At 44.0% G+C, this 288,358-nt stretch overlaps 1 protein-coding gene across 6 annotated transcripts; it reads right to left on the minus strand.

Moving 5' to 3' along the window:
* Positions 1–59,714: 59,714 nt before the first annotated feature.
* Positions 59,715–238,680, minus strand: JCAD (junctional cadherin 5 associated). Of its 6 annotated transcripts, XM_029588615.1 has the most exons (6): positions 238,462–238,680; positions 233,155–233,360; positions 129,351–129,413; positions 119,977–120,340; positions 86,316–90,088; positions 59,715–61,588 (listed from the first exon to the last, which is right to left on the minus strand). In XM_029588615.1, exons 4-6 carry the CDS (start codon positions 120,276–120,278, stop codon positions 61,554–61,556), a joined length of 4,110 nt encoding a protein of 1,369 aa, XP_029444475.1. In that variant the 5' UTR covers positions 120,279–120,340; positions 129,351–129,413; positions 233,155–233,360; positions 238,462–238,680; the 3' UTR covers positions 59,715–61,553. The 6 variants fall into 6 exon arrangements, with proteins under 6 accessions (XP_029444475.1, XP_029444478.1, XP_029444480.1 ...); XM_029588618.1 differs by lacking the exon at positions 233,155–233,360; XM_029588620.1 differs by lacking the exon at positions 129,351–129,413.
* Between the last annotated feature and the right edge of the window lie 49,678 nt (positions 238,681–288,358).

Below are 288,358 nucleotides of genomic sequence, written 5' to 3' on the forward strand. Positions count from 1 at the left end.
ATGTTAGATTGTAGTTGGTGATAGAAGGGACTACCTTCTGGGCTGATTAGCAATAGTTCTGTCTTTGAAGTGTTGAGCACCATGTTGAGGCTTGAAAGGTGATGGTTGATCATTTGCAGATGAGAGTTCCATAACTTGAGTGTTGAGTCCAGTGAATTGGATATGGGGATTAGAATTTGAACATCGTCTGCGTATATATAGAACTTAAATTTTAGATTAGAGAGTAAATGGCAGAGAGGGAGTATGTAGATGTTAAACAGGGTGGGTGATAAGGAGGAGCCCTGGGGGACTCCGAATGGGGCGTTAGTGTGAAAGGATTCCTTGTTATTAATTTTAACCTTATAGCCTCTATTGCTAAGGAAGGAGTCGAACCATCTGAGAGCTGATCCTGCAATTCCTATGTCTGATAGCCGGTTTAGAAGGGTGTTATGATTTACAGTATCGAAAGCTGCAGAGATGTCGAGAAGGGCTAGGAGGAACGATTGTCCTTTATCAAAGCCAATGTATATTTGATCAAGGAGTGAGATGAGGAGGGTTTCGGTATTATGTTCTTTTCGGAAACCGTATTGTGACGGGTGTAGGATATTATGGTCGTCTAGGTAATTTGAAAGTTGTTTATTTACGATTTTCTCCATGATCTTAGCTACAAACGAGAGGTTTGAAATGGGACAGTAGTTATTGAGGTCGTCCGGGTCCAGGTTTGGTTTTTTGAGTATGGGTTTGAGGGTAGCCGATTTGAGAGCATCTGGGAATATTCCATGTAAGAGGGAACAATTGATAATATCAGCTAGATATTTGGAGATGTATTCTGGTATGAGAATCAGAAATTTGGAAGGTATTTGGTCCAGAGGGTGGGTCGAAGGTTTCATTCTTTTTAGCAGATTTTCCACCTCTAAAGTGTGAGTAGGATCAAAGGATTCTAAGCTTATGTCTGTGTTTGGTAGGTGGAGGGTATCCGGAAGAGGTGAATTTGAGCTGGTAGTTAATCTAGCCAGGGTGTTGGAGATTTTGTTCTGGAAGAATAAAGCCAGATCGTTGGCCTTTGATTGGGCTGTATCGTCTGGGATGGTAGGGGGAGCAGATTTGGTGAGTTCCGATACGTACGAGAAAAGAGCCTTCGCGTCAAACATCATATCGTGGATACGGTGGGCATAGAAATCTCTTTTTGTTCGAAGCGTTGCCGTTCTGTATTGGTGGAGGGCGGTTTTGTATATGGTTAGAGAATGGGGATCGGGATTCTTCCTCCATTCTTTTTCTTTCCGTCTTAGGTTTTGCTTCTGGGTATGGAGTTCATTAGAGAACCATGGTTGCTTGTTTTTTTGAGAAGGATTTATGTTTTTTTTGACAGTGGGCATAAGTTGTTGGCTATCGTTTCAGTAATACTTTGCCAGGAGGTAAAAGCAGAATCGGGGTTAGATAGATCTAGGTTAGGAAGTTCTTTGATTAGAGAGTTGCCGAGGTCTTCTGAAGGACATGGTTTCCTGTAGTACAGAGTGGTCGCCTGAGGGGGGCGCAGAGGATCCTGTCAGTGATCTGATGGTGGAGGTGATCATGAAATGGTCTGACCATGGAACCGGGAGGCATAGAGGGGGTGAAAGTGGAATGAGGTTGGAATTTGTGAAGATAAGGTCAAGGGTATGACCTGCTTTGTGTGTGGGTTGGTTGATGTATTGTTTGAAGCCCATGTCCGAGAGGGCTGATAGGAAGGCTTCGCAGTTAGAAGATCGAGGATTGGCATTGATGTGAAGATTAAAATCTCCAAGGATTATGGCTGGAGAATCTAGTTTTAAGTATTTGGCTATGATTTCCACCATAGGAGAAGCGTCTTGATCTAAAAGTCCAGGGGGAGCGTAGGTGAGGAGGATTTGGAGCGACTTTGATCTGAATAAGCCTACCTCCAGTTTAGGTATAGTATTGATAGATTGTAGAGTGAGGTTAAGAAATTTTTTGGCAGCTATGAGGAGACCTCCCCCTTTTTTCTTTTTTCTGGGTAAGGAGAAGACATCATATATCTGTGTCGGAAGTTGATTTATTAGACATGGGGGTTAGTTATGGGAAAGAGGGGCCAGGACTCTATTTTGGACTTTAGGGGTGGGGGCAGATATGGGAAGGCAGGTCGGGACCCTATTTTTGACTTGGGGGGATAGGGGTGGTTATGGGAAGGGCGGCCGGCACCCAATGTTTTATTGATGACTTGGGGATGGGATGGGGAGGGCAGGATCGTTGCTGCATGTCAATATTTTCAATTTTTACAATTTGGGAGAGTCAAGGCCATCTAGAGTGGTGTCCCCAGGTTGAGATGGGGGTCAGCACTGAATTCCGTTCAACCTCCCCCTTTGCCTCAATTTTTTACTTTTGGGCCAGCGGCCCTTTAAGGCAATGGCATCGCTGAGCGAGCTGTTTTGGCTCGCGGTGTTTGGCCACAAGACAAAAGAATGTGCCATAGAACCATGATATATTATTGGGGGAGGGCCCCCACTATCACAGTGATAACCCCCCACAATAGTGGGACCACTCCTGTGAAAAATATCGTGGCTTCATGCATCTAGGGATACGTTAAGGGCATTCCGGGGGTGTAACTGGGAGGAGCTGAGTTAGCCAGCTAAGTTAACTGGCTAACTCCAATATTCAGCATTAGCTGGATGACTTAGCCAGATAAGTCCAGATAATTAGGCAGCTATAGTTAGCTGGCTAACTTTAAGATAGCTGCCTATATTCAATAGTGTGGTTTCACAACTGAATATACCTGTAAAGTTAGCCAGATAAGTTTATCCGGCTAATTTTGCTTGCCAGACTGTATCAAAATATGGATGGATGGATTTTTAATGTGGTGGAGATGCTTACATCGGTTAATATATTGGCACATTGACAGAAAAGAAATATCCTCTGAGGAAGGACACTGTTTGAAATGTGGCCTCATTGGGAGGAGTAATATAATGGGTACACGATCAATCAAACTGATTGACAGGTGAGATAAGGATGACAGCAGCCAATCAGCGTTCACTTCCGGTCTAAGCCCCGCCTACGCCTGCCCACGCCCTATAGAAGTGAATGGGGGCATAGCCACACCCCTCTCGTCCTCGACCATGCCCCCAGGCCACACCCCTTCTACCCCAGGCCATACCCCTTCCGCCCCTGGCCCTGCCCCAGACCCCATCGATGCTCCTCCCCCAATAGAAGTGAATGGGGAGCCACTCCCACACCCCACCCTCCAAACCACCCCCTCATGATGTCACGGATGGCCCCGCCCACACCCCAGCCCCAAGCCACACACCCCTGTGACGTCGCGGGTATGACATCATTGGAAGTCCACCCCCACACCGCCTCCCAAAAACACACCCCCTAAAATGTCATCAGAAAGGGTCCTGTCGCTTTTTTAATGATGTCAGAATTAATGGACTCTGGCTGTTTTTGATGATTTCACCGGAAGTACAATACAAAAGTCCCAAAATATGCGCTCCTAGAACATCCTGATGCCTTTTAATGATGTCGGAGCCGGAAGAATGCTTTTAAAATGCGCCTCTAGAACATCCTTACATCTTTTAATGATGACAGAGCAGGAAATATGCTTTTTTTCTAGCCCCTCTTTTTTTAAAAAATACAAGCTGTTAGGAGGCAGGAAAACTGTGGCTCATTCTGTTGACAAGGATTTGGTTTTTAAAACAAGTGATTGCTTGAAGCTACATGTGGTGAACTGCATGAACTGCAATGTATTTTTTCACATAGGCACAATCAAACTTTGCAAAAGACAGGCTATTTTTTGCAAAGACCAGGGACCGGAGTAGTCTATGGGTACGCTGTCACTCAAACCCCCAAGCCAAACCCCCCAGTGATGTCACCAGAAGCCCACCCCTCCAAGCCCTCGCTGTAGATAGGTGTTTCACATAGGCACGATCAAAGCTGCAAGACAGGCTTTTTTTTGCAAAGACCAGGGACCGGAGTAGTCTATGGGTATGCTGTCACTCATTTCTGACCTCCTTTGCAAGGAGCACGTGACGTCGGAGCCACGTCGGAGTGACGCGGCGTCACGTGATTCCCCACGGGTTCGCTCCGGGACCCTCGTTCGACCCAAAAGGAACTTTTGGCCAGCTTGGGGGGTGTCAGGAGGCCCCCCCAAGCTGGCCAAAAGTTCCTTTTGAGTCGAACGAGGGTCCCGGAGCGAACCCGCGGGGAATCACGTGACGCCGCGTCACTCCGACGTGGCGCCGACGTCACGTGATTCCCCGCGGGTTCGCTCCGGGACCCTCGTTCGACCCAAAAGGAACATTTGGCCAGCTTGGGGGTGTCAGGAGGCCCCCCCAAGCTGGCCAAAAGTTCCTTTTGGGTCGATCGAGGGTCCCGGAGCGAACCCGCGGGGAATCACGTGACGCCGCGTCACTCCGACGTGGCGCCGACGTCACGTGCTCCTTGCAAAGGAGGTCAGAAATGGCATCCTGACCCCGCTGGACCACCAGGGAGTTTTGGTAAGTCTTGGGGGGGGGGGGATTAAGGAGGGTGAGGGGTTTAAATTTTTATTTGCACATATGGACATAGACTCAACTTATGGAATTCTCCATATGTCCATATTGACCGCAAATGGGACCCCCTTTCGACTTATGGACTTATGAACATAAACTTTTGCTCTGCACATCCCTACACGATGTTAGGTTCTATATTAGAAACTACCACCAAGGAAGAGATCCAGGCATCATAGTGGATAACACATTGATATTATTGGTTAAGTGTGCTGCGGCAGTCAAAAAAGCAAACAGAATGTTGGGAATTATTAGAAAGGGAATGGTGAATAAAACGGAAAATGTCGTAATGCCCCTGTATCGCTCCATGATGAGACAGCACCTTGAAGCTTGAATACTGTGTACAATTCTGGTTGCTGCATCTCAAAAAAGATATAGTTGCGATGGAGAAGATACAGAGAAGGGCGACCAAAATGATAAAGGGAATGGAACAGCTCCCCTATGAGGAAAGACTAAAGAGGTTAGGACTTTTCAGCTTGGAGAAGAGACGGCTGGGGGGATATGATAGAGATATTTAAAATCATGAGAGGTCTAGAATGGGTAAATGTGAATCGGTTATTTACTCATTCGGATAATAGAGTAGGGGGCGCTCCATAAAGTTAGCATGTGGCACATTTAAAACTAATTGGAGAAAGTTCTTTTTCACTTAACGCACAATTAAACTCTGGAATTTGTTGCCAGAGGATGTGGTTAGTGCAGTTAGTGTAGCTGTGTTTAAAAAAGGATTGGATACGTTCTTGGAGAAGTCCATTACCTTCCATTATTTATTTATTTATTTATTTGCAATTTTTGTATACCGACATTCGTTAGGTAAACATCACATCGGTTTCCATGTAACATAAAATGGCCAACTGGGCTTTACAATGAAACTGATGGGCGAACTGGGTAGAGGGGAAGAGGGGGGCAAACAAGGGTAATACTGTACAAATTGACAAACAAAAAATGGTTTGGTACACGCAGTGAAAACATAATATACATGTGAATTATTTACAAAAATAATTGGGGAAGGGAGTTAGGAAGTGGGGAGAAAGGTAGAATGCTTGGGGGGCGAGGGGAGGGGGGGATCGGTGGAGTGCTTGAGGGGCAGGGGGAGATGGGTGGGAGGTTAGGGGGTTCATGTGTATGCTCGGGTAAAGAGATATTAATTAAGTTGACTTAGTTGACTTATTAATTAAGTTGACTCGGGTAAAGAGGTATTAATTAAGTTGACTTAGAAAATAGCCACTGCTATTACTAGCAACAGTAACATAGAATAGACTTAGTTTTTGGGTACTTGCCAGGTTCTTATGGCCTGGATTGGCCACTGTTGGAAACAGGATGCTGGGCTTGATGGACCCTTTGTCTAACCCAGTATGGCATGTTCTTATGTTCTTATGACAGACTGATCCATTCCTGGCTTTACCTCATCTCATGCATGGCAAAGCAGTCATGCTGTTCATAGGAATATTGAAACTAAATCTCCATATGCATTATGTGATAAAATTGGACTAGATCAAAAAATATAACCAGCTGGCACCCCAATTTACAGATGCATAAAAAATTTAGCATTTTACTATCAACATGACATAACCCATCCTACAGTTCAGTGACCTCGTTGAGCAACATTCAGTAACTAACTTGGAAGCCAAAATCGTGTCAACTGCACCTATCATGTGATGGGGCAAAGGCAAGGAATTGGCTAGCTGGCATCATTTTGGAAAATGGCTACCACCAGGTCCAGAGACTAGAGGGCATTTTGCTGGTACCCACTATACTACCATTGCAAGTTTGGTAAGTCAGGGGGAGGGGGGTTTAGAATATGGCTCGGGTGGGGGTTCTGGCCTCTGAGTGGGGTAATTTTTTATAACAGTGAGGGATTTGGGGGCAAGGTCTGTGCCATAATTTAATGGCCTTTAAGGTTTCTTTTCTGGACTTTGGTCACCTCATGGGGCGGAGGTGGGGAGAGACAGGACTCTTGAGAGACCCTGGGGTCTTTGCCGCACTTGGGGGGTAGGCAAGGTTACTCCAGGCTGATTGACCCCTTTAAGCCATTGCCCCGGGAGCATCGGGATCCACATTAGCATCCCAGTGCAACCAGGGAAAATTAGCAACAGCTCCTAAATTGTGGCTAATTTCAATGAAAATAATGCAACTTCTGATTTTTTTCTGGCAAGCTGCGTTATTTTGTTAACATGAAATTGCCTAGTAAAGAGGTGTTTGCATACAAAGCAATTCATTACCATAGCTGCGATATCAGGGATGAAATAATGTACAGTATTTAAACTACCATGAGTTATTGCTGCATTAAGGCATTTACCATGTGGTAAATTCCTAGCACAGCTAAGAAATCCACTCCGTAAGTTTGTATCTGAAACAGTAAAGGCGTGCCTCCAGGACAGGATTGGGAGCTATTGGCAAAACATGGGCATGGGGGGGGGAAAAAGACTGAAAAGAAACCATGGATTTTTTTCATACTAAGTAAACTAAATAAAAATGAGAAACTCCAGAGGTCAGCTGGAGGCAACAAAAGGCATCCCCTGGGGAGACCCTCCTACGCTGTCATGGCTGAAAATACTTTAAAGGGAAGGAACATGTTATTTCACCATAAGTTACATCCTTGTTTATGCATTTTCCTTCCTCTGTCCCAAATACCTTCCACCTTCCATCCTCTTTCTATTTTCCTGGAACTGGAAAGATCCTTGAGATAAGCAGTCGTTTTTGGGAAGGCAGCATGCAGGGGGGTTTTACTTACGTCATATAACTATCTCAATATGTGTTGCTCTGCCTGTTTGAAAAGCAACTGTTTAAAAAAAAAAAGTATTATGGTTAAACAGTAGAGTGTGGTTAAATAGCAGAGTTCAGCTGCCTGCCATGCTGAGCTCTCCTTCCCCAGGCTACTCCTCTTTCACAACTAAAGCCAGAGTTCTTTCCCAAACACTTCAGTGAAGGGGGAGAGACTCACCCACTGGGATGTGGTTCACACCAACTTGCCTCATATATGCACAAACCCACCCAAACCTAACAAACTGTACATAAGAACATAAGAAATTGCCATACTGGGTCAGACTGAGGGTCCATCAAGCCCAGCATCCTGTGACCAACAGTGGCCAATCCAGGCTCCAAGTACCTGGCAAGTACCCAAAAACTAAGTAGATCCCATGCTACTGATGCCAGTAATAGCAGTGACGATTCCCTAAGTCAGCTTGATTAATAGCAGTTAATGGACCTCTTCTCCAAGAACTTATCCAAACCTTTTTTTTTAAACCAGCCACACCAACTGCACTAACCACATCCCCTGGCAACAAATTCCAGAGCATAATTGTGCATTGAGTGATAAAGAATTTTCTCCAATTTGTTTTAAATGTGCTACTTGCTAACTTCATGGAGTGCCCCCTATTCCTTCTATTATCCGAAAGAGTAATTAACCGATTCATATTTACCTGTTCTAGAACTTGCATGATTTTATGGACCTCTTTCATATCCTCCCTCAGCTGTCTCTTCTCCAAGCTAAACAGTCCTATCCTCTTTAGTCTTTCCTCAAAAGGGGGAGCCATTCCATTCCCTTTTATCATTTTGATTGCCTTTATCTGTGCCTTCCCCAGCGTAATTATATCTTGTTTGAGATGTGACGACCAGAATTGTACACTGTATTCAAGGTGTGGTCCCACCATGGAGCGATACATAGGCATTATGACATTTTCCAGTTTACTCACCATTCCCTTTCTAATAATTCCAAACATTCTGTTTGCTTTTTTGATTGCCGCAGAACATTGAACCGACAATTTCAATGTATTATCCACTATGACGCCTAAGAAAATAAGAAAATAAGAACATAAGAAATTGCCATGCTGGGTCAGACCAAGGATCCAACAAGCCCAGCATCCTGTTTCCAGCAGAGGCCAAACCAGGCCACAAGAACCTGGCAATTACCCAAACACCAAGAAGATCCCATGCTACTGATGCAATTAATAGCAGTGGCTATTCCTTAAGTAAACTTGATTAATAGCAGTTAATAGACTTCTCCTCCAAGAACTTATCTAAACCTTTTTTGAACCCAGCTACACTAACTGCACTAACCACATCCTCTGGCAACAAATTCCAGAGGTTAATTGTGCATTGAGTGAAAAAGAATTTTCTCCAATTAGTCTTAAATGTGCCACATGCTAATTTCATGGAATGCCCCCTAGTCCTTCTATTATCTGAAAGTGTAAATAACCGATTCAGCTGAAGCTGAACAACCCTAACCCCTTCAGCCTTTTCTCATAGGGGAGCTGATCCATCCCCTTTATCATTTTGGTTGCCCTTCTCTGTACCTTCTCCATCACAACTATATCTTTTTTGAGAAGCGGCGACCAGAATTGTACACAGTATTCAAGGTGTGGTCTCATCACGGAGCATACAAAGGCATTATAACATTTTCTGTTTTATTAACCATTCCCTTCCTAATAATTCCTAACATTCTGTTTGCATTTTTGACTGCTGCTGCACACTGAGGTGACGATTTTAAAGTATTATCCACTATGATGCCTAAATCTTTTTCCTGGGTGGTAGCTCCTAATATAGAACCTAACATCGTGTAACTACAGCAAGGGTTATTTTTCCCTATATTCAACACCTTGCACTTGTCCACATTAAATTTCATCTGCTATCTGGATGCTCAATCTTCCAGTCTTGCAAGGTCCTCCTGTAATGTATCACAATCCGCTTATGATTTAACTACTCTGAATAATTTTGTATCATCTGCAAATTGGATAACATCACTTGTCGTATTCCTTTCCAGATCATTTATATATATATATATATATATATATATATATATATTAGGGATGTGAATCGTGTCCTCGATCGTCTTAACGATCGATTTCGGCTGGGAGGGGGAGGGAATCGTATTGTTGCCGTTTGGGGGGGTAAAATATCGTGAAAAATCGTTAAAAATCGTTAAAAATCGAAAAATCGAAAAACCGGACATTAAAACCCCCTAAAACCCACCCCCGACCCTTTAAATTAAATCCCCCACCCTCCCGAACCCCCCCCCAAATAACTTAAATAACCTGCGGGTCCAGCGGCGGTCCGGAACGGCAGCGGTCCGGAACGGGCTCCTGCTCCTGAATCTTGTCGTCTTCAGCCGGCGCCATTTTCCAAAATGGCGCCGAAAAATGGCGGCGGCCATAGACGAAAAAGATTGGACGGCAGGAGGTCCTTCCGGACCCCCGCTGGAATTTTGGCAAGTCTCGTGGGGGTCAGGAGGCCCCCCACAAGCTGGCCAAAAGTTCCTGGAGGTCCAGCGGGGGTCAGGGAGCGATTTCCCGCCGCGAATCGTTTTCGTACGGAAAATGGCGCCGGCAGGAGATCGACTGCAGGAGGTCGTTCAGCGAGGCGCCGGAACCCTCGCTGAACGACCTCCTGCAGTCGATCTCCTGCCGGCGCCATTTTCCGTACGAAAACGATTCGCGGCGGGAAATCGCTCCCTGACCCCCGCTGGACCTCCAGGAACTTTTGGCCAGCTTGTGGGGGGCCTCCTGACCCCCACGAGACTTGCCAAAAGTCCAACGGGGGTCCGGAAGGACCTCCTGCCGTCCAATCTTTTTCGTCTATGGCCGCCGCCATTTTTCGGCGCCATTTTGGAAAATGGCGCCGGCTGAAGACGACAAGATTCAGGAGCAGGAGCCCGTTCCGGACCGCTGCCGTTCCGGACCGCCGCTGGACCCGCAGGTTATTTAAGTTATTGGGGGGGGGGGGGGTTCGGGGGGGGGGGGGGTTTAATTTAAAGGGTGGGGGGTGGGTTTTAGGGGGTTTTAGTGTGCCGGCTCACGATTCTAACGATTTATAACGATAAATCGTTAGAATCTGTATTGTATTGTGTTCCATAACGGTTTAAGACGATATTAAAATTATCGGACGATAATTTTAATCGTCCTAAAACGATTCACATCCCTAATATATATATTGAAAAGCACCGGTCCAAGTACAGATCCCTGAGGCACTCCACTGTTTACCCTTTCCCACTGAGAAAATTGACCATGTAATCCTACTCTCTGTTTCCTGTCTTTTAACCGGTTTGTAATCCACGAAAGGAGTGGATTACAAACTGGATTACAAACTGGATTACAAACTCCTATCCCATGACTTTTTAGTTTTCTTAGAAGCCTCTCATGAGGGACTTTGTTAAATGCCTTCTGAAAATCCAAATACACTACATCTACCGGTTCACCTTTATCCACATGTTTATTAACTAGAGGTGTGAATCGTGTGATCGATCATCTTAATGATCGATTTCGGCTGGGAGGGGGAGGGAATCGGATCATCGCCGTTTGGGTTTTTAAAATATCGTGATAATCGTGAAAATCGAAAACCGGCACACTAAAACATCCCTAAAACCCACCCCAACCCTTTAAAATAAATCCCCCACCCTCCCGAACCCCCCCAAAATGCCTTAAATTACCTGGAGTCCAGAGGAAGGGTCCCGCTGTGATCTTCCACTCTTGGACCTCCAGTGCTTGTAGAAATGGCGCCGGCGCTACCTTTGGTTTTTCCGTACGGAAAAACGATTCGCGGCAGGAGATCGCTCCCGGACCCCCAGGGACTTTTGGCCAGCTTGGGGGGGCCTCCTGACCCCCACAAGACTTGCCAAAAGTCCAGCGGGGGTCCGGAACGACCTCCTGCAGTCGAATCGTGTTGTCTACGGCGGCGGCGGTGGTTAATAAACATGTGGATAAAGGTGAACCAGTAGATGTAGTGTATTTGGATTTTCAGAAGGCGTTTGACAAAGTCCCTCATGAGAGGCTTCTATTAAAACTAAAAAGTCATGGGATAGGAGGTGATGTCCTATCGTGGATTACAAGTGGTTAAAAGACAGGAAACATAGAGTAGGATTAAATGGTCAATTTTCTCAGTGGAAAAGGGTAAACAGTGGAGTGCCTCAGGGATCTGTACTTGGACTGGTGCTTTTCAATATATATATAAATGATCTGGAAAGGAATACGACGAGTGAGGTTATCAAATTTGCGGATGATACAAAATTATTCAGAGTAGTTAAATCACAAGCAGACTGTGATACATTACAGGAGGACCTTGCAAGACTGGAAGATTGGGCATCCAAATGGCAGATGAAATTTAATGTGGACAAGTGCAAGGTGTTACATATAGGGAAAAATAACCCTTGCTGTAGTTACACGATGTTAGGTTCCATATTAGGAGCTACCACCCAGGAAAAAATCTAGGCATCATAGTGGATAATACTTTAAAATCGTCGGCTCAGTGTGCTGCAGCAGTTAAAAGCAAATAGAATGTTAGGAATTATTAGGAAGGGAATGGTTAATAGAACGGAAAATGTCATAATGCCTCTGTATCGCTCCATGGTGAGACCGCACCTTGAATACTGTGTACAATTCTGGTCGCCGCATCTCAAAAAAGATATAGTTGTGATGGAGAAGGTACAGAGAAGGGCAACCAAAGTGATAAAGGGGATGGAACAGCTCCCCTATGAGGAAAGGCTGAAGAGGTTAGGGCTGAGGGGGGATATGATAGAGGTCTTTAAGATCATGAGAGGTCTTGAACGAGTAGATGTGACTCGGTTATTTACACTTTCGAATAATAGTAGGACTAGGGGGCATTCCATGAAGTTAGCAAGTAGCACATTTAAGACTAATCGGAGAAAATTCTTTTTCACTCAACGCACAATAAAGCTCTGGAATTTGTTGCCAGAGAACGTGGTTAGTGCAGTTAGTGTAGCTGGGTTCAAAAAAGGTTTGGATAAGTTTTTGGAGGAGAAGTCCATTAATGGCTATTAATCAATTATACTTGGGGAATAGCCACTGCTATTAATTGCATCAGTAGCATGGGATCTTAGTGTTTGGGTAATTGCCAGGTTCTTGTGGCCTGGTTTTGACCTCTGTTGGAAACAGGATGCTGGGCTTGATGGACCCTTGGTCTGACCCAGCATGGCAATTTCTTATGTTCTTATATTCTTAATATTATCTCATATGCAAGTCTTTTATCAAAACCAAAGATAAATTTAAGTGATAACCAGAATATAGAGCAATTTATATTTAATATACGGAAATCATTTATAAGAAAAAATGTACAATTTACTCCTACTTTACTATCTAACTGCAGAGTTATAAAAAAGAAACAATGGGGGTGGATGGTGAGATGGTGGAGATCAGAGCTAGGCAAGTCACATCCTACCCACTCAAGGTGTCACGTGATCTTAAAGTGACACATGCATCTCAGCATACTAATCAAAATGATCTTCTCCCCCTCCTCCCTCCTCCCATCTCCCTTCTCATTCACACTTCATCCTCACAATCCACACTTTCACAAGTGCTCACTCGCTGTACAGGCACTCATACTTGTATGCTCAGACTGATCATTTATGCATGCACACTGCTAAACCTAGGAAAAACCAGAAAGGACATCAAAGAGGCAATTTTCTTTTTTTTTTAAATTTAATATTTATTGAATATTTGTAAATACATCAAATAGACTCACACTTTGATATAGTATACAGAAATGAATGACAATTTCCTCAATTACTTACTAGGCAATCTTTAAGTACATATACAGAAATTCCATGAAATATTCCTTCATTCATTTCTGTCTATCAAGCCCTCATATGTGATCCTTTACACTTCTCTAAGCAATCTTATACATTGTATAATGAAACAGAAATTAGACTATAGGATATAATTTACTGTTTGGGAGAGCTAAACTCATTTATAAGCACTTTATGTTGTTGCTGGGGATGAACTCATCAATGGCTTCCCTTTCTCAACTAGAAAGTTTGTTAACTGATTTGGTTGCAAAAATATATATGTTTTTCCTTCAGATTTTATTAAACATTTACACGGATATTTTAGAATAAAAAACATGCCCAATTGTAATGCCTGTGACCTTAACAAAAGAAATTGTTTTCTACGTTTCTGGGTCTGACGGGAAAGATCCGGGAATATTTGAACTTTACAGCCTAGAAAAACATTTGTCCTATTCTGGAAATACTTCCTAAAGATCCATTCCTTGTCAGACTCTAACATAAAAGTTACTAAAAGTGTAGCAGGGTTCACTAGTTCAGAATCTGATTTTTCCAGAATCTCAGAGATATTTACATTTACTTCCTCATGGGCCGGCTTTAATTCTTGCATAGGCATATTTCCTCCCGGTGCAGTTTCGAAGGTTTTCTTCAAAGGAGGAAGAAAATATATTTTAGATAAAATTGGTAATGTAGCTTCTGGAATACCCAGTACCTCCATTAAATATCTCCTCCAAAGCTGCATTGGGGTGTAAATTGTTGATTTTGGAAAGTTTATATAACGGATATTCTTACATTTAGAGACATTTTCTAAATTTTCAACTTTGTACTGTTTACTGTGATTTTCCTTTATCACCATACACTGTATGTCATTGACTTTGCTAATTTCATTCTTAATTACATTGATTTCACCATTAAGCAATGAATTATTTTTCTCTATTTTGACTACCCGTTTTTCTACCTCTTTCATTTTTCCAGTTAAAGTTGACATTTGTAACCCAATATTTTTATTTAATGCATTAATGGCTTCCCATATTAATTCCATAGTAAAGTCCTGAGGTCTTACCAATTCTTGAAATTGTGTCAGGGATAGCTCAATTGGTTCACCCCCAGATACTTCATTAGATGCTCCATCTGAGTTTTTCACCACCTCCTCATTGGTAACCTGTTCCGTCAGTTCATCCAGTTGAGTTACTTGCCTCAAAAGGGGTTCAATCCGATTTTCCACTTCGGGTAATCCAGTTGTACCCCTCTCAACTTGGAGTCTGTCGGCTGGGTTTGGTGGTGTGGATCTCCTTTCGGAGGAGAGAGATGATAACAAAAGCTCAGGAATGGTGGAAGGCTCTTCTTCTCCCCTCCTTCCATTCAGCGAGCTCTCTACCTCCATTCTTATCCTTTGGAGGATATGTGAATCCATAGGACCCAGAATGGATTTGCCCCCTGCAGCGTCTGAGGCTTGGCGCTCTTTGGCCTTCCTCTTCCAGGAAGAGGAAGGCCAAAGGCATAAGTATGAGGCATAAGTAAAATTTAAAACCAACTGAATTAACACAACCTCCTTGTCTAGTTTAAAAGGGATCTCATATAAGTGGAGAACAGAGAGACAGTTTTTTTTCAATCGAACTTAAAACTTAAAGGAAAACATTACGCCAGCTCAATCCCTGCGAAGACCCGGCGAAGCCTGGCTAAGCCCAGCTTAATCGCGCGTGCCCCTTGAGCGCGTGCGGCTTAAGCAGCGCGCCGGCTCTGCTGTGTGCCGCTACTAACCCAATTTAAATATTTGATTACCGGGTCCGCCTCTGTCCCCGCCTCTCAGAGCGGCGTCTGTTCTCAGCTGAATGCAGGAAGATGAATTTCAGGGTAAGGCGTTTCTCCTCTCCCAGGCAAGCACAAAAATCAAAGAAATATAACTGGCTCCCGCTTCTCTCCACTTCGGGAGAGCTTTCAACAACCAGTCAGTTTTATACCCGGGCTTCCGGGTCCGCCTCTGTCCCCGCCTCTCAGAGCGGCGTCTGTTCTCAGCTGAATGCAGGAAGATGATTTTCAGGGTAAGGCGTTTCTCCTCTCCCAGGCAAGCACAAAACTCAAAGAAATATAACTGGCTCCCGCTATTAAGTTCACTTGGAGAATAGCCACTGCCGTTGGCAGTGGTTGCATGGAATAGACTTGGTTTTTGGGTACTTGCCAGGTTCTTAGGGCCTGGATTGGCCACTGTTGGAAACAGGATGCTGGGCTTGATGGACCCTTGGTCTGACCCAGTATGGCATTTTCTTATGTTCTTATGTTCTCTCCACTTCCCAAAGAGGCGATTTTCTAACCCTGTTGGCAGCTTTACCCCATGGAGTTTCTCTTTGAAAGTTTGATGTCAGGAAGGACTATGGATATCTTTATACCCATCTACTTTGCACCTGCTCTGCACTGTTGCAAAGTACATGTGGTAAAGTACACAAAGTACATGAGGTAAATCCTCATAAATACTTTCCTGTTCCCATCCTAATCCCACCCCTAAGTCTTTCTGTTTCTGGCATGTCATGACATAAGCATGCTCACTGTCTTTTCCTATAGGGCAGAGGTTCCCAAATCTGTCCTGGGGGCCCCCCAGCCTCTTGGGTTTTCAAGATAGCCACAGTGAATATGCATGAAATAAATTTGCATATCATGGAGCCTCAGTATATGCAAATTTATCTCAATAAAGGTTTGAGAGCCACTTCTATGGGGGACTGAAACCATTGAGCATCTGTGCATGTCTGAAAGGGAGTAATGAATACTATAATGAGGCTGATAATACATTCTGCACCTCTAAGCTTACCTGGCATCAAATGCCTCAATATACACTCATTATCACCCCAACTGATGCTATTTGACTTCCTGTGCAGCCAATGTTCAAACTTGACATCACATTTCTTTTAAAATTTGTCTGCTTTTCTCAGATGTTTTTTGACTCAAATTGGATGAATCAACTCCATGGCAATAAGCATTTCCTTAAGATAAACAAAACAAACAAAAAAAAAATTAAAATTCACTTTGGTCCATATTGTCTAATGTGGTCCATTGCCCACTGCTTTATGCTTTTCTAGAATGGAACTGCAAATGAAGACATCATCAGTGCAAACCTATACTCCTGGAAGCCCGTTTAAACTTTGCTGAGAGTCTGCTGGAATATGTCTGGTGCTGAACAGCTTCCACATGGGAGAATAAGAAAACAGCAACATCCAAACAGAACGTTGTATATGCAGCGGCTGGCGCTCTTTCTAGCAGTATCTGCCAAAACTCTTATGACACATCTATTGTTGAAAAGTATTTGACGCCAGTCATGTCACTCAAAATGTTTCCTTGTGTTGGAAGATTGTAATTTTTCTCTCACAGTTGTTTGGAGTTTAAAAGGATAAGTGAAACTATTTGATTTTTCAGCTAAGAGTAAAAGAATTCCATTTAGTGGGCCCCATTATTTTCTCAATTCTTCTCAGATTAACTAACTTGATCCAGCACAATTTCTAGCTTTTCAGTGCTATTTCTGGCACTCTGCTCTATAGCATGGTATGATTTTTCAGTTTGATTTTGTGTATCAAAGGCAATTTCCCCATTTCCAAGAACATATCATGATATTGTTTCTCTGTGTTTACAATTTCCGTCTTTGCTCCTAGAACCTCCACAATAATGCAATCACTTTATCATTCCCAGAACTTGTATTTTTCCGTTCCAGTATAAATAGCTTCTTTCCAGGTATTACTACAGCATTTTCAGCACTACTATTCTCCTTTAAATGCTAAATGAATTTTGCACATTCTTCTAGAGGAGGTGGGCTGATCATTTTAATCTTGCAGCATATCTACTTTGTTGAAGATTCAGGGTTTTGCCTTTTATGTCAGCAGATCCTGTTGAGATAATATATTGTCCTATGCCCCTTGTCATACTTAAAGTTTACAGGATTATCATGAACAGCAAGCGTTGCTGTTCACCTTTCTTCTCTATTATGCATATCTATGGAACCTACGAATAATTTCTCAGTGCTAGAACTCAGGGACTACCCTAAAAAAAGGAGTCCACCTGGAGCGGTCTCAGGAAATATTTCTTTACAGTGGAGGTGGTGGAGACAAGGGCAATTTCTGAATTCAAGAAAGTATGGAACAAGCACAGGGGATCTTTGAAGGTGGTAGGGATTGTAGAGCTGAACAGTTGGTTGTGTGCTGTGCATAGGCAACTAAATAGGCCATATGATCTTTTTCTGCCGTCATTTTTCTCTGTTTCTCTGTATCTATCTTCAAAACTTGTATATCTTTGCAAAATTATTACATAGCAGATGACAGCAGAAGAAGGCCAATTGGCCCATCTAGCCTAATCAATTATTTCGGTCCACACATTGCTAAGGATTTATCCCAGTTGCCAGCCATAGAAACTTGACCACATGTTGGATATTGCCAGTTCAGTTTTTCTTTTCTTCCTCTTTGATATCTACCATTCAAGGCAGAGGCATTTACAAGTTTCCACACCCAATCTGATACTCATCAGCACCCTTCCCACACCCTAATATCACCTCCAAGTCCTGTAACTATCCAAGCAGCCACCAAACCAGTGAGGCCACTGCCCAACCATCTGGCCAACAATGTCTCTGTTGCCTTTTCTAGATGGTACTCAGCTACCATCAACACGCCAATGCTATTTGGTTTATTTGGAATGGTAGCCTGCTTGCAACAGTCTGCTTACCCCATGACCTGCACTGTTGCTCACACATGCTGTCTTTTTCTGCTGTTTGTTTTCTGCTGGTCACCTTACTGGATAGTAACTGCCACCACCAATCTACTGCCACTGACTTCTAAGTTGTAGCTAACTTTCATGAAAATAACATGGCTTGCAATTTTTGAGGCAAGCTACCTTATTTTATTACTATAAAATTAAGTGGTAATGTGCTGCTTTGCATGCATTTACCAAGCATATGTATAAAAAGCAGCTCATTATCATATCTATGTTATATGGGGTAAAATAATGTGTGTTATTGCTGCATTAGGAATTTCCAGTATCAAGAAGAAAAGTCAATTATTCATAAAGTCCACTTGTTTTTTGTAATAAAGCATGTAGAATTTATTTGAAACTTCAAGATGGCACTAATGCATTGATAAATCATTTTACTCGGTCCCCTGACACGGAACCATGTTTTGCATCGGGAGGGACCTTGAAGTACAAATAAGATATAAACAAAATTATAATCACAAGGTGGACCAACAAGGATCAAAAACATCAAAAGCACAGCCTGATAATTTAAAACAAAACAAAGCACTCACCCAAACACAAACGGCTTCAGCATATACTTAGAATGGCATATCAAAGCAGAAGTTCCAGCACTGGGGTTTAAATCAGAGAAAGCGTGCAAAAAATACAGTATTTAAACAATTGTGTGTGTAGAAAAATAACAAACAAGTACAAAGAAGGGAAGTATTAAACTGTATTAATGCTTATGAATGATAAAGAAATTACTAAAAAAATGGCCTCTGAAAAATTTAACATAGTAAACAAAGGATTACAGAAATGAGACAAAGTAGCGAAGGTAAATGTTCTATATGATAAACAGAAAAAAGTCATGTAAATAAAGATGCATAAATAAAACATGGCAAAAAAAGAAAGAATGAATAAATGTTGAATAATGCTTAGAATTTAGAAAAGAAAAGCAACTGTGAGAAGGAATAGTTAGAAAAATTATGTTGGAAAATATATAAATTAGATTAAGAAATAATTATTAGAACTAATATTAGAAAAAATAATTTTTAGAAAAAATATTTTTGGGAAGAAACTGATTTAAGAAGAAATAAGAAATTTATAGAAAACATTTTTAGAAAACATTTTTGAAAAAAGTTTTTAGAAAAAGAATTAGACCATTCAATGTTAATATTCAAGCCACGGGGTATAATAGAATTGAGAATATATTTCCACTTTTGTTCATGTTCTGTTAATATGTGGGAAAAATCTCCGCCACGTGAAGGATGGGTAACTATTTCTAAAACACAGAAACGAAGTTGTGCCAGGGAATGTTGCAATTCTGACCAATGAGCTGATAAAGGGGCATTGTCTTGGGCAATATGTATACAGGAACATTAAGAATTTACCATGGGGTAAACAGCCTTTAACATGCGATAAATTCCTATCACAACTTAATAAATGATTCCCTTAGATTAAAAATTCTCTGGGGACAGGGAAATACCTAGAGAACCTGAATGTAACTTGCCTTGAGCTACCAATGAAAAGGCATGAGATAAATAAAATAGAATAATAATTTCAACTTTTATTACACACATTCTCCACCATTTGAGTGAGTTGCATAAAACAACATACATTGTTCAAAATTCCATAAATTCCAGGCATCCATCATCCTCTCTGCATCCTGGCACTCAAACAGTTCCTCATCCATTTACAACTTTCTGCCAGCTGGTCTTCCCCATTGCCGGAGCAGTGCCAAAAGCCTTACTGAAGTCAAGATAGGCAACATCTTCTGCACCTATCGGATCCACCACTTTTTCACCTTATTAAGGGCTGGATTTTCCTATGGCGCACAGGTTTTTGAATTCCGCGGTAATGGAGGGTGGGGCAAAGCAGGGGGTGAGCCTGCGAAAGCCGGCAGCGATCGTACCACCGCTGTGTTATCGCTGCCGGCTTTCGCACCCAATAGTGCCATCATAAAAGGTGGTGCTATTGGGCGCGCTACTGGAAGCGATAAGGGTTCTTACCTTTTCGCAGCCAGAGATGTTCCCACCGCATCCGCCCCGGTGCCGCACTGACTCCTCCTCTTCCGGTGCTGACGCTGCCCTGATTTAGCTATCGCGTGCGATAGGGTTCGAAAATAACCCCCTAAATTATTCAGTCAAGTCTGTCTGGTAGAGTCTTCCCTTAGGAATGTACAAACAATACTTTTTTGATTTGGTTTGTCCATTTGTTTCCTCCTTTCTTTTCGCTGCATTTTTTTGGTTCATTTCATTCATTTCAATAGTTTAGGCACATAAATGCCATTTTATGCACAAACATTTTCATTTTATGACTGTAAGTTACACATACATGTATAAGGCCCTTGTTCCCAATTATCTTCCAGGGGCATTCCTGGGTCCAGGACTGACCTGGCGGGTGCCCCCATTGCACAGACTCACAGACTGATGCAATAAGGTATGTCCAGCTTAGTGCACAGATTTATGCATGGTTGAATGCACATTTTGGACGTGCTAGACTAGCACCCTATGCAATAAGGAGATTAGCGTGTCCAAAATGCATGCACAAACAAATGCGTAGCTGATAGCGCCCATTATATGTAAAGTCAATGTAGATGAGACTATTAGGTATTACCCCTGCTGCAGAAAATCACTGGATGCCCAATGCACACTTTTTAATGCAGGAAATTTAACTGCAGCCCTGGAACTAGAATTAAGTCAATCTGCAAGTCAAGGGCTCAGGAGAAATTTTAAAAAATACTGTTGTTCAATTTGGTTCCTCCTACTTAGTATTGTTGCAACTTGCACGCACCATCAGTCCCTTCCCCAGTAGAGTGGCAAATGGCCGCTGTACCGGCCGCCTCCAGCTCTGCCCCTCCCCGCCCCCCTGGACCGCCATTTTCCTTTGGCCCAGCAGTTCTGTGCGTAACGGGAGTTACGCGCGTGCCTGGGCCCCTTCTAAAATGTGCACTGTACGCACAAGGCCCAGCCACACGCATAAATCCTGGATTTTACGTGCACGGGGGATTTAAAGTTTGCCCTTAAGCGACTATATGCATTTTTACATGACTATATACTTTTCTATGGGATATCAAACAGCAAATTTATCTATTTACTTGTGAGTATTAGTTTCAGACAACACAACTATCTAAATTTCTAAAAGATATAAGCTGGCACATTTATCTATTTGAGGGTGTTAGACCCTACAAAATACTGCCATATAGAAAAGAAAGGACCTCTTGCATATCTCTTGATTCAATAGTTTCCCTCCCCTCTTTTCCTTCTCACTATACCCCAGTTCTCACCCATGTAAATGTATTTATTTATTTATTTGTTTGGTTGTTTGTTTATTTATTTATTTATTTATTTATTTATTTAATTAAAGCTTTTTTTTTTTTATACCGGTATTAGTGGTTACATCATACCGGTTTACATCAGAACTGCAGGTAGAAAATACATCAAACAGGTACTAGGGATGGGACTACAGAGAAAAGGAAGATAAGAAGTTGAGGCTGGCAAGCGAGAGCAGCAAAACACAGGTCGATACAGTTATGCCGCGTTAGAAAGAGTGCGGCAGTGCCGGGCGCACCCTCGTTCCCCGCACGCACAGTTCTCTTCACATACCGCTCGATACTCTATTTAAATTGCTTGCAAATGCATGCCGCGTCTGCGAAGCGTTAGGGAAGCATTAGGCCCGCGCAACCCATTTTACTGTATAGGCGCTTAATACAGTGCCTATACAGTATCCTGGGTGCGCTGGTACCTGTCATTTCAAATGTCATTTCAATTGACATTTGAAATGACAGGTACCAGGAAGTGGATGGTTTCCCCCCTCCCGAAGCAAGGCGCAGGGCGAAAACTAAAACAAAAGTTGTTATATATTATTATTATTATTATTATTATTATTATTATTAAAGGCTTTTCTATACCGAATTTCTTGATACAAATCAAATCAACTCGGTTTACATCAAACAATAAGGAACTATAACCAACCAAACAGTAAAACAATTTGAAGGAGAGTAAAGTTACATTATAACAAGGTTGTGTAACTTGGAGGAGGAAATAAGAGGGGGGACGAGAGATTAAGATATACATTGGAGTATGCGAAGGTAACAAGTAGAAGACCTCATGATAAATTTGTATACATTCTCTTAAAATTTATATACCCAGTTTAGCGTCTGTTAAAGTGCATAGATGCTAGAACTGTTGTAAGTCATGCTGTTGGGCAGGTGTCGGAGAAGGCTCGGCAGAACAGCCATGTCTTTAATTTCTTTTTAAAAGTTAGTAGACATGATCCCTGCCTGAGGTCCGGAGGCATGGTGTTCCAGATGGAGGGACCTGAGATGGAGAATGACCGGTCTCTGATATTTGAGTGTTGTATAGCTTTGATAGAAGGCACATGTAAGGATCCCTTGTAGGCGACCCTTAAAGGTCTAGCTGTTGAGTGCAGTTTGAGGGGGTATTGCAGATCGAGGGGGGTCTGATGGTGAATATATTTGTGGAGTAATGTAAGAGATTTATGAAGAATCCTGAATTGTATAGGGAGCCAATGTAGATCCTTTAGAATGGGAGCATGCATGTCTACTATATATATATAAATACCTAGATGTCACTTTCTGAATCCCCCATCTCCACGCGCGTTTATCCAGGCGGCGGCGGGAGCCGGCGGGCGGGTGGGCGCCCGTTCATCCGGGCGGCGGCGGGAGCCGGCGGGCGCGCGTTTGATCCAGGCTGCGGGCGGGCGTGCATTCATCCAGGCGGAGGGAGCCGGCGGCGAAAGCGGCCTCCAGCAGCCCCCACCGGCAGTGAATGAATGAACGCCTGTGTACGCCCGTGCAATTTCGGTGCTCAAGGCGTGACGTCACGACGCTTGATGCTTGATGCTTGACATTTGCAGTGGGGCTCGCTGCAAATGTTTGTATATATGGATCTAGCATTATTGTTTTAAGTTAATTTAAGGAATCGCATGTGTAGTGCAATGATTTGAGGGAAAGTTTGCTGTCTACCATTGCCCCTGCCTGTAACGCAGGGGTAGGGGTAGGTGGTAAGTTAGCAGGTTAAACGCGGGGCAAAATGGCAGGGTAAAATAGCGATAGTCAGGGCGCGCATCACTGTATGGGAGGGAATAGCTAATTCGATCTTTTACATCTGATATACATGCCGCGTGCGGAAGGGGTTACGGGTCGGTTTCAAGAAGCGCTAAGGACGCGTGAAACTGGAGACTGTATCGCAGGATCGCCTTACGCGTCCAAATTGTGCGCCCACAGCGAGTTACAGACGGGGAATCTCCAGCCGCACTTTACAGTATCGATATAAGATAACAAGTGAACAATGTAAACAATGCAAAAATAAAGAAAATACAACTGGGCTGGTGGGGACTACTTGGTCAAAAGGGGGAGAACTGTTATGTCGACTGCAGTTGCATCTGCTCTACTCCACTTCTGTTCTAGTACTGGGTCCACACTCTCTAGGGGGACCAAACTCTGCCTCTTCATATGCTGCTGGGGACTGTGCCCTCCTGGGACACCCAAAAGTGCCTCCTGATCAATGTTCTCTCAACTCTTTGAAAGACACTGTGTGTGCAAAAAATGTCTCTTTGTGTAACTTTTTATAAGCTAAGTTTAAATTTGTGCACTATGAGCCAGTATAATAAAAATAATATTGTGATTCCTTGTGCATGCTATTTTTGCTGTATATGGGGGGGTTCACAACCTGCGAATATGTGCATGCATGCACAGCTTAGAGGGAACAGTGATCCTGATCACAACTAGGGTCCACGCCTTCCTGGAGGACCCAACACAGCTCCTGATCAGTCACTGGGATCTGCAGCGTCCTAGGGGACCCAATTTCACCTCTGCATGGCTAATGTCCTGAGGCTTTCTTCCTCAGTGGGAAGAATTTGCTTTGCTTAGGATTATAGCTCAGCTAGCCTTTTGGCTTGCTCATTGTTCAGTGATTGTAGCTCAGCGAAGCCCTTAGCTAACTATTCATTTTTACCTAGTCTGGAGGGTCCACTTTCTCTCAGCCTCAAGGCTGAGACAAAGGCAAAATTATGGAAAGAGAACAATTGCAATCTCTTCCATTCTGCTAGTCCTTGTCATGTAATGCTCTGAAAACCAGGTACCCATAGGTTCTGACCTCCTTAACCTTCAGGGTGAAGCTCTGGTTCTTTGATAAGACTGTTTTTCATTATATTTTCAACACAAATCCTTCTTTTAGTCAAAGTTCTACAATACAGGACTTTGCCAGTATTTCTTGTGAAGTAATATTTGCAGGGTTTAATTTGTAGACAAAAAGAAAGTGGAACTGTAGGGGGAAGGTAAAGTGGAGAGGGGCTAGAGCCAGGTTTGACTGTTGTAAAGGGGCAGAACAAGGCTGGATATGATAACTGTCTCCAAACCCCGTGCACTGTCCTGCAAACACACACACACATAAACATACATTACCTAAATGCACTCGTCACACTCTTGACGTGCTTGTGAAGGATGGGTGGGTGTTCAGCGCTGTTGGGAAGTGGGATTGTGGGATCACTGGGATAAGGAGGGGAAGGAGCAGAGAGAGAATTGGCCCCTCTCTTTCTAATCTCCTCCTCCTCTCTCTCACTGGTAATCTTGATCTTCCATTCTCAGATCCCCATGAATCCCCCAGTAGTCCTCATTCCCCCCCTCCCCCAGCCTCCCGTTCCCTGCAATACAGGAGAAGAAGGGATGAGGGTAGGGGACAATAGGAAGAGAGGGGCTGGATTAGAGAGCAGAGTGGCTGTTCTCTGTTCTATCTACTCCAGGCTCGTCCCCTTCTCAACACTTCCCTGCAGGCTGCATAGAGGAGAGGAGCTGGAGAGGAGCGCCCCCTGCTGCTCTGCCTCTTAAGAAGCACCAGACCTGCATTCTACCCCATTCCCCCACAAATTAAGCCCTACGTATTTCACTGTAAATCAGCGGGCTGACACATGATGCAAATCCCTTAACCTGAAACTCTGACTCATCTCTTCCATAGAAGCTTGAATCACCTTCACAGTAGATGTCTAATAATCTTTTCAGTCCTGCTCTGGCTTTCCCGGGATGGTGGCTCCTATCACATTTGCCGCTTCCTGCTGCAGTTCATTTCATTGGCAGCATGCGCTTCCTCCCCCTCTCCCAGAAGAGGGTTTTCACATGAAGAAAATCAAATATTATGTGTGCAAAACTGTATGTGGATAAGCAACTGAAAAAAATTGAAATGAATCCACATCCCAAAATGTGTTTCAAGGTGCTGCACTTTTTTTTTTTCTTTAGTACTGTTTCCATATTTTTGCCCACTACTAACCACAGACTGATAAGTCTTTAATTGCCCATCTCATCTTTATCCCTATTTTGGGTAGTGAGACCATATCTGCTTCCTTCCATTCTTTCAAAACCTCCATCATCTTCAAAGGCAAGTTGAATAGAGCCGCAAGGGGCACCATCAGCAGATTCATGAATTAATTTACTTTCCTGGGGTATGTAACAACATTGGGTCACACAAAGACTTAAGTACTTCAAAAGTAAGGCATATACATTACTGCCTATATTCTTTCCAGAGTGCAGCGGTGTTTCCCAGCCAGTGTGCCCCTGCACACTAGTGCGCTATGGCTAAAGTTCTTAATCTGAACTGCTAGTCACTCCATCCCCTCTGTTATCCACTTTACCTCAATGATTTCTCCCACTGGCAATCCTTTGTAATCTAGATATGTATCCCCTAAAATACAATACCATTCTTCAAATAGAATGCAATTTTGACTCACCTGACTACTATTGTTTGAAAATACCTAGTTATTTATACTTACCTTCTAAACAAGCCCATTTCAGGCTTGTTTAATTTGTACTATATGTTTCTGTCATACATTGACTTATTTGTACTTGTATTGTTCTATGGTCATTAGAATGTAAAGCCGGTTGCTGAATTATTGTTTAATGTAAACCGAGGTGATGTTTATAACGTGCCGCGGTATATAAAAACATTTCTAAATAAATAAATAAAATAAAGTGCAGGTATTACCACAAAAGGAGCCTGCTAAGAAGAGCTGAGGTGGAGCTGCAGTCTTAATTTTCTCTTTCCCTCCTGGCCTGCAGAATGTCCTCCTGTCAGCAGTGGGGGTTAAAGAATAATAGTGCTTGTCTGCTGCTGCTGCTGCTGCTGCTGCTTTTCCCTCTGCTGGCTTTTCTCTGCAATTGAAACTATAGAGCCCTGTAGCCCTGTAAGACCTGCAAACCACGTGCAGTTCCAATTTCAGAGGGAAGTCAGCAGAGGAGGAAGAAGCAGCACCAGATAACCCACTGCTCACAGACCTCTGCTGGCTCAAAGACATGGGGGAGAAGGGACAGCTGAATGTGCCAAGGATATTGGGGGAGGGGGGGGGTGGAAGGACAGATGAAAGGGCCACAGGGCATGGGGAAAGAGTGAAGAGAAGAAAAGGTGATGATGACTGGGGGTGGGAGAGAGGGAAGGGGAGGTGATAATGCCAAGGGGTTAGGGGAGAAGGTAGGGAAGGTGATGATATGATGCCAGGGGATAGAAGGAGAGGAGGGGATAATGCCAGGGGGTGGGTGAAAGGAAAGGGAGGGCAATGATGCCAGGGGGTTATAGGGGAGAGGGCAGGGAAGAGAAGAGAAAGTTATGATGGGGTAGGTGGGGGTATGCTACAATGTGTGCTGGGCATGCCACGACTGGATTTGTTTTTCCCTACATTGACTTAGATTTCTGTTTCCTATGTGAAATGGCATACTGGGATCAATGGATCCTTTGATTTATTCTTTAAGATGGGTAGAATAGAGGTTTTTTTAAGGCAGTGTGGAAAATGACCGGTTGCATTCTGGTCTCCTTGCCAACCTGTCCGACCCACTCTGACAGGGCTGTGAGGTCACTGATGACTCACAGAAAGGGCTGGTTTTTGGCAATTGATACACTCCAAATGGCGTTCTCCGATTTCAAATGCCGGCTAAGAAAAGCACACACCGCCAAACGTATGGAACGGATGATATGTTATATTCATGGGGAATCATGATATGTTTCGCGACCCCCACGAATACAACCAATATGGACATATACGTTGTGAATTGCCAATACGTTGCAAAAGAATGCACACCCCTATCCCTCACCTTGAGCTGCCCCTGCTTAATTGTATGTAACCATTAGGTTAGATAGCTGCAGGCGTTATATATTAATTTGAAAGTGATATTTCTTTCCTTTGATTACTCTTTGTCATTACTTTGTTTGCCCCCATACTTTGTGGGCTGGTTCATGAATTGGTGGATATATAATTGCCTTTTGAACCTATTCCTGTTTGATGTTGTGCAATGTCGTGGTTTTCTTTAACTTAATTAGATAAATATGATTTAAATTTAATAAAGATGTAAATGAAAAAGAAAGACATAATACTCTTCTTTTACTTTAATTCCTGGTATACTCAGGAATGGAATACACATTCATAGGATTCAAGTTTTCTAAATATGTAGTCAGCTTCAGGATTGTAATCATTTTTTATTTCTCTGCATAAAGAAGTGTGATTGTGTTAGTATACCCGGATATATATATATATATTTATTTATTTATTTATAGGTTTTTATATACCGATAGCCGTTTGCACATCGTATCGGTTTACAGATAACTAAAACTTTTTGACAGTGTCATTATACAGAACTTTTGGCACTGCCATTACATAGAACAGTAAACTTTGCATATAAATTTATATATATAAATTGGTACATAAATTATAAGTGCTACTTATTTGGACCAGCTTCATACATTTCTGACTGACTAGCTTCCAAGAGATAAATTCCCTTCATTAGCTGAAAGCAAAATGAGCAGGTTAATACAATGGATGATTGCCTGAGCAGCAGCATTCTTTGCATTAACCTACATATTTTGGTTTGCCCTGATAAAGGGAGAATAACTCACAATAGTCAGAAAAGCATTGTTAATATTATAAAAAGATTCACCTGTAATTGTTTAGTTCACCTTTATTTCTTCTTTCTTAGACAAGTTTCTGGAGGAAACATTTATAAAACATTATTAGCTAGAAAGGCTTAGGAAAGCTATTGCTATCCATAGTAGTGAGTAACAGGAAATATATCTTAATTTTGGGTCTGCTGGGTACTTGTGACCCGGACTGACCATGATTGGAGAGAGGATATTGAGCTGAAAACAAGTTTGTTTACTGTAAACTGTGTTTTCCATAGATAGCAGGAGGAATTAGCCATTACATGTAGGTGATGTCATCTGGCAGTTCTGGACTCATTTCTCCAAGCTAGTAGAGCATTGAGCTCTACTGAACATGTGTTCCTGTGTGGGTGTTGCCTCATGAGTCTCCTTACTCTACACCAGAGCTAATATAGGGGGTCATTTTCCAAAGGTATCGCACGCGAAAAGGGTCTTTTTCTACCTAGATCGAGGCAGGTTCTGGGCGGTGTCCGCAAAATCATCATCCCCTGAAAAATAAAAGCCCAAACCGTGGGAAAAATGAAATTTCCCGTGGCGGGTCGAAAACGAAGCCCAAACCGAAGTGCAGTATCGCTGCACATCTCTAGTTTCTTTTGCAGTCCAGAGTATGTAGGGTTTTTTCACCTTCATGTGCATGGAGCCTAGGAAAGAAAGCAGGCAAGACGATGGATTGATTCATACAGAAAGCTGACATTATCTTTGGGAGAAACTTTGGGTGAGTATGGAGAACTACCCGGTTGAGGAAGGATTTCATGTATGGAAGATAGTGACAAGAGTTTGGAGTTCACTGAATCTCCTAGCTGAAGTCACTGCAACAAAGAATACCACCTTTCATGTCGTGCACTTTAGAGAAGCTGACTCCAGTGAATTAAAAAGAAACTTCATTAGCTGGGAAAGGACCACATTAAGGTCCCACAGAACAGGTGGCTTTTGTACTGAATATTTGACACGCCACAGATGTTTCATGAGACGAGATTTCAGTGGATGAGTAAAGATTGGTTTGTTATCCAATTGAATATGGAAAGTCTTTATAGAGCTGTGGTGCACTCACACCAAAGAGATGGTGAAGCCTGAATCAGAAAAGTGGAGGAAGGATTTCAGCAAATGCTTAGGACTGCAAGAAAATGGTCCAAAGCATTTTGTTGACACTATTTGTAGTACCTATTCCATTTGAAGGCATAGTTTCTTCTATGAAAGTCTTCTAGATGAGACTAGTATGTACACAATCTCTGTAGGTAAGTGGAGATCAGCGATCACTCAGCACGGAACATCCAAGCTATGAGGTTGAGGGCGAAGAGCTTTGAATGGTACAATGTCCTGACTTCCTGAGTTAAAAACACAGTATCCATTTGTAGGTAAATGAGAGGACTGCTGGAAAGTTGTAAGAGATAGCATACCAGATCTGTCTGGGCCATGCCAGGGCTATGAGGTAGGGGTGTGCATTCGTTTTGAACTTAAATGTAAAACGCAACTTATTTTTGTTTTTTAACTTAAAAAAGTGATGAGGCGAAAACGATCGGATTTCCAACTTATTCAACATAGCTATGTTGAATAAGTTGGAAATCGCGATTGTTGATCCTAAATAAAAATTTAAACCCATCACCCTCCTTAATCCCCCCCCCCCCCCAAGACTTACCAAAACTCCCTGGTAGTCCAGCAGGGAGTCAGGACGCCATTTCTGAACTCCTTTGCGAGGAGCACGTGACGTCAGCGTCACGACGGAGTGATGCAGCGTCACGTGATTCCCCGCGCGTTCGCTCCGGGACCCTCGTTGCACCCAAAAGGAACTTTTGGCCAGCTTGGGGGGGGGTGCAGCGGTGTTTCCCAGCCAGTGTTTCCCGGCACACTCGTGTGCTATGGCTAAAGTTCTTAATCTGAACTGCCAGTCACTCCATCCCCTCTGTTATCCACTTTTGGCCAGCTTGGGGGGGTCAGGAGGCCCCCCCAAGCTGGCCAAAAGTTCCTTTTGGGTGTAACGAGGGTCCCGGAGCGAACGCGCGGGGAATCACATGACGCCGCGTCACTCCGACGTGACGCCGACGTCACGTGCTCCTCGCAAAGGAGTTCAGAAATGGCGTCCTGACTCCCGGCTGGACCTCCAGGGAGTTTTGGTAAGTCTTGGGGGGGGGGGGGGGATTAAGGAGGGTGAGGGGTTTAAATTTTTATTTGCACGTATGGACATAGACTCAACTTATGGAATTCTCCATATGTCCATATTGACCGAAATTGACCCCCCCTTTCGACTTATGGACTTATGAACATAAACTTTTCCTCTGCACATCCCTACTATGAGGATCAGACAAAAGCGGTCCTGAAGAACAGTTCTGGCAATAAGTGCTAATGGTGGAAAAGCGTACATGAAGTTTTGTCTCTAGTTGAGGAGGAATATATCTTGAGCTAGTCTCTGATTGCTGGCAGAATTAAGCAAAATTTTGTGTTCTGCTATGATGCGAAGGGGTCCACCAATGGTAGACCCCATAAATTGAAGAGTTTGTATGCCACTGATTGCTCTAGAGACCACTTGTGTGGATGAAATACTCTGAGTCTATCTGACAGTGTATTGGAGATGTCCAGCTGCTAGGAGGCCTGAGAACAGTTCAAATTCTTTTTACACAATTCCAGATCTTTAGGGCTTCCTGGTAGAGAGGCCTAATCCCATTCTTCCTTGTTTGTTGACATAAAACATTGCAACCTGGTTGTCTGTGTGACTCAATTGCTCTTGTGTTGAAGAAGATGTGCAAAGGTGGATAGAGAATATCTGATTGCTCTTTTGTCTTTTACATTTCACTTATGAATTTTCAAAAATATAAAACTATTAACTTTGTCATAGAAATATATGCATGGTTACATGGAATAGACTTAGTTTTTGGGTACTTGCCAGGTTCTTATGGCCTGGATTGGCCACTGTTGGAAACAGGATGCTGGGCTTGATGGACCCTTGGTCTGACCCAGTATGGCATTTTCTTAATAATTATTTATTTATTTATTTGTTGAGTTTTATATACCGTCATTCGGTAGAGCCATCATAACAGTTTACAAAAATATACATTTTTCTTAGCAGTTGTGTAACAGAAAAAACAAGGTGAACGTTATACATTTTCTTAGCAGTTGTGCAACAGTAAAAAACAATTTGAACAATATCAGAAATAAGCATATCAAGTCCAGAGAGCAATATTAGGTTGGAAGAAGAGGTTATGCAGTTCAGGGTGAAGAGAATGTATTAAGAGGTTTATAACTGAGAGTTCAGTTGAGAGTTGGAATGATCAGACGTCTGAGGGTCAGTGTAGAATTTGCGGAACATTAGTGTTTTTAGGTCCTTTTTGAATATTTTTAGGTCGTGTTGGGTTCTCAGGAATTTAGGTAGGGTGTTCCAAAGTTTAGGTGAGGCAATTGAAAAGGCTCTTTCTCTTGTGGATGCCAGATGTGCATCTTTGATAGGGGGAATGGTTAGGTAGCCTGAGTTATTAGAGCGTAGGTTTCTTGGAGGATTTTAAGGGATTATGTTTAGGGTGATAAGACCTTGATGATCATTGTTTAGAATTTTGTGGATTATGGTCATTGATTTGTAAGCCATATGTGCAGTAATATAAAGGAAATAACAACAATAATCTAATTCTATACTTAGAAATTACAAATAATACTGTCATCCAAAACCAAGCAGTACAAATTAAAAAAGGAGCAAAGAAATTTGAGGAAAAATAAAGATAATCCAAATTAGCAATAATACTAACATATGGGCCGATACAGTACAGTGCGCTCCGATGGAGCGCACTTTTAACACTCTATTGGATGCACGTTTTCGACGCGCTAGCGTTACCCCTTATTCAGTAAGGGGCCAAAAATGTGCATCCAACCCCCCGAACCTAATAGTGTCCGCAACATGCAAATGCATTTTGATGGCCCTATTAGGTATTCCTGTGCGATTGAGAAAACAAAATGTGCAGCCAAGCCGCACATTTTACTTTCAGAAATTAGCGCCTACCCAAAAGTAGGTGCTAATTTCTTCGGGCACCAGGAAAGTGCTCAGAAAAGCAGTAAAAACTGAGCTGGTTGGAATAGTGTATTTGAATTTTCTAAAGGCATAATCTCTCATGAGAGTCTCATCAGGAAATACAAAATTATGAGATAAGAGGCAGTGTCCTATTGTGGACTGATAACTGTTTAAAAATCAGTAATAGAGGTTAAAACTAAATGGTCGGTTTTCCAAACAGAGAAAGGTCATTAATGGAGTTCCACAGGATCTGTCCTGGGACATGTGAGGTTTAATGTATTCATAAATGGTCTGAAGAAGGGAATAATGAGTGAGGTGGTCATATTTGCAGATGATACAAAATTATTCAAAGTTGTTAAATAAAAGAGCAGTGGATTGTGAGGAACTGTAGAAGAACCTTGTGAACTAGGAGACTAGGCATCAGAATGGCAGATGAGGTTTAGTGTAGAAAAGTGTAAAACGATGCACATAGGGAAAAATAATCCCAACTGTGGGTACACAATGTTAGATTGCATAGTAGGAGTCACATCCATGAAAAAGAACTTAGAGTGCTTCTGAACAATATATTGAAATCTTTAGCACAGTCTGGCCAATGCAATACTGTGTGCTGTGGCCAGCGCACAGCTCAACATGCGATTGGATGTGCGTGTTCTACGCGCATCCATAACCCCCAATGCAAAAAAAGGGGTTAGTGCATCCAAAATGCGCGTCTGATCGAGCGCGTAGATAATTGTGCTCATCTTATGTAAAGTACATGAAGATGAGGCTATTAGCTAATCCCCACAATGCAAAAAAAATTCCTGCACAATGTGCCCTTGCAATGCATAAAGGTCTGCCGTGCTCAAACGTGCATTGTAAAAACCCCAAATTCAGGCTTTCTGTGATCCCTTCTACTGGTATCGGCATGATACTAAGGGATCACAGAAAGCGGAATCATTTTTAAAAAATGGGTTGCAAAAAAAAAAATAAATTTCTGGATGCCCAATATTCACCCACAGTATACAAAGTCCAGGCTGTGTATATTGTGGTTGTATATTGTACCAGTAGCGGGAGAAAACAGATGCTTATATTGAGCATCCATTTCTTTACCTGCTGACAGCCAACTTTCCTGGGTGCCCAATGCCAAGGAAGCTCTAAGGACGTACAATTTCCCCTAGCGCCTCCTTTTTACCGCAGCACCTAATTTTAATATAAAATCGGGAGCTTGGGAGAGGTGGATCAGCATGTGTTAAGAGAGCGGGTGTTCAATCATGAGCACCCGTTTAAAGCGCACCGATATTGCATCGGCCTGAGTGTGCAATAGCAATCACAAAAGCAAACAGAATGTTAAGAATGATCTGAAGAGGAATGAAGAATAAAACAGAAAATATTATGTTGCCTCTGTCTCAGTCATTGGTGCAAAGTTTATAAAGTCATAAGTGGGGTAGAGCGGGTAAATAAAAGATGATTATTTACCCTTTCAAATAATACTAAAATAGGGGATACTCCATGAAACTAATGCCAGCAGATTTAAAGCAAATCATAGATAATGGCTTACTACTCGGCACACAATCAAGCTGTATAATCTGTTTCCAGAGGACATGATCAAGGCAACTAGCATAGCGGACTTTAAAAGTGGTTTAGACAAGTTGCTGGAGGAAAAGTCCATAAGATATTATTAGCAAAGTAGAGTAATGAAAGCTACTGCTATCTCAGGGAGGAGTAGCAGGAAATAGGTCTACTTCATGGTTCATTTCTTTAGATGAATTCAATGCTGCAAATAGGTAATCCCACACATGCACCCAGATCCTCACAGAGAGGGCTGCTGGATGTTCCATCTATTTGACATGCGGGTCTTGTCGAGCCTTGTAAAAGAAACTTTTCGGTGGCCGAACCAAACATGTAGAATTCGCTACCAGAAAGTTTGCAACTAGTCACTTGTATCAAGACATTCAGGAAGATGCTTAAGACATTTTTATTTCAGCAGGCATTTATCTAATTAGTAGAGCTTATGTTTATCTCATTCTAAATCAGCTGTGTTGTTGTTGGCAGCATAGTTATTAGAATTTAAGTTCTGGTATGTGGCAGTTTATTTGTTGCTGTCTGTTTTGTATATAAGGCGATCCATATTCAGAAGCATTTAGACACATAACTCAGAAATGATCTGGCTAAATTAATATTTTGGCACTTTAGTTGGCTATCTCGTTATCAGGCTAAAATTTAGCCAAATAATTTAGGGGCAATCCAGGTGCATTTTAGAGAATAGTTACATTAGTTGGCTTATCTGGCTAAGGGGGTCATTTATCAAAATGTGATAAGGCATTAAGCCCTGTTAATGCACCATATTGTATGGTGTGATGCAAATTTGAGGAGTTGGGAGTGGAAAGTAGGCTGGGTTAACCTGTCTGCAAAGCTATTATGCTGATTTTAACTACACCTCTTTGAATTGTGTTAGGCTGTGTGGTAAGGTTTCATTGCCCTTTGTGATGTCTCCCATAAGGTGAATTGAAGGGGGGGGGGGGAGAGAGAGAGACTGGCCATAATGTCATGGCCCATAGGTAGGTATTTGTATCCCTATGGTAGGCCCACCTAGTAAATCGAGGTGGGGATTAGGTAAGAGTTAGTTAGGGGCCACTTTGACATTCTACGTGACACCTACGAACAGAACAGTGGTCTCATGAAGATTTGATGACCTTCGGAGTGAGGAAACTCACTCCAAGATGAGATTTGGGCAAGGTTCTCTCAACCTAGCTTGATGGACTCTCTACCTGGGTAACATCAAGCTAGGTTGAGAGAACCTTGCCCAAATCTCATCTTGGAGTGAGTTTCCTCACTCCGAAGGCCATCAAATCTTCACAAGAGACCACTGTTCTGTTCGTAGGTGTCACTTAGAATGTCAAAGTGGCCCCTAACCCCCTACACTCTTACCTAATCCCCACCTCGAGTTACTAGGTGGGCCTACCATAGGGATACAAATACCTACCTATGGGCCATGACATTATGGCCAGTCTTTCTTTCTCTCTCTCTCTCTCTCTCTCTCTCTCTCTCTCTCTCTCTGTGTCTGGGACCATTAACAATGGTCCCCCAGTGGTTGAATGCAGGAAGTACAACAGGTTGGCACTTATTGCAGAATCTGAAAAGGGTATTGCAATTTGTGCTAACTTAGCTCTTCACACAGGTAATAAATGCTATATTAACATGCCCCTTTTGCTATCGCATGCGGTACTTACCACATTTTGATAAATCCAACCCTAAGTCTGGTCGGTTCAAAGATCTGTCCTAAAGTTGGCGGATAAAGTTAACCAGCTAACTTTAAGATAGCCTGCTATATTCAGTAGTTCAGCTGCACTATTGAATATATCTCCAATATAGCTGGATAAGTTTATCCAGCTAACTTTGCTATATGGACTGTGGCTGAATATGGACCGCAACATTTTTATGAATGTTTTACTCTGTACGCAACCCAAAACTGTGGATTTAAGTGGCATATACATTTTTAAAATAAAGTAAATAAATACATTAAACACAGTCAGAGACAGGATGCTGAGCTTAATGGACTTTGATTTTACCCAGCATGGCATTTCTTATGTTCTTACATTCAGTGGTGCTGCCATGCCACTGAATATCCAAAGTTAGCCAGAGAAGTTTATCTGGCTGGAGAGTGGCTGAGAATGGATCCCTATGTTACAATGTAAGGTGGTATGTCTCATCCTCCAGAAACTGTATAAACACAATAACATCACAGTCCCAGGAAAGCATTAAGATCATGACCCTGAAAGAATAGTAGTGAATGAAGAAACTGTGATTACCTGGGACATTCCTGTTCCAGCTTGATGAAAGAAAACCAGTCAATGCAGTAAATGAGAAACACAAGAATGGCATTGCTCGCTCATAGAAGCATCAATACCAAGTGACTGTGCTGTGGAACATATGGAGAGAGAGGAGATCCTTAAGTAGTGAAAGTTGCAGAGACCAAGAAAATGTGGCAGAAAGATGTAGAAATAATCTCAACTGTCCTGTGCACTACAGACCTGAACGAGGCTGTCTTGATACAATGTCAATATTAAGATAGATATTAGCAGTAAATTTGAGACCTAGATCATACACAACATATTCTGGCATATGAGTGATGTTCATTCCTGTCATGACATGTGCAAAAGCTGACACATTTGGAGACATTACCCCAGTGCTTAACTAATCAATGCACCAGGTGTCACTGTTTCTTAACAGCATGCACAATATAATAATACATGCTGCTTAGTACACTACAAACTTATACTACTGAGTTGTTCTGGGCTTTATATTTTGAAGAGGTATGCTTGATCACATACACAGTGTATCTTTCATGATTATAATTTCTGGAAAAGGCTGCTTTGTCAATGAATTTTCTTTTGTGTTCCTCTCATGAACATTGGTGGACTCTCCAGTCCTTGAGGGCTCCCTAACTGGTTGGGTTTTCAGAATATCCCAATAAATATGCAAGAAATGGATGTGCATACAACTGAGGCAATATGCATACAAATCTGTCTCATGTATATTCTGATACCTGACTGGGTAAGGGGTTTTTGAGGCCTGGAGTGCCTACCCCTGCTCTTGAGAAATCTATAAAGTTGCAAAACAAACTTGAGGGTTGTTACAGAATTTTGTCCTTTAATGGTGCTATTTTTTGCTTAGTGGAAAAGTAATTCATTAATTTTACAGTGCTTTGAAATATGGACTTGTGGTCTTTTTTTACATTTGGTATTTGTTTTCTGTTTTCGTTTTATTAGAATTTCTATGCTCACATTGCCAGATAATCTGTCATATCAGCAATAGGATCTCTGCCAGAGTGAAACATATTTATGGCACCCTGCCAGATTACTTCATTCACCACTGGAATTCAGTTGTTAGAGCAGATCTTGCAGTTCACATACTTGGTGTTGGAGGAGAAATCTCATTTTAATGCTTACTAATTCCCTTTAATTATTGATTGCTGTTTAGCCACAAGTTCTTTGTGCTGTCACCCTTTAGAAAGTTCAGTTCCATAGGGATCAATATGTCTTCTGCTTGCCCCATTCTGAATCTGGTCAGCAGCTCGCAGTGACCTCATTGCTTTGGTTGGCCAGAAAAATTCCATCTTGATTTGGATCCTGAGGTAGGGTGCGATGTTTCCTAAGTCCTTGATCTTGAAGTTCTCATGGGGGTGATCTCCTCTGAATCCCCTTCTTGTTCGTGACATACTAGGGTGTCATCCACATAGACTAGGGTGTTGTCTTGTTCTTTGGAGTAGAAGCAAGAATCTGCCGTATTCCCCATGAATCCTCTTTGGATGAGGACTTTGTGGTCTTTTTTTGTTCCAGATCATGGCAGCCTGCTCGGATCCATAGATGCTCTTTTGGAGTTTGCACACTAGATTGTTGTTCTCTGGGGCTAAAAATCTAGGTGATTGCTCTATGCATAAATGTTTGTTGATGTACTCATACAAAAAGTCCATCTTTATATCCATGTGTCTCACATGCATGCCTTTGCTAGCTGCCATGCATAGAAGCGTTCGTGTGGTGGTTTGCTTGATGACTGGTACGAATGTAGCACCTGGGTCTTGGAGAGCTTTTAGGTGCTGAATCACAGAGTTCACTCACAGGTGCACAAATTGAATTTATTTATAGTTTTTTGGTTTTTTTTTAACTTGAGGAGCAACACTCAGCATGGCAGTCCACTCTCTCACAGAAAGAGAGCTCTCACGCTGACTGGTGCTTTATTTGCAGAAGACACACCACAGCTCAGAAGTGAGGAAATTTCCAATCCAGTACTCACACAGAGCAGGATTCAGTAGTACAGAAAACCTATAACAGCAGAACACAAAAAGACATATAACAATCCACCTGCAGACCTTCTGAGCTCTCAGATATGTTTCTGGCACCTGTAAATTATACATACTGCATCAAGTGAAAGTACTGGACTCCCAGCTCAGCTGCTGAGCAGCTCTAACCAGCTCCATGAACCAGAATCTTCTCTCAGCAGTCTCTCTCACAGACTCCCCTTTTGAGGCTTTTTCTCTGCTCACTAGAGGTCCTCTCATTTCCTCCACACAGAATATGCAGCAGATGACAAGATTTAAAGACACAGTAGCATAGTTTTAAAACATACTCCTCCCCCAAACTATTTTTTGTCTGTAAAAGGAGACCTATTTGTTTTTTAGTTACACATGGGGGTTACACAAACATATCATCATAGTCTTGGATGTACTTCTGTGAGTAACCTTGTAGCACTCCATTTCCCCTTCTGCATTGTACTTGACCTTGAATGTCCACTTACAACTGACAATCTTGTGCCCTGGTGGCTAGCATTTAAACATCCAGGTCTTATTCTTATGAATAGAGTCTATCTCTTTCTGCAATGCTCTCGACCACTTTTCAGCTTCATGTCTGGGCAAGGTCTCAAGGTCCACCCAGGTTGAAAGTTCTGGTATCTTATGATGGGATGTATGTTCTTTATGAGCAAATAAGAACTACAACTCCCAGCATGCTGCAGTGGTGACATACTAGTTCCGTACAGCGATGACATACTAGTGCAGTGATAACAAAGAAAGGAAGTGGGGGCTCTGGAGGTGGAGACTCAAAAGTGAAAGGAAGGTAGAGACTCCCAGAACACTATGCAAAGTGGCTGCTAGTGTGCCAACTCAGAGAAGGACAGAGAGAGAGTCAGAAGTTGGCAGTGTTTGATTGAACTGTAATAATTGTATTTATTAAATGCTAGACTATAAGAGGTTACAAGCAACAGAGTTTTGCTGAACTGAGAATACAAAATGCTACATATATATGAGAGTTTGTTTAGACTACACATGGCAACAGTGTTTTGTTGACTTGAGAATACTAAATGCAGCACATATTTCAGAACCTGTTTAAGAATGATACAAGGAGTCACAACATGGGGTAATGAGCCCTTGTGCTGCTGTTAAGTTTGTGCAGCCTATCTTGCGTAAGCACAAGATAGGCCTTAACAGGTGGTGGCTGATGCACCACGGGAGTGGGTTTTCTGTCTAGCCAAACACATCTCCCTTGGGATGAGTCCACAGGTTCTGGCGGCCGACAGGACTTTCCAGACTTGATCCAAAGGAAGTGGCGAGGCTGGAACAGTGGCCAAGCAGAGCGTGGTCAAGGTCTGATCCAAGGTCAAGGCAGGCCAAAGGCAAGGCGAAGTTCAGATGATTTACAGTTCTTCTTTCTTTTAAAATACACATGGTCCTTAAATTTCCAATTTGCATTATGTCTTTCATCCATATGCTCTTTGGTTGCAACATAACAGACTATCACTCAGGATTGATAAGACGCTATTTATTTATTAACTCGTATGTTATTTATTAACTGTTAGCAATATATACTAATTCGTTAATTTAATTAATATGTTCAATGTTCAATGTAAACCGCTAAATGAAGCGATAGTTCTTGTTTCTTGTAAACCGGGGTGATATGTATTTTATACAGGAACCTCCGGTATATAAACCCTATAAATAAATAAAATAAATAAATAATAGTTCTCTCCTACCTACCTCTTGATAATATCCCTGCATCCTTTCCATTTGATGGACACTACATCAGAATATCTAATGAAATCCATAATTTAGGCATCAACATAGATCCCTCATTCTCCATGCAATCTCTCATTAAATCTGTAGTTACAGCTTCCTTTGCTAAACTGCGCATGTCGCAATAGTTGTGCCCATTTCGCAACCCGATGACTTCCAGACCATTCTCCTATCCTGTATTTTCACTGGATTGGACTATTGTAATTTGCTTTATACAGGTTCTTACAGGAACCAAGCTACGTTACCACATCACCTCCATTTTGTCCTCACTCTACTGGCTTCCAATACATCGGAGAGTCCAGTATAAACTAGCGATCATGAGCCATAACCTGTTCAATAATGTTAAGTCTCCCTGTATTTTATCCACATTAAAAGTTCACACTCCAGTCCATACCCTTCACTATTAAGTCAAAATTTGCTTGAAGCCCCTTCTTCTAAACACCCATATTTCACAGAGGCATGAGTGAGTCTTCTCCTTTGCTAAGGAACTCTTGCCCATGGCATTATGTAGCATACATGATCCTGAAATATTTAAAAGAGTTCTGAAGACTTTCCTCTTTAAGCAGGCATTTGAGATCTCTGAGCATGGCAGCAATATATCTACATAATTCCACGGTGGTAGATTATTTTATTTGCACTGTAACAGCTGTCCAACCCTCATTGAGGTTTCCTTTCCCTTACCTGAGTTTTTACTTGTTCGTTAGGCTGCATTTTAACTATTATGTATGTGAAATTGTGTTTTTAACTATTGTGTACATGAAATTATATCCTACTCCAAACTTTAGAGGGCATGGGATATAAATACCTTTAAAAGAAATAAACAAACGAATAAATAAATAAAGATCCTGTATCCTTTGTTCCGTTTGCTGTATCCTAAGTTCCTAACAGTATGCCCTCTGTGGCTCTGTCTGCCATCTTGGAATGCTTCCTGCTCAGGACATGCATGTAGACCTTGCAGCTGACTCATGTTATGTTTTCTGCTGTGCCACATTTCATGCTGGTCAGTTCCTTTTCAAACGTCCTGCCTTCCTGCAGTAGTAACAATCCTTGGGTTGCAACCACCCATCAACAACACCCACTGTTGTGAAGGCATCTTTGCTTTTTCTGAGCTGTGTTCAGTTCATCCCCCTGCAATATGAAAATCTTTTTTTCTTTTTCTCTTTCTTCACCAGGCTGAGCTGCCTTGGGGTGCTTGCCTGTGACTCTCCTTCAGCTCTGTGAACAAACATCTATGATTTCCTTCTGTTATGATGCTATGTCCAGATGTTGTCCTGAGAGGGGATTGATTGGATGTTAGTTTTATTGTCAATTATCACCCTGTGGCTAGTGATGCTTATTTTATGTTATTTTATTATGTTTATTTACCTATGGGTTTTTTTTGTATATGTTTTGTTGTGATCCGCCCCAAATAGGGGTGGCATATAAATAAATTTTAACCATAACCATGAGCCTCCCCTTCACATAGTCCAACATTAATTCAGATTTTGGTCTAGTGTCTAAAGGATTTATGGGGAGAGGGTTGTATCAATCAGGCAAGCTGCAAAGCGATATTGATGACCCATGACTATCTTTCAAATCTTCTCCCATGCATTTCAACCTCTCTGTGACTTCTAACACAGCATTAATAAGTTCTAACTTTTCTTGGGATTTTTTTAGCCTTAGACTGTACAATTTGAGAAGCAGAAATAATTTACTGTTTAAGATACATCTTTTTAAAAAGGCTGATTACACGGGCATTGGGAAGTGTAAACCAATGAACTTGATCTTGTTTGCTGTAATGGTGTTGGTTGTAGTATGTTATGTTAATAAAAAATACTTGAAAACAAGTACTTCTTTCATATAATCTCATCAGTGATTCCCACATCTCCTTTGAGTTGGCATGCCCTTGGATGTATACTAATTTTCTATCTTCCACAAAGAGAAATCACAATCTTTTCCTGCATTTTTTTCTCATCCCAATCTTCTGCATTTACAATACATTTTTTCTTGCATATTATATCCCATAGTTTACCCTTTTTCAACTGCATTTCTATTTTAAAATTCCATATCTGATAAATTCTTGCATTTTGTTTAGTTGCACCTGGCCTGGTGTCCATGTTGGAATCCATGCTCTCTGAATTAGTTAATTTTGTTTTGTTCTACTCATATTTCATTTTGGTCAAGTCAGCAGGATGTCTACTTGAGGTTTCACCTGAGCACCAGCTCTGCGTTCTACCTTGCTTCAGGCTTATACCAGCTCTCAGGACATTCAGCTTTCAACATGTTTGGATCAGCACAGCATGAGTTCAGAACCTTTATTTCTGGGTCCACAGTGTTCTCTAAGCCCATAACCCATTGTCAGAGCAACCCTGGTCTAACCCAATCCTATTGTTCAGTGTCAGAAATGGTTATGAGCAGTGGGGAAACACTTACTGTGAAGTAGAAATAACTTAGCGCTCTTCTGTGATAGCATGCAAGACTTATTTATTTGGGAAACTGGGATAGAAAAATAATATAGATATACCATCCACACTGAACATTATTGGTTTGGAAGTTGCAGAATATTAAATAAATACCATTTATATGGTTACACAGTTCTCTTCATGAGGGGTTTTGCTGGTATGATTAAATGCAATAGCAGAGAGAGAAGGGCAGCAGACATAGGCTCACTAATACAGGCTATAACCTATCTAGGTAACTCTTAGAGTCTTAGCCCCTCCCATCAGAATCAAATGATGGGGAATGTTAACCCCTTGTGGTCTGGTCTGGAAGATGACCTTTGCCATTGGTTCTCCAACATCCTTAAATCATAGTTTAGCTAAAACCACTCTAAGCTGAGTAAGAGACAGTTCTGTTGAAAGTGATTTTATTTATTTATTTATTTCCGATTTTTATATACCGGCATTCGAGACAGCAGTCACATCATGCTGGTTCACATAGAACATGGGTGCATAGTAAACATAGTAAACATAGTAAACATAACTATAACGATGGTGCTGAAAAGGCAGTTACATATAACAGGGTGATAAGAACTTGGCTGAGAAGAAAGAGAAAGGACAGGTTATTAATTCACACAGGTAAACGATAGAGGATATGGTTAAACAAGGTGTAGTTGGAGATTAGTTGACCATGTTGGCGTCCGGGAAAGCTTGAATGAATATCCAGGTCTTTAGTCTTTTTTTGAAGGTTGAGATGCATGGTTCTGTTCTGAGATTTGAGGGGATGGAGTTCCATAACGGTGGAATGGCTGTAGAGAAAGCCCGGTCTCTTAGAGTGCAGTGTCTAGTAGATTTGGACGGTGGTACCTGTAGCGATCCCTTGTATGCATCTCTTGTCGGTCTTGACGAATTGTGTAGTCGGAGAGGGATCTGTAGGTCAATGGGAGCCAGTTGGTGGATGATTTTGTATGTGGTAAGAATGGCCTTGTATATTATTCTAAAGTGTATAGGTAGCCAATGGAGGCTCTTTAGAATCGGGGTTATGTGGTCCCTTCTCCTGGTATTTGTCAGAATTCGTGCAGCTGCATTTTGCACCATCTGAAGCGGTTTGGTGTATGAAGCGGGAAGGCCGAGTAGGATGGTGTTACAATAGTCTAATTTTGAAAAAATGATTGCTTGTAGAATGGTTCTGAAATCTTGGGCATGGAAAAGAGGTCTAATTCTTTTCAGCACTTGTAGTTGGTAGAAACAGTCTTTGGTGGTTTTGTTAATGGTGGCTTTGAAATTCAGGTGATTATCAATTAGGACTCCTAGGTCTCTCACTTGTGTGATTGTTGGCGTGGCTTGTTGTGCAGAGGTGATGGTGCTATTTTCTGAGGCGATGAGCAGGAGTTCAGTTTTGCTGGAATTTAATACCAGGTTTAGGCTGGTGAGGAGGAGTTTAATTTTTTGAAGGCATGTATCCCAGTAAGCCAGAGTTTGTGCGAAGGAATCCTTAATGGGTATCAGGACCTGTATATCGTCCGCGTAAAGGAAGTGTTTGAGGTTAAGGTCGGTGAGAAGTTGGCATAACGGTGTAAGGTAAATGTTAAATAAAGTAGGAGACAGGGAGGACCCCTGTGGGACTCCTACTGACGACGGATGTTGAGAGGATTCTTTGTTCTGTATCTTGACCTTGTATCCTCTATTGCTGAGGAATGATATGAACCAAGATAGTGCTGTGCCTGAGATACCTATGGAGGCTAACTGGTGAATGAGTAAGGAATGATTGACGGTGTCAAAGGCGGAAGAAAGGTCCAGTAGGATCAGTAAGAAGGCTTGACCTTTATCGAGGCCCAGGATGAGGTGATCTGTTAAGGAAATGAGGAGGGACTCCGTGCTTAGTGTTTTGCGGAAACCGTATTGTGATGGGAATAGGAGGTTGTTTTCTTCAATGTAGTTTGAGAGTCGGGTGTTCACCAGTTTCTCCATAATCTTCGCTATGAAGGGGAGGTTGGCGATCGGTCGGTAGTTGTTTGGGTCATTAGGATCTAGATTAGGTTTCTTGAGTAATGGTTTGAGAGAGGCCAATTTTAGGTCATCTGGGTAAGATCCATGTGTTATTGAGCAATTTATGATGTCTGACAGGGATTTGGAGATGGAGTCAGGAATTGATAGAAGCAATTTCGAGGGGATGTGGTCCGAAGGGTGAGAAGATGGTTTCATTTTCCGTAAAATGCCTTGGATCTCAATGGAGGAAGTGAGTTCCAGTTCTTCTAAGCATGTATTTTTGAAGGCGGTCTGAGGTGGTGTTGAGGTAGATGCAGTGTTAGGGGGCAGCTGAGTTAGAAGTTTGCTGATTTTGTTGTTGAAAAATAGCGCTAGTTCTTCCGCTTTAGATTTGGCTTGGTTGAGAGCGATTTCTGAAGGGTTTAATTGAGTGAGGTTAGAGACGTAGCTAAAGAGGGCTTTAGCGTCGAAGATTAGGTGGTGGATCTTGGATGCGTAGTAGTTCCTCTTGGATCTTAATGTATTCGATTTGTATTGGTGAAGAGTAGATTTATAGGTAGATAGAGTGATGGTGCATGGGTTTTTACGCCATTTAGCCTCATTTTGTCTTAGCAGTAGTTTGAGCTTTCTTAGCTCTGGGGTAAACCATGGTTGTCTTTTGGACGAGTTGGGGTGAGGTTTTTTTGTTGTTAGGGGGCATAGCTTGTTGGCTATCGATTCCGTGATGTTGTTCCAAGATTGAAGTGCTGAGTTTGGATTGGTGAAGTCAACTTGGGTGAGATGTGATAATAAGTGATTGCTAAGATCTTCTGTGGTGCATGTTTTTCTGTAAGTGAAGCAATGTGAGGGTATGCGAGGTGGACTGGTATCTTTTATTGAGAATGAGGAAGTTATGAGGGAGTGATCTGACCATGGTACCTTTGTGCAGGTGGGGTGCTGGACCAGTTTGATTGCTGTATTGACGAAGATAAGGTCTAACGTGTGTCCGGCTTTGTGTGTGGGTTTGTTAACTAGTTGAGTGAAACCTAAAGCGGAGTATGCTGTGAGTAAGGCTTCGCAGTTGGGTGATAATGTGGAGTTGTCGACGTGCAGGTTGAAGTCACCTAAGATTATCGCTGGGGCATCTAGATTGATAAGGGAAGTTATCCGTACCCTGTTCTTACAAAAAAAAAAGTAAATCCCAGTTTTTGACTTCCCATTATCACTGACTCATGATTCAGTAACTACAATCACATTGATGCTCTCTTCCACCCTGGTGGCTTTTAGGTCAATGATTTGGATGGATAGACTATGAACATTTTTATTATGACTTTCCAAGTTATTTTTCTCTCTCTCTCTCCCCCTCTCTTGTTTCCTACCTGACATTAAAAAGGCATAGACTCAGATCTTAAATAAAGGTTTAATTGTTTACTTTCCTTAGATGACATTTTTATGTGAATTACGTTTTATTCCTCCTCTCCTGTACAACTTATGCAGGCCCAGCACTCCATACCATTTGTGGTTTTTTCTATTATTTGTAAGCTTGTTATGTTTTTCCTAGGACACTGAAAGCCAGTTAAATAAAAGTGCTTAATGGAAAATGAGATTCAATATCAGAACAGTGCTATCCATCTACAACATATCCCATTTACTTTGATTGCTGTAGAACAGATTTTTTTCGATTTGTTTGTTGTTTTCAAACTCATTATCTGTAAAACTGTGGGTGGTGATAAGTGACATTTCCTGCATCACTGCTGCTGCGGGAACCTTTCTTGTTTTCCTACCGGATTTCTTGTGGTTTCTTATTTTATTATATTTAATCTATTGCACACCAGTTTCTCTTTTATTCTCCATGCCATATGTTTCCAGGGTTTGCACATACTAAACTCTAGATATGGAGGTTTCCCAGTTTGAGGCCAGAATCTCAACATTCATCTCTGAATAGTTAAAACAATTTCTGAACTCCCCTTTTCTCTTTGATGTCAGCTTTTTATACTTGGAGGTAGATTTTAAGACACACACCCCCCCTCCCCAGAACACATCTTTGCTCTGCGCATGAAAGGACACACAGAATCACTTGTAGGCATACTTTGCCACCACACCCTCCACCCCAGACAATTTGTAAAAGCCCATTTATACACCTAAAACTAGTTTTATGCAGGTAAATGCTTCTGAAAATTCAGCCCAAAGTTAGCGGGTTTCCCTACTTCATCCTGCATAAAAGGAAATAGCATGAAATATTTCTAAAGGCCCAACCACCCACGTTTCTGTTCCATCAGAGAACACAAAATAAAAAGAAGGAAAGGTAGCTTTCATTACGATCTGAGAATGTCTGTCTGACTTCCTTGGATATTGCTGTGCAATCTGAGCTGGGGTTTGAACCTCCTCATGCCTCCATACTCCCATCCTAGTCAGGCTGAGGAGCAGGAATCCTAGCCAGGACTGCTGCTGGATACTTTTAATAGCTGAACCCTGAGTCCACCAAGCTGATTATCCCTTCCTTCTACCTTTAAATCCATGTGCTCTGATACTGCTGCCACTATATGCAGACTGATTTACTGATCTTTTTTTCCCTTAGACACAGAATGGGAAAGAAGCCTCAGTAAATCAAGGCCTTGCAAGTGAGGATGGTCTTTCCTTTACCCTTTCCCTGCCCTGTATCCTTTGAGTTTGTAGAATGGTTTACCTGTTCGATATCAGTAGTCAGACCTGAAATAAAGTGCAGAAATAGAGAAAAGATTTATTTACAGGAAGGTCACTAAATTAGATGTAGGTTGTTATGGATTGAGTCAGCCTAGAATGTAATTGTTAGCTTTAGTCACCAGGTGGCAGTCAAGTGTATGTTAACTGAGAGCAAACTTGTTTGTACCTGCATCTGCTGGAGTAGCAGCTCCATGCTCTCTGACTCTGCTCTCTGTCTGCAGAACAGATATGTGCAGCCCTTAGCTCCTGATAAACTTGCGTCATACTTCCTCTGTCTCTTCTCACTCACTCCAAGAGCTAATAGAACATGGCTGATATTTTTTTTATTGGACTAACTTAGTGTACTTATGACTAGCTTTTTACAGTTTAACTCCCTTCAGCTTTAGCATATTTTGCCCTGATCTGAAGATGCATTAGACAGCTCCTGGTTATGATCTTTCTGATTTGCATTTAGAGTCTCCTAGCTCCTTGGTTAAGTTGACAGACCGCAGACTGCAAAGTAGTAATCAGCAGACAGTGGCAGGAGTACAGAAAACTGTTAACAGCAAGCAATACTGACTATCCAAGCCAGTTCCTCCTCTTCTCCCTGGGGTGAACATTTGCTTTTATAAACATGTGCTGTCTGGAGCATAACTCTCAAAAGCTAGTCACGAGTGTATTAAATAAGTCCAATAAAAAGGAAATGCCTGCAACTTGTTTGCTGACCATTGTTTCCAGGGCTAGAAAATTCATCCAGAACATACTGTGTCCTTAAAAATGTGCTTCAAGGGTTCCCTCTATCTACCCCTATTGCCTAGTGGCAATAGGGGTAGATAGTGGCAATAGGGGTAGATAGAGGGAACCCTTGAAGCAAATTTTTAACTCTGGTAAAACATATAATGCAATCCTGCTAACAGCCGATGTCAATGACACGCTAGCCGTGCTCTATAGGCATATCACACCACCATGAAACAAAGGTACTCTGTGTGTGCAATGAAAATCCAACAATTCATTCATTCAGTCCCATGTTCACATGTTCCCTTTTTTGCTACAAGATCTCCAGGGCACATGAATAACAAGAGAGACCACACGATAAAATTACTGAATACAATGTAATCACTTTTGTTTCTGATGTGCTTACTCAGTGAGTGCATAGATAAACCCCTTCTTCTCCTGAAGCAGAGACCCTTCGTGCAGAGATGCAGATATTACTGTAAAAAAGTTGTAGTCATCGAGCTTAGAGAACTGGTAATTTAAAATATTTGCAGAAAATTACACAGTTTTTGTCTCCTCCCTTGCAAAGGTAAATGAAATATTCTACAGCACATCCCCTATGCTTCCAGAAGGTGGCAGTATGGCAAAGCATTTATGCCTGGACAGCGTGCCCTCAATATCAATGTTTCACTGTAGGATGCCTATAGTGCCAAAGAAGAAATCATTTTGATAAGACAAAACACTGAGAAAATAATCTAGATGCGGCACTAGGCTAGTTTAGTTTATTACATTTCATGGATTGCCTTTCTTATCAAATAAATCTAAGCAATGTACAATTAAAACTAAAATGCAATGTAATGTCAACTGCAAATAGTACATGAAAAATAATCAAGAAAAAAACAAGGTGTGGCGTTTCACAGCTTGCGGGGTTCCACCGTGAGTTGTGATACTCATCCGACACAGCCGGGCCTTCCCTGCAGACGCGGTGGCATACCGTCATCCCTGCTGGCGTAGCAGGACGCCTCTGGCCTCCTCTAGTGCATGTGCGTGCCAACACTCCCGTATTTAAAGGGCCCACGATGGGAAAACCTCCTGCGGAACCCTTAGACCTACCACTTGCTCCTATTTTAGGGCAGTAGAGACGCCCTTCATATGCTTCAGCACCAGGTCCAGGTAAGGGTCGCCTGGTTTTGACCCTTGCCTGGACTCTCAACTCACCTGAATACTGCCTTCCTTGTCTCCTTCCTGGCTCTCGATATGCCTGATCATCGCCTGCCTCTGACCATAGCCTGCCCTTGGACCACGTCCTTAGTCTTCAGCAGAACAGAGCCATAGCTAGGCCATTTGGCACCTATGACCCAGTAAAACAGTGCACCCTCACCCTGAACACAACATACAATACCACAAGCAGGGAACCTCTGCTAAATGTAGGGGCTTTGAGTTTTATTTTCACCCAGCAGTTTCCTCCTGCTCCTTTGGGTTTCCAGCTCGGTTATTACCAATACAGAGATCCTGGCATCATAAGCTTTCATTCACAAATACTGAGGATCTTTTTCCCCCTTATTTGATATCCTCTCCCAACTTATTTACTCCAATCATTGCAGTGTCAGTCCTGAGCTGGGGGTCATGCACCAGGGCTCCCTTGAGAACCCTGCAATCGCTGGCCCTCAATCCAACCACCAGGCGTCAGCCGCCTCCCAGTCATGCCTTCCCACACACAATTAAAACGTTTGCATTCATAATACCAGATTTTACATGGAAAAGGGCATTCTGAGGTAAAAATATCACTTACAACAACATCTATATTATATTTGCAAGCAGAAAACCCTGCAAAAAATGTAAAAGAAAAATGGCATTTGGAACCCATATTGTATTAGGCCTATGGTAACGCATGTTAGGTGTAGGCTTGGCCCTCAGAAAGCCATGAGTAAACTGAATTACAATATAGTAAACCTCCCATACCAAAACAGTTCTACATATCAGCACTCAATCAGTAACAATCCTACCTATGAAAAGGCAACATTGTAAATATTACACCAGCCACTAAAACACCAATACACCTGCTAATAGTAAAATAGAACAAGCCAAACTACTATAGACTCTATACAAAACTTCATGCTAGCAGAACACCTCACCTTGTTCACACATGCAGAATATACTGTTGTGTGCCCCGGCCGCGCTAAGGCCACTGCTGGGCCTGCTCACCTCTCTTCCCTCCGGGGTCCTGGCCTCTCCTCGCCGGCTGCCGAGGCGAGTCACCTGCTCCCCAGACGCCTGGTGCCCGTGTCTCCGGCTCCTTCCAGCTCCCAGGCCTCACAGCCTGGCTCTTGTCGGGGCTCCGCGGCCTCGGCCTGCTCAGCCCTGCCCCTAGGCGCGTGCGGCTCAATAGGCCGACCTTTAAAGGCACCATGGCGGGAAACCGCTCCACGGCGCCCGGCAATGACGTCACTATTATATACCCTGCATATAAGGTAGGGCTCAGCCGCTCACTCTTCGCCTTGGCAAACGGGTTGTCACCTTGGGTGAAGCTATTTGCCGACCTTGTTCCTCTGCTTGTTCCAGTGTTCCTGCGTTCCTTATTCCTGTGCTTGTTCCAGTGTTCCAGTGTTCCTGCGTTCCTTGTTCCTGTGCTTGTTCCAGTGTTCCAGTGTTCCTGTGTTCCTGTGTTTCTGTGCCTGCTCCAGTGTTCCAGCGTCTCTTCCTGAGTTCCTTTGTTCCTGTGTCTTGTTCTACGTTCCGCTACCCAGGTAGTACCTCCTCGGACTGATACCCGGTACTGACCTCTGCTTGCCTCTGACCATGCTTGGACTGATACCCGGTACTGACCTCTGCTTGCCCTGACCACGCTTGGACTGATTCCTGGAACTGACCCTTGCTTTGACTGAGCACCCTCGGACGGATACCCTGGCTTTGACCCTTGCGCTCCATTTGGACACTCTGTTCCTCCTATGAACACCAGGTCCACCTGCCTTGAAGCTGTCTATGGCCTTCCTCGAGCTAGACCACTAGGCGCTGCCTACCCTGCCCGGAGGACCTTCAGTTCCTTCCTCGCACCTGTGGTCTCCGGTACTCTCTGTTCCGGTCTAGCTCGCCTGTTCACCGACAGCTGCGCACCTCTTCTCTTGGTGGGCACACCTCTCCATCATCTCTCTGGGAGATCCCCAGAGGCCCACCTAAGCCCAGATGGTCCGGGAATCCAAGGGCTCAAGTTGCGGAGCCCCCAGACCGTTATTGGTGAAGTTCCTGTTAGCCTCTGCCTCCTCGTGTGCTCCGCCTCCTGGTGGCAGGCGCCCTCTGGGATCCCTCAGAGGGCCGTACCAATCCTCCGCCAGGCTAAGGGTCCACCTCCAGCGCAACACACACTGACAGATACTCACCAAATAATGAACAAAGATATAATAAAGTATAAGTATAAGCATTCAGATAAAAACTGAACTGGAAACTGCAGCAAGCCAGACTTTGCAGTGCAACAATGGAAAAACAGAAACATTATGCCTCATAAAGCATCAAACAAAATCAAGAAATATAAATTATAATATTAAGACTATCAACCTAATAAACGAAGGTTGACCGACGTGCCGCAAATGCGCAGTAGAGAGCAGCTCTACCGCGCATGCGAGCACGTCGGTCACAGTGTGCCTCTTAAAAATAAAAATGGCGCTGTAGGAGCGGCGGGAGCGGCGGCCCGAAGATCCGGAGCGGCAGGAGCGGCGGCCCGAAGACCCGGAGTGGCGGCGGCACCGGCCCGAAGACCCGGAGCGGCGGCCGCGGCGGCCCGAAGACCCGGAGCGGCGGGAGCGGAAGCGGCGGCCCGAAGAGCGGCGGCGGCGGCACCGGCCCGAAGACCCGGGCAGGAGCGGAGGCACTGGCCCGAAGACCCGGGCAGGAGCGGCGGCCCGAAGACCCGGAGCGGCGGCGGCATGCACGCGAGGGAGGGACAGACGGACGGAAGGAAGTCTGTCCCTCCCTCGCGCGCATGCCGCCGCCGCTCCGCGTCTTCGGGCCGCCGCTCTGGGTCTTCGGCGGAGATCGACTGAGGGGAGGAGGGAGAGAGGAGTGACTGAGGGGAGGGGGAGGGAGGGAGGAGTGACTGAGGGGAGGAGGGAGGGGGGAGAGAGGAGTGACTGAGGGGAGGAGGGAGGAGTGACTCAGGGGAGGGGGGGAGAGAGGAGTGACTCAGGGGAGGAGGAGGGAGGGAGGGAGGAGGGGAGAGTGACTGAGGGGAGGGGGGAGAGAGGAGTGACTGACTGAGGGGAGGGGGAGTGACTGAGGGGAAGGAGGAGGGAGGAGTGACTGAGGGGAGGGAGGAGTGACTCAGGGGAGGGGGGAGTGACTGAGGGGAGGAGGGGGGAGTGACTGGGGAGGGGGAGATAGGAGTGACTGAGGGAGGGAGGAGGGGGGAGTGACTGAGGGGAGGAGGGAGGGAGGGAGGGGGGGAGAGAGAGGAGTGACTGAGGGGAGAGAGTGGGGGAGGTGGGAGGGAGAATGAGGGGGAAGGAAATGATCCAAAAAAAATGTTAATGTAGCCCGTTTTAACGGGCTTAACGGCTTGTACTAATATAAATTATAAATAAATTTAAAAAATCCCGACAAATAGAACATCCAATAATTAAAAATTCATATACATTTTTTAAAATGTCAATAAAATATTTCAAAAACAGCTGATATATAAAATAACACCCAATAATTAAAACTATAGGGATAAAATCAATCTCTTGCTTTCCATAGCTGGAAACGTTTGAGTTCCAGATCCCCTGAGATTAGCATGGTTCTAGCAGATGCCGTAGGCAGGGGGGGCACAGATGCGTAATCCCTCTCTTTTTAAAAAAATGTTTTTGATGAATTTGGAGAGGTTCTGCTGAATTTTGTTTTTATTTGATTAAAGACTCCATAGAGGCTATGGGCATTGATGTTGTCCCTTTCTTGCTGATCCCCTCTCAAAGGAAGGGATAAGTGGGGGCTGGTGAGGCGCTGGCCAGTTCTTGGGGAGTGGGGATTTGAAGGGGCCCCGGGAGACTGCAGCTGGGCACGGTCCAGCCCAGCCAGATAGGCTAAAGGCCCTGAGGCTGGTTTTGCCTGCAGGAGGGAAGTTGGAGGGACCCGGTCATTTCCTATCTAGGCTCAGCATGGGTCCGAGCTTTATTAAGGGGTGGAAGACCTCAGAGAGGCCCACTCCAATTTGTTTTTCTGCGTTTTGGAGTTTAAATGTTTTTTTTTTCAGTTCAGGAAATGAACTGAATCAAAAAAAAAAATACTGAAGTAAATTTTAAAAGAAGCGCGCACGTCCATGTAAGTGCGCAAGGATTTGCAGATTTTATGACATGCGTGCGCTGGCGTGCGCATGTTATAAAATCTGATACTCACGTGCCCTTGCGTGCCTGATTTTATATTGGCGCGCGCATATGCACACAGGTGGCGCAAAAGCAGGGGATTTTATTTAAAAAGTGCGGCAACAAGGTCGGGACATCCCCAGTTCCTTTTCCCCCTACCTACTCTTTCTCCCTTTTCCCCTCTTTTCCTCGACCTCTAACCCCCTAAATGTTAGAATGTTTTTTGTTTTACAACTTACTTCATCTTCTGAGGTGAAGTAAATTGTGCGCACTGGCCGGCCGCTGGCGCACGAGTCACTGGGACAGTGCAAAATGACGCTGACCTGGCCTGCCCCTGTCACACCTCCGCCCCACCGAGCCCCCGCCCCTGGCTGGTCCCTGCCATACCTCCGCCCCACCCAGACCCCTCTCCGGGCCTGCCTCTGCCACGCCTCTGCCCCACCCAGACCCCTCTCCGGGCCTGCCTCTGCCACGCCTCTGCCCCACCCAGACCCCACTCCGGGCCTGCCTCTGCCATGCCTCTGCCCCACCCAGACCCCGCCCCTGGCTGGTCCCTGCCATGCCTCTGCCCCACCCAGACCCCACTCCGGGCCTGCCTCTACCACGCCTCCGCCTCCACCCCACCCAGCCCCCACCCCCGACTGGTCTCTGCCATACCTCCGCCCCACCCAAACCCCTCTCCGGGCCTGCCTCTGCCATGCCTCTGCCCCACCCAGACCCCGCCCCTGGCTGGTCCCTGCCACGCCTCTGCCCTACCCAGACCCCGCCCCCTGGCCTGCCTCTACCACGCCTCCGCCTCCGCCCCACCCAGCCCCCACCCCCGACTGGTCTCTGCCATACCTCCGCCCCACCCAAACCCCTCTCCGGGCCTGCCTCTGCCATGCCTCTGCCCCACCCAAACCCCTCTCCGGGCCTGCCTCTGCCACGCCTCTGCCCCACTCAGACCCCACCCCCGGCCAGCCCCTTTTTTGCTCTGCCGGCACTTCTGCATGTACCGGCAGATACGCTTGTGGCTGGGCCATTTTGAAAATGTGCTCGACCCAGCCACGCGCATATCTGCCGGGATTTCCACGTGCCGACATTTTAAAATCGACCTTTTAGTTTGTACAATCATGTTCACAGTAATATGTGTACTTACTGTAGATATCAATTCATAGAAGTCCACATTCAGTTATTCAGCCTCTGGGTGATTGGCAAAGTTAAACAGATAGACTTGTTAGGAAGGATATTTAGCAATGCCTCTGCATCTCTGAATAGGATTAGCTGGATACATGCTGAAAATCAAGTTTATCTGGATAATGACACTCTGCCCTGGACTACCCTGGACATTGATAGCCAGCAGTTATTTTATTATTGTATTTCCCTGCTTCCACTGGCTTGTAAACCGTTGTGAAGGTCCCTACTGAGGCAACGGTATATAAAAAAAAACAATAAACATAACCCCCCCCCCCAAAAAAAAAACCCCCATTTATATTCTACTTTTTCACTCTTCAAAGCAGATTAAATTCAGGTACAAAAGGTGTTTTCCTATCCTCAGAGGGCTCACAATCTAAGCTTGCCTTCAAGGCAATAGGAAGTGAAGTGACTTGCCCAAGGTCCCTAGGAGCAGCTGTGGGATTTAAAGCCTGGCTTTCCTAATGTGCAGCTCACTGCTTTAACCATTAGGCTACTCTTTTATACTATGTCAGGCATGGGCAGATTAGTGGGATTTTTAAATCACAGCATTTGTCCAGCTAAGTACCAAAATTAGCCAGACAATTGAAGTGAATATACTGTGTACCTGGCTGGGCAGACTGGATGGCCCATTTTGATCTTTTTTTGTTCTCATTTAGCATGTTACTATATTATGTTACTACGTAAACATTATGATGTCAATATTCCAAGCCATTTAAATGGATAACTCACATGTTTTCCATCTAAATGGTAAGTTTCGTACTATTCAGACACTTATCTGGCTGAATTTATAGTCATTATCAGGCTATAATTTAGCTGGATAAAAAAAAGAGGTATTCCAGGGGTATTCCGGGAAAGAGTTAAGTTAAGCAGCTAACTTAGCAGATTGGGAACTATATCCAGCTAAGTTATTCAGCCTTGTGTGGCCAGATAACCGACCACTTTAAAAGATATCCAGTTAAGAGGCAATCCTATTGGAACAAAACAAAACTGCGGGCCTAGAGGCCCTATCCAGCTTCCCTCCTCCCTTCCACCCAAGCTCCAAAGGCTCTGCCTTGCTGGGCCGAGCCTGCCGCTTCCTCCTTAAAGCATCCTGCATTGGATTATTTAAAAATATTGGGGCCGGGAGTCAGTGCTGGTCTCTTCCCCGGCCCACCCTGCTCCCATCTCTTTTTTAAGAAATCTCTGTATCTCAAGGTCCCTTTTCTTACCCCCCCATCCCAACCTTAACTTTCAACTCTTTCTGTGCCTTACATTTATGTTTATCTCAAGCCCGTATCACGGCAGCCTCCTACCACAACTGGGGCCCAACACTTCTGGCATCGCTAAGCAACAGAAGCACCGGGCCTGGGTCACAGTAGGAGGCTACCATGATCCGGGATGAAGATAAACATAAATTTAAGGCACAGGGAGAATGGAAGGTAAGGGTTGGGGTGGGGGTAGGAAGGGGGTCCAGAGATAATGAGAGCGGGGGGGGGGGGGGTGTAGAAGGATGGGGAGAGGCCCAGCACTGATTCCTGGCCCCCTATATTTTTTTACATAATCCAATGCAGTTGGGGAGGAGGTGCTGGGCTGAGCCTATGGAGCTCAGGTGAGAGGGAGGAGGGGGCTGGTTAGGGCCTGAAGGCCTGTAATCTCTCTCTCTCTCTCTATTTTTTTAAATACTTCTGGCACTTAACTGGCGGCTATAGTCTTTGGAATATAGCTGGTAAAGTCTAAAGTTATCCAGCTAAGTTATATGTAGCAGTCGTAATGTTAACATGAGAAATATTTCTCCTATTGACTAATATTCTGCTGGAAATTTTCTATATTTCTAACTAAAGTGCCTTTTCTTTGGGTGAACTTGTCAGCTGGGCTGGATTCTTACAAAGTGCAGCCTGCGGTAGAGTCTTCACTCCTGTTTGCACAGTTCTGTTTGATAATAGGGATGTGAATCGTTTTTTGATGATTTAAAATATCGTCCGATATATTTTAAATCGTCAAAAATCGTTAGGGCCACGATACAATACCAATTCCCCCGATTTATCGTTAAAAAATCGTAAATCGGGGGAAGGGGGAGGGCAGGAAAACCGGCACACTAAAACCCCCTAAAACCCACCCCCGACCCTTTAAATTAAATCCCCCACCCTCCCGAACCCCCCCCAATGCTTTAAATAACCTGGGGATCCAGCGGTGGTCCAGAACGGCGGCGGTCCGGAACGGCCCCCTCAATTGAATCCTGTTGTCTTCAGCTGGCGCCATTTTGCAAAATGGCCACCTCAAAATGGCGGCGGCCATAGACAAAAATGATTCGACGCAGGAGGTCGTTCCGGACCCCCGCTGGACTTTTGGCAAGTCTTGTGGGGGTTAGGAGGCCCCTCCAAGCTGGCCAAAAGTTCCTGGGAGTCCAGCGGGGTTCAGGAAGCGATTTCTTGCCGCGAATCGTTTTCCGTACGGAAAATGGCGCCGGCAGGAGATCGACTGCAGGAGGTCGTTCAGCGGGGGTTCCGGACTGCCGCTGAACGACCTCCTGCAGTCGATCTCCTGCCGGCGCCATTTTCCGTACGGAAAACGATTTCTGGGGCGCGCAGAGCCCCGGGACTCGCGTAAGTCCCGGGGTTTTTTGTCGGGGCGTGTCGGGGGCGGGGCCGATCGACGCGGCATGTCGGGGGCGGGCCCGGGGGCGTGGTTTCGGCCCAGGGCGGTCCGGGGGCGTGGCCGCGCCCTCCGGAACCGCCCCCGGGTCACGTCTCGGCACGCTAGCGGCCCACTGGCGCGCGGGGATTTACTTCTCCCCTCCGGGAGGCATAAATCCCCCGACAAAGGTAGGGGGGGGGGGGTTTAGATAGGGCCGGGGGGGTGGGTTAGATAGAGGAAGGGAGGGGAAGGTGAGGGGAGGGCGAAATTGAGTTCCCTCTGAGGCCGCTCCGATTTCGGAGCGGCCTTGGAAGGAACGGAGGCAGGCTGTGCGGCTCGGCGCGCGCCGGCTGCACAAAATCGGCAGCCTTGCGCGCGCCGATCCTGGATTTTAGCAGATACGCGCGGCTACGCGCATATCTACTAAAATCCAGCGTACTTTTGTTTGCGACTGGTGCGCCAACAAAAGTACGCGAACGTGCATTTTTTGTAAATCTACCCCTGAAAACTGAGCTTTTCTCCAGCCGGCCTAAGTCTGCCTTGTAATTTACTTCTGGCCAGATTGAAAAGTAACTTTGAGAGCTCAGAGAGCTTGATTAGCAGTAGAAATGTATTAACAGTTTGTTTCTCTTTGTGTGCTTTACTTTATATGTTAAAAAAAAAAACCCCACTTGCTATGTTTTCCTGAAAAACTAATATGATGTCAATTGTTAAGAATTTTGTTCTGACTTCTGAGCAGATTCCAGCTAATAAAATCCTGACGACTGCAACTGACTGGTCTGATGTTTGTGCATGTGACATGTGTTGCTGGCGTGGTGCATGAAGCCATCCATTACACATAGCCAGATAACTTTATATATTAACCAGCGATAATCAAAAGAATAACCAATTATGTTTAAAGTTATCTGTCTGCTGTTTGCCGGATAACTTTAATCGGGGGCGTTCAGCAGATAATGTGTCCACTAACTGGCATTCTGAATATTCTTTAGTCAGATGGTCTCCACAAAGTTCCAATATTTAGGGAGGTCTATGCAATAAAACTCATGAAAAACAATCCCAAAAAAATGTAATGTGCTGAATTAACGAGCCATATGAAAAGATATAGCATGATCATAGTAAAAAATGGCAGAATTAGAATGGTCATGTTATTTTAGTGCATGAAAACCCAAAAATGCATTTGCGAAATAGCTTCTTACTCTGGACATGCTAAAAGGTATGACAATGCTAAACTGAGCATTCTCAGTTCTCTTTTTCTCTTGGTTTCTTCTCCTGGCTTACAAGGGATATACAGCTAACTAAGGACCTCACTTACTAAGCATTTTCCCATAGACAGAATGGCAGGAAATCCTTAGTAAATCAGCCCCTAAACCTGGTGCATGGGGGTTTCTTGTTGGTGCATAGGGAAGAAATGAGAGACCTACTAAACTGCTGGTGAGGAGGTAAAAGGAGAGCAGAGAGTTCCTGAGGAGCAGAAAGCTGACATGATTGCATATTTAGAGCACTCTCTCTTATGTGTCAGTAAGCATCTTCTAAGGGAGGTATCAGTGGGATGTGGTTGGCAACAGAAGGTAGCATGCAAAGGGGTGACCCAGGGAGAAATCTATTCACTCTTACTCAAATGAGCACCAGCATTTGACCATTCTCCCCTCTACAACCACCCAGTGGTTTAGGCACCACAATAGCTACACCACACAATCTGCTGCTACCTCAAAGCTCACAGACATAAGCTCTGCAGTTAAACCAGTACAACTAATCAGCTAGAAAAAGCTGCCTCAATCCTCTGAATGTCTACAGTAGTTTTTGGCCACAGTGACAATGTCAATAAAAGACCTTTGTCCTCTGGGAGTTTGGAAATATAATTGTCTTGTGATGGATTTATGTTGCATACGTTCAAGTGTATGTCAGTGTGGCTCCTCTGTCACCTTTTCTCTGTCATGCTCTCCCTGCCTTCCATGTCTCCTCTGAGCAAAGACTCGGGAGCCCAGTGGCTAGTCATTTGCCCCTTGCAGGAACCCCCTGCATGGGAGACCTTTTGCTTTCATGGTTATTCAGGGAGTGAGGTTGGACTTTCCCCACAAAAAAAAATGTTTGACATGGATAGACATTAAAATGCCAGCAGAAGAAAAAGAGAAGGAAAGTGCAGCCAGCCAGACAGACAGGCTGCTTATTCTTCTGCTGTCTCTTCATCTTTTTGCAACTAAGAATTCTCTGACCTATCTCAAGTGTTGAAGACAGCATGGGATAAACACAGAGAATCCTTACTTGTCAAAAAAGAGAAATTATTCTGCTATTTCATAACAGCTTACTATATCTGTCTGGGTGAACTTTCCACATCCTCCTTCTTCCTCTACCTTCTCTACCACCACAGTAGACATTTGGGATGCATGTGTTTTTGGTCCATTTTTCCTCTTCATGAACTCTCTGCTCTCTCCTTTGAACTCCTCTTCTGGAATGTAGTAGGTCTCTCATTTCTTCCCTCTGTACTGATGTATCAGATGTACTTGTATACCCTCTTGGAAGCAAGCAGGATTCAAGAGAAAAAGAGAACTGAGCATGAGCATGTCTTGTTTAGTGTAATCATACTACCTAGTGTCTCCTCAGTAAATAATAGCTTCACATTAATATCAGGTCTTAGCAGGTACCAAATAGTGTCCAGTTAGCGAGCTTTCACCAAATAGCTTGGAGGATGAGTATTCCAAGCTATTTAGCATGAACTCACTAACCTTACATTTGTAAGTTTAGGGATCCTCTGCTAGCATATAGCTAGAAGAATATACTATTGGTTTGGTGAGAGACCTAGGGATAGTGAATTTCCAGCTCCCCCATGTGGACGCTGGTGAATGGTAGGTCTCTCTTGGCACCATTTTACCCTGTAGATTTCCCTTTGTTTATGCAGAGGTCGCATGTCCTTTGCTGTTCTCTAATTTTTCTATTAATTAACTTCTGTCTCCATGGAGTTCTCTGCATTAGATGAGAGTTTCTTTCTACTCTCTCATTCCACTCTATAATCTTCAATTCACTATTTGCATGTGTGCTCCCACAAATACTTGTATACTCTTGCTAATGTCTCCTAGGACTCCTTTATTGCACACAATAAGGCCTTCCTTCATTGTTTGCTATTTTTAGCTTGCACAAGAGGGGCTTAATATGCACACAAAAGTTTATTGCATAGGACCCTAAAACTTTTGAAGATATAGGTGGGTATATATAGGAGGAGGTAGTGATCTTTTGACAGATTATAGTACAGATTGTCTACCCTTTAGTAGGGATGTGCAATTGTTTAGGACAAAATAGGCAATTTCAATGAATTTCAACGAATTTCAATGAAATTGCCTAATTCGTCCTGGTTCAGGGAACCCAAAAACTGAACCAAATTTTCCCAAAATTTTGGGAAAATTCGGTTTTTGGGTCCCCCGAATTTCAAAGGCCTGAACCACGGGAAATACGAAATTTCCCGCAGTGGGCCGAAAACCCTTTAGTATTGTAAAACATTTTAATATTTACATCTGCAGGTGATATCCTTGGGAGAGAAAAATAGATGATGCCCACCTTAATCATAAATTCTTAAGTAAGCAAACATTAGTACAATGAAGAATACACAAACACAACATCTTTAAGTTAGATTTAAAAAAATATTGTGTAGTTTAATTCATTATTAAACACAGGAGAATAAACAGGCTTCAATTATATGCTCTGCGATTCATTTTTTGAAATGTCATATATTTCATGCCCAAAAATAGTGTGCAGGTTGTACTAACACTGTTACAAACCATAACATTATAAAGATATTTTTAACATACAGTAGCTTATAATAACTGCTCACAGTTACAGAAACAGAAAGATCAAAATATATTTTTATATTTTTAGAGTGTGAAAAATATTTGAGTCTGCCTGCCTACCACCCAAGTAACCAGAAATGACAACTTGCTAGATGCTTCCCACACCTACTCAGCCAACTGAATGCACTGCAGTGATGGGACAATATAAAAATGGAGTCCAGTGAATCCTCTGATCACTGCTCTTCATTGAACTGAAACCACTAAGTGGCACATACTCCCATACCCTGTCCCTGCATTTTCCCTCTCTCACTCGCTCTCCTTCTCTTGATCTCCCTCTGCAGAATCTGATGATTTAAGAATGCCACTGTTTTTAATATGCCTGCGGGCAAGCATGCAGTCAATATTTCTGGCCGAATAGCAGAGTTGTTGCCTACCATTGTGCCATACAGCCTAGGATTTTTCATCCTCTGATTCTCACTGCAATCAGCACAATATTGTGGCATCCACAGAAAATATTGTTTTAAAAATATGAACACATCTGAGTATAACATCATGTAAAATAAACCCTGTGTAACATTTACATTGCCTATTTTTGTCAGAAAAACATCCCAGTGACAGTGTGCTCTTTATATTGAGAATATAATTGTAGACCCCCAGAGAGCATCTCTAGAGGGGATAAATACTACATGTCTCCTTTCCATATCTAATAATAACAATAGTACATCTTTAATTTGCCACTGAAAGACTGTATATATAATAGAAAAATAGACAGCATTTTGTAAAAAGTAATAATTGTCTTGTTAACATGGGTTATTTTATTTTAAAAAAAACAGCAGTAATTATTCTGGCATACAAAGGTTTTCTAAACAGCAATACAGAAAATAAATTTGGCAATACTGAGTGCAAAAAAAGTCAGCGGAGCCATTGTTCGCATCTGACTAAAATATTTAGTTGCCAAGTATCTGAAATACAATATAATATATGCTTATTATCACACCATGCAATAACTGTCTTTCGGAAGCATTAGCCTTTAGATATTGCTCTCATGCTTTATAAATACCATAAGAATTATAACTAAAATAACATTTTATTTAAAAGTTGGAATTGGATTTCAAATCTGATTTGACCTTGTATCATCAGATTTTTAACACTCTTCGGCACGGATGGTAAATCAGTAATTATTAATGCTCTCTCTTAGGATTTCCATTTGGCTATAAGGGAGTTTCATAAAATAGCATCAAAATTCACATTTCTCTCTATAAATCATTTTGTTAATCTTCTGTATAAAACTTTTATGTAACAGACTGAAAACTTTATACCCAAACCTCTCATGATCCTGTTTAGTACCCCAGCTGAGAAGTTTTAAGTATTGTTTACATGGCATGAATTACTTCCAATGTTGGCATGAAATCTTAGTAATGCTACAAAAAACAGATGGCTTCAAATGTAAAATGTCAGATTTCTCTGTTCTCTCTAAAACAGAGTTATGTACAGTATGAATGACTAATTTCCTGTTGGTAGTCACAAAGGTTGCATCAGAACACCATGAAAAAGCAAAGACCATTTTAAAACTTTTCACATGCAGCAGAGTTGGCCTCGCAGATCCACATCAGAGAATGAACTTCCCTGACTTGAAAAGCTGAGTCCTTCCTCATGTTGCCATCCGTCTGCCTTCAGATTACACCCTCTCCACCCGGGCAGGATCATACACTTCTGAAAATCCAAGAGAGGAAAATGGTTAATGCACCTGAACAAAGTTTGCACCCTTTCACCTGTCAGTGCAGCTTAACATGGAGGTTATATTTTTACAAACGTTCTATTTTGGACTCAATTTTGCTAAATTCAGAGGTTTGTAAAATTATGCACAGGAGTAACTTCCTAAGGTACAGAGATTTATTACCATAAGAAGCTTGCTGGGCAGAATGGATAGACCATTTGGTCTTTTTTTGCTCTGATTTCTATGTTACTTTGTTCTATGAATATCTCTTGAATCTGTTATATCTATCTATCTATATCTATCTATCTAGATAGATATATATATATATATATATATATATATATATATATATATATATAATTTTTTTTATACGTATGAAAGAAAATGGCACAGGTCAATTATTTCCATATATATATATTTTTTAATTAATATTTTCCAAATAAAACTATTGGCAATTTTGTTTTTAAAGATTTGAACATAAATTTTGAAAAACGGTACATGAAACCATGCAGTTTAAAATAGCAATCAAAATGTAAACATTTTTGAGGTGCTGAGAAGGTAACTTATCCATCTAGGATCTCAAATGAAGTCAACCAATCACTCCATATTTAATTAGGAGGGGGTTTGATTAGTGCACAGTTCTGCCATGTGAAACACAAATCTTTGGGCTTGGTGCCAGATTAAAAATGTGCTTTTCCACTTTGAACAAGAGACCAAGATGCTGCTTTGTGATATCAAAATAGCAGGATCTATTATAATATCATTTTTAGGTCACTTGAATAATTTTTTACAGTTTCTTAGGGGGAAAAAAACAACTAATGCCACATATGTAGGACTGCTGGTCTATAAATTGTTCTTTGGTGATTAGAAGGAGCCAGTATGAGCTGCTCATGTTGTTGCATGTTGGTCAGGTCTGTACTGCTTTGTAATTTATAGATGCTGAGAACTGAGATGTCTCTGTCTTGTGGAAAGATAGTATCCCTCCCTTTTGTTCAAGGATTACGTGTGGATAACTGTCAGGCTGATTGGACGCGCGTTTTTGACGTGCTAGCTTTACCCCTTATTCAGTAAGGGGTAATAGCGCGTCCAACCCCCCGAACCTAATAGCGCCCGCAACATGCAAATGCATGTTGATGGCCCTATTAGGTATTCCCACGCGATACAGTAAGTAAAATGTGCAGCCAAGCCGCACATTTTACTTTAAGAAATTAGCGCCTACCCAAAGGTAGGCATTAATTTCTGCTGGCGCCAGGGAAGTGCACAGAAAAGCAGTAAAAACTGCTTTTCTGTGCACCCTCCGACTTAATATCATGGCGATATTAAGTCGGAGGTCCCGAAAATTTAAAAAAGTAAAAAATTAAAAAAAAACATTTAAAATGGGCCGGCGGCTCACGGTTTGAAAACCGGACGCTCAATTTTGCCGGCATCCGGTTTCCGAACCTGTGGCTGTCAGCGGGCTCGAGAACCAACGCCGGCAAAATTGAGCGTCGGCTGTCAAACCCACTGACAGCCGCCGCTCCTGTCCAAAAAGAGGCGCTACGGACGCGCTAGTGTCCCTAGCGCCTCTTTTTGCCGCGGACCCTAATTTAAATAAATTAATTTACTGTATCTCGCGCACAGGAGAGTGTCCTGTGCACGCGCTGGGAGAACGGGTGCTCGCCAGCTCTCCCGCGATTTTTACTGTATCGGCCCGTGTGTGATGTGGGGGTGCCTTTAGCATGCATGTGTTTTGCACTAATAACTGGAGTGGAGTAGTGCTTTTTCCTGCACTGATTCCAAACTTTACTTCACTAATGACAGGAATGACTGATGGTGAGGGCCAGAAGGAAGTAAGGTGCTCAGGTGTCCTATTTTCTCCCGGACAGTTCTGCTTTCTCTGATCCTGTGCGGTAGTTGGGGCCTTCTTGCTCTCCTGACCAGCCAAAAAAACCTCCCTGACGCCTAGAAGACTGCTGAAAGGCCCAGGAATCAGCAGGGCTGCGAGAAACACCAGCAGCCAATGGGAAAGTGCTATGGATCTGAAGATGAAAGCAAGCTTAAACCTAGGAAGAGAAGGATGAGTCAGGGAAAACTTCTGTGCCAGAAATTGTAACAGTGGGGAAAAAGGCAGTCACCTTCTGTAAGACAGCTTACAACCTGCAGTGTCCACATGTGTGCAGCCAGACGGAACTAAGAGGAACTGCAGCCCACGATGGAGAAAGCCTGTAGGTTGGGGAAGGGCTGGCAGCCAGCATGAGAAATCCGTGTGAAGTTGCTACATGTCTGCTGGTGGGAGGGTTGGGGTTGAAGCACTTGCTGATTGAATACATAAGCAACAGCAGAAGAGTATGTGCTTGGTGTCAGAGAGAAAATGAGTGTATGCAGAGAGAGAGAGAGAGAGAGAGATTTGGTGCAGGGTAGGGAGGTGAGGCAAGGGAAAGGGGGATCTGCTACTGGGCAGGACAGAAGAAGAGAGGGAAGAGACAGGTTGAAGAGTGGGACCTGGGGCTGGGGAGAGGGAACCTATACCTGCTGCTAGCCAAGGAGAAGGGCACAGGGATCTGCTGCTGGACATGGGGGAGGGGGAGGGATTGAGGGACCTGTTACTGGGTAGGGGAGAGATAGAGAGCAGGGTTTGGAAGAGGGACGAGAAGGAGGAGAAATGAGGTAGAGGGAGGAAGGAGCAGGATATCTCCATAGATAGAAGGTTGTGGGGATAGGGAGTAGAGCAAGAGATGGGGGTGAGGAACCTACATTGATGGTAAGCTCTTTGGGAAAGGGAATTATTGTACCTGAATTCTAAATATGCTATTATCTAGAATCAATTTTGGTTAGCGTTCTTCTACAATATGATGAGTTGTATTTCTATTTAAACTATAGTAATAGTTTGTAATGCTGTGTCTATATAAACCTATTTGCATAGTAACATTCATTTCTGCTAATTGTTTATGCAAATTAAATGCAAATTTTGACTAGCACTTTGTCCTCTTTTTTGGGTACTCAGAGTTGGCCACCCTAGAAGGAAGAGATTCAGGGAATATTTGTGTTAAACTCTTGGGTTTGCCCAGTTAGGGAAGATTCCATCTTTCCAGCCTACTTCTGGACTAGACCTCTTCAAGCCTCTAAGAGAATCATGCAGGCACAACTACCGAGATGGTCTTTTCAAGGAATTCCTGAATAGGACTTGCCTAAAGAACTGTTATTTTTGGATAACTGAGAGGTTAGTAGTCAAAGGGTTTATTCAACTAACTTCTGGAGTTAGCTAGACAAACCCCAGATGTTGGAACATTTTCCACAGCTCCCCAGCTACAGGTTGTCTGGGTAAATTGTTGCCAGCAGAAAGTTTATCCGACCGAAAAGAGGCAGAGCTGCAGCTGTTCTCAGGACATGATTTCACTTTGTTCACGCAATACCGATATTCAGCACTGTCTGGACAAAGATACCCAGATAAAGTTATTTTAAAATGACCCAGATAGCTTTACAGGTATCTTTACCAAAGTTAACCTGCCTAGCAGGTTGTTTAATATGGACCTCTGAATAAACTGCATGCCATGTCTAATGAATGCTCATGGAGGCAGGGACTTCAGTCAGCACTACTGTAACTACCCTTGAATGTCCTGGGAGTCCAAATGCTGCATATTTCCAGGTCACCCAGAAATGAGTTTTGAAAGTGTAATGTTGAGGGGATGACTCAGGTGGACTAGACCAAATAAATATCTTTACTACTGTAAATAAACAGACCTTTTTTTTTTTTTTTTTTTAAAGCATAACTACTTGCATACAGTCTGCCTTTATTTTCTGGGATCTGACTCATCAAGACAGAATACAGAGTTATAAATAAAATGCAAATCCGTGTCAAAAGGAAGAATTGATTCTAGTCCACAGAAGAGCCTAGACATCCCTTTTCAGGGACTGTCAATCCCCTGGTCTACTACACCATCTGCTAAGAACCTAAATCCTGTGTTCAGAGTTTGTCTCCATCAGTGGGTTACACTTATCCAATGGAACATGAAATGAGTCCACAATTGATTTCATAGAGGTTGCCAAACAACTTTCCTTTGAAATGACAGGGCTGCTGACCATGAGATAAAAAGTTCTGTAACCCTCTGCTAATCCCTATGAGTACATCCAGCCAATTCTATTATCCTATGTTGGAAATCATTACCAGTCTTCTCAGCATCTTTCCCTAGGAAGAGCCTGATTTCCTAAGCTTTTTCACCATAGACCCAGAATGGAAGGGAAGCCTCAGTAAAGCCTTGATGGAGAGCTGTAACAGCGAGATTGGTCCTGAAGAAAACGGAATTCTTTGCAGGTTGTGATACCTTTTATTGGATGTACATAGGACTTATCAAAGAATGTTACTGTGTATGAACTTTCAAGACCATATAGGTCCCTTCTTCCTGAAAAGCATAAAATCCACCATTTTAATATTTTGCCGTGGGCAACTTTGATTACATCTGCTTGTTTTGGAGAATTATAGATTATTGTATTTTAGATTGGGACTTCTCCGTACAATAATAGAAAAATAGGATTAATAACCAAGCAAATATGCTCTAAAATGTGCCCAATGATTCCAGCTTGCAAATAAAATATAAATGTAGCCATCATGAACTGATAGGTTTTATCAATCTTCTAAAGAAAGGCTGCAGTGAAAATGAGCGAACATTGTTAATCACCACATCGAATTATGACCAAACCCTTTTATTCTTAATTTTCTGCTAAAAGACCTTGTTGGTGACCCTTGAATTATCTTCAAGTTTGTGAACTGTTCCATGACATACAGAGGATGTTTCTTCTAACTGGTAGGCTGGTGAACTTGAGCACTAACTGCTCTTTTTGTTACACAGGTGTATCATGAGTCTGTCACTAGGCAGATTTCTGAAATTTTTCTAGGCAAGCAATGGGACAGCCATATGTAGGTATGCTGTCTAATAATACGTTTTCACAAGTGTGCATGTAACACCCATGTATTACTAGAAACACATAGTTCTCCTTCTGCAGAAAAAAATAATTTGGGGGGTATGGCTTAAAGGTGTGCTATTTGTGTCTTTAAATCTTGTCTACTGTTATGAGTCCTGGTTGAGGACGTGAGATCTCTAGTGAAGACAGTGTGAGCCAAAAAGGCAATCTGTGAGAGAGAGACAGCTGAGAGAAGGCTCAGTTTCAGGAAGCTGGTGAGATCTGCTCCGCTGCTGAGTGGACCTGATTTGACTTGTATAAATTACAGGCACCAGAAATATGTCTGAAAGCTCAGAAGGTCTCCAGTTTGATGTCCTTTTGAATTTTGGTGTTACTAGTTGGCGTCACTACTGAATCTTGCTCTATGTGAGTACTGAACTGGAAACCTCATTTTTGAGTTGTAGTGTGCCTTCTGTAAATAAAACAAAAGCCTTTTGGAGCATCAATCAGTGTGGGAGTTGTGGTTCTGAGAGAGAGTGAGCTGCTGTGCTGAGTGCTGCTCCCCAACTCTGAAGAACAACTAAAGATAAATTTAAGGTTTACACCTGCAAGTGATGCCTATGATTCAACGTCTAAAAGCTATCAGAGACCCAGATGTTACATGCAATTGTTATTATAAGTGCCCAGAATGGACTACATTATTATTTCATTCTTTATTTACATATTTTAACCATTTCTATTTCATTCTTTTTTAGCCTGTAGTTTTAATGGAAAAATAATTCAGAATTGTCGTTTTTAATGTTTTTGCTCTTTTAATAATACAAATAAACAATCAGATACATTTCCTGAAGTACTCTGAGCACCTCAGCATTTTCTGTAAACATCCACAGATACTTAAAAACGGTAGGATCTATGCAATAAACTTGTGCTGAAAAGATTTAACACGTGAGTCAGTAAAAATGTAACTTGCGTGTTAAAACTCAACTGAACGAGTGATGTAATTGTTACGTTCTGTGTGTTAGAACCAGATAGTGGGCCCTTGGGCCGTGGCAAGAGCTGACTCCACTCACAGGGAGGAGCCCTGTGGGGACTCACCATGACAGGCGGGGTCTCAGCAGTGATGGGCACCAGAGGCAATAGTTTTATTGTACAGCAACAATAACCCGAGGAGCGGGTTAATAGACTCAATCCAGAGTAGATGACCTGCAAGCTGGTCTCTCCGGTAGTGGCCCACAGTGGGGGGTAACCCAGGGAATACTTCCTCTTGATGGAGCTTGTGCAGGTTGTCTCCGGTAGTGGTCTGCAGTGCGGAGTAGGCCAGAGGTCAGTGCTGGAAGTTGCACAAGACAGTATGGATTCGGTAGTGGTCTGCAGCGTGGGATAACCTGAGAATCCATACAGCGAAAGATGAGGAAGGTGTAGAGCAGATCCAGTACTCACTCCGAACTGAAATAGCAAGCTGTAGTGGTAGGCACCGTGGAGACCTGAGGTACTGGAGCACTGAAGGGTCGTCCGTGGAATCAGTGTAGAGACTCACTAGGAAGGAGAAGTGAGACAAGTAGAGATGGCTCTCCGAGGAGCGGATAGCTCTGAGTGCGACAAGGCCCCCGAGGAGCGGGTACCAAGATCACTCAGACAGGAATGTAGGAACAGTGAAGCAAAATCCCAGAATGGCGGAATTGAGCAGGACAGGAATCCTTGCTAACTCATAGGTAGGATGACCTGATAGGACAGGGGTCAGGAACCTTTTTGGCTGAGAGAGCCATAAACGCCACATATTTTAAAATGTAATTCCAGGAGAGCCATACAATATGTTTAAAACTAAATACAAGTAAATGTGTGCATTTTATGTAAGATCACACTTTTAAAGTACAATAAGTCTCTGAAAATATTACACCAGGCCTTAAGACACCAATACATCTCCTATTAGGAAAACGGACCAAGTCAGGCTGCTATAGAGTCCTACACAGAAACTACACGCCAGCAGAAAACCTCACCTGAATCACGTGCTGTCCCTCACCTAACATAGAATAAAGAGACCAAAACGCATAACAAGAAGCATGCAGGAAAAAACTGAATTGGAAACTGCAACAAGCCAGAGTCTCTGTATGCAGTGTAACAAAGGAAAAAAGAAACATCACACATCCTTATAAAACAAATCAAGAAATATAAAATCATCAGCAGTAAAACTGTACTAACAAAAAGAACATATTTCGAAACAGCTGATGAGTGGAATATCCAATAATTAAAAACGCATATAAAACGTTTCCAGATACCAACAAAATATTTCAAAATAGCAGACACAAAGACCCAGTAATGAAAAATAATAAGGATACAAACATTTTTTTGCTCTGCATACCTGGGAACGTTTGATATCCAGGTGTCCTGAGATTGTTCTGAATTAGCAGGAGGTGGGGTGGTTTGCTTGGAACTTTCTCCTCTCTCAGTCACATACCAGCGCTCTCTCTCACACTGGCTCTCAATGACACACCTATACACACATGCTCTCAGTACTCACATATACACATGTTTTTTCTCTCTCACTTATATAGGCTTTTAATTACACATTTACACACATGCTGTCTATCTTTTCACACTTACACACACACACACAGGCTTTCAATCACATAAATACATGCTGTCTTTTTCTCTCACACACAGACTCTCATTCACATGCTTACAAACATGTCCTCTCTTTCTCTCATTTACGCACAGGCTCTCAATCACATACTCACATGCTCCCTCACCTAAATCAGCTCTCAATCACACACAGACACACATGGTCTCTCCCTCTCATTTAAACACAGGCTCTCAATCACATGCTCACATGCTCCATCACCTAAACCAGCTTTCAATTACACACAGGCACACATGCTCTCTCTCTTACTTATACACACAGGCTCTTAATCATACATACACATTATCTCTCTCACACACAAAGGATCTCAATCAGACACACATACTCTTTCACACAAACAGGTTTTCAATCACAAACTTACACATACAGGTTCTCAATGGTAAACTTACATTCATGCTCTCTCTCTCTCTCTCACAGGCAGGCTCTCAATCACAGACATACTTTCTTTCACATTACAGGCTCTCAATCATTCACATACATGCAATCTCTCACAGACACACACACACACACACACACACACACACACAGGCCCCCGCGGCCCGGAAGAGGAAGTGGAGAGTATCGGGTGCGTGCGCGGCAAGAAGAGGCCACGCTAGTGCGCTCGGCATCTGCCCGAAGAAAAGAAGACTGCAGCGCGGCTCGGAGGAAAATGAAGAGCTTCAACCGCGGCCGATGGGACTCCGCCTCCGCTGAAAATGAAGAGGTTAGCGTTGGGAGGAGGCTGCTGCCGCGAGTTGTGGGGGTGGGGGAGAGAGAGAGCGCCTCTCTCTCTCCCCCACCCCCACAACTCGCGGCTGCGATGGACCACGTGACGTCGGCGTCACGTCGGAGTGACGCGGACGTCACGTGATTCCCCGCACGTCCGCTCCCGGACCCTCACGGAACTTTTGGCCAGCTTGGGGAGTTTTGGTAAGTCTTGGGGGGGGGGGGATTAAGGAGGGTGAGGGGTTTAAATTTTTATTTAGATCAACAATCGCGATTTCCAACGTATTCAACATAGCTATGTTGAATACGTTGGAAATCCGATCGTTTACACCTCATCACTTTTTTAAGTTAAAAAAAAAAAAAGTTGCGTTTTACATTTAAGTTCAAAACGAATGCACACCCCTACTAGCAATCCTTGGTGGTGGATTAAGAAGACGCTTGTTATTACTTCATAGGAGAGAGGAGAGATTTTAGTGATGGGGGGAGATCTTTGTCCTAGGAGACCTTAAAAATGTTATCAACCTGTATTTCAGAGTAAAGGGCATTTATTCCTGGATGGTTCTGAGTTGAGAGAATATTAAATGTGCAAGGGTCTTATACTGATACACAAGAAAAATATAAAGAAGTCTAACTTTATTGTCTGTTCAAAGCATAGAATGGGAACAGTAGTGTGGAAGTGAAGGGTGATAGGGAAAGTATGATATCAAATATTAAGTTGTTCATATGGAATGTAAAGTATCTTAAGAAGAAAAAGGTACTTTGGTCATTAATAGGGGCAATAATTAAATCATTTTACACAGGAAAACCTGTGTTTATCTCTGTAAAATCTTATTTTTATTATCGCCCTCCTACAGGTTCACTCAGTGTGGGTGTGATAAGACACAGGCTAGTATCCCCCAGGCAGGTCCCCTGGCAAAATCCATTAGCCTAGGCACCAGACTAGTATCCCACAGGCTCCCTTCCTAGCAGGATCTGCTACATAAAGCACTTCAGGCCACACTCACACCCTGAATCAGTACAAATGTGGATGCCAGCATAAGCAGTGTTTTTATTACTAATACTAAGTTACACTCCAGCAAAAGTAATATATAGATATAGTACAAAAACTTTTTAATGTATTTATTTAATACTTTTTAATCGCTTCACTGATTAAAAATCATCCAAAGCGATTTGCAACAATAATACATAAACAGCATAAAACAACAGTATAAAACAAATTGAAACAGAATAAAAAAGCAAGACCCATCATTGCCCAACTCTCTGCTACCCACCTATTAAGCAAATTATTAGCATATTGGGTCATAAACCATGTTTCGACCTTTCTTCTAAATTACTTTCAAGTTTTTCCCTCAACTCTAGAGGAAGCTCATTCCACATGGGTGAATTCCTCTACGAAAGGATCTTTTCAGTAATGTAACTTGGTGAAAGTTTTTTACAGATAAAATTTGTAACAGGGAATTTCCCACAGATCTTAAACTCTTAGACACATCATACCATTTTAAACTCTTTTTCAATCTGGAGGACCCAATAATTTGGAAAGCCTGAAATGATAAGGTTAAACATTTGAATCTGCATCGTGACACTATTGGTAATCAGTGAAGCTGTAACACCAGCTCCTGGTTCCTCCTCGCTAGTGGAGGTGGGCCGCCGGCTCCAACCTCGGGCCACCCCCGGTACCTCCAGCTCTGTCTCTGTCCCCAGTACTGCAGCTCAAGATGCCATTGCTCGTGGGGCCTCTCTGCGTGGTCCGCAGAGAGACGCCACTACCCACACTGTGCCCCTTCCTAGGCGCGTATACGTGCATCCCTGAGCCTTATGAAGGGTCCGCGGCGGGAACCTGGCCGCAGCCCCGGATGATGACGTCAAACTCTTCAGTGTATTTAAGCTCAGGCCTTGCTCCATAGTGTTGCCTTTGCAACAGGTCTCCTTGTTATCCGAGGACTCGTTGCTACTAGAGAATCCTCTCTAATCTTCGTTCCTGATCTCTGTTGTTCCCGGTTCCTGTCTTCTTCATTCCTGCCCTGTCTATGTGTTGGACTGACTCTACGGATATCGACTTTGCTTTGTTTGACTATGCTACAGCCTATCTCCAGACCCAGACCTCCGCTACACCTGACTACGCTACAGCCTATCTGCAGACCCAGACTATTGCCTTGATTGACTAACACTAATGACTTCTCCGTGATCAGACTATTGTCTTGATTGACTAACGCTAGTGACTTCTCCGTGATCAGACCATTGCCTTGATTGACTAATGCTATTGACTTTCTCCGAGATCTGAACTCAGCATTGCTTGCCACGACCTCCGCTTTGCTGCTGACCCTGATCCAAGCCTGTTATTGATGCCTCCTCTAGCCTACTCTTTAGACGTGGACTTATTAGGCTCCGGCCTACCTTTGCTCGAGTAACCCCAGCTAAACTCCGTTCCATTGGCACTCGAGTTCCAGTACTGTACCCAGTCCAGGATAGGACTACGTCACCTACTGTCTGCTGTCTCTGGGATGAACCAACCTATCTTAACCAACCTCAAGGCCCATCTAAGTCCTGCCAGCCCTGGCATCCAAAGGCTCAACCTGCGGGGAACGAGGGCTGGTATAGGTGAAGTTCCAGCGGTCTCCACCTTCAGCCTACTGCACCTGCAGATGATGGGGACCCATGGGTCCTCACTTACAGGTTGCGTCAACCCCACCTCGGCCCAAGGGTCCACCTCCAACGCAACAAGGAGTAGTTCTATTCCCTCCAGTATTGGACATTTCAGTAACTGTCCAGGGTCCACCCTTAACAGCTCCATTTTAGAACAATATAAAACCATCATATTTTCTCTACTTTTCTTGTAATTATTAGAAGGACAACTGTAAGGTTTGGAATTCTCTCTTTGTCTGTCCCTCTGCCTTCTCTTTCCCATGCCTCTGCTAATTATACCCTTTTTTGTCTGCACATCTGAAACCATGTTTTGAGAGACACCTAAAATTTCACAAAACATATCACAGAGTGAGAACTTCCTATTCACAGGGCGTATGCATCTGTTATTTAATAGGAATGTGCATTTGTGTGTCCATTCGTTTAATTCGTTGTGCTGCTAAAACCGTATCTAACGAATGGATGTTAGGCACAGAAAACAAATGGCATGCGCTTATGTCTATGAGAGCCTACATATGCACAAACCATTCATTTTGTGCGTCCATTTGTTAGATAAGCGCTTAGCTGCGAAACGCGGCAAAACAAATCTAATGAATGGACGCATGAATGCACATCCCTATTATTTAATTCTTCTTTTCTTATAGTTGTTTTACAGTCATAAAATACGGGGATTGGTGTGAAAACACTAAGTCTAATTAGGCCTGTCTTCTGAATCCATCCTAAGCCAACTTATCAAACTTAGACCAAAAGATTCCATTAAATGCCCCTACCCCCATGTGGGTACATTTTTTTACATTGACATTTATTTATTTTATTTTATATTATATTTTATATTCAAAGCAGATTACATTCAGGTACTGTAGGTACATGCACTGTTCACAGCATGTGTACTTCTCTGTGCAGAATAAAGGGGACAGAGACAGGTCAAGAGAGGCAAAATTTGTGTGGAGATTGCATTTCTAAATCTCTGCACATATTTTCTGTCATGTACTTTGTGCCTGCTTTGATGTAGGTGCAATGTACCCCATGTTGTGCCCTCAGCAAGGAGTTTCCTTTTGAAAATGAGCTTGCAGTCCCCCAAGTACGTTGTGCACACAGGTTTGCAAAGTCTGCAGGGAAACTCATTATTGCGATCTAAAGAGATTACATGCTGATATAGTCTTTATGCAGGAGACCCATCTGTCAACATCAAAGCATGTAAAGCCAAAGATGAAATGGATAGTAAAATGTTATGCATCCTCATTCATAAAGAAGAAAGAAAGAAAGGGTCACAATTTCAATGTTCAAAAGTCTGAAATTTGCTTGAAAAAATAAGGATTACAGACCCCCAAGGACTTGAAGTCACAACAAATAGTTAAAATCCACATCATCTCATACCAGTCTTTGAAAATCTTTACTGATATGGAAGACAGATGATTAAAAACACACTCATATCAGAATTCTATTCTTTTTTCACATCCTCTTCTGGGATATAGTAGCTCTCCTACTTTTTCCTCAGTACTTACAAACAACTCCCATATAGCTGTGTTTAAAAAAGGATTGGATAAGTTCTTGGAGGAGAAGTCCATTACCTGCTATTAATTAAGTTGACTTAGAGAATAGCCACTGCCATTAGCAATGGTAACATGGAATAGACTTAGTTTTGGGGTACTTGCCAAGTTCTTATGGCCTGGATTGGCCACTGTTGGAAACAGGATGCTGGGCTTCATGGACCCTTGGTCTGACCCAGTATGGCATGTTCTTATGTTCTTATGTTCTTATGACAGACGTGTTTGTATTCGGGAGGTGCAGTCACATTTTTTCAGTTTGGTTTGTTTCATTTGTTTTGGGTTGTTTTTTGCCCAGATTTCATTTTGTGGAATGTTTTTTTTCATGCTATTTGCAAATAGTGTGCACTATTTTCCAAAATAAAATACCCCAACATTTTCAGGTTTTTTGACAAAATTGGGCATTTCTTTCAGGGTAAAATGAACCAAAATCAAATGCATATCTCTAATTTGTATGTCCTTTGGAAGTGAGTAGGAGGAGCTAAGAGGAAAAAAGAATTAAGAAACTATCTAGCCAATGCATTTTTGCATCCCCATGCATAATAATAACATGATCATGAAATCAGGGACAATTTTTACCACACACATATTAAACCTTATTACTGTTGCGTCAGTCGGTCGCAGACGGCTGAGACCTTTGCTGCTCAGTGCTCACCTCTTTTTGCCCAACAGCTGCGAGTCTGGGGAGGATGGCCGCCTCCGCTTCTGCACCCCGACCTCCGTGGCGTTCCTGGGACGCTGTTGGCGCTCCCGGGCCTCCTGACCCCCCCAAGGTGGCCAAAAGTGCCTTTTGGGCCCAACGAGGGTCCAGGAGCGGACCCGAGGGGAATCACGTGACACCGCGTCACTCCGACGTCACGCCGACCTCACGTGCTCCTTGCAAAGGAGTTCAGAAATGGCGTCCTGACCCCGCTGGACCACCAGGGAGTTTTGGTAAGTCTTGGGGGGGGGGGGGGATTAAGGCGGGTGAGGGGTTTACATTTTTATTTGCACATATGGACATAGACTCAACTTATGGAATTCTCCATATGTCCATATTGACCGCAAATGACCCCCCCTTTCGACTTATGGACTTATGAACTTAAACTTTTGGTCTGCACATCCCTAATTGCTAGGTTCAAGCTATTCCCCTCTCCTCATTTGTGTTCCCCCTCACAACTTACATATGCAGTTTAATACCCCACACTAACAACATGCATTTCCTCATTCTCCTCTTCAAGCTAGCACACTGGAGGCAATCCTAGCCCCTCTCCCACCCTAAAATAAAAAAAAACAAACCCTTTATAACCAAATACCCAAACCAACCATGTTTTAACTTTCTTTATTGGTCAGACCAAAACCCACTTGCAAGACACTTGTTCAAGGCACTTTCTTCAAGTATCCAGATACCCCACTCTTCCTGTTTATACCAGCTGACACAATATCCCTCCCTCTCTAACTTTGCCAGGAAAAATCTCCCATTCAATAATTTCACATACAGAATCCACTACTGTTCAGCTTAATCATTGCCAGACAGTCAATTTGTTTCTTTTGATGCCTTTGCTCCTGTGTGTCACATGCCATGGGAAACATCCTCTGGCAAAGACTTCCTCATTGTCATCTCACACAGGACCCTATGCATCTTGTTGACTGATAATTGAATAGCTGGCTTTCTTCCTGACCGCAGCTCTGACCATTCTTCCCCACTGAGTGCCACTTGGAGCTGGTGTTCTTTGGCACAATATTCTTCCTCTTCAGGACGGTTTCCCACCAAAGTGACATTTTTGTTATATGAGTCCAAATATTTCATAGTATAAGGTACTTTGCCTTGCTAATGTTAAAGCCTTTCCTCAGCTATGGGATAGTCAAATGAGCCAGCCTCTAAAACAGAGAAGGTAGATGTAAAATCCTGCACCCCTCTTGGTGTGTAATAGGTAGTTTCTGTCAGAAGAGGGCATACAAGGATCTTTGTGGGAAAGTTTCTAGTGAGTTCTTTCCCAGGATAGAAAGGAGAGAGAAATTAGGGAAGGTCTTCTCCTAGAAAGTATACCTTGACAGTATAGAGAGAGAGGGTCTAGAGGTTCCACCCTGAAACTTGAAGTGAGAGGATGTTATGAACCGAGTGGTGGACCCTTGGTTCGACGATGATCGAGTAGACCACCGTCGTTAGGTGAGGCTGATTCTCGGGGTTGCAGATGGAAAGGGTAAGATCTGGACGCAGGCGCCTCCTGCAGGTCGTGTAATCCAGATGCTGGCGCCTCCAGCAGGTCGAGGAGCAAACCCCGCGGATCTCGTGAAGAAGTCCAATCCAGAAGTCGTGAACCAGGGTGATCCGCAGCCAGTCCAGGGGTCAAAAAGCCAGAGAGGTCCGCAGCCAATCCAGGGGTCAGAAGCCAGAGAAGTCCGCAGCCAGTCCAGGGGTCAGAAGCCAGAGAAGTCCGCAGCCAGTCCAGGGGTCAGAAGCCAGAGAGGTCCGCAGCCAATCCAGGGGTCAGAAGCCAGAAAAGTCCGCAGCCAGTCCAGGGGTCAGAAGCCAGAGAAGTCCGCAGCCACGCCAGGAATCAAGGAACCAGAAGGAACGTCAGCCGGACCAGGAAACAGCTCAGGAGGACAAACAGGAACCAGGAACAAAACAAACGCAGGAGCCAAGAAGACAAGGCAAGGACTGGAGGTCCAGACCTTGCTTAAATAGTCCCCAGCCAATAGGGAACCGCAGGAAGGAACCAGCTCATATCCGGTGAGTGTTCCTTTAAATCTGGGACCAGAGCCGCCCGCGCGGCCCTAGCTGAAGTCAGGGGGCGGAGCTAAGCCGCGCGGGGAGAGAGACCGCGGCCATCTTGGACTTGCAGCGAATGCTGCCGCTGAGAAGTCCCGCGGGGATGCCTAGTGCCGGCGGTCCGACCGGCCCCTAGGGATGGGGGTAAGTGCCGTTCGCGGCTTGCCACGGCTGGGTTTTATAACAGTACCCCCTCCTTTAGGCCTCCCCCTAAAAGGCTTGGGTTTCTCCGGATGGTTGGTGTGAAACGTCTGGAGAAGACCCTTGTCAAGAATATTAGTAGCGGGCTCCCAGGAGTTCTCCTCAGGCCCAAAACCTTCCCATGCCAAGAGATACTCCCAACGACGTCCTCGTCGCCGAACATCGAGAACCTCACGGACTTGATAGGTAGGGTCGTCCTCCAGCTGAACGGGCGAAGAGACAGGAGCCTTCCGAGATGGCCAGTTGAGGAGCAGAGGTTTCAGTAAAGAGACATGGAAAACATTGTGAATGCGCAGAGAGGTGGGCAGATGCAGTCGATAAGTGACGGGACCGATCTGCTTGGCCACGGAAAAAGGACCAATATACCGGGGAGCCAATCTCATCGAAGGGACTCGCAAACGAATGTTCCTGGTGCTCAGCCATACCCTGTCGCCCGGATGAAACTCAGGCGCCGGCCTCCGATGCCGGTCAGCAAACTTCTTAGCCAGAAGAGCCGCTTTGCGGAGCATGCGGCGAGTGTGCACCCATAATTGCTGGAACTGAGTGGCAGTAAGCTGAGCCGCCGGCGAGGGTACTGCCAGAGGGAGAGGCACCGGAGGAGTAGGTTGGTAGCCAAACACAACTTGAAACGGGGAGGAGCCGGTTGAGGTACACCGATGGTAGTTATGGGAAAACTCCGCCCAGGGCAGCAAAGCCGCCCAGTCATCCTGCCTAGAATTGACATACGCACGCAGAAACTGCTTGAGAGTACGATTAGTCCGCTCAACTTGGCCATAGGCTTGCGGATGGAAGGCGGTCGTGAAGTCCAAGGAAACCTGAAATTTGGCACAAAGGCTCCGCCAATACCGGGCCGTGAACTGGGAACCTCTATCGGAGGAAATGTGGGACGGCAGTCCATGAAGGCGGAAGATATGGGACATAAACAGTTGAGCCAACCGAGGAGCAGAGGGAAGAGCGGGCAGGGGCGTAAAATGAGCCATTTTAGAGAAGCGGTCAATTACTACCCAAATCACTGTGTGTCCTTCAGAAGCAGGTAAATCAACCACAAAATCGGTAGAGATATGCGTCCAAGGCTTGGATGGTGCCGGCAAGGGTTGTAGCCGTCCCCACGGCCTTCCCACTGGAGTCTTATGTTGGGCACAAACGGGACACGAGTCCACGTATGCCCGAATGTCTTTGTACATCCCCGGCCACCAATAGAAGCGCTGAAGGAGGTCCTGTGTCCTCTTGCGTCCAGGATGTCCAGCGAATTGGGAATCATGTCCCCACTTCAAAACCCTGTTACGGAGTCGGCTGGGAACCACCGTCTTTCCTATCGGAACTGGAACAGTAGGTGCCAGAATGATACGGGCAGGATCAATGACGGTCTGTAACACCTCTTCGCCATCCTCACAGACAAAGGACCGAGATAGTGCATCCGCTTTGATATTCTTACTGGCAGGTCGATACCGGAGCTCAAAATCAAAACGGGAAAAAAATAAAGCCCAGCGGGCTTGCCGTGGGTTAAGTCGCTGGGCTTGTTGTAGGTAAATCAGATTCTTATGATCAGTGAAGATGGTGATTTTATGCTGGGCCCCCTCCAGCCACTGTCGCCATTCTTCCAATGCGAGTTTGATGGCTAATAATTCTTTGTCGCCAATAGCATAGTTGCGCTCCGCGGGAGAGAACTTCTTTGAAAAATAGGAGCAGGGATGAGACGTACCCTTGACAGTGGTCTGACTTAATATTGCTCCTACACCTTCGGTGGATGCATCAACTTCAACTGTAAATGCGCGACTTGGGTCCGGGTGGCGAAGACAGGGCTGTCGTAAAAAGGAGTCCTTAAGGGCCTGAAATGCTTCTTCGGCCGCCGTGGGCCAAGTAGTGATATTAGCCCCTTTACGAGTGAGTGCAGTGAGGGGCGCAGATAGCTTGGAAAAGTCCTTAATAAAATGTCGGTAGTAGTTCGCAAAACCAAGAAATCTCTGCAAGGCTTTTAGCCCCTTCGGTTGAGTCCATTCTTGTATACTTTTTAGTTTAGTTGGATCCATTTGAAACCCGTGTTTAGAAATAACGTATCCCAGGAACGGCAAAGACTCTGTTTCGAAAATACATTTCTCCAGTTTAGCGTACAACTGATGGTCCCGGAGTCTTTGTAGTACTTGTAGCACGTGTTGACGATGAGTAAGTAAGTCCTTAGAAAAAATCAAAATATCATCAAGATACACCACAACGCAAGTATATAACAGGTCCCTAAAGATTTCATTAATAAAATTCTGAAACACTGCAGGTGCGTTAGTTAAACCAAACGGCATTACCAAGTACTCATAATGTCCATCTCTGGTGTTGAACGCAGTCTTCCACTCATCCCCTTCTTGAATACGTACTAAATTGTATGCACCACGCAGATCAAGTTTAGAAAAGATTTGAGCTCCTTGCAGACGATCAAACAATTCAGCAATAAGAGGCAAAGGATAACGATCCTTGATAGTAATAGCATTAAGTCCTCGGTAGTCGATGCAAGGGCGTAATGTCCCATCTTTCTTTTCCACAAAAAAAAATCCAGCCCCCGCGGGCGACGTGGATCGTCGAATAAATCCTTTTTGCAGATTGTCCCGAATATATTCGGTCATAGCTCGAGTCTCAGTAGCAGATAAAGGGTAGACTCGTCCTCGCGGGGGTATAGAACCTGGAATCAACTTGATAGTGCAGTCAAACGCCCGATGAGGCGGCAAAGCATCAGCCGCCTTCTTAGAGAAAACATCTGCAAATTGGTGATATGAAGAGGGTAATTCTCCCAAAGGCGAGGTGCAGACATAATTGGAAGTGGAACCGGAGTCCTTGAAACAGGTCCCAGAACATTCGGGACCCCACTGTGTCAGGCGTAAGGAAGTCCAATCAAACTGGGGGTTATGGCGCTGCAGCCAAGGTATGCCCAGTACCACAGGGTGAATGGCTTTGTTGATGACATAGAAAGTAATTTGTTCAGAATGGTCTGGTGCAATAAAACAATTCAGGGGTTCCGTCTGATGCGTGATTCTGCCGGGTAATGGTTCCCCGTGGATGGAAGAAATGATTAGAGGTTGCAGGCAGAGTCGAACTGGAACGTGGAGCTTATCCACCAGTGCTTGTAAAATGAAATTTCCTCCGGCTCCTGAGTCTACTAGCGCCAGCGTGGAGAATTCATGTTCGTTCATATGGAGAGTGATTGGTAATGTGAGTGGGGGTTGTGGAGAAAACTGACCCAGGGAAACACCCCCCAAAGTCCCTAGGCTTTGAAGTTTCCCGGACGAATAGGGCAGTTAGCTAAACGATGTCCAGAGCCTCCACAGTACAAGCAAAGCCCCGATCTGCGCCGTCTCAAGCGTTCCTCTGTAGACAGCGGGCCTCTTCCGAGCTGCATGGGTTCGTCCCTGGAACCCTCACTGGGATGGGCTCCTTGAGGCGGAGGATTGGGGGTTGGAGAGATCTGAGAAAAAGTAGACCGTCTCCTCCAGTTGCCGCCCTCTCGTGCTCGTTCTTGCAATCTGCGATCGATCCTGGTGGCCAGTTCGATGGTGCCATTTAAGGAGGACGGGAGTTCTCGGGCAGCCAGTTCATCCTTGATCTTGGCAGAAAGTCCTTCAAGATATATGGTCCGAAGAACTCTCTCTTCCCAGTGGAGTTCATTGGCTAGAGTGCGAAAATCAATGTTGTAATCCGTGAGGGAACGTCCGCCTTGACGGAGGTGTAGTAAATCCGTGGCGGCAGCGGCTTGTTTTCCGGGTTCTTCGAAAGTAGTGCGGAATAGTTCAATAAATTGGAGGTAGTTCTGTAATACCGGGTCAGAACGTTGCCATAAAGGAGAGGCCCATGTGAGGGCTTTGCCTTCCAACAGGGATAGTATGTAGGTAATTTTAGTGGCGTCATCTGGAAAGAAGGGTGATTGTAGCCGGAAATGCATAGTACATTGGTCCAAAAATCCCAGACAGAGACGGGGATCTCCGGCGTATCGTGGTGGTGCTGGAAGTGGAAGGACTGGACGAAGGCTGCTGGACGTTGAAAATGGAGCAGGAGCAACCGGTGGAGCCATGGTTGATGCACTGGGCTGGCTGGCTACCACCGCATCTAGTCGAGCGTTGAGCCGCTCCATGGAGGCGGCCATGGCTTCGAGCATACCCTGTTGCTCCATGATCTTCTGAGCCAGGCCGGGAATGGCCCGCAGAGCAGAGGCCTCCGCCGGGTCCATGGCCTTGTCTTACTGTTATGAACCGAGTGGTGGACCCTTGGTTCGACGATGATCGAGTAGACCACCGTCGTTAGGTGAGGCTGATTCTCGGGGTTGCAGATGGAAAGGGTAAGATCTGGACGCAGGCGCCTCCTGCAGGTCGTGTAATCCAGATGCTGGCGCCTCCAGCAGGTCGAGGAGCAAACCCCGCGGATCTCGTGAAGAAGTCCAATCCAGAAGTCGTGAACCAGGGTGATCCGCAGCCAGTCCAGGGGTCAAAAAGCCAGAGAGGTCCGCAGCCAATCCAGGGGTCAGAAGCCAGAGAAGTCCGCAGCCAGTCCAGGGGTCAGAAGCCAGAGAGGTCCGCAGCCAATCCAGGGGTCAGAAGCCAGAAAAGTCCGCAGCCAGTCCAGGGGTCAGAAGCCAGAGAAGTCCGCAGCCACGCCAGGAATCAAGGAACCAGAAGGAACGTCAGCCGGACCAGGAAACAGCTCAGGAGGACAAACAGGAACCAGGAACAAAACAAACGCAGGAGCCAAGAAGACAAGGCAAGGACTGGAGGTCCAGACCTTGCTTAAATAGTCCCCAGCCAATAGGGAACCGCAGGAAGGAACCAGCTCATATCCGGTGAGTGTTCCTTTAAATCTGGGACCAGAGCCGCCCGCGCGGCCCTAGCTGAAGTCAGGGGGCGGAGCTAAGCCGCGCGGGGAGAGAGACCGCGGCCATCTTGGACTTGCAGCGAATGCTGCCGCTGAGAAGTCCCGCGGGGATGCCTAGTGCCGGCGGTCCGACCGGCCCCTAGGGATGGGGGTAAGTGCCGTTCGCGGCTTGCCACGGCTGGGTTTTATAACAGAGGAGTTTGGCTGAAGAAGGTGGAGATACTCAAACCTGTATGTGGATAGAGCTAAACAAAGTCCTCAGTCACCCCAACACAGGACCAATGAGTAAGTTCCATGTGGGAATGGATATTTCAGGCGACCTTTTAGGGATGGATAGAAGAATGCTCAAGTTTTTCAGAGGTGGCAGGAGGATAATGCACTGTAGAGGGGACATCACTGGAGAGGATGTTGGAAAGTAGGAGCCACTTTTCTATTTGATTAATGCCTGCTGATCCATATCCTAGTTTATTGCACTGTGTTTGCCCTTTGATGCAAAGATGGGGAAAAGAACCATTTATTTCAACTGGCTGTGAATTGAGTTTAGTGTACTGTATTTTTTCTTCTGTTAAATCTGATAAAAGTTCTGCCTTAAAACAAAGAACTTGGAAAGAACAAGCACCTGTGTGAAAGTACAATTTGTGGAACTGTAAGAAGCAAGGTGAAATGTTTGCCCAGTGGAAGACCTTAAAAAGACAACTTCCCCCACCTTGAGAAATGAACCTCAAAGCCTGTGAGTGGACTGGCAAAGTAGATAAGGGTACAATAACTTCCCCTAGAGTACTCCATATTTTTAAAGTGTGATTTTTTTTTGTTCTAGGCCTATGTTAATTGAAAAATAATTGCCATTTGAGAGGACACTGCTATGAAATCCATTTCTAGATTCAGACTTTAATCTGCTTTATGCTTGTTCTTCACTAAGACATATATGGCTGAATTTTCAAAGGCTTACCCGCATAAAAATCGGGGTTTACGCGCATGGCCGGGCCTTGAGTGTGCAACGCACATTTTATAATGGATCTGGCCATGCAAGTAAACCCCAGTACACGCACAAGAGCCAGGCCCTGAAAAAGGGGCGGGCTGGGGGAATGGTCTGGGCGGGGAGGGGCGGGGTGGAACAGAGGCTGGCCGGGACAGCAGCCACTAGCCGCTGTTCCAGGGAAGTACGCGCTGGCAGCCAGCCGACGCACAGAGATTACGTTTAGGGGGTGGGGAGGAGAGGGGAAGAGGGAGGAAATTTAGGTGGGGGGGGGGGTAGGGAATTCCCTCCCAGTCTGCTCCTTAATTGGAGTGAACTGGGAGAGAACTGGGGAAGGTCTGATTGCATCACCACATGTATTTAACAAAAATTTGTCCCCCATATGCACACGGCCATCAGATTTTATAACATGTGCACGCATCGGCATGCACATGTTATAAACTGGCGCGTTCATGTGTGCGTGCTGGGAACCGCGTGCACATGGACAGCTGCATGATCCTTTTAAAATTAACCCCATAGGGAGGAAAGGGGAAAAAGAGAAGTGAGTGGGTAATATTTTCTGCACATACTCAGCTGTCCTAGAAAAAAGTGGATGGGAACATTTCTGATGACAGAGACAAAAATATTAGGGGGGGATGTAGTTAGGGCAATTTCTGGTAACATAGAGGGGCATGTGTAGGAGGCATGGTTAAGACAGAACAACGACTGGGGCCTGAGAAGAGCTATCCCTATTTACAGGGAATAGACACGTTTAGGCTGGAAGTGAATGCTGATTGGCTGATACAACCTGTCAAAATGAATTTGACAAGAACTCTAAACCTTATACTACTGGGAGATTTTTTTTATAGAGAGAAGAAAAGATTTCAGTGATGACCAGCCCATTTTGTTAGATTGAGCAATGTGTAGGGCCACCATCCCAAAACACTGTGTTACGCAAGTCGGCCACATGGCTCGGCAGCCGACTTTGCTTACTGGCACGGCAGGCAGTTCTGTCGGCTCCCTCGGGCAGTGGGAAAGCCCTGCTGACGCTTCCTGCAATCCTCCATCAGCTCCGGTCCCGCTGCAGCATGCCAGGGAACCATCCTGCACGTAGTCTCTGGCCTGCTCCCTTGGCACGCATTTAAAGGGCCAGCAGCGTGAAAATGCCTGCAGCCCATCGCGATGACGTCAGGACCAGGGGCCTATATAATTCCAATCCTGACAATCTGCAGACCCCTCAGCAACAGGTTGAACTCCTTTTGAGCTGCTGGTTGCCGGGTTCCTGACTCTGTGTCCCTGACTCTGCGTTCATGTTACCACTCCCATTCTGGCTTCTGACCTCGTTACGTGTATTGGAACTTCACTTGTCTTTTGCATGCCCTGACCTCTGGAATGTCCCTGGACCTCTGCTTGACCACCACCTGCCTTGACTGTGGCCACCTGACTTCATCTTTGCCTCTCATCATGGGATTCTACGTCACAGGAGACCTCCACCTAAGTCCAGCCAGCCCCAGTACCCAAGGGCTCAGCTTACAGGGAACAAGGGCTGGTATTGGTGAATGTCCAGTTGGGTCTCCACACCAATCAGTTCCACCTGCTGACAATGAGGACCTGCCGATGTTCCCTCTGCAGGTAGCGCCAACCTCAACTCAGCAAAGGGTCCACCAACACAACACACTGGAACATGAATAAAGAGATATCAAGGATGTCATTCCTCAAAACTGAGTCTACTCACAGATCCTATGGATATATGGTTCAAGATACTGGTCAGATTGGTCCATTAGATTTCTGGCAGCTTCTCCATGTGCTGCCCTGTTGCTTGGAGTTACAGATGGTGAGATGATCCTGCTCAGAAGAAGGGGTTATGGAGTTGTGCTGAAGCTCCATAATGCCTCCAGAGTCTTCTGGCATTCCAATTCTCCACAGAGCCTGTAACACCAGCTTTAACTACCACTCTCCTTAAGAAGTTTCTGCACTTTTCTCAGAGATTTTAATACTGGCAGAAAACTATGAGGTGTGTGAAGGTATGGATTTATTCAGTTAGGAAAAGGGGATCACCCAGTTCCCTAGATGGGGTAAGAGTCACATCCTTATCTTCTTACTTGTAAATTTTTATTAGTGTTGCTCTGTCTGCTTTACTCCTCTTTCAATGTTCAGGGGTTTTATGTGCCCTTTTCATGTTCAAGGCTGAGCTCTCATCTATTCTCATCATTTTCAGTAGCAATTCTTGGACTAATTGTACCATGTTAGGACTCTGAATCTTCCAGTGCTCCAGCTGTCTCAGATTGTACCATTTGGATTGGCCCTTAAGGTCATTACCTTATTTAATAGAATTGTTTCCACTGTGTTGCCAACTCTTGTACTTTACCTCTGTGTCTTCCTTCCAGGCTTCCAATTCTCTGTTTGGTCTCTAACAGTCTGGCACTGAGCACATCAATTTTTATATTAACACTGTGCATGTTATGAAAGCACGCACAGTTTTAAACAATTGAAGATCCAAATCAATCTACACAAGTGACTTTTTAGTTTTCACAGGTAAAAACTTCATTAAGCTTTGGAAAATTTACTCCATAAGATCTACAGTGTGTATATACATACTGTATATTGTGAGCACAATTTTATAACAGCACACATAGGGCTGAAACTGCATGTACAGAGTACATGTGGACTTCAGCCTTCCGTTTTAAAGCAGTGTTATGTGAACAAGTCAACTTTGAAAATTAGTAGGGCTGCTTGTACCTTTGTATCACATAAGGTGCACAAATTTACACTTGCTAAGGAGCTCATATTCTCAAAAATTGAAAGTACTCTGGTAAATGATTTCCTCACCCCAACTCCACTCCTAGGAATGCCTCTTTCAAGTATGTACAAGAGTACCTGTGACATCATTTCCGCGCTTACATTTAGGCATATACAACCCAGGGTAATTTTCTAAAAGCCCTTTTGCACATGTGAATTCTTACAAGTTCCAAATCTCTTGCAACAAAGCAACAGCCATTTCCTGAATGCTCTAGTTGTTTGTGCCCTGCAGATGAGTTTTATAAATAATTTATTAAATATGTAGATAGACAGATAAATAGATATACATATGTAGATATCTATATATCTATAGTTATCTATCTTTATATAAAAAACCCATCTGCAGAGCAGGGCACAAACAACTTAAGCTTTCAGGAAATGGTTGTTGCTTTGTTGCAAGAGATTTGGAACTCATAAAAACAGTTGTGGTTTTTTAATTATACAGTTAGACAGTTTGCAAAAATATAGTTGAAGGGAAATGCTAGAGTTCCCACTTTGATCATCCTATGTAATGGATTTCCTCACTTGCATCATTTAAGACCCAAATGATTACAATTTACTACTCTTAATTTTTTTCTATTAATCTAATTTTAGATTAATAGTCAGTTAAGAAATTACCGTAGCAGCTAAGGTGCAACTTGTTCTTTATCTGTAAACTGTAAGACAGGAAAGCATAATTCTCTGATTGCAGTAACCATTTCCTGCTAGAATACAGCACACATTCCTTAGAAAATTTACATTTAGAGAAAAAAGTACTTACCCAAACAAAAAAGATCTCCCTCAGGTCTCTTCTTGCTTTTTGGGCTTAAGTGGACACTTTGATTGAGGGAGATGACTTGTTTGGAAACGATTCCAGTGTGTGTCACTTTACAGGATGCATCACTGCCATCAACGGCAAATGTACTTCCTTTCTCTTCCTGAACTTGATGTTGCTTCTCATCATCAGCTTCATCCCCAGAATCGGTGCTTTTGCAGCTGAGGCGCCTCATGCGGGACACTGAGTCCACCTCTTTCATTCGCACCAGGCGATCCATGGCAGTACGGCTTGGGATAGACGCAAGCTTACCTTGCAAAGTTTCAATCTTCTTGGAAGTGCCTCTAGCTTTCTTTTCTGAACTGGAAGCAACTTTGGTTTCATCCAGATAGCAAATAACGGATTTGCAAAACAGGTTTGGATCCTGCTCTTCTTTTTCTAAACGTTTGGTGTTTTCTGAACCTAGTGTTCTTTCAGTTGCTAGATTATTGCTAGCATTTTTGTCAGTGTTTTGGCATTTGCTTTTTTGGGTGGCACTCTTTGATGAATTCTTGACCTCCCCTTTAATGAAACTTTCCTTCAAACCAAGTTTTTCTCTGCTGAAAGATGAATGCTCCTGTTTCTGCCCATCTTTTTCCACAACAGCGCCTAATCTTTCTGCTGTTGGTAATTCAAGGTCCAAGGCATGCTTAGGGGGATGATTTTTGCCATTACTTGAATTACTAGAAATTAAGAAATCCATTGCTACTTCAATACCCAGAATTCTTGTAGCCCTTGCTTGTATTGATTCATTTTCAGGTATTTCAATTGCATTTTCCTTTCCATAGAATTCATCAGTTGTGTTTGCACAGAACTGTTGACCAAATCCCAGATAACTTGGATCCTGTTTAGGGAGACTTTGATTTGTATTTACAGGCAAACATGTTATAGGATCTATCTGTTCAGATTTATCAGTTTTGGGAATAGTAGCTTTACTCAGCCTTGCCAAATCCAACAATGAATCATCCACATAAAATCTGCTCCCATTTACCTCCCTACAGTTGAAATTAGAAATCATCTTGTTTAAGTTTGTTCCACTTGAACCACTTGGCAGTGTTCTCTGGGACAGACTTGATGTAACAACAGGTTCTTTATTTGTACTACTTCTAGCCTCTAAAGATCTGGTTTCTTTTGACACTTTTCCATCTGCTGACCAGGCCCATTTACTGCTGGGGTCCTCCTTCTCTGAAGAGTTCTGTTGACCATCACACAACTGAAGGGTATCAGATTCATGCCCTGCACTCCAGCTTTCAAAGTTACTTTTACCTATTTCTGGTTTAAATATAGGAACTTCTGGAACTACTGGGTTTTGTTTATTACAGTTTATCATTGTCTTTGTGGATCTGTGTTTAGTTGGCGTGGATGGCATATCTGTGAAAAAAGAGTCCTCTTGCTGCTTCTCCTCATGCTCCACACCGTCTACATTGATTTCACTTTCTTCCTGTCCTTGAAATTCCTTGTTCAAACTTTCTAATTCACTTATTGCATCCCAAGGGCGACGGCTAACAGGCTTCAGGAGAAACTGACCAAACAGTTCTTTATTGTCAGAAGGAGCTGGTACATCACCTTTTACCACATCGCCCTTGCCCACTTCACTCTGTTCCTTTTCTTGTATATTTCCATAGGAGGACCCAAAATGTTGTTTTTGTGGTTGGGCCGTGGGTAACTGAATTACCGAGGAGGGTGTCCTTGTAAATGCACTGTTGCTGGATGGGCTGAAATACATTTGCCCTTTAATATTGTACTTATCTTTTTCACAGCCGTTAGGGGGCAAGCCTTGCTCCTTTAATCCCACAAGAGTAGAATCAAAGTAGTTTGCACTGATACATTTATTACTGGGGATATTCAGTTTTGAATCATAAATAAACTCTGAGCCTTTCAGCTCTGCCCTGAAATTGGTTTGTGTTTGCTGGTCTCTGTATTGATCACCCGGCCAAGAACCTGAGTATGTAAGTTCCCTGTGTTTAGCAGGATGAACTAAGCTGGGGTCAGTTGTTTCCTTGTAATCCATTTGCCTAGACAGCTTTTGCCTAGTTTTACTGGTCATACTTCCTGTGAGGGACTGTAGTTCCAAGTCAGTGGAAGAGGTCCTCAAAAGATTCCGATCAGGAAAACCACTATTGCTGTCATACAACCAGGTGGCCTGGTCTATGCCACCTGATAAATCATTGTTGTTTTTATCCGTATCTGATGCATCTGACTCTGACTTAACTGGTACGGAAACCAAGCAAAAGATTGTTTCATTCATTTTTCTCTTTGAATTATGTTTATTATGAGTCCCAGTTTCAGGCTCAAGTTTTTTTACTTTTGTTACAATTTCATAGGCGCTGTCTGATTGTGTTTTCTTTAAAGGAAGTTTGCCATTTGTCTCCTTCTGATTCCTTTCATAGTCAGTTACGTGAGCATTGGTGGCAGAGTTATCTCTTTGGTCAGGCAAGGCACAACATTCCTGATCAGTAACAGTCAACCATCTATTTCCATTGACAGACTCAGAAATTACTTTTCTACATTGTGTAACATTTAGTGAATTTGGTGGATCCAAAAGAACACAATTGTTTTGTATTCCTTTGAGATTTTTGGTCTGCCAAGCAGTGGGGCTTGTTTTAATTGCATTTTCTATTTCTTTCATACTATCTTGCTGAACTTCGTCCTGTGCTAATTTAATGTGCCTTATACGTGGATCATCAAATGGAATGTATTGTACAGAATGAATGTAGTTATCTATGCAATGATGCTGGCCTTGCTTTTCACAAGGAAAATGACCATCTGTACAGAATTCATCCTCTGTTTTAAAGATGCTAGAGGGTGTCTTCTGGCTCATATGACTCCCCTCCACCAAGCATGATGGAACACCGCTGAAGCACACATTGTAATGAGGCCCTTCAGTCACAGAATGATGGTTAATATTTTTCTGAGGTGGAGATTTGTAAGATGGAGGTGGGACATAAACAGGAGGTTCCAAACTAGAGTCCTGGATAGGAAAATCTTGCTTGGGTTCATTAACTTTAGGAAAAAATGAGATATATTCATCTTTTTGTGGGTTATCTTGAAATCCACCTCCTTCCACTGTTCCCCAAGCTTGTTGGTGTAGTTCATAGGATGGAGGTTTGAGTGGCCTACCATACTTAGGTTTTAGAAAATTGTGGAAGTCACATCCAGCTTTAGAGTTTTTGTGGGAATCGAGATGCCCTGTATTTTTGAGAGAAGACTGTAATTTATCTCCACTACCTGAGTGATTCGTATTTGTCAAAATGGGTGTATACACATGCCTCAGGCTCTCGGGTGAAAGAACTCTTGGCAACGATTGCGATTTTCCTTTGTTTTGGGAATTAAGTGCATGGTCTCGTACATTAAATGAATAAAACTCCTGAAGTAATTGTTCTCCATCACCATCTGACATTTGCTTTGCTGACATTTTAGCCTTGTCGGTGCCTTTTGTGCTTAAACTTGGCCATTGGTAATCAGCTGACTGTGTCCAATTCTCATCCAAAATATTTCTCCTCATTGCATTTTCTACTCCTTGTCTTACATCTCTCTGACCTTCTTTAGCATTTTGGAAAACAGAATTCGATTCTGCCATCTCTTCTGGCTTTGCAGTATTACTTCCCTTGGTTTTTGAGTTTCCCTTGTCATTGTAACTCAGTAATACGCTGAAATCTTGTCCTCTTCTTCTCCAATAGGTAATATCTTTTTCTGTCTTAGGGCAAGAAGACCACTCGATTGGTGCTGTACCAGGAAGCCTGAAATATAAAATGTAACCATAGTAACTTTCTTTTGTACTTGTTAAGTACCATTATAAAAACTGAAGCCAATATACACATCCTGTAACTGAGGTGAACATCAACATTCAGTTCATCCAAAATATTAAGTTGACATTGCACAAGAGTGAAGAAGAACCCATGCTTCTTAAAAAAAATGTTCTCTATTAGCCTCTTTAAGGAAGTGAGATCCTATATATCAAAACACCTTAGGTTTGAAATTGAACAGAGCATTAACAAAGCTGAGATTAAGCCTTATTTCTCCTGACAAACCTAAATATTTAACAAGAATTAAGAAGTGTACGGTATGATACATATAATGGTTCAAGTTACTGAAAGGTTATATAATACCAATCAAATTATACATTTGAATTGCCTTGAAAAAAGTATAGGCTGCCTCTTCTTCAGTATTTTTTTTTTTTTTGGGGGGGGGGGGGGGCTGGCAGTGGTGTCATCTAAGTTATAAGGTTTCTTTCTGCAGAAATAGGGAGGATAATTTTCAAAGGGACTTGTGTGAGTAAAGTAGTGCTTCATCTCTAGAAATGGCTTTTTACAAAATTATGCAACCAATACTTGTGTAAATGTATGCACACCCAAGCTTTACAAAATTGCATAACCAATACTTGTGTAAACTTATATACATACAAATTGAATGGCTTTACTATTTCACACATAAGTGAAAGGCATTCCAGGGGATGGAATATGGGCAAGGTTGAGACTTATGAGCATATGTTTTAATTTTAAAAAAGTATGCACATAAATGATAATTTTCAAAGTGGATTTATGTGTATAAGTTTGCTCTGAATATTGGTGTGACTTATGTGCATATTTGCCAGCTAATATGTACAATGCTAATAAGTAGCATTTTAAAATTTATCTGGCTAAGTAGTGCATTTTTAGACTTATCTGGCTAACATACACAGTCTGATAAGTCCAAAAAGCACTCCTTAGACAGACAAGTAACGCTTGCTGCTACTTAGCGTGACAAGTTAGAATTTAGCCAGATAAGTGTGCACAAATGATATACCCACATATTTTTCCTTCAAGTTTTAAAGAGGTACGCGAGTAGATTTTTCATCCATTATTTAGATGTATTTACCCTCTGTAAGTCGGCTTTTATACAAGCAAGTCAGGGGATTTTAAAAAACATGCGTGGCCATGAACTAACCAGTTTTACTAATTAGTCTACCAATTTGCCCAGTCAATCTGCAGCTCATGAAGACTCTCCTGCCTTTTCAACCCTAAGTCCCCCCATTTCACCCAGACCCCTCACCCAGTCATCTTTTCACTTTTAAGATGTTAATGATCTCTTACTCCAGATATTGAGTAGAAGTAAATATACACAACTAAGGTGCCAAATTTACATGAGTTAAATGCTTATAAAATAGCAACTTACTCACATAAATATTAGTTCCTCCCTGGAATGCTCCTGGTTCTCCCCTTTTTTATTCATGGACCTTGATTTACATGTGCATGTTGAGGTCTCTAAAATAACATATACTCGCTTACATGTTATTTTACATGCGTAAGTGCTATTTTTTACACACGCAACATTTGAAAATTCACCTTTAAAAAGTCCATATTCAGTCACTATCCAGACAGTAAAGACAGGAGGATAAACTTATCCTGTTAACTTTGGAGATATATTCAATAGGGCAGCTGTTCCTGAATTATCCAGATAAATTTTAGCCAGTTAATAAGATAGCCAGCTGACCTCCTCGTTTATCAAAATGCACTAAGGCGTTTTTGCATGCGTTAAGGGCTTATCTCTATGGGAAGCCCATCTAGTAACTCAAGGTGAGGTTTAGGTATTTGTGTAGGAGGTTAGGGGCCACTTCGACATTCAATGTGAGACGTACGAACAGAACAATGCTCTCTTGTGAACATTTGATGACCCTCGGAGTGAGGAAATTCACCCAAAGATGAGATTTGTGCAATGTTCTCTCAACCTAGCTTGATGGACTCTGTTCATACGTCTCACATTGAATGTCAAAGTGGCCCCTAACCCCCTACACTAATACCTAAACCTCACCTCGAGTTACTAGGTGGGCCTCCCATAGAGATAGAAATACCTATCTAGGGTCAGGGCATTATGGCTAGGTGCTCTCTCTCTCTCTCGTTCTCTCTCTCTCTCTCTCCCCCCCCCCCCCCAGTAGTTGAATGTAGGAAATATCACATTCTGGCAATTATCTCAAAGTGCAAAAAAAGTGATCACAATTTGCAGTAACTTAGCTCTTCACACAGGTATTATTGCAATAAACTCCCTATTACCATAAAACATGCCCCTTTTCCCATCAATGCAATATTTACCACATTTTGATAAATCCAGGCCTAAGTGCCCAAATATTCATTTAGCTGGAAAACCTCTGAGTTATCCAGTTAAATGCTTCTGAATATAGACCTCTACAGACTAACCTGAACTATCTGGCATTGTCTCAAATGCCTTAATGTATTTATTTATTTATTTAACAGCTTTTAATATACCGGTGTTCGTGCGGGCACATCACGCCGGTTTACAGTAAAACTTGCGAAAGGAGGAAAGTTACAAAAAACAGGGCGCGGGTGTGGGAGCAGGCTAGAAAAAAGGGGCGGGAGTGGAGGGGTGAAGAAAGAGGAGGAAAGGATAGCAGCTGAGAATGTAGAGGAACGTAGCCATAGATATGGTGGAGGTATTTACAGGAGGATGTATTTACAGCTGAAGGACTGCAGAGGTGTGATAACTTAGATAGGGTTATACATTATAACTTATTTACATTATACATTCTATACATAGTAACTTATTTACAGCAGTGTGCGAATACAATTATCTTACGTAAGAGCAATTTCAGGCGGCGTGATAAAGATAAATCCAAGGGGGCGTGCAGGGATTGTGGTGGGAGGGGGGAGTTGGCTTCAGGGGGAAATGTCTACGGGGGGTTGGTTTCAGGGTAGGCCTGTCTGAAAAGCCAGGTCTTGATGCCTTTTTTGAAATTGGACAGGGAGGGTTCAAGGCGGAGGTGTGTCGGGAGGGAGTTCCAGAGGGCAGGGCCTGTGATGGTGAAGGCTCTTTCCCTGGTGGTGGAGAGATGTGCTGTCTTTAGGGGGGGGGCATGTGTAGGGTGCCTGTATGGGAGGATCTTGTGGGGCGACAGGAACTGTGAAAGTGGGGCATTTTCTTGAGCCAGGCGGAGTTGCTTTTGTAGAGAGTGTTGTGAAGTATGGTTAGGGTTTTATATTGAGAGCGGAATTGGATGGGCAGCCAATGCAGGTCTACAAGGATGGGTGTAATATGCTCTCTTTTGCGTGTGTTAGTTAGGATTCTTGCCATGGCGTTCTGTAACGTTTGAAGTGGTTTGATGGTGGAGTACGGGAGGCCTAGCAATAGGGCGTTGCAATAGTCCACTTTGGAAAATATGGTGGACTGTAGGACTAGACGGAAGTCTTTTGTATGGAGTAGTGGTCTGAGTTTTTTTAGGATCTGGAGTTTGTAGAAACCTGCTTTAAGCAGGGACTTGATGTGTGGCTTGAAGTTGAGGTGTTGGTCAAGGGTGACTCCCAGGTCTCTTACAGTGGGGGGTAGGGTGTGGGTGAGGGTGGAGGGGGTTGATGTAGAGGAGGAGACATGTAGAGGTTGCTTGGATATGAGGAGTAATTCGGTTTTGGTTGCATTAAGTGCAAGGTGGAGGTTAGTTAATAGGGAGTTGATGGCTGCTACTGCTACAAACAAACATTCTGCAATACTATTATTTATTTTCCCAGTAAGTTACTATTAATTATATTTGTATTATGTTGTCTGTAGAGTTTAATCAGTTTTGTCAATTAAAGTGTACCTTAAAATGCATCTTTTTATTGTCAACTTGAAATGTGATTTTGCTACTGTTTTATCTTTTTTATATTTTATATTTGTAAAGCTGCAAATGACCTTTGTTCAGATGCTGCTATTCTAATGTTCTATAACTCACTTTGAGTGAATTTGATATTCAGAAAGGGAGGTAATAAATCCAAATAAATAAATAAATAAAATTATACCTAAAACCTTTAAAATTAAATGCATCAGTTTTTCATAAGTATTTTTCAAATTATTATGATTGTAAAAAGCAGTTGAAAATGTAGGAACTGTCTTGTATTATACTCTACTACTGTTTGCAAGCACATTTTCACTACTCTCATATTGACTAGAATACTTTTGATTCCACATGTCTATATCTAGTAATACTGATTTCTGATGAACAAATCATACAACATAGATAACATATCACAGAAATGACAACAGATAAGGACCAAATGGTCCATCCAGTCTGCCTAGCAAGCTTCTTATGATTGTATCTGCTATGCTGTGCAGGTTACTCCCATGTTTCTCTCAAGGGTTTTACTGGGTGATGAGTGTTCTTGAAAATTCAAACAATACTACTTCATGTGCTTTGCTTATGGACTTGGTCATAGAAGCAGTCCTGGGTTTTTTCCCTTATGTCTGCCAACCAATACCCCAGCCTGTAAAAAAATGTCAGGGCTGAAGTTGGTTGTCTCTGAATCCAGTTCTACTTTCCTACCACCTGCTCCCCTCGGTAGACGCAAAGAGCAATGTTGCAGTTGCATCAAAAGCATCAAGGCTTATTGGTTAAGGACTGTAATCCCATGCCTTCTGTTATGGGATTACTATTCTGCTCTGTGCAGGTTACCCCCATGCTTATTAGTTCCCCAGACCATAAAAGTTGGGGCCCTCACTGGTGCTGTCTGAATCCAGTTCCCCTTTTCCCCCCGCCGTTAAAGCAGAGAGCAATGTTGGAGTTGTATCAAAAGTATCAAGGCTTATTGGTTAAGGGAAAGTTACCCCCATGACTTTCTAATGAAATGCTTCTATTTTATGTTTTTTCACTACTACAGGCTGCCTGCAGGGGCAGAGGGTGTTGGGATAAAGGGGTCTAAGCAGATCCCTGGAGGTTTTTACGACTTGCCGGGGGGAGGGGGTGCATTCTCAGGGTCGAGCAGCTCCTTTAAGTGATGGTGGGCCCACAGTCCTGGGGCCATGATTTTGCATTGTGTAGGGCCTTTTGCTACCGTGGTATTTTTTTCCCACAGGATTCACAAAGCCAAAGGGTCATTTACTGTGGGGGGTTTTTGACTCCCATAATATTTTTTTCTAGGGGCATAGTTTGTTATAAAGGGATTTCCAGATCCCAGCAGAACACAAAGGCTCAGATTATCAGAATTACACTTAGTATACATGGCTGTGCATATATATACATATATACACATCTACCGTATATATATATAGATGAATACATGTATGAATGGGGAGAGAGAGATATGTTTATATAGATGTATATATATATATATAGATGAATACATGTATGAATGGGGAGAGAGAGATATGTTTATATAGATGTATATATATATATATAGATGAATACATGTATGAATGGGGAGAGAGAGATATGTTTATATAGATGTATATATATATATATAGATGAATACATGTATGAATGGGGAGAGAGAGATATGTTTATATAGATGTATATATATATATATAGATGAATACATGTATGAATGGGGAGAGAGAGATATGTTTATATAGATGTATATATATATATATAGATGAATACATGTATGAATGGGGAGAGAGAGATATGTTTATATAGATGTATATATATATATATAGATGAATACATGTATGAATGGGGAGAGAGAGATATGTTTATATAGATGTATATATATATATATATATATATATATATATGGATAAAGAGAGAGAGATACACACAAACATATTCATATATATATATAATATGTATGTCATGGCTGTGCAGGCTGATTAAAGGTAATCTCTGGCAGGAGCAGCACAGGACACAAGAGCTGGGCAGCACAGGGTAGGGATGTGAAGGGAACACAAATTTGTTTTTGTTTTTCGGTTTGTTTTTGGTAGATTGTTTTTCCCCACGAATGTCGGTTCATGGAATGTTTGATTCATTTTATTTGTGTGAAAAAATGAATCAAAGATTAAAAAAAAAAAAAAAAAAAAATGGCCAAAAAAATGTAAATGGGGTCTCCCAAGGCCTCCCACCCACCCAGAAAAATGCTGGGGCCAGGATCACCCCCCCCCCCCCCCCCGGCTCCCATGTACCCTGTCCAATGGGGATCCTCCGGGGAGGCCTAAGCCTAGACCCAGGCTGAAGCCTCGGCTTTGCACAGGCTGAGGCCATAGTAGGTCAGTGTGTCCTCAGCCAAGGCCACCGCTTGGACCCAGATCTAACGCTGTGGTCTGAGTGCCTTTAGTAAGTCAGGGGTCTCACCAGACCTGCCTGCCGGTGATGTAGGATAAAGTCAGTGTGTTAAGGAGGAGCATCGCTCACCAGGGGGACAGGGGAATTAGCAGTATAAAAACCCCTGCTGCCATGTCAGCAGGCGGCCGGAGGTGCTGGGATTCTAAAATCTGGAGTCGTGAGAAGTGTGCAGGGCCATCTCCCCTAAAGTGGCTCCTTTGGGCCTGCCTCCCCCCTGAGTAGGATCCAGAGAGATGGAGTGGAAGAGAGGAATTGTACGGTGGAAATTCCTGGAAAAGAGAGACAGGGAGGGGAATTCTAGCAGAGCTGCTGGATCGGTGTGCTGGGAGGTGCCGAGGGAAGGGCATCCAGCCTGGGAAAAGTTCACCAAAGTCCGAGATGGCATAAGTCCCATCATACTGAGACTCCTGAGCTGAGAGAGGAGGAGGAAAGGAATCTGAAATAAAAACAGCGACCAAGCAGGTACTGGAAGGGCCCTGGGAGGAGAAAAGGGTACCCTCCATGAAGAGCTGACCTGTTTTATTGAGAGCTGAGAAGAGACTGTGATGGTTTATTTTGTTTGCTGTGGATTTGGTTGCAGAATTGGTGCACTATCCTATGTGTACTGTTTTTTTGGACTTGTGTTTTGCCACCAGTTTCTTTCAAATAAAGACTTTATTTTGAACAACAGCTTGGAGCGTAACTCAAGGAGCCCCATGAGTAGAAAAAACCCTAAGGGCCTTGGAAACTTGTGTTTTTCCCACCTCTTCAGGTACCCCTAGACAGCCATGGGACCTTGCTCAATCAGCGGTCCTCCCGATTTACCCCCCGTGCCAAGGCCCAGAATGGGATGGGGGATATTTTCTTTTCACGTACATACATCTAAGGCAGTGGTTCCCAACCAGTGTGTCGAAACACACCAGTGTGTTTCCAAGAACATGCAGGTGTATCGCCACACTTCTCAATCCCCCGCTGACCCAGCTGCTCCCCCTACCCAAGCAAAATAGGTCCTCCGCCCGGGCTTAGAATGCTGACAGCCCGGGCGGAACGCAGCGGGAAAGCTGGAGTCAGCAGCACCGGCATGGTCTCTTCTTCCCGCGCCCCGGAAGAGGAAGTGGTGAGCAGCAGGTGCGTGTGCTGGAAGAAGAGTCCATGCTAGTGTGGGCAGCATCGGCCCGAAGAAAAGAAGAGAGGCGCAGCCTGAAGGATGAGTAGCGCAGCTCGGAGTAAAATGAGGAACAACGTCAACCCACGTGGCCGATGGGCCTCCTTTCTCTGCAAGGGCAGAAAATGAAGGAGGTTGCAGCTGCCTTTAGGGTTGGGAGGTGGCTGCTGCTGCCGCTAGCTCGGGGGAGGGTGGGAGAGAGTGAATGAGTAAGCATATGTGTGTGAGATAGAATGTATGTGAATGATTGAGAGCCTGTATATGTGAAAGACAGTATGTGTGTGTGATTGAGAGCCTGCATGTGAGAGAGAGAGCATGAATGTAAGTGTATGACTGAGAATCTGTATGTGTAAGTTTGTGATTGAAAACCTGTTTGTGTGAAAGAGTATATGCGTGTGATTGAGATCCTTTGAGTGAGAGAGATCATGTGTATGTATGATTAAGAGCCTGTGTGTATAAGTAGGAGAGAGATCATGTGTGTCTGTGTGTGATTGAGAGCTGGTTTAGGTGAGGGAGCATGTGAGTATGTGATTGAGAGCTGTGGGCCAGATTTTAAAACTTAGGCACGGGAGTAGATTTGTGCGTGCAACCCGGCGCGCACAAATCTACACCCGATTTTATAACCTTGCACATGCCGAGCCCTAGGGGAGCCCTGATGGCTTTCCCTGTTCCCTCTGAGGCTGCTCCAAAACCGAAATCGGAGCAGCCTCAGAGGGAATTTTCTTTCCACCACCCCCCACCTTCCCCTCCCCTCCCTTCCCCTACCTAATCCCCAAAACCTATCTAAAACCACCCCCTTACCTTTGTTTGCGAAGTTGTGCCTGCCTCCAGACCAGAGTAGGTTATGCACGCCGGCGACGGCCAGCCCGCGATCCCAGGCACAGCAGCAAATGGCTGCTGTGCCTGGAGGCTCTAGCCCTGCCCCCGGACCGCCCTGCCCACGCCCCGCCCCCTTTTTCAACCCCCAGGACATCCATGCGTCCCGGGGCTTGGGCGCGCAGGGGCAGCTTGGGGCAGCTTTTAGGGGGTTACGCACGTAACCTTTTGAAAATCTGCCCCGTGTGTAAATGAGAGAAAGAGAGAGAGCATGTTTGTAAGCATGTGAATGAGAGTCTGTGTGTGAGAGAAAAAGACAGCAAGTATGTGTGATTGAAAGCCTGTGTGTGTAAGCATGAAAAGATTGTGTGTAAATGTGTAATTAAGAGCCTATATAAGTGAGAGAGAAAAAGCACGTGTATATGTGAGCGATTGAGAGCCAGTGTGTGAGAGAGAGAGAGGAGAAAGTTGCAAGCAAACCATCCCTCCTCCTGCTAATTGAAAAACAATCTCAGGGCACCTGGATATCAAACGTTCCCAGGTATGCAGAAAACATTTTTTGTATCCTTATTTTTCATTACTTGGTCTTTGTGTCTGCTATTTTGAAATATTTTATTGGTATCTAGAAATTTTCAATATGAGTTTTAATTATTGGATATTCCATTCATCCGCTGTTTTGAAATAATCTGTTCTTTTTGTTAGTGTGGTTTTACTGCTACTGATTTTATATTTCTTGATTTGTTTTATAAGGATGGGTGATGTTTCTTTTTTTCCACTGCATACAGAGACTCTGGCTTGTTGCAGTTTCCAATTCAGTTTTTTCTGCATGCTTCTAGTTATGCGTTTTGGTCTCTTTATTCTATGTTAGGTGAGGGTCAGCACATGTGATTCAGGTGAGGTTTTCTGCTGGCGTGTAGTTTCTGTGTAGGGCTCTATAGCAGCCTGACTTGGTCTGTTTTCCTAATAGGAGATGTATTGGAGTCTTAAGGCCTGGTGTAATATTTTCAGTGTTGCCTTTTCTTAGGTAAGGTGGTTACTGTTTAAGTGCTGGAAATTGGTGCTGTTTTGGTGTGGGATGTTTACTATTTATGCAATTTCTGTTCAGACAGAATATGTATCTTTTCCTTGTGTCATTCTTATCAATAAACATACTGGACCTTTATTTTTTATTTCCGCCATGAATTGTAATGAGCAGTGTGTCACACGTGTGAGCGTGGTCTGACAGGTGTGTCACGATGGGAAAAAGGTTGAGAACCACTGATCTAAGGTATTACATCTAAGGTAGTAATTTATAATTTTAATTTAGACGAGTATCCATTTTGCATAAGAAATATAAGAAACATAAGAAAATACCACACTGGGTCAGACCTAGATCCATCAAGCCCAGTATCCTGTTTCCAACAGTGGCCAATCTAGGCTATAAGTACCTGGCAAGTACCCAAAAACTAAGTCTATCCTATGTTACTGTTGCTAGTAATAGCAGTGGCTATTTTTTGTCAATTTGATTAATAACAGGTAATGGACTTCTCCTCCAAGAACTTATCCAAACCTTTTTTAAACCCAGCATTAACCACATCCCCTGGCAAAAAATTCCAGAATTTAATTGTGCAATGAGTGAAAAAGAATTTTCTCCAATTAGTTTTAAATGGAGTGCCCTCTAGTCCTTCTATTATCCGAAAGAGTAAATAACTAATTCACATTTTCTTCAGGAAGTGTATAGCTCAAATAATATATCTCTCAAAGTATAATTACTAAGGGCTAGTAGTCTTACACAGATTCATTTCTGCCCTGCAGACAAAAGACAATATTCCAGTACTAATGTGTCTGCAGGGCAGAAATGTTTTTGTATAAATCCAGCCCTGAGCAATTATGCCTTGATTTACTTTGTGTGTTACTATCAGAAGAAAATGAATTCCTTTCTAAATTAAAATAAGCAGAACGATTTCCGTATTTTAAATTCTGTCTTTCTCTTCAGATAGTGAAATAATAACAGCTCTTTCTGGATACTAAGTTATGTCAGTTCCACAGGAGAAAAATTTAAATTGAAGCAAATAAGATATGCTTATTGATGCATTCCAAGAGGTAAGTGGTATGGTTAGTCCTTGGCAAGATAATTCATGCTGTTCACCTTCCTGTCTTACACATTTTGTAACTGATTATCTTATCTAATACAACTCAGTTTCTCTCTGTTTGTCATACTCCCATGTAAGGAGCATGGCACCCCAACCCTCCGATTGCTAATGGACTGGAGGGAGGTGATCAGGTCTCGCCCTTCGAGTTACTGATTGGAGGCATGAATGGTTTGCTGTGGCATCAGCCGCAGACAGCCTTGGGGAACATCACTGTGGCAGCAGCAACCGAGGACAGCAGTGGTGGAGCTTCCATAAATACCCGTCAGCGGTTCTCCTTTGTTTACCCAACACTTGCCTCTGTCAGGTCAAGAAAACGCTGCAGTACCAAGGTGGAAGGACAGTTGGCCAACCTCAAGATGCCAGCTGTTCAAAGATGAGCAACCAGGTTGGCAGTGAAGGTGGTAGTAGGGTCAGGGTGAGGGCAGCAGGGTAAAATGAGCTGCTCAGCAGCCTGAGGCATGTAGTCCAGCTCCACCAAAGCCTGCAAGGTGTAGTTGAACTGTTAGATTCCAATATTATTGATGGGCATTTGATCTAGTGACACATCAAAACAATTCCTGTTAAAATTTTAGTGACACATTTCTATACTGCTCAATGATTTCTTTTTAGCATTTTTGTCAACCAAAAGCCAGTATGTACAGGGAGGGGATCCCATTCAAAAGTGAGGCCAATTACCTGGGCTCCAAAGAATATTTAATTTCTATTTAACGTATTATTTATATGCAACTTAACTAGGCATAAGCCTGCCCAGGGTGATGCATGTGCGAGAAAGAGTGAGCTGAGAGACTGTGTGTGGGAGCAACAGCCTGTATGTTCAGAGAGACAGCATGTGAGAGCCTCTGTGTGTGTGTTAGAAATAGTATGTGTGAGAGAGCTTGTGGGTGTAAGAGTGAAACAGCATGTCAAAGTGAGAGCCATGTGTGTGTGAGACAGCATGTAAGAGCCTGAGTGTGCGAGAGAGAGCGTGTGTGTGAGAATGAGAGCCTGAGTGTGTATTTGACGGAGGAAGGGAAGAAAACAGGTCGAGAAAGAAGAAACAGAAAGAAAAAAAAGACCCCTGTAAAAGGAAGTGGGAAAAGACCAAGAAAGGGAATATGGGGGGAAAAAAGCCTGGGACCAAGATTAGACAGCAAAAGTAAAAAAAATAAAAAAATCTTATTTTTAATAATTGGCATATGTTAACTTTGGGAATGTGCATTACATATTTGAATTTGGTCTTTAGGGCTTTCCGTTTTATTTTGTCTGCATGTTTCTGTTTCTAATTTGTAGCTCCTTATTCTATATTAGGTAAGGGTCTGTCTGTGTTCTGCATGAGTAACTGAGGTGCAGTATTTCTGCTAGCATGTAGTTTTTCTGTAAGGCTCTGTAGCAGTACAACTTGTTCTTTTAACCCCAGTAGGTGGTGTATTAGTGTTCTAGGGCATGGTATAATATTTGCATTGCTGCTGTGTCATAGATAAGGCTGCTGCTGTTTGAGTCTCGAGATACTGCTGGTATGGTATGGTATGGCAAGGTTCTAGGTGTCTTTTTTTGTTTTGCAAGAGTTTGCATTCTCAAAGTGTTTGGCAGTGAAGGCTTGCAGTTACTGAGATAAGTGTGTGTGTGTGTGTGCAAGAGGAGGAAAATAGAATGAGTGTGCATGTGCATGACAGTCTGGGGAGTAAATGAGAGGCATGAAAAGAGAGTGTTTGTGTGTATGTGTGTGTGTTTGTAAGAATGAGCATGTATGTATGAGAAAGAGCATGAGAGTGAATATGCAAGTGTTTTAGTATGTGTGTGTGTGTGTATGCAAGAAAGTTTGTGGGTGTACTGCTACCAATGTTTCCTCTACGGATTGGGTTCCTGTGAGCATAAAATTCATAGGCTTTTTGCATCAAAGAAAGTAGTACTCACAGGATAATGAAACCAAACTTTTTTTTCTCACAGGCAAAATGTTTGCACACAGCAACTCAATCCTTAAAGTGAACATTAGTGCCAGCCCGCAGTATTAAAACTCATGTAAATAGCTCTTTCTCTATGCTGATCTTCCACAAATTTTTAATACTGCGAGGCCTGCACAGAGGAGGCAGCAGAATGGGCTTCAGTGCTAGTGGCAGCGATTGGCTCCTCCCCAATAGCCATGTGGCAGTAGTGACAGTGGCAGCAGAGGAATGAGAGAGGCTCTGAGGTTGCTGGAAAAAGAAAGATGGGGGGGGTGTCTGCCTTCAATGTAGGCAAAACTATGCATGTGTATGAATGGGAGTCTGCCTGGGTGTGTTTGTGTGTGTGTGTGTGTGTGTGTGTGTGTGTGTGTGTGTGTGTGTGTATGAATGAATGAATGGTTGCCTGACTGAGAGACTGTGTATGTGTGAGAACGAATTAGAGCTTGCCTGGGTGTCTGTGTGTGTAAGAATGAATGGAAGTTTGCCTGGGATCGCATGTGTGTGTGAAGGAGCCAGTGAGAGTGAGTACATGTGTGTGATGGTGTGTGTATGTGTGTATAGAGGAGCCAGTGAGAGTGAACGTGTGTGTATGTGTGTGAGAGTGGTCGTATGTGTGTGTGTGTGTGTGCGTGTGTATGAGGGAGCCAGTATGTGTGTGTGTGTGTGGGTGTGTGTGTGTGTGTATGAGGGAGCCAGTAGGTGTGTGTGTGTGTGTGTGTGTATGTGTATGAGGGAGCCAGTATGTGTGTGTGTATGGGTGTGTACATGTGTGTGTGTGTGTGTGTGTGTGTATGAGGGAGCCAGTATATGTGTGTCTGTGTGTGGGTGTGTGTTTGTCTATGAGGGAGCCAGTATGTGTGTGTGTGTGTATGTGTGTGTGTGAGGGAGCCAATGAAAGTGAGAGCGTGTGTGTGTATGAGGGAATTCGGGGAAGTAAGAGTTTGTATGTGTATGATTGGGGGTAGTGGGAAAGAAGGTCAGAGCCTGTGCATCATAGTATGTCTGTGTCTGAGAGAGAGAGAGGTTGTGGGTGTGTATAAGAGCATATATGTGTATGTATGTGATATTGTATATGTGAGAGAGAATGGACATGCGAGTGCGTGTGAGAGAGAAAAGATAAAGTCTGTGTGTCCTCCTAGCCCCCTAATCCTTGACAATCTCAGGGTGACTGGAAATCAAGACTTCCCAGGAATGGACAGCAGGGGCTTTTTAAAATCCTTATTAGTTTTAATTATTGGGTGTTATTTGATGTGTCTACTATTTTTAAATATTTTATTGGTGCTTGGGAAATGTAAAAAATGTATATGACTTTAATTAATAGATATTATTCTATTTGTCAATAGTTTTGAAATATTTATTCTTTTATTAGTATGGTTTTACTATTATAATTGATGCTTTATGTATCTTGATTTCATTTGTTTTATGAGAACCGGTGGTTCTGTTTTTCCATTGTTACACACAGAGTCTGGCATTTTGGGGGTTCCATTTCAGTTTTTATCTGCATATTGTTGGTTCTAATTTGTGCTCCTTTATTCTGTATTTGGTGAGGGTCTGTCTCTGCTCTGCACATGTGACCAAGGTGGGAAATTCTGTTAGCGTGTAGTGTCTGTGTAGAGATCTATAGTAATTGGGTTTATTTAATTTCCTCAGTAGGTGGTGTATTGGTAATATTCACCTGTGCTTTTTCACAGGTAGGGTTCTTATTGTTTGAGTCTTTGGTGTTACTACTGTTACGTTATGATAGGTTTTGAGGTATAGATTTTGAGTGTCTTTTTTGCGAGGTTTTGTGTTAGTTCACAATGTGTCTGGCAGTAGAAGGTATTTGTGTTGTTATTCATGTAAGGTGCTACCAGAATTTGAAAATATTTTTTGTATGATGAGCTGAAAGTGAAACATCCAAGCTCCATTGTTGGGGGAATTTCTATGGATGCACGGTGTGTTCCAGAACTGGAGGTGCAGGATTTATATTGATATTCTGCTCCCTCCAGAATTCACTCTCATAGCCATATAGAGGTAGTTGAATGAGGCTATCAAATAATAAGGGTGAAACTAGCCAGCATTTAAAAAAATTATGCAGAAGACCCTTGGGACTTTCTTATTGCGCCTATTTTTATAGCCAATTTTAAAGCCGGGGGCCATGCTATGGAGGTGCTGGTGATATGAGAAAATGTCATTTTGGCTTGTCCTCCCCATATTCCTGTGTCTAGAGATGCTACTGTTTTTTTGTGACCTTAAGCATTAGTACAAGAAGGATTGGAAGAGGGGGTGCCGGAGAGTATACAAAATACATTGGCCCCCGGTGCTGGAGACCCTAGGTACACCACTGCATGCACAGTCAGCCTTTAGTTATGCTCCAATGGGACAGGAGTGAAAAACTCCATGTTTTGGGATGGTGGCCAGAGAATAGGGATGTGCAGCCAGATACAAATATATTTTCTTTTTTGGTTTGTTTTTTATTTTTTTTAATCAGTTTGTTCTTTTTATTTGTTTTCATTTTATTTTTGCTTTTTATTAGTGCACACTATTTTGATTTAGACAATGTGTGAGTTGCTTCCATAAACAGCCCAAGTCTGTATCACTAAATTCAAGAGAAGGAAGTAATAAAAATGATAGTAAGTACCTTTGTCCTCCTCTCAAAATATGCCAAAACAACATTTAGTAAACTTAAAAGCACTGAAAGTGATTTTCTATTTTTTTTTTAATGTTACTATTTTGATCTCCCCATGAATTGTAAATAGACTACAACCAGATTTGATAAACTGAATATTTTAGGACCTATACACTGAGACTTGTGTTAAAAAATTATTTAGCATGATTGAGTTCAAAATTTTAGCATGCATGCTAAAATGGCTCTGAATGGGCAACGCACAACATTTTTAGTGCATTCACTACTAAACTGTGCCATCTATATTATGCACGTGCAAATAATATGCACAATATCACAGTAAGTGTGACGTCAATATGCCACTCCCACCTGATTGCTCAGGAGTGTGCAGCTCATACTGGTTTGGCATACATACAAGGACTTTAGCACATAGGCTCTTTTGTCTTCCAGAACATACTGTAGGACCCTATTATTGGGATCACTATGAAGAAGTATGGCATAGTTATTAGGTCAGGACCGTGCAGAGTAGAGGAATGTACCATGTATGTCATAGCACTGCTATACTGGTTTGTTTCTGCTTGCATAAAGCCAAGTAACCCTTAGTGTCTGTGTGGATTTTTAGTTTGGATTTAGAGAGATAGGTGCTTTTCCTTTCAGTTCTCTTAATTTTTCTGGCTAAAGGTCCAAAGCCTTGGCTGAGGAGTAGTAGAAAGTAAGAGATTCATTTCCAACTCACACCCAGTGGTTGATAAATTAGCTGTTTACTGTTTAAGTGATTTTTGTTGGTAGTTTGTATTCACTCTTTCTATCCGAGAAAACAGAAAGTGTAGAGAAGATATTTTTCCTCTTTTGAGTTATTTTGGTGCTACTCAGTCTCAGGGATTCATTTGTCCTTCCAGAGGCAGGAAGGACAGAGGAAAAACTGAGCCACCACACTGCTATATTTATAGCAGAATGATGAGTCATGAAAAAAAAGGGGCGGGAGGGCAATAGTGGGTCACATCGCATACTATCGCCCCCATAGCGCCACGGGAAAAGGTATAGTTATTTCCCGCGGTGCTGCCGGCGATAATGTGAAAAACACCATCGCCCGCAGCGCTGCCGGGAGATAACTCTGCCCAAATCCCACCCACGCGCCTCCCCTTCCCCCAATTAGAATAATACCGGCGCATGGCAAAATAATGAATGACCCTGCACAAGAGAGAAGAAAAAGAGAAAACTGGAAAGTTGAAGAGTGAGCAGTGGATCCCAGTTATTTCAAGGGGAGTCCTTAAGAAAGGAGAACACATTTCAGTTTATTCAGGGAGGCTTCACATTCTATTCAAGGATAAAGAAAGGACCCTGAGGGGATAGATCAAGGGATCACTGAGTCACAGATTCATAGATTTACTATTTTGAATTACCTTATGGATATTCTTTATGAGTAACAAAACAAACAGAGCTACTAATATATTCCACTTATAAAATCTATTATCCAAAAAGGAAATACCCACACATTATTTCACCAAAGGTGCCACTCACCAATAGAATGTTAAGTGTGAACATTTTTTTTAAATTTTTAAATGCCGCATCAGCAAGCCAGTCAACGTGCCCGCTTGGTTTTCAAAAGGGGCCGCCCGGTCTTCTAATCATCTGCGGTCACACCTTTTTCAATATGAATGATATATAATAATCAATATCTGTTTCACTTTCTTTCATTCTCTGAATTGCCACATTCCTTTCGCCATTAATACGTTAACAATGAACTCAGTTGAACAATTTATTTGCAAGTTGGAATGGTAGTTGATGGCGAGCGGAATGTGGCAATTCAGAGAATGAAAGAAAGTGAAACAGATATTGATTATTATATATCATTCATATTGAAAAAGGTATGACCACAGATGATTAGAAGACCGGGCGGCCCCTTTTGAAAACCAAGCGGGCATGTTGACTGGCTTGCTGATGCGGCATTTAAAAATTTAAAAAAAAATTTCACATTTAACATTCTAGTAGTGAGTGGCACCTTTGGTGAAATAATGTGTGGGTATTTCCTTTTTGGATGGTATTCTTTATGAGTGCCATATTTTCATGTTTCATCTATTTCTACAGTAAGGTTTATGTTGGAACATCATCATAGTATCCAGCTTGGCACTCAAGAAAGAACTACACAGTTATCACCTAGGGCCTAGGAAGTTTATCCTTCCACCCTATGGAGAACCCTCCAATCAGAGATAAGAAGAGAAAAGCTTTGCCTGCTACGCCCTTTGAAACCACTCGTCTGTTATTCTGATTTTCGCACCATTATTCAGTCCCTAATCTTGTTTCCCCTGGAATACTGTAATGGTCTGTTCTTGGGTCTACCCAACTCTCATCTTCATGCCCTTCAACTAAACCAAAATTCTGTGTCTCGTCTAATTTCTGGCACCTCTCTACGTAGTCACATTTCTCGAGTTCACGCTGAGTTGCACTAGTTACCCATCATATGGCGTATACAATTCAAAATTCTCACCTGGATCTTTAAGGCCCTTCATGGGTTAGCCCTACCTTGCTTATCTTCCTCTACTGGATTATTTATTTATTTATTTAGAACTTTTCTATACCGACGTTCATGACTCTACATATCACATCGGTTTACATCGAACCAAGGTTAACATAATAATAATAATAATATTACATAGAACAAGGGTTACTTCGAACTGGAGTTAAAAAATAATAATAATATTATATAGAACAAAGGGTTACATAGGGACGAGGGTTATATCAAACAGGGAAAGGTATGAACACCATTAGACATGTTAAAAACCATCGTTTACCAGTAACATAGAGTAACTGAAGGAAGAACGGATAACAGTGGGTAACGAGAATCAAAGCGAAATAGGTCGGTTCAATTAACCGGTCGGTTAATATTATGCCAAAGGTACCTAAAATGATGCCAAAGGTACCTAATGGACGATGTTAAAGAATATTGAATGGAAGGTATAATATGATGGAGATCAATTGGAAACTTGATGTTTAGGATCAGTAAAACAAGAGGTTTGAGTTCAGTATGGGAGTCAATCAAGAGAATGTTGGAATATGATGGCCTGAGTCTGGCTGAAAAAAAAACCAAAACTGAAGTCCAAGTGAGAGAGTGAGAGAGAGTGACTGTTCTTTAGGAAAACGCTTGTTTGAACAGCGGCGTCTAGCTTTTTTTTGAAAATCCGCAGGCAGGGTTCCTGGCGGAGATCAGAGGGAAGAGCATTCCAATGGGAGGGACCAGCTGTGAAGAAGGCGTGTTTCATTAGAGAGGACTTGACGGGGGGATCTTACAGGGTACCTTTATACGCTGTTCTGATAGGTCTGGAGGAAGTGTGGTGGCGAAGAGGGATAATAAGATCAAGAGAGGTCTGATTGTGAATGGTCTTGTGTATCATGGTGAGGACTTTGTGAAGGATTCTGAATTTAATTGGGAGCCAGTGTAAATTCTTAAGAATGGGCGTGATATCCCAGCATTTACTAGAAATCCTCTCTCTCAAATAAGCACGGCTATCAGAATCTCGCAAGTGCATTTTTCTATTGTGGGTTCAGCCCTATGGAATAGTCTCCTGCTTGAAATCAGTAAAGAAAGGGACCTGCTTCATTTTAGGAAGCTACTAAAGTCTTATTCGTTTACCCGGGCTTCCTCTGACTGAAGTGATTCCCTTCCGCCTCTTACCTTTCAGGTTTCTGGTAGCTTTTACTCCTTAAATGCTAGTGCTGCTTAATATTAAGCTATTGTATGTTATTGTTTGATTTTATTTTGTATGTTTTTTGTACTCCGCTGACATTTGTGGATCAGTGGAATAAAAGTTTGTATTAATTAATTAATTGATTGATTAATTAATAAAAGGAGAAGGACACATTATTAGCAGAGTCTTAGCACCTGTATTGAGTATGCCCTGGAACTGACTGAGGATCACACAAATTTTGGGTTATAATACTAAGAGCAACCTGACATAGCAAAGTTATGATATCTTGAAAACGTAAGAGGAAACAGCAGCAGATTTTCTAATGGTCTAGTGAAACTCGGGGGGGGGGGGGGGGATTTGGTCTAGAAGATTTAAGATTACATTGTGAGGCTCGCCCCAATAAACACTGAGATCTTGCCTTTTTTTCCCCCTTTTAGGGAGAAGTTGTACGAAAAGAATCTCCATCCTCAAACAGGACTCATGTATTAAAAGCAGTCTTGGGGCAGTAGGTATATATAGAGAGCCACCAATGTTGCTTGCAGTTTGAGAAAGGCAGTGACTACACTGGTTGTTGCAGTTGATGGCTTTCTTCACCCCATGGAAGACCAAGGGGAAGTAGAATAGAGTGAGCTGGTGCCAGGTGCAGAATATCGAAAGAATGACAAAGAAAAGCAGCGCAGGAGAGGTAACAGCAAGAAGCCCTTGGCCTCCCACTTATGATCAGAGGAGCAGCAGTGTAAGGACAAACTGAGTACCTCTCTTACTGTCTCCACAGATGATTCTCCTCTCTCTGTAGGTGTCCATTTACACTGAAGGAAGATAATGCCATGCAGCTGTTGCAGGGACATTGAACATGGCATTGTTTTATTGCTTAGCTTAATGCAATGCCTATTCTATTGCTCTTTGGCTTTGAGCCTGATGTTTGGTTGCTGGTAGATCTGATAAGGATCCAGGAGGCAGGATCAGGAGCAGAGAGCCTGAGCGTCTACTCGAAGAATCAAGGGACTTGGGTGTCTGCTTCCATGTCACCTATGACATCTGGAACACCTATGACATCTGGAACACAAGAACCACACTGAATATCCTACACACCTCTACGGGTTTTGAGGAACAGCATGAAAACAGAAATACGTGTCCATATTCTAAGCATAAACATGTCCTTTTTACCTTTTCAAATGCAGTTTTGGCTGCAAAATTCCAGTGGAATCCTTGGGAAATGGATTATATTACAAATGAAAATAAACTAAACAGCAACAAACAAAAGTTAAAATTTGCATACCACAAAATCATGATTTTACAAATGTCAAGTAAAGAACCCAGTTTATTTTCATGTTGCTATTTTAACATTTAGGAATTAAATATAAAAGCTTATGAATGCTTTTTCCTCATAGGACATTTTGCATTGCCTATGCTAATTTTTGAAGATGAAAGCATATCTAATATGACCCTTATTAACACAAACACAACATATCTAAATTACAAATCTCAGAAGCTACATTCAAAATGTCACCTTTTCTTTGGGAAAAATTCAGTAGCACATTCATGCAGGCAAATAAAGAAGAAACTATTACAAGAGAGCCCAAGGGAAAGGAGAAATAGATACTCATCTGGCTAAGAGGTATTTCTTACCTCACATATATCTGATCATGAAACGAAAAAATATAAAGGATTACGACATTACTCTAACACACTCTCTCGCTCTAATACATATACACACACACTCAAGCATGCATGCACCCACACAAACATACACACTTTAATGCAAAATTATGCTTTCCAAGAGCCGTTATCTTTCATAACTATGTAGGAGGATTTTTCATCATGGAAACCCATCCACATATATTCTGTCATAATAAATTGGCATCAAGAGAGAATGCAGCTCATAAGACTATCCAATCCTTCACTAGCATTCAGTGGCTACATACATCTGTGTGTTTAGATGGTACCTAAGAGGCATTAAGCCCTATGATTAACTAAGTAATGGTTTGTTCCAGGAGCACCCTTGCAGTAAGACCCTATTTGGTACAGTCCAGACTGTTAATAGACAGTCTGAGAAAAGATCCAGAGAGTTTTTGAGGGAGCCCAAGAACAGCAGGGTGTGAGAGAAGTTTGCATGCAGAGAGCTGCTGCTAACTGATTACGTTGCAGGACAGCCACATTTCTTTAGGGAGGATCCCAGCACCAGAATTGAATCAGTGTCTTGAAAAGAGTGTATTCGGTCTAAGAGCCAGAGATGAGGAGACTGAGATATCTGCAGAGATATGATTGAGAAGGAGGTTGTTTGTATCCTTTTTGTTCTGTTGGGAAGAATACCTGGTAAAGACCGAGATGTTATTGTAAGAAGAAGGCGAGGTTGAACAAAGAGCCTGAGGAGAATCTGGAGAGTGTCAGTAGAATTTTTTCTGTTGGGAAAATATGTTATTAAAGTATCGCTTTAGATTCCGCAGATGCTAGAAGTCTAATACCTCCTGTGGGAGAGGAAGCATAACCTTTTGAGGTCCATGTTCATCTGCTGCCCGGCTGGGCAAGTTAGCTGGATAAACAGGGTCATTTATCAAAAAGCTATAAGGCGTTTTCGCATGCGTTAAGGGCTTATCGCATGCGAAAACGCCTTTAACGCATGTGATAGCACCATAATGTATGGTGCGATGCAAATCTTGCGTTAAGGCTTCATCGCATTTTGCGATTGTTCTCAAAGGCCTGTTTGAGTAGTTTTGAAGCTCCTGGCGAGTCCATCAAGCTAGGTTGAGAGAACATTTATTTATTTATTATTTATTTAAAGTCTCTTCTATACCGATATCCGTTCGCACATCGCATCGGTTCACAAAGAACAAGAACTTTTGGGCGGGGCCCTTACATATAACAGAAAATATATAATTGTAATATATAATTACATATAACATATAATATATAACATTGCACAAATATCATCTTTGAGTGAGTTTCCTCACTCCAAAGGTCATCAAATCTTCACAGGAGAACACTGTTCTGTTCATACGTCTCACTTTGAATGTCACAGTGGCCCCTAACCCCTACACTAATACCTAAACCTCACCTGGAGTTACTAGGTGGGCCTCCCATAGAGATATAAATACCTATCTAGTGTGAGGGCATTATGGCTAGGTCTCTCTCTCTCTCTCTCTCTCTCTCTCTCCATAATTTGCAGTAACTTAGGTATTAGCACAAATTGCAATAAACTGCCTATTACCATAAAACACACTCCTTTTTCTATAGCAGGCGATATTTAGTGCATTTTGATAAATCCAGGCCTTGGCTGGGTAATTCAGTAGCACAGCCGCACTGCTGAATATAACTGCTATTTAATAGCTGGATAAGTTTATCTGGCTAACATTAGACCTGGTAAACAATAATAGAAACTAGTGCCTGAGTAAATTTGCAAAACTGTTATTAAACAAATATTGGTATACAAAAAAGAAAATATTTTTTATTTATTATCAATGCATTCATTCATATTGGGCTTTGTGTGTGTACTTTTCTTGTTGGTTTGTTCTTGTGAGTCTATAGGAGTCCCCTGAAGAAGATAGTTTGTGTTCTGGTGAAACTGTGGCGTATAGTTGGGAACATTTGTGTGTTTTTAAATGTGTTTGCATTTGTGCACATATTACATGCAAATATAATAAATAAAAATAATTTTCTTTTTTTTATACCGATATTTGTTTAATAACAGTTTTGTAGATTTTCTCAGGCACTGTCTATTTTTGTTTATCTGTACCTTGCTAGTGCCTGTATTTTATATACCTTCCAATTGTGTTTAATATTAGACCTGGTCTAACTTATCTGGATGAGGCTGAATTCTGGCTCTTATCCAGCTAAGTTAGCCCCTAGGCAGCTAAGTTAGCTGGATAAGTAGTTCCTCACTGGAACGCCCCCATCCCACCCTCCCACTTTGCTGGCTAATTAGCAATCGCTGAATGTGGCCAAATATTGAAATGGCACCACTTAGCTGGATACCTCTGATTTTATCCAATTAAATGGATCTCATTGTGAATGTTATACAGTGGTTGAATATTATTCTTATTTGAATAATGGTGAAAGTATTCAACCCTATTTACATCTTATTTAAAGCATTTTGTTTGTGTCAGGTGCCAATTCTGGACCTTATGCCACTAATATGTTCATCACTTAACCTCTACCTAATCTATACTTAACCTCTATCCATAAAAAATAATGGCTGTATTGTTTTCAGTAGTAGATGGTGTAATATGGCAGCAGACCTTTAAGCCTGGAATAGAGGGGAGGAGCTGGAAGTGGTATGACAGAGCATTGGGGTGATGCTGGAAGGGTAGGCACCAGTATAGATGGATTTGGCATGCCCACTGGAACTGAGGAGTCAAGGCAGGTGCTGAAATGCTCCATAGAAGCTGCTAGAGTTTCAAGGAACAGTTGCTGTTCCTGAATTTTCTGGGCTAGGCCCAGAATGACCTGCAGGGCGGAAGCCTCCGCCGGATCCATGGCCTTGGCAATCTGTTATGCTGGTAGACCCTAGGACCGAGAGGGAGTTGACGCTACCTATGGGAGGAGCCCCACAGATCCCCACCATCGTGCCACACCATGCTGGTGGACAGCAGAGGCCCAGCTGGAGCTTCACTACTACCAGGCTACGTTCCCCTTAGGTTGAGCCCTTGGGTGCTGGGGCCGGCTGGACTTAGGTGGGGCCTCTGCAGCTAAGGATGTCCAGGTGTAGAGAAGAAGTGGGTGCTCAGGCCGAGGTCCGGAACAGGCAGTGAAGCTTGATGTCAAGGGTCAGGCAATGGTCAAAGCAGGCAGCAAAGCTTGTGGTCGAGGTCCAGGCAAGGACTGAGGCAGGTGGCGTAGCTCGTGATCAAGGTCCAGTCTGAAGTCAAAGCCAAGATCAGTCCGAGGAACAAAGAAAGAGGACAAGGAACACAGAAGGCAGGAAGGAACGAAGGACGGCAATCCACACTCTGAAGAGAGAAGACCTATTGCCAAAGCAAAGGCTGGAGGCAGGATCCAGCCTTAAGTAGTCCTGGGTTGATGATGTCATCGGCAAGGGCCACTGAGCTTTTCCTCACGCAGGCCCTTTAAATCCTGCAGAGAGGTGCGCGCATGCCCCTAGGCAGTCAGGTGCAGGGGCAGAACATTGGCAGCATTCCTCAGCCGTGAAAAAAGGCAGCGACAGTGGTGGCGACAACCAGAGCCACGTGGGAGCAGCGGTGGCAAAATGGCAGCGGCACTCAGGACCGCGAGGAAGAGGGACAGCACCGGCGGAGGCTCCCTGCTGCTACGAGGGAGCCTTGGGATGCAACAGCCACAGCAGCACAGCATTGGGTAAGTGAAGCTGAGCATAAAATGTATTAACTATAAAAATATTTTTACTTTGCTCTGTCTTCCCTCACCAATTTGCTACATTTTTTTGAATGTGTGAATAAGCATGTGAATAAAAGAGAGCCAGTTGACAGAATGAATTTGGATTTTCAGAAAGCTTTTGACAAATTATCTCATGAGAGAGTCTTGAGGAAATAAAACATCATGGGATAAGAGGCAATGTTCTATTATGGATTGAGAACTGATTAAAAGATAGAAAACTGAAAGTAGGGCTAAATGGAGAAAGGTGAAAAGTGGAGTGCCCCAGGGATCTGTACTAGGATGGCTGCTTTTTAACTTAGAGAGGGGAACAACGAGTGGGGTGACCAAAATTGCTGATGATACAAAATTATTCAAAGTTGTTAAATCACAAGAGGACTGTGAGAAATTGCAAGAGGACCTTGCAAGATTGGAAGACTGAAGAAACAAAGCGGTAGCCGATCCAGTGAGCTGTGTAACAGTGACGACAATGGGAATCGGATAAAAACAAGCCCTTTATTAAAACGCCCGACTCTGGCCGAGTTTCGCTCCCTTGCACAGAGCTGCCTCAGGGGCAACTAGAAATGGACATATAAATAATTAATACACATATATATAAAAAAATGAATTTCATATATATGAAACTAAATATAGACTTACATACATTCAAAATATATCAAAAAAATTATCATGTTATAAAAACATAAAAACAAAATAACTACATATATATGTGTGTATAGACTTATGGATACAAAAACTTAAATGACAACATATATGTATGGCAAACATAAAATAGGTATGAACAGAGTATAAAATGCAGTGTGTTAAGAATAAAAAATGAACAAATGAAAAAATGCAAAGAATTGAGAGAAGGTGACTTTGTGTCATATGCAATATAAAGATATGTAAATCTCATGGAGTCAATATTGGTTACAAACCAAATTATTAAGACAATGTGTGAAATCTGAATAATTTAATCACAATATATCCAATGCTTACTTCATTCAACCAGGACTTGAAATGGTCAATGTAGAAAATATCGCATTGGTTGTCAAACAAAAACAAACGGGTCAACTAAATAAATAAAAAAATTAAAAAAATCAAACGTGTAGAAAAAAATAATAATATAGAAAAAAATATAATGCAAATGTGAAAAAAGAAGAAATAGAAAAACAAAAAGCAAAAAATAAAAATGAAAAACTAGTGAATCAAAAAGAATTATTAGTGTATCTGGAAGAGTCTACCTACAGCGTAGATGATTTCACACCGAAACAATTAGATTTTCTCTTAACCACCTAGCGATGCTATGTGATACCAGCAATGAAGTCAAAAGCGTTCAGTGTATATTAACTGTAATGAAGAAAAGAATATATGATCACATACAGTGCACATCAACTGTGTAATCAATTGATTTGATTGACCCATATATATTATTTTGTGATCTTAAGAAAAAACGGCAAAAAACTGACACAGAAACGGCTTATACGTATTCTTGGACAATACTGCAATAACTATGATTAAAGGACATGCTCCATTTCGGACTGCCGACTCACAGTAAATTTGGTACTTACAGAACTATACACTCTAAACCCCGTATTATAAATAAAAGCTATCAACCACGTCAAAAAATCAGTGCTTATAGAAATATGTACTCTAAAAGATAAAATTTTTTTTAATATACTATGAATAAAGTTGGCTTATTTTCTGACTGTCAAAAACACCACTGGTTTAAATGCCTACAAAATTAAATCCTTTAGAGGCTAACTGGTCTAACTAGCATCTTTTTGGACAATGCGGTGAACAGAATCAATACTTACATCCAAAATGACGAGCAGTCTTTCAACTTGTCAAAAACAGGAACGCCGGTGATGGCGTTATTTATACAAGTTATCGCGATAACCTAGACGATTTTCGTGCCAAAAAATATGAAAAAAACAAAACACTCTGAATCTATAAATTATGGTAAAAAATGATAAAAAATGATGTGAACTGAATAGTTAGTGCGACTTTATAAAAGAAACCCATAAAAAATATATGTGATTGATTAAAACCGGATAACTTTAGTACTGTAAATGAACCACTGCTGGTAGATTGGAAGACTGGGCATGCAAATGGCAGATGACATTTAATTTGGACAAATGCAAAGTGATGCATGTAGGGAAGAATAACCCAAATTATGGTTACATAATGCAAGGTTCCACATTGGGAGTCACCACCCAAGAAAAGGATCTAGGCATTATTGTAGATAATATGTTGAAATCCTCGGCTCAGTGTGTGGCGCAACCAAAAAAGCAAATAGAATGCTAGGAATTATTAGGAAAGGAATTGAGAATAAACCAGAGAATAGCATAATGCCTATGTATCACTACATGGTGCGACTGCACTTTGAGTATTGTGTGCAGTTCTGGTCACTTCATCCCAAAAACGATGTAGAGGAATTAGAAATGATATAGAGCAGGGTGACCAAAATGATAAAGGGAATGGAACGATTTCCCCATGAGGAAAGGCTAAAGAAGTTAGGGCTCTTCAGTTTGGAGAAGAGACAGCTGAGGGGAGATATGATAGTGGTCTCTAAAGTAATGAGTGAAGTGAAACAGCTAAACATGAATCAATTCTTTACTCTTTCAAAAAGTACAAAGACTAGAGTACATGCAATGAATTTAGTAGGTGATACATTTAAGATAAATAGGAGAAAATAATTTTTTAACTCAATGCATAATTAATCTCTGGAATTCAATGTTGGAGGATGTGGTTAAAGCTGTTAGTGTGGCTGGGTTTAAAAAAGGTTTAGACAAGTTCCTGGAAGAAAAGTTCATAAACCATTATTAAGGTGGCTTGGTAAATCAACTACTTACCCTAGGATAAACAGCATGGAATCTATCTAGCCCTTGGGATCTTGCTAGTTACTTATTACCTGGTTTGTCCATTGTTGAAAAACAGGATACTGGGCTTGATGGACCTTTGGTCTGACCCAGTATGACAAACCTTATGTTTTATGTTCTTATGTTTTATTACCCTCTAAATTCCTGTTATTTTCGAATAGCCCATAAAACATTCTTTATAATACACAACTTATTAGCGAATCACCTAAGCTGCAGTATCTCTTTGTATCTTGATTAGAGGCCTTGAAGACCAATAATGTATTGGTGCAGCACTTGAATTTTGAGGGCGATTTTTAAAGCTATTTGCCTTGGCAAATTCATTGCCTTAGCTAAAAATCACCTTCCTCCTCCCTGTTCAAAGTACGCTTGGGCTTCCATAGTGTGTGCACATAAACAGGCCGATACAGTACTGTTGTTAGCCTGCAATTGGACGCAGCCAAGCCGCACATTTTACTTTCAGAAATTAGCGCTGACCCAAAGGTCGGCGCTAATTTCTTCCAGCACCGGGAAAGTGTACAGAAAAGCAGTAAAAACTGCTTTTCTGTGCACCCTCCGACTTAATATCATAGCGATGTTAAGTCGGAGGTCCAGAAGAGTAAAAAAAAGTAAAAAAAAAAAAAATGTGAATTCGGCCGGCGGCTGTCGGGCCGAAAACTGGACGCTCAATTTTGCCGGCGTCCGGTTTCCGAGCCCATGGCTGTCAGCGGGCTCGAGAACCGACGCCGGCAAAATTGAGCGTCGGCTGTCAAACCTGCTGATAGCCGCCGCTCCTGTCCAAAAAGAGGTGCTAGGGATGCGCTAGTGTCCCTAGCGCCTCTTTTTACCGCCGGGCCTAATTTAAATAAATTAACCTACTGTATCGCGCGCACAGGAGAGTGTCCTGTGCGCGCGCTGGGAGAGCGGGAGCTCGCCCGCTCTCCCGCATTTTTTACTGTATCGGCCCATTAGATGGGTTAAAAGGAGGCATTCCCAGGCATGGGTTTAGGTTTGGGGGAGGAAAATAGCTCATGAGCAAGAGATTCCCTAAAAGCACATTTGTTGTTTTACTCCCCTCTGCATTTACATCTAGTCAGTTTTCAAAAAGTACAGATTAAGTCATCTAAAGCTTTTGGAACTATGCCCCTAAAGCTCTAGTGTACATGCTAAAAAGTGAATTGTAAAAGAGATGCGTGCAGCACAAAGCACAAATGCACACACATCTAGTACATGAGTGTCTCCGATCGACTTTATAAACCTGCCACATACGCGCACAAATACTGATGCACAAGGGACGAAATGGGGGCGAGGCATGAGTGTTCTGGGGCGGGGCCAAGAAATATGCGCATTTGTGGCAAAGCGAATGGGTGCACGTCCAGGTACATTTACCTCTGCTATAGGTCAGGTGTAAATCTGAATAAAGCTATTTTTTAGCTCCATATGAAGTGCTTGAGGGGGCTGGGTAAACAGGGAGGCGTGCACTGCAGGCTAAAGAACCAGGGGGGCGTTAATGACATAGATATAGACTGGGCAAACTGGTGGATAAACTGGTCATTTGCTTCATGCACACATGTTTTAAAATGTGCTCACTTGTGAGTGCAAATGCCAACCATTCCTAGCTATTCATATCCAGGCTTAAAATTAGGAGCCCGCATACACATGCAAGGCCTAGTTTATTTGTAACATGTGTGCAAGATACTATATAAGGTTTATGGTATGTTGCCACGCACCTGAATACACGTACATATGGGCTCCGGCAAGCTCATTTTAAAGTTACCTTGTAAATGAGTCCCCAGTGAAGTGAGCAGGTAATGAGCAAAAATCAGCACATACCTGTCTTGAAATAAAGAAACATCATACGCTAGTTAGGTTTTAGCGGGCAGGTGGACAAGGTATACTATGCTGTCCTCCACTCTTTGATTTCACTGAAGACCTTAACGAGCCCTGCAGGATTTTTTTTCATAAGGTGAAATTGTGGAGAAGAATACATACAATTCAAAAAATATCTCTCATTGGTCTGTGGTGTGGACAATTTTAGGGGTTTTGGCACAAAGTGTAGGTTTTTAATAATTTTCTTGGGGGCTACTGAGTAGGCTGATTTTTCTGGTATGTTCTTTTTGACGTCTGGTTCATATGAAAACCCCTGTGATGATAATGATTTGAGTCAGTAGTTGTATTAAACAAAGTATGGCCTGGATTTTCTAAGATCGCAAGCCTTTATGAATCTTGCAGTACTGGGGGGTGGGGGTGGGCCTGCGAAAGCCCGCAGCGAAAGCCTGCAGCGAAAGCCTGCAGCGAAAGCCTGCGAAAGCCTGCGAAAGCCCGCAGCGAAAGCCGGCAGCGATCGCACCTCCACGGTGCGATCGCTGCCGGCTTTCACACCCAATAGCACCACCGTGAAAGGTGGCGCTATTGGGTGCGCTGCTGGCAGCGATAAGGTGTCCTACCTTTTCGCCGTCAGTGAAGTCGTTGTGGAGTCCGCCCCCCGACGCCGCCTCGACTCCTCCTCTTCCGGTGCGGACTCCACCCCGACTTAGCTATCGCACGCGAAAAGGGATTTTTCGCGTGTGATCACTTTGGAAAATGACCCCCTATATTTGTTAAATACAATTCATACTCAAGGTTGTTTTTTGTTGTTTTAAATATTTTATTGCCAAAATTAGCCTTACAATATTGTTTTCTTTTGCTATTGCTATCAAACCTTGAGCACCATCACTTTTATGTGTTGCATGTGAAGCCAAGCAATACTCCCTGACATTGTGTTCTACAGAAAACAAACGTCCTAAAAATGACAAATGCCATCAAAATGTTCCAGAACATGCACATGTAAAGTATATTTGTGAGAAGAACCATGAGCTCTATTTTGGATGAAGACAAAGACAATTCTATTTATTTACTTTAGCAAAATGAGCTATAACTGGAAGGCAAAAATACCAAACAGATACTTTAAGGAGATAATGTTTATCATAATTACCGTTAGTGTTTCCCTTCCTATAATTCATGCCCACTCTTCTATTTAATTGCAAAGTAACTGCAACAGTAAGTAGCCTGTCAGCCTGCTCTTTATCAATACTAAAAAAAGGAAAGAAAAAACCCATAAAGAAATAGCTACTGACTCTTACCTGCCATCTGAAGTTTGAAAAATTCCCAGACCTTGTTGATCTGTGTGGCAACTGCCAGCATTCGCTGGCTTCTTCTGGCTCCCATGACTGGCTTCATTGTCACTAAAGTAACCCCTAGCCAGTGGCTTCTTGTTCTGAATATATGTCCCAGAATCTGTCTCATACCCATTCAGTGTTCCATGGCCAGATCTAGTCTCTGTGACTTCATGCACAGATTTCTCACATCTGTTCTCAGAGGAGGAAGAGGCATTTTTTGACAACTTGTATCCATGAGAAATGAGAAGGTCTTCCACACTGAACATATTGCCCCTCTACAGTCAGAGCCATTCCAGGGAAAACATCTTTACAACAGGTTCTTTCACTACTAAAAGAGAAAACAGAGAGTTACACTCAGAAATGAAATACTTTTGTCTGGCAATTGCAAAATGCAAGATGATGTGATAAAATTTGAACTTAATATGCTACTTTTCATAAAATATCTTATTTTGATCTGACTGATAAATAATTTGTGCTAAATAGTATATACATATTGATGAATAAAGTAATAATGCTTACAAGTTAACAATACCCAATTATAATATATTCAGACAGAGGACTGATGCAGAGGTATTGCTGACTTTCTATTTTTGGCATGAAGATCTAATGAACTTAAGGTTTTGAAGTATAGCCACAATAATCCTACATTAGAGCACGGCATTACTGCAAAAGCTAATTTCTTAAAGAAGTAGTAGTCCAACATTAGATAGTTGATTAATTCAGAAAACAGCTCTCACACCTTCCGTCAGTAAAATAATTTATTTTTTTTCAAGCTCTGAATACACAGAGAATGTTTAACCCTCTATTTTCCTTAACACACTTTCTAGACACACAGACTAACTTCAACTCTCTATTTTCTTTAACACACTTTATAGAAATATAGAATAAATTTGAACCCTCTATGTCTTTTGCAAGCTTTAAACATATACTTTCCCCAGAAAACCAATACTCACAAATCCTGATCACCCACCAGCAGATGTTCCTTCTTCTATCAGCACTTCCTCAGGGCTGAAAGTTACTCAGCTCTTGTCTCCCTATATATCTGTGTCTCTAAGACAATTAGTTCAAACAAAACTCCTTGGATGATTGGCACTGCACGTAGTTTCACAAAGTGTCACTCTCAGCTAGTATCCCTTTCTTTCTCTAATACGTGTAGTTAACACCTTTTCAAATCAAACACCACTGATTACTTCTCTAGAAAACAGCTCTCACACCTTCTCACAGGATCAGAATTGTATTTTGCAAGATCTTAACCACATAGAATAACTTTAACCCCCTATTTTCCTTAACACGCTTTATAGAAACAATGACAAAAATTTAATTCTCTCCTTTCCTTAACACATTTTATAGACATACAGATCCACTTTAACCCCATAACTATTTTCCTTAATACATATTGAGCCCGATTTTATAACATAGCGATTAGGGCTGAAATCCACTGACCCCAACTTCAACACCTCTCGAAGGGGAGGAGAGCATGGGCTATTGGCCCAAACTTGTTTTTTTTTTTAGGTCCATTGGCAGTTAATTGAATAAATTATTTGGCTAACTCAGCTCTGACTCAGAATATCCCCGTAATGCCCCAAAACATTATCCTTATGACTTATCCAGCTAAACTGTAGCCAGATAAGTGGCAGTAATATTCAAACACTGGCATGTATCTGGATAGCTCTAAAGTTATCCATATAAATGCCATTGGTTATCCGCCCCTATGTTTCTGTTGCCAGGGTCCCAGTGAGATAAGCACTTTTATTAGGAGGCTTGCCAGAATTCCTTTGTGTGCCCATTATGTCCATCTTTGTTTAACCCTATAGAGCAGAATCATACAATTTCTTATTGAAGTGTTAACTTATGGCACCTATTTTCATTATTTCTCACCCTGAAAATCCACACCATACAGATTTGAAAATGGAAAACTGTTCCCCAATTTTATATTATTTGTGCATCAGTTAATATGTATACAATGTTGTATTTACTTATTAATTGTAATCTACCTTAACCCTGCCTTTTCAATGTTTGCTCAAGGTGAGATACAGCATATACTAAATGCTATAGATACAGTGGTTTCAGTCCTTCTCTATAACATGAAAGGAGTCCTTTAATCTTGCTCTAATTTCCTCTCAGTTTGTCTGAGATGTACTTACTCCTTCCTATCATCCTCCAACTCCCTTGCACGTCCTTTAGAATCAAATAGATTCACTGTATGGCTCTCTGTATGGTTTCTCTTGTAACTTCTTTCCTTATATTTGAGTGATGCACTATAAAATTTAGCATGCTGCGAGGAGTCCAAGTTGGGAAAACTGTATACAAAGAAACACTTAAGCCTTTCTTGTTTTCTTTGCTGCGATCGTTTCCACATTAGCTCTGGACAAGTCTGCATCTCTAGCAAGCTTCTCCACTTTGCCTTTTCTGACAATTCAATGTGCTGGAGGACCTGAGAATTAGTGTCCCTGTTCTAACACACGAACATTTATGTTAAGTCTATCCATTTTCCTAGGGTAAGACATTTCCATTACATATCTCACTCTATTTAGTGATAACATTTATTGCTTTCCTCTGGAGCAATTGGAGGTCCCAAACGGGGAAGAAATTTTAACATGCTTCAGCTACTTCCTTTTCAATCCCTGTCTCCTATATGAAGTAAATAAAAAATAGCCACCTACAATCCCAGAGTGAGTTGTACACTCTCAAAAAGTGACTCAGAATTGCTAAGCTACAAGTAACTAACAGGTACATTTTAAAAGCCCGCTGCGCGTAAAAAACGAGGGTTACGTGCGTGGCCGGGCCTTGTACGCACCGCGCGCATTTTACAAAGGGCCCAGCCACATGCTTAACCTCCCGTTATGCGCCGAAGTGCAAGGCCAATAGAAAGGGCTGGCACTTCAACGCTGTCCCAGGGAAGCATGAGCCGGCAGCCAGCCGGTGTGCGGAAAGTACTTCTCTTCCAGAAGAGCAGTAAGTAGTAAAATAAAAAATTGGGGGTTAGTCAGGCTAGGTATAGGGGGCAGGGAGGAGAGGGGAAAAGGGAGGAAGATTAGAGTTAGAGATAGGAAAGCAGACTGGGAGGGAACTGGGGGAGACCTGATTGTGTCGCCGCGTGTACCTTATAAAATCTTCCCCCCCCCCCCCCCCCCCCGCGCACGCGAGTCATGGGCTGCCCACACTTGCACATGCGGATTTTAAAATCCGGCGTGCATGTGCACGCACCAGGAACCGCGCCCACATGGACACATGCACGGCCTTTTTAAAATTGACCCCCTAAGTGTTCTAACTTGACATCTCAAACTCTAGCAACTGTGAATCTGATGCATTGTTTTAAACCACCAATTTGCTGGTAGGCAGTAAGCTGGTAGAAGCAGTAGTGGTGAGGACGATAATTTTATGGAATGATGCAAAGCAGAAGAAAACGTTCTGTATGCATAACTCATGGGAAGGGAAGGAAGGTATTCCCTACAAACTTCCTAATACATCCCATGGGCCACATGTGGCCCATGATTCCTTTTTCACGGGCAAGTCACCGGATCCTGACTGTGGCTGTGGTGGCAGCAGGTTGTGAAGGAATGTGGGCTAGGGACTGAGTTAATGTGGGTTCCTAGTCTCCGACGCTTGGTTGGAGACCAAGAGGGGACAGGTCAACTGCAGGGCTTGGAGCATGGGTTAGCTTAGTTACCCGGCCCTGGCGCCTTCACAGTCCTACCGCCGCTGCCCCAGTTGGAGATAGGAATGGCCAGCTTGTTAAAAGGGGAGGAAAGGAAAGAGAAGAGCTGTGGGGGAGGGTGATGAACGAGGGGGAAGTAAGGAGAAGTGAAAAGGTCCATTATGGGGAGCAAAATACGAGGGAAGGCCTAGGAGGAGGGAGGAAAATGAGAAGGTTTACGGTGGGAGAGGAGAAGGACCACAAGGATTGGATGGAACTAGAGGAGTGTGGCCAAATACATATTTTCACTTAAATCACCTTTCTGAACAGACAGTTTTGACACCGCTGTCACACAGAGCCAAGTCAGCATGGAGCACCAGTTTTAAGCTGAGGTGTAAATGAATACAAGACACAGAATACATTTGATCATGTGAGGGCGGGGGGGGGAATCATCAAACCTGGTTGTATTTTATCTTCCTAGAGACAGATCCTCCTTATTATGACAATTACTGAAGCCTGTCCAATGTTTCTAATCTGAGGTAAGATCAGCAATGTCTAACCCAGTTTGTTTTTCCAGGCCATATTTGTTTTGTTTGCCAGTGACATCATCCTGGTAGTACATGCTACTTCCTGAGGATGCAGGCTATCTCACTAGTTTCCGACTTACACACAATTAACCATTCGGCTTCCAAAGTGATGGGAAGAAGGCTACATCTCTGCCTTTTATAACAAAGTAAATAAAGTGACAACAGCTAAAATCACTCGTTCTACTACTTTGTATCACCATAAACAATACTTTGGAGCTTTTCAGTGTGTCGAGCTAGTAGAAACAGAATAGTATAGCAAACAGAGACAATTCAGCCCTTCTAGTCTGCCCAGTTTTGCAGCTTGGCTCTGTGAAAGCACACATGCCAGGTAGAGAAAGAACAGAATTTAAAGAGAAGCTGTAACTTTTACAATTCTTGGGCTAGCCTGCACCAGACGGGTAAGTGGTTCAGGAACTGTTATATTAGTTAAAATATCTCAAATCAATTTAAAAGAGTGGACAAATATTAAATGACACGATCTATATCCAAAAAAACAAGTAAAGAAGGCACAGCATGCTAGAGAACATTTTCAAAGGCTTAGATACCAGTTATGGGAAGAAACATAAAGTCAACCCGCCTCAATCAGCCCTCCCCACCTCAGTGCATTTTCAGCCACCAGAAATCACAGGCTTACTTACTGGTTGCACAGGGGGGGGGGGGGGGGGGTGTTGGAGGAGTGGTTGGAAAATCCGTGTGCAGATTAGGGACGTGCACAAATTTCAATAACATGCCAAAAAAGCAACAAATGAGGTCATTTTCAGTTCATTCCAAATGAACAGACATTTGATGAACAGGGCTCCCACCAGAATCCCCTACTTACGCCCTTCCCAGATCCTGATTCCAAAAGGTCAAGAGCTTTGTCCACTCGCTCCCATCCAGGTCCTGGCGCTTTAAAAATGAAGCCGCACGCCTGAGCCAGCTCGGGCTTTGACCCAGGGATGGGAGTCACAGGGGCTCAGGAAGGCCCAGCTAGGGCTGCTGGAGGCCTGTTTTGTTTTGTTTTTTAATTGGTTTTGGGGGGTTTTGGATTGGCACAGAAAATGAAGCAAAAAAAAACCAAACCATTACGCTAACTGTTAAAAAAAGAACCAAACCAAACAATTGGGAGCTGTACATCCCTAGGGCACCTTTCAATTTAATCGAATGTCTGCAGATAGTAGGTATGCTGCTAATGCATGCACATTACACCTTCATTTAACACTGCATAAGAGGTGCACATGCACTTACAGCCACATAACAAGACAGTTTTCAAACACAGGGACGGTAAATTTCATAGCGGCGTGTAGGCGCACATGTACACAATTTTGACGGTCCATGCCAAGGGACGAGCCCATTTTATAACATACACGAGTATATGTATGCATGTTATAAAATAGCCTGACTGGGCACATATGTGAGTGCAATTTTAAGTGGACACATGCCTGTGCATACAAACGCCACACGTAAGTGAGGGAATTTTAACAGCCACGCGCACCGACGCCGTTGGCTGTTTTCCCAGTTCATTCCCAGTTTAACCAGCTAAGGGATAGAACTTCCAAATCCCCCTAGTTTAATAGCCTTCCTTCCCTCCTATTAGCTCTGACCTTTAAACCCCACTGATCTGCCTACATTTTTTGTTTTGCGACTTACACGTCATCCATAGCAGAAGTAAAGTTATGAGGCAGGGGACCCCGGCACACACCGGGGCGCGGAAGTATTTGCGCGCAAATTTCATGGTTAAATCCATGCCCTGCCCAGACCGTGCCCCGCCCTTTTTAAAAGAACTTTCTATTTGTACGTTTAGCGGTAAGTATGCACGTATCCGGCTAGCTTTTAAAATCCGCTCAGCGCACACCGGTCCAACATATTCACGTATCCCCTAATTTCAGCGCGCATTGGGCTTTTAAAATTCACCTTAATGTACGCAGGCACCATATGCCTGGGTTTGTATGGGCTGAAAAGCATGCACGGACACTGGTAGTTACATGCCCTTGAGAATGCTCCCCGCTACATATGCAGAGCTAACAACCTCTCTCTTCCACTCTGCAAGCCAGCTGGTGACCTCGGTCTTTCCAGGAAAGATGATGTTTCTGATATGCTTTCATTGAAGCATCTGCTATTTTACTTCAGCAACTACGAGCACTTTCCACAAAGACAAATGTCGGCAAGAAATGCAGGTTAAACTCACAATTATGGTCTGGCAGTATGGATGTATATTAGAATACGAGCCAAATATACTATGGCTTTTCATCAACTTTGTATTTAGGAAAAATGCTTATTACATCTGGCTCCATGTGTTTGACACAGGTGTGCCTTTAATTCCTCTCACAGAATTATACAAAGCATCATTAGAGCATGCAGACTGATGAGATTTAAGCTCAGCTTCATGGCATAGACTGTGTGTGAGTACTCAGTTTTACCAAGATCTTAAGAATTACATTCTACCATTTATTTTCAAGCAGACAGGCCCATTAGCCTATTCTTTAACCTCTTCTTCTACCTGGGACTGTGAATGTATAAGAGCCTAGTCAAATCCTTCTGCCTCTTACTTGCCAAAATGCTGACAAAAGACACTTCATGTGGAAATAAACCAGGAATTCTCCCGCGATCACTATACAGATGTGGGCAGCGTAGGCCTGACCAGCGTGAAACTCGACCATTGCAACTCCCACACCATACTCTTTAATCACACCGAAGCACTACATCCCATCTCCTGCCTGTGATGTAGGTCACAGAGAGACAGATGGATGGACATAATCTCCCCATAAGGCCTGCTTACTATGAGGTCCATATACAGACACAGTCTGGCTAGCAAAATTAGCCAGATGAACTTATCTGGCTAACTTTGGAGGCATATTCAATAGTGAAACCGCACTACTGAAAAATAGCCGGCTACGTTAAAGTTAGCCTCCTAACTTTAGGACAGCTCTTCGGTCCGACCAGACATAGGGCCAGATTCATTAAGGTTTTCATCCCATTTTGTGTCTATGGGAAAAACCCCTTAATGAATCAGGTACTTAGCCAGCTAAGTCATCAGACTAACTGTGAATATTAGAGTTAGCCAGTTAACTCAACTCCTCCAAGGTATGCCCCTGCAATGCCCCTAACTTAGCTGGACATGTGCTTTTGAAGAAGGACCTCTATATTTCTTACAGGAATGCCTACCAAGTGCAATGGAATCAATATACAAGTCTATTGAATCCTATGGGTAGAAACTGTTGAAATAAAACTGTGAAAATGGATATACAAGCAAGTACATATACACGAGAACCTACAGCTTGTTATCGCTGCAGAAATGTATTCGTGTATTTTCAAAAGAGCCTAAACTTCTGCGCAAGACTATACTGAACAAAAAGTAGAAATGTGAAACGTTTAAATGTTATTCCTGGTTTCCGACTCAGTGAAAGAAAATTTTAGCATGGAATGAAAAAGCCACCACTGCTGGCATTCCACTCTGAAGAGGTAATTAGTTCCTAGATCTGCTGGCAGGACACTGAACATATTTCCTCAATAGACAACTGTTGGTTCTGGTAGTATGATTTCATCCTTTTATAAAGGATTTTTATGAGATGAAATGCAGATAGCTGAAAAAGACCCACACCAGTCTCTATATGATGCATGCATTTAATGTTGTGGGCCACTTTGCTTTCTCTTGTATTTTAGATCTGTCAGGCTGTGTGTATACAAAGCCAAGTGGAGCTCAGGTTTCTTCTCTTAATCTACATGTTCCTCTTAAAAGATCTAAGGGCAAAAACTTTGAGGAAACTGCCCCAGATAAATTCGGAATTGGGTTTCTGTGCTATATATATCAGTAAGGAAAGATCTCAATTTTGGAAAAAAAAACAAGTAGATCATAGTTTTCTAATCTTAATTAACCAGCTCTGTGAAGTAAGGGGCATTGCAATTAGCAATCCATCACACTGCTGGACTTCTTCAAAGTGACAGCGGCTTGGGTTAGAAAGCTTGAGTTCCATGATCAAAACTGTTGTACACTTTAGCATTCTGCTAATCACTGCAGACTCCGTTGTAAAGACCAGGATGTAAGACAAAATGTAAACAAACCCTTTTACTCTGCCTTTTTCTCTCAAATAAAATTTCTGTCTGCATTTTGCCCTTCCCTTCCTCAGTATATTCGAGATTGCACTTTTTATACCAATTATTCTCCTTCTGTTACATCCAGATGTTCACCCTTCTACCTCCCTCACTGCTGCTCACGTTCATTGATTTTTCTCTCTTTCATGTGTGTAGGTCTGCACCATTTCATAAAGTTTTGCTTTCTAGAACCACAGGCAGAACTATACATAGAACTTATATTCCTAAAGTTGAGAGGATTGCGGCTAGTTCTATCTGATTTAGTGAAGTCTCTGTGCCAATTGATTTGATATGCTGAAACCGAGCTTCTGAAAAGAGCATGTGCCATCTAATAATTACACTGTGTGTTGTTCTAAAATAAAGACTTTTAGAACTCTGAAAGTTCACATCTTTAAACATGCAGTAACCTTCTGAAAGTAACAGCTCTCTCTAACTACTTTTTTCATTTTCTCTACTAAAATGTACATTTTCAAAATGAAGGAGCTGCAGTATTGGATGATAATTCAAGATACAAGAAAATAAAGAGGTCCATATTCAAAAGTCATTCAGACGGATAACGTAATAGTTATCTGTCTAAATGGATTACCTAGCTAATTATTTAGCCCTTATCTGGCTTAAATTCTAGCTGGGTGACTAGTTACCCGGCTAGAATTTAAGCCAGATAAGAAAGGGGCGTTCTGAGGAGAAGCAGAGTTAGCTGCATAACACGGATAGTACACATGTATTTTCCATAAAGAGTTATGCACGTATTATCCGTTTTACGTGTGTACTGTAAGTCCACGAGGTATGCGCATACCGCTGAAACGAATGAAACAAATGAGTTAATGAATGCACATCCCTATTATTCAATATAAACTAAGGGCTGCTTTTCCTGAGTGGTGTAGCTCTCCGGATTGTGGTTTACAAAGCCAGCGTAGGTGTATGGCGTAGAGTAAGTGTACAGTACAGTGTGGGATTAGGCTGCACCCCTATGTCAAGTGTCCTGTTACTGTATGTGATAAAGTTCTCCATCTGGAGCATCAAGTGTTTTAAGACTGACCTACCTTTTCCTTTGTAACTGGAACTAGTGAGTAAGCTTCCCCCGGCAATTCCAGAAGTCACAGCCTCTTGAAACAAAGCACAATAGTGAAGCTTTAGCAAGTGAGATAACCCTTTCCACTTAAGAGGTGGAAAACATCTGTTAAACCCAAATAAGCTGGTAGAGAGGGTTCAGCAATAGACCCAGAGGATTTCATACAGACAGCCCTTGGTTGGGTCAACTGTTTCTCTAAAGACAATTACAAGAGAGGAATTGTTTCCAACTCGGTTCTCTCAACCTCAAAATCCCACGAGGTTAATTAGGATGGACTATGGCCAAATTGAGTAAAACAGAAGACTTGGGTAGGAAAGCACACTGCATTTGCCTCTAAGCAGAAATCTTAAAAAGATGTTTGCAGAATTGTATCAACAGAAAAAGAAACCAAATTTGGATGACATTTGCCATCCAGGTCCTCTGGCCCTTTCAGAAAACTTCCTTTCAAAATAATGCTTATTTCATTAGGCAGTTTGAGAGTAAATATTTTCTCTTCCTCTTCAATAATAGACCTGTTGTTTCTCTTACATATCCTGGGTCATGATGACATACCAGTCAAATTATATATCTAAAATGGGAACAATATCCTAGTGTAGTCTATAAACAATAAAAGGTAGGCAAAGACAGATAATATACGTATAGCCTAAAGGTCTTTTCATCACTAGAGAATATATTGTACCTAACCAACACTTTCTCCTAATTCAAAACAGACAATAACAAATCACTCAAGTGAAATTAAAATATGTATTTCAGACAGTGGTTTAAATTGCCCAAAAGGATTCCCAGCATAGGATCCCTTAATTGCCAGCTATGACTTTCCCCTAATACAAGTAAGCACTACACAGGCACGCATTGTTTAATCCGGTGTGACAAAATACCATTAAATGCTGACATCTTTGTGTTGAAGCAGCAACACTGAATCCTCAAAATATCAACTCACTTGATAGCACTATTGCTTCCTCTTTGTCAGGTGTCTAGGTCACTTTTCACTTTGTCCTGCATTCTTTTATTTCTTACGTTCTTGTATATTTTTAGAATAAAAGGTGTGCATGCAACTTTTATTGTGGTCATGGTCCCCTTCCTCCCTGTTTTTAAAAGTTGTCTTCCCCTGCTCATCTTGTGTTTATACACCATACTGACACCATGGTGTTCTCTTGGGGTTAAACAAGCAATGGCATAGCAGCATCCCAATTTATTTAGATGTACACAGGCTGGAGGAAGTTTCACAAACTTCACATGCTGCTATCTCCTCAGGACTGAATCATAAATCAGAAGAAAAAGATCTTAAAGAGGTATTTCAGCCTAGCAAGTTCCAAAAATCAGTCGAGTCAATATACTACCAGTGGTTTTGTAGCACTGGCATATGGTACCATACATCCTCAAAAAGAGAATGTTGCTTTGAATTTCTGAGAAAATAGGTACTAAAAGCAGGAACTTACGAATCAAATAGTGGGCTCCGAAGCCATAATTGTGAAACATGGGTTAGTGCCCTTTCATCCCGCGTTGTTTGCCTTTCACTGCATAAGTCCATGTTTGTTACCTCTTTTGACTAAAGCGTGATTTTATTACCACGAGCAGGGAGGGCGTGCCCAGCATGTACTGTTTGTCCTGGCTCAATCCTCATTTTGGAAGCACCCAGTAGTCCAAGCCTGAGCATCGTGTGTGGCCCTCTGACTGTTCTCAAAAGAGATAACTTTGCCTTTATGAGTTATTAAAATGTCTGTGTATACTATAGTATTCCATTTGACTGCTGTATGCCTTGTGCTACCTTTGCAGTTGTTGGACAGATTGAAAATGCCACTTTCATGATTTAATAGGTTTTCAACTGCTGACTGACTTATCTAATGTGAAAGCTCCTGCTTTAAGAACTAACAGCCATTGCAATAGATGTTTCCCTAACCTGGGCCATATTAATTTTGTCTTCACAAAAATGCTTAATGTTCTTGGGTTTCAATGGATCAAAGATAGCTCGTTTTCTTTTGTGATACCCTGGGTCCTATTCAGAAAAAGAACTTTTTCCTATTAGGCCAAAATCTTTGAGTATGACCCACTGAAGTCATTTTTTTATAAAATGAAAAAGTCAATTTTTATCCATCTGTCTAATAGGCAGAATTACATTGTTTGGGTTGGCAGGAAAATGCTTGATCTCCTTTAATCAAATGGTAAGTCAAAATATCTAATTTAATACTCTTTAGTAGGAATATAATGGCATTAGAATTTAAAGCTATAGGTCAAGAGGTAACTTTCAAAGATGTAGGGCCTGATTCACTGAGGGCTTTCTCGCTTTCTGTTGGGCCGATACAGTACAGTGTGATCCGACGGAGCGCACTGTTAGCCGGCATTTGGACGCACGTTTTGGATGCGCTAGCTTTACCCCTTATTCAGTAAGGGGTAATAGTGCATCCAGCCCCCCTGAACCTAATAGCGCCCGCAACATGCAAATGCATGTTGATGGCCCTATTAGGTATTCCCATGTGATTCAGAAAGCAAAATGTGCAGCCAAGCCGCACATTTTGCTTTCAGAAATTAGCACCTACCCAAAGGTAGGCGCTAATTTCTCCGGGCGATATTAAGTCGGAGGTCCCGAAAGTTTAAAAAAGTAAAAAATAAAAAAAATAAAAATTTAAAATGGGCCCGCAGCTGTCGGCTTGAAAACCGGATGCTCAATTTTGCCGGCATCCGGTTTCTGAGCCCGTGGCTGTCAGCGGGCTCGAGAACCGATGCTGGCAAAATTGAGCGTCGGCTGTCAAACCCACTGACAGCGGCCGCTTCCATCAAAAAAGAGACGCTAGGGACGTGCTAGTGTCCCTAGCGCCTCTTTTTACCAGCAGGCCTAATTTAAATAAATTAAGATACTGTATCACATGCACAGGAGAGTGGCCTGTGCGCGCGCCGGGAGAGCGGGCATTTGCCCGCTCTCCCGCGATTTTACTGTATCGTGTATCGGCCCGTGTGTTGTGAAAACAATTCTTCGTGACTCAGACCCTTAGGTGCCTGTTATGGGCTAAAAATGGATTTAACCTCCCTAAGTCAGCTAAATGTAGGTAAGTGGATTTTCAGCCATCCGAAAGTATGTGAATAAATTTAGCTGCAAAGAACAGAGATGTTGTGAAGGTTGTACAGTAGATGAATGTGCATAACTTAACATTTTCCAGAGGTATGCATATCGAGAGCTCGCCACTAATATGCCTAACTTAACTTCCCCGTTTTTTTTTTGTTTTGTTTTGTTTTGTTTTAAATGTATGCATGTACATTTAGCCACATAACCTGATTTTCAAACTCAATATGCTTGGGCATTTTGGGTTAGAAGACTGTCCTGCTGTGTGCGGTCTGCACGTATGTCGGCACTCAGGCGCCTTACTGTCAACTTACCCCCAAATGACTGTTTAGGAGCTATGTATAGGGTCTGTTTGTTTATTTAGGATAAGTTGGGGCTTTTTAGTCTTGCCATGAAGAAAAACATTCAGAAGATTAAACAAATAACTATGTTCCAGGTTTTTAATCAGATTTATAAGTACAAGCTTCAGTTCACATTGACCACCTCAAAGGAAACAGATTTTTTTTTCCTTCTCTATTATCCAATCTTTGTAACTGAGTAACAATTACAGTCAAAGTCAAGCTGCCGTAAGGATTATGGGTTTTAAGAGATGAGTTTACTCTTGAATGAAAAGAATGGTGCAGGGAGAATTTGCCTGACTTTGCTGTAAAGTAACTTTCCATCGTGCTGTTCAAAAACGCTAAAACGCTAGCCATAAAATAATAATAATGATCATAATAAGAAAAGATAAGGGGAATGATTACAGTTAGCAGATGGGAACAGGCATTAGCTGAGGGGGAAATCACATGAGGCTGGCACAGCCAGCGAGGCAACTGTGCAGAACAAAACCAAGACAAGCTCTTCAGCTGGCTGAGGAAGGCAGAGTTTAGGAAGGGAAGAAGGAAGGGTAGTCTGAAAGCCAACTCAGAGATATGATTCCTGCACACAGCCGTTTGCTTTTAGGTGTACTAAGGAACTGCTTCAATCTCTCTCCTAGCCCAAGTGTGTTCTTCCCCAAATTCTTGGTAGGAATTGTGAGTCTGATTACTGTTCTTGTCTCTGTATTATATCAGACTAGCAATTTCTTATGCCCACTTACACATCTTGTAAAACTGGAACTTTTTACTCATATCTCATTTTGAATCCTGTCTTCATAGAGGCTGTAGGTACTGTATGCACCAACTTCATCATATTGGGTGCTTCCAATTCAGAAAAAAAAAATGAGAATCACATTATTCTGCACTTTATGCTTAAAATGATGAGTGAATGTTTTGATACCTGTCTTTCACTTTGCTTACTTCTTGCCACAGCTGCTACCTTTGTTACGGGTGCTGCAGCAAAGCACTCAGTTTGGTGGGATCCCTCTAGCCATTAAAAAAAAACAACCTTCAGACATTTTGTGTGTACGTAGCAAAACTAGAAAATAATAATAATAATAATAATAATAAAAAAAGCCTGCAAGATCAGGCCTTGTGCTAGCCTCCATTCTCACAACCAGTCTAATGAGCTGGATTTACAACATGACTCTCACGGGGTTTTTGTTTTGGAACAATAAAACCCTGCAGGGGAGCCCATGGAAACGTGCACGGAGCCCTTCTGTACCACAGCCACGGATCCCAGATTCACAGCCCCTAAATCGATGAACTATTTCCCGCAAGCAGGGTTCATGGAATCAGCTTGACAGCTTGGGATTGAATGCATTATAGTTTGCTATAACTGTATACCTCTCTATGCAATATTATGTCAGATCTACACACATAATACTTTGGTATAACTATATGCTATAGTATACATAGCACAGAAGAAGTTAACCCTCTGGTGGCATGCAACTGGCTTATCTGTCATTGATTCAGAGTTCAATAGCATTTTCAAATGTTTGGGTGCCAAAGAGTTAAAACTAAAAATCAAGGAAAAATATTGTTATCAGTCATGAAATATAATGATAAAATTGTCTCTGGCTGAACTAAATTCAGTTTACAATGCATATATGATTCTTTACAGCAAATACATCGGCACTGTGACTGTTTACAGTTCAAAGTCTATAGTTTCAAGCAGATAGATGTCATCTCCTTCTACTAATGCCTGGCAGGATACAACACCCCACCACCTCCAATCTTTTTGACTATAATATGTTAGCCCTCACGCGGGAGATTCTACATCATATAGTAAAAGTGATGCCAGGACGAGTGAAAGGAACGCAGAGCTGAGAGCCAGCTCAGGGAGGACCTTAAGCTAATGTGCAATGACTCTTACACTGTTGCTCTCGGACACTGGTTTGCGGCAAAGTTTTTGTACGGAAAGAGATACTTCCCTAGACATAAATAACATGTTTAAATAGAATATGCACAAAACTGGCTACCAGCACATTTGAAAAACCTATAGAGATGTTTGAGAAATATGCAGAAATAGTGCTTTTTTTTTTTTTTTGTATCTCTGACATGAAGGAACGTAGAGTGATGGAAATCAGGACAGAAACTTAATCGCCTGCAGCTGGCAGTCTCTCTATACCTTCCTCTGTAACATGGCTTGTTGAAAACGAGCAGCAAAGTTTCTAGGAAAAAAATATCTTATTTCACGCAGCCTAAACTAGCATGGCATTTCCTTCCTGCTATAAAAGAATGGGTTGAACACTTACCGAGCAGCTCTTTCGTGCTTCCATCAGTCCTACTGGCTGTGCAGCTACAGTACTGTGATAAAGCACTGCGTGAGGCCACTGCCGAGCATGCCTAGTTCAGGCAGCCACTTGGAAAGGAAGTAAAACTGGAGAAGCTTCCCTCACCAGCTTAATGACTTTGAAGTGAGCCTGAAACTTTAGAGACGTTTTAAGCCTCCTTTCCCTGCAAACATCTCCTGGGTGTTTATTTTACATTAAAAAAAAAAGGGAGGGATTGAAAAAAATGTTTAGTGCAGATGTGTTTTCACTTAATAACTCTGTATGATCTGGATCCAACGTTAAACCCCTGCCACCCCCCTTTCAAAACATTATGGTCATGTGAAGTAGCTTATTCAGAGGATTAAAAATGTCTTGTTATTGTGCTCTTTTTTTTTTTTTTTTTTTTATGACCTTCAAAAATTAATCTTTTTGCAAACAAGGTCACTGCAGCTGCTGGAAGAGCTCTACAGTTCACTTCCAGGGGGCGAGACAAGCCTGCTCCCTAAATTCTAATACTTTCACAATCTTCCCTTAGGATGATGTTTTTCATATTACACATGTTTTTGTTAAGCATTGTAATGATGAGGTATAATCTTTCTTAAATTCTTCTCCCAAAAGATCATAAGACAAAACCAAAATATTTTGAGGAGTTAAGGTTAGGACTAACTGAAATTTCATATATATAACATGGAAGAGTATAGCAGTAGGGGTATAATACCGCCCACCTGAAAACAAACCGCAACATTCTTAAAAAGATTAAATAGACTAGTAAACATGGAAAAACAATGGAAGATTTCAATTACCCCAATATCAATAGGGTGGATATCTCCTCAGGGCATGATAGGGAGGTACTGCTTACAGATGCCATAAATGACTCTTTTGAGAAGCAACAGGTCCTGGAACTGATGACAGAAGTAGCTATTTTACTTCTAGTTCTCAATGGAACACAGGACCTGGTGCAAGAAGTAATGGTGAAAGAGATGCTTGGCAATAGTGATCAATTCATATTGACATAATCACTGGAGAGAGAATAATAAAAACAACTATTAGGGCAGCATCTAACTAAAAAGGAAGACTATGATAAAATGAGGAGATTAGAAGGAAGCAAAAATAGGTGGTTTGAGAGGTTTAAAAGTGTGCATGAATTGTGGAGATTCTTTAAAAATATGATCTTGGATGCCAATATAAAATATATTCCACATGTTTAAAAGGTCAAAAGAGGACCTCATGACTGCCAGCATGACTAAAATGGAACTGTGAAAGAGGCTATTAACGTAAGAAAGGCATTCTTTTAAAATGGAAATCACATCCTAATGAGGAAAATAGAAATGCACATAAACACTACCAAATTAGCTATAAAACATTAATAAGCAGGCTAAAAGAAAATTGGAGAACTTGCCAATGTGAAAAAAACATTTTTCAAGTACATAAAAAGTGAAGTCTGAAAGAATAAGTTGGACCAGCCCTCAACAGAACTCGCAAGCATAATCCTCCTCTTCATGCTCTCCTGATGTACCCTCCTTTTTCATCCCTCCCTGCTCTCTCACTTGAGTCATTAAGTTCATTGAAAATGTTCCCCTCACTATTCTGTTATTCAACTACTAAGAAAAAATGTTTACTGTTCACAATACTCTACTGTTCCCAACTACCATGTTAACTCCATTTGATTGTATGCTAATTGCATATTTTGTAAACCGTTATGATGGCTCTACCGAATAACGGTATATAACTCTACAAATAAATAAATAAATAAAATTGGGCTAATTTTTAAAGTTATATACATTTATAAAACCCAGTTTTATGTGCAAAAATAGCTGTACTACAATAGCCTGGGGTTGAGTGTGTGTGTGTAAAGGTATACATGTAACCCAGGTATATGCATACTTTTATGCAAACTGAGCAGAGGCGTTCCAGCGAGTGCAGTTTGGGCAGAGTTGGCATTTAGGCACCTTCTTTTTGATTTTCAAGAAAAATGCTTATAAGATGCGCCCTCCAAAGAGGAAACATGACTTCCCGAGAGCAAGGACATGTGTGTAATCAGCCAATTACCTGAGTATTTTCAAAGTGAATTTATTTGCTTAAGTTCGCTTTGAAAATACTAGGTAAAGTCTGCATGTAGGGAGGATAATTTTCAAACTGCCCATATAGCGGTACATGCAGCAGACCTTGCAGAGTATTTTCAAAGTAAACTTACACAAATAAGCTCACTTTGAAACTTGTGTAATTGACCAAATACGCACAAACGTTTCATTACTTCCAAGAGGTATCTCTTGAACATTTCAGGTGGGGAACTGGTATAAACTTGAGGGAAGCTGACCATATGCACATTCATGTGTCTGGCATGGTTTTCTAAATTTTAAAACTTTCATTGCAGCACCATACTATCCTGCACCAATCTCACCTGGGTAGTTTGCACTCACTTGCCCCATCTTCTTCACTTGACTTACCAAGGAATCTTCACTAGACTGTGTCCGCTTATGAATATCAGTGGTTAATACAATTAAAGAGGAAACTGCCTGCTCCAGAGAGACCAGTACAATCCAGATATCATAACAGAATTATAGCAATGGATTTTACCACTGCGGGACTAACAGAAACTCCAGCACGTGTCACAGATCTCTCCCTCTCTTCAGCAATGCTTACCCCGGTCTCTCTTGAAGTCATAATTGTTGCTGATGGTAGAGTCAGTTTCTCCCTGGGCTTAACATCAGTCTCCCCATGATTTCCAGCTCTCTCTCACTGCATTTCCAGCACAGTGACCCTACAGTAAATGGGAATACTCCCCCAACCACCAATGCCTCTGATGCATCTCACACACTGACAGAACTTTCCCCATAGCAGAGAGGCAGCCGACGTGCCAGAGCTCAAGGATGTATTCAAATCCTGCAGCAGGCCGCTCGAATCTCTTCAGCTGCAACGGATACTCCAGGCACAATTCCTGATGCTCTGGACCTCAACCCTGTAATCTTCTTCTGCTAGCTAGGTTCTATACAGGGGGGGCCCTGGCTTTGCCTTTATACTTGACCATGGTAGCAATGTAGCCCTACCTGGATAGGGCACATAAGACGTGAGGGGGTCTGGCACCGGTGTGGGTCGGGTGCCGGTCTCTGGGTGGGGTTCAAAAGAGGAATTGGTCAAGTAGATGATGAAATAGACCTGGACCCAAAGGCAAGAGGGGCAAAAAATTCTGAGCCAGACAGGGAAACCAACAACTCTGGTCTCCTATGAATCCTGGTAAATGCTATCCCAATTTTGTCCCCAATGTTCAACCTGTAAACAAAATAGGGGCTCATGCCAACATATATTCCAGCAACTCAACTTTTAATTCTGGGGGTACTAGCAGTCAAAATTTACAGAATTAGCAAAGGATTTTAAAAGAGACTGATTTGATAAGGCTTCACTGGCTTTCACAGCCAGATTGTAGCTTTAAGAATATCAAGTTAACCTTTACCAAATATCCCTACAATAAACAGGTGCTTTTTTTCCTATGCCACATATAATACTCCCAAGTATTCCTTTTTCTTCTGTTCCAATGGAATATGTTATTCACAGCCCTTTTGTGACTCGCATCCTGACTTACATTAACTCAACTCTACAGTCAACTTGAATTATATCAATATTCTCTTATGAAATACAGGTTAACGCCTTTCCTTACGTCAGGTAACTCTTATCCTGGAATCCAAGATTCTCCTTCAGGCGATATCCAAGGACTTCTTCTGTATCCCTGCACACTCCTCTCTTCTACTAGCTGTGGGGCCATGGATTTCTCCTCCTTCTCCTAAACCCAGGTTGGGTCCCCTGGTTGTTTCCCAGTGAGAAGAAACACCTATTCACCTTTGGGCCAGTTCCTCTTGAAGGGGAAACTCCTGCAGAAGCCTTTCCAATATGAAGAGGGTCCTCGGATTCGCCAGCCTTCTGGTGATTCCTTCTAATCTCATTCCACCAAACTTAGAATCAACATTATATACTCCTAAGAACACTCCCCCAGAGGATCTCCATCTCAAATGTCTTACAGGAACCATGTCACTAGAACCCAATAAAAGTATTCTATCCAGAACTTTTCCTTTGGATACCAAGCACAGTGTTCTTTCACCATATCCTTTGCCATCTAGTGGCTATATAGAGATGGTCCCTACATAGTACTGTTCCCTACCAAATATGCCCAGGAAGGAGTCAAGCCCCCCCTCCTCCTCCCCCGAGACTCTCTCCCGTACCACGAGTCAATGAAAAAAGCCCAGTTTGGAGGTCATCACAGCAAAAGCAAAAAAAAAGGTACAAATTCAGGTAGGCTATACAGAGCTTTTGTAAACACAGCTTTAGAGCATGTCACCATCTTGGATCTCCCCATAACTGGAAGCTATTCTTAAGAACAGAATTACTGGGCTGCTGGTAGTTCCCTTTGAAAATTAGCTAACAGGCCCCATGGCTAGTTAAAAAATTTGCCTTGCAAAGAGCCATCCTTAACTCTTGAAAGGTCATAAGTTATTTTCCTGTTATTACTTGATTCAAAGTTCACATGACATCCAGGCCAATTAATGCAAATGTTAATTTTAAATGCAAATTAATGTTAATTTTAAACATTGGGTTGTAGCTTTGGAGCATTTTTGTAGTATCTGTCCATGTAATTTTCAATGAATCTTCCATCTTCCAAAATGCTCTAAAGTTTGATATTAATACCAGATTTTCCTTAGCAACTTTTGTAGGAACCATTCCTGGAATATGACAGAGAGGAAAAAGAGAGACTAAATTCTCGTTCCATCTCCAACCAGTGAAAAGCTGCCCAAGATTTCCTTTCAAATATAGTGCATAAATAAAGGCTCCCTCCAGTTCTGTAGCCATAATCTAACTTGTCACATGATGATTGTTGCAATTGGCGGCCTGCAGGATGCTCCCGCAGACCGCCATGCTTACCTCCAGCCCCGGGCGCAAACTAACCCTGCCAAGATCTGATTCTTCATACACGGTAAGATGCCGCCACTCCAGTAATTTTTCCCTGCTAGCTTCCTTAGGCACACACACTCATATCACTCTGAGATTTAAAGGAACCGCGGTGGAAAAAGCCCTGTGACCCCTGAGGATGACATCAGGACAGGAGTTTGGGCATACAAAAGGCCCAAGCCTGCCTGCAGCCCTTGCCTCAACAACAGGTCAATCTGATTCCAGTGGTGTGAATTGCCAGCATCTTGTTCCTATGTTTCCAGTTCCAGCTTGTCTACATCTCCAGTCCCAGTTTGCCTCTGTTCCAGTTCTTGTCCTCAGCTTCTGGTCCTGAGTCTTCAGTTTCAACTCCGGCAGTCTTGGTCTTCAGCCTTTGTGGTCCTTGTCTTCTCTTCTATCCTTCTGGTTGCCTCTTAGATTCTTCAGTGTGCTTCTCCTGCTTGTTTTGCCCCTTGCCTGCCTGCCTGTCTTTCCCTCATTTACCCTTCGGACAATATTGGATATTGACCTCGGCCTCACTCTTGGACCTGCCTCACTGCCACCTGTCTTTGACCATAGCCTGCCACCAAATACACCTTGCATTTTCCTGTTCCAACCCTACTACATCCAGAGATCTCTTCACAAGTAGAGAGCCCTACCTAAGACCTGCCAGCCCTGGTACCCAAAAGCTCAACCCGAGGGGAATGTGGGTTGGTAAAGACAAAGCTCCAGTTGAGCCTCAGCTTGCCAACAGTGGGGGCCTGCAGTGCTCTACTCTCAGGTAGCATCAACTCTGCCTTGGTCCAAGGGTACATACTCATGATAGATTGCCGAGAGCATAGAACCAGCAGACCTGTCCACGTTACAGGCTATCCCTAGTTTAACCCATAACATCCAGGAACTACAAGCAGCTGTAGCACTTCTAGCCATAAACATAAATCATCTCACTCCACAGATAGACACCCTCAATACCCCCATTGTTCTGCTTCTGCTTATATCTCAGCTAATGGTTCCATCCCGGTATGCCAGGGATCCCCAGAAATGTCGTGGATTTTTTAATCAGTGCCACAAGAAGGAGCTTGTAGATAGATTTTGAATTTCTATGATTCCCTTGACTTCTCCTCTGGTGCTCTCATCCATCTACAGAGACCCTCTTCCATGGCAGATGACCTGGTCCTCTGTGCCACTCATGTTACATATTGTTCCCTTATACACTGAGACTATTAGTTTCCATGTCCTATCCAGAGCCAAAAGTCCAGTTGTGTTAGGCCTACATAGCTCCAGCTGCACCAGCCCCAATTTGACAAGTCCATGACAGAACCTATACAGTGGGGACCTGGGTGTACTGAATCCTGTATAGACACGAAGGTTCATCCTGTGCGATGTGTTGCAATCAGCAGTCCACAGGCTGCTCCCGCAGATCGCTACTCTTACCTCCAGCCCCGAGCTTGAGCTGACCTCGTTAAGGTCCGCTTCCTTGTATGCAGCGAGACACTGCTGACATGTGGCGGCTGTCACCACTACTGGTACTCTTCCCTGCTAACCTCCTTAGGTATGCGCGTGTCACTCTGAGATTTAAAGGGACCATGGCGAGAAAAGCCCTGAAACCTTAGGATGACATCAGGAGTTTGGGCCTACAAAAGGTCCATGCCTGCCTGCAGTCCTTGCCTCAGCAATAGGTCTACCTGCTTCTAGTGGTGTGAGTTCCCAGCATCTTGTTCCTGTGTTTCCTCCAGTTCCAGTTTGTCTATGTCTCCAGTTCCAGCTTGTTTATGTCTCTAGTCCGAGCTTGCCTCTGTTTCAGTTCTTGTCTTCAGCTTATGGTCCTGAGTCTTCAGTCTTCAACTCTGGCAGTCTTTGTCTTCAGCCTCTATTGTTCTTATCTTCTTGTCTGTCCTTCTGTTTGTGTCTTTGGTTCTTCAGTGTGCTTCTCCTGCTTGTTTCACCTATTGCCTGCCTTCCTGCCTGCCCGTCCATCCCTTCTTTACCCTTCAGACGGATATTGGATATTGACCTTGGCCTGACTCTTTAACCTGCCTTACTGCCGCCTGTCTTCGACCATAGCCTGCCACCAGATACGCCTTGCCTTTTCCTGTTCCAACCCTGCTACGTCCACAGATCTTGTCACAAGCAGAAGTCCTCATCTAAGACCTGCCAGCTCCAGTACCCAAAGGTTCAAGCTGAGGGGAATGTGGGCTGGAAAGGTGAAGCTCTAGTTGGGTCTCAGCCTCATCTGGGTCTGCCTGCCGATGGTGGGAACCTGCAAGGTTCCACCCTGCAGATAGTGTCAACTCCACCTCAGCCCAAGGATCCACACTTGCAACAATGATACAGAAAAAAATTGGGAAATTGACTCTGCCTTTCTCTTTGTTCATTTTACATTTCCAGGATGTTACTGTTATTACAGGAACTCAGAAAATATACATCCCACTTTCTATAAAACATATCTGGAAAAAGTATGAAAAATGTATTCAATATATAATGTATCTGCAGTATAAGAAGCATTTTTTATCCTAAAGTCTTCATTATCATGATAAAAACAATGGTGATTACATTAAAATAACTTCTTGAAGAAAACCTTCAAATTATTCCATATTAATCAAAATTGTCTGTTTTAAATTATCATGGCATATCACTCCCATTTCCATTGAAATGAGTAAGGATCTAAAATAGCCTTTATACAAAATTTGACCAAAATTGATTTTATAACCTGATAGATCCAAACTCAAGACAATAGCATCTAAAAGTTTAAGATTGAAAACATCTAACTCAGATTAATATATCATTGGTATAGATGGATAATTTACATTCAGTATCATTGCCACTAAACACATGAATTTCCTTAGTTTGTCTAACAGCAATTGCTAAAAGTGCTAACTTTTAATTAAATAAAAGTGGAGATAAGAGACATCACTCTCTAGTACACTACTTAAGAGGAAAGGAATCTAAAAAATTAATATTCATCAATAATCTTGCCTCTTAGTGTTGTCAAGGAAACCAGCTTCCCCATGAACTGTAGTGAGATGCTGCTCTCTAGCTCCCTCACTGGCAACAGGGTAAGATAACACACTGCTGAGAATGGATTCTGCTGTTGCCAAGGCAACTACACAGCACATCTCCACGCTTCCTGTAGAAAGTCCTTTAGAGCAGGGATTCTCAACCCAGTCCTCTGGACACACCCAGCTAGTTGGGTATTCAGGATATCCACAATAACTATACATGAAATAGATGTGCATACAATAGAGGCTCCCAGTTATTTCTCAGTGGTGATGTCTATAGACTGGGACTGGGTTTGTATGTGTACCAGATTTTGTAGGGAATCATGGTTTATGGCTTCTGGCTAAGATACATTACTACAATGAGTGAGCTAGGAAAGGTTATAAAAATAGGGGAAAATTGCCTGAATAGTTGTAAAGGAAGGTTTAATGTGATGAGGAAACTCCTTCCCTCATCGACCCCAGAAAGGGTTATAGTACAATAAATTCATGGCTGAGGAGGAGAGTAAGGTGCCACAGACCAATAGAACACAGATAAGAAAACTACAGTTCCCAGGAAGGTAAGAGCATAAGAATTGCCATGTCGGTCAGACCAAGGTCCATCAAGCCCAGCATCCTCCAACCAGTGGCCAGTCTGGGTCACAAGTACCTAGCAGATTCCAAAATGTAGATCTATTTCTTGTTACTCACTCCCAGGGATAGCAGTTGCTTTCCCTTGTGTTCCTGATTAAAAATGTTTTATGGACTTTTACTCCAGAATCTTGTCCAAACATCTTTTCAACCCTAGTATGCTAGTCGCCTTGAGAAGATTTTGATGAATGGAGGCACTGAGGGTGAAGTTAAAATATGTTGCCTTTCAATTCCTGATCTCCACCAACCTCCCAAAATAATTTAAAAAAGACGCAGCCCATAGCAGCCCAAGGCTCCCCTCCCATAGGGGCTGGCCCTGGGTCTTCTCCTGCCCCACCCAGAACATCTACCCCCTACCCTCCCATCCCATCCGGAAACCCCCCAAATTCCAAGGCTGAGCTATGAGGCAGTAGAGTCTTTTCACCCCTCCTGGCTGCATCCAGCAGTGTTCTGACAGCAACGCTGAACGCAGCTGGCAGCGCAGTATGATTCCACTACCTCGTGGCTCGATTTTGTGGATTTGGAGGGATTCCTGGTGCGGCAGGATAGTAGGGGTGGTGGCGGACTTTTAATTTTAATAGTGTGTGTGTGTGTGTGGGGGGGGGGGGTTCTCTGGCTGCTGTGGGCTGCACCTTGTTTTAATTATTTTGGGGGTGCTGGAGGGGATTGGATGCTAAGCGCCAACACTTTAAAAAATTATCTTGGCAAGTAGGTGGAAGACATGGCGGATGAGGCCTTCTTGTCTGAGAGGGTTTTGGGGGTGGGTTTTTTTTTTGGCACTTAACCAACTATATTCCGAAAATAGCCAGTCATGTTTAAAGTTATGCAGTACACATACCCAGATAACCTTAAACCTGCTCTCCACTTCGACCAGATTTACCTGACTATACTTAGCCGATATTCAGCGCCGCTCGAATAAGTCGAAGCCCTATCCCCAGAACGCCTCCCCACTCTCCACCTCCCACCGACGCCTTTTCATTCCCGAGTTAAGTTTTAATTGAGAAATGATTTGCCTGGCTAAAACTTATCCAGTCAGTGGGAGGGAGATATTTTAATCACCAGGTTTGGTTAAGTCCCAAACTTAGCTGGAAAAATCCTTTGAATTTGGACCTCTATGTGCATACATTGAGGGTTAAATAATCTAAACTGGGCGTATACTGGTAAAAATCCAGTGGGTGAAAAGTGCTCACAGAATATTGCTCCAATAATCAAAGTAAAACTACATCAGCAACTTTGCTTTGAAAGTACCAAAGGAAAAATTACACATAGAGGTCTGTGCCTGCTTTCTCTGCATTTAGGGGTCAGACGTGCGCACGGTTCCCAGCGCATGCACATGGACACAGCTATTTTATAACAATTGCGCGTCGGGGGCAGAGGGGGGATTTTAAAAGGCCATGTGCGGCGATGGGAGTAGGGCTTCCCCAGTTCCCTCCAAGTCTGCTCCAATTAAGCTTAATAAGTTTTTTTTTGTTAGATTACTTACTGCTCCTCGAGAGCAGAAGTAATCTCTGAGCACCGGCCACCCGCTGGCACATGCTTCCCCGGGGCAACGTTGAATGGCGCTGCCCCGGCCTGCCCCACCTAGAGCACACCCTCCAGCCAGCCCCTTTTGAAAGGCCCGGCACTTCAGCGCGTAATGGGGGTTACGCGTGTGGCCGGGCCCTTCCGAAAATGCACGCAGCGCACACAGGGTCCAGCCACATGCATAAACCCCATAGTTCACGCGCGCAGAGCTTTTAAAATGTACTTGATAATTTTTATTTTTTTTTGCGTGTTGTTCGATCACCCACCCTTTTCCTGCCCCTCAGGACCTCCTCTGCAGCCCGCAGGTAAAAGCACTGCAAACCTGGCCAGGATTGCTTGCGCCCCTGCCAGTCATGGGCTGCTGCTCTACCCCTCTCCCACACTGCTGGGAACAGAGCAAAGGTGCTAAGCTCCTACAGCCGGCCCTCTAGCTCCTTGCCCCTGAGTGTATGCAGGCACAGGACAGGGGGACACATCCTCAGGTCCAGAGCACTTTCCCATTGGCTGCCCGTGTCCCACAGCCCTGCTGACTCCTGGTCCTTCCCACACACTGCTGCAGTCTGAGAGATTTTTTTTTTTTTGCAGGGCAGGAGAGCTGGGGAGCCAAACTCCCAGACAGAGGCAGAAAAAAAATGACACAGCACAACCCTAATACAGAAGATTAGGGGACTTAAGGCTTCACAATTATGTAGACTTTTTCCCCTTGGTTGAGGGAACTATTTACAAACATTTTTCCTCCGCCCTTTAATCCAATCGCTTAATACTGTCTGTGAGTACAATTTATCACTGCTCCTCCACCACCACTCTCCTTTCTCTCTGAAAGACCAGGAACATCACAGCTTTAGCTTTTTTTTATGCATTGTCAGTCATTTCCAGTACGTACGACTTGTCACACAATATCCCTCGTCAGGATCAGGAAATCTCACTGCAGAATATATTTCCCGGCTCTCATCCAAGCAACAGACAGAAACTTCCCTATAGTCCTGGCTTTGACCCTTCTAAGGCTCTCTGGGCATCTCACACAGCTCCACTGCACCTCTGGGACTCGGGTCGGGAGGGGAAACACCTCCCATCTCAGGCCTTTTCCCTTAGGGGGGAGAAGTCCCTGCAAGGCCTTTTCATACAGGAAGCCGCCCCAGACTACAACCCCGTTCCTGGCTGGGTTCTTCCCAACTCCTAATCCATCTTGATACTCCCCGCCAGAATCCCCCACCACCCCTTTTAAACTGGGGTGAAACACAGTACCTTCCTCCCCATTCTTCTGGAAGGAACCTTCCCATGAAGAGCATCAACCACTCTCCCAAGTAACTCAGTGCAATGCATTGCGTTCATTTACCAAAATGAAGGCCACCCATAATACCATTCCCTTCAAAAAGCTGAGCGTTAGAACTGTGAACTGAAATTCAACACACAGTTTCTCAATGCACCAGCTAGTGTTTTTTTAAACCCCCAAGGCAGTAAACTAATGGTATGCTAATGCATCGGGAGTATTAAAAAAGTGCCCAAACCCAGTGTAGTAGGACCCCTATTTGGGTGGTGTGCGGCATCCAGGGAGCTACAATGCTGGGGTTCATCCAGCAAGGGCAAAGCTTAACTTCCTGGGCCCTTAGCATGGACATTTCCAAGGAATCTGTAATCCAGTCACAAACCGCTGCCCATCTTTGCTGGGCAAGGGGGTCTTCAGGATGAGCCAAAAAAGACACAAGGGAAAAATAAAAGAAAAACATCAGCACATTCTCAACTCAGTGATCCAAAGAAAAGATTAAGAGTCTCTGAATCCAAACCGGTGTTCAATATAAAATGTACTTTAGTTTAAAAATCAAAATCCAGGCAAGAATGATAAACATCACAAGCAACATGAGAAAAATCAGTGTAAGAAAAACCATGGTCTCCTCATCCATGCCTCTCCTCCTTAAAGTTCCTCTTTCTCCTCCACCCAGGTCCAACAATGCTTCCCCTCACAACTCCAGCATCCAAACTGCTAGGAAAAGGGAGAAAAACCCATCAGTCAAAACACTAGTGCCTCAAAATCAAAACAGCTCCAGCCGCTCCTGCTGTAAGGTCCAAAAATCTCAAAATTCTCTTAGCAAAGGCAAAGGCAAAAAAAAAAATCAAAGCAAGCCCTTGCAGCTGCTGAGGGCTGGGGGGGGGGGGGATCCCTTCTGTCAGGAACTGGTTCCACTCAAAATCCAAAAATAGCAAAATCTGCAAAATTCCAAAAAATCCGCTCCAGTGCAAAACAGAGAAAAACTCTCTCCTCCTGGTCGGTCTACCTGGGGAATGGCAAAGACCCAAATCACATGTTCTGTGGGATTTTTATAGCCCCTTCAAGCCTCCCACAAGAAGATAGAGATAAGACAATGGGAGGATTCTAAAAATGATACTCCTCTACCCTCTGCCTAGTCTAGAAAAATCTAGGAGAATCTTAGTGACAGGTAAAACTGGGTCACACCAGAAAATGTGCGCAAAGAAAAGGCTCAGGACACAGACCTAGCCGGGCCGCACTTGGATACATGACAGATCAAGTAAGTAATTTTTTGGGGTGTTCTGGCCTTTTGCTCAGGTCTCGGCTGAGGCCCTGGTATTAGCCCGGGCCTAGTCCGAGACCTCAGTGTCATGCTCGAGCCATTGCTTTGGACCTTGGCCTAAGCCGTAGGTGAAGCACCGGCTTCTAGGCCGAGGTGTCAGCATCATTCTAGGGTGTAAATTGTGGCCTCTTCTTTGGGCCTCAGCCTATGCCCTAGGCAAGGCCCCAGCCTTGGTCCCAGGCCTAGTTCTGACCAGAAAGTTTTAAATACATTGAATGAATAATATTCATTAATTTGGGGGGGGGGGGGCCTGAATTCATTTCATGGCCCCCGAATGAAACAAATTGCCCCTTATTAAGAACATAAGAAGTTGCCATTCTGGGTCAGACAGAGGGTCCATCAAGCCCAGCATCCTGTTTCCAACCATGGCCAATCCAAGTTACAAGTACCTGGGTGTACTACTAGACAACCGACTCAACCTCAGCAAGTTCGTTAACAACACCACAAAAGAATGCTACTTCAAATTGCAAGTATTAAAAAAATTAAAATCACTTCTTCTCCACCGTGATTTCCGCCTGGTACTACAATCCATCATCCTCCCGAAACTGGATTATTGCAACTCACTCCTGCTGGGTCTCCCTGCTTGCACCATCAAACCACTTCAGATGGTCATGAATGCCACAGCCAGAATTCTCACAAACACTAAAAAAAGGGAACATATCACCCCCATCCTACAGCACCTACACTGGCTGCCGATTAAATATAGAATTCACTTTAAAAGCCTTATGATGATACACAAGGCCATTCACAACATCTCCCCTCTCAACCTTACTTATCAACTCCAACAGCACTCCTCTAAGAGACCGACCAGATATGCGTACAAGAACACGCTTCTTACCCAGCCAGCAAAAACGTCTCTAAGGAAACGCGCTCTTTCCACGGCGGGCCCCCCTCTCTGGAACTCGCTCCCTCCGGATCTCCGCATAGAGCCCTGCCACAGGACATTCAAAAAGAAGCTAAAGACTTGGCTCTTCGCCCAAGCCTTCCCGGAGAACTAAGACCAGAGGAATACAATGACACTTTACACCCTGATTCCCCTCTCCCTCTGTACTTACGTTTCTTATAGTGCCATATCTCAGTTTAATGAGGCCTTGTTGTTCATTGTAAGTTCTCTGCAAATTCCTTATTGTCCAAGTACTTTTTTGTTACTCTGTTCTCATTGTAAGCTGCCCAAGAGGTAGTCCAAGTTATTTATTGTTAGTTTTTATGTTTCATTGTAAGCTGCCCTAGAGGCATCAGTTTGATTTCACTGTAAACCGGTGCGATATGTATATTATACAGGAACATCGGTATATAAAAATAAAAAATAAATAAATAAATAAATAAATAAGTACCCAAACATTAAATAGATCCCATGTTACTAATGCCAGTAATAGTGACTATTCTCCAAGTCAACTTGATTAGTAGCAGTTTAAGGACTTCTCCTCCAGGAATTTATCCAAACCTTTTTTAAACCCAGCTAAAACTAACTGCCCTAACCACATCCTCTGGCCATAAATTCTAGAACTTAATTGTGCATTGACTAAAAAAGATTTTTCTTTGATTTGTTTTAAATGTGCTACTTGATAACTTCATGGAGTGCTCCTTAGTCATTCTAATATCTGAAAGATATATCGCTCCATGGTGAGACCACACCTTGAATACTGTGTACAATTCTGGTTGCCGCATCTCAAAAAAGATATAGTTGCGATGGAGAAGGTACAGAGAAGGGCAACCAAAATGATAAAGGGGATGGAACAGCTTCCCTATGAGGAAAGGCTGAAGAGATTAGGGCTGTTCAGCTTGGAGAAGAGACGGCTGAGGGGGGATATGATAGAGGTCTTTAAGATCATGAGAGGTCTTGAACGAGTAGATGTGACTCGGTTATTTTCACTTTCGAATAATAGAAGGACTAGGGGGCATTCCATGAAGTTAGCAATTAGCACATTTAAGACTAATCGGAGAAAATTCTTTTTCACTCAATGCACAATAAAGCTCTGGAATTTGTTGCCAGAGGATGTGGTTAGTGCAGTTAGTGTAGCTGGGTTCAAAAAAGGTTTGGATAAGTTCTTGGAGGAGAAGTCCATTAATGGCTATTAATCAAGTTTACTTAGGGAATAGCATCTGCTATTAATTGCATCAGTTACATGGGATCTTCTTAGTGTTTGGGTAATTGCCAGGTTCTTGTGGCCTGGTTTTGGCCTCTGTTGGAAACAGAATGCTGGGCTTGATGGACCCTTGGTCTGACCCAGCATGGCAATTTCTTATGTTCTTATGTTCTTAAATAAATACATTTACCCATTCTAGTTCTTTCATGATTTTATAGGCCTCAGCAGCCTCTTCTCCATGCTGAACAACCCTAACCTCTTAAGTCTTTCCTCATAGGGGAGCTGTTCCATTCCCCTTATCATTTTGGTCGCCCTTCTCTGTACCTTCTCCAGTGCAACTAGATCTTTTTTGAGATGCAGCAACCAGAATTGCACACAGTATTTAAGGTGTGGCTTCACCATGAAACGATACAAAGGCATTATGACATTTTCTGTTTTATTCACTATTCCCTTCCTAATAATGCCTAACATGCTGTTTGCTTTTTTGACTGCCGCAGCATATTAAGCAGTCAATATGTTATCCATTATGACTGTGACCAGGTATGCAGGGGAAGTATTGGTATACTTAATGATTAGTCACCTTTTTCTGTAATGCTGTCCCTGTTTAACTAGCTAATTCAGGTCCTATTTACTAAGATGCATTAAAACAGTCCTTTAAGCACCATTTTAACAGAAGTAAAATTCCTGCAGACTTTACTAAACTGCAGTTTCTGTAGGGCCGGTGCATCCATTGGGCAAACTAGGTGGTCGCCTAAAGTGCCAAGGTTGTAGGGGGAGGCAAAACTCCTACCAGCATGAGGTTTAGAGTGGTGCTGTCCCAGAGCTAATGTCACTAAAAAAGGGAGAACCGTGCTGGAGCCACTGCCGCCAATAGGAGGGAGAACCGTGCTGGAGCTGTTACCAACAGTTAAGTTGGGGAGGTGGTGTGAATGACTGAAGGTTCACCTAGGGCAGCAAGAATTCTTGTATCCGAGCCTGAGTATCTGAACATCACAATTTAGTAAACCCCACGTTGTCCCGGGCAGTGATGATTCATTGCTGTGGCCTGCTAAGAACTCATGTTGGCAGTCAGGGACGAGTTTAGGATTTTGCTGCCCCTAGGTACTTTCGGTGCTTTAACACACCCTCCCCCTCCCCCCACCTCTTGCAAGGGCCTGTTGCAGGGTAGCAGAAGGCTGTTATCTGCTGAATGAGATTCCGCAGAACTGGAAGGCAGCAAATCTTACTTAACCTGTTGCCCCTAAATGATCGCTGCCCTAGGCACAGGCATAATAGGTGCCCATTGACAAACCCAGGGCTGATGGCAGGTCAGGGCAATGCTCAACAACCACAGCCCCAAGATGAGGTCTTAAATGGACCATAATGCTCTGCAGAATTCCCCACTCCAGAAAAACCCTGGTGGCACTTGGGAGAGTGTTAAATAACTTTTGGCTCCCTTTCCCTACCACCTGCTATATCAATATTAACAAAGGAATTCAGTGAGTAAGCCCTGCCCAACCCACTGGTGACTAACCCCACTCCCACTCAAATTATTCCAAACCCTCCCACATAGGATTGTCCTCTTCCTCCCCCCACCCCCTAGGTCCCACCTTATCCCATAAAACTCATGGTCCAAAGATGGCAGGAGGAATCGCCACTCACTCCTGCCCTGCCGGCCCTGTCTTTCAAAATGGCACCAGCGGACCTGAAACTCCCCTGAGCCCCACATAACTACTTTGTTTCCACACTAATTAATTGCTTTGCATTGCAGCTCATTACCCTACGCTCTTGTTACACCTGATTTGTAGCTACAAAAAAAAGGCAAATAACATGCAAAATGGCCAGTTATTTTCATTCTAATTGTTTTGTAATGTTTGCTGCTTCATTTATAATGTATAGATAGGATTCTTCTATTCACTTTGCATTATATTGATTTATGTTAGATGTTTTCCCTTATTATTCTGGGAGGGAAACTTTTAAGTTGTGCGCAGAGGTGTAAATTCTGCGGGTGCATTTTACCGGCAGACTTTATGGCAAGAGTCAAAGGGAAAGCTTTGCTTCTGAAAACTGGGCTGGAAAAGTGGGTGCACAGACCTGCAGCGTGTTATTTGTGCGGCTACTATTTTTTTTCCACAAAGTGACAGATGCATGCGTGCACGTATGTGTGCATCTAAGGCTGTGTGTGTATGTGCCCACACTACATGGAGAGGGTAGGTGGTTTCCCTCCATTTTCGTACTTAAAACCCTGCTGCACCCTAAGACAATGCCTTCCGAAGATTGCCCTCTTGATTGTGTTTGTAGAGATCCCAGTTTTCAGCTGTCTGCATAAGTTACCCGATGCGCACATAAGTGGATCCCCGTATTTCTGTCTCAAAAGTATGCCCACGTGTTTCAGAACTCATGTATGCTTTTAATGAAGGAAAGCGCACACTTTCTCTTCCTATTTTCGAAACTCGCATGCAGGTATTTTATGTGCGTAATAATTATAACATGTGCAAGCAATAACCCAAAGTTTATTTATTTATAAATTCCATGGATATACCTCCCCTCCACCAAGGGCTCTGGGGGAATAAATAACATACATAACATATATGCAGAAGCACGTGTTTTATAAAGTCTACGTGTGCACCCCACTTCTGAAAAGCCTCACTTCTGCATGCACCTGCAGTCACACCAGTTCGACAACACTTCCAGCAGTTCACCCAGACTTCCAGCAGTGCTCTCAGGCCCTTCAGTGCTTCAAGGGACCCCCCAACCACTACCGCTGCCACCACTTAACCCAGACCTCCCAGACTAAAGACAAATGCAATTTCACTTCCATGACTCAGCTAGCATTTGCAAAAGTGTATGTTCAGTAATGTATGTGCATATATTACTTACAAAATAGCAACCTGTGCACATACTGCTGAGCCCCACCCCGGAACAGCTCTAAACCGCCCCTTTCCCCCCCCCCCCCCCCCCCCCCCCCCCCCCCCCCCCCCCCCGTTCATATTTTCGCATGGCACCGCAAACACATGTGTACTCGTGATGTTTCTAAAATAGCATATGTGCTGCTTACACGTATATATGCCAATTTTATGCAGAGAAACCTTTGTGAAATTAACCCCATGATGTCTTTACTATGCATTGTGTTTATTTTTGTATGCTGCCTTGGGCCTTATTTAAGTAGAACGATGGTTTAGAAATAATAAATGATGATAATGATGATGATGCATATTATTTGCCAGTTTTGCACACCACTGGCCTTTTAGCAGCTTTAGTAAATTGTACCACCATTTACAACATTTAGAAACCCAAAGCAATCAAAGTTAGTAAATCTCGCTTGGCTGGAGCAGTTACAACATAACTGTGTGACCAGAAACCCAACCATCAGGGAGACAGGAACGATTTCAAAATGAAAAGTAGTTATCCCCAGGCCAGGCATATGATTCAGTGGCAATGCTGTGCACTACCATGTTTTTAGTATGGCAGAATCCTGACAGACTCATAGGCTTCATAATAGCTTAGATTTTTATTCAGAAAGACAGCGTATTTACAGGCCTGCTACTGTAGCTGATTCCTAGCACTGGCTGCTTCCTGTAGCTTGCCCTCTGATCTGAGGCTGGTCTGCTGGAGGACTTCTATAGAAGATTGTTACATTGCTCGGCTCTCTGCAGGTCGTTGCTTCGTGTGCCCACCCTAGTGGAGGGGAGGCTGTAAACTGTGACACATGTAGAGCACCAGACCTTGATTCCTGGGCCACAACTCTGCTTCCCAGGCTGCTCGAAGGCAGCATTCAAAGCCCCTGGGGAGGAGTCCTGGTCATCATGCAACAATGGCCAGATTTAGGGCGCCTGATTACAAAGGCCAGAAAGAGCCCTGGTTGTATGAACCCTGGCCGAGGACTGTAGCTGCAATGAATGACTGCACTAAGTGATTTGGGAAGGGATATGAAAAATAGGTGGGGTGGGAGGGGAAAGAAGCAGTTGCTCATTGGGTACCCAGGATGTACAACTGTCTAAGCATAAAGTTTTTAAAAATTTGTAGCAAAATGTCTTGGCTGCAGCAGAGAAAAAATTACCAGACATGAGAACTGAGTAGTGAATGAAATAGTAGGTGTTGCCTACCCTGCTTAGCCACCACTGTAAAAATGTATCACTCACAGTTTATTATTATTTTTTTAATTCTACATATCTAATAGACTAACGTGACAACCACACTATTTTTTACTGAATTACCTATAATTTGATGATTAATGCTCAGCAATTAGCGTCAGTCGGAATGCAAAGCTTAATATTATGATAGAGTTGACAATCAATAACTTGTTGATGTTTGTGCCTTTTCTGTACTGATTTCTTGCTGTAATTGGTAGCAGCGCTATCACCTCCAGCCTATGCCTCCAGGGTCATCCCTCTGATGCAGTCATCCGCCCCGGTGCTGCCACCATTCAGGGGAGCCCCTTAGGCTCATGAGCGCCTGACCGGTGCAAATTTAAAAGGCCTGCGGCGGGAATTCCCCTGCGGTGCCCGCTGATGATGACACTGAGCTACAAGTATTTAAAGCCTGCCTCAGCAATAGATCGACTCCTCCTGGAGTAGTGTTTTGCCTCTGCGTTCCTGGTTCCTGCTTTCTGGTTTCCAATGTGTCCTTTCTGGTTTCCAATGTGTCCTGTGTCCTGTGTCCTGTGTCCTGTGTCCTGTTCCTGGTTCCTTGGCAGTCAGGTTTGTCTCCTGAGTTTCTGTCTTCGTGATCAGTCTTTCCTTCATCTGTCTTCAGCATCTCGTTTTGCTCCTATGGTCCCTTGTCCTCCTCTCGCCTCTTCATTCCTCGTCTCTTTGGATTGGACTTTTGGCTTTGACTTCGGACTGGACTTCTGGCATTGACTTGGATTGGATTTCTGCCTTGACCTCGGATTGGTCTTCAATGCTACTTGACCTCCGCCTGCTGAGTCCTCTGCCTGAACCATGACACTGCAAGTAAGCTGCCTGCCTCTGACCACAGCCTGAACCTGACCCTGTTGATTGCTGCCGGTCCTGACCACCGCTTGTCCTGACTCCACTTCCTGCTCCATGCTGGCCTGCAACAACTTTTTCGTGATGGATCTTCACTTTCACAGAGGCCCCTGCCTAAGACCAGCCGGCCCCAGCACCCAAGGGCTGAACCTAAGGGGAATGTGTGCTGGTATTGGCGAAGCTCCAGTTGGGCCTCTGCTATTGCCAGCATTGCCTGCTGACGGTGGGGACCTGCAAGGCTCCTCCCTGCGGGTTGTACAAACTCTCCCTCGGTCTAAGGATCCACATCCGCAACAAATTGCTGAGGCCATGGACCCAACGGACATCTTGGGCCTCCAAGCCATTCTTGGCCTGGCACAGAAAATCCAGCAGCAACAGCAGTTTCTGGAGCTCCTGGCAAGCTCCATGGAGCAACTCAGCACCTGCCTGGATGCCACAGTAGCCTCAGCTGCCTCTTCACCTCCTGCAGCCACCACAGCACCTCCAGCCATACCAACTCCACCCATGATTCGCCTTCCAGTTCTCCCCAGTATGCTGGAGATATGAAACAGTGCTGAGGGTTCTTGAACCAATGCTTCATGTACTTCTCCCTCCAGCTGGCACTGTTTCCTAATGATTTTGTCAAGACCACCTTCATGCTCTCTTTGTTGGATGGAAAGACATTGGCCAGGGCCTCTCCTTTGTGGGAACAAGGGGATTCCCTTCTTTAAGATCTGCAACAATTTGTCAAGGCCTTCAAGCTTGTCTTTGACAAACCCGGCCATGGTGGGTTCAGACCTCCTTCACTTTCATCAGGGCAATCGGTCCTTAATGGACTATGCAATTGAGTTCCGGACCACAGCCACAGAGTTGAACTGGGGAGAGGCAGCCTCTGTAGCATTTTTATGGAGGGGTTGTCGTCCCACTTTAAGGATGAGCTAGCTGCTCGCAAGCTTCCTGAATCCCTAGACGGCCTTATCAATTTGGCTGGGAGAATTGTCCGGCGCCTCCAGCAATGGGCCTGGGAGCTCTGCCCACCATGCAGACAGTTTGCGCTGGCTCCTTCATTTGAATGCCCCTCTCTCCCGCTCTGATGGCAGCTCCAGCCCAGGCACAACTATAAGAAATGATGCAATTCAGACAGGGATGCCTCACCCCTGAAGAAAGGTTCCGCTGATGCCAGCTGGGACTCTGCTTCTACTGTGTTGGGAATGGGCACCAGCTTGCGCGCTACCCAGTGAAGCCAGGAAACTAATAAGCCTAGGATCTAGTGGGAAGGTGATCCTAGACTTCACAACTCCAGCTCCTTAATTGACTCTCTCGGTGACTATTTCCATGAATAACCAAGAATTTCCTACCCAGGCATTGGTTGACTCTGGCACCGGGGGGGACTTAATAATAAAAGCCCTCATTGACTGCTTACAGCTTCCCAAAGTTGCCAGAAAGACGGCCCTAGTCATCTCCTCCATTCACCAGGATCCTCTCCCCGGTCAGATCACCTTGGCTATTGCACCATTTCACTTCCACACCGCACATAATCTTCCATATCATCTACAGGGTGGTACATCCCATTGTGCTGGGTTTACCCTGGTTGCAATTCCACTCTCCACATTTTGACTGGGGTTCATTACAGCAGATGAGCTGGGGCTCTCATCAAGAAAGAGAGTCTCCCCTTCCTGGGATACATAGTGTCCAGTAAGGGCTTCCACATGGATCCAGATAAGATCAAGAGAATCCAAGACTGGCTGCAGCCCACTGGCCTAGGGTTTCTGCGAAAGTTCTTAGGCTTTGCCAACTATTACCGACACTTCATTCCCAACTACTCTAAGATTGTGGCTCCTCTTACCACCCTCATCTGCAAGGAAGGGGACACTAGGGTATGGAATCCAGAATCCATCATCACCTTCAAGATTTGAAGGAAGCATTCCTGCGAGAGTCCTTTCTCCACTATCCTGATCCCACGTGGCCTATCATAGTCGCCTCCACATTTGGAGTAGGGGCAATTTTGAGCCAACACTCAGGTAAGGGCGTTCTCCATCCATGCTCCTTCTTTTCAAAAAAATTAATTCTCCCCAGTGGAGCGCAACTATGGGATCAGTGACAGAGAACTTCTGGCCGTTAAGCTTTCTTTTGAGGAGTGGCATCACTGGCTCGAAGGAGGTCAGCATTGCATTACTATTTACACCAATCATAAGAACTTAGAACATCTCTGCCATGCACAATGACTGAATGCTCACCAGGCCTACAGATCTCTATTTTTTGCACTCTTTGACTTCGAGATGAGATACTGATCTGCCATCAAGAACGTTCAAGCCGACACACTATCCCAGTCCTTCCTGGTGGAAGATGTCTCCGAGCCTTCTAGACATATTACTGACCCTACCCGGATTCTACTGGCCACCACCATGACCATTCCACCAGGGAAAATGATTGTCCTACGCAAACTCCAAGAAAAAGTGTTAAAGTGGTCCCATGACTCCCGTGTTGCAGGTTACTCTAGGTAGGCCCGAAATCTTGAGGTGCTTCAGCAGTACTACTGGTGGCTCCAGATGCAGAGAGATGTCCAGATGAACACCATAGGCCAGCGCCACAGTTTAAGCCTGGGGACAAAGTCTGGCTCAGCACCTGCCATATTCAGCTTCGGATACCCTCTATGCATCTTGCTTCCCGATATATTTCCAATTCTTCACCAGGTACGCCCAACAACCTACTAGTTATGCTTACCAACTTCCCTAGGACTTCACAATACCTTCCATGTTTGTCTTCTAAAACCGTTGGTCCTCTCGTCTCCTCAGGTAAAAGAGGTCTTGGACGTATGGTGTCGAGGCAAGAGATTTGAGTATCTTATCTCCTGGGAGGGATATGGCCCAGAAGAGAATTCATGGGAGCCCGCCTCTAACATTTTGGATAAGAATCTGCTATGAGAATTTCATGCCACACACCCTAGGAAACCTAAACCCTCAGGAGGGGGGTTTAAGGAAGGGGTACTGTTGCACTCAGCAGTCCGTGGGCCCGTCCCATGTACCAATGCTCTCACTTCCAGCCTGGGCCTCCAGGGATGTCACTCCAACGTGACTGTCATCCCCGGCTCTCCACTCCAGCCTACTGCAATGCAGCTATGCCAACGCCGCTGCTGTTGCCAAGCTGCCACCACTGTACCGCTCAGAGGAACCCCTTAGGCATGCCAGTGCCTGACCGGTGCAAATTTAAAGGGCCCATGTGGGAATTTCCCTGCAGTAACCTCTGATGATGTTACAGAGCCACCAGTATTTAAAGCTTGCCTGAAATCCTCTACAGTGCCTCAGCAATAGGTCGACTCCTCCTGGAATAGTGCTTTGCCTCTGCGTTCCTGATTCCTGGTTTCTGCTTTGTTTCATTTCTGTGCTCCTGTGTCCTGTTTCTGGTTCCTTGGCAGTCTGATTTGTCTCCTGAGTTTCTTTCTTCATGATTAATCTTTCCTTCAGCTGTCTTCATCATCTCGTCTTGCTCCTGTGGTCCCTCGTCCTCCTCTCTCCTCTTCGTTCCTCATCTCTTCGGATTGGACTTCTGGCTTTGACTTCGGACCAGACTTCTGGCATCGACTTGGATTGGACTTCTGGCTTGACCTCGGATTGGACCTTGATTCTGCTTGACCTACGCCTGCCCCTGACCACTGCCTGTTTCCACTCCTGACTGAACACTGCCTGCCCAGACCTCTGCTTCAACCATGAGACTACGAGTACACTGCCCACCTCTGACCACAGCCCAAACCTAACCCTTTTGACTGCTGCTGGTCCTGGCTGCTGCTTGTCCTGACTCCACTTCCTGCTCTGTACTGGTCTGCAATGACTTCATCTTGACAGATCTTCACCTCCACTGAGGCCCACGCCTAAGACCAGCTGGCCCTGGCACCTGAGGGCTCAACCTAAAGGGAACATGGGCTGATATTAGTGAAGCTCTAGTTGGGCCTCTGCTACTGCCAGCTCCACAGGCCGATGGTAGGGACCTGCAGGGCTCCTCCCTGTGGGTTGTGCCAACTCCCCCTCAGTTTAAGGGTCCACATGTGCAACATTTCTGCATTTTGATTGGCCAAAGTGCTCTACTCATGCTATAAAACAAATAAAATAATTAAGAAAAACCGCATTGTGATTTGTTAGACAGCATCATGTGACTGTGCCGATGTCTGTCAATTTTGTGGCTTTTAGCAATAGCAGTGAAGCTTTAGTAATGCTTGATTACCTTGAAATATAGATTAGCAAAAGCTTGAAATTCCATCTGTTGTGATTGCATTAAAGATGACTCGTTTTTCGCCTTCCTTTTCCATTCTAAGTGTGTTTGTACAGTAATGAAATGACAACCTTTAGTTTGGATCTGCTCCATTTCTTTGTGGTGACACTGTGAAAACCATCATTACTCTGTGGAGGCTGCCTGTCTGTCTGTCAGTGCTCCGATTCTGGCTCTTGTGCCTGACATGCAACAGTAATTAAGCAGCAAGAGAACTGATACAGCAGAATCAAAGGAAGAAATAAAAAAGAAGGGCAACAAAGTAAAGGAGGACGCGATCAATGAAAGAACATACTATTTTTATTTTATAAAAGGAGAGGCAGACATGTAAATCACCCACAGAGTGAGCTTCCCTTGACCTTATGACATTCAGAATTTAGAAGAATTAATAAATAAAAGTATTCTAAGAAATCTGGGGAAATTGCTAAGATTCTCTGGGAGAAGCCTAATTATCTCCCACAACCCCATCTCTCTAACTGTCGGGCCGATACAGTACAGTGCGCCCCGACGGAGCGCACTGTTAACCCGCCATTGGACGCACGTTTTCCCTTACCCCTTATTCAGTAAGGGGCCGAAAACACGTGTCCAATCCCCCGAACCTAATAGCGCCCGCAACATGCAAATGCATGTTGATGGCCCTATTAGGTATTCCCGTGCGATTCAGAAAACAAAATGTGCAGCCAAGCCGCACATTTTGCTTTCAGAAATTAGCGCCTACCCAAAGGTAGGTGCTAATTTCTTCGGGCACTGGGAAAGTGCACAGAAAAGCAGTAAAAACTGCTTTTCAGTGCACCCTCCGACTTAATATCAAGGCGATATTAAGTCGGAGGTCCCGAAACTTTCCAAAAGTAAAAAAAAAAAAAAAAAAAAATTGAAGTCAGCCCGCGGCTGTTGGGTCAAAAACCGGATGCTCAATTTTGCTGGCGTCCGGTTTCCGAGCCCTAGGGACGCGCTAGTGTCCCTAGCGCCTCCTTTTACCTGGTTTTACCGCTGGGCCTAATTAGCATACTGAATCGCGTGCACAGGAGAGTGGCCTGTGCACAAGCTGGGAGAACGGGCGTTCGCCCGCTCACCCGTGGACTTTACTGAATCGGCCCATAGGTTAGCTTCTGCTAGTGATACAAGGAGGTTCTACCTAGTTATATTTTTAATAACCTGATTTAAATTCATTAGTACAGTGTTCTTTTTTTAATCAGGGCTTGATATCATTTGAGTGGCTTCTGGCTTCAACCAATCAAAATCATTCTCAGTTTTTCTCTTCTAATGATTTCATCCAGTCAGCAGGGGTCTATTTACTAAAGAAAATTAAAACACGCATTAATGCACAGTTCTAATGTTAAGGGTGTAAAGCCTTTGGTGAATACTGAATTAATGTGCTTGCACTGTGGCCAGTAACACATGCACATTACCAACCATGGTATCCGGACCTGAGAAGATGACACGAAGACCTGCAATAGAGTGGACTACTCTCAGGGAATAGACAGAATGAGAAATGATGTACAAAAGCTTGAGGAGTGGTTGAATATTTGGCAGTTAAAATTTAGTACATAAATAAACCACATGGGGAAACAGAATAATAACTACCAAACTCTGGTGTCTGGTTTTGTAATTGTGGGTGATAACCGTTCCATAGGTTATGACTCAGATTACATATCAATACCGTTTTTGGTCTGAATAATGGGGTTTTTTTTATATTCTTGCAATTAAAATCTTTATATCTATAAATTAATCAGTTTTTCAAATACCATAACTCCCCTAATGTGAGCCATGGCGATGGTCTAGAAAGGAAGAAGATTCAGTAATTAACTCTCCAGCCCCTGAAGAGGATGATAAGCATCGAAACACTGGCAGTGTCGGGCGGCTTGAGCTATATTCTGAATTAAGAAGTCTTCATTGAGAACTATTACCGCTTTTTGAGGAGAACAAGTTAAGTGCATAATGTTCAGATGTTATGAAAATGTATACAAGCTCACATTGGGGGAGTTATGGTATTTGAAAAACATTTTGGGGAAGGGGGGCATTTTATGAAAGGATGGGCTCCACTTTAACCAGGGTGTAACTAGGCTCCTAGCACTAACCTTTAAAAAGGAGATAGAGCAGCTTTTAAACTAGAACAAAGGAGAAAGCTGACATTCTCTCCAGAGCACATGGTTCGAAATGATAATATATCTTTGAAGGATGCTAACACAACATGGAAGTAGGAACTTTCCAATAGAGAATGTAAAATGGCCAAGATGCTGTTAAGTAATGAGAAGTCAGAGTTGAAAGATTTCAAATTACCTCTTTCAACTGATTAGCTGGTTGTTAATTCAAACAAAAAACATACTTTAAAATGACTTTATCCACATTTTAGAAGTCTAAAAAATAAATAAATGTAATCCTTTGTTCCAGATTGTTACTGTTTCCAAGAGAACACAAAACAATGCACAATTGGGGCTGTCGTATTTCCCACGGTTCAGACCTTTGTAATTCAGGGGACCCGAATTTTGGGTTAATGTGCACTAACAGGAGTTAGTACGTGCGCGCTAACATTTTAACATTAGCGCGCACTAACGGGAGCAGTGTGCACTAGCCCGAAAACCAAATTTTCCCGAAATTTCGGGAAAATTTGATTCAATTTCCGGGTTTGCCGAACCAGGACGAATTAGGCAATTTCATTCCCTAGTCTTCATAACTCTGTTTCCTTCTCCTTGATCCCCAAGGTGTAGGTTCTTTCTATGAGGATGAAGGCAGACCTTCTTGGCCCAAGCAGTAGTGTTCTCCCATGTGTGTGTATTACCATAGCTCTTTGGGACTGGGACTCTTACAAACCAGGCTGGACTATCTAAATGGGTGTTTAAATTAAAGTTTACTGTGATTGATTTAAAAAGAATCAAGAGGTGCAACAAATAAAGTGTCCAAGTACATCCTGGGTCCTTAGATTTACATTAGTCAGGATTTAATAGCTCTCTACCTCTGTGGATGTGTCCCTCCTGATAGGGGCTTGGAACCTGCTAATCCTCCATGGAGTGGAATAATAATTGTCCCAAGGTCCCTGGGGTATCCTAACTGTGACCAGATCCCTTCCCACAATACCAAGGTCCACGCAGAATCTCGAACTCCAACCTAGGGGTCTCCAGGTGACTCTCTCCTCTTTTCTCCCATAGACTACTTTTTAAAAGTCCTGGAGGAAAAGCCTACTACTGAAAGCAAACCTTACAAATTACAGCTCAGGGTAAAGAAGGGTGACAGAAAAATACTTCCTTCCCTCTTGGAAGGAAAACTCAATCTCTAATCAAAACACTTCTCTCTGCATGGTCACTGCAACCTCCTCTTGAATTGGGTAAAGAGGTACACAGTTCTGTTCCAACCAATTGGACAAGGGACTGCATCTGCCAGAAGGTTCAGGGCAGACTGTAAAACTCATAAAACTGCAAAAATCATTCGGCTTCTCTCTCCCTCTTCCCTCTAGTCCACTCTCTCGCTCTTCCCTCTAGTCCACTTCTGGGGACCTAATTTGGAGAGCACCTGAAATCACTCCTCTCTCAAAATCAAATCTACACTGCCACACTCTAACTTGGGCTAACGCCCCCCCTTTGTGCCTGCCTAAAGGACTCCCGATTCCAGACAACCTCTGGGGAGGTGCTGTGTTGAATGGTATGCTCCTTTGCAGCTGCCTATCCAAGGGCTGTGAACTAGGGCTGTCTAGAGGAGACCTCGTAGTCTCTACATAAATAATAAATACAAGTAGCTGAAAGAGTTAGAGTGTGTAGCACTGAATGAAGAGGTAGGTAATAGATATAATTGGCATTTCAGAGACCTGGTGGAAGGAGGATAACCAATGGGACAATATGATACCAGGGTACAAGTTATATTGCAATGATTGGATGAATCAACTTGGTGAAGCAGTCTATATTAAAGAGGGCATTGAGTCAAACAGAATAAAAAGTTCTGCAGGAAACAAAATGCACTGTAGAATCCTCATGGATAGGAATTCCATGTGAAAAGGGGGATGAAATAGCATTGTGGATGTATTTACCTTCTGCCCGGCCAGAACGAACAGGCAGACAATGAAATGCTGACAGAAATTAGGGAAGCTAACAAAATTAGCAACCTACAGGCAGCCTGCAAAAATAGTGGATGCAACGTTCATGAGCCCTTTTGTACTCGCAGATGTGGTACGTCCATTTTTCAAAGGGGAACTCTGAGGAGAGTTTCTATTTGAAAATGGGGTTTCCAGGCCCGCAGGTACAAAGTAATTGTGGACCTGAAAGCTCCATAGATATTTTTAAAATTGTCCCTTTATGTGGAGAAGCTCCAGTTATAATTCATTATAAAGAAATTCCTATTTTTATGTGGGCACTCTCTCCAAATCCTTCTAAATCATCGCGCCCCCCCCCCCCCCCCCTTCCTTGCTCTGTCCTCTCTTTCAGCCCTTTTTACCCCTGCTCTAGCTTTTTTCTTCATCTCATTTCTCCATGCCCCTCCCTAGTTCTCTTCGTCATTCCCTTTTCTATCTCTTCTCTTAGTCCCTCAAATCCCCATCTCAGTCTGTTGTCCTGTCTTAGGCCTACACTACTCCATGTCTCCCCCTCAGTCCTGGCTCTCTCCCAAAATATTACTCATCAGTTTCACTTTCTTACTTCACTAAGCAGACTGAGCCTCAGTCTCTCTGAGCAGCAGCACCCGTGCAGGTGCAATGCCAGTCAACATAATGGGAAGCACAGGTTGCCAGGACTCTGGAAAAGCATGCTTGCTCACTATTCCCCATGGTGTTCCCTCGGCTTCCTGTGGTGCCTGCATGGGCTTCCTGTCTGAACCTGAAGCAAGGAAGGAAGGAGCAAGAAGAGACGTGCAGTGGGAACAGTGAGCACGTGTGCCCTGTCTGGGTCCATGTACTGGTGCACTGGCAGGTTCTGCTGCTCTGGAAGTTGCAGCATTGGATAGGAGAGGGAGGCTAGACAGCCTGAGAGTCTCTCAGAGGATATGTACAAGGCTGGGGGGGGAGTCCCCCCCCCCCCCCCCCCGCTGTCATTCACATGGTGGCGGGAGGGGCATCGGCCTTCCATTGCTTCAGCGGGTTTGTGTGGGTGGGGGTGGGGGTGCTGTGTACTTAGGAGCCCCTGCAGCATGTTTCAATTTTTTGAAATGCTGAAATCTTATTGGTTACCTGATAGCAGCACAGGTTTCATGCTGAATGTTTCGAGCTTCCTCCGGGGCAGTGCAATGGAGATAGGCAGCGGGATGGTGGTTTTTCCCTCCCTCCCTGTTTTATGTGTTATGAGAGTGTTTTGATTCGGTGCGGGTGTAACGTTGCAGTTTCAGAGGCGGGAACCCGAGCCCAAATTGTCAATTGCGTAATGATTTAAGTAGCTAAGGAGGGTGGCGATAGCGGGGAGGGGACTCGTGTAGCTGGGGAGGATGCTACACGAAGCAGCCGGGGAGCTGTGGGGGTTGCTGCTCAGGCTGTAGTCTCACCCTCGTTGGGATGTGGTGGGGTGAGGAATGATGGAGGACTGTTAACTCAGTGTGCCACTGGGGTGTGGTGGACGCATGCGGTTTGGAGGGAAGGGTGTTGGGTGAATAAGATTTGTGTTTATATTGTTGTTCGTGCCCAGGTTATGGTCTATTTCACAATAAACTATGGCCTTTTGTAAAGCCATAAATTGTGTAGATGGCTTTATTGGGGCGGGGGAGGGGAAGATGCACAGGTCCCTCACTTCCCCCTGTTAGGGAGATTTGGGCTGTCAGATGAAGTTTGTAGGCGTCATACCTTGTGAAGTTGAGTAGGTAGCTGCTGCCTGTACTACCCACACTTGACTGCAGCATTACTATTAAGGAAAATGATGTCAAGCCAATCTGCGTTGCCCACTGGGAAATGATGTTCCGTGATTTATTGTATATTCATTAGTCCAAAGTCTGAAGGATTTTCAGAAATCCAGTTCACTTGGTGGTCAGTAAAACCTCTTCCTGCAGGAAGGAATTCAGCTCAGAAAACATATGTCCTAGTCTATCAGTGTTACATGATATGCTCAAGGCATCACTGCAAGTAGTGGAAGAGGCATCTTTAGGTTTCACAGTGCTGTGCCCCAGGCCATAATTTAGTCATGTTAAGGTGATGTGAACTCGAGGAAGCTGGGGCAGCAAGGACTGATGAAAAATAGTAAAGTGTGAGAACTGGGAAATGGGAGCATGTGAATTCTTTTATGAACCCAGAAGCAAGTAGCACACTCAAGTGAGTATGGAATAAAGCAGAGTACTAAATACTTCTTCAAGTGGGGATTGTGAAACCCACATTTCAAACAGAACGTTTTGTTTTGCTGTGCCTCTTTGATGGGCTCTACCATCACAGTCCTAGGGTTTGTTTTTTTTTAAGACTTCATATTCCTAGGCCACACTCATTTGCACGGAAGCCACTAGAGTTCATGTGCAAAACAGAAGCAGTGTGCTGCCTTCACAGCCTATACTGTTCTGCTGAGTTTGACAGTTATCTATGAGGTTCATGTTCAAGATGGCAATAAAACTGGTGCTTAAAATCCCAGTCCATCAAGGCAAGTTTGAAAGAGCTTACATTCCAGTTCTAAATGCATAGCCAAGAAAGGATTTCACAGAAAGTTCAGTGTCATTTCCATTTATTCTCTGTGAAATGCAAAATACCTTTATTGGAAAGTTATATAAATATGCAACAAGGAAAGTGGAATTTTGAGAGGAAACTTTTTGTCAGAGACTGTTAACACATACCAGAAGGGAATGTGATCACAAGGTTGCCTGTGGTAGTCAATATAGTCCAGCTGTCCATCTGCAACAGCTGTGGCGAGATATTGCAAAACTTCAGCCTGACCCGTTACTCCCTGGGAGAAACTCCAAACAGTTGAAAGGCTGTGGTCCTCCATTATCAACCTTTTTAGTTTAGAATTCTGCCAGTGACAGTTGGAGATGAGCGAGGAAAACACTTTTTGCCCTGGGTCCTCGGGATGGCTGACCCCATGTGGCTTCTTCCTTCCTGTAGCAACCTGTCACCAGCAAGCCCTTTGCGTGTAGTAATTTCTAATTCTCTTCCTGGCTTTACTATCCTATCCTCTCTACCCTGTAGTGGGGTATGAGTGGTGTCCTAGATGCAAAAAAGTCAGCATCAGCACATTAAATGGTGGGGAAGCAAAGACAAAGTCAGAGATCAAGTAGGAGCTGTCATATTGCAATAAGATGGAGGAATGAGCAAATGAAACAGGCTCTGTGGTTATTCTTTGTCTCATTTTCTATATTATGTAAGAGGACTTCTGAACAAGGTACGATTCCCAGTGTGACACAGTATATGCATCATTCAGGAGGAAAGTGAAAAGGACAACTGAGGATATAAAATGACTCCTTTATTATGAAAGGGTTGACAGGTTAGGGCCTTTCAGCTTGGAGAGGAGACTGAGAGAGGATGTAATAGAAGACTATAAAATCATACGTGATGTGTGACAGGCAAATAGGAAATGGTTATTTATCATTTAAAATAATACTGGGACTAGAGGATTCTCCAAGAAACTAACTGGAAGCAGATTTAAAACAACTTAATGAAAGTATTTTTACTTTCATTAAGTCAATAAGTTCAACAGCTGTTGAACTTATTGACAGAGGATGTGGTCAAGGTTAATAATGGAGCTGGGTTTAAAAAAAATATATTGACATGCTTCTGGAGATCAGGCACATTAACAGCTGTGAGCCAGGTAAGTTTGAAAAATGCCACCTTATATCGTCAGGAGTGAGAAAGAACAGTGAAGTAGCTGGACCCATTGCTGAGACAGAGAGGGAAAGTCAGAGAGAGCCCTTTATAGAGCTAGGTGTGTGAGGTCATCAGGAGGTGCCGTGGGGCTTTTCCCACAGTGGGCTCTTTAAATACAGTGACATCGGGCACACGTGTGCCCAAGGAGGAACATGGTAGGTTGGAGCCAGCAACGTCCTTCCCCGTGATGAGCTGGCGGCATCTCGCTGTGTTGGAGAGCCAGCGGCATTGAGTCTCATCAGAAACCAGCGGGGACAGCACGGCCGAGAAGTGAGTGTGGCGATTCATGGGAGCAGCCCACAGACCTCCAAATTCAACATACAGATTTTACCAATACAAAAGAAGTATGTTGTTATGGTTGTTATGGTTTTCAATGTTTACAAATAAAATGTAATAAAATTTCTCTCCTCAATCCACACCTGATTGAGATATAATATAATAACTTTAAACATTGACAAATCTGAAATTTTGATACTTTCACACTACCTTATTACTGACATTTCCTCATGCCTCATATTCAATGGATACAATATCAAGATTTCTAACCACGTTCAGAGCTTGGGCATCATTCTTGATTCCTCTCTAGCCATGCATCCTCACATTTATTAGAAATTCTTTCATGAAGTTATGCATGCTACACCATTTTCAATTATTTCTTAACCCTGAAAACTTTTGCACAGTTTTACAATCTCAAATTTTTTCTGCCATACATTACTACTGCCCTGCGATCCCCTCAGATAATTCAGAATGCCGCAGAACATTGTTGCACACGTGGATGGTGCTCATGAGCAGACATGAGTGTGAGCCCTTGGGCCATGGCATAACCCTGGGAGAAGGCTCCAAGGAACACGCCATGGGTTGGCAAGTGCATCCAAGCATGTGCTGGACAGACTTGGAGACTCTTAACACACTTAGAGACTTGGAACTCTCAAGCCTCAACTGAACCCACATGCACAGGAGTGAGACCCAGCAATGAATGCAATGCTGGTTTCTGGGGTACCCTTCAGCTACTCAATAGCCCTTTCAGACCTTCCACTTGGGAACGGCTTGGGGGTCGGGACATATGAAAGCTGAGGACACAAGACATGATGAGATGAAGACTTGGAAATGGTTCTGAAGTCTTGGAACAAATGAAGGCATTGAAGATTTGGAACAGATGAAGGCACTGAGGGAGATCTGTGCCGCAGTGTGCCCTATACAGTCCATGGGCTGGTCGTTGACCATGCTGATGGCAGCACAGACTCTGGGCTTGGAACATGATTCTGAAGATGTAGACAAAACAAGGCTGAAGACTCTGTATACTCCTGACAAGACAAAGCTCTGGGACAGCCCTGCGCTGCAGCATGCTCTACACAGCCCGTGGGCTGGTCGCGGACCATGCTGACAGTGGCACAGACTCTGGACTTGAAAACAGCTGAAGACAAGGGATCCAGGCAAGTCAAGAGGCCAGATGAAGACTGAAGGCAAGGTTTCCTCCGACTGGAATAAGCTCTACAAAGACCTGGAACAGGAACTCTAGAATCAGGAACGGAGGAACTTGACTCAGAAACTTGGAACAAGACTCAGGAGCTTGGAACAAGACTCAGGAACTCAGACTCTAAAACCAAGAATGAGGACTCCAAAGACTATAACCAGCTGAGGACGCAGACTGAAGAACTCAGAAGACAAAGACAGAACACCAGACTTGGACCTCAGTTGATGAAGACAGGGACACCAAACTAGGAAAAGAACAAGAGACCAGGGACATCCAATGGAGAGAAGGAGACCAGGAAAATAGAAACAAGAAGTCCGGAACATGAAGTCCAATATCACAGAAGCATGACCACGGAAGACCTTGAAGACCGAAGAGCCATTGACAACCATGAAGGTCCTTGCAAATGTCTCGAGTGAAGACTGAAGAGCCCTTTTATAGGGCTGGCTGAATGACATCATCAGGAAAGGCCATGGGGCTTTTCCCGCCATAATCCATTTAAATTGCAAACAGAGGCACACACGAGTGTACCTAGGAAGACACCAGCAGCAGGAATTCAGCATCCCGGGCCGTGAAGCAAGTCAGTGATGGCGTTCAACTGAGCAGCAGCAAGCTGGCAGAAGACTCAACATCACATGGGAATGGCAGCATAACTTGGTGGTGTCAGCAGCTTCTCCAGGCTGCGCTGGGAGGCAGCATGTCATTGGAGTGAGTGAACTACTTGTGGGCCTGTCCTATGGTCAGTAAACACAACACACGTCTTCTTACTGGTACTAAAGTTCATGACATATTGTTTTGGCCACCGGCCGTGGCAAGCCGCGACCGGGGCCGGTCACTCACCGGCGTGGTGGGTTGGGCCGCCGACATTGAGGCTCGGTGTCGGCAGGCTTTTCCTGCGGCAGTATCTGCTGCCTGGTCAACATGGCCTGGTGTTCTCCCCGCGCGGCTAGCTTCGCCCCCTGGGGTTCCCTAGGGCCTGGAGTTAAAGGAGCCTCTATAGGAAATGGGTTGGGCTCCTTCCTGTAGGCTCCATCTTCGGGGGACTATTTAAGGCAAGGTCTGTGCCTTCAGACCTTTCCTTGGCTTCTTGGCTCCTGTAGTTTTGTTCCTGAGTTTCGTTCCTGTGATTGACCTCCTGGGCTTGATTCCCGGACTGGCTGCTGTTCTTCCCTGGTATCCGATCCTGGACTGGCTTCTGACTTCATTTGGTTCTTGAATCCTGGACTGGCTGCGGAGTATCCTCTGGTTCTTTATCCCTGGACTGGCTGCGGAGTATTCTCTGGTTCTTGATCCCTGGACTGGCTGCAGAGAATCCTGTGGTTCTTGATCCTCTGACCAACTCTTGACTACCTGAATCGACCTGCTGGAGGCGCCAGCTCAGCCTTTGAATCGTACGACCCGATGGAGGCGGCAGCTACCTGAATCACACGACCTGCTGGAGGCGCCAGCTATCTGGACCACACGACCTGCAGGAGGCGTCTGCATCCAGATTGCCCTTTTCCACCTCTTGAGATCTTCTGAGTTGGCCTCGCTTTCCGACAATAGAACATTAACACACTATGTCAGATCAAGGGTCCACCTCCCGAGTCATAACACATATCACTCCAGTTTTCCTTTCCCTTTGTTGGCTTCCTATCCATTGGTGAATACAATATAAACTGGCAGTTACAATTCATAACCTGGATTATTTCTGTATTAAAAATACATACCCCTGCTCGTAACTTTGCTCCGCCAATAAAAATTTACTATTTATTTATTTATTTATTTATTCAACTTTATATACCGACTTTCACATAGATTTCAAGGCGGTTTACATTCATGGAATTTGCAGTAGCAAAATTCAAAAATACATATAACAAACTTGTCACTATAATTTTACATTGTTTAGCTAATATATTAGTCTAAAATACATAGTACTTCAGTATAAAAAATTAAAATACTTTTAAAAACACTTTAAAATATAATTATATTAAAGATAATTCTAAAAAGTTAGATAACCCATCCCCCTTCATCCCCTTTCTTTATCTTACCCAACCTCACTTGTTCCTACCCCTCTTTTTATACCCTTATTCCCATCTAAGTCCTTTAGCTATTATAACTATTTCTTCATCACTCGTCCACTATATGATCTTGATAGGGTAGAAGGATCAATTGACTTGAATAAAAGCCTGTTCAAATAACCAGGTCTTTATCTGCTTCTTAAAACTGTTGATATTGTCCTCCAAGCGAATATCAACCGGGAGGGAATTCCACAGCTTTGGACCTGCCAGAGACAGTGATCTCTCTCTCACTGAACCCAGATGAGCTAGTTTGGGTGATGAAAGTGTTAATAATGCCTGCCCAAGTGATCTTAAATTTCGAACTGGGACGTGAATACGTAGGGAAGCGTTCAGCCATTCCTTCCCCCAAATGTTCCTTCCCCCAAATGTTCTTGATTAACCAAGACACGCGAGCGTGCCTTCTCCATAGCTGGACCACTGCATTGGAATGCCTTGCCGTTCACAATACATTACATCACAGAAGTAAAAATGTTCAAACATGCATTGAAAATGTATTTATTTAATCAAGGTTTGAGATTGCAGATTAATCCTTACCATATCCATAGATCCATCCTTTCTGCAGTTCTGCATATCCATAGAAAGTCATCCTTTCTGCAGTTTTAAATCAAGTGATACTACTTTCCACCTTGTATCACTTTGAATTTATATGTCTCTGTCTTTTATCATTATGTTTTAATTATATTTTTATTATATGTGTTTTGTTGTAACCCACCCCAAACTATTTGGAGAGGCGGGCTATAAATAATTTTAAATACATAAATAAATACATACATAAAAACATAATAAAAGCATAATTTGCAAAGTTATGTTTTCTATAAAAACATTTCTAAATTATAACTTTTATTGCAAATGCAAAATTATGTTTGAAATGGATAACATCTATATACCTAAAATCCAATATCCCATCACTGTTTAGAGGAATACCATAAAAAATACACAGCCTTTAGCCTTACAATAAAACTTCTAGATAGGTAGATTTTAAAAGCATTTCTCACGGAAAAATGGCCCTGTACACGCAAATTTTAAGAAGAGGGGCACTTTCATCTCAGGGTGGGTTTTGGGGGCGTGGTGTTACATTGGTCTGCCTAGGGCACAAGCATCTGTAGACTCTTGCAACACAGTCTCCCCTAAACCCACCCTGAGTTGAAAGTGTCCCTCTTACAGTGGGATATATATAGAGTGTAAGATATTCTCTCTCTCTCATTCTCTCATTCTCTCTCTCTCTCTCTCTCTCTCTCTCTCTCTCTCTCATATAAAGGCTCCAGCACATACATATGGCAGGGATATTTTAAATGGTATGTATGTACTTGCATGCACAATATAAAATTGAGTGTATTTTTGCTTATGGGCACATGCGCCTTTTAAAATTTGTGTGGCTTGATATCTGTCAGGATATGCTCATATATTTTCAGATGAAAAGTTCTTCCATTTCTAAATTACAAAAAAGATAAAACCATTCAAAATGTGTTCATGATGCAGAAGTCCAGTTTTATACCTTGCCGCTTCAAATCTTCAAGTTTATTTATAACAATATTGATTTAAAAAAAAAAAAAAAAAAAAAAGACATAATACCTTAATAGCTGCCATTGGCCTGTATCTGTTTAAGTGACAAGGTGAAACTCTTTTAACTAAGCGTATATTGTAATGTACATCCATACTATCATGTGCACATTAATCTGATGGACTTCTGCACGCTTACAATAATGCAATTAATAGCAGAGAGACAGACATGCCAAGCAACAGAGTTTTTTGGGAAATTTGCTTTTGGGAAACCTACACCAGTGAAATCTGCTCTTCTCATTAAAATCTTCAGTCTGGTGACCTTCTCTGCACTTTACAGAACAACTGTCTAAACTGGAAAAGGGCTAAACTGTTTAACATGCCATGTGCACCAGAAGGTCAAATTAACTTTACACAAGCTGCTAGATGGTCTGGTGGCATGGTAGTTATATTAGGGTTGGATTGGCATTGGCTCATATTAGTTAAAGTCTATTCGATGGGTTGTCTGTGAGTCTGCAAATGCAGGGTGTGCTGGTTTTAAAACTTACTTTTGCAGGCTTAACAATGATGTAACAACCAACCAATCAGGAATATGCTGAGTGATCAGAAAAGTGCATTACTAAATACAGGCACAGACCGGTTCATTTTATTTTGGATAAGGATGAATTTCTATTAAGACAACGGAATGCATTTCACAGCAAAATAAGCTTTCATCCCACCGTCCAATGCCAAAGCACTTGGAACACAGCAGAGTTCTGCCTATAAGCACAGTACAAGCTTAATACATTTTGTTCTCTACGTGCATATGTTTTTGAAGCCACATACTCCTGTTTTATTTAAACATCTTTTTTTTCCTCTCTCAAAAATATTAGCTTTTTATCGAAATTGTGCTTGAAAGAAATGTTATCTTTCTTCTGAGTCTTCTAGGTTTTCATATCTTAGTAAGTTAGGCCCAAGTGGCAACTTTCTGGATTGTTATTCTTCTCATGGATATCTTGCACCTTTTTCGTGTTCATGTTTCTGGCATCAGGAAGAAAGCACTGTGCATTTTGCCTGTTGGTTGTGATAATTCTACAGGAGCTGTGAAGTGCTTTTATCTAGTTCAAAGTCTTTGTTGCTTCATGCAGCTTTGGATTGTCATGTGGATAGACTTGCTTTCACTATAAAATACTTTGTGGGAGTCTGGAAGGGGAAGGATCAGCAGGCAAAGGTCACCCAGAGTGATTCTAATTCTGAATTCAACTACATGCTTTATTTGTCTGTCAGCCTTATGGCAAAGCCATCAAATTCACTTTTGTATGAAAACTGGCTTATTTAAATGAGTTAGAAACAAAGGACATGTTATTAAGTTAGTGAAAACCAGATGTGAAAACTGAACTCCTCCTGTCTCAGTCTTTTCCTTCTATGTGAAATCTTTCCATGAGCGAAGGTGGCTCATTCTGCAAGTATAACCTACCCTGGGACAGAAAATTAGAAGATTTTAGTCACTTCAGGGATCAGCAAGATAATCATCCCAACAAAGTGCCTAGCACTATTTAACTTTATTCTTTAGGTGTGGAACTGGTGTCGGGCTATTGAAATGGATCATTTATTATGGCTGTTCTGTATTACAGTTTCCATTATTAATTTGAAAACCACCTGAAGTGACTGTTTTTTGTTTGTAATTTTATTATTGCCCATGTTTAGTTTCAATTTTTATACATTCTTTTTGTAGCTTGTGAAGGTTTTAGACATTGGATACCTTGTGTACTCTCACAGACCCCATCATGGTTTTGCAGGAACTGTTTGAAGTCTCATTGAAAGCATTATAAAAGCAAATACTGATAAATCCTGATTCTGGACTGAGTGAACTGCCACAAAAATATGCATGCAGGGTCAATGCAAGGGTACTAGGCACCCTAGGCGAACCTTAGAGCCTCGTGCTCCCCTCCCCCCAGGGCATCCTCACATACAATTAAAAATTATGTACTTGGAGAGCATAAGGAGAAGGAACTGGTTCGAGACATCTTTCCAGCTATACCAAGCTGAAGGTATCTGGGGTGAGCGGTTCCTGCCTGACCCGATGGTGAGCCCACAGTTGAGGACCCAGTGACGTCAAGGGGCGGACCCGGAGGTGGAACCAGGAAGCCCTACAAAATCGGGCTGTGTGAAGCCTTCCCCTGAGAGCGTAAGGAGAAGAAACTGGTTTGAGACATCTTTCCTGCTATACCAAGCTGAAGGTATCCGGGGTGAGCGGTTCCTGCCTGACACGACGGTGAGCCCACAGCTGAGGACCCTGTGACGTGAAGGGGTGGACCCGGAGGCGGAACCAGGAAGCCCTACAAAATCGGGCTGTGTGCGGCACGCAGCAGATGCCAGCGCGCCACCCAAGCCGTGCGCGCCTAAGGGGCACGCGGCATGACAGGCTTAGCCTGGCTTTGCCTGGATTTCATCTGGATTCCACCTGGGATATCGTAGACTTGATGGACTGGTCCCTTAAGGTATTGTTGTTAACTCTCATCTCTTACCCGATCCTACCTATGGACCATCTTTGCGGGGTTCTTATTAGTTTTGCATAGTTTAGAGCTGAAGCAACGTAGATTTCAGTTGTATTGGTGATTAACTATTTAACTATGCCTCCAAAAAGGAAAGGGAAAGTGAGGGTTATCCCCTCACTACCGTTACCCTCAACCATACACCAAGAAATCAGCCGCTTCATGATCTCACCTTCATTAAACAAGGCAGGTACCGAGGAGCCTGATGTGCTAGTCAGTCAGGGAGGACTGATTGAGGCCCCAGAGGAGTCCTCCCTAAGTCCTCATGCTGGACTTCCACCTGCGCAGAGATTCGGTGAGAGGGAAACTGGAGAAGCTTCTGTGGATACCATCTCTTCCAGCCCTGGAGCAGGATACCAAACCCGCAGTAATGGGCTGGGAGCACAGGTAGCTCAGGGTATTGAAAGTTTAACTCCAGTAGGAGCAGAAGGAGGGATGGAGGTAAAACTTTCCCCCAAGGGGTTTGAAAGTTAACTGACCAGCGAAATACCCCCAGCTCCACTCACCCGCCCTGCGGTGGTAACATTAGACATTTTATGGGAGATGATGGGCGGAATGATGAATAATATTAAAGGCTTGGAAACTAAAGTGGATACAATAAGGTCGGGGAACCAACAGGAATATTATCAGACTCAAAAACAAATTAAAGATTCTACCGATAGAATTAAAGCGCTTAAGGTTAATGAAAAAAAGAATCAAGATCTTTATTTCGCAGTGGTTAAGGATTGGGAAAGCATTAATAGGAGAATTGAAACTCTTGAGAACAACGCCAAACGTTTAAATTTAAGATTTTTAAACTTCCCCAGGTTAATTGGAGAAGAACCATTAGTTACCTCGAAAAAGTTTCTCAATGAAAACCTTGGCTTTGTTAGTGAAGAGTCTCCTGTTGTTATAAATTGCTATTTTCTGCCTAAACCTAGAAATGTAATATTGAATGGATCAAACCAGATGTTTCAGGGTGATTTAACAAACTTTCTTGAAGATTCGTCAGCACAGGTGATTGATAGGGGTACTTTATTAGCAACCTTTTCATCAATAAATGATATTAATTTAATAATGAAAAAGTATTTCAGTAAGTACCCCATTAATTACCTAGGGAAATTAGTTAAAGTGTTCCCTGACCTAGCAGTATCCACGCAAGGAAGGCGAAAATCCTTTTTGGCTTTTTGTCCAGAAGTTATTGCGTTGGGCTTCTCTTTTACTTTGAGATTTCCTTGTAAGTGCTTAATTAAAAAGCAAGAGGAACTTTTTATATTTTTCATGCCTAACCAGCTAAAAGGTTTCCTTGAACAGCGGAAGTTAACAACTTCATCTCCAGTGTCTAACATTTAATTATTTAGAAATGCAAGTTCTATGCATATAACCTGATTATTGGAATATTGTTGTAATAATCTCCCTTGATTTCTGTGTCCACAAAACCCTCTCATGGTTGATTTGATATGATAATGGTTTAGATAAAATAAATATAACATACTAAGGAATATTAGGAAATATTTGTTTTAGGGCAAATTTCCATTTATCAAACCATGTATTTCTTTACTTGTAAATCATATGGTGTGTGATTTATTAGAAATATATAAATAAAGAATTAAAAAAAAATTATGTACTTATAATAGATCTTATATGAAAAAGAATATTCAAAGTACAGTCTTCTGTACTTTTATAACAGATATATTATATTTACATGCTCTGAAGTGGTGCCAACTAGAAAACCCTTCAAAAATAAAGAAATAAATTGGAACCCAAGTAGAATTAAGCCTACTGTAATGTATGTTGAGTGTGGGTTTGGTCCTCAGCAAGCTATGAATAAACTGAATTACAAAAACAAAACAGTAAACGTCCCATATCAAAACAGTACTAACTGCCAGCACTCAAAACAGCAACAAAACTACCTATGAAAAGACAACACAGCAAATATTACACCAGGCCCTAAAACATCAATACACCTCCTATTAGGAAAACGGAACAAGTCAGGCCATTACAGATTCCTGCACAGAAACTATACACCAGCAAAATATCTTACCTGGATCACACATGCAGAGCACAAACAGACCTTCACCAAATACAGAATAAAGAGATCATAAAGTATAAATAGAAAATTGTAAACAAATCTGAACTGGAAAATGCAGCAAGTTATAAAACATCAAACAATAAAATCAAGAGATAAACAACATCAGTAATAGAAAAACCATACTAATAAAAAGAATACATATTTCAAAATATCTAATGAAGAAAATGACAACCAATAATTAAAAACATTTTTTTAATTTTCAAACACCTATACAATATTTCAAAACAGAACACATATCAAATTAACACCCAATAATTAAAAGTTATAAGCATAAAGAAATCTTCCACTCTTCATATCTGGGAACTTTTGATTTTCAGATGCTCCAGTATTGTCGAAGATTAACAGGAGTGGAAGGGGCTGTTGAGCACAAACTTTCTACTTTCTTTCTCTTTTGTACATATACACACACTCTCTCTCTCTCTCCTTCATCCTCACATACTCTCTCATGCATACAGAAGCACACACACACATGCACTCTCTCTCACATGCTCACAGAAGCACACATGCACTGACACATACACACTTTCTTACACACATGCATTCTCTCACATATGCTCAGATACATACACACTCTCATATGCTCATAGGCGCACACACACTTTTCACATATACACACATGCACTCAACACACACATTCTCTCTTACACATACACACATGCACTCTCTTACAAATGATCACAGACACACATAAACATACTCACATCTTCCTTCATTCTCACACATAGATAGTCATGCAGATACACATACTCACTCTTATCCTCTGAAAGTAGCAGAAGCAGCTGCCTCCTTCAAACCCCACAGTCCACTGGACTGCTCGTCTTTCTTGGGGCCACGGGGCCTATGCTGCTACCGTAATGCTGACCATGCTGCTCTGCTTCCTGACTGTTTTCCAATACTCCATCATGGGGCCGATGTTCCTCTTCTTCCTCCTCCTCCTTTGGTCCATGCGGGTTGACAGTACTTCTTCTCTATTATTGCTGATTTTGGGCTTGACGTGTTGACATTTCTGCTGTCATTCCTGCTACTTCCAGGCCCACATGCTTGATGCTCCTTCTACTGCTTTCGACCCTACACGCTGATGCTCCCTCTTCTGCTTCTGGACCCTGCATGCCGATGTTCCTCCTGCTGTTGCTGTAGCTTCTGGGCCCTGAGTGTTGACACTTCTCTTACTGCTTCCTATCCTGCTTGTTGAGTTTGCTTTTGTTCCCTTTGCAGCTGCTGGCAGTGTCAGCATCTCCTTCCTGCTGGTGCGGGCTGGAAGAAGTGGTGTTGGGTAGGCCTGCACCGACGGGAAGCAGGAGATGCCTCTGCGGCTGCCTAGTTTGCCTAGTGCTTCCACCGGCCCTGTGTGCATGGGCTTGAAGTGCCTCTGATTCAGAGCTGCAGATATATGCCTCAGGCTTTCTTTCCTTAATTTACATTTTGAAACATTTTGTTGTTAGAAATAATGCTAGAGAAAGATGACTAGAGGGACCAAAAGAGAGTTTGGTATAGGTCGCATAACCAGGACTGGGTAAGCTAGTCCTTAGAGACCTTTAACCATATCCATGAATGTTAGTCTCACTAGTTAGGGCCTGGTGCATGAATACATAGGATCTCCCAAATATGGATGGTAGGAATAGGTTACCACTTTGTAGGCATTAAAATGTAAATTTAAAATTCAACAGCTCTACTTTCATATGAGATCTGAAGTCCTGAACTGGTACTGGCTTGCTGTATGAATAAAACATTTTTATAACTTACATTACCTATATTATAGCGTAACCCCTGTTAGGGGCACATAAAATAAAAACACATGTTGAGGGGTTTCTTTCTTTCCTTAGCACTGTTGAGTGGGTTCATAGTAGTCAGGTAAGATGTTGAATTGGGCCAGGCTCAGAGGAAAGTGGTATGTATTTTTCTGCAGGACAGAGAGAAAGGAAAACCTGCATTTTCTCTCCTCTGTGACCATCCAACCGCCCCCTAGTGGAAATCATGACCTCCTTTTCAGATTGTCCCAAAGAGCTTGGTTGCCACCTCTGCTTTGAATCCATAACCCTAGGGTACAACAAAGGAAGTCCCATATAATGGCTTTATGGTTCCAACGTATCAAACTTTTATTTCTTCTAGAATAGATACCAGCAGTATTAAAAAGCACAAATAGGATGAATCACATGTTCTTAACTGCAGAAATCCTAAAAGAGAGCCTTAGACACACAGATCCCAAATCTTGGCAGAAGGAAACAAAACAATTAGAGCCCCTTAGTTCCAGGAATACACAGAAAAATTTCCAGTTGACCCCATTGATAATTCAGGCATAACTCATCAGTAGTCCTGAGTCAAGATTTCTCCTGGGGGGGGGGGGGGAATTGTTCTGGTAAGCAGTGGTGTCCATTCTTCCTCCTACTGCTCTGATTAAGAAACTAGGCCTTAGTGCCTAGGAGTTGTCCTGTTACGTACCAGCATCTGTGGTAAGAGAGAGAGACTACCCCTCTACCAGAACCTCATGATTTCTCACAGAGTCTTTCTCGGAATCTCTTGAATCTCTCCTCCCACTCAGAAATTCAGACTTATATACCCAGGACTAGACATTAATTCTTCCCATACACTCATTTAAAGGAACAGACAATCAAGGCATGTCCTGTGCTGCAGAACCAAGAATAATGTTAGAATATAAGCAGTAGAGACAAACTACAAATACAGGTATACCTACAATTTCCAAATTTGGGCTAGGGCTACAATAGCTATTGTAATTATCCCATAGTCCCTCTTTTGTTTGTACCTACGACCAATGAAAGGATGATCTCTTTTCAATTAACATATTTATTCTTCTGACCTATGGTACTTACAACACTAAGCAGCAGTTTTATAACCTGCCACAGAGCAATTGTTACAATCTTAGGGGTTCATTTTCTATCGCTTATCACGTGCAATAGCTTGCTGGTGGCGCAGTCGGGGCGGAGTCGGGGTGGCGAGGGGAGGAGTCGGGGCAGCAAGGAGGCGGACGCTGCGATGTCTTCGCTGGCGGCGATAAGGTAAGCACTGTTATCATCGCCAGCAGCACGCCCAATAGCACCACCTTTCACGGTGGTGCTATTGGGTGCGAAAGCCGGCAGCGATAACACCGGCTTTCGCAGTCTTGCACCCCCCCCCCCGTTTTCACTGGATTCACCATTCTGCATTAGAATGATGAATCCAGGCCTTAAACAGCAGTGCTATGTCTATATCAGGCTTCCAGAAAGTCATTAAGGTGACCTGAATGGAACAGCGCTTACAAGCTGGGGTGGAAGTACATTTCAATTCTTACTGGTACTGTACTGAGCCTGCTGCTGACCCAGCCTTTACCTGCTACCATTTACGCTGTTACTAGAAACAAACATTTTTCATTTACATAGTGCCTGTCATGCAATGGAATCACTTAGGATTATTGTTATTATCAGATCTATTTGCAATTGGATAATGTATGCACAGAAAGAGAAAGTTCATGGCAAACGAGTCACTCGATTCATGGAGGGGGATGTTAGGCCAGTCCTGGTTCTGACAAACCCCATCCTGATGCATTCTGGTACCTGCAGCATTGAATTCAGATGAGAGAAGCAGGGGCTAAAACACCACTAGCACTGAGATGCAAGTGTGCCCCTCCACCTATGCTTGGGGTGGGGAGTACCACAAGAGAAATTATATTTACTATTTATTTATTTATTTAAAAAACATTTTATACCATTTTCTCCATGGGTTGTTCGATGTGTTTTACTAATGGGATTTATCTTCAGGTTCGTAGTCTGAGTAGGGGATGAGGCAGGGTCCCAGTCACCCCGGTACCACAATTCTCTGCCTTTCCCAAACAACTTCTCACTTGTGGCACCACAGACCAGATAAAATCATCACACCAGAATAAAGCAGTAATTAACTCTTTCACTAGTATTGTGTAAGTAGACAGTAACTCCAACCAGAACATTAAATGGGATAGGTACGTAGTGAAGTATAATATAAACGTACAGTTTTCTTATTTTATAATCAAGCAAAAATATTTTATATCAAGCAAAAATAACACTGAGTATGGCCTCCTACCAGGTCAACCAAAATACTCATATGGAGAGTAAAAAAAAACAGAAAATGCTAATAGAGGAAGGTGGTGGTGGTGGGGAGGGTGGGGGATTGCAGAGAAGTGCACAGCTTTCAAAAATTGTCTTTACCCCTGAGTATTCAAAAAAGGGGGGGGGGGGGGGACAGATCCACTCTAATGTCACCGGTTTGTAAAGGGAGCACCCTGTCCTAAGCTCAAAATTGTGTGGAAAAAAACAATCAAGAAAATTAAATCCCTCTTGATGGGGGAGCTGGCTAGATGACAAAGCAAAAAAAATGAGCACTGCAGTGTGTGAAAGGGCTCTCTCTCCTGGGGAACTTCCCCAAATGGTTGCTTGGTAGTTTACAGAAAGTGGACCTGGTTTGTGTCTCTTACAGAAAGTCCACCAGTTTTATTTTCCCAGTAAAGGTTTATGCTTGACTTTGGCTGAAAAGCTGAAGTAATTAAGATGAGATACTGAATTTGGGGACAAAAGGCAAGGAAATAAACCTTCTCCTTCCTCTGCTAAAATATTTTCTGTGCAAAGTTTAGATTTATTATTATTTATTTATTTAATGCTTTTATATACCGAAGTTCATATGGAACATCACATCGGTTTACATAAAACGTATAGAGAGGCAGAAAGGGAAAGGAAGGGAAGAAATAAAGTTACATAATAACAAATAACTGATTCAAATTCATAATTAATGAGTAGAAATTAAAGGATAGGGGGACAGAAAAGGCACAAGAGAGGAGAAGCAATAGAGAGGCAGGTAAATGGAAAAGGGGTAGTAGAGAAAACTTGTAGGAGGAGTATATACAGGGGAGAATATATACATTGGAATATATACAGGGGAGAGTATATACATTGGAATATATACAGGGGACATTAGAATACATACGGGGAGAGTATATACATTGGAGAATGGTCGTAAGTTGGCAAGGGGGGGAGGTGAGGAGTTATGTGAAGGCCTGCTTAAAGAGCCAGGTCTTTAGTTTCTTTTTGGAGGTCTGGGTGCAGGGTTCAAGATTAATATCGGGGGGCCTGGAGTTCCAGTGATAGGGGCCAGCAGTAGATAGCGCGCAGTCTTTGGTGGATTTGAGGTGTGTGTATTTGGCGGAGGGACGAAGAGGGTGCCAGTGTGAGCAGATCTGGTAAGTCTGTTAGGGGTATGGAAATATAGGGATTTGTTTAGCCATTGCATATTGGAGTTGTGGAGAGTTTTGTGAATTAAGGTGAGGGTTTTGTATAGGATTCTGAAGGAGATAGGGAGCCAATGGAGGTCTTTACGGATGGGAGTAATGTGGTTGTGTTTTCGAGAGTTGGTGAGAATACGTGCTGTGGCATTTTGGAGCATCTGCAGGGGTTTGAGAAAAGCAGCGGGGAGGCCTAACAGAAGTGCGTTGCAGTAGTCCATTTTGGAGAAGATTACTGCTTGGAGGACCGTACAGAAATCATTTAGGTGGTGGAGAGGTTCGAGTTTTTTAAGGACATGGAGTTTATAATAGCATTCTTTCATGGTGGCGCTAATACATTTTTTGAGGTTGATTACTTAACTCAGACTCTTAGGAAGATGATCCAGCCATGTGGTCCTGGGCCTAGATGTCTCTGGAAAGGAAATATCTCAGTCTCCTGGCTCCTCTGTCCCTTGTTGGGATTTTACATGCAGCTTGGCTAAGAAGCAAGAACAGCTGTCTGACTGCATTGTTTCAAGTGCAGACTTCTGTCACTTCCTCTTGATAATTAGTTCTTCAGGAGAAGAACTGAATTCAGGGATGCCAGTTGCCCTCCTCTCTTCCTAGCTTCTGGCTCCAACTCCTAGTCATCCCCTCCCTGCACACACAGTCAGCCAAATTGCGCCTTTTCTATCTTAAATGGTCTCCAAGGATACCTTTGGCTTCCTCCTCGGCTAGCTATGTAGTGCTGTTCTCTGAGCAGTCTAAACAGTACAGTCCTTACCCCAACTTGTTAACACTGTGAGTGCTGGTTTCTGGTTCTTGCAGAACATTTGTCATTCACAGGAGAGCACACAGGGGTTTCTGATATATTTTTATATTCCTTTACCTTGGTTGTGGTGGTTTACAGTCTCTGCAGGTTTGAAAACCCCTTTATGACAGGTCCAAAACACAAGAAAGATCCAGATGCAGCTTGATCTACATTAGAAGGCTCCAACAAATGATAAGTTCATAGGGGCAGGAACCTTGTTTATAGTAGCATGCTACATATTTTGAAAACCAGGAATAGTCTAAACTTCCTGCAGGAACTGGCAGCTCCACATTTCATTTTCACTTGCTGCTCCAGGTCCTCAATAGCACAGTGTGCCCTGACCTGTCGACTCCACTTTCCAAATTTTGCACAGATTGGTTTAAAGCAGGACTTGAAAAACCAAGATTGGTTCAGCTGTTTCATAGAATTTGAAGCCATAGTTGTTCCTCCTCTGGGTATTTAGGTGCTTCCTCATACTTTGGAGAGTTTTACATCTGCCTTTTCAATCTGTCTATTACAAAGCACTTGAGCCTGAGTAGTTTATTTATTTATTTATTTATTATTTTTGATATACCGAGTTTCATGATAGGAATCACATCAACCCGGTTTACAATTAACAATGTGGGTAAAGGCAGAGAGTAACAAAGTAGAGAACATTTCCCAATACAACAACAAATATAGTATGAAACTTAACAAAAATTAAAACAATATTTTGGATGTGAGAAAGTTACAAAAAACATGGACGCATAACTTGGAAATGAAAGGGGAGGAATTGTAGAACGACTATTAGCATTTTAACCAGCTGTTTACAGTCTCTGTAGTGGAGGAAGGAGTGGAGGAAGGAGTTCCCTCTCAGCTTGAGAAGAGGGGAGGGTCTACTATCAGTTGTTCTACCTCATACCCTATTTGATGCCCCTATACAGGTAGTAGAGCAAAGTGCAGGAGTTGCTCCAGAAAGCCCTATCTTTCTGGGGACACCTTTTCAGCTTTGGGGAGCCTGGGATAACTCACACAAAGTGAGGAAATCAGTCTCTACTGTGTTGTGGGCTGGGGCAGATAAACTGCAGGGCCAAACTGAGCCAAGGACACTCACACAAACACCTCCACAAATCCACTATCCATTACAGAGGGCATGCTCCAACAGGTAAATCGTTTATTTATTTAAATACACTGTTAATTCAGTCCAAAAGAATTGTAGAAACCGCACTTCCAAAAAAGAATCCAGAATGTCATTCTTAATCCCTTTCAAAGAGTTCAGAACAAAGTCAGATCACAGTTCATGTACAAGTCTCTCTTCTGTCTTGAACTAGGCCTGACTTCCTTAGCATTCATAACAGTTTAAATCCATTTTGTTACTCATAGCTTTTAGGTTGGCTGAAAGGCAACTCACTCCCTCTTCTCTAGATGGAATGCAGTTCCCCAACCCTGCTCAGAGACTTTGATCAGGCACAGAATCCTTTCTGGTCCTGAGGGCTCTCCTTACACAGTTTCCTTAATTCATTCTGTAAACTCCTAGATTAATTTCTTTAGATTTCTCTTCACGTTTCTCAGGCTTTCTGAGACACTTGTGGGGTATCTCCGCCCAGCTCCTTTTCCTGTCCCGTGTAGCTCAGGAGAGGGTCACAGCTGCCTCCTTCTCCTGGCTTGGTGACTCTGAGGGAACCACAGCCCACATCCTAACCAGGGTAATATAACCTGTCTAAAAACCCTGCCTCTAGGGGCTGAACCATTCTATCAAGAATTTCAGGAACACCCCTTGATACAACAGATAATCTTTTATTAACTGGAATCTTCCCTGCTCTTCTGCTCACTCTTGTATTTCCCATAAGGGGAAAATCACATTAAACACAATGCACTCTTTTTGTAGCATACAGGTGTTACATATGGATCCTTATACAGAAAATTCTCAATTACACAAGGGAGGGCAGAGGTGGGAGCGGGAGCACAATTGTTTTGAGTGTTGTACAGAGATGAAGTACCTGCATAGTCCATACATGGGGAAGATCGTACCCTCACATTTGAGTGCCCCATAGGGACCATTTGTGAGACTGCAAATGGATTTTTGTCATGATGTCACACGAGTGTTACAATGGATATAAATCTTTTGACTGTTTCATGCTGTTATAGTTGTTAAGAGATCATACCAAGATTTGGGATACCAGAGACATATTTCTCAGGCTTCCAGTTCTATTGAACATTTAAACTAGGTTTTGAAAAATAAACTGTCCAGGCTAACTCAAGATACTTCTTTGAAATGGCTTGATGCTCTTCCACTGACTCTTATAAATCACAAGCATGAACTTATTCTTTCTGAGATTCTCATGCCTTCAATGACAAAGCTACCTGTTGACATAAGCTTTGCTCAAGATGAACTGATTTTATATTTTGTTTCCAAATTACATCAGTAAGTCAAAAAGATTTACTAGATTATCCAGTCTACCAAGAACCACCTAATCAAGCTTCCTAGACATACAATTGGGTGACTTTGTGTACTTCAAGATATTTCATCAGAAAGAACTCTCTGAGGCCTAAATGGAAAGGCTCATACCAAGTACTGTTGATAAACCATTTAACTCTGAAATTACAAGGACTTGATTATGGGGTACATGTCAGCCATTGCAAGAAGGCCCATGACCCAGACAATGTGATACTGCTAGGCAGAAGTGAGACACACCTTAATCTAACTGGGACAGAGCTACCAGAACACAGTGAAATAAATGAATTGTGTAGTTCTCATTGATCCCTTGACATAGCCAGGTATCCCCTAGAATCAGGATGACGTAGTTCTAGCTATTATTACTGATTCTTCTGCCTTCTTATGTACTATGTTCACATGACCATCAGAATGAGTTAATTTCTTTGACCAAGACCATCCAATCAGGTCTCAATCTTACAAACTGCTGGATTTGCACCCCTCTGCCAATGAATGTCCTTCTTCCTAGCATCTACACCCATGTCAATCTTATCCTAATACAACCTTGAGGTGAGTTCTTCAGCAAACGAGGAGGATTAAGAAAATTAGTGCCGATTCCATTGAACTCGATCAACATTGACTTGTTTATTGCCCAGGACACTGCTGATTACTGTTCCCAGTTCATTAATGATTCCACCAAGCCTTGTGTAAATTCTACCAATGACTACCCTTTTTGTAACAATGTAGTTTATGGATACCCAAATGGAAGCTTTATGTTCCCTTCTGGATGGACTAAAAATGACATCTGCAGTATGTGGTTCTATCAGATGCCAATAGGTGGGCCTCACCTTTCATTCTCCACTGTCATCCCATTCTCTGAGAGCTCCAAACTATTTGTTTCTGGATAACACTACTGAAATAATTATAATAGCACTATCCAAGCTAACATTTCCCTTCAACCCCTTTCCACTTATCTAAGCCTATGGATCCAAATGAAACATGCATATATCCCATTCCATTGGACAGAAAAGATTTAAATTGGAAAAGGAAAAAAGGTCATGTATCCCCCTATCCAAGTCAATGGATGGGTGACCCAATGGGAATTCACTGACATCTTCTGTCTAGATAGAAAAAGAGCTTATAAAAGATTATATTTGTATCTGACTTCTCAATTCATCATGGGATATGTTGTGCCTCATTTTTCTATATATCTATTGAATAAAGTCTCTGCAAGTCCAGTGAATTCTGACATTCATCCCCATCGATAAGTCAAAAGAGAAAGCCTTTCTCCCCTCAACTCTAGTGGATTTCACAAATTCATATGTATTTTCTTTCTTGGCCTAGGAGTTTATGAACTTGAAGCTTTTGGACTCAACCTGTCCTCAGAAGAACAGATTGCATATGAGATCAGAACGGCCATTTCCACCTTACAAACATATGTGTCCTCTTTATCAGGAGTGGTGCTGAACAACTGAATGGCTCTTGACATTTTATTAGCTGAAAAAGATGCTGTCTGTCAAAATATTTATATATCTCTTGCTGTACATATATTGACCAAAATGGGGTTATTCAAAATTCTCATATTGTTATGTGCTAGCAGATCTCCAGTTTATAGATTTTATCAAGGCTCATCCAGTGAGAGCCATGGCTGCATCAGTGGCTCATCTACGTGCAATGCCTATTGAAGATATCTGCAAAGCTGCAACTTGGTCGTCCCATTACTATATGGATAATTTATAGGGATGTGCATTCGGATTGACCGCATATGGAAAACGCAACTCAATATTTTTTTTTAACTTAAAAAAAAGATGGGGCGTATACGAGCAGATTTCCGACATAAATGAACATAGATATGTCGGATACGGCGAATCGCCAAGCGCGCGCTTTCTCGCCGCCATTACCTGCGACTCGAGCTCGGAGCCCCGGATTACCTGAAAATGGCGGCGCCCCTGCGGTAACCATGCCAACCTGTCTGACCCTGTCCTGTGAGTCTCAGTGACTCACAGGAAAGTGTGGGACAGGTCGGCATGGATACCGGAACGCAGCGAATCTGCGTTCACCTTTTCAGAGAAGCACTGAATGCAGCGAATCGCGCTGTCATTCCGTGCTTCTCTGAGGATTTCCTGACGAGCCAGCAGCACTATAAAAGCAGCAGCAGCACGAGGACTGACGGACATTGTCAGCGATTCAGTGGGGAGGTGGGATCGGGATCGGGATCGTGCAGGGTGGGCTTAGGCAGGCTGAGGCAGAGAAGATAGCAGAACCCGATTTGATAGACAACACAGAACAGAACCAGATTTGATAGACAACACAGAACAGATTCTTTGTTAGGGAAAAAAAAAAAAGAACATTCTTATTGAGTGAGTCTGTACATTTTATCCTGGGCAGTGCCAGGCAGGGCTGGCAGTACTCTGCCTCATATTTGCTATTTTTAAACAGACTTAAAAGCATTCTCCTTGAGTGGTTCAGTGCTGGCTGGGCAGCAGTTCCAGGGCTGGGAGTACTCTGCCTCATATCTACTTTAGTTCTATGTGCACTGCAGTGCACACAGACAGACACATTCCGTGCATTGCCAGGCAGACAGTGAGGCAGTGGGCATTGTAAACAGAGTGAACATTGCCCTTCAGCGAGTCTGTTACATTTGCTATTTTTAAACAGACTTAAAAGCATTCTCCTTGAGTGGTTCAGTGCTGGTGGGCACTGGGCAGCAGTTCCAGGGCTGGGAATACCCTGCCTCATATCTACTTTAGTTCTATGTGCACTGCAGTGCACACAGACAGACACATTCCGTGCATTGCCAGGCAGACAGTGAGGCAGTGGGCATTGTAAACAGAGTGAACATTGCCCTTCAGCGAGTCTGTTACATTTGCTATTTTTAAACAGACTTAAAAGCATTCTCCTTGAGTGGTTCAGTGCTGGGTGGGCACTGGGCAGCAGTTCCAGGGCTGGGAGTACCCTGCCTCATATCTACTTTAGTTCTATGTGCACTGCAGTGCACACAGACAGACACATTCCGTGCATTGCCAGGCAGGCAGTGAGGCAGTGGGCATTGTAAACAGAGTGAACATTGCCCTTCAGCGAGTCTGTTACATTTGCTATTTTTAAACAGACTTAAAAGCATTCTCCTTGAGTGGTTCAGTGCTGGGTGGGCAGCAGTTCCAGGGCTGGGAGTACTCTGCCTCATATCTACTTTAGTTCTATGTGCACTGCAGTGCACACAGACAGACACATTCCGTGCATTGCCAGGCAGGCAGTGAGGCAGTGGGCATTGTAAACAGAGTGAACACATTCTCCTTTAGTGGTTCAGTGCTGGGTGGGCAGCAGTTCCAGTGCTGGGAGTACCCTGCCTCATATCTACTTTAGTTCTATGTGCACTGCAGTGCACACAGACAGACACATTCCGTGCATTGCCAGGCAGGCAGTGAGGCAGTGGGCATTGTAAACAGAGTGAACATTGCCCTTCAGCGAGTCTGTTACATTTGCTATTTTTAAACAGACTTAAAAGCATTCTCCTTGAGTGGTTCAGTGCTGGGTGGGCAGTGCCAGGGCTGGCACTGGCAGTACTCTGCCTCATATCTACTGAAAAGGAAGCTTGTTCTCTGTGCACTCACTGCACACACACAGACAGACACATTCCGTGCATTGCCAGGCAGGCAGTGGGCATAAACAGAGTGAAGATTGGCCTTAAGCGAGTCTGTTCAATTTGTTATTTTTAAACAGACTTAACCGCATTGTCCTTGAGTGTTTAAGTGCTGGGTGGGGCAGCAGTTCCAGGGCTGGGAGTACCCTGCCTCATATCTACTGAAAAGGAAGCTTGTTCTCTGTGCACTCACTGCACACACACAGACAGACACATTCCGTGCATTGCCAGGCAGGCAGTGAGGCAGTGGGCATTGTAAACAGAGTGAACATTGCCCTTCAGCGAGTCTGTTACATTTGCTATTTTTAAACAGACTTAAAAGCATTCTCCTTGAGTGGTTCAGTGCTGGGTGGGCAGCAGTTCCAGGGCTGGGAGTACACTGCCTCATATCTACTGAAAAGGAAGCTGGTTCTCTGTGCACTCACTGCACTCACACAGACAGACACATTCCGTGCATTGCCAGGCAGGCAGTGAGGCAGTGGGCATTGTAAACAGAGTGAAGATTGGCCTTCAGCGAGTCTGTTCAATCTGCTATTTTTAAAAAGACTTAACCGCATTGTCCTTGACTGGTTCAGTGCTGGGTGGGCAGTGCCAGGGCTGGCACTGGCAGTACTCTGCCTCATATCTACTGAAAAGGAAGCTGGTTCTCTGTGCACTCACTGCACACACACAGACAGACACATTCCGTGCATTGCCAGGCAGGCAGTGGGCATAAACAGAGTGAAGATTGGCCTTAAGCGAGTCTGTTCAATTTGTTATTTTTAAACAGACTTAACCGCATTGTCCTTGAGTGGTTCAGTGCTGGGTGGGCAGCAGTTCCAGGGCTGGGAGTACCCTGCCTCATATCTACTGAAAAGGAAGCTTGTTCTCTGTGCACTCACTGCACACACACAGACAGACACATTCCGTGCATTGCCAGGCAGGCAGTGAGGCAGTGGGCATTGTAACAGAGTGAAGATTGGCCTTCAGCGAGTCTGTTCAATCTGCTATTTTTAAAAAGACTTAACCGCATTGTCCTTGACTGGTTCAGTGCTGGGTGGGCAGTGCCAGGGCTGGCACTGGCAGTACTCTGCCTCATATCTACTGAAAAGAAAGCTGGTTCTCTGTGCACTCACTGCACACACACAGACAGACACATTCCGTGCATTGCCAGGCAGGCAGTGAGGCAGTGGGCATTGTAAACAGAGTGAACATTGCCCTTCAGCGAGTCTGTTACATTTGCTATTTTTAAACAGACTTAAAAGCATTCTCCTTGAGTGGTTCAGTGCTGGGTGGGCAGCAGTTCCAGGGCTGGGAGTACCCTGCCTCATATCTACTGAAAAGGAAGCTGGTTCTCTGTGCACTCACTGCACTCACACAGACAGACACATTCCGTGCATTGCCAGGCAGGCAGTGAGGCAGTGGGCATTGTAAACAGAGTGAAGATTGGCCTTCAGCGAGTCTGTTCAATCTGCTATTTTTAAACAGACTTAACCGCATTGTCCTTGACTGGTTCAGTGCTGGGTGGGCAGTGCCAGGGCTGGCACTGGCAGTACTCTGCCTCATATCTACTGAAAAGGAAGCTGGTTCTCTGTGCACTCACTGCACACACACAGACAGACACATTCCGTGCATTGCCAGGCAGGCAGTGAGGCAGTGGGCATTGTAAACAGAGTGAAGATTGGCCTTCAGCGAGTCTGTTCAATCTGCTATTTTTAAACAGACTTAACCGCATTGTCCTTGACTTGGTCCGTTCATTTGTTATTTTAAACAGACTGAGCATTCTTCTTGAGTGGGTCTGTTAATTTAGTTATTTTAAACTGACCGAACATTATTATTGTGGGACAGTGGGCAGTGTTACCACTAGTACTCATTGACATTAAATCCATAATGTCAGGGAAAGGGAGATGCAAGCGACTTAGTGGGAATGGCAGCGGAGGCACCGCAAAAGACACCAGCGCAACACCACCAGTACAGGTAAAAAGGCAACTGTCGCAATCAAACGTCTTTGTAGGGGATGGCAGTTCCATGGCAAAAAAAAAGAAATCAGACCATGAAACTTTGCAATCGCCAGCACGTGTTTCTGGCACTGTAGTTTTGGAGGAGAGTGAAGAGGAGGCAGAGTCTAGCCAGACAAAAGTTACACACCCAAGAGCAGCCAGGGGACAGAAGTGTCCTGCAAAACTTCGCGGTGACAAGGTAGCGCTGGCACTGTTAGCTTCTGATTCAGAAGAAGAATCTTCTTGGATGGGATTCTCATCAGAAACGGAAGATGTAATACCTGAGCAATCTTCGGTAGAATTGTCAGTTAGTCCTGTTTTAGCCTCCACCTCCAGAAATCTGCGGCAGGGGAGACATTCCACTGATATCGAGGAGGAGGAAGAGCTGTCAGAAGGGAGACAGAGGGTGACTGTTGCCCCCGCTGGCATTGCTTCGCCAGGTGCAGTGGGTGCACCACCCACACCCAGTAGTACCTCAACTCCAGTGCCACCATCCACCCCCAGGGCGGGAAAGAGAGGAGGATCACAAAAGAAATCTGCGATCTGGGCACATTTTAAAGTGACAGAAGACCCGCGTTATGCTCGGTGTAATTACTGTGCCAGGGATATTAGCAGAGGCAAGCAACTGGGACATCTGTCAAATTTTGGCATGGAGTATCATATTAAGAGGCAACACCCAACAAGATTACTGCCATCTGGGGATGGTAGCATTTTCCGTCAGGGGACCCCTTCCCCTTCCAACCAGGGTGCAGTGGTAGGAAAGCAGCAGAGTCAGCCCACGCCCTCATACCCTTCTAGCAGTCAGGCGGCAGGCCAGAAACCCACTGACATGTGGGAGAAGCGACAATGCACCATGGAGGAAATGGGGTGGAGTGCGGTAACGCTATCCCGGGGTAGGAGGCAGGCAGCCGCAAAAGTAGTAACCAGGAGCATTGGGGAAATGATTGCCCTTGATGACCAGCCCCTGCAGTTAGTGGAGAATGTGGGTTTCAAACGTTTCTTGAAGGTCGTACTTCCAAATTACAAAGTCCCTTCCAGAACCACATTTAGTAGAAAGGTCATCCCCAGCCTGTACAAGCACTGTGTCAGTCGCGTGCAAGCACTGCTAGGAAAGGCAGACGGAAGAGTGCATTTCACCTGCGATATCTGGACCGCCATGAATGCTGCACACTCTTACCTCTCTCTGACAGCACACTGGTGGGACATGGCAGAGGCAGGGGCAGCCAGCAGCTCTATTACTGAACAAGCATCAGGGTGGAGGTGGGCTTTACTGAACACCCACCTGACGGACCATTCCCATACCGCTGCCAATATTCTAGCATGCATCAGAAAGATGCTGGCGAGCTGGAAAGTACACCAGCGAGACAGTAAAACGCGGGCAGGCTTTTTTGTCACAGACAACGGTGCAAACATGGTTAAGGCAATAAGCGATGGGCGGTTTAAGAACATCCGATGTTTTGCACACACTCTGCATCTGGTAGTGAAGTCAGGTTTGGGCTTGGAGTCCAAGGACAAGGAGACTGAATACCTGCGTCGGTTAATACACAAGTGCAGGAACATAGCAGCACACTTCCACAGAAGTGTCAGGGCGGGGCAGGTTCTCCGAGAAAAGCAGACTGATTTGGATATGCCTCAGAAGCGTCTCATTCAAGACGTTGCCACCCGGTGGAATTCAACCTTTATGATGCTGGAGAGGTTACTGGAGCTGCAGACACCCCTTCATGAACTTTCTGGTACAATAGACATAGGTGTACAGAATCCCCTAGGGCATCACGATTGGTTAGTCATGAGTCAGCTGGTAAAAATCCTGCAGCCCTTCAAGGACGTCACGGAGGAGCTGAGTTCCAGAAGTTCCACCTTGGCTGACATCATCCCTATAGTGAAATTCCTGGATGACCATTTGGAAGGCATTAAACGGCAAGAGGGAATGACTGCTGAGGTGCTGCAGTGTGTGGACGTTTTGCAGCAGCAGGTGAAAGACAGATTAAGGCCTTTAACAGAGGACAGCACATACATGCTCGCCTCTGTCTGTGATCCCCGTGTGAAAGGTAAACTCGCCCTACAGACCAATTGTCTGTCATTTGTGAAGGAGCTGTTGTTAGCACAGGTCCGTGAACAGGAGCACCATAGGCGGAGACAGATTAGGCTTGAAGCACAGGTGGAAACAGCAGGCACGTCACAGAGTTGTGCTGCTGCTAGCCCTGGCAGGAGAAGGACTGTGTCAGTGACAGATACTATTATTAGTGCGTCCACCTCAACGTCAGAATGCCCAAGGCATGTTGGCCATAAAGATACATCAGTTGTGCAACGGGCGAGAGAGAAAGTAACTGGATTGAGTGACTCTCAGCCCTCCCAAGCACAGGAGGAGACAGCAGCAGAGCTGTCAGTGACACGGTATCTCTCAGAGCCGATAGAGAACACGCAGACAGATCCGCTGGCATATTGGGCACACAAGTCCACTGTCTGGCCACACCTAGCCAAAGTGGCTGAAGGATATCTGTCATGTCCACCAACCAGTGTGCCCAGTGAACGTGTTTTTTCAATGACAGGGGATATCATGAGCCCTCACCGCTCAAGGCTGTCACCGGTCTTGATGGAAATGCTAGTGTTTTTGAAAGTAAACCTGCCATTGCTTGGCTTTCCCGATTTTCCTTGTGAATGGCAAGATGAATAAAAGCTATTGAAAGGAGCCTTGCAGCAGTTCCAATTGCCTCCTATGCTCAAGATAATGTAAGCACTGCAGCACATGTTCTTGACATGAATCGCTGTGCCTGACCGGCATCTACTGTGCAGCCCTTGTGTTCCCACAAGTGTTTTAACTCCATTGCTGTTCCTGCCTGTACCTCCAGGCATTGTGTTCCTACTGGTGTTTTAACTCCATTGCTGTGCTTGCCTGTCCCTCCAGGCCTTGTGTCCCTAGCCGGGATTGACCTCTGTCCTCCAATGATGTGCCTGTTCCTCCAGGCCTTGTGTCCCTAGCTGGGCAGTTCCGTTTTGTTATTTTAAACAGACTGAGCATTGTCCTTCAGAGTGGGTCTGTTGATATTGCTATTTTAAACAGACTGAGCATTGACCTTCAGAATGGGTCCGTTAATTTTGTTCTTTTAAACAGACTGAGCATAGTCCTTGAGTGGGTCCGTTAATTTTGTTCTTTTAAACAGACTGAGCATGGTCCTTCAGAGTGGGTCCGTTCATTTTCTTATTTTAAACAGACTGAGCATTCTTCTTCAAGGCCGAAGTGGAGAAGGGTTCCATGTGAACAGCAGTTCAACATGGGTCAGTCGGTCCTAAGAGATAGGCGAGAGCCGTTCCGAAGGGACGGGCGAAGGCCTCCGTCGCCCTGGGCCAATCGAAAGGGAGTCGGGTTCAGATCCCCGAACCCGGAGTGGCGGAGATTCGGCGCTGGGCTCTTCCCTCTTCACTCGCCGTTACTGAGGGAATCCTGGTTAGTTTCTTTTCCTACGCGGCTTGTGTCCCTAGCTGGGATTGACCTCTGTCCTCCAATGATGTGCCTGTTCATCCAGACCTTGTGTTCCCACGCGTATTCTTATTTCTGAGAGATTTTCCGATTCCTTTGTCATCAGCTAAAGTGCATAAGATGCGTTGATGAATAGTTTTGAAGATGACACATCTGGCTTTATAGATGATACGGAAGTGGACGGGTAGCCAATGTAACTCTTTCAGAATGGGAGATATGTGGTCTCTCTATCTTGCACCTGTTAGTAATCGGGCTGCTGAATTTTGAACCATCTGTAGTGGTTTGGAATAGGATGAGGGCAGACCTAGCAATAGGGAACTGCAGTAGTCTAATTTCGCAAAAATGACTGCTTCGATGATCGTTCTGAAGTCTTGAGCATGGAAAAGAGGTCTTATCCTCTTCCGAACCTGGAGTTTATAGAAGCAGTCTTTGGTTGTTTTGTTGATATGTGCCTTGAAGTTTAGCCGGTTGTCTATTATCACTCCTAACTCTCTAACTTGTGTGGTAGGTAGGTTGGTGGGAAGAGTAGTGTTGGAGATATTGTTTTCAGGAGAGATGAGTAGGATTTCTGTCTTGGATGAGTTTAAGATGAGGTGTAGGTTGTTTACTACTTGTTTGATTTTCTGGTGGCATGTTTCCCAGTACTCAAGAGTTTTACAGTATGTGTCTTTGATAGGGATGATGATTTCAATATCATCTGCGTAAAGGAAGTACTTTAGATTGAGGTCGGTAAGAAGTTGGCAGAGAGGAAGAAGATAGATATTAAATAGGGTCGGAGACAATGAAGAACCTTGAGGGACTCCTATGACAGAGTCAAATCTTGAGGATTCCTTGTTTTGGAGTTTAACTTTGTAACCTCTGTAATTGAGAAACGTTTTGAACCAGGATAGGACGGTGCCGCTGATTCCTATGGACGAAAGCTGGTTTAGGAGGATGGCGTGGTTGACCGTGTCGAACGCTGCGGAAAGGTCTAACAAGATCAATAGGAAAGAGTTTCCTTTGTCGAGGCCCATTAAGATATAATATTATATCTTATAGTTGTGGTTTGGATCATATTCTTTAGGTGAAGACGGTTGTCTATAATTACTCCCAGGTCTCTCACATGGTTGTGGGTGAGAAGGTGTTTGTGATGGATCTGAGATGGGAGGTTTTCTTGCTTGTAGGAAATGAAGAGGAGTTTAGTTTTAGAGGCATTGAGGACCAGGTTTACACTGTTGAGGAGATTAGTGGTGGCTTGTAAGCTGTTGTTCCAAAGTGCGATGGCTTTGTTAATAGATTCTGTTATGGGAATAAGAATCTGAACATCGTCTGCATAGATGTAGTGAATGAGGTTAAGACTACTTAACAGTTGGCAAAGGGGAAGGAGGAAACGGCGGGGGAAACGGCAAAGCTGCTGCCAGGGGGGGCTATAACACGCGCCGCCGGAGCGGCGGGCCACCTGCCCCCCCCTGGGCCTTCCCAGCCGACACGGAGCCGGTTGCGGCGCTCCGCCGCGGAGGAAATGCGCCCTGCGGCCGTCCGGGAGGCGTTACCCGCCCCCCCGCGAAAGGGGTGGGGGATCCGCCGAAACCCCGGTCCCACCGAACCCGAGGGTTCAATCCTCCAGGCGGACTGCACGCACCCCACCCGTTTCACTCTTAACGGTTTCCCGCCCTTTTGAACTCGGTCTTGAAAGTTGTTTTCAACTTTCCCTTACGTACTTATTGATTTTATTGATTTACTTTATTTTTTTTATTCCTGGACGGGGCCGGGGCCGCGGACTGCACGCACCCCACCCGTTTAACTCTTAACGGTTTCCCGCCCTTTTGAACTCGGTCTTGAAAGTTGTTTTCAACTTTCCCTTACGTACTTATTGATTTTATTGATTTACTTTATTTTTTTTATTCCTGGACGGGGCCGGGGCCGCGGACTGCACGCACCCCACCCGTTTAACTCTTAACGGTTTCCCGCCCTTTTGAACTCGCTCTTGAAAGTTGTTTTCAACTTTCCCTTACGTACTTATTGATTTTATTGATTTCCTTTATTTTTTTTATTCCTGGACGGGGACGGGGCCGCGGACTGCACGCACCCCACCCGTTTAACTCTTAACGGTTTCCCGCCCTTTTGAACTCGGTCTTGAAAGTTGTTTTCAACTTTCCCTTACGTACTTATTGATTTTATTGATTTACTTTATTTTTTTATTCCTGGACGGGGCCGGGGCCGTCCGGGAGGCGTTCCCCGCCACCCCGCGAAAGGGGTGGGGGATCCGCCGAAACCCCGGTCCCACAGAACCCGCCGGGTTCAATCCTCCAGGCGGACTGCACGCACCCCACCCGTTTAACTCTTAACGGTTTCCCGCCCTTTTGAACTCGCTCTTGAAAGTTGTTTTCAACTTTCCCTTACGTACTTATTGATTTTATTGCTTTACTTTATTTTTTTTATTCCTGGACGGGGCCGGGGCCGTCCGGGAGGCGTTCCCCGCCCCCCCGCGAAAGGGGTGGGGGATCCGCCGAAACCCCGGTCCCACCGAACCCGCCGGGTTGAATCCTCCAGGCGGACTGCACGCACCCCACCCGTTTAACTCTTAACGGTTTCCCGCCCTTTTGAACTCGCTCTTGAAAGTTGTTTTCAACTTTCCCTTACGTACTTATTGATTTTATTGCTTTACTTTATTTTTTTTATTCCTGGACGGGGCCGGGGCCGTCCGGGAGGCGTTCCCCGCCCCCCCGCGAAAGGGGTGGGGGATCCGCCGAAACCCCGGTCCCACCGAACCCGCCGGGTTCAATCCTCCAGGCGGACTGCACGCACCCCACCCGTTTACCTCTTAACGGTTTCCCGCCCTTTTGAACTCACTCTTGAAAGTTTTTTTCCACTTTCCCTTACGTACTTATTGATTTTATTTATTTATACCGGCATTGCATCCTCTGTAGGCTTCCCTGGTGGGTCTTGTGCATTTGAATAAACGAAGAGGAATTTGTAGGTCGATTATGGTGTGTTGGTGAATGATTTCTTATATCAAGGTGATGGATTTGTAAATGACTCTGAACTGAATTGGTAACCAGTGGAGGTCTTTTAGGACTGGGGAAATGTGGTCTCTTTTCCTAGTGTTTGTTAGTAGACGGGCTGCTGCGTTTTGAACCATTTGGAGTGGTTTTGTGTATGAGGAAGGGAGTCCAAGAAATGTAGAGTTGCAGTAGTCTAATTTGGAGAAAATGAGGGCTTGGAGGATCCTGGTTAGTGTCTTTTCCTCCGCGGCTTGTGTCCCTAGCTGTGATTGAACTCTGTCCTCGAATGATGTGCCTCTTCATCCAGGCCTTGTGTCCCTAGCTGGGATCGACCTCTGTGCTCGACTGCTGCGCCTCTTCATCCCGGCCTTGTGTTCCCACAAGTGTTTTAACTCCGTTGCTGTGCCCGTTCCTGCAGGCCTTGTGTTCCTCTGGGGATAGGGAAATACATACAGTAACTGAGTGTAAGCAAGTATGATTTGCATTGAATACAAGAATGTCAGTATATAAAAATGACAAATAAATATAAAAATAAATGAAGTGCTATAAACTTTTTAAAAAAAGAATATAAATCCATAAAAAAAAAATTGTACTATCCGAGTATCAGTGTTCATCCATGTTCCTACTGGTGTTTTAACTCCATTGCTGTGCCTGCCTGTTCATCCAGGCCTTGTGTTCCCACAGGTGTTTTAACTCAGTGGCGGTGCCTGTTCATCCAGGCCTTGTGTTCCTCTGGGGATAGGGAAATACCTACAGTACCTGAGTGTAATCAAGTATGACGTGCTAGAAACGTTTTCGAATAAGAATATAAATACATTAAAAAAACACATAATTACTATCCGAGTATCCGTGTTCATCCAGGCCTTGTGTTCCCACAGGTGTTTTAACTCAGTTGCTGTGCCCATTCTTCCGGGCCTTGTGTTCCCACAGGTGTTTTAACTCAGTGGCGGTGCCTGTTCATCCAGGCCTTGTGTTCTCACAGGTGTTTTAACTCAGTGGCTGTGCCTGTTCATCCAGGCCTTGTGTTCCCACAAGTGTTTTAACCTGGTTGCTGTGCCTGTTCATGCAGGCCTTGTGTCCCTAGCTGGAATTGACCTCTGTCCTCGAATGATGTACCTGTTCATCCAGGCCTTGTGTTCCCACACGTATTCTTATTTGTGAGAGATCCTAGGCTCCAATTCGTTTGTCATCAGCTGAAGTGCGTAAGTACAGTCTGAATTCACTAGACGCCAACGGAATTCACTAGACGCCAACGATATTCACTGGACGCCAATGTAAACACCGGGTACACACAACTCTAGGGGTGGACCCGTTCCAGGGAGTCCTTCCCTGAACAAGCATGAGGGTGGAGGTGGGCTTTACTGCACACCCACCTGACGGACCATGCCCACACCGCTGCCAATATTCTAGCATGCATCAGAAAGATGCTGGCGAGCTACCAGTGTTTTAACCTAGTTCCTGTGCCTGTTCATGCAGGCCTTGTGTCCCTAGCTGGGATTGACCTCTGTCCTCGAAGGAAGTGCCTGTTCATCCAGGCCTTGTGTTCCTACTGCTGTTTTAACTCCATTGTTGTGCCTGCCTGTTCATCCAGACCTTGTGTTCCCACACGTATTCTTATTTCTGAGAGATCCTCCAATTCCTTTGTCATCTGCTGAAGTGCGTAAGTACCGTCTGAATTCACTAGACGCCAACGGAATTCACTAGACGCCAACGATATTCACTGGACGCCAATGTAAACACCGGGTACACACAACTCTAGGGGTGGACCCTTTCCAGGGAGTACTTCCCTGCACAAAGGAAAGGGAACTCTCTCCTGAGCCAATTGATAAGAAAACCACAATTCTGCAGCCAAAAATAGGCTGGAAATCCTTCCCCCATTGACTTTAATGGGCGACATATGTACATATACCCAACTCATTAGATTTTTTTTATGTCCATATTGGCCGCAAGTGGGACCCCCTTTCGGACATAAGAAATATGAACATAAAATTTTGCTCTGCACATCCCTAATAATTTATTTTAAAAATGATAATAAATTTGGATAAACAGTTATGTGTAGCCAGTTCACCCAGTAGTCTACTCTATATGGTGCAGTTCAAGTTGCTTATTCTTTAAATGCTCCACTGCAACTTTCAGCTTGTGACTCCCCATGTGTAATGGCTAATTTAGCTCTGCTTGTCGACAGAGAAAACAAGTTTGCTTTCTATAAAAGGTGTTCTCCATAGACAGTCAACTACTTAACTAGACTTAGTTCTAAAATCGACTGAGGGATTCAAAATGCAATGCCCATGCTAGAACTCCTGCTCATGCTCAGTAGAGCAAAAGCTCTATGAGCAAAGAGAACGGGTCCATTCACTGCTATTGGATGATGACACCCCTTGTGCCATGACTAATTCATTCTGCTGTCTATGGAGAACACTGTTTACAGGAAGCAAACTTTCATAAAGTTTCTTTGTTTACTGCTACACTGCCAACTGGTGATCAGTCTGCACACTCACTGTTTCTGTCATATTCAGTGCAGATAGCTTTAAAGGGTTAACCTCTGACTTGGAAGCAAGGGTTTCTGGGTATTTTTCTTCATGTTTTAAGTCAGCTCTGGTAAATCTGCATACATCAGCAGCTAATCTGGCTCAGTCCTACAAAATAATCCTCTTTTTACCTGTCTTTATTTGCAATCACCCAGACTATTTTGGTTGCTGTTTCCTACTGTCTACCTTCAGTAAGACTCTGTTTACTTGTTAAAAAGTTTGAAGTTGAGGTCATGTGACACAATGTACATTTACATCAGTCCCTGAGGAAGCCCCAAATGACAGGGGTGAAACGAAGAGATCTTGCATCTGCTTTTGTCGGACACAAATAGCACATAATTCCAATTTAAAGTTTGTAGTAATTTATTAATTCTCAATTGAAATTTTATAAGTATTTGTAAACTCAATTGGTAACATAAATAGAGTTATACTCTGTATCTCAATACAACATATTTTTTAACTTGTGGGTATGAATGTGTGTGTGTGCTAGCTTAGTTTTATTGTCTATATAGGTATATCTGTGTGATATCTTTAAATAAATTTTGTATATTTCATATATTATTGTTGGGCTCTCTATATTGTATGTAATTCTAACACAATGTGAAGAGGCAGACATACTTTTAGTTTGCTCTGGGGCTTCACCTCCTTGTTTTTTGTTTTTTTATTACTTTTAGTTAAGTGCGGTGGTTTCTTGTAATCTTGTACCAGGGACTCTTCAACGTTCTGTGCGAGCTAGAATGTTGGCTAGAATGTCGATTGATTGAGCTTCATGTCTATGAGGATTCAGCACGCTGACCGCATCAAGCTCAAGGGCCCAGAAGGGAAGATGGTGCATGTTTCTAGAGTCTGCCGACACCTGAAGCCCCAGACCCCATGGTTAAGGAATTTGCAGTGGCAGTAGCCCTAGAATTAAATGCGTAATTTGAAAAAATGTACACCAAATTTGATGAAGTGCATTCTTTATTGTTGACTCTGACTGGACAGGTGTGAGAGGTGAAGTCGCGTGTCTCTGCAGTGGATTACTGGGTGGTTGCTTTGGAAGCCCATTTACCCGCTTAAATGGTAAAACCTATTGACAATTCAATGGCATATTTTGTAGCAATTTTCAAAAGCTAACTTACATGTACAAAGTGCATTTACATGTGTAAAACCCAGTTTTAAGTATGTAAATCCTTTTGAAAATGACTCCCTTGGTGAATATAACTTCCAATCATTTACTCCGCTATTTCAATTTTCCCTCCAAAGACTCTGGTTATCACAGTCTTAATGCCACAGGTATGCTCATAAATACTACAGTACTCACTCTTGAGCACCAGGTGGTTCTCTGCAGAGCAGGTGGCTCTCTATATCCAAATGAAACCCATCTCTGTGGGACCTCATGATTCTCCTCCACCTCTTGGGATTCTAGACTTGTCCCCTGGTTGCTTCCCTTTGAGAAGAAACACCTTAATGCCTTGAGCCCTTCTCGTGAGAGACCACCCAGGGCCACTCTGCAGATGGGTTCTCTCCAGCTCCCTCTCAAAATCATAAGAACATAAGAACTTGCCATACTGGGTCAGACCAAGGGTCCATCAAGCCCAGCATCCTATTTCCAACAGTGGCCAATCCAGGCCATAAGAACCTGGCAAGTACCCAAAAACTAAGTCTATTCCATGTTACCGTTGCTAGTAATAGCGGTGGTTATTATCTAAGTCAACTTAATTAATAGCAGGTAATGGACTTCTCCAAGAACTTATCCAATCCATTTTTAAACACAACTATACTAACTGCACTAACCACATCTTCTGGCAACAAATTCCAGAGTTTAATTGTGCGTTGAGTGAAAAAGAACTTTCTCCAATTAGTTTTAAATGTGCCACATGCTAACTTTATGGAGTGCCCCCTAGTCTTTCTATTATCCAAAAGAGTAAAAAACCGATTCATATCTATCCGTTCTAGACCTCTCATGATTTTAAACACCTCTATCATATCCCCCCTCAGCCGTCTCTTCTCCAAGCTGAAAAGTCCTAACCTCTTTAGTCTTTTCTCATAGGGGAGCTGTTCCATTCCCCTTATCATTTTGGTAGCCCTTCTCTGTACCTTCTCCATTGCAATTATATCCTTTTTGAGATGCGGCGACCAGAATTGTACACAATATTCAAGGTGCGGTCTCACCATGGAGCGATACAGAGGCATTATGACATTTTCTGTTTTATTTACCATTCCCTTTCCAATAATTCCCAACATTCTGTTTGCTTTTTTGACTGCCGCAGCACACTGAACCGACGATTTCAATGTGTTATCCACTATGACGCCTAGATCTCTTTCTTGGGTAGTAGTACCTAATATGGAACCTAACATTGTATAACTATAGCATGGGTTATTTTTCCCTATGTGCATCACCTTGCACTAGTCCACATTAAATTTCATCTGCCATTTTGATGCCCAATTTTCCAGCCTCACAAGGTCTTCCTGCAATTTATCACAATCTGCTTGTGATTTAACTACTCTGAACACTTTTGTATCATCTGCAAATTTGATTACCTCACTTGTCATATTTCTTTCCAGATCATTTATAAATATATTGAAAAGTAAGGGTCCCAATACAGATCCCTGAGGCACTCCACTGCCCACTCCCTTCTACTGAGAAAATTGTCCATTTAATCCTACTCTCTGTTTCCTGTCTTTTAGCCAGTTTGTAATCCGCCACCTCTTTTATACTGGATAAAACACTCTCTTTACGGGACCTTGCTCCCCATTTCCACATAGAACATCAAATATTCTTCTAATTAACACAGTGCAAATGCATCAAGTAAGTCTACCAGAATAGATGCCATCTAGTAGCCATTCAGAATACCATACCCTTTATATGCGATTAACAATAACGGACAGCTTTTGCTATCCTATAGTATTCCCTCACATCTTATGAATTTTCTCACAGTAAATCTAACTCCAAGATGGGGCCAAGCAGCCTCCCACTCCCAGAATCCTCTCCAGAAGTTCATTTGTAATGGAAAAGGGCTCGTTCTTGGGAGACCCATTATATTTGTGATACCAGCTCATTTAAATATTATTTAAATGCAATTTGGAGTGATTTTGGCATAAAGTGCATGCAAAATTGTGGACTTTATTGCAAAAAATGACATCTTTCCAGGTTTTGCACAAATTTGCAATTTTATTATTTTTTCATGTAAAGTATAACAATGAAAGCATAGGTAATTAGCTTCTTTGTCTAATTATGCAGCTCATTACCTTTTTTACATAGATTGTGCATTGGGCTTTGCAAAAGTTAAATGACAAGTGAAAAACAGCAAATAGCACAGGCAAAGTTTTAGAAACAAAAATGCATGCATTTGATGTTTTTTGTCCATTGATGCTTTTGTGAAACAGAACACAACTTTGTGCATTCGCCACTTTGTCTGAGTAATCTTTGTGGGCTGACTCATCTTCTCCCCAGAAATGTAGCACCTTTTTGGCATCGGGTCACACCCACTGGAAGAGTCTAAATGAAACTCTTTCTCAGAGCCGTAGTTAGCCTATGGCTGATATGGCCACGGCCATAGGGGCCATCCATCCTAAGGCGCCACTGCTCACACACAGTATTACGGAAAAGCCACCTCCCCTCCTCCCGATTCAGCCTGGAGGTTTTACTGCCAGGGGGGAGAGCATGAAATGCTGCACCTGTTCTTGTTGACCCCCCTCCACTCAGAGCCATCCTTGAAGGAGGAAACTGGGACAAAAATATCAATGCTGCCGCCCGATACAGAGGCGGCCTGAGCAAGATCCCCTCCCTCTGTAGTCTGGAGCAGTGCCGTCCGCGGATTGCTAGATGAATCATCAGGAGCAGGAAAAGCAGAGCCCCCACTGGCTTAAAGAAGATACCCTGTCCTCCCTCCCCCGCAGTGGCAGTTAGAGCAGCATGGCCTACGGGACACATGAAACATCAGCTCCCTTTGCCCTGGGCACTCAAGGGCAGTGCAGCTTGCCGTTCCCCAAGAAAAAGAATCATCTTCCCCTCTTTTCTCGGCATTCAGACGCAGGAGGAGCAGCACCGCCCACTGGTCAGAAGATACAGCATCGGCCTTACCTAAGTCTGGAGCAGGAGCAGGTGAAGCAAGGCCCTGCGACTAGAAGGAAGAATCCGGTGGGCCTTGGGGCTGAAGGAGGAGGATGCTGCTGCTCCTTCTTCTTCCAGAGGAGCAAACAAGAGTGAGAGAGCGAAAGCAAGCGTGTCGGTATGATTGACCATGGTATTAGTGTGTGTGTGTGTGTGTGTGTGTGAGTGTGATTGAGCATGGCAGAGAGTGAATGCGTGGGTGTGAGAGTGATTGATCTTGGTAGAGAGTGTGTGTGTGAGTGTGATTGAGCACAGCAGAGAGTGTGGGTGTGAGGACGAGTGAGCATGGCAGAGAGTGTGGATGTGATTGAGCATGGCAGAGAGTGTGGATGTGATTGAGCACAGCAGAGACTGAGTATGCGAGTGTGACTGAGCATGGCAGTGTGTATTTGGTGGGGTGACTGAGAATTGCAGAGAGCAAGTGTGTGGATGTGACTGAGCATGGCAGAATTTGTGTGCATGGGTGTGATTGAGAACGGCAGAGTGCAAGGGTGTGGGTGAGATTGATCATGGTAGAAAGAGTGTGTGTGTGTGTGTGTGTGTGTGTGATTGAGTATAGGAGAGAGAGGAGAAAGTTTGTGCACTACAATCCCCTACTCTCCCCATTAATCCACGACATTCTCAGGGCATCTGGAAATCAAAATTTGCCAGGAATGGAAAGCAAGGGATTTTTAAAAAATCCTTATTAGTTTTTATTATTGGATGTTATTTGATGTGTCTGCTGTTTTGGAATATTTTATTGGCATTTGGAAAAGTTTTATGAGTTTTTCATTACTGGATGTTTTATGTATCATCGATTTTGAAATATTTATTCTTTTTATTAATATGGCATTACTTTTATGATTAATGGTTTATATTTCTTGATTTTATTTGATGCTTTATGAGAAATGGTATGGCTTCTGTTTTTCCATTGTTGCACTACATGCAGAGTCTGGCTTGTTGTGGTTTCCAGTTTGTTTTTTGTCTGCCTGTTTCTGTTTATACTTTATTATCTCTTTATTCTATGTTTGAGGGTCTGTCTGTGTTCTGCATATATGACTGAGGTAAGAGATTCTACTAGTTTGTAGTTTCTGTGTAGTGATCTATAACAGTCTGGCTTATTCTATTTTCCTAACAGGAGGTTTATTGGTGTTCTAGGACCTGGTGTAGTATTTATAGTGTTCTCTTTTCATAGGTAGGGTGGTTACTGTTTGTGATTACTTTTAGTTCTGATCAGGTATAGGAGATTTATGATATTTTCATTGTAATTAGTTTACTCATAGCTTTCTCAGGGTCAAGCCCACACCCAGCATGTGATGCCATAGGCATAATACCATATGAGCTCCAAGCATTTTTTTTTTTTGGCTTTTCTGATTGGCACCACAGCGGTGCATGTAAATATACTTGTTAGTGATATTTTTACTCAGAAGATTGTGGTTTGAATGTTCTTTTTCCTGTATTCTAAATGTATAATTTTTAATTGTTTGTGGGGAAGGTGTGACTGTGAGGGAGGGGGGAGCACAAGGCTTTAAGGTGGAGGGTGGAGCTAGCAAACAACATGCAGGATTTCATTTTGCATTCCTGAGTGTACTTTTTGGCATTGACTTTGTATCTGCTATAAAGCAAGAGCAAAGTCTGTGGGTATACAAGTATCCACAGCTCCGGCTGGCCCTCACATTTTCAGAGAGAAACTTTGTGGGCAGTTTCTCAGTCTTTTACATTATGTACATTGGATATGTGTCTGATGATACTGAATCTTCTTATCTAGCCATAAGATAACGGTACAAATATTATTTCAACATTGGAAAGCTAACTAACAAACATGGGGGCGGATTTTCAGAGCCCTGCTCGCGTAAATCCGCCCAAAACCGGGCGGATTTACGCGAGCAAGGCCCTGCACGCCGGTGAGCCTATTTTACATAGGCTCACCGGCGCGCGCAGAACCCCGGGACTCGCGTAAGTCCCGGGGTTTTCGGAGTGGGTGTGTCGAGAGGCGTGTCGGGGGCGGGGCCGGAGCGTGCAGCGTTGCGGGGGCGTGTCGGCAGCGTTTTGGGGGTGGGTACGGGGGCGTGGCTACGGCCCGGGGGCGTGGCTGTGCCCTCCGTACCCGCCCCCAGGTCGCGGCCCGGCGCGCAGGAGGCCCGCTGGCGCGCGGGGATTTACGCCTCCCTCCGGGAGGCGTAAATCCCCCGACAAAGGTAGGATGGGGGTTTAGACAGGGCCGGGCGGGTGGGTTAGGTAGGGGAAGGGAGGGGAAGGTGAGGGGAGGGCAAAGGACAGTTCCCTTCTAGGCCGCTCCGATTTCGGAGCAGCCTAGAAGGGAACGGGGGTAGGCTGCGCGGCTCGGCGCGCGCAGGCTATACAAAATCGATAGCCTTGCGCGCGCCGATCCAGGATTTTAGCCGATATGCGCGACTACGCGCGTATCTACTAAAATCCAGCGTACTTTTGTTTGCGCCTGGAGCGCAAACAAAAGTAGGCTGTTCGCGCTCGTCTGAAAATCTACCCCATGGTGAACAGCATTGTGGGGTAGATTTTCAGACGAGCGCGAACAGCCTACTTTTGTTTGCGCTCCAGGCGCAAACAAAAGTACACTGGATTTTAGTAGATACGCGCGTAGTCGCGCGTATCGGCTAAAATCCTGGATCGGCGCGCGCAAGGCTATCGATTTCGTATAGCCTGCGCGCGCCGAGCCGCGCAGCCTACCCCCGTTCCCTCCTAGGCCGCTCCGAAATCGGAGCGGCCTAGAAGGGAACTTTCCTTTGCCATCCCCTCACCTTCCCCTCCCTTCCCCTACCTAACCCACCCGCCCGGCCCTGTCTAAACCCCCATCCTACCTTTGTCGGGGGATTTACGCCTCCCGGAGGGAGGCGTAAATCCCCGCGCACCAGCGGGCCTCCTGCGCGCCGGGCCGTGACCTGGGGGCGGGTACGGAGGGCGCGGCCACGCCCCCGGGCTGTGGCCACGCCCCCGTAGCCGCCCCCAAAACGCTGCCGACACGCCCCCGCAACGCCGCGCGCTCCGACCCCGCCCCCCGACACGCCTCCCGACACGCCCACTCCGAAAACCCCGGGACTTACGCGAGTCCCGGGGTTCTGCGCGCGCCGGTGAGCCTATGTAAAATAGGCTCACCAGCGCGCAGGGCCCTGCTCGCGTAAATCTGCCCGGTTTTGGGCGGATTTACGCGAGCAGGGCTCTGAAAATCCGCCCCTTAGGGGTAGATTTTCAGACGAGCGCGAACAGCCTACTTTTGTTTGCGCTCCAGGCGCAAACAAAAGTACGCTGGATTTTAGTAGATACGCACGTAGTCGCGCGTATTGGCTAAAATCCTGGATCGGCGCGCGCAAGGCTATCGATTTCGTATAGCCTGTGCGCGCCGAGCCGCGCAGCCTACCCCCGTTCCCTCCTAGGCCGCTCCGAAATCGGAGCGGCCTAGAAGGGAACTTTCCTTTGCCCTCCCCTCACCTTCCCCTCCCTTCCCCTACCTAACCCACCCGCCCGGCCCTGTCTAAACCCCCATCCTACCTTTGTCGGAGGCCCGCTGGCGTAAATCCCCGCGCGCCAGCGGGCCTCCTGCGTGCCGGGCCGCGACCTGGGGGCGGGTACGGAGGGCGCGGCCACGCCCCCGGGCCGTAGCCACGCCCCCGTACCCGCCCCCAAAACGCTGCCGACACGCCCCCGCAATGCCGCGTGCTCCGGCCCCGCCCCCGACACGCCTCCCGACACGCCCACTCCGAAAACCCCGGGACTTACGCGAGTCCCGGGGTTCTGCGCGCGCCGGTGAGCCTATGTAAAATAGGCTCACCGGCGCGCAGGGCCCTGCTCGCGTAAATCCGCCCGGTTTTGGGCGGATTTACGCGAGCAGGGCTCTGAAAATCCACCCCTTAATGAGTAGTTGTATAAATATTTTTCTTTGTCTTGTTTGTGAGCCTTTTGATGGTTATAAGTTTCAAGATCCATGTCATTTTGTACCCTGCCCAGAACTGCAGACAAGTGGGTTATACATTTTTATAAATAAATAAGGCTCTTCGTGCCAGGATCCCCGTATTGGTTCCAGTTGAACTGGAAGCCCCGAGGAGCAGGAGGAAATTGCTGAGTCAAAATAAAAATAAGAGCCCACCTACATGCAACAGGAGTCTCCCAGCTCATGGTGTTGTAGGCTGTGTTCAGAGTGAGGGCGCACTTTTTCATTTGGCCATAGTTGTCAAATGGCCTGGCTACGGCTCTGCTCTTTCTCCCTTGAAGAAATCCTAGAACTTCATGGTTTGGTTTCCAGATCCTTTCTGGCAAACCACTTGGGATTCCCTCCGTCCAGGCTACAATTCTTTTCTCCCTGGAAAAATTCTAAGAGCAAGAGATACTACCCACACCTGGGAAACTTCCATGCATCCTCATGCCCTTAGAACTTTAAAGAAGAAAAAACTATAGGCTTGCTTTCCCCTACTCAACTTCCTCAGATTAGGGAAAGAGCCTTTACTCCCCCGACCTAGGTCTTTCTTTATTAGTGTGCTTTATAAAATAAAAAAGCACTCATAGGGGTTTTTTTTGTCCCTCTATCTGTCTGTGACACTGACATCATGGGTGAACAGATGGACAGAGCAAACCTATAAATGCTGGAGCAGCAGTGCCGGTTGGGTCCCATCGGCTCAAGAGAAAGAAGTGAAGCTGGCATTAGAAGCAGCGTGGCTTGTCAGGGACCGTCGCTCGGCCCCTCCAGCCAAATACCTGGAGGGGCTGCCAGCTAGATGCAGGCCACCTGTTCCCACTGCCTCTCCTTTGGGCTGACTGCATTTTCTTCTGTGGCAGTGGAGGGAAGGTAAGAGCATAGAGAGGAGTGGGCTGGGAAAAGAGGAATAGATTATGGTGGGGAGTGGCGTGGAGTGGGTGTGAGAGTGCGGTATCTTCTATAACAGCCCACCCTACTGCACCACACACTCACTCACACCCTTTTCCATACACCCATAGGCAAATACCTTTACCCCCTCAAAAATATACACACAACCTCATTGTACACATATATCCCACCCATCCCCACAAACCCCCCCCCCCCCAACTCCATTCCCCAGGAGCAACTGCTAGATACACTCACATTCAGACCATAGCATTTTAAAATGTGCTCTTTTAAGCTGCCATGCAATTCGAGATTTGTTTGTGGCTGAATCTGGGGAAGAAAAAATTTAAACTTTACTTTCTCTAACTTTGTAAGTATGTTTGCCCTGGTTTTCAGGGAGCTTAGGATGTGGGAAAACTTTGTTTAATGTTTGCCACTTCCCAAATCTTTTGGCTTGCACAGCCTGTTTTTTGTTTTACACACAGCAAAAAGCTAGACATTCAATTCCAAGGAGGTAGACTGCCACTTCTAGCCCTCCGCCATCTCCTCAGAGAGGATGTGTGTGTGTGTGTGTGCATACAGAACAGGTCCTGAGCCACGAGAATACGAGCAGCGTACCTGCACGGCCACTCAAGAAAGGCAGAGAAGGGATTTTATGGTCCATGGTCTGACCTGATTACTGGTGTAAGGAAAATAGAAATGTATAGAGAAAGCAAAAGCAAAATACTAGCTCAAATCAACTGGACATCTTTTGCTTTCTTTTTTTTCTCTCCTCACTGATGTGTTTCCAAGATACTTTTCGATACCTGCTTACACATGCAGTCTTGTGAGTTGTCCAACCCTGGTACTGTTTATTGCACTATTATCTAAGAAAGTGAGTGCTGGTTAAGTGTGGACCGATCTTGTTTTCAGCCCTGAGGCTGGAGATGCTTGGACAGGTTATTATTTATAATCTTAATCAGCAGAAGCTGGTGGCACCAGGCATGCCTCCTCAGTGGGGAAGAAAGATACCAGCACTATGAAGCATATGTATGTGATGAGATAATCCACATCTGGCTCTGACCACCAGCAACTGAAAGGAGCACAATACAAGGACGCTTTGTAGCTCTGTCTAAAATGGACCAAAAGTAAAGTCTATAATTCTTGAGTATGCCATGGTGCTTTAGATTTGTTATTAGTCCTGCTGAAGCTCTATGCTGCTCGTTATATTTTAAAATTCAGACCACTAGGCTAATGATATCAACTTATTAAAAGTGGATACCTTACCCTTAAAAGTATTGTTAATGTTCAGGGATCTATAACTTTATCATGATGACGCTTAGCAATCACAGAAAGGAATGTGAATGAAGAATTTACTCGAAAAAAAATGGAAGAAGTATTCAGCGATAGACCACACCACGGAATGCAGAATCAGATTATACAAGTGCATTTCATAAGGGGGAAGATCTCCATGTCATGCACACCTCAGTCTTTAGGTCCAGAAAGCATTACGAGAACACTCATTTCCATTATTGAGGTCTATGTGCACAATGAACTCCCAGGGGAACAGGCTCAAAGTGTGCCCCCTTTGTTGAAAATTAAACATGACACCTGAAAACAGCTGCTTCTAGACTACAAAAGGAACATGCTCGTTTCAGTAGACTTTGCATTTTCTAGTATAATAAGACACAATGTGGTGCATTCCGTGTTTAGTCTACAAGAACATAACTTTAAACATGTGGTTTGGTTCAAGGTCGAAGTTAAGGGACTCCCATCAACTAAACAGGACAAACTGCAGGGTAACAACATGCACTCGTTTAAATGCAATAGCAACTGAATGTTTCATACATTTTTTTCTGTCAGGACAGTAACATCTTTGTAGCTGGTAATATCTTAAATTGGACCAACCAAAAACTATAGCAAATGAGCTTTCAAGACCCTATAGACCCTTTCTCCAGGACAGGTATATCTACTAGAAGTCTACCAAACTGTCATATAAACTGATGGTAGATAGGAAGACCACAGTCCATCTAGAGTGCCCACTCTTGATGAGATATCGCAGATCCTACCCCATCTCAGGTTTTGTCCTTACAGAAGTGTTTTGCGATTGACTGGATCAAATCAAACGTTAGAGGTAGAGCCCATGATAAACTTCTAAACCAGTGTGAGCAGAGATGGATGCTTTGGCTAAATACCATTGAACCCCATGGTCTCAATTTGGTCATTGAATGGTCTTCATTTTTGGATGAAATTTAACTTTCAAATCATGTCATACAGGAGATGTTTTGTTTGCTTCCGAAAATAACAATATGATCCATTTAGATGGATTTTATAGATCTTACCCGACATTAAATGGGCCAGATTTACTAAGGCTTTTTGTCCCATTCTGTGTCTATGGGGAAAAAAAAGCTTAGTAAATCATGCCCACTGTTTGAATTTGTTTGTATGATCCATTCAAATGATTTAATATTTTTAAAAAATTTGAGCTTCATTATGTTTACAGCACATACTCAGTCAGAAATAAGGAGACATTTATACTGCACATGTGTGGGCATTTTTCATTTAGCCTTTTGAGAGTGATGGCTCCATTGAAAATTTACTGATCACATCCATCAGGTAGTGAGACTGCATTATAATAGTTTACTTTTAAAGTTTTTTGGACATTTTTATAATACAGGTACATGTTGTATATGGTTTCAGCCCTGATGCAGCATAAAAGTGAAAAGCTGGCTAACGTAGGCTTTCCTTAGCTGGCTTACTTCAATTTGAGCAGTCCCATTTACGTTTAACCTTGGCTTCTGATACTGAACTCCTTTTGGATTGCAAACAGATATTTGCATGAATTAAAATCATATATGCTTTATTAGAAATGTACTGTAAAAGTTTATGGACTTGAAAGAACAATCCAAAAAAATACCTTAAAAAAACTGAGGTTTATTTATGCTGGTCAAATTTATTTTGGACAGTTTTACATGCGTATAGCTTGGCTCCTGGAAGCAGGGACAATTTACATTACCTGTGGAGGAATGCATTTGCATCACTATGCTGTATCAGAATCATCAGTTTTCTTTTAAAAAATATTTCATAAAAAAAATCTTTTAAAATGTTTTAAATGGAAAATCATATTAACAAAAGAATGAAATTGCAATAAAAAAAATAATGGGAGGAGGGAGTTTTCCTGACCAATGGTTATACCAGCCGATATGCTCTAAGGGGTAGATTTTAAAAAACCATGCAAGCATCCATGTGCGCATGGTTCCCAGCGTGTGGGTTCCGACTTGCATGCGGAACTGGGGGGATTTTATAAAAAAAACGCACGGTGACACAATAGGGCCTATCCCAGTTCCCTCCCAGTCTGCTCCAATAAATAAGCGGACTGGGAGGGAACTTCCTTAAGTCCCTACCTACCCTGCCTCCCTTTTCCCCTCTCTACCTTGACCCCTAAAACCCTTCTACCTAGTTGTTTTTTTTTTGTTTTTATACTTACCTGCTCTCTCGAGCAGTAGTAAGTAGCGTGCGCCGGCTCGCTGCCGTTGCACGCCTGCCCAGGCCAGGGTCTAAAGACCACTTTCCCAGCCGGCCTTCACCCCACCCCCACCCCACGGCCCGCCCCTTTCACATAGCCTGGCACTTTGGCGCATATTGAGGGATATGCGTGTGGCCGGGCTGTTTGTAAAATGCGCTTGTCGTGCGCACAACCCGGCCACATGCATAGCCCCCGATTTTGTGCACACGGGCTTCTGAAAATCTGGGCTTTAGTGAGGATTCATTTGCTTACTTAGGGGCCAATGCAATACAGTGCGTTCAGCCGAGCGCACTGTATAACCCGCAGTTGGACACGGGTTGTATAGGCGCTAGGTAATCCCCTTAGCACCTCCACAACGCGCATCCAACGCGGAGTGAAACTAATAGTGTTCATCATATGCAAATACATGTGAATGAGGCTATTAGCTATTCACTCCGCATGCAAAAAAAAAAATCTAAGATGCACATTTTTGCGCTGAGAAATTAACACCTGCCTGGAGCAATATTAAGTGGGAGGAAGAAATCTTTCAAAAAACAATTAAAAAAAAAAAAAAAGCGCCGGCAGTCAGGTGCAGGAAACAGACGCTCAGTTGACAAGCATCCGTTTCCTGAACCCCTGAAATCCGTCGCCAAAAGATTTGGCATCTGTTTTCCTAACCAGCGGTCGGCTGACGCTTCGGGCTCCTGTTATCAAGGAGGCGCTAGGGGCGCACAAGCGACCCTAGCGCCTCCTTGATAATGCGGCCCCTAATTTAAATATTGCATGGTGCCCCAGGAGGAGCGCGTTAGGAAAGCGGGTGCTGACTGTTCAGCGCATAATTATTGCATCGGCCCCATAGTGTCTAAGGTCTTTTCTTCCTTGTTATAAATCATTTTTTTGTATTTAAAGAACAATTTACTTAATTGGGGAAGGTTTTGTTTTTTTTCTTGTTTATTGCTTATATCGTTTTGGCCTCTCTCAGCTCTGCTAGGAGACTGTTTCTTCTGCTCACCACTATTTCTGTACAGAAATATTTTCTCATATTACTTCTGAGTCCACACCCTTGCTTGCTTCTTTTACAGTATTAATGCTATTCAGCTGTCTGACTCTCTAACACATCCTTACTCTTCAGAGGAGGTTTGCCCTATCTCCTTGTGAGCTAGTGTGCCAGGAAGTGCTGGCCTGGGTCTGTAGGCTGCCTAGAAGAAACAACAGGAGGGGACGGGCTGGTTTTGGAGAGCAGATAGCTCTTCATTGGTCTGGTTTGCTCTGATCTTGGCAAGACAGGATGGGGGGGCTGAATTAGGAAACAGAGTTAACTATTAATTGGTCCATTCTGTTCTGTCCATTCCAAATTCACCCCTCGTCCATTTTAGGAAGATAGCAGGAGAGGGGCTGGCGTAGGGAGAAGAGTAGCCCTTTTCTTCTCTGCTCCAGGGTCTTTTCTCATCCCTTTCGAGTGGCTGCAGTAGAAAAGCAGGCGGCTGTTCTCTGCTGAGTGAGGTTCGTGCACAAAACCCTGCACGCCTATGCCTATGGAAGGGGGAAAGGGGTGGGATTAGTCCTGCAGCTAGCAAGGGGAAGGGGCGAGTACTGGCTTCATTCCTGGAGGGGGAGAGGGGTCTCTGATGCAGGGTGACCACATCTGAACGTGTTCCAGGTACGGCGTTTACAGAGAGGCAGCTATGGGGGGGAAGGGGTCAGAGAGAGGGTTTGCTGTTCCAAACTAAATGCAAACTCCATGAAGTAAACGTCATCAGGCTTGGCTGTAACTCCAAAGTGGGGTAAGTGTTGATACCACTCATAAAAAGCAAACAATAAAAAGAAACTAGGTCAGACCCCAGACAACTTTCTCTAATTTTAAGTTATTCTCTAGGGTCCAGACCTTGGTTGTATCCCAGAATTTACAAGCTCTTCTGTAGCTTGATTCCTCTTAGAATGAATTAATAGCCTCTCCTTTTTTTTTTTTTTTTACCATTTTGGTGTAATTGTTTTTGACTGGGGTTGAGTTCTCCTATTTATTGTGGTCTTATAATGGCAAAAAAATATTAGGATGCCTGTAATTTCTTGCTTGGTATTTGCTTTTTTTCTTATTCGTGTTCCTTTTAAGAGACTGTTTCTTGAAGTATACAATTAAAAATGATTATTATAAATAAAACGATTAAAAAAAAACCAACAAACCCAGCTGTGAAGCAGAAGCATACAGCTGAGAAGGAATGGCGAACTCTAGTGAGAGAATAAGCAGCAGGAAGTGCTTAGAAAGTGGCTTAGTGATGTAATTTTCTTGAGAGTGTCAATGTAAGTTATTCTGTAAAATTATTTAAAAAATTGATAAATTTAAAAAAAAAAAAAAAGTGGCTTAGTGGGCCAGCCAGGTGTGGGGGAAGTGGAGCCTATTGGGCAAATGGCTTTAGCTAATAGGAGCCACGGGCCCAGCAGTGAGGTGAGGAGGAGAGAGGGAGACTGAGACACTGCTTGGGGAGGAGGGAGAGAGACTATTTCCTCCAGCCCGCAATCCACCCCCCTGCTCTTTCTCTTCTCTTCTCGGGAGCCAATATTCTTTCTGGTTTTGAAAACTGATTTATTTGCTACAACTATCTAATGGTAAGCAGATGAGATCTACTTTACTTGTCAATAGTTGTTTAATCCCCCTGAGCATTAGCCCGGGAGATATCCTCACTCCATAATTCTGTTTGATAATAGAAGCTTGAGCTAGGAACGTTCTTCGATCATTTTGCAGCACAGTAGAATTGCCAGAGGTGCAGGAGCTTAACAACTGCTGTCCAGTGTACCCTTTTATGATTACTAACAAGTGATTTGTGTAGCTTTCTTTGGCTGTTTTAATATACGAGATCAGGTTGTTCTCTAACTGAGTTAATATAAGGTTGTAAGGGAAGTTTGGAAGTTTGTGATGGTAACTCAGAAGGAGACTCATTCCAAAGTTTAAGCCAAGGATCAGCAATTTTTTTATCTGAATGGCAAAATAATTAGCAACTGCCGAACAAATATTACCCAATTTGTATAGATAATAGAATGTCTAGCTACTCCTTCAGCACCTTTTGCCTATCAATGACTTGTACTTCAAATGCCATCACACATGTCTTTCACTGGGGAATGTCATACTACTCCTTATAACATAAGAACATGAGAAGTTGCCTTACTGGGTCAGACCAAGGGTCCATCAAACCCAGCATCCTGTTTCCAACAGTGGCCAATCCAGGCTACAAGTACCTGGCAAGTACCCAAACACTAAGTAGATCCCATGCTACTGATGCCAGTAATAGCAGATGCCATTCCCTAAGACAATTTGATTAATAGCAGTTAATGGACTTCTCCAATAACTTATCCAAACCTTTTTTGAACCCAGCTACACTAACTGCACTAACCACATCCTCTGGCAACAAATTCCAGAGCTTAATTGTACGTTGAGTGAAAAATAATTTTCTCCAAATTATTTTAAATCTACTTGCTAACTTCATGGAGTGTCCCCTATTTTTTGTATTATCTGAAAAAGTAAACAACTCATTCACATTTACCCATTCTAGTCCTCTCATAATTTTGTAGACCTCCATCATATCCCCCCTCAGCCGTTTCTTCTCCAAGCTAAATAGCCATAACCTCTTTAGCCTTTCCTCATCGGGGAGCTGTTCCATCCCAACCGAGCAGTAAGTAACAAAATAAAATTACAAAAAGGTAGTAGATAGAGTTTAGGGGGTGGGGAGGAGAGGGGAAGGGGAAGGGAGGTTAGGGTAGGGGGGTAAGGAAGTTCCTTCCCAGTCCTGTCCTTAATTGGAGCGGACTGGGAGAGAATTGGGGAAGGCCAGGACGCGTCGCCATGCAGGAATTGCATAAGTGCTCCCTCCCTTGCGCGCACAGCCCCTGGATTTTATAACATGCACGCCAGGGAAGTGCGCACACATGGACATGCACAGGCACCTTAGAAAATCTACCCCTAAGGAGGCTGGAAATGCGATTCCATGCTAGTCAACTGTGGGCAACACAGCCTAATACCACCTTTTCAGATGCAGCCTCACACTTTCTAAGTCTCCATACCCAAAGACTAATAAATATGCTCACTTGCTCAGATCCTATAGAATGGATCGCCCAGATTCCCACAGAGTTTACAACAGTAGCATGCAGAAGCTTCATAAGTAAAACCAACATATCAAAAGCATGGAATGCCCTCTCAGAAGAGGAGGTGAAGACATGAGCAGTAGTTGAATTCAAAAGGTTGTGGGACAAACACAGAGAGGATCCTGCTGGCTAGAAAATGGAAATGAAGAATTGCTCTAAATTTTCTATTACATATATATATTTTACATTTAGGCTTTGGGGGTGGTGTGCATTTGGGGTGGCAGTTGGGGTGCATTTGGGGGTGGCAGTTGCTACTACCCTTAACAGAAGACTTGGGGGGTGGCCTGCTTAAAGCAACAGTTGTTACTACCCTAAAAATAAACAAATACATAAAAATGGTACACAGACTGGATGGATCCAATACACCACTGGAGCACAAGTGCACTCTACACTTGTAATTGTAAATATCAGAAGCGCACACCAAACTTTCAGTTGGTCAAAGGTTTAGTAATTCAAAGTTCTTTATTGTGGATACGGTAACTCCTTTCAATGATACATGAGTTACCGTATCCACAATAAAGAACTTTGAATTACTAAACCTTTGGCCAACTGAAAGTTTGGTGTGCGCTTCTGATATTTACACAGACTGGATGGACCATTTTGGTTTTTATCTGCTATCATGTACTTTGTTGTTATGTCGTGCATGCTTCCTATCCCCTCCTAGACTAGTCTGGATTGGGTGGTGGCACGCAACGGAAAAAGAGTTCCCTCTGTCACAGCTGCTGTTGAAATGTCAGCCTTACTGAATAGTGAGAGTTGGTGCACTGAGGCACACACAAAAGAAAAAAGGCAAAGTAAAAAGGAGGTGAGGTTAAAGAAGGAGGGATAAAATATAAAGTCAACAAAAAAAAATAGAAAACAAAATAAAAGCGACAGAATGGAGAAAGTTGAAAACTAAGTAGAAGATGGGGGAGAGAAATCCAAAAAGCAATCTCCATTTTACGAGTTCTCAGAATTTGGCATGTATGGTGTATTCTACTATTTAAATAAACACCATTTTTTCCTACAGTTTCTTAATTCATCTGTTTCCTGAGATAAGTACTCATTTTAGTTTGTTATTGACTAGAAAGACTGTGTCCTCAGGCTAATCACTTGAAAAAAAAAGCAGAAAAGAATGCATCCAGATTTCAATGACCAAGCTCAGATCCATCCAGTCTGCTTGGTCCTCAAAAGTGTCTAATGTAGAAGAGAATGCAAAGGACAGTTAGAAGATGATGGATACCCACAGCAAAAAGTTCAATCACTAATCATTTTATATGGATTTCACATATCTTTCAAGATTAAAATACTGACACAAATTGGTTGGTAGCATCAATATAATCACTGGTCCCTTCAATCACAAAGTTTAGGACTACAAAATAATACTGTTGTAATCCCAATTCAGGGTAAGGGTTGAATCTGGATGGAGCCATAAAAACAAAACAACCCAAGGCAAATTCCAAATCATTTAAAGTCACCAGTCCTTGCTTCCCTGGGGTGAGAGTCCTTTGCTAATGAGGGGAAGGATGTCCTTCAAGACCCAGGCATGTAAGTGGAATCTTCTTCCCTTGTGTGTTACTATACCTTTAACAGTGATGGTGCTGCAGGGAACAGACAGGACACAGATATGGGTGTTCTAAAATCAAAGGTTACTGTGATTTTTGCAATTAAATAAAGGCCAATTTCTTTAAATAAAACATTGTTCCAGATTACATCTGTGTTCAGTCTGGTTCCTTTCCTCACTAGACTCCACTTTCCTCTCTGTGTTTGTGTCCTATATTCAGAATCCTGGGATAGGACTTACCCCTCAGGGGTAATCCTAGGTGTATGTTGGATCCCCCCTTTTTTTTCTCGGGGAAGAAAAAAACATGTCCCAAAAGAAGGAGATTTGGTGATGGGTCTGCAAAGATCTTGGCTCCTCTCTTTCTTACTTTGCACTCCAAAACTGCTCCCGAGAACTTCTTTTAGGAAAAGGTCTAGTGCTAGAAGAAGCAGGGCTGTTATAACCCATCTTCAGTATGAGGAAGGGTGGTATTAAAACTTCCTCCAAAACCAAAAAAATAAAAAACACTTTCAAAGTCCAAAAACTTCCTCTGAGGTGCTGAAAGGTCACAGCAGTGAAAGGATCACAGCAGATCTTTGTACCCCTTGATTCAGAATATATGGCGTGTCCCTTCTCCAGGAAAGACCAGGTTCTCATCCTATGAAACACTCCAAAAATCTCCAAAATTCTAACAATAATATCTTTATCAGAAGAGAATACAGATCCCAGCAGGCCAGGGATGCACTGAAAGAAATCCTTCTCCCAAAACACAAAGTTAAGACTGAAGGCCTGATTTCATATCAGAGAAAACAGAAGCAACTTCTCACTTCTTATCTCCAAACCAAGATGACCATATGCTAATCTCTCCTAACCCCTTTGTGCACATTCCAGCAAACATTCGGGAATGTTGCTGATTAACCCAAGGGTTTAGAGCTAGCACCATCTAGTGGAGACCTATGGGGTGCTCCTTATTTAAAAAAAAAATGGCTGATACAATAAAGTGTGCGGGAAAACGGACGCTCAGTGTTGAGCGCCAGATTGCCTATTGAGTGCCCAGCCACCTCTCCTGGGTGCATGATACTGTATTTAAATGAGGGGTCATGCTATAAAGGGGGTGCAAGGGACAATAGTGCACCCCTAGTGCCTCCTTAGCAATGGAAGCCCAGGAGAGGTGGTTGTCAGCCAGTTTGGAAAATGGATGTTCAATTTTATGAGCATCCATTTTCCTAATCTGTGCACAGCCACGAGTTAAGAAAATGGACGCTCATAAAATTGTACATTCGTTTTCCTAACTTGACACGCCAGTGCATATTTTTTTTTACCTTTTGGTTCCTCTGACTTAATATCACCATGAAATTAAGTTGGAGGATGGACAGAAAAGCAGTATTTGCTGCTTTTCTGTATAATTTCTGAACATAAAACGTGCGAATTGGGTGCACATTTTGTTTTCTGTATCCCAGGCGAATAACTAATAGCCTCATCAACATGATCGGGCGGATTTTAAAAGCCCTGCTCGCGTAAATCCGCCCAGATTTACGCGAGCAGGGCCTTGCGTGCCTATTTTGCATAGGCCGCCGGCGCGCGCAGAGCCCCGGGACGCGCGTAGGTCCCGGGGTTTTCTGAAGGGGGCGTGTTGGGGGCGGGGCCGAACGACGCGGCGTTTTGGGGCGGGACGCGGCATTTTGGGGGTGGGCCCGGGGGCGTGGTTTCGGCCAAGGGCATTCCGGGGGCGTGGCCGCCCCCTCCGGAACCGCCCCTGGGTCGGGTCTCGGCGCGCCAGCAGCCCGCTGGCGCGCGTGGATTTACGTCTCCCTCCGGGAGGCGTAAATCCATGGATAAAGGTAGGGAGGGTTAGGTAGGGGAAGAGAGGGGAAGGTGAGGGGAGGCCGAAAGAAAGTTCCCTCCGAGGCCGCTCCGATTTCAGAGCAGCCTCGGAGGGAACGGAGGTAGGCTGCGCGGCTCGGCGCACGCCGGCTGCCCAAAATCGGCAGCCTTGTGCGCACCGATCCAGGATTTTATAAGCTACGCGCGTATCTTATAAAATCCAGCGTACTTTTGTTGGCGCCTGGTGCGCCAACAAAAGTACGTGAACGCGCTTTTTTAAAAAATCTACCCCGATGAGCGCTATTAGTTTTGGGGGGGTTTGGACGCGCATTTTGGACACACTTAACCCCTTATTGTATAAGGGGCAGTTGACACTTGTCCAATAGGCGCGTCTAACTATGGGTAAAACAGTGCGCTCAGCTGAATGCACTTTACTGTACCGGCCTGAAAGTTGTCTCTTCCAATCAAATGACATTAATATTCCACAGGGAAACCTGTCATGGTCTGTGTTTCGAAATGAAGTCTGCCTCAGGGTACATTCTCACTGCTTGAAGCGGAAGGGCTTCCTGAACAGAAAGAGCAACAATTTTAAAATGTAGAGCATACAGTACATAAATCCTCCAATCATTTTGAGGCAGAAAAAAACTGTTGAAAATCAATTCTACAAAATAATTTCTGTAGATGATTAACCAATTAATTAGCACTAAGTGATCACAAAACAATGGAGACATTACATTAAAAAGCTGTTCAATACATATTATGCCATTCTAGTTCTTTATTAAGCCCATATAGTTTGATAGTATTTAAAGAGAAAATCCCAAACATCCCATTTCTCCAGTAGAGGCTCCCAGTTTCTTCCCTTTCGACATGCGGGGATAGGTTCAATAACCATCTAATTCAAATCATCAAAAGAATGCTGTTGTGACCCAGGTTTGCCTGTCACTAACATTTTCCCCAATTTTCCCTCATGGGCAGTAGGAGGGGATTTTGTTTTTTTAGAATCCTCCCCTGGCTATAACCCTACCTTTTTTGGAAGATTCTTTCTTGGGGTATAAAATCTTTTGGAGCAAGCTCAGTGATTCTGTAGACTGGCGAGTGTGGGAAGGAGTTGGTGTTCTGAAGGGTCCCTGCCTCATCCCTGGAGCTTTAGAAACTTTAAAAGAAGACAAGAAGTGAGTTTTGCTTTTGAACAGATTTGTTGAGAGGGAAGGGCATCCTCCTGGGATCCTGAAAGTTTGTATCAAAGATCTTTTTGCCTAAGAAATCAGCAACAGCAAATTCTATTCAACTCCTTCCAAACTTGATCCTGTTGTCTAACTTCCAAACAATCACGCCACAAGAAATGGTAATGTTCCTCCAGTGAATCAATCAGTATGCTCATTGAATCCAATTCCCCCAAGATTCATTTGTAACCTGAAACATAACCTAGCCCCCTGGTTAACCAATATAATAAATGCTATTCTAACCCAAAGCTTGCTACCCAACTTGCTCAAAAAGGCTGTTATCAAATCAATTCTAAAAAAACACAAATTGCTACTGGACTTAAAATAATCAATAACTAACACTCAGTCGCCAGCCTCCCCTTCCTATCCAAGGTGGTGGAGAAAGTAGTTTACCTCCAGCTCCTGGAATTTATTGAGGAGTACAATATCTAACATTGGCACAAATCTGGGTTCAGGAAAGGTTATGGAACAGAATCAGTTCTGTTGGCCATTGCACACAGTATCCACCTCCATGTGGATCAAGGTGGTGATTCCCTCATTGTCTTACTTGATTTCTCCCCCAGCTTAGATATGGTTCATCGTCATCTCCTGATCCAGTGGTTCAAGGATATTGACATCAATGGCACTTCCCTAAAGTGTTTGAATCATTCCTTGCAGCAGAACGCAATCAGTTACGTGGGCCAACAAACCGTCCTACCCTAAAGAGCTCACCTGTGGAGTGCCTCAAGGCTTGGTCATCCCCCTAATACTTTTTAGCATCTACATGAATCCTATCTGCAACCTCATCCAGTCCTTTAATATTGAGTGCCACCTATTGCAAATGACATCTAACTTTGCATCAAAATGGAATCTGGCCAAACTTCATCCATTACCAATCTCAATAACTGTCTTACAGAATTAGCCCAATGGTTTAGTAAATACAAACTCAGACTAAACCAGTCTAATCAGAACTCCTCTGGCTCAGCTGCTAAGGGCATCCCTAAAATCAATTCTCTTACTAGCAAGTAGCCACCTTATATTCTAAGGAATCGGTATGAAGCCTAGGGGTTCAACTCAACCAAAATCTCACAATGGAACCCCAAATTTTGAAGTAATAAGTTTTCCTTCATGTGTTTGCATCACATCTGCCAAATATGCAATCTTGATACTGTAATCCATGTATTAATCACCAGCCAAATCAATTTTTGCAATTCCTTATTCAACAGTACTCAGATAATGAAGGAACCCATAGAGAGAAAAGATTTCATTTGATTCCTTATACAATGGCATCTCACATTATAGTTTAAAGTGCCTCAGCTCCTGATCATATCAAACCTATTCTACATCATCTTCACTGGCTCAGAGTAGAAAACAGGTTAAAATTATAATTTATTTATTTAAAGAGTCTTCTATACCGATGTTAGTCGAAAGGAAACATCACCTCGGTTTACATGGAACAAAAGCAACGGAAATTACAAATAACAGGGGAAGGGTAGGGGAACAAAAACCAAAAGGAAAGCAGTGAAGCATAGGAACAATTAACAAGTGAACTATAATGTCATAAGAACAAAGTCAATTAACAAGTGAACTATAATGTCATAAGAACAAAGTCATCGTCAAGTTCAGATCAGTATTCCATCACAAATCAATATAAATACTCTTTACAAATGCTTGAATAAACAGGCCCCTGAATATCCTTCTCAACTTCTTTCCTATTGCACATCCTCAAGAGAACTCCAGTCCACTGAAATGGCTCTTCTTTCCTCTCCTCCCCTGACCATTCCCAGAATGTCCTGCATGAGAGTCCATGCTTTCAGCTGCTATGCATTAAAAATTTGGAACAAAGTACTACTAACCCTGCGCTTGGAGCCACGTTACCTCAAGCTGAGGACTTTTCAGCCAGGCCTTCACCTAAGATACACATCTTCAACTCTGCTTCCTGAACTCTTTATGAAGGACTGTGTTAAACACTAGGGGTGTGGATTCGTTCCCTACTAATTGGTAATCCGCAACATATAGGGCCATATTTGTTGTATTCGTGGGGAAGCGAAATGTATCGCTATTCCCCACGAATACAATGAATCTTCACCAAATTATTTGGCCGCCTAAAGGAGCGAATTTAAACAAACCCCCAAGACTTACCAAAACTCCCTGGTGGTCCAGCGGGGGGTCCGGGAGCCATCTCCTGCACTCAACCCTCAGCTGCCAGTATTCAAAATGGCACCGATAGCCTTTGACCTACTATGTCACAGGGGCTACGGTTCCATTGGTCGGCCCCTGTCACATGGTAGGAGCAATGGATGGCCGGCACCATCTTGTGCTCCTCCCATGTGACATGGGCTGACCAATGGCACCAGTAGCCATTGGTCAGCCCCTGTGACATAGGGAGGGCAAAGACTATCAGCACCATTTGAATACTGGCCGTTGGCTGCCAGTATTTAAAATGGTGCCGATAGCCTCCTACCTGCCCCCCGCCATCTTGTGCTCCTCATGTGATAGGGGCTGACCAATGGCACTGGTAGCCCCTGTGACATGGTAAGGGCAAAGGCTATCGGCGCCATTTTGAATACTGGCAGCCGACGGCCCGCGTGCAGGAGGTCGCTCCCGGACCCCTCCCTGGACTTTTGGCAAGTCTTGTGGGGGTCAGGAGGGTCCCCCAAGACTTGCCAAATGTCACTGGTGGTCCAGCGGGGGTCCGGGAGCGATCTCCTGCACTCGGGCCGTCGGCTGCCAGTACTCAAAATGGCGCCAATAGCCTTTGCCCTTACTATGTCACAGGGGCTACCGGTGCCATTGGTCAGCCCCTGTCACATGGTAGGAGCACAAGATGGCGCTGGGCATCCATTGCTGGGCATCCATTGGGGGGGTCAGGAGGGTGGGGGGTTGCAGTTAATTTAATTTTAGCCATGAAACGAATAAGAATTGACGTATAAATGTATTGGGGGGCCCCCTTGCCGAATGCAACGTATCTGCCCCCCGACGAATACGAATCCCGAATGCAACGTATTGCGTCCCTCTGCACATCCCTATTAAACACACAGGGACATAACTGGGTCTTCAAACTATTCCCAAATGGGATTTCCTAAACTTCTTGGGATCTCAGTGCTTCATTAATTGCAAATTCTGATTTGACTATAAGCTGTACTATTGCTTTTGTTTATTTAAATTTATTGTAATTCTTCTTGAAACCAACTTTGAGAAAAGGCAAAATATCAAATGTTCATAAACAAATAATAAATAATACATAAATTTATTGAAGTGCTGCAAAACACATGCTATATTGGATGATCTAACTGATGCCTGATAGCGTAATGGACTGCCTTATCACAGTATTGAGCTCTTTTGCATGCTATCATAATTGCAACTGCAGGATAGCTGTGGTCCATATAACGCTGGGTCAGAAGACGAGCTTGTTCTTTAAATTCACCAAGGTCTGAGCATAATCTCCAAATCCCCCCCCAAAAAACAAAAAACTGGCTTATGTATAATTCCATCTTTAATTAGTGAGATTGACAACTGTCAAATCTTAATAGATTGTTTCTCACTTTGTGTGTGGAGAGTGTGACCTTTGTGGACAGACACTTGTATATATTGGGAGTACCAAACGGATGATATGTATGAGACTGATTAAACATCAAAGTTGTGTAAATATACATAATATGCAGGCTCCTATTGTATCCCATTGTTTGGCTTTTCAACATTCTTTTAGTGATTTGAATTGGAAAGCTACTGAATACGTTGGATGGGAGGGAACTGGCATTCTCTATCGGAGAAATGGGAACAATTTTGGATTTTCACTCTAAATAGTATCAAACGGCATGGGATGAATGAAGGAATGGAACGGCATAATATGTACTAAACTGTTACAAGCAGTGTGAGACTGTATCCCTGAGGCAGACTGCATTTCGATACTTAGAATGTGTCTGGTTTCTCTGTGGAATATTGATGGACATTTGATTGCATCAAAAAAAATGTTTGAAAAATTGTAGTCCTAAAATATGGGATTGAAGAGACCGATGATTATATTGGTGCTACCGGCATTATAAGATATTAGTTCAAGTGCCTGTTGTGTGTATGAAGATCTCCCAGTCAAATATGCACTTTATGTATTGAGAAGGCCCTTTGGAAGAATTTTCCTTTTTATGTGTAACGTAATATTTTTCCCAATTCAGACTTTTGTTTTTGTGGTATGTGACAAATTGGTTTGAAAAGTGGGACACTTTGGAGATTATAAAATATCTTTTAGAGAAGGCTTTTCCAATCTACGGCTTGTGGGCCAGAATGTGGGCCCACCCTCGCCCCCAAACATTTCTGTGCGGCCTGCTGGCTGCCGCAGAGGAACAAGCAGGCTAGGCTCAAGCAGTTCTAAAATTCACAGGCTTTGCTGTGCTAATCTTGTGCATGGTCTGGTTAGCAGAGCTAATCAGCAAGCTTTGAAAATAATCTGGACTGTATCTCTCTGCTGCGTTCCTTCCACCTGGCGGAAGAGGAACAGAGGCTTCTGGGAAGACATGCAATCTTTTTTATCTTCTTCCCACACCAAGAAAGAAGGAGAGCAGGTGGTCGGAGAGTTTCCTGGAGGATTATGCTTTATTTTTCTTGCAGGGGATGATTCACTGCCTTCTCTCTCTCTCTGCTGTGCGGCAGGAGAAGAGCCCTGGAGACATTGGGTAAGTAAGTATGGCTCCTTTTCTTCCTATGTGTGTCTTCCATTGCTAGGGAGAAGATTGGTTACCAGTGGGGATTAGGAACATTGTAGGGATTAGGGGGTGTGGGGGTATTTGGAAGGATTTGTGGAAATTTACAGATACTTTAGGAATTTGAGGGGATTTCTGGTGATTTGCAGGTGTTTCAGACTGGCTGAAGGGGGTGAGGGGGCATTTTGGTGGGTAGATGTTTCTGTGTGTGTGTGGCTGGCAGGGATGGTGAAGGAGCATTTGGGTGCCTGTGTGTGTGAATGGCTGGCTGGGAGTGAGTGGATCATTTTGAGGGGGGGGGGGGGGGGAGGGTGACTGGCTGGGGATGGGTGAGAGACATTTTAGAGTGTGGTAGCTGGGCAGGTGAGAGTTACATTTTAATGTGTGTGAGTGTGTGTTGGGGAGGGGGGCTGGGCATTTTTGGGGTTTTTTTTTGTATTCTGCTCTTTAGTCCATACCTCTTACTGGCCAGTATATCCTCCTCTTTTTAGCTGGCAGATCCAAGGATACTTGCCAGTTGTGCAACTCAGTTCTGCTAATGTTGCTTCCTCTTTTGTTGCTGGCCTGGGAGCCCTGCTTGCTCCGCTGCTTGGGCCAGCAGCACTGCTCTGCTTTTTGGCTAGGATCCTCGCCTAAGTTACTGATCTGTCCTCTTCCTCACTAGATCTTATACTCTGGGCTTGCCTGCCTGCCTGCTTGTCATTACTCTGTGCCAGTAACATGTGTCGCAGATGGAGAGATGGGCAAATTCAGGTTTGTTCACTCCTATTATAGATATGTCATTAAAAACTATGTTTATTCAACATAGTAATGAAAAAGTAAACTAATATATTAGTCTTATTTGAAGATTGTTCTTAAAAAAAAAGCATATTTTTGGTGGTGTTAATTAATATCTATGCAAAAATTGGTTGCTGGCCCCCAGGGTTAGAAAATTTGTAATTTGGCCCTTCATGTGAGAAGGCTGGATCCTGTATTAGAGGATCAACAAAAATATTTTACATGTAGAGGAAATATTTAAGATTTAAACATTATTTGTTTAATTACAATATCACAACTTTCTAAGTATACATTTTTTAAAGTAAAAGTACATTATTTAAAAGCTTGATTCAAAATGCATAGTCCATTGAATATAAAAAAACCCACTTATTTTAAATTTAATTTTATAGGTGAGTCAAATTAGTTCTCTTGGGTAACAGCAAACAGAATTATGGGGATGGCTTAGATAACTCAGCTACATTGTTGTGAACCAGTGACGCATTCTAAGTCATGGAAATAAGATATCACAATGTTACTATCACACCTCCCTACTCTCTGACACAGAAATCAGAGGCAAAACTGGACAAAATACACCAAATAATAAAAATCAATATCAGGACATGAAGAAAGGAAAGAAACAGAATATCTAAACATTACCAATAAAGAATATTCTGAACAAATAGAAATTCTATTGGAATTTTCAACTCTTGTTTTACAATTTGCCCTAACATGTTCTGTCCTGTGTTGAAAGGAGAAGGAACATTCTGGAGAGGAAGCCTGTCACCAATGAAAGGTAGGTACAGAAAGGCAACCCCCTACAACCCTATTGGCCTCCCCTAACCAGGATGACTTCCCTCTTGGCCATGCAGCTCTGTTTAGTATCTCAAAGCCATGCTGTGCAGGCATTACCTGCAGTGCCTTTCCACTGCTGATTGTCTTCTTCTAGCACAGGAACACTGGGAGGATAACTTTCAAACAGTTGTGCATGTCTCCATATACGCATGTATATGGACATATGAAAAACTACCCCTGTATTTTATAACCTGCACATATCACATATGCGATATATCACATGCACTCTCTACCTAGCTGCTATCAAGCTAGGTCAAAAGTACAATTTACAAATCTCATCATTGGGTATCTGTCATCTCTCCAAATAACGTCAAATCCTCACTGATGTCCACTGTGCTGTTAATACCTCTGACTGTGCATGTAAAACTGCCCACCAAAACCTCACCCCGAGTTATTAGTTGCCCATCTTACACGGAGACTCTCTCTCCTTCTCCCTGTGATAAAATAGTATGCATTGCGGTATCTAGAAAATTACCCTTTTATCGCAGGTGCTATTCTTGCAAAATTTATATCAAAATGATGAATCTAGGCCTAAGGCAGACAGTAATCTCATGCCTTAACAAAATGCATGAGATTACTACCCTTAACCAATCAGCTCTGATGCTTTTGATGCAACTGCAACATCACTCTGCTTCGAAGGTGGGGGGTGGGAGCTGAAAGGAAAGAGGAATTTGGATTCAGAGACAACCAACACGAACCAGTGGCCAGTGGTTGGTGTTCCGCCTTCACGGAGGGCTGCCATCTCCAAAAAAAACAAAAACAAAAAACAAACAAACAAAGCAGGGGTGGGTAAGAGTATGGGGCAGGGGTGTGCCCTGCTTGTTGCGGCGGTTGCTACCCCTGATTGAGCTGGATGTTCACCGGGATGCGGATACGGCGCTGCTCTCTGCATGGTGGAGGGGTGGAAGGGAGTTGGGGCCGGAGGGTGCTGGAAGCCAATAGTGACGGGTGGGAGGGAGAAAAAGGGGGGGGGGGAATGGATAAACTGAGTGGCTTGCTGGGCAGACTGGATGGGCCGTTTGGTCTTCTTCTGCCGTCATTTCTATGTTTCTATGTTTCTATTACTTTTTTACAGTCTGGGGTACTGATTCTCAGACATTAAGGAAAAAACAGAGGACTGCTTTTATGGCCAAGTCCATAAGCAAGCACGTCAAGCAGCACTGACTGATACATGGAGGTAACCTGCATGGAATGGCAGATACTATGATAGGAAGCTTGCTTGGTAGACTGGATGGACCATTGGTTCTTTTTTGCCGTCATTTCTATGTTTCTATGTAGCAGTTTCTAGATTTATCTAGCTAATTGACTTACCATACCATAATACATGGTGTGAATGCAAATTTTTGGGAAGGGCAGGATCAGGGAAGAGTCTGGGCGGGATTTAGTTAAATGAAGGGTATTACCACACTGTGCAATAGCATAACCCATGCTATTTCACGGTTTTAACGCTGGAAATAACTACACCTTTTTTCCTGGTGTTAGGCTGTGTGATATGCTCGAAATTACATAATGCAACTTGTGATACATTTTTGGAATTGCACTTTTGCCCATTTCTGGGCTTGGGGAGGGAGAGGGGAGAGATGGAGTGGAGTGGAGAGAGAGAGTCCAACAAGCTAGGGTGAGAGAACATAGTAGAAATTTCATCTTTGTGAGACTTTCCTCACTCTAAATGACATCAAATCTTCACCAAGGTGTACTGTGCTGTTCGTACATCTCACTCTACATGCGAAACTGGCCCCTAAACTCGAAATCACCACCAACACCTCACTTCAACCTATTAGATGGCCATCCTATAGAGATATAAATACTTAACTACTATGAGGGCCTTGTAGATAGTCTCTCTCTCTCTCAGTTTACTGCACTATGCAATACTACCAATGTGAAGTGGCAATTCAAAGATTTCTATAAATATACTTCTCTGTTCAAACCTCTGGGCATTACAGTATCCCATTCAAAAATATATTTTTGTTCTTTCCTCACGAGTAATTTGCTTACATCCCCTCCCCTGATATTGAAGGGCAATTGCTCCACCAACACAAATCTCAAATCTTCCACTTTATGATCCATTTCCTGCCAATGTTGGACCAGGGGCGCTTCAACCCGGTTATACCTCATGCAACTCATGTGCTTCTGTATGTGGATTTTCAGTTTTCTGACCGTCTTACCAATGTATTTCAAACCACAAGGGCACCAAATCACAAGAGCACCAATCACAAGGGCACCAAAAAATATGTTTTGGAATGGGATACTGTAATGCCCAGAGGTTTGAACAGAGAGGTAGAATGGGGGGGGTGTTTAATTAGTTTCTCTGTCCATATTGAGAAAGTGGGGGCTTTAGTTTTTTCAATTTTAAGGTGAGAGAAAATTTATTCAGGGATCAGGAATTGAAGGGAATTTAGAAATGTCTGTTTTAGTGAATATGGTGAAAGAGGAGTCAACTTTGTGGTCCATTACATCAATAATATGAAGTATTTTGACAGTGGTTTACAACATGTCTCGATAGAGTGGGTAATTTAACAACGGGTTGATTTATTTATGTGGGTAAATTATAGAACAAAATACCTTCATTTAAGTCTATTGGTTTAGTATTTTATTGGTGAATGCGAGTGGAGTAGTTCTCAACCAGGTCGGGTTGGTTCCAGTGACAGGTAATGCGGACAAAAGTTTCGTATGAAAGGAGAGATTTATAAACTATTGGGAGATTCTATGAAGGGATGTGGTTCTTTGAACAATTTAGTGAGAATGTAAAAATGTATAAACTATTACATGGAAGTTTGTTTAAGAGATTTGCTGCGCATCGATGATGTCATAACGTGGGGCAGGGTGTGGTTTGTGGGGTTTTAAACCCAGGAGATTTGCGGTAGAGCTCACAGCTGCAAAAGGAAGTTTATTTTTCATGGTGATTGTGGGTAAGTTTGTTTGTGTGTGTGTGTGGGGGGGGTGGTTTATTTTAGCTGTATAACAGTATTGCTTTGAATAACATAGTAACATTATGATACTAACAATATGATATGCCGTGAGTAGGACTGTTTGATTTAAGATGTTTTTTTGTGAATGAATGTCAGAACACACATATAAAAATCTGCTAGTGCCAGAGAGCCAGTGTTAATCCGAAAGCTGAGCTCCGGGTCCAGGATTCAAGTTGAAAGAGTCCCCTGATGCAGGCGGCGGGACGGCCGCCGAAATGCCATGGCGTCGGGCATGTTGTAAAGAATACCCTTTTGGAGAACTGTAATATGTGACCATTAATGCAGCTTTCATATTTTTTGGAACTTTGAGTTATGTTATGAATTACATGACTTGGGAGATCGTGAGGTGTGACCATCGATGTGATTCACAAATTTGACAAAGAAGAGTGAAAGGATACACGGAAATTTGGGCAGTGTGTGCCGGACCATGTAACTGATTACATCAACTTCCGATGGAGGATATATTGGAGGAACTGTTCGAGTCCAAGAACGAGTGTGAAATTCACCACAGCTTTGTCTTAGTGGGAGCAGTTATTTGAAAAGCACAATATATTTGAGAGAGTTTTGTTCATAGAATGTATTTTTACAAGCGTTTTATGTGGGAGTGTGTGATTGGGATAGAGTTGTAAATGGGGTGTGATGTGAATGAGAAATGATGTAACACTTTTGATATGTATTGAATAAGGTGTCATAGAAAAGGGAAATAACGTGTATAGAATATATTTACATATATACACATATAAAAAATCTTTATTGAATGAATAAAAAATCAAGATTTGCATTAGAAAGATGTTTCATCACTTCTTGTTAATTAGTAAGCTGAGTTAAAAGAATATAAATTCACTAAAGACAGGCCATGTATATCTAAATATAGAACAGGTCCAGTGCGGTCTTGTTTGGTGTTGTATATTAATGCATTAGTAACAGTTTTTGATTAATCTAGCTAGTATAAACTGACCCAGTAGTATATCTTGAAAACTAAAGCCGATCAACAATTTTAAGCAACATTTTCATTTTCAGTTTCAGTGACCCAGATTTGGTAAAGTTTGACTACATTCATTTCAGAAGCAATTTGGCTATAGACCAGTGTTGTCTAACATGTGCATGTCAATGAAATTACCAGTTTTACCAATTAGTCTATCAGTTTGCCCAGTCCATCTGCAGGTCATTGAGACCCTCCTGGCTCTTCATTCAACTTCCCAGATTTCACCCAGAACCCTCATCCAGTGAGTATTTCACTTTTAAGACATTTACTATCACTTACTCTAGATATAAATATATGCGAGTAAGCTGCCAAATCTACATGCATAAATTACTTATAAAATAGCAATTTACTCAAATAACGCTGGCCTCACCCTGGATCACCCCTGGCATACCCCGTTTTACACAAGCAAATTTACTAATGGATCCTTACTTCCTCATGTCTTTTAAGGTTTATAAAATAGCAATATGCGAGTATATGCTACTTACGCATGTATATCCTGATATTTACGCATGCAACTTTTGAAAATTCACCTTTAAGAGTAACTGTTGTCACCATACACCTCACAGATACATAATGGATATAGTATATATGGCTAACAGAGGATACAGGATGCAGACGAAATGAAAGAGAATAAAGAGAGGTCATAGGAGAATGATGAGTGATCAGTAGCCATCCTTGGTATGATTGGGTAAAGGATGGGTAGAAAGAATAGAAAATAGGATGGGCTGGGTATAGAGGAAATAAAGGACAGATTGTATGAGAAAAGACAATTTTGGGCAATGGAAGAGTCAAAATTGAGATGAAGACAGGAAATAGGCTAAAAATTAAGCAGGGTTGAAAGAGACAAATGAATTGTGGGGATAAGGAATAAAGAGATGAGAAGAGAAGAGAGATATGTACTAGGGTTGAAGGATAGACAAGCCTTACTTTGTGAGACAGTAGAAATGACACAGACCAGAATGAGAGAAAGGAAAGCTAAACTTGAGAAATAAAAATGTGATTATAGAGTCGAGGAAGAGAGAAGAAACCAGCTTGCTTACCACTTGGTTCTAATTTGTCTTGTCATCCTCGCAAATAAGACAAAAATAAGCAAACATTACTCCTTTTCCAGCTATAGGCTTGTGCTATGAATCTCTGTTGAACAAGTCTAAGCTGCACAGTGTTGGAAGCTCTGAGTTGTTCTCATTGTACCTTGGGAGGTCAACTGGTACTGCATGAATAACAAAAGGTTGCCAGTTCCATGTTGCTCAAACTTTCTCAATCAATCAATTAAAACATTAAGGAATAATAGGCCATGAGGAGATGGAGAAATAGGGACAAAGAGTGAAACAGGAACAGGCTAGGTTGGTGAAGGGAGAAAGGTGGTGAAACAGATGGGGTGCAGAGACAAACGGGCCGATACAGTAAAAAACGCAGGAGAGCGGGCGAGCGTCCGCTCTCCCAGCACGCGCACAGGACACTCTCCTGTGCACGCGATACAGTAAAACAATTTATTTAAATTAGGCCCGGTGGTAAAAAGAGGCGCTAGGAACACTAGCGCATCCCTAGCACCTCTTTTTGGACAGGAGTGGCGGGTTTCACAGCCGACGCTCAATTTTGCCGGCATCAGTTCTCGAGCCCGCTGACAGCCACGGGTTCGGAAACCGGACACCGGCAAAATTGAGCGTCCGGTTTTCAACCCGCGAGCCACGGGCCTATTTCAATTTTTTTTTTTTTTTTTACTTTTTTAAACTTTCGGGACCTCCTACTTAATATCGCCATTGTATTAAGTCGGAGGGTGCACTGAAGAGAAGTTTTTACTGCTTTTCTGTGCACTTTCCCGGTGCCCGGAGAAATTAGCGCCTACCTTTGGGTAGGCGCTAATTTCTGAAAGTAAAATGTGCGGCGTGGCTGCACATTTTACTTACTGAATCGCGCGGGAATACCTAATAGGGCCATCAACATGCATTTGCATGTTGCGGGCGCTATTAGGTTCGGGGGGGGGGGGGGGGTTGGACGCGCATTTTGGACATGCTATTACCCCTTACTGAATAAGGGGTAAAGCTAGCACATCCAAATGCCGGCTAACAGTGCACACTGTACTGTATTGGCCTGAAAGAGAGGTGCACAGAGAAAAAGTGAATTAAAAAAAGAGTATCCTCAGAAACCCCTCCTTCTCCCAAACTCCCTGCATTTTATTTCCGGCCCTTTTTATTTACTAACTCCCCCACCTCACAAATACAAAATTATAGAGCCATGCTCCTATAGAATGAAATAGCACAAACACATCTCTGCAAATCAAAGAGATCTCAAGGCAATGAGTCTCCTGTATGAGCTTAAAGTCCATGAGACAAGGAGCAAATGTGGAATAATTCACTACTTACACAGGAGTAAAAGGGCAGATTCAACCTCTGGAAAAGACAAGTGCAAGACAATGACTACCCTTACACCATCATTTTGAGCTAGAGTTTAGGTGGTCTCCTCTTAGATCCAAAAATATTTTCTTTTTGGGAAAGGCTCAGACAGATTCAGCAAAGCTGTCTGATCCCACTGGAACCTTGTTCTATAGCTTGTTCAGGTTCATGAGCGCCTGTAGGGAAATGATATTGTTTTAATTAAAATATGTTTTGGAAGAATAAAAAAAAAATTTACACAAAAATGGCCTTTGATTTTTTTTATACATTTATAAGGCTCTGCATTCAAATATTCTTACCACACTTACAATAATAAAAATAGTGTTCTCAGTTTGTTAGCACTGGGCCTGCTAGAAAACTATTGTTATGCCTGTCGGTCGCAGACGGCTGCGACCGCAAGTGCTCACCTCCTAAAAGGCTCTCCTGCCCTCCCCGGGACTGCTCGCTGTACGGGCTTGCCTGCAACGCCGGGTTCCGTGGGACTCTCTTCGGCTGCATGGACGCCGCCGCTCCCTGCTCTGACACTGGGCCCTCCTAGGTACGCGTGCGTGTCACAGGCCCCGCCTATGAAGCCTCTTCGGCGGGAACCTCGGGGGCGTCCCGCATCTGATGACATCATCGGCCTTCTGTTTATAAGCACCGACGGCGCCCCCAGCAAAACGGACTTGGCAACAAGTTCCATCCTGCACTGAATTCTTGCGGATCCCTGAGAGGTCGCCTGCTGTCGTTCCTTGGACCCTGTCTGGCACCCACTCCTCGGGGGTCAATGTGCGCCTCATGGGGGGACTTGCTCCTCTGGCCTACCCTGCTCCTCGGGCTGGTTCTGTGGTTCTTGGGTCCAATCCCATCTTGGCTTCAGCTACAGTGTCTCTTCTGGATCATCGCAGTATCAGTGTATCTACGCTTGGCTTCCTCGCTCCCTGTACTGATAGCGCTGCCCGCTCCTCGGGCTGCGCCATTACTTCAGAGAACTACCCTATCCTGCCCCGCTCCTCGGATGTTCCGTGATCCAGCCTTGATGTCCTGTATCTCTGGCTCCTCATCGCCACGTTTCCTGGCATGTCATTGTCGTGGTCCATGACCAGCCCCACGGGTGGGCTGTGTAGGGCACCTCGTGGCACAAGGCCTGCCTTCTCGCCTGCAGCACAATCCTCTGGAGGATCATCCTTGCCTGAAGCCAAGTCCTGTCTTGGTCCTGTGTCCTGAATCCTTGCCTGAAGCCAAGTCTCGTCTTGGTCCTGTGCCCTGAATTGTCCTGGCCCTCGGATTTCGTGCGTTTGCTCTGTCCATGTCTAAGACTCTGTTTGAACCTGCTCCGCTCCAGCATGGTCCGTGACCAGCCACGGATGGGCTGTTAGGGCGCGCACTGGTGCAGGTCTCTGCTGAATCTTTGCTATGTTACGGCTTCAGTGTCCACATCTTCGTCTGGAATCTGCCCGGCATCCAGCATGGTCCGCAACCAGCCCCGTGGGAGGGCTGTGTAGGGCACACTGCGTCACAGCCTCAATCTAGTACTCTATCCTGAGTCCTCGTCTACAGTACCTTGATCTTGAATCTTTGTCTGCTCTGGCCTCCATCCAGCCTGCCACTAGGGGTGTGCATTCGTTTTCGCTGTATTGGAGATCCGCAACGTATATTGCACTATTCGTAGTATTCGTAGGGAAGCGAAACGTATCGCGATTCCCCATGAATACATGAATCTTCCCCGAATTATACGGCCACCTAAATAAAAATTTTAACATATCCCCCACCCTCCTGAACCCCCTCAAGACTTACCAAAACTCCCTGGTGGTCCAGCGGGGGGTCCAGGAACCATCCCCTGCACTCTCACCCTCGGTGCCGGTTTCATCATGGCGCCGATAGCCTTTGTCACAGGGGCTACTGGTGCCATTGGTCAGCCCCTGTCACATGGCCATCAGCGCCATCTTGTGCTCCTACCATGTGACAGGGGCTGACCAATGGCACCGGTAGCCCCTGTGACATAATATGGGCAAAGGCTATCTGCGCCATTTTGAGTACTGGCATCGGACGGCCGGAGTGCAGGAGGTCGCTCCGGGACCCCCGTTGGACCCCAGGGACTTTTGGCCAGCTTGGGGGGGCCTCCTGACCCCCACAAGACTTGCCAAAAGTCCAGCGGGGGTCCGGGAGCGACCTCCTGCACGCCGTCCGTCCGATGCCAGTACTCAAAATGGCGCCGATCGCCTTTGCTCTGACTATGTCACAGGGGCCGGCTGAATATGGACCTCCATGTTTTTATGTTCTAAACAGATTCATTCTACTCCTGGTTGCATCTCTAACATGCTTTATGACGATCCATTTATTACAAACCATGCCAGGGAGATTTTGTGTTCATTATGGCTCTTGGCTTATGTGTTCTTTTCTCAGATGCGCTTGCTCAGTTTAACAGAATTCTTTTTTGCTCAGTATTTCTCTTTACTTTTCTAAGCAAAATGGCAAATACAGAACCAGGTACTTGCTGGTAATACCATTCCTGTAAATATTTGCCCAAATACTTTGATGTCACTGCTAAGAAAAAAGTTCCGTGAATTACACATATGGAGGCCAATATACTAAAGTGTGCTAATGCTTTTACAAGCTTACAGGATGATGCCATAATCTGGGCATTATGAAACTGCGCTGGTTTTCAGCACACATTTTTAACGCTCTTATTCATTTTTTTTTTTTTTACTCCTGATACAGTAAGCTAATGATAAGCAAATGCATTGGGTGTTTAAAAAAAGCGTGTTTAGAGTAAAATGTGCATTTGGCACAGGTTCAATGCACATTTTAACTCAGGAAGGCAGGGTGGGGAGGGGGTTAGGCATCCCTGACAAACCAAAAATGACAGCAGCCACCGCTACATTGCTAAATAAATATTGCTTTATCTTGCTATTTGGCATCGGGAAGCCACTGCCAGATACATTGGTAGTTCAGGACTTATCCGGCTATCTGGCACGGTTCGCCATTACTTAACCAGATAAATACTCTGTTACCAGGTCTGGTGCAACCAGGTGTGCAAACTGTGCAATTGCACAGAGTGACATACCCGGGGAGGCGGCGTGCCGGCTGCTTGTTGGTGGCGGAGGATGGAGAGAGCGCCACCACCGGAAGAGGGTATGAACATGCTCATACCCTCTTCTGGTGGGGATGCTCTCTCTCCTTCTTCGGCCTCCGGAAGAGGAAAGTTCATATCCTCTTCTGGCGGCCGAAGAAACAGAGGGCTTCTCACGTTGCCATTGGGGGCGGAGGTGGGGGGGGGGGGGGGGCATGGCAGCGGAGGTGGGGATTCTATGCACAGGGCAGTGCAGAAGTTAGCGCCAGCCCTGCCTGTTACCCCCTGCCAGGTAGGTGGAAAAGTCAGTACTTATCCATGAACATTTTAATTAAACTTTTTTTTTTTCCCTCTTTGTTTAATGGGTTTAAGTGCCAGCGCAGTAGCACTGGAAACTTAACTCCAGTTGTGACCTGGAGTTAATTTTCTAGCGCTAAAAAAGGTGTGCTGGCCAGATGCAGTCTCTCTGCATCGGGGAATACTGCTTAATGCCCTCATTTGCACAGGATTTCCGTGCAAGGGTGCTAAGTCCTACTCCAGTTTAGAAACACATATTTTCTGCATACAAACAGGCGAATTTTAAAAGGTATGCACACACCAAAATTAGGAGGTACGCATGCGCACGTCCACCCAATTTTAAAAGGCACCCACATGTGCGCGCAAGTCCTGATGTGGGAATATCTCACTTCGAACCGAAAAAGGGGTATAGTGTGGACACGGTGTGGCAGTGCATAGGCGTTTTGGAGTTGGGCCAAGAGATGTGCGTGTAAGTAGGTACGCGTCTGGGTGTGCCCAGGTCTAGAGCCGCATAACTTTACTTCTGCTATTGAGGAGGTAACAAGTATAAATACAATTCTTTCCAGACAGCTCGGAGCTGTTTGAGAGATTTGGGTTTACTGGTGGGACGCAGGACCTATCTGTACACTGGGCAAACTGGTGGATAAACTGATGAAACTGGCCATGATGTGGATATGTACCTGTTATAAAATTTCCCAACTTATGCAGCTCAAGCTTGACTTGACACGGCTGAGCGCACCTACCATCCAAAATTGAAGACACACATATGTGCGCCGGGACTATTTTATTTTATTACATATTTATTTATTTACTTATTTGTTTATTTATGGGTTTTTTTATATACCGTGTTTAGTTTAAACAACCCTCACATCGGTTTACACACATACCATTAAAATTCATGAGGGCATATAAAACATATACCTCAAAACATACATGTAACAATCAAATAAGCAGTAGTTTGTCTAACATTATAAAATTATTATGACACATATCTGGGTGCGCGCTGATTCACGCATGTATTTGTGCTTCCACGTGCCCATTTGAAAGATACCGTCAAAACTCCTTGCTGCATCGGCAATATGTTTTGCAGACAGAAAATGCACCTTGAAATGCAGGCAGAAAGGTGTGTTCAGCTGAACGTGCCTTTCTGCATTGGCCTATTAATGTGTGTATTACTAGCGCTGTTAGCATTATATGCAATCTAGTTTTTGCACATTAACAGCACTTTTAATGCATTGCAATTAGCCCACAAGAGTTTTAACATAATAATCTATGCTAATGAGGTATGAGATGCAAAACTATGCAAAACAGCTCATTCCCTGTTAACACATAGAAAAATAAGGTTAAAACTTGCAGAAGTGAACACAGATCTGTTAATGTAAAAAAAAAACTATTCACGGTGTAGTTTTTGAGATAATGTAATGTATGTATCAATACTAACTTTAATATTAGGAAATGAATACAAAATTCAGTTGTATGCCGTGGGCCGTTATAACATAAGCTAGCTAATGTGCATTAACAGCCAATGTTGTTACACTTTAATATATTGGCATCCTGTGCACATTCAATCCAGCTTCATTCTTTTGGACTGAGAGCACAATGGTTTGACAAACTTAAGAGCCATAACTTAAAAGAAGGGAAAAAGTACAACAGTTTCTTGTTTAAGATGAATCTGCTTTGCCATATCTGAGTTTATCTACCATAGCAGGAAGCAGGAAGAAATATAAAGCAAAAAATATCCCCTTTGCATCCTTCTCCCAGCACTCAAATTCCTTGTTTCCTGGAAGTTTGGAAAGAAAAGCTCAGTAGTAAAACAGCTCTTGTAGAATCTCAGTTTAGCAATGGTGTTGAAGCTTGTAAAATTCATGCCTGCATTGTTCTTTTCTGCTAACATTTTTCGATACACGGAAAAGCAGTAAAATATTTACCTTGCTTGCTAACTGGAGCAATCACAATTTTTTTGTCCTGGATTAGACGGAAGAGAAGTTCGTCCGCTAAGGATTCTCTGAATCCAAAGTCTGCTGCAGCTTGCTAGCAGCTCCAGTTTTTGAGCTCTGAATGAAGGCTGTGTTATTTTAACTGCAGGATTCTGAATCACGGGGGAGGAGGGATGGATAAGGTACATTTGGAATCCAAGGCTCACATTTACCTTCAGGAAAAGGAGCAAACTCCCAGCCTGAAGTAAATAGAGAAAAAAAAAAAATCAACCCTGTAAGATATAAATTTCCACACTCTCCCCACCCCGACACTCCAAATCAATTACGTTTAAAGCTAACATGTTAAATAACTGGAACATTCCAGAGCAGAAAGATAACATAGTTTTGTGCTAAAAAGGCATGTGTGGAATTCTGAGCCAGATACTGATACAAATAAGGCGCTGTCTGCAACCAAGAACGTGAAAAGCCTACTGCACTCCATGCTGCACAGAAAATAACGGGCATCTGTGAAAAGTATCAGGGTCCTTTCAGAAGAAAGAAGCTTAAATCACTGTGAACAGCACAGGTTCCTGTGCTAAATTCAATGCTGCGTTGCTGCTTGCAGGAGGGGAGAAGACACCAAGGAGCAAGCTGCTGGGACCAGAGGACCAGGAGCTCCCAAACATGCCCCTCTCTCTCTGCAGCTGGAAGCTCTCACTTTTCCTCCAAACGCTGCGCCTAGCAGATGCTGGGGACTCTTGAATCCACCCCTCCCACTGCTGTCACCGCAGGGCCACTAGTAAAAGGCAGCCTGCCATGGGAGGGGAGAAGACGGCAAGGAGTAAGTTGGTGGGGCCATGCTCCTCACCTTGCGGATGCGAAGGCCTGGCTTGCCTCAGAAAGTGCTCCTAGGCAAGGCAATGCAAGGGGCCCCTGTCTGCTGGTGTAATCACAGGTCGCCCATAAAAGGCAGGACCCTTCTGGCAGGATGACTTTGCAGGGGCAACCCAAAGGGTTCCTTTTTGGGGAAACTAGTTAGGAAAGACTGAGGCTTGTCCTGTAGTTTGTTTCAGTGTCTTAGGATTTGTAGGTAGTATTTAGCTTTATCCATTGGCTGAGGGACGGGACTTGGTGGAGGGGTGGCTTATTATAAAGAGAGCCCCTGCATCAGCAGGCGGAATTTAACATCCCCCTCTATTTTTTTTTTTTGCTGATCAGGAGCCCTCTTTCCTTGTCTCTGTGCTGCCACTCTTTTCCCAGGCTAGCAATGGTGGACTCGACCTGGAAGTAGAGGTGGCTAATGGGGACGGCCTTCGTGGCTGGCTGACCAACTGAAAGCTTTTTAGCAGGAAAGGATAACACCAGCAGGTGCAGGGATTCTCTGGTTTTGGTGGCGCTGACAGTGCGGTGGCAGCCTTTCTTCTTCTGCTTCCTCTCTCTGCTCAGCTTGGGTGGTTTTTCTCTTTGGCTGTCTGCTTTGCCAGGCTCCCTTAGTGGTATTCTTCGGGTGATATAGGATTCGGGGGTCTAGCATGCAGTTTGGGGGGTTTTGTTCCAGGAGATGCTGTGAGGTGTAGGATGGTGGTACCCTGTCTGGTTTAGTGCCTTGACTTCCAGGGCTTTTTGTCTGGCTACTCTGGTGGAAAGAGCGTTTTGTTTTCTGCTGGCTCAGCTGAGGAGATTGGCCAAGGAAGTCCCGCTTCTAGCTGTATTTAGTTCTTATGGTGGGTGTTGGGTGTTAATAACAACATTTTATCACAAAATAATAATTAATAAATGAAAACTCTGAGGGAGTGGGGCTATTAATGTATAATTTCTGTCTTTGGAGATTTGGAAGTGATGGGGATTTTAGGAAAAGTAATTTACAATTGATTTTAATTTATTGGGGATGATATAAGACTGTCAGTGAATAATGAATTTAAATTAATTTTAAATCTATATGTTATTTAAGAATGATTAGAGATAGATGAGAACATTGTTCTATAGTCCAAGGAGATGGCTCCTAGAGACCCTCTGCTAAAGGGTCCAGATGTAGTAGTACTGCAGTTAAAAGTCCTCATAAAAAAGCCTGTTTGCTCCGTCGAGCAGGGTTTTTCTGATATGGTTCCTTCTGCTGGAGGAGTTCTAATAGATAGGCCTAGTACTTCTAAGGGCTGCAAGTTCTTCAGGTCGTCTTTCTTCACATCCTTTGTCACTCGACATTTCTGCTCAGAGATCTTCAGCCTCCAGGAGGAAAACCTCTTTTTACCAGTAGGAACATTGAGAGGAGATCATCTTGCTGGTGGCTGAAGAGGATCAGTAAGTATTGCTTTGGGAAATTTTAGGACTTAAAAAGTTTGCGGAGAGGTGAAGTAGTGGGCATATTCTTTAGTGTGTATGTGTGTCTGAGATAAAGAGCAAGCCAGAGGGCAGTAATTCTAGTGTCTGTCTGATGGTGCAGGGAAGAGGGATTCAGTTTTGTAAGGAATTAGGCAAACGTTTGGTCAAGAGGGAGTCTTTTTCCGAAATGACAAGCTCCACCTTAAGGAGAGTGGAACCAGGCTGCCGGCGCTAACTTTAAAAAAAAGGAGATAGAACAGCTTTTAAACTAGAACAAGGGGGAAAGCCGACAATCACTCAGCAGAGTGGAGGTATCTTCAGAGGATACTAATGAAACAGAGTTAGAGCATCCCAACAGAGAGGTTCCAATAAAAGCAAAATTAGTCCATGTGACTATAAGTAAAGAATTACCTTCGCTAAAGGATTACAAATTATCCTTATCAACTTAAAAGCAGGATGTTAATACTAACAAAAAACACACTTTGGAATCTATCTACCCCTTGGGATCCTGCCAGGTACTTGTGACCTGGATTGGCCATTGTTGGAAACAGGATACTGGGCTTGATGGACCCTTGGTCTGCCAGGATCCTTTCTCAGTCTCTGTCCTCCTCCACTGCAGGGGCTCGTGCGGTCGGCACGCGGTCGGCACAGCTCAGTCGGGGCAAGAGCCCGCTCACCCCTCCCTTCTGTGAGCCAGCAGTGAACAGTGAACCGGGAAATTAAGAGAAAAAAAGAGACAAGAGGACTCAGAAACCTGCAAAATAAAGAGAAGCAGCAGGACCACGTGGTGAGTAATACTGCTCCCACCCCCAACCCAGCCGTCTAGCCCAGCACTGTTTTCAGGCCCTTAAATTGCAGACACTCCCTGGGGCGTCGCGCACCAGGCGTCGCGCACCCGAAGGAGCGCAACCTAAGGGGCTTGCCCCTTAGTGCGCTCCTTGGAGCGTCCCAGAGCAAGAGCCATTACCCACCCTTATCCATCCATCCAGCGATCACACATCCACCCATCCAATCTCCAGCGGCACTCATCCAGCAGCACTCATCCAGTCTCCTGCAGCACTCATCCAGCAGCACTCATCCAGCAGCACTCATCCAGTCTCCTGCAGCACTCATCCAGCAGCACTCATCCAGTCTCCTGCAGCACTCATCCAGTCCCCAGAGGCACTCATCCAGCAGCACTCATCCAGTCTCCTGCAGCACTCATCCAGTCCCCAGAGGCACTCATCCAGCAGCACTCATCCAGTCTCCTGCAGCACTCATCCAGTCCCCAGAGGCACTCATCCAGCAGCACTCATCCAGTCTCCTGCAGCACTCATCCAGTCCCCAGCGGCACTCATCCAGCAGCACTCATCCAGTCTCCTGCAGCACTCATCCAGTCCCCAGAGGCACTCATCCAGCAGCACTCATCCAGTCTCCTGCAGCACTCATCCAGTCCCCAGAGGCACTCATCCAGCAGCACTCATCCAGTCTCCTGCAGCACTCATCCAGTCCCCAGAGGCACTCATCCAGCAGCACTCATCCAGTCTCCTGCAGCACTCATCCAGTCTCCTGCAGCACTCATCCAGCAGCACTCATCCAGTCTCCTGCAGCACTCATCCAGTCTCCAGAGGCACTCATCCAGTCCCCAGAGGCACTCATCCAGCAGCACTCATCCAGTCTCCTGCAGCACTCATCCAGTCTCCAGAGGCACTCATCCAGTCCCCAGAGGCACTCATCCAGCAGCACTCATCCAGTCTCCTGCAGCACTCATCCAGTCTCCAGAGGCACTCATCCAGCAGCACTCATCCAGTCTCCTGCAGCACTCATCCAGTCTCCAGAGGCACTCATCCAGCAGCACTCATCCAGTCTCCTGCAGCACTCATCCAGTCTCCAGAGGCACTCATCCAGCAGCACTCATCCAGTCTCCTGCAGCACTCATCCAGTCTCCAGAGGCACTCATCCAGCAGCACTCATCCAGTCTCCTGCAGCACTCATCCAGTCTCCAGAGGCACTCATCCAGCAGCACTCATCCAGTCTCCTGCAGCACTCATCCAGTCTCCAGAGGCACTCATCCAGCAGCACTCATCCAGTCTCCTGCAGCACTCATCCAGTCTCCAGAGGCACTCATCCAGTCTCCTGCAGCACTCATCCAGTCTCCTGCAGCACTCATCCAGTCTCCAGAGGCACTCATCCAGCAGCACGCATCCAGTCTCCTGCGGCACGCATCCAGTCTCCAGAGGCACGCATCCAATCTCTAGCAGCACTCATCCAGGCTACAGAAGCACACATCCAGTCTCTAGCAGCACATCCAAGCTCCGGTAGCACTCATCCAGCACCGATCCAACCTGAACAATAATGTACTACCGACCACGCACCTACAAATCACTCATCCCAATCATGATTTCCCCCACTACACAGTTACTAGGCCTCACCCTATTCACCATAATCCTATTCAACGCCCAATCTCTCACCAACAAAACTCTTATACTCAACGACATGCTGCAGGACACAACCCCAGACGTTTGCGCCATAACAGAAACATGGCTCAAATCCACGGACATCACACTCATTAACCAATTACCAACGCAGACTTACGATTTCTTCTCCATCCCAAGACAAAAAAAAAGAGGAGGGGGTATCTTCCTAGCTGCAAAAAAATCCTTAAGGTTCTCACACCACCCCATCAGTACAGTAACTAAACTAGAACTAGGATTGTTCAAATCAGAACAACTCCAAATCCTGCTAGTCTACGCCCCGCCAGGCTTACTAGAGTCAGACTCCTCTCCTATCATCGAAACCATAACTCTGCATCTCAATCTTGACTCCCCTGCTATAATCCTGGGTGACTTCAATTTACATGTTGACAAAGTTCCCCTCTCTACAAACTGTGAAGCCCTCCTCACCGCACTGTCAGCGATGGGATTCAGACAACAAATCAATAAACCCACCCACAAAGCAGGCCACACGCTCGATCTACTCTTTACAAACACTGGTATTTCTCTTACAAAACAACCAAATTGCAAAAAAGTCCCATGGTCAGATCATTCTCTAATCTCCACCAGTTTTTCCTTACCTCGATCAGACTCCAAACTCAACTCAAGACCCTCTTTCCTATACAGAAAACCTTGCAACTCGGAACATCTAAGTAAAGCTCTAACCTCGGATCTACCACTCATTGAAGTATCTACCCCTAACGCTGCCCTCCAATCCTGGTCCAAAATAACAAAATCTATAGCAAACACTCTCTGCCCACTGACAACCAAAACAAGGTCTGCTAATACATCCAAACGTCAACCCTGGTATAATGATGAACTACGAAAACTCAAACAATTACTTCGGCAAAAAGAAAGAAAATGGCGCAAAGCCCCTTCACCAGCCTCACTCTCTGATTACAAACGATCACTCCATCTTTACAAAAGTACCACGTTGAAAATCAAAAGAGACTACTATGCCCGAAAGGTTCATCATCTCAGCTTTGACTCAAAAGCTCTATTCGCCTTCGTTTCCAGCCTCACTAAACCTATCACTCCAGATATACCACCCGAACAAGCCCAGACTAAAGCAGACGAATTGGCTCTTCATTTTAACAAAAAAATATCGGATCTCCTTAATCAGCTGATTCCAAACACTACGTCTCCAGATAACACATATCTTCCCCAAAATAAAGACATCCAGCTTAATGCCTTTGAACCCATCACAATCACAGAGATACAAAATGTATTAAAAAGAATGAAACCGTCATCACACCCATTTGATCAAATCCCTACCAAAATGCTTCTTCTTATCCCGGACACAATAGCAAAAACCCTAGCAGATATTATAAACTGCTCCTTATCACATGGCATCTACCCAGATGACCTAAAAACTGCCTCAATCAAGCCACTGCTAAAAAAACCAAATCTAAATGCATGCGATCCCAACAACTTCCGCCCTATTTCCAACCTACCATTTATAGCTAAAATCATGGAAAAACTGGTAAACACCCAACTATCCAACTACCTAGAGGACCACAGTATTCTGTCCCCAAACCAATATGGTTTTCGCAAAGCCGCAAGCACCGAAACGCTACTAATTTCACTCATGGACTACCTACTCTCTGGTATTGATAAAGGCCAAGCATATTTTCTAATCCTCCTTGACTTCTCGGCGGCCTTTGACACCGTCAACCACGCCCTTCTTCTAAAACAGCTGGCAAACATTGGTTTAACAGGTGCCACACTAAACTGGTTCAAAACATTTCTAGAAAACAGAGGATACAGAGTCAAAATTCATAATAAAGAATCCCAATACCACCCTTCTAATAGAGGAGTGCCGCAAGGATCATCACTTTCACCCACCCTTTTCAATGTCTACCTGCTACCACTCTGCCAACTACTAACAAAATTAAGCCTGAAACATTTCCTTTTTGCAGGCGACGTACAGATCGTAATCCCTATAAAAGAATCAATCTCAAAAACAATGGAATACTGGGACAGTTGCCTATTAGAAATTAAACTTCTCCTCAACAGTCTAAACCTTGTACTCAATGCTTCGAAAACAGAATTCCTGCTCATATCACCGGAAAACAATAACACACTTCCTAAACCACCCACACTCCTTCAAACAACCCACGTAAGAGACTTAGGAGCCATCCTAGACAATCGTCTCAACCTCAAAACATTCATTAACCAAACCACCAAAGATTGCTTCTACAAATTACATATCCTGAAAAGAATAAAACCGCTGTTTCACACTCAGGACTTCAGAACAATCTTGCAAGCAATAATCTTTTCCAAACTAGATTATTGCAACTCATTACTATTAGGCCTCCCAGCTTCTTACACCAAACCTTTACAAATGGTTCAGAACTCTGCAGCCAGAGTCCTTACAAATTCCAGGAAAATTGACCACATTTCACCTATTCTCAAAAACCTCCATTGGCTTCCGATCCACTATAGAATCATGTACAAAACCATTAACATCATATACAAAACTATCAACCAACACACGCAACTTGACCTACAAATACCACTTAAAAAATTCACCTCCGCCAGGCCTATCAGGGAACACTACAAAGAGTCACTCCAAATTCCAAAGGCCAAAACCTACCAACATAAATCCTTGAGTCTCAGAGCCTTCTCATCAGCAGGTCCAGCTCTCTGGAACTCGATCCCACCTGATTTGAGACAAGAGCCATGCTCTTTAACATTTAGGAAAAGACTAAAAACTTGGCTTTTCAAAAAAGCATTTCCAAGCCTTGAATAAAACCTCCTCTCACTAGCACTAACTCGTATGCAATAATGGAATGTAAACACGAATCAACCAACCTCAAACCCTCTCTCACTAATTCCTGCTGAATATTTATCATACTATTACCATTCACAACTGTCATATTTATTCATTTGATTACCTATGTACCGTTTCATAGTCTTATTTTTTCACTTGCTATTCTAATGTATCAATAGGCTGAAATGTAAATATTGTGCTGTTCAATTTCTCCCCTTCCATCCCAAGTTTATTTTCCTTGTTTTTTGTAACTTTCCCTCTCCCTTTTCTGATTCACTGTATTTAAAGTTCAAGGTTCTTATTGAAAATATTGTTTTTTACGTTACGTTATGCTTTACACTCCTTGTTATTTGTAAACCGGGTTGATGTGATGCCTATCATGAAACTCGGTATAACAAAAACAATAAATAAATAATAAAATAAATAAGTCTTATGTTCTTATGTCTGTATGCCAATGCTAGAAGTCTAAAAAGTAATATGAGACAGTATGGGCCAGATTTTCTAACCTACGTACGGGCGTAGATTTGTATGCAGGTTATAAAATCCAGGGTTGGCGCGCACAAGGGGGTGCACACTTGTGCACCTTGCGTGCGCCGAGCTCTAGGGGAGCCCCGATGGCTTTCCCCGTTCCCTCCGAAGCCGCTCCAAAATCGGAGCAGCTTCGGAGGGAACTTTCCTTTCGCACCCCTGCACCTTCCCCTCCCTTCCCCCATCTAACCCTCCCCCCAGCCCTATCTAAATCCCCCCTACCTTTATTATTTAAGTTGCGCCTGCCTCTGGGCAGGTGCAGGTTGCGGGACAGATTTTAAAAGGGTTATGCACATAGGGGCGGATTTTAAGAGCCCTGCTCGCCTAAATCCGGGCAGATTTAGGCGAGCAGGGTCCTGCGCGCCGGTGCGCCTATTTTACATAGGCCTACCGGCGCGCGCAGAGCCCCGGGACTCGCGTAAGTCCCGGGGTTTTCAGAGGGGGCGTGTCGGGGCGTGTCGGGGATGGGCCCGATCCGCGCGGCGTTTTCGGGGCGTGTCGGGAGCGTTTCGGGGGCGGGCCCGGGGCGTGGTTACGGCCCGGGGCGGTCCGGGGGCGTGGCCGCGCCCTGCGGACCCGCCCCCAGGTTGCGTCCCGGCGCGCTAGTGGCCCGCTGGCGCGCGGGGATTTATGTCTCCCTCCGGGAGGCGTAAATCCCCCGACAAAGGTAAGGGGGGGGTTTAGACAGGGCCGGGCGGGTGGGTTAGGTAGGGGAAGGGAGGGGAAGGTGAGGGGAGGGCAAAAGAAAGTTCCCTTCGAGGCCGCTCCGATTTCGGAGCGGCCTCGGAGGGAACGGAGGTAGGCTGCGCAGCTCGGCGCGCGCCGGCTATACGGAATCGATAGCCTTGCGCGCACCGATCCCGGATTTGCGCGGCTACGCGCGTATCTACTAAAATCCAGCATACTTTTGTTTGCGCCTGATGCGCCAACAAAAGTACGCCAAATCGCGCTATTTGAAAATCTACCCCATAAGGTACACGCGTAACCCTTTTAAAACGCCCCTGCGTGCGCCAAGCCTATATTGCATAGGCTTCTGGTGCGTGCAAAGCCACGGGACACGCGTAAGTCCCGGGGCTTTCTTGGGGTGGGTATGTCGGGGGTCGTGACGCGGTCGGCACATCATCCAGGGGCGGTACCGTGGGGCATGGTTTCGGCCCTGGGGTGTTCCGGGGGCCTGGCCGTGGCCTCCGGATCAGCCCCCGGACCAGAACATGGCGCGCGGCAGCAAACTTGTGCGACAAAGGTGGGGGAGGGGGGGTTAGATAGGGCTGGGGGGGTGGGGAAGGGAGGGGAAGGTGGGGGGAGGCAGAAGGAAAGTTCCCTCCGAGGCCGCTCCGATTTCGGAGCGTCCTTGGAGGAAACGGGTAGCGCGCACAGGGCTCGGCGTGCGCAAGTTGCACAAATGTGCCCCCCCTTGTGTGCACCGATCCTGGATTTTATAAGATACGCGCGTATCTTATAAAATCCGGCGTATTTTTGTTCACGCGTGTGCGCTATGCTTTAAAATTCCTTCCAGGAACTTTACATCTCTAGCATGTCCTGATGTTACATTTACTCAGTCAGTATTGGGGTAATTGAAAACTCCTATTACTTCTGCACTGCCATATTGCTTAGCTTCCCTGATTTCTATTAGTATTTCATCATCTGTCTCATCATTTTGGCCAGGTGGATGGTACTATAGTCCTATCACTATGTTATAACCCAACACACATGGGATTTCTACTCATATTCTACTGTGCATTTAGTCTCTTGTATGATCTTTATCCTGTTGGACTTTATGCCCTCCCGAACATAAAGTGCCAGCCCTCCCCACCAAGTTGATCCTCCCTATCACTGCAATATAATTTGTACACTGGTATAGCACTGTCTCATTGTTTATCCTCCTTCCACCAGATCTCAGATGCTAATTATGTCTCTCTCTTCATACACTGCTATACACTCTAAGGCAGTGGTTCTCAAGCCTATTTTGCATAGGCTCGGTGACGCGCGCAAGCCCTGGGATGTGCGTATGTCCCGGGGCTTGAAAGAAGGGGTGGGGCAGGGGCGGTCGGGGGCAGGGCGGGGGCATGGCCAGAGGCCTTCAAAAGCCTGCTAGGCTGGGGAATCGCACGCCGGCTCTTGGCCGGCGCACGATACGTGCGCCGGCCAAGAGCCGGCGTGCGATTCCCCAGCCTAGCAGGCTTTTGAAGGCCTCTGGCCATGCCCCCGCCCTGCCCCCGACCGCCCCTGCCCCACCCCTTCTTTCAAGCCCCGGGACATACGCACATCCCAGGGCTTGCGCGCGTCACCGAGCCTATGCAAAATAGGCTTGGCGCACGCAGGAGCGGGTTTTCGGGGTTATGCGCGTAATATATACATGTAACCCTTTGAAAATCCACCCCTTAGAGCAGCGGTTCTCAACCTGTGGGTCGCGACCCCGGCGGGGGTCGAACGCCCAAAACACAGGGGTCGCCTAAAGCAGGGGTCCCTAACCACCGGTCCGCGGACCGGGACCGGGCCATGGGAGTTTTTTGCCGGTCCACGGCGCCGCCAAGCACCGGCAGGTGTGTCGCGCGCTCCCGGTCTCTCCCGCTGCCGTTGCCGCCGGGCTGTCAGCACGTTCAAGCCCAGCGGGAACGGCAGCGGCGCTAGAAGAAGCTCTGCACCCGCGGCTGGGCCTTTTCTTCTTCCTGCGCCTGCCCCCCTCTCGTGACCCGGAACAGGAAGTGAATCGCGGTGCGCGGGAAGGAGAGAGAGCCGCGCCGCGCGAAAAAGTAGCAGCAGGGGCTGCAGCATCGGTCCCCGAGCAATAGAAGCAGCCGGTAATGGAGAAAGGAGACAGCAGCATGAGCCTCCCGCGGCCGATGGGATTCTTCTTTCTTGGCCAGCGGAGGCTGCTGCAGCTCCCATTTGTGCTCGGGGGAGAAGAGGAAGTGAGTGAGAGAAAGAGAGAGAAGCAGCCAGCCAGCCTGTGTGTGATTGACTGGTCAGAGAGCTGATGTGTGTGTGTATGTGAGAGACAATGAAAGTGATTGCTCAGGGAGATGACTGATGTGTATGTGAGAGTGTGAGACATTAGTCAGGGAGGTGACTGATGTGTGTGTGTGAGAGAGAGAAAAAGCATGGAAGTGAGAAGTCTGGGTATGTGAGAAAGCATGGGCGTAAGAAGCCTGGTGTTGTGGGGGTGAAAGAAAGCATGGGAGTGAGAAACCTGGGTGAGTGTGCATGCATGAGAGAGAGAGACTGCTTGGTAAGGTGATGGTGTGTGTGAGAGAAAAAGACTGGTGTGTGTGTGTGAATATGAGAGAATGTGATTCAGGGAATGAGAAGCCTGTGCACGTGGAGAGTGAGCATGGAAATGAGAGAGACTGGTGTGTGTGTAACAGAGAGAAAGTGATTATGGGAATGAGAAGCCTGTGCATGTGGAGAGAACAAGCATGGGAGTGAGAGACTGGTGAGTGAGTGAGTGAGTGTGTGTGGGTGTGTGTGTGTGTGTGTGTGTGTGTGTGTGTGTGAGAGACAGAGAAAGTGATTATGAGAGTGAGAAGCCCATATATGTAAGTAGAACACGGGAGTGGGAAGCCTGTGTGTGTGTGTGTGTGTGTATGGCATGAGAGAAACTGTTCAGGAAGGTGACTGGTGTGTGTGTGTGTGTGAGAAAGTGATTATGAGAGTGAGAAGCCCATATATGTAAGTAGAACACGGGAGTGGGAAGCATGTGTGTGTGTGTGTGTGTGTGTGTGTGTATGGCATGAGAGAAACTGTTCAGGAAGGTGACTGGTGTGTGTGTGCCAAAGACTGTTTGGGAGATGATTGGTGTGTAAGAGACAGAAACTGGTCATGGGGGCATGACTGGTATGGTGTGTGTGTGTGAGAGACATGGGCACTAAGGAAGAGGACCATAAGTATAGAGCTTAGCTTCTACTGCTGCTTCTGGTGAGTGCCATGGCCTGCAGGGAAGGGGAGTGGGAGAGCTGCTGGAGGGGGTAAGTAAAGGTGGCTTTTTAAGTTTATTTTTCTTGACTGCCATTTTAATTGTGTGATGTCTGCTTTTTTGAAATATTTTATTGGTGTTTGGAGAATGTTTAATAGTTTTTATGAGTTTTTAATTGTTGGATGTTCATAGCTGTTTTGAAACATTTATTCTGCTTATTAGTATAGTTTTACAATTATTTCTGTGTGGGGATCTATAGCTGCTTGCTAGTTCTGTTTTCCTAATAAGAGGTGTATTGGTTTTTAGGACCTGATTTAATATTTGTAGTGTTGCCTTTTCATAGATAGGGTTGCTCCTGTTTGAGTATATTCCATAATACAGGTGTAACTGTGTGCGGATTAGTTTATGTGCATTACTACAGATCCTGGGAGAATGTTAGGTCGGTTCTGTGTCTGTTACCGAGATGAGATATTTTGCTAGCATGTAAGCGTTTGTATCGGTCTTATTTGTTGTGTTTTCTCAGAGGACATGCATTGGTGGTAAACTGCTGTCTTTTCATAAGTAGGGCTATTGAGCCTGGAAATAGAAGGAGTTTGAGTTGCTGTTACTGAGATGTCACTAGAACCAGAATATCTTTTTTGTAGGGTGAGTTGTATGGGGAATGTCATAATTCTGCTTTACATCCATTATTGTGGGTCAGGGGGGTTCCTGTGGATACAAACTGTACTTTTACATCTAGTCCCGTGACGATCATGGGTCAGTGTGCCATGCATGTGAGAACCTATGGTGAGTTGAGTTACATTCACATTATAAATGTCATAATTAAATGATGTGTGCACTAAAATCCAACCCCATCCATAACCCCGCCCCCATATGACCAAAGCCCCGCCCTCACCCCACCCTCACGGGGCGAGGGCGGGGCGAGGGCGGGGCGAGGGGTCACCGCAACATGAGGAACTGTATTGCGGGGTCACGGCATTAGAAAGGTTGAGAACCACTGCCTTAGAGTGTATAGCAGTGTATGAAGAGAGAGACATAATTAGCATCTGAGATCTGGTGGAAGGAGGATAAACAATGAGACAGTGCTATACCAGTGTACAAATTATATTGCAGTGATAGGGAGGATCAACTTGGTGGGGAGGGCTGGCACTTTATGTTCGGGAGGGCATAAAGTCCAACAGGATAAAGATCATACAAGAGACTAAATGCACAGTAGAATATGAGTAGAAATCCCATGTGTGTTGGGTTATAACATAGTGATAGGACTATAGTACCATCCACCTGGCCAAAATGATGAGACAGATGATGAAATACTAATAGAAATCAGGGAAGCTAAGCAATATGGCAGTGCAGAAGTAATAGGAGTTTTCAATTACCCCAATACTGACTGAGTAAATGTAACATCAGGACATGCTAGAGATGTAAAGTTCCTGGAAGGAATATATGACTGCTTTATGGAGCAATTGATTCAGGAACTGACAAGAGAGGGCGTTATTTCAGAGCTAATTCTTAGTGGAATACAGGATTTGGTGAGAGAGGTAACGGTGGTGGGGCCACTTGATTAAATGATTAAATTTGAACTAATCACTGGAAAGTGGACAATATGTAAATCTACAGCTCTTGCACTAAACTTTAAAAAGGGAAACTTTGATAAAATGTGGAAAATAGAAAAAACTGAAAGGTGCAGCTGCAAAGGTTAAGAGTGTACAACAGGTGTGGACATTGTTTAAAAATACAATCTTAGATGCACGGTCCAGATGTATTCCGTGCATTAAGAAAGGTGGAAAGAAGGCCAAACAATTAATGACATGGTTAAAAGGCAAGCTAAAATAGGCTATTTTAGTCAAAACAAAACTTCCTTCAAAAATTGTAAGAGGATTCATCTGACGAAAATAGGAAAAACCCTAAACATTTTCAAGTTAAATGTAAAACATTGATAAGACTGGCTAATAGACCATTTGAAATGAAGTTGGCCATAGAAGCAAAAATTCATAATAAAATCTTTTAAAAATATATCCAAAGCAGGAAACCTGCGAGGGAGTCGATTGGACCATTAGATGATCAAACAGTTAAAGTGACTCTTAGGGAAGATAAGGCCATTGTGGAAAGACTAAATGAATTCTTTGCTTCCGTGTTTACTAATGAGGATATTGGGGAGATACCAGCTCCAGGGATGGTTTTCAAGGGTGATGAGTCAGATGAACTGAATCAAATCATGGTGAAACTGGAAGATGTAGTAGGCCAGATTGACAAAATAAAGAGTAGCAAATCACCTGGACCAGATCGTATACACCCCAGGGTTCTGAACGAACTCAAAAATAAAATTTCAGATCTATTAGTAATAATTTGTAACCTATCATTAAAATCATCCATTGCACCTGAAGACTGGAGGGTGGCCAATATAACCCAGAAATTTACAAAAGGCTCCAGGGGTGATATTGTAAACTACAGACCGGTGAGCCTGACTTCAGTGACAGGAAAAATAGTGGAAACCATTCTAAAGAGTAAAGAACAAAATCACAGAACATACAGAAAGACATGGGTTAATGGAATACAGCCAGAATGGATTTACCCAAGGGAAGTCTTGCCTCATAAATCTGCTACACTTTTCTGAAGCGGTTAATAAACATGTGGATAAGGTGATCTGGTGGATGTGGTATATTTGGATTTTCAGAAGGCGTTTGACAAAATCCTTCATGAGAGGCTTCTAAGAAAACTAAAAAGTCATGGGATAAGAGGCAATATCTTTTTGTCAATTGCAAACTGGTTAAAAGAAAGGAAACAGAGAGTAGGATTAAATGGTCTGTTTTCACTTTGGAAAAAGGTAAACAGTGGAGTGCCTCAGGGATCTGTACTTGGACTGGTGCTTTTCAATATATTTATAAATGATCTGGAAATGGATACAATGAGTAAGGTGATCAAATTTATGGATGGCACAAAATTTTTCAAAGTAGTTGAATCACATGTGGATTGTGATAAATTGCAAGAGAACCTTGCAAGACTGGAAGATTGGGCATCCAAAAGGCAGATGAAATTTAATGTGGACAAGTGCAAGGTGATGCATATAAGAAAAAATACCCCATGCTATTTTACATGATATTAGGTTCCATATTAGGAGGTAGCACCTAAGTGTCATAGTGGAGTGGACAATACACTGATACTGTCAGTTTAGTGTGCTGTGGCGATCAAAAAAGCAAACGGAATGTTAGGAATTATTAAGAAGGGAATGGCGAATAAAACAGAGAGAGTCATAATGCCTCTATATCATTCCATGCTGAGGCTGCACCTTGAGTATTGTGTGAAATTCTGGTCACTGTATTTAAAAAAGATATAGTCGTACTGGAGAAGGTACAGAGAAGGATGGCCAAAATGATAAAGGGGAAGGAACGGCTCCCTTATGACAAAAAGCTGAAGAGTTAAGGCTGTTCAGCTTGGAGAAGAGAAGGCTGAGGAGGGATATGATACAGGTCTATAAAATCATGAGAGGACTAGAACAGGTAAATGTGAATTGGTTATTTAGTCTTTCAGGTAATAAACGGCAGGGGAGAAAGACTGATACTTCACGCATATCCAGCATAGCTGTCTGCTTCAATGGCAGGGGAGAAAGTCTGATACTTCACGCATATCCAGCATAGCTCTCTGCTTCAATGGCAGGGGAGAAAGTCTGATACTTCACTTTCAATGCATATCCAGCATAACTCTCTGCTTCAGCGGCAGGGGGAATGAAGAAAAGTGGATCTATATACAGACAACCAACAAGGACTGAATTACATAGTCTGGGTAAACAAATAAGCATGGGTGTAGCTTGCTTATTGCGGCGGTTACTACCCCTAACTAATTAAGCTAGATATTTCACTGCTCTCTACATTAATGGTGGGGGTGGAAGGGAAATAGAACCAAAAGGTTACTAAGAGCCAAGAGTAACAGATAAGTATGAGAAGAAAAAAAGTGCGAAACTTGCTGGGCATACTGGATGGGCCGTTTGGTCTTCTTCTGCCGTCGTTTCTATGTTTCTATGTTAAAAGACTACAGGGCACTCCATGAAGTTAGCAAGTAGCACATTTAAAACAAATCAAAGAAAATTATTTTTCACTTAATGTACAATTAAGCTCTGGAATTCATTGCTGGAGGATGCAGTTAGGGGATTTAGTGTAGCTAGTTTTAAAAAGGTTTGGATAAGTTCCTGGAAGAGAAGTCCACAAAGTGATATTAGTCAAGTTGATTTAGGGAATAGCCACTGCTATTACTGGCATTAGTAGCATTTAATGTTTGGGTACTTAAAACCTGGATTGTTCACTGTTGGAAACAGGATGCTGGGCTTCATGGACCCTTAGTCTGACCCAGTATGGCAACTTCTTATGTTCTTACTAATGATATAGCACACACTGCTGCTGACAAAACTCACATTATGCGAGGACTACTGAAGAGAGCTCATGTAATAGTATTAATCTGATTTTGGCAAGGTTGTGGATGCAGATGTGGGGAAGAGTGTCTCTTCAAATAGGGTGGTCTGGAAGGAAACAGTAGAAAATGTTTATCTCACATTTTTTGAAAAAACAAATTTTTAGGAAATGTTAGGCACATTGTTAAGAGGATTAATAAAGGGAGGCACCAGCTTAGAGCTATTCCTAATGGGATAGCCGAGGCATGGGGTTCCTCTGAATCCCAGGACAGCTCTGACTCTTCTTCTTCAGCTTCTGAGTCTGAGTCTGCTAGTTCATGTGCTAAAATGTTGTCATTAATGACTGCTTTAATTTCTGGTCCTATGAGGTTGCCACCTGTAAGCATACTTCCAGTGCTATTGCTCGTTTGGGTGTTCATGTTCCCAGAAAAAGAAGATGTAAGATTTTATGGGGAAAGTATAGTGATATGCTTTTATTGCTGATGAAAGAACAAGATTCTCCAGATAAGAATAAAAAGGAAGATAGCAAGAATAAGGAGAACAAACAAAATCATAAGTTAGCAAAATCTACACATGATTGGATTCTTGCTTTTCACTCTCAGGGGGGCAATGTGTACAAACACTTTGCCAGTTTCAGCACATATGTTCTAGGTGAGGGAAGGTCACCATCATTTTGATGTCACCCTAAACCAGATTGCTCTGGGAGAGAGCATGGAGTTCATCCAGCACTCTCCCTTCCACCACGTATTTCTCCAGGCCCCATCTCCAATTAAATTGGAAGCTTTGGGTCAGTAGTTAGCTCACTGCTCTAATATCAGTCATGCTATCCTACTTTGGGATGGTTTTAAAAATGGTTTAAGAATTCCTCATCCTTTCTCATAGCTCTAGGAATGCAAAGTCAGTTTTGCTAGGGCTGAACACAGTAAAAACAAAGCTTGATAAGGAATGAGTGAATAGCTGGTCATTTTCCAATACCTTCATTTAAAGGCTTAGTGATTTTTCCCTTGGTTATTGTTCCTAAAAGAGAGGTGGGTGCAATCTGCCTTTTTCACAATTTATCATATCTTTTGGGTATAGGTGTTAATGACTCTATGGACCCTGTTAATTGCTCAATTCAGTATACCTCTTTCAATCAAGCTATAGCTCTTCTTAGGTGTTGTTGTGTAGGCTCACTAATATAAAATCAGCTTTTTGCCCTTTATCAATCCATCCAGACTCCTTTAATCTTTTAGGGTTTAAATTTAATTCTCAATACTTTTTTGATAAATGCATACCTATAGGCTGTTCTGTAGCTTGTTCCTAATTTGAGGCTTTTTTTGACATTTTTCATTGGGCAGTCGCACAGGTGGCAGAATGTGCCAACTTAATTCATTATAGATGACTTCCTTTTCATGGGTCAGGTTGGTTCTGATGGTTGTTGGCATCTTCTAGTAGTCACTTCTGAGACACTAGCCAAAGAAATGAGAATTCCTTTAGCCGCTGAAAATTTAGCTGGCCCTTAAACATTGCTCATGTTTTTCAGGTATTGAATTAGATTCTGAATACCTTTGAGCATGGTCCAGAGGTTATTTCATTTCATTGTTTTGGCTTGTTCTGTCTGTAAATTGACTTTACGGCAGATTCAGTCTTTGATAGGTCACTTCAGTTTTGCATGTAGTGTGATTCCTATGGAGAGGGTTTTTATAAAATGCATTGTTTATTTCTTTATTTGATTTATATTATGTCTTTTGGCACTTCAAAGCAGATTATATTCAGGTACTATAGGTATTTCCCTATTTCTAGGCTGCTTACAATCTAATGCCTAGATTTACTAAGCTGCAATATTGGCTGTAATGCACGTTAAACAGCATTTATTGAGTCGAGGGAAGTAAGTTACTATCATTTTGATGTCACCCCAGATCCCCCATATGTTAAAAAGAATTATAGGTAGTGCAAGTGGGGTCTTGAAATGCCCCTAGTTCCAGGATCAGTCAACGCCATTTTCCAAAATGGTGCTGACCTTTCTTTGCCACATCGCATGGTAGAGGCAAAGGCCGGACAGCATCATTTTGGAAAATGGCATTGTCCAGGCCTGGGAGCCAGAAGGCACTCCAGGCACCCACTGCACCACCAATGATTCTTTTTAAAGTATGGGGGGGTGGGGGTGTTCAGGGATGGGGTAGGGATCTGGGGGAAGCCTTAGACCACCAGGGACTTATTTTGAGGTAAGGGAGGGGAAGGGGGCTACTCTAGACCCCATGGGACTGATTTTTTGGAAGAGGGGTCTGGGAGGAAGGGGAGTTGTAGAGGCACCTGTCAGGGCATACTACCATGGTAGGGGTCTTTGATTGTTGCAGGGGAGTGTTAATGCAAGGGGGAGGGATTTAGGTAGGGGGCATAGTATTGCCATGTGATTTTAAATTATTTATTTTTACTTTTTTATTGCGGAGTCACCTCAACAGGTGGCCCTGGGTCAGCAGGGGTCTACCAAGACCCCATAGGAGGGATTTAGCCACTTTTTGTGTGTGTGTGTGGGGGGGGGGTGAGTGAATTTTGGGCCTCGAGTGATGACAGCATAATATTTTATCACGCATTTCTCCCTCCATTAAAATATTGCATGGTAATATTTTGTTGGGGAGAGGCAAAATATTATAGGAACACCCGCCATGATATATTTCCTCTCCCACGATAAAATATCACAGCTTAGTAAATGACCTTCAAATTTGTACCTGAGGTAATGTAGGATAAAGTGACTTGCCCAAGATTAAAAGGAGCAGTAGTGAGATTTAAACCCTGGACTCCCTGATTTGCAGCCTACTGCTCTAACACTAGACTACTCCTCTACTCCATTACTGGTTTGACTTTGGGGATTACTAGGAAACACAATTCTTTTGGGCTACCTAGTCAAGTCAAAGCTGATTTGAGTATTTTTGGTGTTCTTTTTGCAAAGGTTCGATGGTATTGGCATTTAGCAGACTCCAGCATTATCCAATTGGGATTTAGAGTTATTTGCAAGTGCCTCTGAGGTATCAGTGTTTGTTTTTACTTTAAATGGGCTTGTTCTGTAGAAGCTTGGTGTCAGATTTGGCATTGGAAGGACTGGATGAAATATATAATTTTCCTTGAGCTTTTTCAAATCATTGAAATTTTTTAGGATTTGTGGAGACAGATTGGTTCATAAAAAACATAGTGATACTGATACGTTCTGATAACATGGGAGTTGTGAAAACAATTAATTGTCAGTCAGTGCAATGTCCTTTAGTTGTTGAGTTGTGATAACTTTTGATTTTGCATTGTTTACGCTTGAATGTAACAGTCGTGAAACATGTATTAAGTGTAAATAATGACACCTCTGAGTTATTGTCTCGATTTCAGTGATCTGATTTTTAGTTACTTGTTCCTGGAGCAGACATTCACCCGATGAAGATTTGGGACCCTTTTTGAAATTCATTGTCTTCAATCACTTGAAAAGCTTATGATAAGGGATGGAAATAATTTGTTTTCTATTCTTTGCATTCTTTAATTGCTCTGGATCCTATTTTGGACTCTAAAATTGTGACTTTTACATTATATGCTAAGGAGGAGAATTTGTATTGGCATTCTCTTTGAGTTGAATTGATTAGTGTGGATTTTTTTTTGCTCAAAGTCTCATGGGTTTTCTGATCCCACAAGTTATTTTTGGTTAAAAAGCTGATGCCTGGCATTGATGATATGGGAATGGACATACTCTGCTAGGGTTCAGCTTCACATTGTTGCATGTCCTGGCCGCGTTGGAGCCGCGGCCGGGCCTGCTCACCTCGTGCTTCCTTCAACCAGCAACGGGTACCCCTCCCTTGCTGCTGCAGCCAGCTCACGGCATCCTCGGGCTCTCCGCTCACCATCCTCATCACAGGCCTCACAGCGGAGCTCCCGTTGGTCTCCGCATCGTTGGCGTCCTCGGCCACGCCCCTAGGCGCACACTCGGCCGATGTGCAGCTCTTTAAGGGGTCCAAGGTGGGAAAACCCGCAGGGCACCTCCCAATGACATCATGTAGACCTACTATTTAAAGCAGGTCCCCAGGACCTTGCCTTGGCAATCAGGTCGACACCGTTGGTGTACTAGTTTGCCTCGTGTGTTCCAGTGTTCTCGCGTTCCAGTGTCTCCTGTTCCAGCATCTCCTCGTCCAGCGTCTCTTCATTCCGTGTGTCTCCATGTATTCCAGTATCCTTCTCAGGTAGTACCTCTTCAGACTGACCTCTGGTACTGACCTCTGCCTGCCTGACCATTCTTCTGCCTGCTGCCTGGAACTGACCTCTGCCTGCCTGACCATTCTCCTATCTGCCGCCTGGAACTGACCACTGCCTGCCTGGAACTGACTCTGGTATTGACCCTTGCTTTGGCTGACTATTCCTGGGACATTATTGGTTACTTGTTCATTGTAGCAGATAAAGATCAAGTCCTAAAGTTATTTCTCCGAAATAGAGAAAAATTGTATTTAGGACATAAGTTATGGATCTATCCAGACCTGACAAAGATTACTCAACAAAGGAGGAACATTTGTTTTGACTATGTGTCAGGAGGCAGGGATATGGGAGCCCAGATTACAATCCGATACCCCTGTAAATGCATATTGCGATTTAACAGTTTGAGATATGGCTTTTTTGATCCACAGCAGTTAAGATCATTTCTTGATTCACATTGCCCCGTTAACCAAACCGCTAACTAAAACCTCTTATGAGAATATATAATTTAAGTCTATCTCTTGCTTTATTAAATTTGTTTTTTGTGATTTCTTTTTTTCCTTTATATAGCTCCTAGTAAATTGATTCTCCTAATTTCTTTATAATGAACCTGGAATATATTGGAAAATTTTATTGTTAAATTACCTAAAAATTTTGCTATATGATGACATTTTCTGATGTAATATGAATGTAATATTACTTTATGGTTCAATATAAGGATAAATAATCACAACAGCAATGAAGCAGCTACCTCTCCAATTAATCACAAAAGAAAAGGAGAGAGGAGACCAAATATACTCTATACCTCCAAAAGATTTATAACCATCAATTTTAATTTTTTTTAATTATTTTAAATCTTTTAAATATTTACCCATCAAATGACAATATCATAGATCTTATCGCTCTTATTACAATCTAATCTGCAGCCTCTCACCACGCAATGGGCCGCAGGCTGTAATCAGCCTTCAGAGCTTTTTGATTGTAATCATCTATTGTCATTTGCCACTATCATTTTAAAACCCACTATATACCTTTATTAAATTTCTTAAACAAATAATCTCTATTATTTTAGCAACACCACTCTCATATTATCTTAGAACTCCCGTTCTTACACTACCATCACCAAATCTCATGAATTAAATTGAATACTTAGCCAGTAAATCTTTAAGTCAAGCAGATATACTGCATTGTTTTCAACTGTTCCCGACATGAATCATGTTTCAACTAAGGTTCAGTCTTCTTCAGGGGAAACTATTTAGATTTCAAAAAAGGCCAAAATATTCTGTTAACCTCGGACATAGAATTAGCGTCTCTTAAGGGATTCAAACATGGCGCCACAGCATCTCAAATTTTACCCATCAAATTGTCATTTGATGGGTAAATATTTAAAAGATTTAAAATAATTTAAAAAATTTAAAATTGATGGTTATAAATCTTTTGGAGGTATAGAGTATATTTGGTCTCCTCTCAATATAATGATATGCATGTATTGCTATCTAAGATTGTAAAAATGCAATAAATAATAAATAAAAAAAAACCTTAACATCAGCCTACCATCCGCAAGCAAACGGTCAAGCCAAAAGAACTAATCACTCCTTGAAAATGTTCCTGCGATCATATGTCAACGACCAGCAAGATAACTGGGCTGACCTTCTGCAATGGGCCAAGTTATCCCATAACACCCATATCGCCTCTGCCATTGATGTTTCACCCTTTGCGGTAGTCTTTGGCTGCCAACCACGCCTACCCCTACCAGTTTCACTCAGTGTACCCTCTCCTGCAGCTCAGTCTACAGTACAAACCATATGTAGGTTCTAGAACCAGGTAAAGGAGAGACTCTGCCAAGCAGCTGATCGGGCCCAACGCTTCACAGACATCCATTGTCGAGCCACTCCGCTGTTCCGGCCTGGCCAGAAAGTCTGGCTCAGTACAAAGCACATCAAACTTCGATTGCCATCTCAACAGCTAGCCCCCAGATTCATCGGTCCATTTCCCATCCTTCGACACATAGGAGCAGTCACCTACCAGCTACAACTCCCAGCCTCCATGGGAATTCACAACACGTTCCAAGTGTCGCTCCTTAAGCCTTTGGTTCTGTCTTGGCTTTCCCAAAGGCCTCCTCCACCTACTCAGCATACAGCAGAACATGAAAACACCCTGCAGGTTAAGGAGGTTCTAAACGTGCGACACTGTCGAGGCCACTGGGAGTACCTCCTGTTGTGGGAGGGCTTTGGCCCAGAAGAAAACTCCTGGGAGCCCTCTCACCACATCTACAACAAGACTCTCCTACAAGAGTTCCATCGTGCCCATCCTCAGAAGCCCAGGCCGGTAAGGAGGAGGCCTACAAGGCGTCACCTCGTGCTTCCTTCAATCAGCTCCGGGCACCCCTCCCTTGCTGCCGCAGCCAGCTCACAGCATCCTCGGGCTCTCCACTCACCATCCTCATCACAGGCCTCATGGTGGAGCTCCCGCGGGGCTCCGCATCCTCGGCCACAACCCTAGGCGCATGCGCGGCCGACGTGCAGACCTTTAAAGGGCCCAAGGCAGGAAAACCCGCGGGGGTGCCTCCCGATGTCACGTAGACCTGCTATTTAAAGCGAGGCCCTGCCCCCAGATCTCACCTTGGCAATCGGGTCGACACCGTTGGTGTACTAGCTTGCCTCGTGTGTTCTAGTGTTCTCTCATTCCAGTGTCTCCTGTTCCAGTGTCTCCTCATCCAGCGTCCCTTCATTCCGTGTGTCTCTGTGTGTTCCAGTATCCTGCTCAGGTAGTACCTCTTCAGACTGACCTTTGGTACTAACCTCTGCCTGCCTGACCATTCTTCTGCCTGCGACCTGGAACTGACCTCTGCCTGCCTGACCATTCTTCTGCCTGCCACCTGGAACTGACCTCTGCCTGCCTGACCATTCTCCTGCCTGCCGCCTGGAACTGACCACTGCCTGCCTGACCATTTTTCTGTCTGCCACTTGGAACTGACTCTGGTATTGACCCTTGCTTTGGCTGACTATTCCTAGACTGATACTCTTGCTCTGACCCTTGCACTTCAATCTGACACTCTCTTCTGGCCACTGTGACTACCAGACCAACCTGCTTGGAAACCAACCATGGCTTCCACTTGACTAGACCCGCAGGCGCTGTCTGTCTCACCCAGAGGACCTCCCTGAACTGCTACCTCCCTGAGGTATCTGGAGCTTCCAGTTTGGGTCTAATCCATCCATTCTGCATCAGGCGCACACCCTTGCTCGTGGTGGGCACACCCCTCTGCTACCTCTCCGGGAAACCACCAGAAGCCCACCTAAGTCCAGGCAGTCCGGGCACCCAAGGGCTCAACCTGCAGATATCCTGGACTGTTATTGGTGAAGCTCCAGTTAACCTCTGTCTCCTTGTGTGCTCTGCCTCGTGGTGGGCACCCCTCTGCCTCGTGGTGGGCACACCCCTCTGCTACCTCTGCCACTCTCTGGGTCTGACCAAAGGGCCGTACCAATCCTGCACCAGGCCAAGGATCCACCTCTAGTGCAACACACATTTTACATGATATATTACTTTCTTTGTTCCTGGTGCTCCTTTATATTTGTTTATCAGGATATGAGGTTGTGCTTTTTTGGGGTTTGGTTTTTTTTTTTTTTTTGCCTTTTTTTGGCTTTTGGAATTGGAGCGTTAGTGACCTACAATAAAAAAGATTTAGGCTGTTCTAGGTTGTTACAAATGAACCGCGCATGCGAGAGGCATCCAAGGCCCAAGCCGTTCTTTCACGGAAGTGTGGGGTTGGTGTTGCGCTGACGATGGGACGTAGCGCAACTGGGAACTCTACAGCGTGGAACAAGAAGAGTGTGTTCCCTTGCGGTGTGAACAGTCCAAGTCAGGAGCCTCAAATCCTCCACCGACTTGCACGCCCATGAGACCACCAATGCAATGATGGTCTCTGAGTGGTCCTTTGACTACTCCAAGCCCTTTCGGACCTGCCACAGGGTGCAGCAGAGGCAGCAGGCCAGACAGAGATCACAGTGGGAGAAGGCTGAAGGCACTGGAGCTTGGAATGAAGATTCAGAAGTGGCTTGAGACGAAGACAGGAAACAGACCCTCAAGCACCCTACACGTGGGGCTGGTCGTGGACTGCACTGTTCCCTATGCGTCCTACACAGCTGGGCGGCTGGTCACGGACCACGAGGGGAGCGGGACAGGCTCAGAAAGTCTCTTAGCGCAGGATTGCAGTAACCCCTCGGATCCTCTGGAGTCGGGACTTAGAAAGACGAAGATAAAACTTGTAACTTGGAAGCTCAGATTAAAAGCAAGGAATCTCCGGAGGCACGGGTCCTACAGGACCTGGAGCATTAGGACCAGATATGTAAGGCTGGGGATCACACGGAACTTGGAACATCCCGGAACATCAAGAACATCATTGGAACATCATGGAACATCAGGAATATCAGAACATCAGGAACGTCATTGGAACATCACGGAACATCAGGGACATCAGAATAGAGACCAGGAAGATACAAGAAGATCCATGGACGAGGATAAGAATTGCCTGGGTAGGAGCTGGAGACGAGGAGTACATGGGAGGACTTAGCCCCTTGGATAAAGCAGATCAGAGGAGCCAATCAGGGCTGGAGATGAGGAGTCCATGGGAGGAGTTAGCCCCATGGATGAAGATCGAAGGTGCCAGACAAGGGCTGGAGATGAGGAGTCCATGGGAGGACTTAGCCTCTTGCCGAACCGTGGACTGAATGACTGAAGGGCCCTTTTATAGGGCTGAGAGGAAACTCCCTGGGAGGAGTTCCAGATGAACCCCACCTACGCTGCTCCTTTAAATTTATTTATTTATTTATAGCTTTTTTATACCGGTATTAGTAGTTACATCATACCGGTTTACATCATAACTGCAGGTTGAAATTACATTAAACAGGTGCAGGGTATGGGACTAGAAGGAACAAGAGCGATAGCTAGGAGCTAGCAAACAAGTGCAAAAACAAGTGCAAAAAATAGGTAAACAATGTAAACAATGTAACAAGTGGTAAAACCTTGTAAACAAAGTAACCTAACTTTATACATAGGCTCCAGTCACGTATTGTTGCAGCAAGGAATAAGAGTGTGAGGGTCTGTTCAGGCTAGGCCTGTTTAAAGAGCCAAGTCTTTAATTTGGATCTGAATTTGTAAATCAGGGGAAGAGAGGCGGGCCGCCCCTAGAGGAAGCTGGGCAGGATCCTGGCCAGCGGCATCCCTGCTGCTGATGAGGCTGAGTTGGAGCAGGAGGAAGATGGGCCTCAGGGCAGGCCCCGACATGAGGGACGGCCTCCGGGCCGCGTAGGGAGGATGGAGAGCGGCTCCAGCCATGAAGGAGAGACCAGGGATGCAGCCTCCAGGCTGTGAAGAAATGGGTGACATCAGCGGCCCAGTCGTGAAGGTAGGAGAGGTGGCGGCGCGATTTCCATGCCGCGGGAGTAAAGTTTCAGGGCAGCATCCGAGCCGCAAGGAAGCAGGGGCAGCTCAGGCAATGAAAGTAAGCGCCTCCCGTGGCTCCGGCCACGGGAGGAGCGCAACAGTACTCCCCCTCAAAGGGGTCTTCTCCCCTCCATCCGGAGGTCCAGGAAGGCAATTGGAACTGGGAGCAAGGTGCAAGCGCCTCCTGCAGGTCGTAGGAAGAAAAACGTGGAAGGGACCACAGAACCAGGGAACGCACAAAGGAACAAGAAGATGGAACAAGGAGACAACATGGAACAGAGCAAGAAACATGGAAACAAGAACAAACCAATAGAGCAATAAAAACAAGAAACAGCAGAGCTAGAACAGGCAACGGAACACGGAACAAAGCAAGGAGCAAAAAACACAGCAAAGCATAAGAGAACAAGAATACAGCATAGCAAAAGAGAAAAAAGAACACAGTGGAACAAAGGAGAACAAAAACACAGCGGAGCAAAAGAGGACAGGAACACAGCGGAGCAAATGAGAACAAGAACACAGCGGAGCACAGGGAACAGAACAGCGGAGTACAGGAACAAGACAGTGGAGCAAAGGAACAAGAGAACAGCGGAGAGCAAGGAACAAAAGCAAAGAACTACAGAACATAGAACGACAGAGCAACAAAGGAACAACAAGAGAACAAGAAACAACGAATAACAGAAGAATTCAGGAACTATAAACAAGACCGGGGGGGAAGCCAGGGTGGGATCAGGCTGAGCAGCAAACATCAGGTGGGGTGCAGGCGCCTTCAGCAGGTCGTACAAGAAAGTCCAAAAAAAAAATTTTTTTTGGAGTCCAGAACAGAACCCAGAACAAGGATAGTCCCACCGGGCACAAGGCTTCAGCAATTCTGTTGCACTGAGGATGGGATGGAGCGCAGCTGGGAGCTTTCCAGCGTGGAACGAGGAGAGTGTGTGACCTTGCGGTGTGAACAGTCCAAGTCTGGGAGTCAGGAGCCTCGAATCCTCCACCGACCTGTACGCCCATGAGACCACCAATGCAATGGTGGTCTCTGAGTGGTTCTCCGACTACTCCAAGCCCTTTTGAACCTGCCACAGGGTGCAGCAGAGGCGGCAAGCCGGACAGAGGTCACAGTGGTAGAAGGCCGAAGGTACTGGAGCTTGGAATGAAGACTCAGATGTGGCTTGAGATGAAGACAGGAAACAGAGAGGGATGAGCAAGACCTTCAGATGCGCCACACAGCATGTGGGGCTGGTCACGGACCGCACTGTCCCCTATGCGCCCTACACAGCCGGGCAGCTGGTCACAGACTGCGAGGGGAGAGGGACAGGCTCAGGAAGTCTCTTAGCGCAGGATTGCAATAACCCCTCAGGTCCTCCGGAGTCAGGACTTGGAAAGAAGATAAAACTTGGAACATGGAAGCTCGGATTAAAAGCAAGGAATCTCCGGAAGCACGGGTCCTACAGTACCTGGAGCATTAGGACCAGATACATAAGGCTGGGGATCACACGGAACTTGGAACATCATGGAACATCAGGAATATCACGGAATATCAAGAACATCATTGGAAGATCAGGAACATCATAGGAACTTCACGGAACATCAGGAATATCATAGAACATCAGGAACATTACAGAATATCAGGAATATCATGGAACATCAGGGACATCAGAACAAAGACCAGGAAGATACAAGAAGATCCATGGACGAAGATAGGAATTGCCTGGGTAGGAGCAGGAGAGGAAGAGTCCTTGGGAGGACTTAGCCCCTTGGACGAAGCAGATCAGAGGAGCCAGGCAGGGCTGTAGATGAGGAGTCCATGGGAGGACTTAGCCCCTTGGATGAACATCAGAGGTGCCAGACAAGGGCTGGAGACGAGGTGTCCATGGGAGCACTTAGCCCCTTGCCGAACCAAGGACTGAATGACTGAAGGGCCCTTTTTATAGAGCTGAGAGGGAACTCCCTGGGAAGAGTTCCAGATGAACCCCCACCTGCGCTGTTCCTTTAAATCAGGGGAAGAGAGGCAGGCCCGCCCCTAGAGGAAGCTGGGCAGGACCCTGGACAGCAGTGTCCCTGCCGCTGACGAGGCTGAGTCAGAGCAGGAGGAAGATGGGCCTCAGGGCAGGCCCAGACATGAGGGACGGCATCCGGGCTGTGCAGGGAGGATGGAGAGTGGCTCCAAACGCAAAGGTGAGACTGGGGATGCGGCCTCCAGGCCGCGAAGAAACGGGTAATTTCAGCGGCCCAGCCTCAAAGGTAGGAACGGTGGCGGCGCGGCCTCAACGCCCCGAAAATAAAGATTCAGGGTGGTCTCTGGGCTGCGAGGAAGCAGCGGTGGTCAAGGCCATGAAGGTAAGCACCTCCCGTGGCTCCGGCCGCAGGAGGAGGGCAACAGTGGGGGGGGGGGGGGGGGGGGGGGGTTGCGCGCGCATGGTCCACAACCAGAATTGTACACAGTACTCAAGGTACAGTCATGGAGCGATACAGAGGCATTATGACATTTTCCATTTTATTCACCATTCCCTTCCTAATAATTCCTAATATTCTGTTTGCTTTTCTGACTACCGCATCACTGAGTTGACAATTTCAATGTATTATACACTCTGATACCTAGATCGTTTTCCTGAGTGGTAGCTCCTAATATAGAACCTAACATTGTGCAACATCTGCATGGGTTATTTTTCCCTATATGCAATACCTTGCATTTGTCCACATTAAATTTCATCTGCCATTTGGATGCCCAATCTTCCAGTCTCGCAAGTTCATCCTCCAATTTATCACAATTTGCTTGCGATTTAACTACTCTGAATAATTTTGTATCATCTGCAAATTTGATAACCTCACTCGTCGTATTCCTTTTTAGATCATTTATAAATATATTGAAAAGCACCGGTCCAAGTACAGAATCCTGAGGCCCTCCACTGTTTACCCTTTTCCACTGAGAAAATTGACCATTTAATCCTACTCTCGGTTTCCTGTCTTTTAACCAGTTTGTAATCCATGAAAGGACATCGCCTCCTATCCCATGACTTTTTAGTTTTCATAGAAGCATCTCATGAGAGACTTTGTCAAACGCCTTCTGAAAATTCAAATACCCTACATCTACTGGTTCACCTTTATCCACATCTTTATTAACCCCTTCAAAAAAATGAAGCAGATTTGTGAGGCAAGACTTCCCTTGGGTAAATCCATGTTGACTATGTTCCATTAAACAATATCTTTCTATATGCTTTGTGGTTTTGATCTTTAGAATAGTTTCCACTAGGGATGTACAGCAGGGACTGATTCATCCCATTCGGTATTCATATTCGTCGGGACCCAAATCCGTTGCATCCATTCTCGGGGGACTCCGATCCGTTCATTAGTTACATATGTATTCGTTTCCCCAAACAAAAACCCATCCCAACCCTTTAAATTTAATTAACTACAACCCCCCACCACCACCCTCCTGACCCCTCAAAGACTTACCAAAAGTCCTTGGTGATCCAGCGGGGGTCCTGGAGCAATCTCTTGCACTTGGGCTGTCGGCTGCAGGTATTCAAAATGGCGCCGACAGCCTTTGCCCTCACTAAGTCTCAGGGGCTACCGGTGCCATTGGTCGGCCCCTGTCACATGGTAGGAGCAATGGACAGCCAGCACCTACCATGTGACAGAGGCTGACCAATGGCACCTGTAGCCCCTGTGACATAGTAAGGGCAAAGACTATCGGTGCCATTTTGAATACCTGCAGCCGACAGCCCGAGTGCAAGAGATTGCTCCAGGACCCACGCTGGACCACCAGGGACTTTTGGCAAGACTTTGGGGGGTCAGGAGGGTGGGGGTTTATTTGTTAGTGATACGCTGTATTCGTGGGGGTTCGCCATACGTTTCGTGACCCCCCCACGAATACAACAAATATTGCATATACGTTGCGGATTGCCAATACGTAGCAAATTAATGCACATCCCTAGTTTCCACTATTTTTCCCGGCACTGAAGTCAGGTTCACTGGCCTATAGTTACCCGGATCGCCCCTGGAGCCCTTTTTAAATATTGGAGTTAAATTGGCCACCCTTCAGTCTTCAGGTACAATTGATGATTTTAATGATAGGTTACAAATTTTAACTAACAGATCTGAAATTTCATTTTTTAGTTCCTTCAGAACCCTGGGATGCATACTATCCAGTCCAGGTGATTTGCTACTCTTCAGTTTGTCAATTTGGTATACTACATCTTCCAGGTCCACAGTGATTTGGTTCAGTTCATCTGACTCATCACCCTTGAAAACCATCTGCAGAACTGGCATCTCCCCAACAGAATGTTAGGAATTATTAGGAAGGGAATGGTGAATAAAATGTCATAATGCCTCTGTATCGCTCCATGGTAAGACCACACCTTGAGTACTGCATACAGTTCTGGTCACCACATCTCAAAAAAGATATAGTTGCACTGGAGAAGGTACAGAGAAGGGTGACCAAAATGATAAAGGGGATGGAACAGCTCCCCTATGAGGAAAGGCTACAGACGTTAGGGCTATTCAGCTTGGAGAAGAGATGACTGAGGGGGGATATGATAGAGGTCTTTAAAATCATGAGAGGTCTAGAATGGGTAGATGTAAATTGGTAATTTACACTTTTGGATGATAGAAAGACCAAGGGGCACTCTATGAAGTTAGAAAGTAGCACATTTAAAACTAATCGGAGAAAATTCTTTTTCACTCAACGCACAATAAAGCTCTGGAATTTGTTGCCAGAGGATGTGGTTAGTGCAGTTAGTGTAGCTGGGTTTAAAAAAGGTTTGGATAAATTCTTGGAGGAGAAGTCAATTAACTGCTATTAATCAAGTTGAGTTAGGGAATGGCCTCTGCTGCTACTGGCATCAGTAGCATGGGATCTTCTTAGTGTTTGGGTACTTGCCAGGTTCTTGTAGCCTGGTTTGGCCAATGTTGGAAACAGGATGCTGGGCTTGATGGACCCTTGGTCTGACCCAGTACGGCAATTTCTTATGTTCTTATGTCCTCCTTCCTCCTCTTCATCCCTCGTTTCATTGGATTGGACCTCTGGCTTTGATCTTGGATCAGACCTTCGGCTTGACACTGGATTCGACTTCTAGCTTGACCTAAGATTGGATCTCAGTGCTGCTTGACCTCCACCTGCCACTGATCACTTCCTGCTTATCGCCCCTGATTGAACTCTACCTACCCCGATCTCTGCCTGAACCACAACACTGATTGAATTCCACCTGCCTCTGGCCACAGCCTGTAACAGACTTTGTTGCCTGCTGTCTATACTGACTGCTGCCTGATCTGACTCCATGTTTGTCCACTGTGCTGGCCTGCCATGTCTTCCAAAGGTCAGATCTTCACTTCCACAGTGTCCCACACCTAAGTCCAGCTGACCCTGGTACCCAAGGGCTCAACCTAAGGGCATCAAGAGCTGGTATTGGTGAAGCTCCAGTTGGGACTCTGTTCCAGTCTGCTCCACCTGTCAACAGTGGAGACCTGTAGGCCTCCTCCCTGCAGATTGTGCCATCTCTACCTCAGCCTAGGGGTCCACTTCTGCACAGATTGCCGAGGCCATGGATCTGGGAGATCTAGCCTCATTGAAAGCCATTCCTTGCTTAGCAAAGAAACAACAAGGTTGAAAAGTCCAACCAGCAGAAATCAATGAGAAAAAATCCAAGAGGAAGGACAACAAAGTCCTTTTCGTCAATCATTCCTGGCTTAGCCCATAAATTATAGGCCCTCCAGATAACTTTAGAACTTCTGGCTGCACATATGAACCGCCTCGCTGCATACCTGGACTCCGTGACCCTACCCACTGCCCCACCTCCACCTGCTGCAGTTTCAGCGCTGGTTCCAGGAACCTGTCAACCAACAATTCCATAAACAAGTCTGCCCAGTATGCATGGGATCCTAAGCAGTGACGGGAATTTCTTAGTCAATGCCATATGCATTTCTCCCTTCAGTCCACACTCTTAATGGATGACTCTGTTAAGACAACATTCATTCTCTCCCTTCTCGAAGGTAAGGCCTTGCCTGGGTTCCCCCCTATGGGAGCACTCAGATCCTCTTATCATGAATCTCTAACAATTCATCTTGGCCTTTAAAGCAAATCTTTGAAGAGCCTGGCCGTCTGCCCATGATGGACTCTGACCTCTTGCAAATGCCTCAAGGTAATCAATCGATGGATTATGCCATTGAGTTCCAAACCCTGGCCACAGAACTGGACTGGCAGGAAGATAGCTTACACGCTATATTCCTGGAAGGTTTAGCTCCCAAAATAAAAGACGAGTTTTCTGCAAGGGAACTACCTACCTCTCTTGAAGGGCTCATCGATCTTTCAGGGAAAATTGATAGGTGCCTCTAGGAACAAGCTCACGAAGCACTCTTTGCACAAAAATGTCTCACCAGGACACTATCTCCATCCACATTTGATTCCATCATACCACTGAAGTCTCTGCCAGATAAGCCTATGCAATTAGGTCGGTCTCACCTCACGTCCAAAGAGAGGGCTTGACGCTGCTAACCAGGCCTCTGCCTTTATTGTGGAGCTCCTGGTCACCTATTAGCTCAGTACCTGGAGAGAAGGGGAACCATCCTACACCCAGGGGTATTGGGGTAAGTGACACTCAGTCTGGCCATCCCGTCTCAGTTCCTCTTGACAATTTCCCTGAAACAAACCCCCATGTGCTTCACCACCCAGGACATGGTGGATTCAGGTGCTGGGGAGGGTGGGGGGGAGGAATTTTGTGCAACAGGAGCTCATTGACCAGTACCAAATCCCCATGGCTCCTTTAACACTATCTTTGGCGCTGTCCTCCATCCACAGAGACCCCCTTCCCAGTTTGGTGACTCATACCACTGTACCACTCATGTTAAGAGAAGAGCCTGCCCACATGGAACTCATCACCTTCCACGTTCTTCCAAGAATCGTGAGTCATCTTGGGCCTGCCATGGCTGTGGAGACACCAACCACAATTTGACTGGCCCATGACGGAACTCACCCATTGGGGACCAGGGTTCATAGGATCCTGTTTGAGATCTGAAGAGTCCTCCAGTTAACTGATCATGGCTGCCAAACTTCCAAACCTTCTCACATCTGGCAGGGAGTTTAGAGAGACTCAAACTGCCCTACAGGGCCTCTGGAAGAATAGTCTTAAGATAGCTTTCGCACAATTGAAAGACCAATTGGGTCAAGAGAGATCGGAACATGAAAACCTGGAAAGGGAACACAACCAGGCTATGAAAAGATCTGAGTCATTAGATACCGAGAACGATGAAGAAATATGGACTCTGTACGCCCTTCTGCAACAAGAGAGGGAAAAGAAACCTTCACTGCTATTTGATCCTGCCTGTCTGTAATCTGAGAAGGGAAAAGTTATCCACTCCAATTTTGGGACCTGTGAAAGTAACTCAGAAGTGACTGCCCCTTCACCAACAGTTCAGATTCATTCCCAGAATTGCATGAACTAGGGAACAAAACCAATCTTTGGTTATTGAACCTACCCTTCGAACAAGAAACCCATAGGGGTATGAAGGACCTTCGTAGTCAGTACGCCCTCAAAATCAAGTCCTCTGGAGGGGGGCTTAAGAGAGGGGTAATGTTACTCTCAGCAGTCCGCAGGCTATTCCCATGGGCTCCAGCTTGGCCCAATCAAAGGACCCATGTCCCGGCGTGAGGAGGGCTTTCTGTCTGACCATGCCACCATCCATGGCAGCAACGTGGTTTTCTGGTCCAGCCTTAGGCCACCAGGACTTGTGGCTGAGACGTTCCCAACAGGCCATGAGCCGGCACGCACCCTCTGGGCTGCATTTAGAGGGACCACGGCGGGAAAAGCCCCACAGTCCCTTCTGATGAGGTCACTGTCCTGGGCCTATTAAAGGCCTCATCAAACCTTCCACTGTCACCTCAGCAATAGGTTGTCTCATTCGAGAGATGTGTTTGCCACTGTGTTCCTGCTTCCTGCTTCCTACTCCTGTACCAGACTTCATTGCTTGCTGCCTGTCCTGACCACTGCCCGACCTGACTTTGCATTCATCCACTGTGCCAGCCTGCCAAGTCTTCCAAGAGACAGATCTTCACGTTCACAGAAGCCTGCGCCTAAGCCCAGCCGGCCTCAGCACCCAAGGGCTCAACCTATGGGGAACGAGGGATGGTATTGGTGAAGATCCAGTTGGGCCTCTGCTCCAATCTGCTCCACCTGATAGTGGGATCCTGTAGGGCCTGTAGCATAGATGAGAATCAATGTATGCTATGATTGTACAAGCCGAGAACTGAAGGCAGAAATAATTATACATATAGGTGTAGATATATACTGAAAAGTTATCTGTCTAAATGGCTTAGCCGCGATATTCGGTGACTTCTCCGGCTAAATTCTAGCTGGATAACTCTTTATCAGGCTTGAATTTAGCCAGATATCTTGGGGGCATTCCTGGGAGGAGTGGTATTAGCTGGTGAACCTAACTGGATAACTCTGGCTGCGCTGTAGGCAGGACTAAAATTATCTGGATATACCTATCCGGCTAACATTTAAGAAAGGCGGGTATATTCAGCAGTGCCCAGCTGCTCAGTGGTTGCATATGGACCCCATAGAGCTGCTATTATAGGCCTCTAAGAATATTTAACAGCATCACCAGATTCAAATACTCAGAAAGTACTGAAGTAGGAAAATGGGTGGCCAAAATCAGTCTCCATCATTAAGCTTGGACAATCATTTCAATGAGGAGAAGGAATGAGTGAAAATTTATCCGCACACAAGGAAAACTGGCAATAGAATTTGCAAAACAAGAAAACAACTCTTTAAAGATCTGGGTCAGCAAAGAAGGAAAATAGTTACCCCTTCAACCACAAGTAGATAAAGACTTGAGAGAGGATTGGTTAAAGAAAGGTGAACTTAAAACAGGGATCCCCAAACTCAGTCCTCAAGGGCTGCAACCCAATCAGGTTTAAAGGATTTCCACAATGAGTATGCATGAGTACTATTTGCATGCAGTACCTCCATTATATTCAAAGAGATCCATGCATATTCTTTGTCGAAATTCAAAAAACCCATCTGAGTTGTGGTCCCCTGACTTACATAGAAACATAGAAATGACGGCAGAAGAAGACCAAACATCCCATCCAGTCTGCCCAGCAAGCTTTCGCACTTTTTTTTCTCTCACATACTTATCTGTTTCTCTTGGCTCTTAGTAACCTTTTTATATTCTATTTCCCTTCCACCCCCGCCATTAATGTAGAGAGCAGTGTTGGACCTGCATCTATGTGAAATAGCTTAATTTAGTTAGGGGTATTAACCACCGCAATAAGCAAGCTACACTCATGCTTATCTGTTTATTCAGACTATGTAATTCAGTTCTTGTTGATTGTTGCCTGAATATAGATCCACCTTTCTTCATTCCCCCCTGCCGTTGAAGCAGAGAGCCATGCTGGCTAGGCATTGAAAGTGAAGTATCAGTCTTGCTCCCCTGCCATTGAAGCAGAGGGCTATGCTGGATATGCGTGAAGTGTCAAACTTCCTCCTCCCCTGCCGTTGAAGCAGAGAGCTATGCTGGCTTTGCATTGAAAGTGAAATATCAGACTTGCTCCCCTGCCCTTGCAAAGGGCTATGCTGGATATGCGTGAATTGTCAAAATTTCCTCCCCTGCCGTTGAAGCAGAGGGCTATGCTAGATATGCATGAATTGTCAAAAATGTCCTCCCCTGCCATTGAAGCAGAGAGCTATGCTGGATATGTGTGAAGTGTCAAACTTCCTCCCCTGCCGTTGAAGCAGAGAGCTATGCTGGATTTGCGTTGAAAGTGAAGTATCGGGTATTTTATTGGTTTGGGGTAGTAACCGCCGTAACAAGCAAGCTACTCCCCTGCTTTTATGTGGTTGCAAATCCTTTTTTCCACATTTCCTCTTGCCGTTGAAGCATAGAGCAATGTTGTAGTCGCATTATTGAATAAGGATATTCATCTCCAGGTAGTAGCCAACATTCCCTCAAGCCACCCCCATGCCGCTTGTCTTCATTCACATCCTCTAGACTTTATGGATCCACAGTATTTATCCCACGCCCCTTTGAAATCCTTCACAGTTTTGGTCTTCACCACTTCCTCTGGAAGGGCGTTCCAGGCATCCACCACCCTCTCCGTAAAGAAATACTTCCTGACATTGGTTCTGAGTCTTCCTCCCTGGAGTTTTAAATCGTGACCCCTAGTTCTACTGATTTTTTTGCAACGGAAAAGGTTTGTCGTTGTCTTTGGATCATTAAAACCTTTCAAGTATCTGAAAGTCTGTATCATATCACCCCTACTCCTCCTTTCCTCCAAGGTGTACATATTTAGATTCTTCAATCTCTCCTCATAAGTCATTTGATGAAGACCCTCCACCTTTTTGGTCGCCCTTCTCTGGACCGCCTCCATCCTGTCTCTGTCCCTTCGGAGATACGGTCTCCAGAACTGAACACAGTACTCCAGGTGAGGCCTCACCAAGGACCTGTACAAGGGGATAATCACTTCCCTTTTCTTACTTGATATTCCTCTCTCTATGCAGCCCAGCATTCTTCTGGCTTTAGCTATTGCCTTGTCACATTGTTTCGCCGACTTCAGATCATTAGACACTATCACCCCAAGGTCTCTCTCCTGCCCCATGCACATCAGCCCTTCTCCCCCCATCGAATACAGTTCTTCCAGATTTCCACACCCCATATGCATGACTCTGCACTTCTTGGCATTGAATCTCAGCTGCCATATCTTCGACCACTCTTCCAGTTTCGTTAAATCCCATCTCATTCTCTCCACTCCTTCCGGTGTGTCCACTCTGTTGCAGTTCTTAGTGTCATCTGCAAAAAGACAAACCTTACCTTCTATCCCGTCCGCAATGTTGCTCACAAAGATATTGAACAGGACCGGTCCCAACACCGATCCTTGCGGCACTCAGCTCAACATCGCTTTCTCTTCAGAGTAAGTTCCATTTGCCATCACACATTGACTTCTGTCCGTCAACCAGTTTGCAATCCAGGTCACCACCTTGGCACTCACTCCTAAGCTTCTTATTTTATTCACCAGTCTCCTGTGCGGAACCGTATCAAAAGCTTTGCTAAAAATGAGAGCTTGATAAATGCAGCATAGGACAATGGACTAGGGATAAAAAAAAATGGTTCATAGCCAGCATAGGAAAAAAAACCCTATTAAAACAGATAAATGAAGATTCTGTAAAAGAGAACTATAAATGGTAAAACATCTCATCGCTGGGTATGAAAATAGAGAAGATCTTCAGTTATCAAAAGTTACAGTCAGAGTCCAGTAAAATATGGCAGAAAGATACAGAAATAGTCCCCATTGCACTGAGTGTCACCAGCCTGATTAAAAGGATCTTTCAGGCACACCTTGATATGTAGTGTACTGGCCCCTCTGGGTTTATTACCGGTATGGTGTTTGGTATTCCTGGTCTGGCTACTGCAGTCCAGGTTAGTGAGTTAGGGAAGGCACCATTCTGTACAGCCCCTCCTGTTGAGGGCGCTGGAATGTCATCCCCTTTGTGAGGTTTAATAAGCTATTCCCTTCTCAGAGCTCTGGGGGCAGTATCGTTAAGTTGTGAGGTTTGGAGGAAGTCTGGAGGGTTTTTTTCCCCCTTTTTTGGATTTCTGGCCTACCTGGGGACTTGGGCTCCAAATCTTGCCTGTGGTTTTTAGGCCGGGTTGGGGATTCCCCTCCTGTAACCCACTTCTTAGGTGCAGGTTGGTTTGTCCTGGCACTATTTTGGGGGATTTTTGCCTTGGTGGTAAGAGAACTGTGAGACCCCAGGGTGTTTGCTCGGGGAGAGGTCTTGGGGGAAACCTGTCTTTGAGGGACCCCTGGGTAGGGAAGGCCTGCCCCACTGTGACCATGCCCAGGAATCAGAGGAATTACAGTGACCCGCTTCAGCATCTTCTGGAGTTATTGAATCAGTTTTGCACAACGGACATTTGTGTTAAAAGATCTGGGAGGAAATGTTTTGGCTGCTCCTCTCCTTACCCTACCAAGCAACAGCTGGAGCTGCTTGTTCCAAAGGGAATCCCTCCCCTGAGAGATTTAATGGAGAGATAAAGAGAGAAAAAAAAAAAGATCACCTAATCGTCAGTAAGAACCTATCAGATCATCGAGAACACCCATCTGGAGTCTTCACCCTGCTATCCGGGATGGGGTTACAGTAGCCTATACACATTATATCTTATGAACTCCAGAAGAAAGATCTTCTTAGCACAATGAAAGTACTGAGGTGAGCACTAGTAGTAAATCTGATAGGTTGATATTACACTCAACACATCCTGGCTTATGAGTGAGGTTCATTCTTGTGCAAAACAAACCCATATGGAGATATTACCCACTAATTCCTAGGACTCAAACAGAAAAATCCCTTCCTACAAAAAGGCAGCACTGCAAATAGTACTACAAGTTCAAGAAGACTAAAATACCTCTTACTGGAATATTGGAAAAGAGAATAAGCTGAGCCACTACAGATCCCAACTCAGGAACTATGTGCTGGCAGAAAACCTCACTCCATACAAAACACAGACAGACCTTCACAAAATGCAGAATAATTGACCACAAATTAGAAGTAGAAATATGCAGACAAAACTTGAAATGGAAAACCAAAAAGTATGCATGGATTGCAACACAAGACAAATAAAACCCAAAATACATTTCTCTTATACTGTGCAAATTACAAAGATATAAGAGATACACTTTCCCCAAAACTAGCAGAAAATAAAATACTTCCCACAAAATAACAAGCAGGAAGAACTCTGTATAATCCTCGAGGAAACCACAGCAACAGAAGCTGTATCAGCAAAATATATTATATTTTGCCATCAGACCAGAAACGGAATAATGACCAGAGACAATACCAAGCAACACCAGAATCCTGGAATTGTCCTTTCTATAGCTTGTAATTTGTATTTTTTTTTCTTTTTAACTACTACACATATCACTTTTGCAACACATAAAAATGTGCATGCTAATTGAGTTTCCTGAACTAGAATCTAACTCCATTCTGTCCTACCTTTTTAGTTCTATTTCTAATTGTTTTTTAATATGCCAGTCTTAGTCTTTCTGCTTCTGCCCCTGACCTTGATATATAGAATTTCACTCCATTAACTTCCATGACTTGGTACATGTTTCATTTTCTCTATAGGTAGAAAATATGCAATTAGTCAAGGTACATTTTATCAGCGTGGCATGCAGCTTTCTCTAATGAAACTGGAACTCCTGGAAACTTAGCAGGAAACATGACCCAATGTCATTCTAGATCACCTGGCTGTCCTCTATTTCACCGAACCATTACAAGTGATTTAGGAATTCAGAAACTCTAATTTTCCAGTAGCTCACAGCAATAAAGCTTAGTTTCTAGCTTAGATATTTCCAACACGGGTTACAGCAGGATCAGAGATTTTCCAGATAAATTACTTATCCCTGGAATATAGTCTGACAAGGGTGCTGTGTGGTTTGTGGTCAGAAGAATTAGATGTGCCTATTCATTTTGAAAATATGAATTATTTGTGAGAGCTTATCTGTAAAATCTCCTCTGTAAAAGTGAGCAGCCTTCTTGATAATTCAGACAATGCTGCTTGAACATGCTTTGCTTTTGGACTTGGCCATAGAAGCAGTCTTGCACTTTTTCCCTAATGTCTGCATATTACTATCCCAGACTGTAAAAGTCAGAGTTAAGTGTTGGCTGTCGCCTGAATCTGTTGCGTCCGGTCTCAGAGGGCTTCGACCTCTGTGCCTCACCTTTCTTCAGTCTCTCTCCTCAAGCCTTGGGAAGATGGCTGCTGCCGCATCTTCATGCCGCTCTCTCCGGCATCCCTGGAATGGCAACGGCGACGGTGTTCGCCATGATTTTCCTGAGGGCCTCCTAGGGTGCGCGCGCACATGCCACCCACGTCTTTATCCACGTCAAGGTGGGAACCCCGGGGGCGTCCCCTCTGAGTGACGTCACGCCATCTGGATATTTAGCCTTCCCTTCGCTTGCTAATAAATCGAGTTAGCAAGAACTTGTCTCGCACCGGTCTAAGCTGCTCTGCCGCTCCCAGCTGCCGCTGGAAGCTCTCTCTACCCTTCGGGGTCAATTCTAACCTGGGTAACCGCTCCTCAGGGGCCTTTGTGCTTTCTTTCAGGTACCTATCTGGGATACCGGGTACTCGCTCCTCAAGGGCCTGCTCTCCCTACAGTTCTACTACTTCTGCCTGCCAGGATTATCATCTATACAGCTATCTACACCTCAGTGAGTAACTTAACTTTCTCAGCTTGTGTCATCTACAGCTTCAGCGCTGGGAGTCTACATCCGGGCTCTCTCTTCCACTCTGCGCTGCTTACCTTCTACAGGAACCTGGGACGGGGTCTGCTCTCCCGAGGACCCCTGGACTACCTACTGGGTTACCTCACTGCTGCCACCCCTGGGCAGTACCACCAAGCTGTATAATAAATACGAATTCACTGTGTTTCCGTGTATTGAGTCTAACCTAGTACTGCGGTTCCTCACGGGGCTCCTCCCCATGGGAGTGGCCATCACCACAGTACCCAAGAATCCACTCCAACACCTCAAAACCCTAACAGAATCCAATTTCTCTTTTACTTCCGCCGTTGAAGTGGAGAGTGATGTTGCAATTGTATCAAAATCATGAAAACTACATGCTCCATGCAGCTTAACCATATTGTTCCATGCAGGTTACCCCAATGCACCTTATTCTTCATTTCCATGCTCTAACCTTTAGGGATCCACAGTGCTTATTCTATGTCTTTTTTAATTAGTTTACTGCTTTTGTCTTCATCACCCCTTCCGGAAGGGCATTCTAGGCATACACCAGCCTACTGTGAAGAAATATTTCCTGATATTGGTGCTGAGTCATCCGCCCTGGAGTTTCTGTTCAGGACCCCTAGATCTACTGTCTGCTTTCCATTCCAGCAGAAAAGGTTTGAAGTTTGTGAATCATTAAAACCTTTCAGGTATCTGATCCATGAATTTCAAGCCTCTTCCGCTGGAAAGCAGACAGTAGAACTAAGGATCACAAAATAAAATGGGCTTTGTAGACCCGTTACTTTGTAACATGTTCTGAACTCTTTTCACTGTAAAAGGCGAATTTTAGATGCCCTGCGCACACCAAAACCGGGAGATATGCATGCAAGTGGGCCGGTGCGCGCCAAACGGATTTTATAAGCCGCCCATGGAAACACGTGTCTCCTGCTGTGCACACAAGTGAAAGATTCTAAAATGGACGTGGGCACGGTCTGAGTGGGGTGTGGACATGTCAGGGGAAGGCCAAGAGATGTGCGCAATAATACTTACAAGTACAGGTGAGCGCCTGGGTCCCCTGCCACGAACCTTTACTACTGCTATGGATGACGTGTAAGTAATAAAACAAAAAACCTAGGCTAGTCAGAGGGGTTTTAAGGGTCGGGCTAACAGGGGGGAAGGATGGCTATTAAGTTAGGGGGGGTTTGGAAGTCTTATCCCTCAACTGGGTGAACTGGAAACAAACTGAGAAAATGGCGAATAGTGGCACGCATCCCTTATAAAATTCCCCCACTTATGTGGTAGAAGCGGCATTTACGAGCATATGCACATGACCATTTTAAATTGTGCCCTTAAGTATGTGTGTCCAGGCTGTTTTCTACCATGCACGTATATACACGTATACGTTATAAAATGGGCTTGTCTTTGGACGCGAGCCGGCAAATGCACGCACATGTGCGCCCGTCTAAGAGCGTCCAAGAGCGTGAGATAAATAAACGAAGATGATGATGATAAAACAATTTAGATCAAATTTAAGTATTTCTCAGAAATAATCTGCTTTGGCAATGCTAACAGTTAGAAGAACCTGTCCTGTTGCAAAGTGGCGTGAAGAGTCAAGAAGAACCAAAGCAAACGAATGCTCACTGCATGAGACTTGTTCAAGTAATTGGATCCCACGTTGTACTGTGCGAGTGGAGGCGAGGGAAATTGCTGTTGATTGGTTCCCTCTTCATCAGCGTATGCTGTAAAAATTCAGTACAATTACATGCGTTATTAGCAGGAGCTTGTGTTTAATTGCAGCCCAAACTCCTTCGACAGGTATAGCACAATTCACTTCTTAGAAATGAAGCATACTACAAAAAACTGTTGAGCAAAGATCTTTTTTCTTCTTTCCATTCTTTTCATCTCCAGTTTTGCTCTCAGCTGAAGACCTGCTTTTTCACACTGGCTTTCTCCTAATTAACTCAGTTTGCTTTCTCTCTCCAGCCCACTCTGCTGCATTACTTTTGTACCCTGCAGTCTGCTCTGCTGTCATTTACATTAGCGAGCTCTGCTGAAGAGTGCCAAATATATGAGTACAAAAATTTGTATGAACGGCTTTAAAAAGTTGACAGATGAGTCTTGACTGTAAATTGTTCATTACTGTTTTATTTTCGCTTACTTGCCTGTTTTTCTGAGGCACATCTTGGAAGAGAAGGACATTTAAGGCTAGTGTTCAGATTTAAAATTAGGGAAAAGCTTAAAATTAGCAGGAAGTCAAATATAGCCTGATCTCTGCCATGAAACATCGTCTGTCAGTGGTGACGGGAGTTACAGGCAGGTGATTCCCTCAGAACGCTGAACTATAGGTCTGTGCATGAAGGTCCTTATCGCAGCAGGCAGAAGGGGGTTTAGCACTATCAGGTGGCACATGCACTTTACTCCTTTTACAGGCTCTTTGAAAAATTGTTTCATAAAGAAGATGTTTTAAAATGTTTTATTTATTAGTCCTCAGGTATCAAACAAATGCAAGAGAACAGCAAGTACTGATGAATTAGACAGGAAATATAACAAGAATGGATAGGTGTATTCCATTGAGGGCATCAATATTTCCAAAGGCATTCTGTACCCTCCCCCAGATAATTTGAGGGTGCTATGCATAAGGATTATATGGTGAGTGCCTGTTTGTGTGGGAGGATGTATGGAGGGGGTGTGAGCAGGGATTATTGGGAGTATATTATGTGTGTCTGTGTTTGATGGTTTGTATGGGTGATGGGTGGGGGATTTTTTAAGGAAGTGGGTATATGGAGGAATCTGTGAGGGTGCTGTGTGGGTAGATGGTGATTATGGGGTATGTGTGTATGAGGTATGGGATATATATGTGGCTATGTGTGTGGAGAGGCGAGTAGGAGGAATGTGGGTGTGTTGGAGTGTTTAAGAGGGTATGTGTATTTGTTTTCGGTATGTGATGGATTTGCTGTCAGGGTTGGATTTCCTATAAGGCCAACCTAAGCCATGGCCTAGGGCACAGCAGTCGGGGGTGGGGGGGGGCGTATATACAGCAGAAATAACAAACATTTACACATTTTTCAGTATTATTTTGAAAAGGCCGTATAAAATGCTGTTTTTTAAATTTACATCCATATACTTTAAATAAATTGAGCGTGCATTTACGTTGCCCATCTCTACAGTTTGCGCTGTCTTGCTCAGTGACAGGCAAAAAGCATTTGCTATTTCTCTCTCACACACTCAGCGTAAACCACGTGTTAAAGGGAAATTCCTGATTTGGTGTTACAATAGTGATTCCAAGTGATTCATTACGCTCATATCGCTTGTCTTCTACATATCTACTGATAATAGGTAGGTAAAATATATCGCTACTACCTTTATATACTGTTTTGTTAACTCAGGGCTGAAAGCCGTAAGCAGAAAAGTTGTCGGGGGTGTTTGCCAAATTATAAGGGAGCTGCGATTTTTATTACAAAACATGAAACATACACAACTTATGGCTTGTTTATGCAGCATCATTTAATGTGGTGTAATGTAAGTTTGACACAAAATGCAAAACATTTCAATAAAATTCTATAATGTCAGATGAGAATCGATGTAAATCTTTTGCATTTTATGTCAATATTATTCGCTGTTTTTTGTATCGCATACGCCATCTGGGTGAATAATTGGAACTAACCAAAGAAGTAATCGTCGTACCTTGTATGGGTTATATAGACAGACGTCTGCATTTTGCGGGCCAGGTTGGATTCAAAATATTTCAGCGCAGGTCGGGTCGGGTAGAAAACCTTCTGCAGGGTGATGCGGGTCCCGTGGGCTGAAAAAATGATGAGAAGTGCTTACATGTTTCAAAAATAAACTATTACATATTAAATTGAAAAATATAAATCAACTTTTGAGGGGGAGGGGCGCAGAATTGTGTTTTGGCCTAGGGCATAGAAATGTGTAAATCTGGCCCTGTTTGCTGTGTGTGTGTGTGTGTAGGAGTTGTGTAAGGTTTGTTTTTTTTTATTTTGGAGGGCGTGTGTGTGTGTGTGTGTGTGTGTGTGTGTGAGTCTATGTGTGTGTGTGTGTGAGTCTGTGTGTGTGTGTACGCACATGCATGGAGGTGTAAGTTGTGTTTGGAAGTTGTGTTTGGAATGGAAGAATGTGTGTATTTTGGCAAGAAATGATAAGAAGTAGGGATGTGAATCGTTTTCCATATCGTCTTAACGATAGAAATCGTGTGGCAGGGCAAGAAAATCGTGTTAGGCACGATTTTTTAGTTAAAAAATCGTTAAAAATCGTTTTTTCCGATTAGTGCGCACTAACGGGAGTTAGTGCGCACTAACGGAGAGTTAGTGCGCACTAACTGAAAATGATACAATTTGACACTTTTCAGGTCAGTTAAGATCAGTTTAGGAATGAATATGTATTCCTATTGGCTGCCCTCTTATTTATTCATGTTACCAAGCTTCCCACTGACAGTATATGGGGGATGGGAAATGGAAACAGTTGGTAGCTTGACAAAACAAGTAATGTGATCAGTCAATGTGACTAGAACTTGTGCCCTAACCCTGATACCAGGGGTATTGTGATCTTCCTGCACACAGTGCCCTATTCCTGATACCGGGGGTGTTGGGATCTTCTTGCACACATCCCGGTATCAGGGATAGGGCACTGCGTGCAGGAAGATCACAACACTCCTAGTATCAGGAATAGGGCACTGTGTGCAGGAAGATCACAACACCCCTGGTATTAGGGATAGGGCACTGGTGCAGGAAGATCACAACACTCCTGGTATTAATAGGGATAGGGCACTGCATGCAGGAAGATCACAACACCCCTGGTATCAGGGATAGGGCACTGTGTGCAGGAAGATCACAATACCCCGGAGGAGTGAGGGTCAGGCAGCTCCCCCCTGTCTGTGAAGCCAGCCTCTCACTAGTAATGCAGGGAGGGAGCTGTCTCAGACTTCACCATCCTCCTCCCCCCCCCCCCTCACCCACACACCATTCACTAGCTGGGACATGGGGGAAGTCAGGAGTGAGGGTCAGGCAGCTCCCCCCTGTCTGTGAAGCCAGCCTCTCACTAGTAATGCAGGGAGGGAGCTGTCTCAGACTTCACCATCCTCCCCCCCCCCCTCACCCACACACCATTCACTAGCTGGGACATGGGGGGAAGTCAGGAGTGAGGGTCCGGCAGCTCCCCCCTGTCTGTGAAGCCAGCCTCTCACTAGTAATGCAGGGAGGGAGCTGTCTCAGACTTCACCATCCTCCCCCCCACCCTCACCCACACACCATTCACTAGCTGGGACATGGGGGAAGTCAGGAGTGAGGGTCCGGCAGCTCCCCCCTGTCTGTGAAGCCAGCCTCTCACTAGTAATGCAGGGAGGGAGCTGTCTCAGACTTCACCATCCTCCCCCCCCCCCCCCCTCACCCACACACCATTCACTAGCTGGGACATGGGGGAAGTCAGGAGTGAGGGTCAGGCAGCTCCCCCCTGTCTGTGAAGCCAGCCTCTCACTAGTAATGCAGGGAGGGAGCTGTCTCAGACTTCACCATCCTCCTCCCCCTCCCTCACCCACACACCATTCACTAGCTGGGACATGGGGGAAGTCAGGAGTGAGGGTCAGGCAGCTCCCCCCTGTCTGTGAAGCCAGCCTCTCACTAGTAATGCAGGGAGGGAGCTGTCTCAGACTTCACCATCCTCCCCCCCCCCCTCACCCACACACCATTCACTAGCTGGGACATGGGGGAAGTCAGGAGTGAGGGTCAGGCAGCTCCCCCCTGTCTGTGAAGCCAGCCTCTCACTAGTAATGCAGGGAGGGAGCTGTCTCAGACTTCACCATCCTCCCCCCCCCCTCACCCACACACCATTCACTAGCTGGGACATGGGGGAAGTCAGGAGTGAGGGTCAGGCAGCTCCCCCCTGTCTGTGAAGCCAGCCTCTCACTAGTAATGCAGGGAGGGAGCTGTCTCAGACTTCACCATCCTTCCCCCCCCCCCCCCTCACCCACACACCATTCACTAGCTGGGACATGGGGGAAGTCAGGAGTGAGGGTCAGGCAGCTCCCCCCTGTCTGTGAAGCCAGCCTCTCACTAGTAATGCAGGGAGGGAGCTGTCTCAGACTGGTATCAGGGTTAGGGCACTGTGTGCAGGAAGATCACAACACCCCTGGTGCCAGGGTTAGGGCACTGTGTGCAGGAAAATCACTTAAAATCTACACTTACCAACAATCAATTACATATATTTGAACTGTGTACAGTTCCAGCCAGGACCACCTTTCTAAAATGCACAGTGATTGGCAAATTCAACATGCACTAGCATTTCAGGTGCCTGCTAACAAAAATAATAAACAAACAAGTTCTAGTCACATGAGTGCTGATCATTACATTACTTTTTTTTCAAGCTTCCAACTGTTTCCATTTCACATCCCCCCAACCATTACCTCAGTGTTAGCCTTGGTAACATCAATAGATAAGAGCACAGCCAGCCAATAGGAATACATATTCATTCCTAAGTGACCTTTACTGACCTGGGAAGTGTGAACACTTTGTTTCATTTTCTGTTGGTGTTCGTTAGTTTCCAGTTCCATTTCCCATCCCCCCAACCATCACCTCAGTGGTAACCTTGGTAACATCAATAGATAAGAGGGCAGCCAGCCAATAGGAACACATATTCATTCCTAACTGACCTTCAGTGACCTGGAAAGTGTTTATTTGTATCATTTTCAGTTAGTGCGCACTAAATCGAGTTAGTGCACACTAACAGGGAGTTAGTGCGCACTAACTCCCGTTAGTGCGCACTAACACGATTTAACGATTTTTAACGATAAATCGTTAGAATTTCTATTGTATCGTGTTCTATAACGATTTAAGACGATATTAACATTATCGGACGATAATTTTAATCGTTGAAAAACGATTCACATCCCTAATAAGAAGTAGTAATAGTAGTAGTAGACTCAAGGAGATATATAGCATGCTGAGGTCACAGAAAAAACTGGATTTCGTATGTGAATTGATGTACAGGGAATAGAGTACAGAAAAGTGCAAAGTTAATTGGGAGCTCCTTAGCCCTGTACATGCATTCAATGATGTATCAAATGTTTTCTGAATTTTAGCATTTGATCTAATTTTAGCATGTACTTTGAATACTAAGTAAAGTCTGAATCTTGGGCCAAAAAACATGTGCCCTGAGGTCCTGGTTATCTTACAGCTCCTCCAATATTCTGGAGATTCCTTAAGGCTGATATTCAAAGCACATTTAGTGCTAGATAGCTGGATAAGTAGGACTTATCCAGCTGTCTAATGGCCTCTGAATATCCGGCTATGTTCAGCAGCCACTAGATAGCCAGATAAGTCACTTATCTGGCTAGGTAAAAAGCTGGATAACTCTTGGGTGGATTGGGGCAGAGCTATTTATCCGGTTAACTTAACCGGATAAGTAGTGATATTTGTTCTTCAGTTAGACCTAACACAGAGCAGGTCTAGCTTAGCTGGATATAACTTATCCAGCTAAATAGCAACTTCTTTGCAGATATTCAACGGCATAGCCGTACTGCTGCTGAATATCCCTTGTAACTTAGAGGGATAAATTATATCCCGCTAAGTTACTTACCCGGATAACTTTAAATATTAACGCCCTTGAGTTTAACCAAAAAAATCTTAGTGGCCAATGTAATAAAATGGGGTTTTTTTTAGCACACTCAGGGCCGGATTTTAATACCTATGCGCCTGCGCGCACAAATCTATGCCCGATTTTATAACATGTGTGCTCAGTCGCCCGCATGTTATAAAAATCCAGGGTTGGCGCGCACAAGGGGGTACACACTTGTGCACCTTGCACGCGCCGAGCCCTAGGGGAGCCACAATGGCTTTCCCTGTTCCCTCCGAGGCCGCTCCGAAATCAGAGCAGCCTTGAAGGGAACTTTCCTTCCACCCACCCCCAACCCCCACCTTCACCACTCTTGCCCTACCTAAAAACCCCCCTGACCTTTATTTTTCAAGTTGCGCCTGCCTCCGGACAGGCGTAGGTTGCTTGCGCCGGCCAAGTGCCGGTGCATGATCCCCTGGCCTAGAGGCCCTACGGAGGCCTCTGGCCATGCCCCCGCCCTGCCCCGCCCATGCCCCACCCCTTTTTTCAAGCCCTGGGACATACGCGCATCCAGCGGCTTGGCGCGCGTAACCCCCCTGCACGTGCAAATCCAGCTGGATTCACGCCCGTAGGGCTTTTAAAATCTGCCCCTCAATGCATTTCTAGCATAAACTCCTTCTGATGCTTTGGCACACATATGACCAGTTTCTAGCACACAAAAAAGTGCACTAAACCACAATCAGTAGAGTGCGCTAAAAATCGCATACTCCCATGCAAATGAGCATGCTAATGACTTTTAGAGGATAATTTTCAATAGTATGCATAACTTAGCCAAGACATGTATAAGTAGGTGTTCCTAAATTATGCCTGTGTTTTATAAACTGTACAGTGGGATCCACATAGTTTATAAAATACCACCGCCCTGAAAGTATGTGTGTATTTTACAGTATATGCACATTTTTTTAAATGCAGAGATCCCCGTAGGTTATATACCTAGGGATAAATTTTAAAAGGTGCGCGTCCATGTGTGCAGTTCCCGGCGTGCGCCCATGGACATGTGGATTTTATAACATGCACGTGCCGGATTTTATAATCCGCGTGCACGTGTGTAGGCGGCGCATGCAGGGGGGGTGAATTTTAGCAAATTACGCGCTGTGACGCAATCAGGCCTCCCCCGGTTCCCTACCCTCCTGCCTAACCTTCCTTTCCTTTCACCTCTCCACTCCGACCCCTACTCCCTACCTAAGTAAAAGAATTTTTAAACATTTTTTATTTACTGCTCTGTTGGAGCAGAAGCATCTTGCGCATGCCGGCCAGCTGGCTGGCGCGCGCGTCCCCAGAACGGTGGCTAATGGCCGTTATCCTGGCCGGCCTCTGATCCGCCATGCCCCGCTCATCCCCACCCTGCCCATGACTCCTGGCCCTCCCCTTTTTCAGGGCCTGGCACTTGTGTGAGTATCGGCAGTTACGTGCGTGGCCGGGCCCTTTTGAAAATGCGCGCGTGGCCATTTTAAAATTCGGCCACTGTTTTATAAAAGTAGGTGCATATATTTTACATGTTAAATAATGATAACATTTGAATGTGATAACCCTCAGTTTATACACGGAGGCAAATATTTTATAAAGTTGATGGATGGATGTGCATAATTCGCTTATGAAAATACTTATTTGTGTGCGTACTTCCAAGACCAGTTCGCCAAGACCTATACCAGTTGACCCAGACTTTCACTAGTTGATCCACACCCTCCACCACTTGTTCCAGACCTTCCACTGAAAAACTGTAGACAAAAGAGAAGTTGGATTTAAGTAATAAGAGCATAAGAATTGCCATGCTGGGCCAGACCAAGGTCCATCGATTCCAGCATCCTATCTCCGACAGAGGCCAAACTAGGTCACAAGTACCTGGCAGATCCCATAAAGTAGATCTGATTCCTGTTTCTCACTCCCAGGGGTAGAAATAGCTTTCTTTAGTCTACCTGGCTAATAATGAGTTATGGACATTTCCTCCTAACCTGTCCAAACCTCTTTTAAGCCCTGCTATGCTAATCGCCTTGATCACATCCTCTGGCAGCAGATTCCAAACGT

The sequence above is a fragment of the Rhinatrema bivittatum genome, chromosome 2, assembly GCF_901001135.1.
Source record: "Rhinatrema bivittatum chromosome 2, aRhiBiv1.1, whole genome shotgun sequence".
In the NCBI taxonomy this organism is placed as follows: domain Eukaryota; kingdom Metazoa; phylum Chordata; class Amphibia; order Gymnophiona; family Rhinatrematidae; genus Rhinatrema; species Rhinatrema bivittatum.

Excerpts from the sequence above, each read along its gene's own strand:
- JCAD (XM_029588619.1), bottom strand. The coding sequence starts at position 120,278 with ATGTTCAGTGTGGAAGACCTTCTCATTTCTCATGGATACAAGTTGTCA. Across the intron at positions 90,089-119,976 it reads TTTCAAACTTCAGATGGCAG|GCTTCCTGGTACAGCACCAA; the intron begins GTAAGAGTCAGT and ends TTTATATTTCAG. Across the intron at positions 61,589-86,315 it reads GGGAGATCTTTTTTGTTTGG|AAGTGTATGATCCTGCCCGG; the intron begins GTAAGTACTTTT and ends TTGGATTTTCAG.